Source organism: Sebastes umbrosus, chromosome 1 (genome assembly GCF_015220745.1).
Source record: "Sebastes umbrosus isolate fSebUmb1 chromosome 1, fSebUmb1.pri, whole genome shotgun sequence".
In the NCBI taxonomy this organism is placed as follows: Eukaryota; Metazoa; Chordata; class Actinopteri; order Perciformes; family Sebastidae; genus Sebastes; species Sebastes umbrosus.
Genome location: NC_051269.1, coordinates 25,048,756 through 25,266,951, shown reverse-complemented (window position 1 = coordinate 25,266,951; position 218,196 = coordinate 25,048,756). Strand labels below are relative to the sequence as shown.

The following is a 218,196-nucleotide window of genomic DNA, read 5'->3' as shown; positions in this document are numbered from 1 at the left end:
ATTAATCGGTTGATTATTTTCTTGATTAATCGATTTGTTTTTTGGTCCATAAAGTGTCCGAAAATAGTGAAAAATGTTGATTAGTGTTTCCCAAAGCCCAAGATGTCTTTTTTTTGTCCACAACTCAAAGATATTCAGTTTACTGACATAGAGGAGTAAAGAAACCAGAAAAATATTCACATTTAAAGGGACTGTTTGTAACTTTCAGAAATGCTTGTGAACAGTGACACCTGTGGCCGTTAAGTCAACGAAAAGTCAGCGTCGGGCTCGCGCTTGTGCTCGCTCTTCATAGACGTGAACGAACATCGCTCAAAACAGTGATGGTACGTGTCCACAGGCTCTGTGCTTTCCACGCTCCCCATTCATTGTCTGTGTAAGCAGCCGCGCAATGCATTCTGGTAGCGTGGCATCGTGATTCGAGAAACGGAGCGTCACGACGCCCGCTCCTTATTTGCATAAAGTTGAGGTCTAGTCTACCTTATGTAAATCACACTCGTCCGCCGCGACTTCGCCGCCTCTCGAAACTCCCGAGAATCTTTTGAAATAAACGTTGTCGATCCAAAATAAAGACAGATTCAGCAACTGCATGGCTTATTTCTCGCCTCAAATGTTTTCAGAAACACATTTCGGTGAACTATTTTCGTGAAATAAGAGAAGAAAGTTTCCAAACGAGCTTCCTTACTGGTTCCGGTTTGAAAACTGGGAGCATCAGCCAACGGCGGGAAAGCGTGCGTCCAATCAGGTGGGGACAGCTTGTTTCTAGTGACACGCCCACCAAGCGTCCAATGTTGGGAAGCGTTTCGTCCCCTCGCGATAAAAAACACGAACCATTAGGCGACACACGTCAGCTAAAACCACAATATCACTCTATATTTCACCTGCTTGGCAGTAATGTTAGCTGACCAGACGAAGGTCTCTCCATGAATCACTGCTGATACTAGTGTTGGCTTTTTCTGCTTCAGCCTCCGGGGCTGCCTTTCCTCTCACACTTATCAAGCCATTCAGATTTAACCCTAGACAGTATGTTTTTGGCATCATTGGGCAAAAATGCCATAATAACCTTTCAGCATATTGTAATTCAAGTGTTCTCGGAGATAATTAGACTTCTGCACCTCCTCATGGCGCCGTTTTCAGGGTTTAATTAATCTAGCCCGTGACGGGAGACTTTGGCCAATCACAGGTCTTTTCAGAGCGAGAGCGAGCGTTCCTATTGGCTGTGCTCCAGCTGGTGGGCGGTGCTTGGTATTTCCTCAACTGTTCTCAACATGGCTACTGGGTCACAAACTTTCTCATTTTACAGCTAAACAGTACAATACAAGATGTTTTTGAAAACATTTGAGGAGAGAAATAGGCATTAGAGTAACAGAATATTGGTTCATATTTGATCAGCGCTGCCTAGTTTGACCGTTTGATCGGAGTTTGTGAGTGATTGACAGCTGCTCAGAGACGGCAGACTCCAGCTCGGCTCTGATTGGTTGTTTTCCTCTGGTCTGTGAAATCATGCAGATGCCATTAGGAGCACCTGAGGACACCAGAGGCACATACCGGTCTCATGCACTACTGTCAGGATATAGTGACCGTTTTATAAAAATATTAAATATTAAATTAAAAATGTTTAATCATATTTGCTCCAATTCTACCCACTGCAGCTGGGATATTACAACAAAGGACGGGACTGCAGTCTGACAATCCTAGCGAAGGCGGAGGGATTTGCCCGCCTGACTGAGGCTTAATTCTGTGAAACAAAGTGATTTCATCTTCATCTGCTGTCTATCCTGTAATTTCTTCCTCCTTCTCTACTCCTCCTGCACATCTGATCCACTTAATTCTTATTGGCTGAGCAGAAGAAACAGAATTACCCCAACACCTCTTGCATGAAAGTGGATCAAGTGTGCAGGGGCAGACGAAATAAAAGCTTGCACCACATGGAGAGACTTGTTTTAGATCGCAAAATCGATACCACTCTCATGTTAAATACGGAGCTATAGCCAGACATAGCTTAGCATAAAGACTAGATACAGGGGGAAACAGCTAGCCCACACTATCCACCTACCAGCACCTCTAAAGCATTTACATGTTATCACATGTTATCCGTACAAGACTCACTGTGATTTTAAGCTTTATGTGCTGGACTATTTCTTGGCCCTGCGCCGTAACTTCCTGGAGTCTCAGCTGGTTGCCTGGCAACCTCACTGTGTCCACAAGACTCCAGCTGGTAGTTTCATATTTACAGTACAGACACGAGAGTGGTATTAACCTTCTCATCTAACTCTCAGCAAGAAAGCGCATAAGCGTATTTCCCAAAAATGTCAAACTATTCTGGTTTGAAGAGGAAGCAATAGAGAACTGGCAGGTAGTCTGTGGTTTTAAATCCAACAGTTGGACGAATGACACAACCAGTAAGTAGCCGTGACGTACTCTGGTATCTATTATAAAACAATGAACCGGCTCCTCTCCAGTTTTCAGACTGCCAACATTATAAATCAGATTTGCCTGAGGGAAACTACAGATCAGTGAGCAGCTCTGACAGAGGAGCTGAATCTATTTGAACTCGTGACATCATACGCTGACTTCACCATGAGGTAAGAACGTCCTTCAGAATCGTTCGAATAGACAGCCCCGCAGGCTTTTCCAAAACTAAAACAATGCCTCCCCCTGGCTCCTGCCCTCCTTCTGCTCTCGCCTGCCTTCAGGCCTCCAGGAATTACAGGGACTTTCTCCCATTTTGCATTGTAAACCCTGACGCTAAGTGTGCTTGACAGGGCCCAAAGGAGAGGCATCAGCATTTCTGTGTCCCGAACACAAACACACAGACATACAGAATCTCTCAGTCTGCTTCTTTCTTTCCCTCTCATGCACACATACAAGGTTATATGAACAGGAAAGTGGGGGCGGGGAGTGAAGAAGCCCTTTTCTGCTCCAGTTTATTGAATACTACTACTGACATTTCCATTATGAGATCCCAGTAACAGGCAGAATGTGAGTGGTGGTTGGTAAGGTTTGCTTGTCCCTTGCAGGGCGTTGGAGGCCATGTCGAGGCTTGGCATCTTTTTCCTCTCACAATTTGACCTGCAATATGTTCCTGCGTGCCTGAGCAGCCATGTGGTCAACACTGAGGTGCTGCCAGAAAATGTCCATTTTCTGTTTCTGCCAATTTGTTTCCATTTTTAAAAACATCAACGTCTCAATAAATACAAATTACAGTTTAGGTGAGTGGAAGGCCCATGCTCCCCAAGAAACAATCAATTATCCATTAAAGCAGCAGTGGGCAGAATTGGAGCAAATGTAATTTAAAAAAATTATTTTTATAAAACAGTCACTATATCCTGACAGTAGTGCATGAGACAGGTAATCTGAAAAAAAATCATGCTCCTCTGTGTCCGGTGTTCTCCTAACGGCATCTGCAAGATTTCACAGACCGGAGGAAAACAACCAATCAGAGCTGATCTGGAGTCTGCCGTCTCTGAGCAGCTGTCAATCACTCGCGAAATCCAGTCGAAGGGTCAAACTAAGTAGCGCTGATCAAATATGAATCAATATTCTGTTACTGTAATGACTATTACTCGCCTCAAATGTTTTCAGAATCATCTTGTAGTGTACTGTTTAGCTGTAAAATGAGAAAGTTTGTGAACCAGCAGCCATGTGGAGATTTGCTGAGGAAATACCAAGCACCGCCCACCAGCCGGACCACAGCCAATAGGAACGCTCTCTCGATGAAATGACCTGTGATTGGTCAAAGTCTCTCATCACAGGCTACATTTTTTAAAGCCTGAAAACAGAGCCATGAGGAGGAGCAGCAGTCTAGTTATCTCTCAGAACACTTGAATTACAATATGCTGAAAGGTTATTATGGAACTTTGGCCCAATGATGCAAAAAAAAAATTGTTGCCTACTGAAGCTTTAAGGTTTAAAGTTCTGCATAATTGAGGGCATGGCTTTGAGTGACAGGTGGGTGCTGTCTCAGTTTGCTAGCTGCTAGCTGTCCGCTCTGCTGAGGCCCGCCTCATCTCCACCGACAATCCACCTCTTTGCCAATTTTTGGATTAGCATCTTGGCAATGATGATGGCGACGGCCGGAGCCACTCACTTTGAGCCTCAACGGCTCTTCAGAAACCTATGGGTGACGTCACGGAGATTACATCCATATTTTATACAGTCTATGCATTTCACTCAAAACTACAAATGTCAACCTCATTGTGGCGCAAGAGGGAAAGTCTGTCCCTCGACTGGGGACCATGAATGTTTCTGCAAAATCTTGTGCCAGTCCATCAAGTAGATGCTGAGATATGTAACAGGATAAGTGAAACATTTATCCTAACTTGGTGTCATCCTCTGGGTTCCATGAATGTACAAAACTTCTCAACATTAAAGTACCAGGAAGTTTGAGTGTTAGATCGCCTTGATATACCCCTATCCAGACCTCTAAATATCAAAACAAATCAATCAATCAAATTTTCAAGTTTGGGGGTATTCGAGTGTTCAGTGTTGGACACATTTCATGCCACAAGAGTGTATAGGCAATGCTAGCAGGATGTTGACTGGAAGTAAGGCAAAATATTCTTCATTATCCTCCCAAAATATTAAGTTGTAGGCTAAACTGATAACTTATGAAATCAGGAAGTGTTTACTTTACTTACTGTGATAATTATGTTGATACTACATGCATTAAAACCTGTATTTACAGAAAGGCCTTTTTATAGCAATCCCTTGTTTTAAATTTAATTATTGTTGACTTTTTGTACAAAAGTCTTATGTTCAACATTTTATTTTGGCCTATGTTTTTATGTTTTTATTCTGTATTGTTTTTATCTTGATGTTTGCACTATTTTAACTTATGTAAAGCACTTTGTAACTATGTTTGGAAAGGTGCTATACAAATAAAGTTTATTATCATTATGTTTTTACAGTAAATAAAAAAAGATCTTTCAACTCTCTTTTCTTTAAAAGAAACTCAAATTTAGCTATCTTTGATTAGTTATTTCTAAGGTTTTTATTCTTGTGTTTGTATGGACCCCAGGAATATTAGTTGGTTGCTATGGTTACCAACTAATGGAGATCCTTAATAAAATCATAAAAATCAATCTCTGTGGCAATAACAATAATTCACCTTTAGACAATAAAGTATTAAAATCAATATTCAAAACGATTAGTAGCACCAACAGGCACTAAAAGAAGTCTAACTATCAACCAAACTACAGCAGTGAATCTCACCAAAGTGATTATCTGTCTGAGTTGACCTGTTCTTCTCGTCTGTATGCCATGTCAATCTGGCTGGTTAGGTGTTTGCTCCCAATTTCACCGTGTTGTCCTGCTGCTTTCATGTTTGGTAATCCCTGACGTTGCGAGCCACCTCTCTTAAAGCTGAAGTATAGGCCAGATTGGAGCAAATATTAAAAAAAGTTATTTTTATAAAACGGTCGCTATATCGTTACAGTAGTACATGAAACAGGTAGCCTGAAAAAAATCATGTGCTGCTGTGTCCTCCGGTGCTCCTAAAGGCATCTGCAAGATTTCACTTACCGGAGGAAAACAAGCAGTAAGAGCTGATCTGAGGTCTGCTGTCCAGCTGCCTTCTATGAGAGCCGGCTGTGAATCACTCGCGAACTCCGACCAAACGGTCAAACTAGGCAGCGCTAATCAAATATGAATCAATATTATGTTACATTAATGTCTATTTCTCGCCTCAAATGTTTTCAGAATCATCTTGTAGTGCACGGTTGCGCTGTAAAATGAGAAAGTTTGTGATGTTGCCGCAATTGTGAAATCTGGTGAAGGAACGCCAAGTTCCGGTCACATGACCAGAGCACGGCCGACTATCTTTTTTTGAGGTGAGACAGCAAAGCAAACCCTTTAAAAAGCATTAAGAACTGGAAAAGGATTGTTTCATTATTAAAGTGTTGTGTATTGATTAGGCAGTCTGTAGGACTGGCAAGCAAGCAGATTAAGAGAGTGACAGGCGGACGGGGAAAACCTTAGCAGCCAGTTCTCCCATCAGATTAATTCTAAGAAATAGACTCAATTACGTTAATGTGTGAGCACACTTTGGCTGCAGCAATGACAAATAATTAATAATTTATCTGCAGAGTGAGTCACTCTCTGCTTCCACAGTTCACACTTCCCATCACTTGAGGTTGAGTCACAAATTGTTCCTCTGAGGTCACTGCTGATGGGAATAACAGGTTAATCCTCAGAGGCTCTGGCTCCCATCATGGCTTTTGGGAAATGGATGAATGCAAGCATCCCTAATAATTATAGTTTAATGACTTACATGCATGCCCTTACTAGGTCATGTGACCTAACGGAGGACAATAATGACAAACCAATCAATTAATCAACCTGCTGTATACAAGCATCCACCTGCTCTGTGTTGGGAGATGAGACAGAGCTGGCTCAGACCACTGCTGCGAAAGACAAAACAGAAACAGAAAAATGTCTATCAGGCTAATATAGAGTCACTGACCTCCAACAGTGTATGAGGAGGGTCGCTCAGCAGTTTTATATATATATCATTGTGATGTTAAATACGCTCCATTAGAGCGACCTGAAGGGAAAAAGGTTGGACACCGGCGATGTAGAGTTGGCTGCTGGGCCCAGCCATAAATCCTTGTTAGAGCGAAGATTGAGCACTTATGGCTTCACAACACTCTCATTGATGGGTCCTATCAGGTAATAGAGAAATTTTAGTGGTGTTTTAACCTTTGCGGACCTATGTCATATGATCATCTTTATAAAAAAATATATCTTGTATGACGTCCACACTCGCTTCCTTTGAAAACTGCTAACAGAAGCCTTTTGGTGACGCTTTCCATTTTGTTTCTCACAGTTCAACCTCACATAAAAAAAAAAAAAAAGAATCTTGATTTTTTGAATACCAACAAATATGTCTTCCTCTCCAAGATTCTGCTCATATCTCAGGCTTTGGAGATTTGTCAAGCTTGCATGACTCAAATCAGATCATAGTGCTGCGACTGACCTCATTAAAGAAACTGTTGACAGGTTACAAAAACTTTACCAGATGGAGACTTTCTCTTCTTTTCTTTGTATAGGCTCCCATGTTTGTTTTACAGCCTATGTTAAAAACTAGGAGTATTTTTCGCTGATGACTGTATGTTGTTTCTGTGTTATTTTTTCATGATATTTCATAATATTTTGTAGTATTATGGTGATCATGTGATTGCCTCCCATTGGTTGATGTTACCATATACAGTAGGTGAGGCCACATCCGCTTTGTCTGTTTGTTTTAAGCCCTGACGAAGACCTAGTGGTTGAAACATGTTGGCTTTTTTAATCATTTAGTCACTACAATAAAGGCTATTGTAATATATTCCCTTCCTCATTGTCACTTGTTGTAGTATTTTGGATTTCCCTCCTGTCTATTCTGATTTTTTCCCCTGTTTTCCAAGAGCACCTGACATGTTTCGCCTTATGGTTGAATACACAGAGCAACCAGTAATCTCTCTTTCCAAATAGAGACATTTTAGTGGTACCTACAGTATGTCGTGATCATCAAAAAATATATCTTGTATGAAGTCCATATACTTGCTTCCTTTGAAAATTGCTAGCAGAAGCCTTTGGTGCAATTGGTTACGGTATGGTAGAGCGGGGGTCAATCTCTCTCTCAAAACTGACACTTTCCATTTTGTTTCTCGCAGTTCAACCTCACAAGTTGAAAACGAAGAATCTAGGTCTATTAAATCCCAACAAATACGTCTTCCTCTCTGAGATTCTGCTCATATTTTAGACTTTGGAGATCTGTCTAGCTTTCATGAATCAAATCAGATCATAGTGCAGCGACTGACCTCATTAAAAAAAACAGTGACCTTCTTTTAGCTGCAGAATTGGGTGAAAGTTCAGTTTTAATCTTTTCACATGTGTTTAGTCTTTGAATATGTAGACCATGCAGTTATAATTGACCACTTCAAATTCAGGATTAGCATCAAGGACGTTGCACTTGAATTCAGTGCTTGAATACTTGGTTAGGTCACATTATTGAGAGGTATTTTCTCACTTTGCTATTGACTAGAAACCAAATGACTTAAACAGCCTGAGTGCATAATCATAATAATATTTGCCAGAGCCCAACTCAACACTTTAACTTGTTTCATAAGGAATTTAAGAGTCTGCCAACCAACGTGACTCCTTTTTGTCAACTGTAACTACACAGTAACACTCAGAAATGTGGCAGTATACATTCAAGAGTTACTTTTTTTTCAGAAAGTAAATCTTTAATTTCTAGAAGGCATGTTTTTTTTCATAAGTGGGTTAAATGTAAAACTTATTTGGTCTGCCCTGCCTCCAGTTCTGTAGCTAACCAGATGAGGGCAGCCAAGACCTGCAGATGTGACTATTATGTAATGCTTTACTCTCTGAGGGAAAGGGGAGCTGCAGAATGGGTTTGTGGTTTCATAGTAACCTGATGGCCCATTCAACTTTGTTACAGCAGAGTAGCGCCCCGCTCTGAGCCACACGTTCAAACACAATACAGGAACATGACAACCTGCGGGCTGCTGGTAAGTTGATACCAGAGAGAGCTGCACTGCAGCGTCAAGCGTGAATGTAAGTTCTCTTCATATTAGAAGTGGTAAATGAATGTGTCCTTATTCAAAGAAACAATATATGGACCACGTTGACATGCGGGATATACAGATCTATGATGAAGCAACTACTAACAAAAAACACATGGCACATAGTAGATTAGACAATTCCTCAGGTCCAGACTTAATAAATTGCCTAAAAGACATGCGGCACACATCTTAGATGGGTCAAAAGAGGAGTGATTACTGCAATCAAGCAACTCTGAATACAGCGATATCGCCTTGAAATTTAATTTAATCACCTCAATTTATGTGACATATGATCGGCCCTCATGTGACCTCAACAATCCTCATGTCAAGGTGTGAACGTCCCACAAGTAAACGTCTCAGTACGCTTCAGTATGCTTTATGGGACATAAAATGTGTCATCTGCCCACATCTGACGGCAAAAGTGTGTACTGTATACCAATGTTCTCAACCAGGGGTCCGGGGACCCCCAGAAAAATAGGGAATAGTTTATTTTCACTATTGAAGTGAGTAAAGATTTATACAAGTGACTATTCTGATCATAGGTTTCATTTTTGCCACAGTTAATTACCTATAACTACAGAATTCTGGTCTTAATCATATCTATCAACCAAAATCTTTTTAGAAGGACGTCCCTGACGCCAAATCTTATGAAATGAGGTTTCTGTGACCTAATGTCTACCAATTTAGGGGTCCTTGACATGAAAAAGGTTGAAAACCACTGCGGCACCTGTTCTCAAATGGCTACACTTGAATGTGTGTTGCCTTAAAGAGGGGTGAGCCATGATGAATTGTACAAATGGGGATAGTGACAGTGACGCACGCTTTCAAACAGTCTCCCCTTAAAGGGGAACTCCACTGATTTAACTCATCAAAGTCTGTTTTTCAGGTCTTGGAGAGTACTACTGCATGTGGAAAAAAAAAAGTTGTGTAAATTAGCCTTCTGTGGCTCCAGAGGGAGCTGCATGAAATCTAATAAATTACCTCAAGTGATGTCACTTGAGTCGGCGTCAGTTGGTTCTGAAGAGTTTGAAAAGGAAATAAGTCTGGAGGTGTGGAGTTAGAAAGAAGTCAGGTACCAGACCTCTAGTTCTGCTTGACGGTAGTGGCTCGATACTCATACTACCATACAAGTAGGAGTATGCCAGAAAAAAAGATTTAGTATGTCATATGCAGTATACCAGGATGTCCTACTGCATCCAGTCACATTTTGAAGTACGCAAGCCAGCATGCATTTCTGGCTATTCTGACCCACAATCCCCTGCACTGCAGATATATGAGCCAGAGGGTCAAAGTTCAAGGCACAATGTTATGATGAAGTAGTACTGTATGTCCCAATTGTCTGCATATTGCTTGCAACAGTACGTACTTTGTAAGGGCAGCTGCAGTATGTACTAAAAGTAAAAAGTACGTGAGTTGGAACCTCCATCTCTGGTTCTGCTGCATCAATTTTTAATATATTTTTTTAAACTGTGGAGTCAGTGAAGTGGTTGTGAAGAATGAAAAAAGAGAGTTCAAACCCTCTGTACTTTCACGACTCCACACACCCGGCCAATTGCTTCTCAATTGAGTGATTTTTTCGAAAGTTACAAAAACTGTGTGACACAGCCCCCCCGCCCTGAATCAGTCGTTAGAAAAGGGGGTTTCAGATGCTGTTAGAAGAGTCCAGTTGTCACTGACGTACTACTTCATGATATAAGTACCTGCATAAAAACCTAAACAGACTGTCCTCCTCAGCAGTTCCAGCTGTATTTGTAAGTGGCATTAAAGCTGAATCAACAAAGATTGAATCGACAAAATAATCGGCAGCCTAATCAATAATGAAAATCTGATCTCACTGTGCTGTATCTATAACGGTAACAAGATGCAGACTCAGTCACACATGCTCACACCTCCTTCTTTCTCTTATACATTGGCAACCACTTCTCCTCTCGCTGCTTTCTGCCTCCCTCCCACCCACACTGGGATAAGTTATCACTTCTCCAGCGAGCAAAGCCCGGTCTTATCTCAACAGTCTCGTTGCCTTCGAGGTCTTACTCTTGAGCTCTCCTCTGTCTGCAGCAGAGCTACTACACAACTTACCAAGTGTCTCTATCAGCACTGCAGGGAAATAGGTCACACACACACACACACACACAGACTGAAGACAATAAACACAATATATTCCTTTTCTTTTTATTCTTCTCTCTGTTTGGAAATTGCAGGGTCAATATTTTCATTAATCACATTACTTGACATGATGCACCAAAATTTACTCTATCTGTTTACAGGAATACACTGAATAGAACACAAGGTTTCACAATGGATACACGACTGACGTTTTGCCCATTGCACTTACAACAGTGAATGACATTTTCCAGATTTTTTGTTTCATTTTTTTTTTGCTTTCCCTTTACCCTCATCACCTTGCAAGATCATATCCATCAAATCAGAGACCTCCTGATAGTCTGACAAAGGCATTCTTCTCTGAGAGGAGGTTCTTTCTTCTTGTTTTACAAACACGATATGTATAGAAACTATACACAGACTGGATATGTTTCTGAATACGAGTTTTGTTCCACTGTTGTAAACAGTCAATACAAGTCAGCCACATACACTATGCTTATGCAATAATAATAATAATAATCATCATCATTAGTTTTCACCATCATCCTCATTACTGTGGTAACAAATATTCTTTTTATACACAAAAGTTGGCAGCAAATACGGCATGGGGATGCACATGACAGCCGTACTCAAAACTCAAAAGCTGTACAGAAGAACAAATTCGTATTTACAGTAAGAATGTGTGTCTGTCTGCCTTTTCTGTCAAACGGACAGCTGCACTGAAGGCTGTTTTTGTTTCGTGCATCTCGACCATCTCCACCTCGCTTTGATATAGATCTTACACTGTTCAGTTGGAGGCACTGTTACGCAACCTCCACATTTCTGCGTTTCACCGAGCAGCAAGTGCTGCCAGTCAGGCTTGTGCTTTCAAAATGACATGCCCTGATTTGTGAATGACTGGCTGAACATTTTCACTCATCAATATTCTTTACGTTGGCCTGTGTAAGTCAAGGTTCGTTAGGCAAACCTTGGTGAAATCATGCCTTACCCTTTTTTTTTTTTAAAGTCAGGTACAGCTCCCAAGAGTATAATTTCTAATCATGCACCTTTCCAAATGTCTTGGCTGCTGAGTGAACAATGAAATATCAGATAGAAGCATTCCATTCACCCCACAGGTTATACTGACACCCAATATGTACATCGACAAGTATTAATGAGAAGTGCTGACCATCTGTATCACAGGTTTATAGCAGCACGGACAGTCACTGCAAGCCAAACACTGAGGAGCCCAGGTCAGCCAAAAACGCACAAAAACTGAATGAAGGGCTTACAAACAGCCAGACAAAGCCAAGCAAACCCATGCTTCAAAAGCAACATGATGGTGGGACATTCAAAACCGACAGTCTACACAGTTTACCCTTTGGCAACGAGTCCCCCGTGTGGGGAGTGAGGGGTCAAAACATGCCACGAAAATAAAAACAATTCTAGTTTCAATATTCAATATTCAAAGTCATACAGACAAGTTGCTAAGTAAAAACATTTTCATGACCTTTTTTTCCTTTTTTTTTTTTTACTATCTTAGTTCATAATGTTGTTGTTTTTCTTGTGAATACAGTGATGATAATAAACTGTTTTAGGCAGAATCACTTCCAGGTTCAAAATGAGTCATTGCATAGAACATTTGAATTGATAATTGCTTTCGTCCTCTCCTGTATCTGTATGCATGTGTGTGTGTGTATGTGTGTGTGTGTTTGCACAAATAGAGGCAGCGGGCCCAGCTTGTTAGTGAGATCATCTTATTGGTGAATTGGTAACCTCATTAATCAGCCGGAGGTCAACATGTCTATTCGGTGGAGAACACAATTAACCTCGGCTCTGAAGTGTAGCTGGGGTGCAAAGTGCGTGTAAAGTATGTGTGTGCATATATGTTTTGCAAGAGATAGAGAGAGAGAGAGTGTCTGTGTGAGTGTGTTTCGTACCCGTCTGCATGCTCTTATGCATCTGCACATAACATGCACGTCTGGACACGGTACTGTGGTTGTAAACCCTCTGACAAATTGTATTACGGCTATTTATCGACAGAAGTGTTTTGATATTTCCCATCACTAATTGAAACAACATTAATACGATTGTGCTATATACCATTTTCTGCATGCTATTGCTTTTAAAAAATCAACAAGCAAATTATTCGATGCAAGAAAACAGATTCAAACAAATAAAAAGTGAAAAATATAAAGTTTTTTTTACCAAAGAAAAAAAAACACAGAACAACAACAAAAACAGTGATTCCATAAATACACAAATGACAAAAATTTACATAATTAGATCTCTGATTTGTTTTATGTACATACAATAGTATACAGTCGTGTAAAAAGAAAACGCATGATGACATGGACATTTTTAAAACATAATGAGGTATACAAGTAAAAACATGTACTGAATAAGGCTCTTCCATTCAGTGAGGCAAAAATGAAAAGAAACTAAAAGATGAGACAAATCAATAAAAAGGATAGAGTCCCCTCTGGGGCTTTATCCTCTTTATAGTCGGCCCTAGAGCGTTACAGTCGGCTCTGGGGCCGACTATAACGATGGCTTTGCGATGGCTAATTAAGAGCCGTGGCCACTCTTTCATTTGGTCCTCTCATCTGTGTGAATCTCACACTTGTGGGCACACCGGTAGTACTTCCCTTCCCTAAAAACCTACAGCTGATGACTAGTGGCATCTCATAGGTGGTGAAAAAGTTTCGATATGGGCTTCTTCTTTTTTTTTTTTTTCAGTTTTTAAAATATTTGTGCGTGCATTCTCATGTCCACATTTACACAATGCATTCTGTAGACATCAAAAGAAAAAGAGGAGAAATAAAAACACATTCAAATAAAGGGTCAAATCCCCTATACTGGAATGTACTGTAGAGATCAGAGAAACCAAGCAGTCAAAGGTTGTAGTGGAGACATCAGGTTGGTTGTCATTGCCGTGATACACGTCGTCTACTCCAGGTATGTGGTGTCATTGTGTTTTGCTAAGATCGGTATCTTTGATACGAGGAAAACCTATGAAAATCTTCTTCTTTTTTCACTGTGTTTTGCATGAAAAGGCTGTGAAGACATCAATGTAGAATCAAATATCCTTGCCAGATGTGCACTCCTCAGACATGAGTGGTGTTCCATTACAATTCCTATAGAGGGCGTTGTGAGGCTTCCTTTATTGAGCTGTTTGAAAGACGAGACATGCACGGCCAATTTCTCCCATGATACCCAGGTGCTTCAGTTAGCGAGCCTTTACTGTCACACAAACCTCAGGAGACTTCCTCTAGGAGGAAGAGGAGGAGGAGGAGGAGGAGGGGAAGCTTGGCCTCCAGTCCCCCTTCCCCCTCTCTCCTCCGCTTCTCCACATCCTCATTATTGACCGTTGTTGTCCTCCTGAAATAGAGACAGCAAAGATGTGATAAATAATTATGCAATATGAAATTCTCCAGATCAGATGCCCGCACAAAATAAAAGGAAAGGATGAAAAGCAATACAAAGCAATATAAATACAAGAAATAAAAATAAACAAACAATTTAATTTACAAAAATATATATATATATATATATATTTGAAATATTATATATATATTTATAAAATATTATATAATAAAGTATTTAATCGTGATTAACCGCATGATTGTCCATGATTAATCGCGACTAATCGCAAATTAATCACGCATATTTTATCTGTTCAAAATTTACCTTAAAGGGAGATTTGTCAAGTATTTAATATATTTATTATTGGAAATCAATTAACAACACAAAACAATGACAAATATTGTCCAGAAACCCTCACAGGTTCTGCATTTAGCATAAAAAATATGCTCAAATCATAACACGGCAAACTGAAGCCCAACAGGCAACAACAGCTGTCAGTGTGTCAGTGTGCTGACTTGACTATGACTTGCCCCAAACTGCATGTGATTATCATAAAGTGGGCATGTTTGTAAAGGGGAGACTCGTGGGTATCCATAGAACCCATTTTCATTCACATATCTTGAAGTCAGAGGTCAAGGGACCCCTTTGAAAATGGCCATGACAGTTTTTCCACGCCAAAGTTTTGCGTATGTTTGGAGCGTTATTTAGCCTCCTTCCTGACAACCTAGTATGTCATGGTTGGTACCATAGATTCCTTAGGTGTTATAGTTTCATATGATACCAGTATATTCACTCTAGCTTTAAAACTGAGCCCTCTGAAACCTCTGAAAGATCAATTGCGTTAAAGAAATAAGTGGCCTTAAAACGAATTTGCGTCAACACATTATTGCGTTAACTTTGACAATCCTAATTTTAAAATGATCTGGGCCTCTAAAAATTGCATGTTTTGCAACGGCCATTACACAGCACACTTACATAGACCGAAACCTTCTGAAATGTTTATGTTACAGCTCTGCCAGCCTACTCTCCTTTACTTCCTGTGTGACACTCCAGCCAATCACAGCCCTGCTGATATCGGCAGTAATCCACAGGGCTGAGCAGGCTGGCCTGCTGCTCAGAGAAGTACTGAGTCGGGTTTATCTCCACATTCCCCCCCTGAATCCTGAGACACAGAGATGACTTGATACGGCTGCTGATATTAATCCAAGTGTCAAACACAGACAGCGTAACAGCTGAATGATGGACCTTCACCTTCATCCTGTGCAAGTCCCAGCGAGTGTTTTGACAGACGCTAAATAAAGTGCATTGAAAATTGCTTTATTTGTGCTCCTCTGTAGTTGTGCTCCATTGAGCAGAACTAGTTTGTTAGCTCGTTCTACCATGTAATGAGTGATGCTCACCATGAGTCATGCTTCTGTGTCTGCATGTGCTCCTGTCCCTGTGTGTCTTTGCGTGTGTGACATTAAAGCAAAGCCACAGTTAGCCTTCTCAGGCTAATTATAGCTCAGTGTGCTTGGCCCAGATTATTGGGCGTGTGTGGAGTCAGAAGGTAAACCGTACTAGTGCTGACCTCCCTTGGTCTTGGCCTCTCACCTCTGCACATCAAGCGGACTGTGACTTTAACAACCTGATCTGACACGGCAGTGAAAAACGCTGACGCCAACAAAAGCAAAACCGACAAAAAAAGCTAACTCCAGCAACACAAACGCACGTACATGAGCACACACAGATTTATGTAAATGGCTTTTAGTTACTTACCATTGGTCCAATGAGGCATCAGACGTCTCCACAATCATCATTCTGGGACTGTAGTTTGTTGTGACAAGGCATCCACTTACTTTCAGGCCTCTTCAGCCTCCTGCTCATGTCTTGTAACACCGTGCTGACGAAGCGATCGCCCTTATTTAATTCACCTCAGTCGTGTGCCCATATCTGGGGAATTCAGTGCTGACAAGGCATCCTTTGATTCCAGCTCTGTTCAGTAATTTGGGGGAAGGGGAAAGGTACAGCGGATCAGTCAGAATATACAATCGCAGAATTTAATCAGTCATCACTTCGCTTGAGTCTTCTCATCATGCAGATACGAACTATGATAATGTATGTAAATATCCAGCTGATAAAACACTTAATCGATTAATCAAAGTGTGACAGCATTCACAGTTTGGTGTCTCTAAATGAAACTAAAACCAATGATATCACCAGCGATCATCAGTTTACAGTTCCCGCATTACTGCTTTTGTTTTACACAAAGGAAGTGTCACAAAACACATTATTATACCTTTAAAAAATGTTACGACAACATTGTTTTCACTTGCTTAGTGGAGCAGGTGACACAATATTTATCATTAAGACATGTCCATAAAGTAGTATCCATTTCTCAAATGGATAAAGACGAGTTAATGAGACACTCACTGATGCATTCAGGATCTCTCTTCCTCTGTTTCCTCTGTAATGTGAAATTTATTTAATGCAGTTTCATAGGTTTTTCAAGCACAAAGCTACCAATCCATCTTGTCTCATCTCTGCATACCCTGAAAGAAAAAGCACAGTTGATTCAAAATAAACAAGTGAAACAACAAACATATACTCTATCATTTACCAAACATCTATAATGTACTACGAGGAAGCAATTCATCATCTCTGTTGATAAGTAGGCTGCCAACCGTTGCCTCCCATCATATAATCAACCCATGCTTCTAAATTTAAAGGAACAGTGTGTAACATTTTGGGAGATCTATTGGCAAAAATGGAATATAATATTCATAACTATGTTTTCATCAGTGTATAATCACCTGAAACTAAGAATTGTTGTGTTTTCCTTAGCTTAGAATGAGCCCTTCATATCTACATAGAGAGTGGGTCCTCTTCTGAACTGCGGTAACGTGAGATGCAGAGTGCAAAACCGTGGTACAACCAGCCGTCATTCGTTGCTCCAAAAGTAACGTTGTTATGGTAAGGATGGCCTATGAGCGAAGTGAACGGTATTGCACGGTTTTGCACTCGGCGGCTCACGCTTCCGCGGCCTTGGAAAGAGAGGAGTGAACGGAGGAGTACTCAGTTGGTTGAAATCTGCAACCACACAGCTAGATGCCGCCAAATCCTACACACTGTACCTTTAAAGTTTGAAAAACTAAAACATATTGAGTTGTTAATGCCTGTAACTTTCATAAAAAACTTACCCTCCTTTCTTTAGTTCACCAAAATGAAGTGAACTTCTTCCCAAGGCCAGACAAAGCTGTGAGAATGACAAAGAGAAGGATATCAGAAAACAACCTAAGCTAAACAGTAATAAACCCATTCAAGGAATCTTGATTTTTGCTGTATTAATAGTCTCTTATTTTAAAACAAAAGTTACAACACAGTGGATTTAACATTTGCTAGACCCGAAGAAAAGCTGTATTTCAGTTAGTTAAACATTTATTTATTCATGACTGTACCATCTCCCAGTTTTCCCGCCTGCTCTGCTGCCCCTCCTTGCAGCATTTTCGTGAGAACGTTGTCCCCTTCAGCAGGTGCTTGTCCTGGTGGGGCGGCGCTGCCTATACCTACGGGTTTGCTACCGATCCCAACAGGGGCGGCCTTGGCGCCTGCAAACAACAAACAACACAACCGTCACATATGTCGCTGTTTGCCCGTGGTCATTGTGCGGTTTATGTTAATGGTGGAACAGAGACTTACCAATGCCTGTAAGAGGAGGTGTAGCTATTTTGGTAGGCTGAGGTGCTGCTGCTGCTGGGACTCCTGCTGTAGGTTTCATTGCTGTCGCTGCTGCTGCTGCAGGTGGAGCATCCATTTTTGCCTGTCGAACATAACAAAGACAAATATTGAGGGAAGGGAAAAATTGAAATGCTGCTATATATATTTTTCTAGACTATATTTTAAATGTAATCTCATTTGAAATATAACCTCCTATAAAGTTATAGTATAGTTAATCAAAAAATATGATATGCTTTTGTTTTTTATCTCAGTGTAATTCTTAATTTTTCCCTGCCCATTTCTGTCCGTGTATAGTTTACATAATGCTCACTATCCACGAAGTGTCTGTTTTGAGTGAGTCAGACTGTTCTCACACTCTATAATCCAGCATCAAACAAACAGCCGTTGCTTATTTTTATGACATTTAAAAGTGTTATTTGAATGTTTAATAAGACACCGCAACAATGGCATTTTATGACTAGAATTATTATCTGTCATCATAACCAGCCTCTTGCAACATTTTAATAAGAAAATACCACACAATACAGGATTTTAAAGTAGCACATTCTTAATAACATAAAGTAGAAACACTTAATGGGCCTCATGCAGGAAGCCATATACGAACAAATTTCCTCTTATTTTTGTTTGTAGCCATGATTTGTTCTTATTTTGTTAGTACCCATTGATTTCTAGGAATCACCAATTTTTGCTCTTCTCTTAGGTAACAGAACATTTTACGAGTACAGAGCACTCTTACCAAGATAAGAAAAAAACATTTTGTTTTCAGTCCACAAGTTGTTGTAGGACATACGTTTTAAATTCAAGGAACATAACAAAAACGCATGAATATCGTATAATCAAATTTAGATTATTAGATGTTTTAGAGTAATTATAATTATTGGATCATTCAATTTGTGGGTCAAAGAAATACTATTGGTCCATTGATCCCAGTTAAGACTATAAAACCCCTGATGATATTGCGTGTGTTCAGCTTCTGAATACTGCTCTGGAAAATCACGTTTTCTTTCTTTCTTTCTTTGATGGTTAAGAATGTTTGCTGCATCTGGAGTTGACTACTCTTATTTTTATCTCTTAACAGAAAATTAAGAGAAAATATAACAGAAATGTAAGAGAATGTTGCTGCATGACGCCAAATGTATGTAAAGTAAGACCAGCCTGAGGTCTACTCACCGCTGTGGTAGCCGGCTGCCCTGCTGCTGACCCGACTCCTGGCTGGCGTCCCTGTGGTGGGGCTTGACCAGATTTGGGCTGCTGCTGTGCCGGTCCAGCTCCTGCGATGGTTGTTGTAGGCTGGCTGCTCTGAGGGGTCTGGCCGTGCTGCAGGGGCGGCTGCTGCTGCTGCTGCTGATGCTGCTGCTGCTGTTGCTGTGCACTCTGCGGATGTTGCTGCTGCTGTGCACTCTGTGGATGCTGCTGCTGCTGTGCACTCTGTGGATGCTGCTGCTGCTGGTGGGCCTGCTGGGAACCATCAAGTGGTTCAGAGCCTGGATGTCTCCCAGACTGGCCACCTGACCGCTGCTGCCCAGTATGGCCCTGAGAGGGCTGCTGCTGCTGCTGCTGCTGCGGCTGCTGCGGCTGCTGCTGCTGCTGTTGCTGTGGTTTAGGCCCTGCTGCAGATGGCTCCTGCCTTCTGGGGGTTGTGCGATCTCCTTGGGGTCTCTGGGTCCGTCCCGCGGTGCCGTGGTGATGACCAGCGTCTCGAGAGAAGTCGCCTGAATTCCGGGGGCTTCCCTGGGCGGAACGGGAGTCTGGACCACCCCTTCGTTGTGCAGATGAAGAGCCTCTGCCATCAGAGCGGACTGCCGGGTCTTTGGGGTGTGTCCTGGAAGGACGGGTCGACCTGGGATCCTCCGAGGCGTGGCGAGAAGAGGTGTGTCTGCCAGTGCTGCCGCCGTGGTGACGGTGATCCCGCGATCCTGTGGAGGAAGAGTGTTGGCGTTGTTGGTTGTACTCATCCTGGGGACCGTATTCTTCTGGAGGTTCGTCGTAATCGTGGTAGGTGTGTTTACTACGCCTGCCTGTGGATGAGTGACCTCCACCTCCATGATGTCTTGAGCGATCAGCGCGGGCCTCTCGAGGCTTCTCAAACCAATCAGTCTCCTCTTGGCCCAAATGATAGGCTTTCAAAACCAAAACAAACATCATCAGTCAATTGTTTTAAGCGGTGAAAGGAGCAGCATGCAGATTGAAGCCATGCAAAATAACTGGGAAGACATGCTCCACATCCCAGAGCCATGCACATTTTTGAAGAATCCAACAGAAAAAGAAAAAAAAAAAAAAAAAGTAAAAAAACACTTAAAAATGAAGCGTGCAAAACAGATATATAAAACAGGCATTTTTGGCTGAATTCATCACAGGGAGCATTCCATAAAAAAAAAGACAAGACAAACAAGACAAAGTAATGTCGCTCTTCTCAAAAAGTCCACACGTGGCATGCAGTGTCTTTCCAGCAGACAGTAAAGGTGGGAGGCAGCACAAATGAGATTCAGCACCAGTTACCTTCACTGTCAGAAACAGCACAGTGCATGTCATCTACAAGGTAAGGGTCGTCTGGTTTATAGACATGACTCCTGGGCAGGTCTTTCTTGTGATGGTCCTGCACGTCTGGCAACGAATGGCTGGAGCCATACTGGTTCCTCACGTCATGGGCGTCTGGTATGCCAGTGTCTCTTCCCATGCCTACAGGCTTCCCAACAGGACTGAGTGGACTCTCCTCTTCTGAGTTCTGGCTGCGCATCGGAGGCCTTCCACCGCGGCTGCCCCTCTGAGACCGCTCCATGGCGTCCCTCTCGTAGGATTTACTTCTGTGGCCTGTGGCATCTCTAGAGGAAATCTTGTCCATACCATATCCAGTAGACCTGGACCTGCCAGAGCTGTACATGCGATCCTCCTCCTCAAGACCATCGCGACTGGTTCCGTAATATTTCTGCTGGTCATACGCGTTCTTCTTCATACCGTAGGTGACATCGTCCTGAAGCTTCTTGGATCTGGACACGACTGTACAGCTGCCTCCTGTTGATGTTGTCATTGTGTAAGAGGCGAGGTCTGACTCCACATCCCGTGCCTCCTCAATAGGGGAGAATTTAGAAATCTTCTGCTCCATTCCCTGCTTCCTGTGCTTACTTCGTTTAGAGGAAACTACTGCAGGGGCGAGATTCTTGGGTGCGAGTTTGTGGCTACTGGAGCCGCTTCGTGACGTGTGTTTATAATCATCATAGTAATAGGAAGAGCCTCCACTTACTGTGGTGCTGGTGCGACTGTCCACTGTACTCTGGTACCCTGCAGTTCCTGTAGGTCGGCCATAAGCATCCACAGGTTCGTCTTCAGGCCTACCGTAGGCGCTCCCTCGTGCCGGGCCATTCTCACTGCGATACCGCCCTCCCACAGGATGGCCTAGAGCATCGGTAGGTTGGTTAGTGTTGTCCTTTGTCAACTCACTGATGTCATCAATCATGACGTAGTTCCTAGGAATATTCTGCTCCAGGTTAGAGGTGTAGAGTCCCTCTGAAGCATAAGCAGAGGTGGGGCTCTCCACAGCGTGAGTCAGGCCAGGCTCCGGGGGCCGGTACTGACCATATGCATTGCTGTACACTGAGCCGAAGTTAGTATCTGGAGCCGATGTGGCCACTGACACTGCTGGGTTGCTGATGACTTCGTAGTTGGTTGGGAGTTTTTGCTCAAGGTCAGCCAAAGAGGTTTGCCGCGGTCTTTGATGGACTGTCAGGATCTCTGCCTGGGGCTGGTAGGGGAGACCAGGTTGGTAGGAGCTGTGGCTGGGGTAAGGAAGGGTCTGGCTTGGCATAGGCTGACCAGGGGGATGGAAGCCCTGATGACCATGCTGCTGCATGCCAAGGTCTGTCTGGTAGGAGGTCTGGGCATACATGCGATTGGAGTAGTTTGCCTGGTTCTGGTAGCCGGGGCCTGGCGGGGGATGGGGCTGGAATGTTCCTGGCTGGGGTGCAGAGGATGATGGGTACTGAGGAGGTTGGAAACCTATCTGTTGGTAAGCAGAGCCAGGCTGCTGTGTTGATGGCTGACTTTGAGGGTATGGATAAGACATATAGGATGAGGTTGAGGGATACTGGGAGGTTGCATTGATGTCATTAGTGAATTGGCTCAACGGTGCAGTGCTTGGCCTTGTCAGCAGACCGTTAGCATCGAAGTTTCCTGTTGCAGCTACCAGCCTGAGGTTATTGAGCTCGCTGTCCGACATGTAGTCCCGAGCATCCCCCATACATCTCAGGTAAGCCAGCTCCCTCCTCTCCCTGTCCTTCACCATGGTCTCCTTACGTTGGGTAATGCCTAGCTCCAAGTAACGCAGCTTGGCATCAATCTCTTTCTCTTCTTCCTCCAGTTCAGCCTGCTGCTTGCGGAGCTTCGACGACTCTTGTTCCACAGCTTTCAGTTCGCTCAGCAGGCCGGCCTTGGTGACTCCCTGGGCAGGTCTGGGCAGCACCCTCTGGGGCATGCCAGGAGAGCTGTACATTTGTGCTGGAGTAACAATGGGGAGCGGACTCTCCTCTGGAGGGGGGCTGGGAAGAGTCCTCTTTATTTTCCTCATCAGAGAGTTCTGCTGCTGCTGCAGGGAGGCCATCTGCTTGGAGAGGCAGAGACACATCAGCAAACACTGAGCTATAAACAGAATGTGTTTATGTAAATGAGACTCATTACTGTACACTTGGTACTCAGAGAGTGTCTGCACATTTCTTCATCACAAGACCTAAGTGAAGAGATATCGAACCTGATATGCTGTCAGACTACTTGGTTAATTAACCTATGTACTATATGAGGGCGTTAGCGCCATCAGTAGTTCAATTAACGCAGTTTGATTTCATTATATTGATTAAAAAGTAGTTTCACTGAAGCCAAAGACACTAAGTGACATTTTTCATTTTATGCCTGATTAACAATGTTAAGTCAAATGTTTAGTAGTGGCAGTCAGTGTAGTACACACAAAGCACCTCTATTACATAATAATATTGCAAAGAGGCTCCACTTTTACAATTTAACCATGTTAATAGTTACATTAAACAAGTAACATTTATAACATTGTTACTGCAATAAATTAAATATCAAATATGTCTCTACCAGTATAGACCAAGCAGCATTTGTGCTTTTTTAATTCATATGTTATTTGCTAAATGTAGGATCCATGAATGTCAGAATAATTCTTAATCAAAATAAAATGCTGAATAAATAAATGTGTTTCAGTAGCTCAGTACATGTAAACATCATGAAATGGTAAAAGATTTTTTTTCCCGTCAGGACACATCAGAGTATAACGAAGCAATTGTGTTTTCCGTCATTCAAACATATTTTCAGAAATATATTTATTTCCCCTCTACTCTTTTGATCAAATTTGCACAATGTCTGCCTTTTTTCACATTATTTAAAAAAATATTTATGTGTGGCATGCAGGTAAGAACAGTCAAACATACTGTCTAAACAAATTCAAAATATATCTCTGCTAGTCTAATACTTACAAAATAGTTGTGTTGGGTAGATCCATAAGTATCCACAAGAGAACCGTTAAACACTAACACTAAAGATCAGAAGTAAAAAGTATAAAATGTCTGAAATCTGATTGCTATGTTTCCTTCTCAGACAAATTTTGGTCTAAGTGCAGAGCAGTGTTAATTTACTTTGACCAGCTGCTAACAATCAGGAAGACAGCACCAGGATTCATCCACATTGTATGTCCCCCCAGCAACTCTTAAGGGTTTGCCAGATATAGAAGACATGACAGAGAGAAGAGAGAGAGAGAGAGAGAGAGAGAGAGAGAGAGAGGAAAACAGACTAAAAGAGTAGACAGGGGAAAGATAAGGGAGGAGAAACAGCAGAGAAGGATGATGGGAAAATCTTTTCTGGCATGGCCAGCTGCTCTCATGAGAACATTCTGTCACCTTCTTGATGCCAGATCCTGTGTGATCCTCTGTGTCCACACACAGAATATTCTGCATACACATGCATTTATTTTAATTTTATACTCTATCAGACAATTAATTGACAAATACGAGCTTAATTAAAAGGCCTCTTTTTCGATTTAATGCTTACTCTACATGCTAATTGGCTGAAACGTATTTTTGCTGGGTTTGGCACTGGTATGCACTGAAACATTAGTTTGAGTGCAAAAGTTGTGACACATTTTTATTACATCCTGCTTAATTTTAGTGTGACCTCTAATAGAGTGGTGCAGGAATGAGTCCCAACCAAAGCCCGGAAATGAGTTAGCATTTCAGCACTTCCGGTTCCCTCGACTGGAAGTCAATGGTTTATTTGAATGGATTTTTAGTTAAGATGCCTGAAATAAGGTCTGTGGTGAAAACAAGTTTAAGAGATTTTAACGTTTCATTCTACGATATAAAATACATCAATAAATATCCCACTCATGAATTTTGAAGCTTTTACATGTCTTTAAAATAGGTGGTTGCTAACAGGTGGCTAAATGAGACTACAAGACTTCATCACGCCAACTTGTCCGCCTCGTTGTCTCGTGCTCATGCGACCGTCGTGTAGTTCGTTTATAGCCTAACGTTAGCTTTGTACTTCTGCCGATTGCATTCACGCTTCAAAAATCCTAAAAGTGGTTTTAATTTGTGAAGATTATCTTGTTGAACAAAACGTGTAATTGTCATAAACGTTTGTTTGCCACAGAGTTTATTTTCTGCAATAATCCAAAACCCAATGGAAAAATCCCATTGGGTATTTGTCAAGGGAACCAGGGCGATGATAACTTCCAGTTTGGCCTACAAAAATACGTCATTCCTGAACCACTCTGAATTTTAAAAATAAATAATGCATTATGTTCCTACAAAAAAACATACAACATATTATCCCATGCAAATAAACATGTATGGTAACCTTGACATCAGTACATGTTGTATACAGTATCAGCAGCAAAAACACTGTACTCTAGCTTTATTTGAAGTAACTATTTTAGATTTGTTGGGTGTGCTGCATTTCTGAAAAAAAAGATATTTCTTCTGAATACATTCCCCTAAAATATCTATCTTTTATACTCATTATCATTCTTAAATTTAGATAACTGATAAATGAAATTCTGTTCAAAGAAAAAGTGATGGTTTCGTACCTGACTGTTGGACAGAGCTTGCTGATGATATGGGGAGAACCTGTTCTTGGCGGGGTCCTCCGATGTGGGGCTGAGAGGCTTGGGATCCGACATAGAGCGCTGCACACTTTTTATGGGTCTTGGTAGGGTCTGGTGGCGTTGGGGTGATTCAGCAGTAAAGGCCTTCTGCTGGGGTGTAACATGGGCCTTGTTGAGTTTCTCCTGGGAGGCAAATGTTGTCTCCAGCATGCGATGAGGAGACAATGGAGATACAGGGGAGTATAGCACCTGGGGAGATTTGGGGGGCTGGCGAGATGGAGACTCACTTTGTTGATAGCCAATTTCTAAGGGGTCTGGTTTCCTCCTCTCAAACTTAGCAACTCCTTGGAGTCTAGGAGAGGGTGGGTCAGATGCGTTCGCACCCACTATATGCAGACTTGTGGAGTATGGACTAATAGTTGTAGGGACACTCAGCTGAGGGGCGACCACACCCTGAGACTGAGACTCTGGTTCTGTCTGGCAGGCCAGACTCTCTCCTTTGTGGGTCCTTTCAGGGGCCGCTATGTAATGTAATAGGTCAACCTTTGAGGTCTCTGCCATGGTAATGTGGATTGCAGGCGAAATCCGGCTTAGTTGTTCGGGCTCTGTTTGGCATGATGAATCATTTGTGGTCTGAATAGCTATACTAGCAGAAGCCACTTTAGATGACCCTTCTGATTTAGCCTCACCACTGGACTCAGAGTGCTTGGATACACGTGATCGCCTGCGCCTTACTGGCTGCTGGTCCCATTCTCCCTGGTCCTCCTCATCAGTCTGCACACTGCAGTCCGCGATACGCCTTGTTCTCCTACGCCTGTTCATGAATCTGTCCTCTCCATCTTCATCATCCGTTTGCACACAGCTGTCTGCAATCCTCCTCCCAGAGTCCTCTTCTGAGCCATCCCTCAACCGAGGCATGGAATTCTGCTTTTTCATAGTCTTGGAATCAGCCTGTTTATCGCTGCTTCTCAAAGACATTTCAGAGGCAGAACTATGAATGGGTCGAGCAGCCACCACGGCTTGGACCACCTGTCCATCCTGCCAAAATTGAACACTCTGTCCATCTTGTTGAATGACTCTACCACTCTGGTCACAAATAATGAACCCCTGAGGGGGCCCTCCTCCAACAACTACCCCTTGTATAGCAGCCTGGGGAGGTGTTGCTGCTGCAGCCGCCACCACCGCTGATGCGGCGGCTGCCTCTGCTGCTGCAGCAGCAGCTGCTGCCTCCACTGCTGCCGTCTTTTGCCTCTTCTGCTCCTCCAACTGCTGCTGGAGCTGATGCTGCAGAGACTGAATTTGTTCAAGCTGCATTCTTTGCTGGGCAAGTTGTTCTCTTTGCATAATGAGCTGCGTCTCCCGCTCGGCTTGCTGCTGGTGGAGAACTTGCTGTTTGATTGTCTGCAGCTCTTGGATCTCACGCTGAACGATTAGTTGTTCTTTTTCTCTGTGTCGCTGAAGCTCCATGCGATCTCTTTCAAGCTCCTCGTGTAGGCGCATCTGCCGTAATTTCTCCAGTTCAACGCGCTCTCGCTCTAGCTGCAGCACATGCTCTTGTTGCTGACTCAGTCTCTCATCTTCCTTAGATTTCTGGGCATCCATGGGAGGAGAAACTGCGGAACTCGGTGCTTGAGCAGCGCCATGGGGTGTCTCTTGTGGCTGACCCTGCGGCAGAGCTAACGGTTGAGGTTGACTGATGGGTTGAACTTGAGGTTGGGTTTGAGTCAAAGATAAAGGTTCAGTTTGAGTTGGTAACTGGTGTGGCCGCATTTGAGCCTGCACTAGCTGGACTGTTGGAGGTTGGCCTTGAGCTTGAGAAAATGACGTAACACTCTGTGAGGTAAGTTGAGTGCGGCCTGTCTGAAGATCTGCCATGGTTTGCATACCAGCTACTGGTACATTTTGTGATCCTAAGTGTGCCACAGGATGGGAGGGTGGAATGGTTGCAGCTGTTTGAGCAGCAACTGCTGTTAAAGGCTTTCCAAGGTACACAGGAGTTTCCTGGTGTGAGCTGCTTGCATCAGGCACACTTCCTGATGGTGTGGCTGAAGGAGGATACTGGTTTGGAGTAGGGTATGAATATGGTCCCTGTGTGGACAGGGGCATTCTGGGAGTCACTTGAGGCAACCTGGTAAGGCTAGCCAATGGTACAGCAGTTACACCTGTAGGGTATGGTCTGTAAATTCCTCTAGGTATGGGACGCAGGACAGAGGAAGGCTGGGTGGTAATTGGCAAGGTGGAGGCTATGGGAGTGTTAATGGTGGAATAAATCATGCCATCACCTCCTCTCATAGCAGCAGGGTACAAGGCGCGTATACTTGCTTGTCTAGCATTTATTAGGTTTGTTAGGGTTTGGCCATTTGCTGTTGGTCTTCCATCTGGGCCATACATTAGGTTTGCTCTTATGGATGCTAAGCTTTGCTGGAGATTTAGCCTAGCTAATGGTCCACCCCGTCCAGCCCCATATGGTACGAGTTCAGGGTTATTTCCATACCGGCTCCCATACTGATCTACAGAGTTAAGAGCTGCACACATGCGACTGATCTCCCTGGCAGTGGTTGCACTGTACTGAGCCAGATTGGAGTCCAGTGGTCCTGTCCCTGTTGGGTCACGTGAACTGAAGGCATAGTCAGAATTGATATTTGACATGGAGCCATATCGACGAAGGGGTAATGAAGGGCCTGTAAAATCTCCTTGGTGACGCAAGTCTGTGTAAGATCCATACTGTGCTCCAATGCCAAGGTATCCACCATCATAAGCCTGATTCATGCTACTAAGATCTACTGCCAGACCCCCCTGGACATTACTCTGATAGTGACCAGCATCACTCATGGAGGGCAGATTAGTATCAGACATGGAGGGCTGAATTCTTCCTGAGGGGGCTATGGGTGGTTGATATGGTTTATGTTCCTCTGTCACTCCTTGTGTGGCTTGAGGTTGGTGTTGTTGTTGGCTGATATTGTAGTGTGGTGGATGGGGAGGGTGGGGAGGGTGGGCTGCTTGAGAGGTTTCAGGGGTTGGGGTTTTATCTGAGGATACTGTTGTAGGCTTCTGAGTGAAGGACCCTGAACAGGAACCAGCAAAGGGCAATTTGTAAACAACATCGCAACAAGCCACCTGGTTTTCTGGTTTGATTTGTCCAGTGAGATCCAAGACCTGAGGAGGGGGAGGAGGTTCCTCTCGCTTTACCAACTGAGTCATTGTGGCCCCTTGTGATGTGTTACTTTCATCAAGTTGCACCATCATAACATGGGGCTTTCCTGTGGACAAGTTCATTACTGTTGGCTTGTTTTTTAGCTCTAAGGCAACTCCGCTATAGACTTCATGGGGAGCATTATTAGCAGGAGCCCCGGACACTGACGGTGGAGCCAGGGGGGATACTCTAGGAATGGCACTAGCAGTCACTGCAGGCTGGGCACTGCTTGTCTGGCTCACTACGAGGTCTTTTTTCATCAGCAGTGGCTGGACCTGATTGGCTAAATTGTAACGAGCAAAAGAGGATTGCTGATGGTGCTGCTGGAGTTGCTGCTCAAGAAGCTGTTGCTGCTGCAGGAGCTTCTGCTGCTGTAGCTGCAGCTGTTGCTGTTGTATACCCAGGTTCTCCAGGCAGGCATCAATTTTGGGAATAGATGGGTCAGTAATTTGGGGCTTGCTCTGGGTTAAACACACAGCTGATCCAACACCCTGCCCCAAATCCATACGGTTTTGTAAAGGATCTCCATACACAATTGTGTGCTTGGGTTGGGTCATGAACATAGAGCCTGCAACTGTGACACTAACTGTGGTTGGTGTTGATACAGATATGTGTGGTTGCTCTTGTGCATTCAGGTTCATAATAAGAGGTTGCACTGCTGTGTGCCGAGATGGCTGCTCCGATCCTAAAGAGTATCTCCTTGTATCAGTGGCAAGGGATGTTAGGTCCATCCCCTGGTCTGTCATTATTATTGGAGCCGGCCTCACTGGGGCTCTCAGATCCACCACGCTTTGACTCTGACCCACAACCATTGAAGAGCCTGGAATATTTGAAATTTTACATAGAGATATGTTTTCCATAGATCCACGACCATATGCAGCTGTGTTCACTGTGCTAATACCAACATTAACTTTTTCAACATGTTGAGCCATCTGTGAAGAATGCTTAGGAGACGGGTGTTGTGATGGGTGCATTTGTGGCGATGTTGGGGAACTTGTCGAAGGGGGCTGGGAGCTATACAAGGTTTTACAACTGATCTGTGTTGGCGATGACAGAGGGGAAGTGGAAGAATTTACAGTGATCGGCCTGGCAGGACTAGTTGTATCGGAGCCTAGTGTTATCACCATCACTGGTGCATCTTGAGAGGACTGTTGTCGTGCCAGGCGTGGTGAAGCTGCCTTCTGAGGTGCCTGATGTCCATGGGATGCTGCAGCTGATGTAGGACCACCAGGCAAAGTCGGCAGCTGTCTGCCACTACCACTAGTGGGTCTCACGGACGGCGTACGCGTTGGGCTCTGTGCTGGAGAAGCGTTGGGCGAGACGGGGGGGCTGGCGCCTTTGAAAAGGGAGAAGACTTTGGAGGTTAGGGAGGATGCTCCAGGGTCAGGTGATGCCTGCGTTGGCCTCTGGGAGCCTGCTCTGCTGCCAGCGGGCACTGTGCTACCTGCCTGTCGAGTTGTGGCAGTCTGACTGACTTGGGCTTTGGTTGTGGCAACCCCAACAACACCTTCAATTTTGGCACTCTGTGTCATCATCCTATTCTGTGTTTCTTTTGATAGATGCTGTGCTGCATGGATTCCAGGGATTCTTGGATCACTCCCTGTTGTGGAGAAGGACATAGGTGCAGTGACCTGCGTTGGGCTCGAGCCGGGGGTTAGGACAGTTCCTGCTTCAAGATGATGTTTACTGTCAGGCTGCGAGGCACCTCTCTGCTGATTACCTGTGTGCCCTTGCCTCTGCATGAGCTGTGCTTTCTTCATCATCTCCTCATAGACCTCCTCTGCACTTTTTAGTGTTTTATCAGATGGTGACGTTGCTGATGTCTTTTCTGTAGGGGAGTAGAGTGATGTGAAGGTTGGAAGGTTGTATTCATTTCCTGTTTTGTAAAGCTTTCCACCGATCATCTCAAAGCCCTCTGCCTCCGAGTCCATAGATGGTGAGTATTCGGAACATGATGATCTGTGGAGCTCCTCCATCTCTGCAGCCTGCCTTAGCTCTTCTGTTGGCGATGCATCCTCGATAGGAGAGAGATTACTGGGGGGAGTTTTGGATCTTTCCCTGCGTCTCTGTGCCCGTAGCTCCTCTTTATCCCTCTTTGTCTTTCGAGCAGTACTTCGGATCCTCTGTTGCTCTAGATCTCTCATCTGCTCCTGTTCTCGGAGTAGTTCTTCCTCCTCTCTGAGCTCATCTTCCTCAGATGAGTCCTCGATGGTGGGCAGCAGTGGCCCATGGGACCGATGTCGAGCCTTCCTCTGCTGCTTTGCCTCCTCTAGTCTTGCCCTACGACTAGGGCTGCTGTCACTGTCATCCTCCATGGACGACACAGATGTGGGGGATGTTCCAGAGGTGTAGCTGGGAGTGGTGGCGGGTAGGGTGGAGGAATATTCTCCCTTGGACCGCTCCTCAGGAGAACCAGTCAGACTCTCCATCTCTAGCTCTGGTTCTCGTAGGTCATGCTCAGTACTGATCTCCATGTCTCGGTTGTAGCTGTTGGTGTTATTCAGCTCAATGGTCTTAAAGCGCCGAAGGCCACCAGCCATTACAACATCTTCCTCTTCGTTTGCCTCCGATGCTTTGGTGTCCTCCTCAAAACTATTAGAATGGTGAGTGAGTCGTCGTCTCTCTTTGCTCAAATCCCCACCCGTTTTATGTCCCCGTTTAGTCTTCTGGGTTCCTTGTTCTTCCATCTCCTCTTCATCTGCACTCATCTCCATAATTTGCCTCCTCATGTATTCCTCATCTGATACATCTTTATGGGATTTCTTCTGTCTTACTGGCAATGGTGAGAGACCACTTTCACTGCTGTCCTCCACATAATCATGGCGAAGCTTACAACTGAGGTCATCCTCTGATTCATCCCTTGCTATATCGTCATCAGGATTGTAGTCCCGGCCCTGTCCCACAGACAATGAATGTGGCCTGTGCTTCTGGTCTGACGCCGTCTTTGACTCCAGCAGAGGCTTCATGGAGCTCTCTAGCTTGGTGATTTCTGAGGGGATGGAAGCACCTCTTTCATTGAGCTTGATTCCTTCTTCCCGGATCTGTCCTGTAATCTCCCCATGAGAGCTTGAGATCCCATCTGAGGAGTATCCAGTGTCACTTAGACTCTGTGTACTTGATTTGTTGTAATCCTGAAGAAAGAGAGAAAGAGAAGGAGAGAGGTCAGGAGCAGAAAACGGCATACTTTCTTCCTAAATTAATTCATGGCAGAGTCTATTACAAGCCTCAGTGCACACCTTGTATCCCACTATTTCATCAGACTCATCAGCAGTGACATTTTCACGAGCATTTTCAGATAATAGGGAATAAAATGAATGCACTAGACCTAATACATTAGAGAATAATTACATTGGAAAGAACAAATCCTTAATCAAACAACCAGGTTGATTTAACTTTTGGCTAAAATCAACCCAAATATTTACAATTGCGTTTTGGTTTTAGTAGTCAAGCGAATTTGACTTTGCATACAGTTACCACCGTGCAAAATTTATACAATTGTTATCCTGAAAAGGTTATATAAGAACAACAAATAATCCTGATCAGAGATTTTACTTTGACTTTTTTTGAGATTATAATCTTATTTTGTAGTGTATTAAAACTATTGTATTGATTTGGGTTGAGTTTGCCTTGCAAAGTTACGTACACACAGATGGATAAATACACTGACGCACAGAGTGAATATAACAGACAATTAAACATACAAACATCTACAGACAAATGTCATTTGGTTACATGCTCGATTGCCATCTTTGACGCATTCTCCGTTGCATTCTTCGAACCGTTGAAGAATAACGAACATGCTTAGAATGCTTAAAATACCATCACGAAGTGTCACAGTGAACAAAAAGCTTGCGTTTGATTCAAAATAAAATGAAAGTGAACAAAACCAGGCGGAGGAATGATGGAACAGGCTGAAGATGAGGAATGGTCTCAGAGACGATGATGATGATGATGATGATGATGATAAGGATGACGATGAAAAGGATGGAGATGGTGATGATGATGAAGATGATAAGGATGATGATGGTGATGAGAAGGATATTATGATGAAGAAAGACAATTTTTTTTTATATTCATAGGAATCTCTAGTAATAAAGGGCGTGATATTTAGGGCTGTCGCAATTAACCGCAATATTGTAATACCGCGCTATATTCACAAACCAACCGCAGGGTATGGCAAGCACCCGTAACAACCACTAAGTACACCTTTCTTTCTTTTTAAAATGTTTTTACAATGGGAGCACTGCGTATTTACTCTATGCTACAAACGCATCTATTCTGCACGTGCATGTGTTTTTTCTGGTCGCTGAGAATTGAAAAATGTTCAACTTTGAGTAAAACGCTGCGCTCGTCACTGTCACTTTTTTACCCCGCAGTCCAATTATAATGGAGGAAGGGCGGGACAAATACCACAATGACCAACCGTGCCGAACAACAACTAGTGCCGAACAACAACAATAATGGAGGGGAATTAACACACATAGACCAACGGGTCCGTTCTCTCTCCCTACGAGCTTCAGGCTTCCCTTCATCCACTGCAAGTACTCTATCTTGTGCCGACATTTTAATTTCGTGGATATTCTGTATCATAGCAACAAAGCGTCTCAGCTGAAAAAAACGCTGCGTTATTTATAAAGCAACAATACATGTAACAGTAGCCTAACAATAAAGCGTATTTATATAGCACTAAAATAAAGATAAATTAAGTAATTTGCAAGAGAAAAAAAAATTGCAATATTGCGCTGTTGAGGCAACTACTACTAACTTTAGATTGAACAATGGCGGTGGAATGATGGAACTCATGTGTATGAAGAAGGAAAAGAAGAACCGTAAAAAATAATAGAAAACAAGCATGTTAACTACAAAAATTATAATTACGATAAAAATTAAAAAAACAAGATAGAGATAATGATAAAACAACGGCGACAATATTGATGTGGAATGAATGATTAAAAGGATTATGATTTGATGAGGATGATTTTGAAAAATGGTTACAATTATTTGAATGGAGCAAAAAAATAAATAAAAAGTAAAAATGGTGAATCAAGAGTAACAAGTGAAGGCGAAGAAGTTGCAGGTAGCTCACTTCATGGTGTCTTGACTTCTGTGTATCTTCAGTTATCTTCATGTCTTTTGGTGAAGTGATAGTCTCTGACAAAGCCTTTTTTGGTGAGGCCTTGACGTCTTCTTTTAGAGATTTAGATGCAACCTTAGTCTTCTCCTGGCTCTGTGGCTGTTTGCGGGCCTGGTTGTTACCTGTGGGTTTAGACTGAGTAGGTACTGGTTTTGATGGGGTGGAAGAGGCCTTGGCGTGGTTGGGTGTGGCTTTACCAGGGGTGGCCTTGCCACCAGAAGGATGAGAAGGGCCCTTAGTCTGAGCAGAGGGCTGAGCAGATCCCTTTGTCTGAGTCTGCCCTTTGGCCTGGTTCTGGCCCTTTATTTGGTTAGCAGACTGAACAGGGCCCTTACTCTGAGCATGTGACTGATTAGGACCTTTAATTTGAGGTCCCTTACTCTGAGCTGAGGGCTGTGTTGGACCCTTCGTTTGGGAAGGTGGCTGAGTTGAACCCTTAGGTTGAGCAACAGGTTGGGCAGAACCTTTGGTTTGAGGGGAAGCTTGGCTGGGCCCCTTGGTATGAGGGGCGGGCCCAGCATGTTTCACAGGAGAGACAGGGCCACTTACTTGGGGACCCGGTGGTTTCTGTTGTTGCTGAGGACCTGTAGGCCTAGGCCCTAAAAGTTGATTTGGCCCTTTCTGCTGAGGTGGTTGTTGATTGGCTGTAGCAGATGGCCGGGGGGATCCCACGGGCTGTGCAACAGGAGCTGCGACATCTCCCAAGCTTCCTGACAGAGCCCTCTGCGTCTGGCAGTTCAAGCACAGCCATTCTTTCTTCTGAAAAACAAAGAGAACAGCAATCAAAACATGTCAAAATAGAATAATCAGACAAAAGCACGTTTTCTTGTAACAAACTCTATTATTCACGTAGATTATTCAGCAAAACAAAGTTTTCTTGGTGTCACCTGGATTCGAAAGGAAACTAATTAAGTGGGTAGCGATCTGACTACATACTCAAAGCACGCTCAACATTGTACTCTGATATTGAGGCTGTGTCAACACATTATTTGATTACTTTTGATGATTGATGTGTAGCGAAATATAAATGTGCCTCAGGGCTGCAAGATTAATCAGATATTAATTGCAATCACGATTGCCTTACCACAATTAAATGTACACGATCGACTGCAATATTGACGTTTAAAATGTGTGCTCTGCTCATAGAAAACTCAGCTGCATATCAAATCAAGCACTTCCTAAACAACGTGATCTCACAGAAATACGTGAAATGACCATGACCTCTTGACAGCGCATTACGTGGTGGTGGCACATAATGTGTTAAAATTACGTGGCGCCACCACAGCTGGTGTGTGTGTGTTTGAGACAGAGAGACAGAGAGACAGAGAGACAGAGAGACAGAGAGGGGAAGCGAAGGTGGACCACTGCATCCAATGTTTCTGTAAGTTATTAATAACTTACTTACTAATAACTTGACCTGCCTGCCCAAACCTGCAATATTTTCTAATAAGCTCACTAGGGCTGACCCGAATGATTCGAAGCTTTGACCGTTGCCATGGTAATCAACCTCCAAATCAGTATTCGAATGTTTCTGTTCTGTTTTTTTAATTTTTTTATCATACATAAGTATGTAATGACAACGTATAAATCCCAAAATAGCCCATGAAATAAGGAATAATCCCACAACATTATTCATATTCAACATTAATTATCATTAGTTATTCTCAAACAGATATCGCTTGTTATCGTTTGTTGTGTGTAGCGGCACTGTCCCGGCCACTGAAACGTAGGAGTTGGAGACAGACAAACAGAAGAACATGTCAGCCTGCTGCGCTGCGCCACGCCGCGAAGCTTCGAATACCTTTCGAATATTTCTCACCAAAGCTTTGAAGCCCAAAAATGGTATTGAGGACAGCCCTAAAGCTCACCGGAACCTGTGAAAAACGTTCCTGAATGCTGCGGCTGCAGTCAGAGTAGAAGAGTAATAACTATATTGCTCTTTTTGCAGTGAATTCAGGTGAAGAAGAATCTTATTTTAAGTCTTATTTTGATGCAAAGATTTGTTAATTAGCAGGAATGTAGCACTACATGTTTATTTAAATGTGAAAGTGCAATACAAATATCTCGTCCCTAAAATTAATGAATAATCGTGATAAATAATGGTGATCTCAATAATGATAAAAAATAATTGTGATAATGTGTCTGTTAGTTAAAAAAAAAGAATTAGAAAGTTGTTGCTTTATAAGCGGTCATGGAGTGCCAAGGACTCAGTATAGTGACTCTGAACAACTGAATATTTGAAAGCCTGTCCAAACAAGGCCTTTCATCTCTTGGTGAAGACTTAATCATTTGACAACATTAAGCACTCTCCAACGGGGTACACAGAGGAAGAGTGCTGTGTGAATACAAATTAACCCATTTGTTATTACATTGGAGGGGCGCAACTGTCATTAGACCTTTTTATTGCAGCCCAGCGAACCTTCAATCTGCGAGAGCATAGGATCGTGTGGAGGTAGTTATAGATCCTGACGCTGTTAAAAAATCTAGAACAAAACCCATCGAAGACAGGATATTAACATAAACAGATTCAATTTCAGGTCAATGCAGCAGATCGATGAAACTGCTCAATGGAGAGAAACGGTTATATTACAGGTTATGAAAGCTGAAAGGAGAGGTGGCGGCACCGTGTTTGTAACTCTGTTATCTATGATAATGGTTTGTGCCTGAGGCCTGAGGAGTTCTCGTGTCACAGACTCACACGACAAAACAAATAACCTCATAAACACCTCTATTGCCGATTACCATCTGCCCAATAAATCATTACTTTTATTGGTGTCATACTTCAAAAGCTTAATGGAGAAGATGGAATTCAAACAGCATGCCCAGAAACCGCAAATAAAAAAAAGCCCACACAATGCAGGTGTTCAATGACTGTATCAGAGGACATCTTTACTGCAGTCCAGACGGTCAAGATGCCAGAGAAGGCAAAAGCCCTTATTCATTTTGCTCACATTGCACCTATCAAATACAATCGTGGAAGTTATTGAGTCACTTCGGTCACATGTGTGACATGGAGGGGAGATTAAAAAAAAAAAAAAAGAGTTATCTGCCTGAGTGATATAAATAACTGAGAAAAAGCCGTTACATTACAAGCAAGACAAAAAAGAGATAGACAGAGAGTGACAATCATTTAGTCAGCGAGGAACGTCCTAACAGCCCAATAGGGATCTTAATCTAAAGAGACGGGCGTTTGACAGACAAGTCGCCAGTGATAAAAGTCTGCGAGTATAGGACACAGTCTGTCTTCTTTTTGCTTCATACTAAACCTGTGAAGAGAAATTGATCAGGCTCTGTGTGAGTGAGAGATTGATTTGTTCGTTCTCAGGGCTCCTTGTGTGTCCTCTGGATTCTTATTGAAAAAACTGTTAGTGCCCACTGGCCACGATGAATGATGCATACACACCATCACAGGCCACTTCCACTATTTGTCCAGTAAAACTGATTTGTGAAGGTAAAATATCTACAAATAATGGTTAACCACTCGCTTATGTGGGTGGTCGGAAACACACAACAGAAGAGGATGATGATGATGATGAGGAGGAGGATGAGGAGGAGGAGGATGGATAAAACAGAAAGAGGAAGAAAGTGGTGGTGGACTAATGATGATGAGGAGAGGAATAAAGAAGGTGGTGGTGAAGATGATGGCTACAAAAGATGTAATATTTAACAAATGTGATGCTGTTACTGTATATTGATTAAATTCAATTCTTGTCTTGTTGAAAGTGTCTTAACTTTTACTATGTGTACATGATATGGGCACCAGGGAGCTAAGAAGAAAACTAGACTATCCAGAATCACAAACATGGCCAGTCAAATTATTGGGAAAGAACAAAAACAACTGGGATATATATATATATATATATATATATATATATATATAAAACACAGGCGAAACAAAAAGCCAGACAAATTGTGTCTGATCCTGTTCATCCTCTTTTTAAAGAATTTATAAAACTGCCCTCGGGAAGACGCTATAGATCTGCCGCAGCAACCAAGAACATTTATAAAAAAGTCTTTCATACCAAATGCAATAACTTTACTAAATTCATAAACACCATTCACACTGGGACTATGTCTGTTATTGTTATCTGTACTGTGCATGTTGTGCTATTTATTGTAAGTATTGTGATTTACTATGATGTGTTTTAACCAAACTGTGAAGCTGAAAGCAAATTTGTGGACAATAAAGATTATTATTATTATTATTATTATTATTATTATTATTATTATTATTAATAATAATGATAACAGATGCCTATCGATCAAAAGTGAACTGACAAACACAACAGAGAATCACAAATAAATATAGGAAAATTCATGATGTTGGAGAATCACTGAACATAATTTCCCAGTGCATACATAGATATTTAAAATAGGGCTGCAACTGACGATTATTACCATCGCTGATTTAATTTTCTTTTTTAATTGATTCATTGTTTGGTCTATGAATAGTGACAAATGTCCATCAAAAGATCCCAGAGTCCAAGGTTATGTATTCAAATGTCTGGTTTTGTCTGATTAATTTTCTGTCGATCAACCGATTAAAGTGGCAGTAGGAAGAATATGTTTGACATCATCGGGCAAAACTTCCATAATGACCTTTCAGCATAATTTTTATTGTAAGGAGAGCGTTCCTATTGGCTGTGCTCCAGTCATGTGACCGGTGCTTGGTGTTCCTTCAGGCCAAACTCAACCATGATCTCAACATTGCTGCTGGGTCACAAACTTTCTCATTTTACAGCTAAACTGTGCACTACAAGTTGATTCTGAAAACATTTGAAGTGAGAAATAGGCATTAACGTAACAGAATATGAATTCATATTTGATCAGCGCTGCCTAGTTTGACAGCCGGCTCTCATAGACAGCAGATGGACAGCAGATCTCAGATCAGCTCTGACTGTTTGTTTTTCTCCGGTCTGTTAAATCTTGCAGATGCCGTTAGGAGCACCGGAGGACAACGGAGGACACAGAGGCACATGCTTTTTTTCAGGTTACCTGTTTCATGTACTACTGTCAGGATATAGCGACTGTTTCATAAAAATAACTTTTTTTTTTTTTTAATCATATTTGCTCCAATCTCGCCTACTTCAGCTTTAATAAACTAATTGTCTAATTAAAAGCTACATTTATCAGTTATCTGACCAAGACCTGGTATTTCATGAACTTTTGAAGTCATTATGGTTGTCATGTTAGCGAATAATTGCCAAATTACACATTCAGCAGACACAGAGCAACATTATCATCCCATTGGTGTCGTGTTTCTGGCCACCTGACAAATGCAAGTCCCATATTGACTGGACTTTTAGTACTGGTTTGATCTCCAGTAACTCGTGAGTAAAATATTCGGGCCACAACTATCAATCATTTTCATAATTGTTTAATCAACCAGTCGATTGATTGTTTAGTCTATAAAACATTTAAGGGGAGACACCACAGGTGAACAGGGTAACATTTTTAATTAATAGATATCACCATAAAACTTCCCCAGTTGATTACTTACATTAAGACAATTACTTTGTGTATTACAAGTTTTCTGAATATTTCTGTTTAAATATGTAAATGAGGCATTGTCTTATGCTAACTTTTCGTGAATTTAGGAGACAATGAACACCTTAATGTGTATTTTGGATGTTTTCTTTCCACAAGTCTGAAAGAAGATATGTTATGGAAACAAAATAGCCCCAAATCTCAAAATTGACCAGTGCGTAAAAAAAGTTTTTGCCTGTAGTGTCTCGCCTTAAAAAAACGGTCAAATAGTCCCATTTGAGAAGCTGACACCAAAGATCCTACCAGCTAAAGGGGAGTTTTTCCCTGCCACTGTCGCATAAAGATGCATGCTCATGGGGGATCTCTGGTTGGGTCTCTAAATTATAGAGTACAATCTAGACCTGCTCTATATGAGAAGCGTCTCGAGATAACTTCTGTTATGATTTGACGCTATATAAAAATACATTGAATTGCATTGAATTGAATAAAGAGTTTGTCATGTTTGCTTGAAAAATTACTTGATTACTGATTATCAAAATAGTTGCCAATTCATTTTCTGTCAATCAGCTAATTGATTAATCAACTAATTGTGGCAGCTCTTGGGTCTGCAATATTTTTTTTCACAAGCTGCTGTGTGGTGCTGGACAGGTAGGTTACAGAAAGTGGGTGAATCCAAAACAGCTGCCTACTGTGTGTTGAGAGAGTGGTTTGACTCGACATTGTGAAAACTGTGATTAATTCAGCGTTGGTACGGGTAGACTTCAACTGCTCTTCTGTTGATAATAACTCAATTAGACCCTTATGCAACATGAGTGTTAAATTATGCAACTCCCTCATTTAGAAATGATGCCTTTTAAATCATGAATACTGTGAAAATATGCAGTTCAGTTCATAAAGCTGCAGCAAACTATGGAATAGTGTGGGAAGCTACAACATTATTGAGCATAAAAGGAGATAAAATATGAGCCAAAAACTCAAAACCACAGTGACTACTTTTAATTTCACCCACTAGTTTGACAAAGTGACATTCCTAAATACAAATACAACTGCCAAAACCAAATGTAATACATCACAGTATAAAGATATGGTGGCTACATTTGAAATCTATGTGTAACACGCTATTTTTACTGATGCTATTTTTCCGTTCAAGATGAAACCTTTCTTAACGTGCCCAAATCCTACCGGAATCTGTTGTCTCAAATGAGACCACGAGGCGTGGATGGAGCCATTGGCATGCCAAACAGACAGACTTGCTTTGTTTTCATCTCTCTCTCTCGAGTGCTCTACTGAGAAGCTATATATAAACAGGTGCAGTACTCCTCAGAACTAGCCATCTGTGCCGGATCTTTCACATGTAAAAAATTAAATAAATGTTGTGTAGAAATGTCAGAGACAAGCGTCTGTGTGTGTTTGTGGACAGCTAGTGCCCAATGCCACCGACAGAAAACCACTGAAGCGATGTGACAATATAGACGGTGAGGACAGGGGCTATGTGTGTGTACTGTGTGCATACATGCATGGATATGATCACATAATCATCTGATCTACAAAGAAAAAATCCTCCCAGCCTCTGAAGTCCACTCACATCCAACTTCCTCAAAACCACAACCGATCTGCTTAACATGTTCATTAAGCTGAAGATACTATAATGAACACCATGAAGCTTTCTTCCTGCCACTTTGGCACTGCCAAACTCCCCTATTTGTTCCTGAATCAGCATAACATCACTGCGTGGGTGAAAAGGAGAGAGGAGCAAGGCCAAACCGGAGCTGGGAGTATAGCAAATTATTCATGTAGAGTGCTTTAGCTTGTACAGCAGTGAGCGGTGTGGGCTGTGCTTCCCACCACTGCCCACACAGTGTGGAGAAAATCAGGTCCGTATAAAAGACTGAGCCTCTGCGCCTCAGAGACAGGCCTCTAATGCACCCTGAAAACAGCAACCAATTCACTGTGGCAATCCCCTTCTACCTTTTAACTGTCCGCTGAAGAAAAGCACTTCAACAGCTCGATACACAGAGATTAAACTACAGATAAAACTACAAAAAAAGACAGATAATGAAATGTTTTCTTCAAGCAGAAAATAATAAGTTTTGAAACACAGTTTTTGTTTTGTTTTTAATAGAGATGCACCCATACCGATTTTGGATATCGGGCCGATACTGGCTCAAATAGCAACTCAATGGGGCCGATCTATTTAATTGAATTCTACATGTATATACTATATGCAGTACATTATCAACCATATCCTACAAAATTACGTTCCCATACACTAAACTGCATTCTCAATTATGTTTATGAGGGAAACAGTTTTAAGACTGAAACAAAACAAAAATCAACAACACTACTTTGTTAGGGTTAGTAAGGGTGTGAAAAAAATGAATTCACCTATTTATCGCGTTTTTGCTTTTTTTTTTTTACAATTTTGAAATCTATTTTTTAATGCCAGAATCAATGTATTTGCTTCATTTGAGTCTATGCATAGGTAAAAGAAAGTTACCGCTTTTATTGTTGTAGTCTGTCTTACAGGAAATGTTATCATATTGCGGTAACATGCAGTCAAGTCAGCCATCACTTGCATCTCCGTGGTCAAATTGGCTGACGCTACAACTGTAGAGCTCCCACATACTGACATTTGTGTTAAATGTATTTAACAAAACGGCCCCGATGGAGCTGACCATAGAGGTATAAAGAGAATGGAGCTGACGGTATACACAGGTGACTATGTCAGGTTTTCAAAATACGGTGTTAACAAAGGGCACTGTATAAACAAAATACAAATATAGAAATAAGATTGATTGGATTATATTCACCAGAATTATAAAACATTACATGTCCCTTATAAATTAAAAAGAAAATACCACTAATTTGTGAGGGAAATGTCTTGGAAAAAATGTAATAAATAATTCCTGACAATGACTGATATATTCGACTTCATGACATCTCTGACTACATACATGCTGAACATCAAACATTCTTACTGTATTAATTTAGATATTTTCCAAAGTAAAAGTACCTAGAAGTGTATGATTTAACTTTTTCCCATGGTCTAGTGTTAAAAAAAAAAAAAAATCGCAATAAATCGCAATATCAAATCACAATACTTGTAGAATCGCAATACTGAAAAATTGCCATACAAATCGAATCAGCAACCAAGTATCGTGATAGTATAGAATCGGAAGATAGGTGAATCGTCCCAGCCCTAAGGTTTAAGCGACAAAACTACTGGGTTAGGTTTGGTAAAAAGACATCATGATTCGGCTTAAAATTAATACACAAGTGAACGTTGAATTTTTAGTTTCAAACAGGACACAAACAGCATTAATTACCTCCGTCAAGGCCGAAGGCCTAGGAAGGAGGTTATGTTTTCACTGGCTTTGGTTTGTTTGCTGGTTTGTTGGTTTGTTGGTTTGTCCGTTTGGATAATTACTCCAACCACAGGTTTTAAGACATGCGCAGCATAACTGATGATGCGTTCATGACGCGTCACCCTGCCTCTTTCCTTCTGCCTGCAGAGAGAGGGACAGAGAGAGAGCGGGGGTGGAGGGAGGGTGGGGGGACAACTGTAGATTCGGCGTTTTTTCACATTAAACTCTGTGAATTTACAGTTGAGTTCGACCAAAGCACACTTGGTGATTGTTGGAAAGAGTAACGACGACGGTTTAGGTGAGTTTTACTTTGTTTGTGTCCAGTTTGAATTACATGTTTTACACAAGAGGGGGGGCAATTGTACTCGGGCAGCTTGGCGGAGGTCTGCGCTCTCTGAGTGCCAATTTAGTTTAACACTGGTATCGGATCTGTATCGGTGCATCCCGGTTATTTTATCATTCACTTGACTTCACATTTGTTGTGTTTTGGGGGATTCGTTGTGTGTGCGTGCGTGTGTGTGTGTGTGTGTGTGCTGGTCTACAGTAAGTGTGTGTGGCAGCAGCAGGCTCAGTCTGTTAGTGAGATCATCTTGTTAGTGAACTGATAACCTCATTTAAATGGCGGCAGGTTAACTTGTGTGCTCAGTGGAGTGTATTTAACCTTGGCTCTGAACTGTAACTCAGAAGACTACACACTGACTGTAATCTAGCAATTACATCTGAAGCCTTTGGTGTCTGCTCTTATCCACTGCAACATGTAACGAGTCAACAACAGAGGAGGCTTTCAGCATCCAGTCTGAAGACATCTGTTTCAACAGTCCCTACCAGTGCAGCTATAGCATCGATGTGTTTATTGCATCTCTAATCAAAATATGTTGAATTTAACATTTGACATTTGACTTCATTCTTTTGGCTAAAGAGAAAACTTAGTGGTTAGAAGACAAGTTAAACTCCGCTGAACTCTTCGATCTCTAAAATAAATCCAGAACTACATCCTGTCTCGTGTTTTTGTCCTTATATCAACTAGTTATAGCTACTGTTTGTATATTCTGTTTTGAATAATTATATGATGTCCCTGAGAGCTCAATGCACTGCAACACATATACAGCATAACAAATGGTACATAGCGTTGAGAAATGAGCTGACAATTAAAGTCTATTTCAGTTTAAACATTGTTCTTGTATGATTGAGAAATTATCGCAGAAATGTGTGTGCCAGAGTGTGTTTGTCGGTTTTTACTGTCCCCGGGAAACTTTTCCTCTATTTGCTTGTGTTTTCTGTATATTGTTGTGTTGTGTCAGTATTTGCAGCTCGGTTCTGTATTCAGTTGTTTTCTACATCTGTTATACAGCATGTGTGTGTGTGTGTGTGTGTGTGTGTGTGTAAAAGAATCTGTAAATGTCAACTGACATTTGAAAATAAATTCTTTTACATGTTCACAAATCTGAGTATACACACAGAGATTGAGATACAGTTTCACAACTCGCCACACACATTTGTAGGTTTTCACATTAAGGACCCGGCCCCGGATGAGAGCACACTGTGTACTGGATCAACGAACAACTAACAGTAGGCATAATGCAAAGGTCAACTCAATTGTAAGGGTTTGGGATTGTGCGGTTGGCACGCTTTTCTGCACTGTAGCAACAACATAAACAAATGTTGCATAGATGATGACGCAAGTGTACTCGGGTACAGAACAAAATTACTAATGTGAAAGCTGTATTGCTGAGATAATACCCCCACAGATGTTTTGGTTTTGTTCTGGTTTGACTATAATCATGTGTTTCCTTCAGCTGCAGTGCATTCAGCTCTCAAGGCCACCATATTATTCCCTATAGTAAAATCAAAATCTGTTGTAAATCTTATGAGGTGGTGCATTGTGGAGTACCTCCAATAGCTTCCTTTTTCACAGTTGTACATCTCTGCAGTAAACATAACACCATACAGTATACCCCAAAAATGATCTTAAGCGCATTTTAGTTGACGAGGTACCAAGAGAGGAGTTGAGAGAGCAGTTAATGAGTGAAAGTGAATCTACCATGAGAGTCAAAGGTAGATAGTGTGAACACAGGCAGTGTAGTGATGCTCCATCCAGTCAGCTCACAGCCGGAAAAGCTGCCCTTTCACTGTCAAAATAATGAGAGATTGAACACTGCAGGTTACCACAAGGAAAAGGTCAGAGAGATTGATCCCATTCTCATAGATTGATCCCACTCTCAGAGGAGCTTGCTGAGACATGATCACTCACCTGTGTGTGTGTGTGCAACCTGAGTATGTGCGCGCAAGACTGTGCACGACTACACGTGCGTCTGTTCGTGTCTATGCAAGTGTGATTGGGTATGAATTCGCCAAATTATGTAATGCAGCGAGGAAAGTATATTAATTATCCAGACTGCAAACCCCTAATGAGAAGCAAAGCTAAAAGCAGGTATGTGAATGACAAATTAAAAGCACTCAGGTGGGGCTTAATTTGATTAAGGAATGTACCATCCTCAATTAAAATCCAACTATGTTTACTGTCTCTCTCAATTTGGAATGATCCAATAAAGGCAAAAAATGCTCAAAGGTAATGGGGCAAGAAGACCAAGCTCCCAAAAGTAGCAGACGAACTCCAGGCTGTAAAAGGTGTTCTTGAAGTTGTAAAAAACAACTGTGAAGTACAAAAAAGAGTCAGCTTACTTCAGGTAAACTTGCACAAGGAAAGAAAAAATAAATTGCAAACCCCTGCAGGACGTTCCTCCAGAGTGTGGCTCAAAAGCGGATTTCAAATTGCCATGATTGTTTTTATTTTCTGTAGTTTCCATGCTAATCAATTAATTACACACTTCCACAAGTACAAGTCTCCTCATAGGATATAACAAGAATGAAACCATGAAAATAGTTTGAAATTAAATGCATTATTTGAACCTGGACACACTAAAGCAGCAAATTTAAACCTACAATAACTGCTTTATTCTTTTGGCCACTTAGGGGCAGCAAAAACAGAAGTTGACATGGCAAACTCCTCATATACTGAGGCTTTCTCAGACCCCTTGGCATCACTTTATAGTCGCAGTAAAACATGTGCTTAATGTCGTGAATTCAAACACAAACACTAGGTTTAGGCAACAAAACCACTTAGTTAACTAACTACATTTGCAAAGTGAAAATGAAACTGAACGTTGGGGGACACGGACAAACAGCTGATTGTGTAACGTGAAAGTGAAACTTAACGCACGAGACATGAACATGGTCTCTTGGATGAAAGCCTTGTGTTTTTCAAGGGGGCGTGACAAAGCGTGGGTGGGCGAATGTAAGTCCCTCTCCTTTTAGCTCTGGTTTGAGGGGAATATGTGGCTCTTTACCAGCTAAATGCTCCGCTGTGTCACCAGCTAGTCTCTAACTTTGGCAGCCTGCGTACAGTCACATACTGAGTAGTCATTTATTTGTTCCAAAAACATGTTAGAGCTGCCTCTTGGTAAATCCAATGTGGAAAACACAAGATAGTACATGAATTGTTTCAGGAAATTAAATGTTTTTCCTTATGTACCTCATTTGTCTTCATTTCTTTTTAATAATACTGTAGTGATTACTGTCAAAGGAGCTCAATACGAGATTGGGAGCATTTCTGTTGCCTCTCAACGGCTCTCAACATGGCGGACGGTGAACCAGCGGCTTGCAGCTAACGTTGCTAACAGCGCAACAGTGCAAACAACGTTGAAAGTGCTGACAGAGATAACAGTGTTTACCTGAGGGGGAACCGGAGGGTTGGTGCTACACTTCCACAATGACGTCGTCGTTCCGGACAGCGTAACCACCGCATGAGAGCAGCGCAGAGCTGTGAGCTGGCCAGTGGGGCACGCTCACATGCATGAACATGCACTAAAAGCATGCACGGCCGTGGAGAAAACAAAGCGTGGAGAAGCTCTGATTACAACACACAAAGGGAGAGCGACTTTATTATCCGCTCAGGTACACATTAATCCTCTATATCTTTACATAGCAAATAGTTGTTTGGTGCTATATTAATGCTCTGGATATCGAATTCAGCACCTTTAAAGTCTTGGTGGATGAGTGACTCCACCTTCTAGCTGAAATGCAGCTCTGCAGTCTCTCTTTTGATGGCAGAAGCTTGTCTATATGAGAAGAGGTGGCTTCTGGAAAATGCTTTCTTCAGGGAGAGATAACTACTGCCTTAAAAATACTACACTGCACGTCACACCTCTTTCTCCACACGGCTAAAATAAAAGGTCACATTGTTCAACAGCTCAACTCACAATCCTGCTCATAAATCACAGACTTTCTCTTTTTTTTTTAGTTGCAGCCGTGAAATAAAGGCCAAACTGCACAAAAAGTAACATTTACCAGGAATGTGCACAGATAACAGACCTACAGAGCCAAACTGCTGGTGAGGCAAGAATATGATGGAGAGCTTTAATACTTGCTGCCCATGGAGGGAGCCAGAGAGTGCAGAATTTCATAGAGAGATATGGAGCCCCGTGGGAGCGTACACACCCACACAGCAACACGAGCGCGCAGGACAGAAAAACAAACAGTGCACTCATAGATTCAGATTCAAGCATCCTGCTAAATATTGCACTTGGAGTGGGCTGCATATTTAACACCAAGCTTTTTTACTGTAACACCGTCTTAGCTCTTATTCCCTGCACTATTGGTGGTGACAGTCACACCACCCTGTCCCACTTTACCGGTGTATTTTGATATGTTGATCAGCAGCACATGTGCAAGCAGACACACTGTGTGTAGCCTATTCCACCTCTCACTGTCAGTCAACTCACAGCAAGAGTCTGTCCCCCGCTTGGCGTTTCTGCCAGGAAACCAGACCGCAAGCTGTGAGTAAGAAATGTCAGCTGTCATTAACTGCAGTCACAAAACCTCACAGAGATATAATATTTTAGGTGCTCCTGGCCAGGAAGGAACGGAAGATCACTTCCCCACTAAGCAGTTGTTTTCATGCCACAATAGATGTCGTGAATGTAAAAGAAAACGGAGGCATTGTTAGAAAGACAGCTGCAAACTTTCTGCGAGGAAAATGAGCAAAGGGAAGCATGACAGCAATGCATGGCAATATAAAACATTTTGTCACGCATCGTGTGTAATCCTCTCCCCCAAACTTTTAAATGTCAAACTTTGTCTATCCGCCTTCGTACACGAGTTATCCCAAAATAATTCAACAGTAGCTTTCACCCATCAAAACAGCCTCGGTCATTACTGTACCTGAATGGAAATATTTTTCTGACAGCGCACAACAAAAGCGCCGGCCGCGTCAACCTTCAAAGTAAGAACAAAGAACTGAAATAAAGAGGATAACTAGGTAACAACAAAGGCAGAAATCATCATAATAATCCTTCAAGTTCCGTCTCTCACAGAGATTAATGAGGCGTACGACAGAGGAGGTCATAATTAATTCGTGACAAGCGAAGGTCAGGGGAGCAGAGGGTCAGTGTGAATTATTAACTACCAAAGTGCGCGGGGGCGCGCTGCCAAGCAGGTATGAATGGGGTGAGTTTAAGGTGAGTGGGGAAATATGTTACGCACAGTTTGGTGCCCGGATAAGTTTCATACCAGTAAAAGACCACCTCAACACACTGCATGTATACTATGGACATAAACAGACATAAACACAGATGTAAACACAAACGCAACAGTAGCATTCAAAGGATCAAAATAAAAGTCACTACAAATACTCACTGTATTCAATCCTGTTTTATAATCCTGTGATATTAACAATAAGAATCAAAGACCAGCAGAGCAGGTTACTCTGCTAGAGCCCCAATCGGAGCCCTTTAAACCACCGTATCCATTTCTATTATGCGCAGTCTGAATGAACAGTGGTTTAAAACTACCAAGTGCGCAGTGCGAAAGCATGAGCGAGCACATGTCACAGCACTGTGCCAGGCTGTGCCACGCCACGCCACGGCTGTGACAGGTCAGTAAGAGTCAGCAGGTATATAGGTCAATCCCCTGGGACTCCTTCAATGGGGACACGTGGTCAGGGCTGTGGATTAGAGAGGAAATGAAGGATCATCCACTGAGGAAGCAGGACTCAACTACAGTCACTCATATACAGGTCCATGCTGTGTATTCAAAATGAATATACAACATGTAGTAGATGATCATCTTGAGGAGTTTTGCAGGGAGCAGCTCCACACTATCCTGAATAAGTACTACTTCTTCTACCTCAGGGTGAGGCATGTTCAATAGGCCAACCTGTAAGTAGGCAAGACAATTTTCTGAGTAGTCACTGACTTTTTATGAGAATAATAGCAAATAAATCTGTGCAAGGTCACATTCAAAGCATGGAGAATAGTGAATTCTATTGAAAACTACAGAAGTCCCTAAAGTAGAAAACTGTGTGGGAGGCATTGCAACAACGTCCCCAGCATGTTTTATACCTGTGAAATGTAGGTTTTGCTGAAAAGCAAAAATATGCTTTATACTTTTGCACAAAAACTCAGCAAACAAGCCTCTGCACATCCAGATCAACTGCCTCTGACTGTGTCCAGCTCTAATCTACCTAAATGCACATTTTAGATTAATAAAAAAAAAAAAAAATCTGAAAAAGATTAAATTCTTTACATTATTGGAATAACATTCAAAAACAGCTGAGTTGCTTCACATTTTATCAAGACTAAGAGTCAACTGCCACACTAGCGGCTGTGTGAAACTGTCCTTAGGCAAAGTGGTGCTTTCAGCTAAATGCTAACATCAGTATGCTAACATGTTAACAATTACAATGCCGACATGCTTATTTTTAGTATCATTTTTACCATGTTTTCCGTCTTCATTTAGCATGTTAGCATGCCAACATTTTCTAATTAGCACTAAACACATAGTACAGCTGAGGCTGATGGGAATGTCGTTAGCTTAAACAAAGTACTGGACAAATTGAAAATTTGCCCCAATGATGGCGCTGATGAAAAGTTAAAGTGATAGTTTAGGTGTTTTGAAGTGAGGTTGTATGAGATACTTATCCATAGTAGGTTTATTAATTACACTAGATGGCGGTCGGCACGCCCCCAGCTTGGAGAAACAGACAGGAGTACCGACACCGGAGCAAAGCAGTGCTGTGAACAGGGACGGCAGAAAACCAATTTTAGCCACCTAAAAAAAAAGGCTCACCTAAAAGAATGTATATCTGTGTATGTGTACGTTATATTTAGAATATTTTCTGACTGTGAACTGAACTGAAAGTGAAATGTATCTATACTGTTTTTGGTAATCTGAGCCTGTCAGAAAGCAGAAGGAAGACGGCAAGATAAAGCGGTGAAAATATTCTAAATATAGCGTACCCTTAAACGGATATTGATTTAGGTAAGGTAGGTAAGAAATTCTTTTAGGTGGCTAAATAAGTTTTTCTGCCGTACCCGTCTACAGCACTGTATTGCTTTGCTCCGGTGTCGGTGCTCCTGTCTGTTTCTCGATGCTGGGGGGACGCCGGCCGTCATTACCTGTAAATAATACACCTACTATGGATGAGTACCTCATACAACCCCACTTCAAAACACCAAAACTATCCCTTTAAGGGATCTCCAAAGTGATTACAATCCATCCTCTGGGAAATGTCTGTACAAAATGTCACGGCAATCCATTCATTAGTTGTTGAGGTATCAGTCAGGATGGTAAATTGATCCTGACTGATACCTCAACAACTAATGGATGGATTGGTAAAGTGGTAAATTGATTGACCGACCGACAGACGAATTACATTCTCATCTATTGTGCGATGCTGCTAGCATGGCTAAAAAGGGAGACATAAGTGAACTAAATAATATTTAAATTCAATATTTAAATATCAGACAAGCTAACCCTATCCTTTACTTGATTATTACGTGACTAATGTGCACAAACAATCATATTACCAAAGTGTTAACAACAAATGACTCTTCCAAAAAAGTGGCAGTCTACGTGTGAAATAACTTTTTATAGTGTGTTGCTGCAGGACAACAGTGTGTCATCTGCCATTAAGTATGTGTGTCTCTGCTGTCCCCCCAGGGGGTGCTGGGTAGCACAGGGTCAGGTCATGTTTTCAGCTCTTTATTTACTTATTCTGTCCGTTTGTATTTGTTTCAACCGGGGCAACAGGTGCCCTCTCTTTGCCCGGCAGACACACGGGGGTCCATCACATCAGTGAGACTGTCCTGCCTCAGTAGGGGGCTCCAGATACATAAATAAGACACAGTGAAAAGCACCAAGACATCCAAGTGATCCCACAAGATCAATTTGTCTGAAAGCATGTTTGAAGTGAGTCTGACACAGACACAGACTGGTGGATGATATTTTCTGCTTTCTACCATTTCTGCTACACCTGTGCAGGTTTACATCTAGAGGAGGCTACAGGATGCCTTTAAAGCACATTGTTTGTTAAAGTTCTGGATTTGTAAAGGTATCAGCAGCCATCTCCGTAGGAAAAATCTACAAGAATCATATAGTTTATGTGGAAAAATGGACAATTGACATTTTTTATAATGTAAAGGATCAGCGTGTAACATTCAGGGGGATCTATTGGCAGAAATGGATTGCAATAATATGGTTTCTTTAGTGTATAATCACACGAAAAAATTATTCAAATGCAAAATACTCGCTAGCGAATATTATATGTCTCGGGATGTATTTTGTAAAAGGTATGCACGGAAGGAGTGTATCTGGTCTGCACTACCTTAGTCAAGGTTGAAAGGAATAATTCATTTTGTCGTCCTAGTTCGGACTACGTAACATCTGTGTTGTTGTTTCATAAATATAAGCGCAACTCAACCGGTTTGGCACAATGTAATAGGTTGATGAATCACGTTGCAAAAGCTCATAAAATGTACCTCGTTCTGAAAAAAAATAATAGTAGTAATATTTGCGATCTGTGTGAAAGTATTCATGGCAAAAATAACAGTCTGATATAATATATTGACGTGCTAAATAATCGCTCGAAAAAAACGCCGCTGGTTGCAATCTGCAACCACACACACTGCACCTTTAACCTTTATTTGAAAGTGTCTTTGAGATTGAAAATATCTGTATTATGAGTGTTCTGGCAGCAATAATAATGGTTTACAGACCAACAACAATACAAATGATTTCAAAATCAAAATTAAACAGAAATGCAATCACAAAATTCAGAAAAAAATGAAACAAAATGACTGTTATGTAAAATATTTATCTTACAAAACAACCTGAATTGCACCTTAAAACAACCCAAGAGTTGTCTAAATCCATAAAAACTACTACTATTACATATATGAGGAATTGAGCTAAAAAACATGGCATATAATAACCCTAATCCATCGCCTCCACCATGTCTAAATATAACTGAATCTTTAGGGGCGGTTCTGTGGATCCACCTCCTTCTTCCCTCAAAGAAGTGAAATCTTTCTAGAGGACAAGAACAATCCAATATCACACTTCATACCCTTCTTAGAGGACTTGTAAGACATGCATTCAAAGGATAACTGAAGCTGTTCTGAAAGCAAAGGGTGCTATTTGACTGTTTCCTTTCCTTTTCTTATTTTTTTTGGAAAGCCTTTTAGCCCAGCTCTGCTTATTTACCCTGAGAATATTCAAGATGAATTGCAATGTTTATCCCTCGGCAATATTGCTTAAAAAGCACCCAGAGTGGCAGCACACAGCTCAGCTCAGTTTAGTGAATGCACCTTTCTCTGTGGTCAAGCTGTCTGATGCAGTCAGTATAATAAGAAGTCATTGATGTGTCTTATTTTCATCTTCCTAAACTACCTACCTCGTATTTCCTGACTCATTCACTGTTCTCCTTTAATCAGCCTACAGGCTTAATGTTCGTGAGATAATAAGACACAGAATGTGGCTGAATGAGATTAAGTCAAATGTACACACAACAGTTTGTCTTTGGCATCATACAGAGGATGGGTGATGCTATGGGTGATTTGGACACACAGGAAGACTCAACAGTCAGATTTGCAAAGCTCCTCCGGCGCAAAAACAGAATAAAGTCCGTGGCAATAACAACAGTCAAACCTCTAAACATACATCTGTTTTCCAAAATCAAGCTGCAGCCAAACAAACCTGTTTTACACTGTAGTTGGCAGCTGAGCCCAAACAAGTCATGTGTGTCTCGTCGCATATGTCTGTCCCCGGGACAAGTTAATCAGGCTGTCTCCTCGGCCCTGTTTCATTTTAGATGAGTTTCTAATACTGCTGCCAGGCGAATCTACAGCCATCAGCCAAGCAAATACAATTCATGTATCTCACATTTATCTTTTAGACAAGTTACTCAAGCTGTAACCAGTGTCACCAGCGTCTAGTCAGGTGATTACTTTACTGGAATGAGCCCAGCAAAAATGATGTCTACTAATGCTACACTGGTCTTTCACACAGGTTGTTCTTTGCGGACGTACACATGTTTTAACTTGATTAACAAGTCTGAAGGGCAGCGTGGGCATCAGCATCCTTTGCTTGAGTGTGGGACTTGTACATACATATGGGAGAAATAAGTAGTGAATTCCTAAATATGGAGTGACATAATCCACTGTACAAAGCGTCAATTAAAGACAACAGCATTCACAGGACTGTGATCACAGTCACACACAAGGAGCCAGTGTCATGTAAAATCTTTATAACAATTTATCTTAAGCAAAGGAATGGCAAAGGCAACTCTTTATGGACACGTTTTATAAAAATAACTTTTTTTAATCATATTTGCTCCAATCTCGTCTACTTCAGCTTTAATGCTGAATATTGTAGAACACCTTTAAAGCCCCTGCAAATGTCAAAATGTGTATCTATCATGTTAAATATGAATTACTAAATGCACAACAATCAAAGCCAAAGCTAAATCCTGATTGGTGTACAGAAATGTGTGACATCCAACTCAGTCCCGCCTACGTTCAAATCACTGAGAGGAGCACAGACAAACCAAAAATATAGAAATGTACAATGTGAAATAATCTAATTATTGTAACTTCGGCATAAAAAAAAAAACTGTGATCATGTAGAACCTCATAGCTTGTAGTAAGATGCTGATTGAGAAAAACAGGTCATCAGACCAGAAACTGCAAAAACAACATTTCCTGAAGAGAGAATTAATTTAAGGATAAGCCGGCTGTCACTTTGGGCTTGTCTCACACTGTGTCTGGAAATCATCCATTGATGTCTCAAGCTAGCAACTTGTCCATGCAGACAAAATGGCTCATAAATGTAGTGTATTGGGGCATTTCAAGCCATTGAAGAGGCTGACGTGTCCATGGCAATTAATGTCATTTCACTTGTTTGTACTGTGGTCATTTTACCCATTAGAGTTGTTAATGGAAGGATGAATCGTGTGGTGAGTTGCGAGAGGTTCTCAGGAGAGATGACAAAGTTCAAAGTGCAATATGTACAGTTGATTGATCAGACAACACTGCTGCATCTCTGTGTGCAATAACTGGTATAAAAAGCACAAGGATCACTAATCCAGCTTTCCAACTATATATTTCAGACTAAAACATCCCTGTGTGTGTTGGTTTGTGAAGTGAGCTGTTTATAAGAAAACGACAGTGACCAAGTGAACCCATTAAGCACTATTACCCTTCCTTTGGTTGTTGTGTCACGCCCCCAGCAGTAAACTGCACTGGCAGTGGAGCCCCAGTGTCTCCACTAATGGAGGCAGTGGGAGGACCATCTCTCTGGCTGAGTGTAATGATCCTCATGCTGCTTTTGCTATTGTTAATATTGTTGTCAGGCCGCTGCTCGGAGCAGCAGCCCGGACCCTCGCAGCTGATCTGGTCATCTCCGCCGCTGCCCGACAGCTGCAGCACGGAGAAGATTAGCAAGGGGTTAAATGTAATATCTGAGCGATCAGTGAGCTTTATCTCTTTCATTTGGTCCCTCAATCTCCCGCTCACTTTCATTAAAGCTCTCTCTCTCTGTGTCTGGCTGCGTTCTTTCGTTCCCCCCCCCTGACATACAACTACACGTCTCTGTTCCATAATCTCACATTTGTGTCGCCGGCCTTTTAGTATTTGCAGCCTCTAAGCACAGCGCACACTCAGCTAACCCCCTCCTTCTCTCCTAATGCCAGCATTAAGGAGCATAGTCGCATGCCTGAGGTGCTGCGGGGAAAGAGAGAGCGGGAGCACCGATGAGGCGATGTGAAGTGATGTGTTGAGACAGGAGGGGCCCAGTAGCAGGGGTGGGGAGGAACTGCTCCGGCCCACCTCCGTGGCTCCGACACCGAGGATAGACACGGCGCTGCCAGGGGCCTCTGGGGCATCGCTAAAGCTCGTTAGCATAGCCACCAGGCCTTGAAGATGATGAGTTCTGAAGAGGTGATTAAGCCAATGCTTAGGTCCCTTCAAAGCACATTCACTCACAAGGTATGAGAGGAAGGGCATTTGAAGATAGAACCACAGAAAAAGGGACCGGAGGGGTAATTCGAGTTCAATATGGTCACTGTGCTCCTAGATAGTCATTCATCAAAAGAGCTGATACTGCTGCCGGTGCAGGCAGGGCTTGGAACAGGTCGAGGTTGACATCTAAGACATCTCGTGAAAAATGAACACTTGTGGTGCACAGACGTTTAGCAGAATGACGCACATACAATGCAATCCCAGTGTCAAAAGGTGCTGTAGATTCTCCTCTCACCCTTTTCTACTTCCCATCAGTCTCTGGTTTATAATCACAAATTGCAGTCCAAAAGATTAAAAAGCGCAAAAAATAAAGACTGTTGTGGGAGCTTTGATCGCTCAGCAGGTCTGAGATACACAGGAGTTTTAACAAAGTGTATGCGACTCCAGCTCCGACTGAGCCCAGAGCCTGCTGCCAAACACAAAAGGTCCCAGAGATGAGAGTGAGTGGCATTTAAGCCTCCCAACCAGCGAGCCATCTGTGCTGGGTGCCACATAATCTCAACAGGAAGCAGTCGTTGCTGTACATCACATCATCTTCCTGTCTTCTCGTCTACCGCGGCACAGTCACAGTCACTGAATTTTTGTCAGCGAGTTTACTGTTGGCACGGGGATTTGGGGTGAACATGTACCGCCTCTTTAGAAATACAGGAAATCCTTTGCTTCAACCATTACAACGCTAATATATTTATCAGACAAAGTCAAAATGGGCTTTGTCTCAGTTTAATCATCCAACAAGGCTTACTATTCTCAGATGGCACTTATTTGTGTGGGTGGATCTTTACAATGGTGTGTGTCAGGGTTAAGCATCATACTCAAGGGGATCACTACACTCCCTCAACACGGATTACAAACACTCTCAACTATTAGCTCCTTCCACGACCCAACACACACACACAGAAACACACCCATCTCCCTGTCTCTTTTTGTTTTTGTCTGTATCACCTCTTATAAATACTCTCTTATTATGTGCAAGGGTTTTAAGATGCTCGCCCTGCTGTTGCTGCTAAATCAACAGAGCGTAGACTGAATCAAGAGGGGCTGAGTACCCGTGTTGCAATGTCAACTGCGAGCGATTCAACCAGGAGTAATTGCCAATTCAATCAATGTGTCAACAGCAAGCAGTCTCCAAACTAAGGCGTGTAGACAGGAGGAAGAGGAGCACTGGAACGTGGACAGAGAAGGAGGGTGCATGTGTAGATCCATCCCGACTACAAGTGGAACAAGAGAACCAGACAACCGTGTCACATTAAAGAATGTCAAGGGGAACATTATAATGTACCTGGAACGCCACCTACATCTGGATAATGAAAGAGTACGACAAAACATTTGAGAAAGAACTGGAATGAAATAAGGTACAAGCCGACAATGAAATATTTCTGCATTTGGCATGCTGGCAGTTTTTACAGCGAGGTGAGTCAGGATCCAACAGTTCACCCATTTAATACAGTACATTTGAATTAAAAGAACAGGAGGGTGATGTACAATGATGTGTGTGGGTGTCCATATTGTATGTGAGTGTGTGTGTGGGTGTCTGCAGAGCTGGGAAATGGATAAAAAGTACCAGATGCTACCATTAGCTTATTAAAATAGGAGTCAGTAGCATAATTCAATATACGGACGGTTGAAATCACAAGAAGATGTACTGTAGTTATTATGGGTAAGCATATTATTTCATTTACTAACTCAGTTGTTATCAGTTATTTGTATCTAAGTATAGTAATATAACGCTGTTATACATGTATATTCTTGGTAGTTTTCTTTAAGTTGCAAAGATTAATTGATTAGTTGTCACATTATTAAATTAATCACCAACTATTTCGATAATCGATCAATTGGTTTGAGCAATTTCTAGTCTAAATTCTCTGATTCCAGCTTCTTAAATGTGAATATTTTCTGTTTTCTTTACTCATCTATAACAGTAAACTGAATATCTTCGAGTTGTCGACAAAACAAAACATTTGAGGGCGTCATCTTGGGCTTTGGGAAACACTGATTCACCATTTTCTGGCATTTTATGGACATATCAACTAATAAATTAATCGAGAAAATAATCGACAGATTAATTGAAAATAATCGTTGGTTGAAGCCCTAGTCTTTTTTAACTACAAATAAAACCATTTTAGTGTCTGTATTCACATCATTGTTTAACAGTAAACTGACAAATATTGCATAATTTGTTCTAATATGACTCTGAATATGAATTAGCAGGTAAAATCGTCAGGCCATCCGTCACTTTGGCAGACAGGGAAAACGCTGGGGATGGGAATAGAGAATAGGTTCCCGTTGAGAACCGATTCCTACTTGTCCGATACTTTGACATCACATGCCTCCGTGACTATATTGATGCTATCCAATAGTTACGCATGCACAATGACGTAACGGCATTCGCACACTATATCATGTTTCAGTTTGTTTGGGACCGGAGCCATGGCAGAGAGAGAAAAAAAGCGTTCAAAAGCATAGCGCTACTAAACCTGAGGGGGTGCACCCTATTTTTTCACTGATAATGCAACACTGTGAAAAACAAATCTGTGTTGAAATCAACAGGAGAGTTAGTAACGTTACCAGTCCTGCTTGGTTAAATAACCGAGCTACTGACGTTAACGGAGGTGTCATTGAGTTAAAGTGTGGTGCATTCAAGCTCTGTTCAGTAAAAATGACCATTCGGAGAAGGTAAACTCTAACTTTGTCATGATGTGTTCAAATGTAATCTCGTAAAATTAAGTTTTTTGGGGAGAAACTTGAATAAATCCAGTTGTTTGAAGGAGAAGTTTTCACAGCAATATGAAATAGATATTGGAGAGGGAATTATGACCTGTTAAACTTCCTTTAGACTAGCTTTAAGCAGCTTATAATAATACATTATAAAACACTAATGCCGAGATTTTTTTAATCAAAGCAAAGATTTAAATAAAAATACAATCATTTATTTCCTAATCATTTGAAATGTGTTTGATGACAATAACAATGTACAGTACACTGTGTACAGTATGTTCCAACCCCCGAAAAATAGGGTTCCTCCGGAAGCTACGGTACAGCTTCACTAGAATTCACCATGCATACAATGTTATTTTGTGTAAATATATCAAACATCGAATTACATCAGATCCAAACTGTGGGCGTGAATACAGCATGCAACATGTGTAAGTTGCATGTGGGCGTGTGAATGTGACTTCTTGTGTACAAGCACTATATGTTCGCTGGCTTTCTTCAAGCACACGGCGCATGCAGCTCAAAGGAATAAGGAAGAAGTATTAAAAGGCAGCGAGCAGCTGATTGAGGCCGGGTGGGTGTTTGAATCTGTGATGGCGTACCATCATCACTATTGGGAGCAGCCCGGCTGAGCATGGCAGGCTTGGATGCGTGATGCCGGCAGCCATCTGGCTTTGGATGGGACTCCTGAGGGAGACACAGGCTGGTGCCAACCTTCAGAAAACACTTCCAGGAGGTTTGAGAATGAGAATGACATGTTCATCTATACTGTGACTCTGTGTGAGAGCGGCAACTGTGTGTTCCCGCAGAGCTGTGACAAGTTCGCAAATACGACATGTTCTATATATGTTCACTGTGCACTTGTTGTTTCTTCAAGGGCACTGCAGTCTCAAAACAAATTATAGTCCTGAATGGAGAAATAGAAATAGAATTTCATTAACTCAAGATATGAATTTAATCTGTGTCAGTGGCTGTTGGGTCTAAGCGATTCTTCAACCGAGTCAACACTGTGCTCCATTTGCACAAAGAAATGTTTGAAATGAAACAGTTAAAAGGGTAAATTTCATGCTACACAATCTATCTGCGGTTTCTCATTATCAGCATTTCACCGTGTGCTGCTATCCGCACAGTTTACTGCATCCTGTGTTCCAGGCACATAAAACCGAGCCAATATATAGTTACTGCAGACGATGTTACAGACTGTTAAAAGGTCTCTCTTTGCACAGTCTCTGACTGTAATTGCTTTGTCACAGCTGAGCATATTACCGAATGAGAATGTGAGAGCGCCCTTGTGTGTGCGTGCATATACTGTATGTGGGTGACTGTGGCTTCATCATATACAATGAATGCATGCTGCTAAAGGTGACATAATGAGCAGGGTCGATACTAACTCAAATAGGTGGAGCGGGTATCAGTGACAATGGGCCGATTTGGTATCGGAACGATTGAGTACATTTATATCTATGTATTTATTTGTTACGTTTAGTTTAACAAAGTTATTAAAGCAACGTTTAAGTCAAGCCTGATGTTGCCTTACACATAAATGAATGATCCCAGTCGCTTTCACACAGTGAGACATACAGCTTATGAATTAATGAAATAAACAAGTTATTTAAACGCTGGCCTTATTTCGGCTCTGTGTTGTTTCTGGCATGCTGACCAAATGTTTGTGACCAAGGACCAGAGCCAGGACAGGCCACAGCTGAACTTTACTTTGCTCACACATCACCAGGGTATCTTAATAATAAACTGAGGTATGTCTGATCCAAATTAAAGGACCAGTGTGTAACATTTCAGGGGATGTATTAGCAAACATGGAATATAATATTCATAACTATGTTTTCATTAGTGTATAATCACCTGAAACTAAGAATCTTTGTGTTTTCGTTAGCTTAGAATGAGCCCTTTATATCTACATAGGGAGCGGGACCTCTTCACTGAGTCCTGGGCGATATGGAGAAAATCAAATATCACAATGTTTTTTTACCAAATACCTTGATATCAATATTGCAATGATATTGTAGGTTTGACTATTGGTGCTTTCACAAAATATTAACACAATGAGATTTTTGATAAATAATCATCAGTAATGCAGGCAAATAATAGAACAGCTAGAACAGTCTGGTAAGTTCAGAAAATTACATCACTTTACTGTAATGTAGCCTTTAAAACCAGGAAAAGACAACACTTATGCCTTATTACGATATCCAAAATCTAAGACGATATCTAGTCTCATATCATGATATCGATATAATATCAATATATTGACCAGCCCTACCTGAAGGCCACTGTAATTCTCCGACATGCTTGTGAAACTGCGGTAACGTGAGCCGCAGAGTGCAAAACCGTGGTACCGCCAGCCACCGTCTGACTTCCTTTGCTCCTAAAGTAGTGCTATTATGGTAAGGATGGCGTCTGAGTGAGGTATTCAGATGGTTGCTTTCTGCAACCACACCACTAGATCCTGCTAAATCCTACACACTGTCCCTTTAATATTCTAGAGGATGAGAGAGTCTTATTTGGAAGTTAAAAAAGAACTTTTAGGCTGAAGAGGCGAGTGTAAATGTTGGAATAAAACTGCTCTGAGTTGCCCGGAAGAGTTAATATGTTTGACATGAGAGACCAAATATATGTTCAGAAAGAATAAGGAGAAATGTTGTGAGTTTAAGTACAGAATTTGATTCCCTAATAACTCATATCAGATTCTAACACCAACCATAAAGTACTCCGCATACGAACAGACACCTGCAGTAAAACTAACATGCACCTGCACCTGTGCATTTCTCCTCTCACACACATGCACGCAACGTGCACACAGGCATCAACACACACACTGACCTTATGTGACATGATGGAATCAAACACAGCACTCTCCCTCGCTCCACACTGCATGAACTATTTATAATGTTCTCCCTCGTTGAATTATTGATGAACTATGTTTTCTGTTTCTCTACACTTTTTCTACAGTTCTGTGAGAAATTCAGTCCTTTTTGCTAATGATCCACTCAGGGCCTCTGTCTCATTATAAACAGAGGGGACGCTTCTGTATCATAATAATAGACACACTGAGTCAGATCAGTGTGCCTGCCCAACCGTGGGAAACGAAATGTTAGGGCATATGGGGAAAAATAATGTTATGCTGAGACTGCTGGGAACTGAAACATAATGCATTGTGTCAAACACACCACCACCTGTATTTACTGTCAGGCTAAGGCATGGCTGGATCTGCCTCTATAGGCTGTAGTAGCCGGTGCTAGTGGAAGGAGAGACAGAGCGATTCAGGGATGAAGATTGACATGCAGCATGCTGTAAATCAGACACTCCAGTGAAAACATTTTATGTTCTATTTGCAACCAGACTCTGGGGAGACGACAATGACACAAGGTTGGTTTTAATCTCCTTGAGAAGCATAATGGGGGAGGAAACAGTCCCAAAACAAGGACATCTTATTTACTCAGAGCCACACATGACTTTCAGCACTAATTGATGTGAAATATTGTGCAACGTAACAGACAGTTGGCTTCCTCTCTCTCATTATCTCTCATTCTCACTCTCGTCCTCCTCCTCCTGCTTCTCCATCTATCACCTCTTTCCTTTCTCTCCTCCTCCTCCGTTTCTTCCACTCGTTCTCGCACAGACGCTGGCATTCAGCGTCTCATCGCAGATTAAAAAGGGGCCGACTATTTTTTTTTTACATGATACAGCTCAGCCTAATTTGCTCTGAATGAATTACGCAGTGTGTCACTCATGGGGTGACAGAAAATGTATTTTCATGAATATTTTCCAGCATTCTTCTGATTTCCACAAGCTACAGATCGTTTTTCAAAAATCCTCCCTAAGTACTGTTACAGAAAATGTCATTACAGGATGTCTATTACAAGTCATGCCTTAGGTGTGACATAGTAAAGGCGGTGAAAATTTAAAAAAGCAGTATTTCATAATTTCACATTTGTTATTAATTTTGGTAAATTTGTAGAGATTTTGTTTTCACATTTTCCACGGTGCTGTGTTTTCTGTTGTCAGTGTAAACAACCCTGATTATGTCTACTATGATTATATGTAGTAAAAAAAAAAAAGTGCATGGTAGGCCGAATACTTTTTACAGCTAATGTAGTTTAATCATTTAATGTAGTTTTTTTAATAGTTTTAATTACTTTGGTACATACTCCCCATTTGTGATGTCACTAGAGGATACATTTCCTGAGCTGTCATCAGCGCAGGAGGACTTTGTTTACTGTAAATTTTATGTAGCCGGAAAAACGACAACCTTTGGAAAGATGGGGACATATAATCCAAGAGAAAATCAGTTCAAACTGATTTGCTCCTTATAAAAACATCCCAAACAATTGAGTCTTAAAGGAGAAGTCTGCTGCTGTTATTGAAAACACAGAAATTGCACTATCCTACTAACAAGTATTGTCCGTGTGGCCTAAGCCTGATCAAGCTATTCCTGTTATTCATCCCTCGTTGTCCAGAATCTATTAAAAACACATAAATGAGCCACACTGTTGCACTGGGTGACTCGTTCCTTCATTACCATGAACATGGGCACTGTGGTTTATTTTTAGTTGATCCCGCATACACCATCCTGCTGCCGTAAATAAACGGTAAATAAAAAAATAAAAGTAGGCTATATATTCATGACCGTCTATTAAATCTACATCTTCAGTAAGAACCAATGGGCTGAGAGTCACAGTAAGTATTACGAGACAGACCAATGCATTGTTGGTTTTGGTCTTTTTTAATGGGATTTGTTGATAATAACAAAAATATTAATCCATTAATCGATTAGTTGTCAGCTATTAAATTAATCAGCAGCTATTTTTTTAATCGGTTTGAGTAAGAAAAAGTCAAAATTCTCTGATTCCAGCTTCTTAAATGTGATTATTTTCTGGTTTCTTTACTCCTCTATGAGGGTAAACTGAATATCTTTGAGTTGTGGACAAAATAAGACATTTGAGGACGTCATCTTGGGCTTTAAGAAACACTGATTGACATTTTTCACCAGTTTCTGACACTTTATAGACCAAACAACTAATTGATTAATCTATAAAAAAACTAAAGATTAATCCCTAATAGAGTGTCACTAGCCTTGTCCTTAAATACATTTCTGGTAATTGCTAAACAGTTGTCACTACCCAGCTGATCAGCCACTGAGCACAGATTGAACTCAGGGTTTTAGTCTATCATCCAGATTGATACTGATATAAAAAAGAAAAATCTGATCAGATCAGTGATATGTGAATAAATGATGCACCTACAGGCTTCGTCACCACACCACCTTGAAAACAGGGAACGGTGATTCAAATTCTGCCTGCAACAGGCGAGAAAAGACAGAAACTGAGAAACAGCAAAGTTTGGAAAGATTAGGAGAGGATGAGGAGGAAGAATGTGCCAAAACAGGCTGTGGAAATCAAGCTGAGAAACCTAGATTCAAAGTACAAAGCCTCACACCATGTCCAAATGCTTCTCACCCACTCTGGAGCGACCAACCTGCCAGCTCACATGGAATGACAACAAAAACTGTTCACAGGTTTGGAAAGAATGACACCTTATGCTGGATTGAGGCCGCAGCTAGCCGAGCAGAAACACAACACGCCTAATAACGGAGTCTCTCGTGAAAACAGAGCAACGGCAGTCTGAAAGTTTTTGTAGACTCTCAGCATCTTAGTAGCTGAGCATGAAAGGGACGCCTGACAAACAAATTATCTCTCTGTTTCCATAGCGATCTATGAATGGCCTGTGCTAGTGCCTGTGACAACCAGATGCCTGGGAAGACAAGGCTCGCCCATAAAAAAGCCAGCGCTCTGCAGAAAGCCTGTTATTACTGCTATCATTCAATTGGACTTGATTTGCATAATTAAACTCTGTTATTGCCTGGCTCTGGAAGCCACTGCAAGTCTCCGCTCTTACCAACTGGGTTCCCACCATGACAGAGGCACTTCAGGGAGGAATATACCCTCAGCTAACCCCGAGATGTGACTAATCAATACTAAGATTATCCATTAAATTGAACTTGATAAGGCCCCGTTTTCTGTAGATGGGTCATATATTCCTGTGCAGCTTCAGGGTAGAGTGCACACTGATGAGGTGAGTCACAGCCTGGACATCACTCAGCTAACTACATGAAAGGCCCTGACAGAGCAGCACAGAGCGGGTCCGGACTGAGAAACACAGAGAGAGATAGGAAGAGAAGAAGCTCACAGGCTTACATAAAGCATCGTGTGTACAAGCTGCATACAGAACCTGCAGCTTGAAAATCCAACTATCAACCGTTCTTGTGCAAAAATGCTCTTTTGTAAGAGTCCTTTGCATGAAATGTTTTGATATAATTTGTTGATCCATTTGTGTTAAAAGAACGAGAGCGAACAATAATGGACCGTTCTTAAAAAAATACTAAGAAACAAACAAGAAAAAAGAAAAAACAGCAAAAAGAGGATCATGAAGAACCTCAGACGGAGACAATCGTTGGCCTTTTGACAGCACCTGAAGCACAAGAATCCTCCGTAAATTGCAGCTATTCACTCCAAGACCAGGCGGCCACAAATGGATAACAACACAACCCATTTAACTGCACTATGACACAGCATTTTCCACAGAAACACGTCAATAAATCATTTCATTTAGCAAATCCGTGGTCTGGAAGCCGTTGCAGACCAGTTGACACTTTGTTACACGCAGCCTGAAAGCCAAACAGATCAAATGAGGGTCTTACCTCGACGAGGTGGGGCGTGGGATTGAATCCACACATGTTGCACACCTGGTGGTGGCACTGTGTGCAGGTGTTGTAGTTGGGTTGTTCTGCTGTGTTGCCGATGTTGAGGTTTGTCTTGCAGAGAGGACAACAAGCTTTGGGTTTAGAGTGGTCCGGCGGAGCGTGCTGTTGTTGTTGCTGCTGAGCGGGTGCTCGAGGCCCTTGTTGTGCAGGCTGAGGTCCTGAGGGTTTACCCGCCCCAGGCCCTGGACCCGGAGGTCCTCCTGGTTTGGGGGCCGTTTTTGGGGGCTGTTGTTGGGGTTGAGTAGTCTCAGATATGAGAGTGCTGGCTTGGTTAAGAAGAGAAGCACCGAAGCCAAACAGCTTCCCAAAAGTCTGCTCTGGAGGTGGGGGCTGCCGTGAAGGGGAGCTCCCCGCACTGCGAGTCTGGTCCTGGCGGGGGTGGTGGGGTTGGTGGGCTGGGGAGTTGCGGGACAGATCAGGCTGAGACGGGGCCTTGGCCATGCCGGGGAGAGGGACAGCCCCTGGAGGGAGCTTTATTTGATGCTGACCTGGGCCAGCTGGACCAGTCTGTTTGATAGGACCAGGTGCTGCACGGGCCTGCGTTGGAGGGTGGGCCTGTGTTGGAGGATGGGCCTGTGTTGGAGGGTGGGCCTGTGTTGGAGGATGGGCCTGTGTTGGAGGATGGGCCTGTGTTTGAGGATGGGCCTGTGTTGGAGGGTGGGCCTGTGTTGGAGGGTGGGCCTGTGTTGGAGGGTGGGCCTGTGTTGGAGGGTGGGCCTGTGTTGGAAGGTGGGCCTGTGTCGGAGGATGGGCCTGTGTCGGAGGATGGGCCTGTGTCGGAGGATGGGCCTGTGCTGGAGGCTGCGTCTGAGGAGGGGGCTGTGTCTGGGGTGTATGCTGAGGCGAAGCATCAGGTTTAAGTTCTGGTTTGGCTGCATGAGAAGGAGAGTGTATCTGTTGTTGACTCTTGGAGCGCGGTGTGTCCATGTCCATCCCCAGCGCTCTCTGCATCTGACAGTTCAGACATAGCCACTCCTGAACCTGTGAGAAAGACAAAAAAACAAAACAATGACCATAAGCTACAGCATCTAGTCTTCATCTTTCAGTATAGAAATGACCGTGGGAATGAAAGAAATAGTTTGACATATTGGGAAATAAGTTTATTTGCTTTCATGCTAAGTGTAGATAAGAAGATTAATGGCACTCTAATGTCTGTACCCTTTGTACAGAGTACAAAGTATCAATACATATCAATACTGAATATTTGAAAACATGTTCAATACTCATTTTCTGCAGTATCACATTACAGAAATTTCTAACTTTGATACAATACCTTGAAAAATATCGATATTCAATACCATTTTCGATATCAAGGGAAAAAATGTACACAATATTGAGAGCATATTGTACACACACACACGTCAGCATTTAGTACACAATATGTGTGTCAACTTGCTGTTGGAAAGAAGAGAGAGAAGAAAGCGCAGCTGGTACCCGTTCAGTATCAATATGTATCGATACTTCAATGTTTTAGACAACACTAGTATCGTTACACAGAAAATGGTATCAAATATCGATATTTTTAAAGGTATTGTATCGAAGTGATAAATTCCAGTATTGTGACAACACTAGTAGTTAAACAAACAATATGTAATGTATTAATCAGTGAGCTTTAGAGGCACTGGTAGGTATATTTTTCTACCTTTGGACAGAGCCAGGCTCGCTGTTTTCTCCTGTTTTCAGCCTGTAAACTAAGCTAACCACCTATTGATTGTAGCTTCAAATTTACTTTGCAGACGCAAGAATGGTATCAATCTGCTAATCTAACTCTCAACGAGAAAGCAAATATTTCCAAAATGTCAAATTACTCCTTTAATAAAAAAGTTTATTTGACAGACAGGGTCTGTAGATAATAAAAAATGGGTGTATTATTGCAAAAAGTCAAGATATCTTTTAAAAAAAAGAAAATAGCATAGTTCGGTTGTTTGCCTCTTCTCCCTGCATTCCCCTGGGTTTATAGTGGATGCTCCACTTTGTGTCCACTGTCCAAAGAGATTCAAGTAACATGAACTAAAAACGCTAAAATGCCGATGGGTGTGAATGTGAACATGAGTGTGTTGGTCTGTTTATGTGACGGACTGGCTGCCTTCCCTTCCCCTCATCCAATGCATGCTGGGATAGCCTCCAGCCTGCTCTGAATAGGAAACACTGTGTATGGAAAATGATTGAATGAAAGAATAAATGTGAATGATGTAAAATATCTCATTGAGGAAGGATTTAAGCGTCACCGTGCCTCCGAATGGACATTTATTGGAAAACATAATTTACCCTCAAACAAATGCATAGGAAATAAATGACAGACGGGGTGAACTCTGGGCTTCTTCAATAAATCATGGCTGCCCCTGATTTAGTATCCTCCCTCGCATCTTTTCTGGGTCCCTTTCTGCTTTCACTTACATTCCCACTCATTGCACAACATGTTCCCTTTCTCATTAAAATCCTCCCACCATTCTCCACTTGTTCCTCCTGCTGTTGTTATTTCTTTTATGTCTTTGCTTCTCCCATCTTCCGCTCCACGTAAGAAGGTGAAAGTTAAAAAGAGGCTCTAGCGATGGCCCATGGCCATACGTGGTAATTGGCATCCTGGTGCTTTGACAGCTGCCACACTATTGTAGCTGTCTTGGATTCGTGGTCATTACATAATGCCTTAATGCATTATAAATGCTGTCGGAGAAAGGTTGTGTGAGGGTTGGGCCTGGGTTGGAGGTCTGGGGCACAAAGGGGTGAGGTGGGAGGCCTGGCCGCCAGCCTTTTTTCCTTTATACTTTTGGGTAAATATTCCCTTCTAGTCTGTAAAGGTGGATTCATGAAGATATTGGTTAGGCTTCAACTGAGAGGTTTTAGTACTCTGGGAGCTGCCCAAGCGAGGACTGAGAAAATGCAGCAAGATCTCTTCACTTCTGCTGAGGAATCAAATGTCTCTGTGGCCACGCCAGATTGATTCACAAACAAGCTCACAAACAACACACACATACCCAAATGGTCTATGAGGTACTATGAAGAATCCCACAGTTTATGTGCATAATATGATCCTAATAAGATCTTTGAGTATTCGTGTAAGACCTGTATTTTGCAGTGTATAAGATCTGTTCAAACCATCATTATGATCTAAACTTTAAAATGTCTGTATACTAATACTAGTGTTAGGGCTGCTCAATTATGGTGAAAATCATAATCATGATTATTTTGGTCAATATTGAGATCACTATTATTTAACACGATTTCTCATTGACTTTGGAAACATCATGCATTTAGAACGAAGATTTTGTAGCCTTCATTTTGAAGTTAAATGCAGGCTAGGTCTATAAAGAACTTTGTGCTCCAGTAAACACTCTAGTCAAAAACTAGGGCTGTCAATCGATTAAAATATTGAATCGCTATTAATCACATGATTGTCCATAGTTAATTGTGATTAATCGCAAATTAATCACATTAAAAATTAAAACACATTTTTTATCTGTTCAAAATGTACCTTAACGGGAGATTTGTCAAGTATTTAATACTCTTATCAACATGGGAGTGGGCAAATGTGCTTACTATATGCAAATGTATGTATAAATTTATAATTGGAAATCAATTAACAACACAAAACGATGACACATATGGTCCGGAAACCCTCACAGGTACTGCAATTAGCATAAAAAATATGCTCAAATCATAACATGGCAAACTCAAGCCCAACAGGCAACAACAGTTGTCAGTGTGTCAGTGTGCTGACTTGACTATGACTTGCCCCAAACTGCATGTTATTATCATAAAGTGGGCATGTCTGTAAAGGGGAGACTCGTGGGTACCCATAGAACCCATTTTCATTCACATATCTTAAGGTCAGAGGTCAAGGGACACTTCCTTTGAAAATGGCCATGACAGTTTTTCCTCGCCAAATATTGGCGCAAGTTTGGAGCGTTATTTAATCTCATTCCCAACAAGCTAGTATGACATGGATTCCTTAGGTTTTGTAGATTTATATGATACCAGTATTTTCACTCTGGCTTCAAAACTGAGCCCGCTACAACCTAAAAAACACAAGTTGTGTTAATGTGTTAAACAGATTAGTGCCGTTAAAAAGAATTGGCGTTAACGCGTTATTATCGCATTAACTTTGACAGCCCTATCATAAACACATTGGTTGTATAGATATGAATGATGATGACATGGCAAAAAAGTCACACCCACAAAGCATGGTAAACAAGACGGGATCCGTGGTTCAAGACGGTGAAAGCGAAAGCTGTAAAGGAAAGGGGTGTGCTGGATTTATAACAGAAGACAAAACGAGAGCGTCATTGTGAAACAGAATGCAGCACAATAATCGTTTTATGTTGATTATCTTGTGTTCATAATCATTGGAAAACATAATTGTAACTGTAATTGAAATTTGATTTATTGCACAACCTTGACTAGTGTATCAAATAGTACTCACTATGAATTGCAATAATACTTTAAAGGTGCTAAATACTTGATTGGGAGCATTTCTATTGCCTCTCAATGGCTCTTAACATGGCAACAGCGAGCCAGCTGCTCGCAGCTAAGGGTGCTCGCAGCTAAGGGTGCTAACAGCGCAAACAACGGTGAACAGTGTTGTCCTGAGGGGGAACCGAAGGGTGGGTGCTACGCTTCCGCAAATATATCAGCTGTAACCGCCGTATCACAGCAATGCAGAACGGTGGCTGTGAGCGAGCCAGTGGTGCACGCTCACATGCACAACATGTACTAAGAGCATGTACGGCCACCCCGGCTATGTCAACAAAGCACAGAGAAGCTCTGATTACAACACACACAGAGGAAGAGTGACTTCAATCTCTGCTCAGGTAGACATTACTCCTCTATATCTTTATATTACAAATAGCTGTTTGCTGCTATATTAATGCTCTGGATATCGAATTCAGCACCTTTAACATTTAAAGGTCTTCTACATCATGTTTGGCTCTAGTACTTGTGATTGTATGTTGATTTTGTGCTGAATGGCGCTCATGTAATAACTTGTAATTGTTGTTTTACTTCTTTATTAGGTTTTCATTGCAAAAGGTTATTGACTGCTTCGAGCGTTGTTCCATATATTATCTGTTAAAAAAACATTTCATACACACTAGCACCGTAGTTGTCACTTCACATCTTAGCTACAGAGGTATGAGTCACTGAACCTAAAGTGTAGTATCGCTCCACATAATGCCAAACGCTGACTCACTGCTGTGCTTTGACTTTAAGTTGAACAAGAAACTGCTTAAACTGAGTGAGTTAACCCTGACTGATAACACCTAATTTTGCCATAGCCTGATAATCAGACTGAGCTGCCACTTCGTTTCACTTCATTATTCATTAATAATTATTCGCCATTTGAATTACTGGGAAAAGCGAGATGTGGGCGACGATTCAGAGGTCTGGAACCAGACTAATTTCGCTGGCCTCCAGACAGAGGTAAAAGTCCTTGAGGAAGTGACATAGAAAGTGTTCTTGGTGTGTTCAGTATGCCCTGACATTACCATTAGGTGTGGCTACAGGTGCAGCAGAGCACACATCAGACCACAGTGGTAAAGTCAGAAAAACCTTTTGATTGCCACTCTCCTTCTCATGCAGCCAAACCAGAACGTAAACGTGATGCTTCGTCTCAGCCTGCACACCAGACACAGCCCCCTCTCAGGCACAGGCCCATCCAACGCCTGGTCTTACCACACAGACTGGTCCAGCTGGCCCAGGTCGGCAACAAGCAAAGCTCCTTCCAAGACAGGATTATTATATAAACTAAAACTGAAACTAAAATAAGTGGTGAAAAAATATTTTTAGTAAACTGAATAAAAACTTTATCCTAAAAGTAAAACTAAACTGAAACAATATTGCCAGGGTAAAAACTGGGGCTGGGCAAAATATTGATATAATATCAATATTGTGTTATGAGACTAAATATCGTCTTAGATTTTAGATATTGTAATATGACATAAGTGTTGTCTTTTCCTGGTTTTACAGGCTGCATTACAGTAAAGTGATGTCATTTTCTGAACTTACCGGACTGTTCTAGCTGTTCTATTATTTGCTTTTACCCACTTAGTCATTATATGCACATTACAGATGATTATTTATTATGTAAATATTTTGTGAAAGCACCAATAGTCAACCGTACAGTAGCGCCACAATATCGATATTAAGGTATTTGGTCAAAAGTATCGTGATATTGAATTTTCTCCACATCGCACAGCAATTTTTTTTGTATGTCTATAGCTACATACTCCTGAGACATTATACCTGCCCCTAAAAAAAACAGACTAAAACTACTGTAAAACTAAAACTTTATATATATATAAAACTAAACCTTTCTGAAAAACTGAAGACAAACTAAAACTAGTAAACACACCCTGAAAACTAACTAAAACTAAACTAAAATGAAATAAAAACTAATAGAAAATTCACAACTATTATAGGCTTGCTCCAGGGGCAGTCGCTCTCCCCGGCACGGCCAAGGCCCCGTCCCATGCAGCCTGATCTACCCTGCAGCTTTTCATTGAAAACACTGCACTGTTCATTGATTTAAAATGTGGAGTATGGCTGGGCTATATGACGATATATATCATCAAAACGATAGAAAAATGTCTATCATGTGTATTTTTCTATATTGTTTCTATTGCGATATGTTCTAGACCTACATTTATTTCTTATTTCTCTATAATTTTCCTTGAAACTGTTGTGTTCATTTTGCACTCAAGTTCTTAAAATCAGAAAATACTATTTTCATTTGTCAAGCATTTCATTCACACAGGAGTAGACAGAAATAGACTTTACCGTGTGGTTATTTCATATAGACTATTTATTGAATTACCAGAAAACATGCTATAATGTGATGTATATCGTTACTGAGATATGAAATAACTTATATCGTGATAGAAGATTTTCGCCATATCGCCCTAACTTTTAGTAACCAGTCCACCTGCCTTGCAGTATTTCTCAATGTGTCTCCAAGTCATTCATTCAGTAAGTCAGTACACACAGAGTAAGTCTCAGGCTCAGCAGCGTCTTAGTCTTGTGCCTGGCCACCTGCCAGTCCTCAGTTTGAGGAGTGATGAGGACGTGGTTTTTACTGTCAATCAGGGAAGCTGAGAAGCTGGGAGCCCATAGGTGAACCCTGGGGACAGTCAGAGTAATGTGGACATTGAAATAAGCCAACACTGGAGCAACACAACACCGTCCAACACTTCATCCAATCAGAGACTCACTAGTGGGAACTCCTCTTCCCGTCATTATTATTGTCCTTGTTGTTTTTTTTTTCTTTCCAAATTACAGTTAGGATAATCATATTAAGCCCATTGGGGGGAAAAACAAACCGGAAAAACAAAGAAAGCAGCTGCGAGGAGGGCAAGCAGCTATTTATCAATTCCATCGTGTCTCTGCTTGCCTCCGCCTCATCTCTCCATCTCATTCCTCTCTGCGTCCCCCTTGTTATGAGGCAATCATGTGGATCTTTATGAAATCTGATCTGTATCAGCAAAAAACAAGCACACTGCACACTCTGTCTCCTGCCCTCCTTCTCTATCAGCTCTCTGTTGCAACCCACCATCTTGTTCTCCTTCACCCATCTTTATTTCTGCTTCTTATCTGCATCACTTCAATCACGCCACTCCCTCTGATGCTCTTCCTCCATCTCCATCTCGAGTACTGTATACATTTTTGATGGCTCTCATCCGGCCCTGCTTTCATACATGGATCCAATTCCTGTCTTAGCTTGCTAAATGTGTGTGTGTGTGTGTTTGCGTGTATGTATGTGTTACAATGTTATGATGCACGTCAAAGGTCATAGGCCGGGAGCGGAGCCCACAGTTCTGCGGGAACTCAGCGTCTGCCAACAGGATGCTCGAACAACGTGGCTTCATGGAGAACAGCGACTTGCTGCCAGAAATAGAACCTTTTAGCAGCGAGGGTCCACAGAGACTTGGATATGGATCAGATCATGAGAGCAAAGCATCCTTGGCAACACACACATATTTACATGTTGAATTTTATGCTGATTTGGATCAAATCTGATCCTCTTCATCATATCAACTGTGACTAACAATTATTTTTTTTTATTATTTTGGAGATTATTTTCTTAATTGATTGTTTAGTCTGTAAAATGTAAGAAAAAAGTGAAAAAACACAATTAATCACAATCACAATTTCCTACAACCTGACATCTTCAGATGTCTTCTTTTGTTCAACCAACAATCCAAAACCCAGATATTCAATTAACTATTAAATAAGTCGAACAAGAGCAGCACTTCCTCACATTTGAGATGCTGGAGATAGATCATGTTAAATAATTAAATAATTATCAAAACCAGTGATTAATTTTCTGCCGACAAGGCCTATTACAAGTGATATTAGCAGCTATAAGAGTCAGTGTCTTGATCAGACGAGGAATTTAAGGGTCTACAATTGCATGACAACTGGGCAAACCCTATCTGCTAATGAACTATAATGAACTATAATGAACTATAATGAACTATTCAGAATGGGGGTTTCTCCTCATACTTAAGAGCATTTTATAGCTTATACTTGGATATATTTATAGGGATGTAAGAAAATATCGAAAATATTGAATATCATGATATTGTGTTTTGTGATCCTGTATCAATTCTCAAAAACACTGTATCAATTTTTAATTAATATTTTACATGCAAGGATTAACTCCATCAATACTTATATTTAATTTGCAAAGATATGCACCCTCTTAGTGTATGTGCCATCTCATAGTAGTGCTCTGATGTTGGATGTTACAGGGACTGTGATAAATGCAGATCTTGCTGTTCTGATTGCATAAAAAAGTTTTAATCAGATTTTATGCATATGACTATGACAGTTTTCCTAAAATTAGATTTTAAAAAGTGTAATATATATCGCGTTCTATATATCCCTGTCTCATGATCGTATCTCCAGATTCTTACCAACACAGCCCTGATATTTACGTAGATAACATATTAAATGCAGGCTTATTAGCTCTAATTGAGTATTGTTTTTTCACTGTGATATTGCTACTTTTACTTAAGGTCCATCCAATCTGTAATTTTTTGACCGCATATATTTTAGGGATACTTACAGAGTTTGAGTTAAAGATAGAAAATCAGCGTTTTGTTGATCAGAATTGAAAATATCAGCAAGTTAACGCCCGTGTTTATAGATGTGATTGAAGTGACAGCATCAGAAAACGTCAGTATCTTTCCGTGTATTACAATATTAAAAGCCCCCGTCAATAAATTAAACTGATAGCAGGTTCAAATCCTCTGTTTTGATATTTGATGATGAGGCAAAACCGTTTACATGTGAATCGCAAATTGTGGCTTTAAGTAAATATTATATTTTTGCAGCTCTGACCTGAACAACATCCCTGTGACCACAGAATGATCCTATAAGTTACAACTATGTGAAGAGTAGAAGAAAACAATGACAGCTGAGGAGAGAGGTAGAAGGGATCTTTGCCTCACACACACACTCACACTCACACATGTTCGAAGATGTAACACTGCACACAACATCACACACAGGTGCACAGAGTTACCCCACTTTTTCTTCTCCAGTTTGTTGACAGGAGTGAGACATCATGCACTCCTATCATTCCCCAGGAAAGCTGGGCAAAGAACACGCTCTGAGACAGAATCAAACTTCAGCCGAACAAGAACGCAGACAAAGGAGGAAGCTCCGTCTCGGGGATCACAATGCGGTATCACCATGCAGTACGTACAGCAGCTGAGCACTGCAGTTTGGGGATCAGGATGCTTGGAATGCAGCGGTTTATCAATTCCTTGCAAATTAGGCCAAAAGACATTGAAATTCCTCCCATTGCCTCTCTCCCTCCCTCTCTCACTCTCTCTCTCTCTCTCTCTCCCTGTCAATCTGTCTCTTTCTGCCTCTGCTCACCCAGTCACTGCTACAAACAACTACACAAGTACAATCTCAATAAAACACATCTGTTTTACTCCTAAACACTGCCAAGCAGGGAACAGGCGTTCATAAAAAGAACTGATGAGTGGTTGTGGGAAAAGCACTGTTACATTTCTCTGCATGCCGTTTGTTGTGCTGGTGCAGTGTCAGACACGGCGGGGAGCCACGGTGTTACTGAGGATGCTGGAAAGTAGTGAAGATATAAAGTACAGGAGATGGACACAATTTAATGAACACCTGCAGTGTAATGCAAAGAAATACTACACTGTATCCCTGCAAAAGATATGCTGCTGCCTGTGAGAAGCTTTTAATATTCAATTTCTGTTGTGACTGTGCCAGACTCTTCTCAGCTGTAATGTTGCATTTTGTGCTGTTGTTGTACTAGAATACATTACTCTAAAGTGTAGCTATTATTGGATAATAATAGTAATACACACCACCGCAAATTATATACATTATCATAAGCATGCCTTAGTGATACAGTGTCAACTAGAATAGTGCACTGAGTAGAGTGCAGAGATCTCTGCCAGGTGTGTCTGCAGCGACCACTGCAGTCATGTTTGATTGAATGAATACAAACCAAAACTGACCCTTTGCTAAGTCCCGCCCCTTGAACGCAGACTGACCAATCACAGCGCAGCACCGGCCTTCTCTGATCAGGCTCTGCTCCATAGACTCTAATGTGATCGTTTCTTTTTTTTTTCATTTTCAGGCTGGTTTTGTGGATTTCGAGCTAGTCATGATTAAAGCCCCCCCTCCAGCCAGTTTTACTTCCTGATTTTTGGTTAACATTCTTTCTCAAACAGAGAATGGAGGTGTGGTTAATAGTCAGACATAATACATTACCACGGCAACCAGATTGCATCGTTTTTCAACCCAGTTTAGATGAAACTAGTTTAGATGAATTTACTGTTTATCAGCCCACAAATGAGACAAGAATAAGCGCAACACGCCGACTCTCTCTCACTCGCTCTCTTCTTTACCGTCCCCTCCTTGTGAGGTGGCCGTCTGATTAACCCCCCATCTGCATGCCGGTCACAGTGCACCGCAGAACGGATAGACATGTTGCCGTGGTCCGACGTTTGAAATGCAGTTTCGGGACGTTTTGGAGGTGCACCAGCACCGACCGCTCTCGCCTCAGCTCCCAGCACCGACACCGCACCGGGCTGCACTGTGATTCGTTTATTTCTCTAACAGGGCTTTTCTCTGGTTTTCTGTTGGATTGAAAGTTGTGCGCTCCCGTCGTTCGGACTTGTTATCGGCTGCTTTTATGAAATTAAGTTATTTGTCAAAAAAAAAAATTGGCAAACAATTTGGGTAATCAACTTAGTCAAAAAAATTACTCAAATAAATATGAAATATCATAGAAATGTCAAAATACACTGGAGGGGGGGGGGGGCTTTAAACGCTGTGCCTGGGGCATGTGTAATAGTGATACTGGTTACCCAGAGAGGTTGGAAGGACAAATACATTTCTTAAGCGTTATGTTTCTACATAAAAACAACTGTGGAGCAGTTAGCACATCCTTAACTAGCGTTAACACCATGTTAATCAAGCTGCTGAAGGTATAATGAATGCTGCTTTTGCTTTGTAATGATTGTAACCTGACCTACCCGACTTAACAGGAACAGTGTTGTTGCTTAATTTCATTGTCTTCTGTCTCGATTGTGATGTGGTGGTTCACTTTTACACTGTGATCTGTAGGCTTCAGCTTCGATCTTTATCCTTTTAACCTGTTTTTGCTGCTGAATCAGTTTGACATCCTGATATATCCTCAAAACGCATATTGTAGACCCTTCTCTCTGCTTCTCTCTGAAACCGTTTTTTTTCCAAAGATTAGCTAGATATTTATGCAGGGGAGTTCAGTTAATGACAGTGTGGACTCCATGCAGTCATGACAGCTTGACGGAGTTGAGAAGCAGCGGGGGACGGGGCTTAGCGAAGGGTCAAGTGCCCCCCCGTCGTGACCACAAGTATCAGATGCGTTATTCACTTCTTACCACGCAACAGATACGCTCTCATTTTAATCTATGCAGCTAAACTGTAACGTTGCTTCACTGTGTAACGCTTCATGTTGACTGTTTAACACTTCCTCTGATCAGAAACTGTCAGTCCTGCTGTGTGTTTAGCCCCGTTAGCTGTTAGCTCTGTCAGCTTGCTGTATTAGCCCCGTTAGCTGTTAGCTCTGTTAGAAAAAACGCACCGTAGAACTCCCACCAGCTGCGAACAGCTAACTAGCTCTGCTCCTATTGATTATGATTATTAACAATTAACATATAGGTGTGCAACCTGTCTGTATCTTTATCTCACACACTCACTTATGTCAGTTTTTCTCAATACCATAGATCAGAAAATGTACATAGTATGATGACCGTCAACTTTCACACCATTATCTTGATACCGGTAAACCGTTACAACCCTAGTTGTCAATAAAATCTGTTTTATTTACTGCAACCACCAGAGGTCTTTGAACAAATAGTCATAAATGAACACAAAAAATATTAGGCTGATGGGTGCAGCAGTATGGGAGATTAACAGTGGCAAAGATAATAAAACAAATTTAATTTATAAGCTTTGAGAAAGTAGTATTTACAGATAAAGGTAGTTTTGTATTAGATTGCATTAGATTGTGTATTTGTTAACCCATTGTATAGGCTGTATTTGTATGGTCTGATCAGTAATGTATATAGAATATATGATGACTTGAGATGAAAACAAACAAAACAACAACAAAAGAAAATGTTGTTTAGTGCAGTCCTAATTGTTGGTAGAACTGTAAAGACAATGGGACGCCCTAAAAAGTGAGTGTTAAGAAATAAGCGTGTCTGACTCAAATGAATAAAGAATGATAATCTGTTTCCCAACCTAAAGTACTGGCAGAATAAAAAGACACAAATTACTTCAATATATTTAACAAGTAATACAAATAACTTGTGCCATAAACAGTTTGGTTAACTTGTGAGTTGCATACGAAATAACAAATCACTATACTGTCACCGTGTCGCAGAAAGTGAGCTTTCAATGTGTTTATCCAGTCTTATTGTATTACAGTAGCAAGGTTAGGGAAATGGATTTAAGAAACACACAGGTGCATCATCTAAACTCAAACAGATTGACAGGATGTGACGGTTCCTATTATTCCCTGCTGGAGAGCACAGCCAACACTGACTATTAGAGCAAGCTGGGACTTTAAATGCAGCGAGTTACGGGGTAATAATCAAACCAGTGTCCCAGATTTAGTCTCTGGCAGTTCTCACTGCAAAATATTTTGGTATATGCAAAATGCAGCATGTAGTGTCTCAGCTGGATTCCTGACCCAGTTCAGACTGTGTGTCCACTTAAAGCCCCAGTCTGTGATTACAGCCTGGTGCACTGTGAGAAACACTGTCAACCAAACACCCACCTTTTGTATATTCTGATTTAGTAGATTGAATGTAATGTAAATGTTCAGTCTGTCTGTCTCAGGATTTACAGTATATAGGGTTAGAGATTTTTTTTTTTTTAAACTTTAGGGACAAATTATTTTTAAAACACATGTTATAATGTTTATTAAGCCTGCTTGTTAAGATAACCTACATTTCATTTCCAAAACATTAGGTGTCATCTAAGAAGTCAGACTGTCAATAATAATAATAATAATAATAATAATTGACAATAGAGCTGCAACAATTAATCAATTAGTTGTCAACAATTAAATTCATCGCCAACTATTTTGATAATCGATTAGTCTGTTTGAGTAATTCTTTAAGAAAAAAAAGTAAAAAATCTCTGATTCCAGCAGCTTAAATGTGAATATTTTTCGTTTTTTTTTTTACTCCTCTATGACAGTAAACTGAATATCTTTGAGTTGTGGACAAAACAAGACATTTGAGGATGTCATCTTGGGCTTTGGGAAACACTGATCGACATTTTTCACCATTTCCTGACATTTTATAGACCAAACAACTAATTAATTAATCAAGAAAATAATCAACAGATTAATCGACAATGAAAATAATCGTAAATTGCAGACCTAATTAACAATATGTGCATGCTGTCAGAGTTTAGATGATCAAACCTTTTAATCTAAATTAAAATATTTGTGTTATATCTATATAATAATGATCTAATAACTAATATACTGTACATACTGTATGTGTCATACATTTTCTGATGTGGCACAGCCTCAGTTGCTAACTCAGCAAATGACACACAAAGGCAGGCCGATTACTGTCTTGTTGGTGGGAAACCAAGAATGAAACTACGGCTCACTTTGTCTTCACGAATAATTAAACAGCTCTTTTGTTTTTTTGCAAAACCTTTGATGCTAGCAGTTGGTCTCAAAAACAAAATAATTAAACTCCATTCAGAATATATTTTTCATTCATTAATTTTCTCAACATCCTCCAGCACACAGAGGCAGAAGACAGACAGACCTACTCCAGAGAAACTGACATTTTCCCAAAGCCTTCCTCCTCGAGGACCCAAACCAGAACGGTATTTGCTGAATGAAACATTTAAACTTTTTGTGAAGGTGAAATCTCTAGAAATCACATCCTGATTCTCTACATTCATCCCATACTGTGTATATCACCCATGCTGTCCTTCGCTAACATTTAACTCCAAGACAATATTAGAGAGAGATCCATATAATAACCTCATTGTCTGAATGCCAATGAATCTCTTGTGACACATGATGCAAAGTTAGAGGGGGATTAGAGATGTCTGATGCTAAATATCTGAATTAATTTGAGGGGATTAGGAACCAGGCTCTGGCTCCCTCGAGGTATAATGGACTTATCCCTCAATGATATGACCGCATCATTTAAGTTTATAGTTATTATTTGTAGAGTCGCTCTGAGAAAAATCAGACCATGCATGAAGTTGTGTAAATGTGGTCACTTATATAAACAATATTCATGCTATAAAACAACTCTCTCACTTCGAGGCAAGCAGTAAACTCATGAAGAGTTTAGAAGTTAAAGTTTAAACTAAGATCAATAATGTACCCGAGACACTCACAACCTACAAAGTTTGCCTTCAAGAACACTGAAAAAATAACAATGTTTACTTATATGATACTGTGGACAGCTTGTTCTCCCAGGTTTGTGTTCCTGTAGCAGCTTGAGGAAATCAATTTTGGGCCTTGGGATTACAACCTGGGCAACATTACAGTCCAAGTCAGCTAAAGCACCCCTGTCTCTATATGAGAAACATAGAGGGATCTCCCTATACGTCTGTATCCCACAGCTGTACATATGCAGGGAGGAAGGGGCTGAAACGTTAAACTGACTGACCAACAGAGTGACTCACAGCAGCTGTTAGTCGCACATAAATACCCTCTTTTAGAAAAAGAGTGCTGGTGGAAAACTATTTATAGACTACACTCAGAGTTTTCAATTTACTCGTAAAGGACAACCTTAAAGCAGCACCTTGGACACCTGGGGGCAGCGGAGCAAGCTGTAAATACAACATTGGTATATCACATCACCTTATAAAGTTGTTGTGGTGAACGTGATAACAGACTGCTACCTATTAACACATCCAGCAGACACATATCAACATTATCATCCATTTGGAGTCGTGTTTCTGGCCACCTGTCAAATGTAAGACCAACGTTTACTCTGCTTTTAGCTTGGTTTTGGTCTCAATCAACTGCTGAGGGAAATCTTTAGCTGCTAAATGCTCCACTATGTTCACCAGCTAGTCCCTAACATAGGTAGAGTACACAGTGGGTTTATCTGAGATTTTTACCACCTGAAAAGTGAAGCCAATGAGGAAGTGACTTAAACTTGCATTCTTTCATGTAGCCAGCAGGGGGCGACTCCTCTGGTTGCAAAAAGAAGTCTGATTGTATAGACAGCAACAGAAGTCAGACAGCGGCTGGCGGTACCATTGTTTTGCACTCGTGGCTCGTAAAAAACGTGAAAGGCTCTCTAGAGCCAGTGTTTGGTTTGTCCGTTCTGGGCTACTGTAGAAACATGGCGGAGCAACAGGGCGTACTCCGTGAAGAGGACCCGCTCCCTATGTAGATATGAAGGGCTCATTCTAAGCTAACGAAAACACAACGATTCTTAGTTTCAGGTGATTACACACTAATGAAAACATAGTTCTGAATATTATATTCCATTTCTGCTAATAGATCCCCTGAAATATTACACACTGTTCCTTTAAATTAAAAAATATGAATATGTTTCTGGATAAAAGTATCCATACTAATGAAATATTAGCTTGTGTAATCTTAGTTGGGCATTTTTAAATGCAAACTATTGTATTTTGGAGCTAAAATAGATGCCACATTTCCTGGATTGGTTGCTAAATATATCTAGAGCACCCGTCAACTGTGGCCACCTACCTGATATGATATTTTGATCGGGGAGGAGGAGATATAAAGAGTGCCTCTGCAGAGTCTTTTGTGTGGGAGCATTTGTTAAAACTCTTCCCCGGTGTGTGGGTTTGTTGGTTAAAAGAAAAAGAAAGCACTTCCAGGGCACTCTTCAAACAAAAGTATTAAAAAAAGTCTTCATTTCATCGTGACAGAGAGTGTTTTGAATCCTTCTCCAGAGTGTTTTGGCAACGCTGATGCCTTCATCGTGGAGAAGCACACCAAACTGCATACAGAAAAAAGGTTTTGTTTTCAAAAGTGCCCCAGAATTATTTTTTGATTTATCTCTATATTTTGTGTTGCGGCGCTCGGAGCTGAATCAATCTGGTGTTTCATAGCGTTAGTATGAAGACTCTGACTATTGTGGTTAATTTATGATGAGGCTTTTCTCTCCAGTTCTGTCTCCCCTGCTACCACACAGCTCTCTCTCTCTCTCTTTCTTTCAGCTGTGGCTTCTCAGGACCCGGCCATGGTTTCAGACAGAAGGAGGGTACGATCTATAAATAGAAATTGGACCAATTATAAAGCAGATGTTCCCCTGTATGATGGTGGGAGAACACTGTCGGGGGGAGTGTCTGTGGTGGTACTTTCACTGTCTCTCTGAGCTCTTATTCTCTGTTGCTTTATTCTCTCCAAGTCTGTCTATGACTGTCTTGTTTCTGTCTGACTTTCTCTTTCCCTCCTTCATCACAATGTTTTTAATCAAACACCGCCTTCATAGCTGTTTTTGTTGCTGTTGTCTATGTCATGCGCACACATAGGTACAGAGCTCACGTGTACGATCGCTTGCACGTTGTCAACCAACGTTTCGAAATAAACGTCGTCTCAGTTTGACTGACAGCCCTCTAACAGACTGAGGCATATAACACACATTTGTTGCTCGCTGTTTACATCTTTCTAAATCACATCCCCCCATCACCGGGTTGTTTAACACAGCTCCGACTTGTATTTCAACAATTGTTCTCATTCCTCAAACAATCCTACATGAACAGGGATTGTCTTCATGAGAAATTCAACTGATAAGGCGACTTCTTGCTAAATGTTAAAAAAGAAAGAAACTGCTCTAATTTATACTTTTGATGCCGGGCTGGAGATACCATTTGGGACTTTGTGGTGAATAAGCATAATCTAAAATCTCCAAATGTGGAATCGCCCTCGGTTATCAACACTTTAATCAGCACTGCCATCTTTCTGTAATTTGAGGGGGAAATCCTCTTTGATAACAGATTTTGCTCATATTATCCCAATAATCCGGGACAGTTCAATCAGTGTCTGTAAACAGAAACATCTCTGACAAACACTGAGCCTGTGTTGTAGCATAGCATTAAATGAGATATTGTTTTTAATAGAAAATGACACAGCTGATTTTTCTCTCAAAACACCAGATGTACAAACGAAAACAAGTATAATCCTATAAACTCCCGAAAGTCTGTCTCCACTTCATCACAAGTACAACAATATCTGCTCCTGCTTAGGAGGAACATTTCAACTTCCTTTTTTCTCTGAGTCTGTCCTCTTCATCGCTGTAATCATGATTCCAGTCATCGCCATCTTCAACGTTATCATCACCTTGATCGGCAACAGCGTGGCCATCATCACTTTCGCTGATGAGTGATAAGGCTGCGTTAGATCTGCTGCAGTGAGGCAAAAAGCCCAATCCATGCTAAGTAGGTTAGGGGGGTAAATCTTCAGGTCTCCAGAGGCTGAGCAGCGCTTTCCCCTCAGAGTCTCTCTCTCCCTGTCAGCACCTGACAAGCTCACCAAGGCTGAGCTGAAAAATACCCATAACATCCACCTCTGCCGCTCTCTTTACTGCCATGCTCTCCCTTACTCCCTGCCATGATCTATTCTTCACTGTCTGTCTCCACTTTGGTCCACGCATTTCTTTCTAGTCCTTCCATCTCCCACAACTCCCTCTTCCTCTCTTTCCAACTTTTGACAGAGCCTCTCATCTTATACACACAAATATGCACTCATGCAATTGTGTATTCAAGCTTAAACATTAAATTCATTGACATGCACGCATCTGAGGTTAAAAAGCGAAACATTTACTCCCTGAATCCTAGCATTTCTTCAGCCTACAGTTGCTCCGATGGCCTGTAGGCCGGCTTAACTGACGTTGCATCTTGGCTGCAATTTGCAACATGACTCACTGGAGTTGATGTGAAACTTTGTGACGGATGACACAGCCACACTTGACTCACAGTAACAGCGAAGCATAGACTAATTCAAATTAAGCAAGTGATTTATTTTAGGATGAAGGCAATAGGCTTTCTCAGCTACCTGTTAACAATGATGACTGTTTAGATGCACATGAATGATTGCGAATGATGGGGAGATGTGTTGTGCTGCGTTCAGCAGGCGGTGATATAAAAAGCTTTGTTTGGGAGAGGCTCATGGGCATGATTTGGATGCTCACTAGTGCCTGTCGGAAAGGAAGGGTAGAGCTTTGTTCGAGTGTTGTTGTGTGCGTTTACTATGAGCATCAGCTGAAAAAGAAACGTAGCACTAGTTCAAGATAAGGCCCTCCGATTCATTACAGCTAATAGGAAGTGACCGATATGTTACCGGGCACAGAATTGTATGATAAGCAGGTCTTTAGGGATGAAAGATCATGAGTCCACCAGATCATTAAACACTTCATCAATCAAGGCGAACAATGGCTAGAAATGGGAAGTTCACAGCTCTCAATCAGCCACGCAGCTAATTCACATCCTCGCTCAGTTTTAGTTGGTGCGATCGCAGCTCAACTATGACAACAATAGTCATCAACGACACATTACTCACAAATGTCAATGAGGAATAATTAACATGGGACAAATGAAACCGAAATGAAGCACCTGACTCACCCACTTTGATCAACATTTTTGAAATGTACACTCGCTGTAAGAGACGTTGTATTCCTGTTGATGTGCTTTATGAAGACGCTGCATGTATAAGGTTCGCCAGCCTCTTCTCATTCCCAGGGCGTCAAATACCGAGGCTTTGTCATGGCCGTCGGTGCGTGATACCGCCGCACAAGGCACCCTTTAGCACCAGTATGAGACGCACCGGGTTTTCCATTAACTACAATGTAAATCCATCCACGGTAACAGTAAACGCTCAGAGAAAGTGCACCGGGAGTGTGGTGAAGTAGTTAATAGAGCAAAAAGATGTGGGTGGGAGAGGAGGTGGAATGGTTTTTCCTAGGGCTGTCAATTGATTCAAATATTTAATAACGATTAATCGCATGACAGTCCATAATTAATCGGGATTAATCGCAAATTAATCACACATTTTTTATCTGTTGAAAATGTACATTAAAGGGAGATTTGTCAAGTGCATGGGAACATGGGAGTGTGCAAATATGCTTGCTTTATGCAAATATATGTTTATATTTATTACTGGAAATCAATTAACAACACAAAACAATGACAAATATTGTCCATAAACCCTCACAAGTACTGCATTTAGCATAAACAAAATATGCTTAAATCATAACATGGCAAACTGCAGCCCAACAGGCAACAACAGCTGTCAGTGTGTCAGTGTGCTGACTTGACTATGACTTGCCCCAAACTGCATGTGATTATCATAAAGTGGGCATGTCTGTAAAGGGGAGACTCGTGGGTACCCATAGAACCCACCGCAGTATCTTCACTCTAGCTTTAAAACTGAGCACGCTACAACCTAAAAATGGCAAGTTGCATTAATCCGTTAAAGAAATTAGTGGCGTTAAAATAAATGATCGTTAACACATTATTATTAAGTTAACTTTAACAGTCCTAGTTTTTCCTAAACCTAACTAAGTGGTTTTGATGCCAACAATAAAGTGACACCAAGGGGCGTGACAAAGTGTCCGTATGTGATGAGTTGGTATGAGAACGTGTTGCAGCATGCACTGATGATCACTTTTTCACATACCACCTCCCTCACCACCACCCGCTATGGATGCTATGAATAGGTAGAGCTGTTATACTGTTGGGAGGAAGTAAATGAAAAAAACTGCAAGACTTAAACAGCGATGTTCCAGACAGTCAATATGCATATATGACTCATAATCCATATATGTTTATATATGTAGCACCACACTGGGGAAATAATGTTACACTAAATAAAGCCTGATCCTATTCTAAAGCAGGACGTGTCAGCCTGATCACAATTACAAGGACTTTGAAGAATATCGTGGTTGTCTGTGGACAAGTTTGTAAAAATATTTAGATTTTATTACGTGTTTCATTCAGAAAACCATAATGCTTGGTAAGTCAACGTCACGCAGCCACCCCACTGCTTCTCTTCTCTTTAGTCTTCAGGCAGCCCATAATACCGTATGCCTGAATTCATTCTGAATCAGTTTGTGCAGTCGAATGTACAACAACCTTTTTTTTTTTTTACCTTTGTGTGGTAGTGTTTTAGATGTTTTTGTTTTCCATGTGAACGCACCACGGCAGACGTTGACTGTGTTTGTAAGTCAGGGCAGAGTGACAGTGCCGACTTCTCGAGGCTGACCCGAATGAGTCGAAGCTTTCACCGTTGCCATGGTATTCAACCTCCAAATCAGTATTCAAATGCAAGTATGTAATAATAATGTATATATCCCAAAATATCTCATGAAATAAGGAATAATCCCACAACATTATTCATTATTCATATTCAAAATTAATTATAATTAGTTTTTCTCAGACAGTTATTGCTGTCTGTTGTGTGTAGAGGTGCATGTGTGTACAGTAGCGCGGCAGGTGGAGATGGAGACAGACAGACAGAAGAACATTGCGACGCTTTGAATACCTTTTGAATATTCATCACCGAAGTTTCAAAGCCCAAAAAATGGTATTTGGGACAGCCTTAGTTCCCATACATATCATGTACAGCCTGCTATATGTATGTATTAAGGCAACATATCCTCATACAACGGTTAGTATGATATCTTATTAACAAAAGAAAAGTTATTCCTATTTTTTCGTGCGTTTTCCTACGAATGTCCAGCAAAACATGTCAATTTCCGCTTGTTACAACTTAGGTTTAGGCAACAAAACTACTTAGTTAGGTTTAGTGAAAGATAGCGGTTTGGGTTAAAATAACTACAGTAGTGGTGTAACTTAGGTACGGAAGTTACGTGACAAATAAATCAACGTTGACTCCTGGTTTCACACGGGACACAAACACCGCTGTCCTGGGCGAAAGTCTGATGTTTTTTGACCCACCCACCTACTCCGACCTCCTCCCTATGCGGTGTTTGTCGCTTTTAATACTTCCTGGTTCACGATTATGTGGATTACATCCAATTTGATTTTGTGGGATATATACAAATTACAGTGCATTACTTTTCGTAGGTATAGCTACAAACTGTGTATGAAAACAGCCTAATTAGGTTTGTTGGTTAAACTGCTATAGAGCTGGAGGGAAAATAGAAAAATGTCCCTATCATGAAAACACCGGTATCATCATTGAATGAATGTTCTGCTTACCTCTGTGAGGTGAGGGTTGGGGTTGAAGCCACACTGGGTGCACACCTTGGAGCGGCACTGTGTGCAGGTGTTGAAGTTCGGCTGGTCGTCCCCGGTGCCCGTCAGGTCGGTGGTTTTGCAGACGGGGCACAGTTTGCTGCTGGGCATGGGCGCGATTTGTGGCACGGAGTAAGGGGAGGTTGGGACGCTGCCTCGGTCTGGGGACACGGAGGGGGACCTCCCAGTCCTGCTGCTACTCACATCCACATGCAGGCTCTTCCTGGACACGTGACCCTGGCCCTGCTCTCCTTGAGGGTGCTGAGGGGTGTCGTGGGCGGCCAACCTGTCCCCCGTCCCGTGACCACTCTGGACTCCCGCTTTAGGTCCCGGGTCTGACGGAGGTGCTCTGGTAAAGTCAATAAAGAGAACACACAATTAGGAACACACACTTCTCCAAACTGAGTTCAACTCTTGACAACATTTGTCTCCCAACAGAAACACGGTGTCACACACTGGTTTCATACCAGTGATCTCTACTTAATTTCAAGAAGGAACAGTACTTCTTCCTGAGTGGCACATTTTGTAAGCCTTCAGCTGTGCAGATGCACGAGGTCCGCATGCCATTAAAAGATTTTATTGTTGCTCATAGTGTGATATCAGACTACTCAAAACCTTGGCCAACAGAGAGGCATATGTTGAATATTTTATATTGCCTCTATCAGTTTCTGTGAAGTGCTCCTTGTGGCTTGTTTTCACTCTTTGAAGCCGTTCTCTTCTGGCCTCAGCGACGTGTTTAGGGTGGAACAAATGTAGTGTATCAGACAACAGCATTGTAAACTTTTGGTTTTTCTTGCTCATTCCGGCCCTCGGGCATTAGTGCCAATAGTTAAATAGGAATGGAGGATTTTTCACTGTCATAACAACTTAGACCTTGTTTTGTCATGCCCGTCATCTTCAAAGACTCAGCAGCAGCTCTGCATCCACAGTGAGAGAATGGTGGAAATAAAGGGAGGAATATAGGAATTAATATATAGAGCATATTAGCAATTATGAGTCGCAGCCGATGAATTGAGCTCTAACCTCGTTCTGCTCTGCACAGTTTTCCTGCGTTCACCGTAGTGAGCCCATTAGGAAAAACCTGCACTTTTCAAACCATCGCTGGACTGCTGTATTTGAAATTCAACACAGTCCTGACACTCTGTTTGAGACTAAACTGACCACTGATACAAAGAGTGGACAGCTGAGGTCTAAATCTACCCGGTGTCCTCACAAGATACAAGCTAGTTCCACATAATAATCATCACTTGAATGGCAAAAGATCCCCAAGTGGAGTCTCTTGTGATTTATGCAAAGCCTCAGGCATGGCTTAATGAGACCAAAAAAAAAAAAGAGTTTAAACTGGAAGACACCTTTTCAAAAAGATTTCTTTAGATATTCTCATCCGTCAGCAAATGGGAGTCCACTGAGAACAACTTGTGGCTTTGCGTCTAAAAAGCGGTACACATTGCTTGATTTATCACAAAGTGGACGGTGAAGGGTTTGTGAGCTGCCAATCTTTTGTAACGGGAGCTCCCTGTGAAACAATATCCCAGTGTCACTTAAAGGAATAGTTTCACATTTTTTTCTCTGCCTTGCATGTTAGAGGAGAAGATTGATACCACTGGTGTTGATCCAGAGTGGTATCGATCTTCTCATCTAACTATTGGCAAGAAAGTGAATAAGTGTATGTCAAACTATTCATTTAGGAGACAGTGTATATACTGGAGTTGTGTGGTAACAAGCACACAGCGGACATCATGTTTTAAACACTGCCAACAAGCCAGGACAAGCCAATCAACATTTCTCAGTAGCAGAATATGGAGAGTACGTTTAAGACACTCCATCACACAGATGGATATACTAACAATTTGGTAATTAAGAAAATATGAGAATACCAGCTATAATAAAGCGATAACAGTAGGGCTGTCAAAGTTAACGCGATAATAACGCAAATTAATTTTAACAGCACTAATTTCTTTAACGCATTAACGCAACCAATCTTTCAGAGGTTGTAGCGGGCTCAGTTTTCAAGATAGAGGGAAGACTTAGCGTCATATGAAACTACAAAAACCTAAGGAATCCATCGGTACCAACCATGTCATACTAGCTTGTCACGAAGGAGGTTAAATAAAGCTCCAAACTTGCGCTACATTTTAGCGAGGAAAAACTGTCATGGCCATTTTCAATGGGGTCCCCTTGACCTCTGACCTCAAGATATGTGAATGAAAATGGGTTCTATGGGTACTCGCAATTCTCCCCTTTACAGACATGCCCACTTTATGATAATCAAATGCAGTTTGGGGCAAATCATAGTCAAGTCAGCACACTGACACACTGGCAGCTGTTGTTGCCTGTTGGGGCTTGAGATGTCATGTTATGATTTGAGCAATTTTTTTTGCTAAATGCAGTACCTGTGAGGGTTTATGGACAATATTTGTCATTGTTTGGTGTTGTTAGTTGATTTCCAATAATAAACATATACATGCATTTGCATAAAGCAAGCATATTTGCCCACTCCCATGTTGATAGGAGTAATAAATACTGAACAGATAAAAAATTGCGATTAACTATAAACAACCATGCGATTAATCACAATTAAATATTTTAATAGATAGACAGCCGTAGATAACAGTAATTATTTCCTCTTTCACAAAATACTCGTTGTATTTACGGGCCACTAATATGTGCGAGCATTAGAGCCTCTCTGGTTCCTGACACAACAATTTTGATCAAATCCATTTTACCTCCTTGGGTCCTTGGGTTTCTTGAAAGGCGCTATATAAATCCAAGTTATTATTATTATCATTATTATTATTATTTACTGAACAATTAACATTTGGTCACTTTACAAATAAAATATGTACAAATCTATTGTCCCTTAAAAACATTGCTTCACAGTGGAACAGGGATACTTAATTTTAGCCCAACACAGTATATCTGTATCGGTATCCTTTATAATGGAGATTCTATATGTGTCTCATTGATTTATTCCTCTGTCCATTGGAAATGAAACTGGTTACCTCAGGCCTCTGAGTGAAACCTATCTCATGCCGTCCATTTAGTCATGTTTAAAGGTCAAACCAGAGAGACAGTGGATGCATCAGACTGAATGCATCATTTGTTTATGATGGCCACGTTAAAGGCATCAAGTGGAGCATAAATTCACGTGAAATCGACATAAAACTTGCACTACTGCTTTCACAAGGTTTCAGGAATGTCAGTGACCACTGACTTTTTGGAAGTAAAATTCCATTTCTTTCACACCCAGCGGGGAAAACTTTCAACTTTACAATTTCAGATTTGAGGTAGATTTAATTTTATCATGCTCAAGAGGTTTAATGTGTTTTATTACCCAGGTTAGAGTGGGACAAAGAGGACATTCAAGGGATTTCTGTCACATGATGACAAATGAATCCTTTTAAAGAAGTTGGTTGAGGTTGTTAGCAGCAAACAGCTAATATGTGCTCCGTTCACATAAAATGAAAAGCAGTCGGACACAAATATGATGCAATTATTATTTCTTTTTCAATTAGCCAAACCAGAGACAGAGGCTGTGACAAACAGACCTAAGTCAAGGCTTTTACAATATTCACTAAACTAATTATTGCAGTGTCTGACAGAGGTGTGTAGCAGTGTCATAGGCCGCGGCACTTCTTATTTCCATTATTTGCAGCCGTTTCATCATTTAAAATCAGACAAGCTTGGCAAAAGCTAAAAAAAAAAACTGATGAGCAGCTGAGACATGGATGCGGGAGAGACAATATAGTCCCTATCGTGTTGGTCAGGAGCTGCTGAAACTTTAAATCTCCCACCCTGCAGTGCGTCACATGAAGAAGACTATACATCGAAACTTCAACGAGTGGCCCTCAAACAATGATCCTAAAGACAGCACACATACTGTAGTGTGCGTTACAGGTGTTTTGTTTTATAATGATTGTTCGAGTGTCCATCAGATGAGTGGCATGCTGCACCATAACCAGCTCTCATGTATTGTCAATACATTCAAGTCACTGAGATAAGCATTTGATTTTCCTAAAACATATATACTTATATACTCAGGTCATTTAACAACACTTACTGCTGTTCTGACAGTATTTCCAGAAGTGTCTTCAAACTAGGGCTGGGCAATATGACGATATACAGTATATCGTCAAAACGATATAAATATCTATCATATATATTTTTCTATCGCGATATAGGCTAGGCCTATATTTCTTTATTGCTTCTCTATAATTTCATTTAAAACTGATATGTTCATTTTGCACTTAAGTTCTTCAAATGAGAAAATACTTTTCATTTGTCAAGTATTTAATTCACACAAGAGTATACAAACGTAGGCTTTGCCATGTGGCTAATTCATATAGAGTATTTATTTATGGAATTACCAGAAAACATGCAATATTGTGATAAATATCATTATCAAGATATGAAATGACCTTTATCGTGACAGAAGATTTTGGCCATATTGCCCAGCCCTACTTCAAACCATCTGGATAAAAAATATCCCATCCACTGCATCATAAAAAAGATTTTTAATCTGTTGAAATAAAAATAATTAAAAAATAGACAAAATATAGATGTTTCTTTCCAATCTTTTGCATTTTCATACAGAATAATGCATTAATATTTTGCTCGTAGAGGCATATGTAATTTCCGGTTACCTGATTAAGGAAACGGAGTCAAACTTCTTTTTTATCGTGCAGCAGACAACATTTCTTTTTTATCCAGATGGTTAAAAGAGTCTTTGAGGATTCTGGAAATACATTCAGAACAGTTATACCTGTTATTAAACAACCATTTGGGTTTTCCAAAGATTGTCGGGTACGTATTTTCCGGAAAATTGGATGCTTTGCTCTGTGTCTCTAATGTTAATAAGAGGCACAAACTGGGGTTATAGGTGCACCAATGTGTCTGCCTCACACACCAACCACAGTGTCTGTTCTGACAAAATACACATAGTTTAGTCTAAGTATATTTGAGATGGACCATCTACAGCCTGACATAATGCAACGTACTGAGGAAGTATTTTGTAATATAATGTACACACATTTAATACGAGCATTTCTTGAATCAGTTTGAGTATTTCAAGTCACTGTGACGCAAAATTCCAGCCGTTTGCCACTGAAGTCTAAGCATGTAACAAGCACAGGAAACAATAATTAAGATTTCACAGGTGTTTAAATTAAAGTGCATTTCTGGACAACAACGCTATACACTGCCAGTGACTCATTGGTAGACGTTCATTTTCTGTATCCTACTGCTGTCATAATGTCATAAATAATAAGAGCTGCTTTTGCATTATTTGTTGGCGTTGTGATAACCATTTGGTACATAGCGAGCAGTGCTTTCATTGCTGAAGGTAAATTAATGATGAGGGCATACTGTGTTTGTTCACTCGGTCTTAGAACTTGACTGTATCCATCATGTTCATGGCTTTTATGAACTATAGCTTTGTTCCGGGTTGTAATGGACTTTTGATTTATATTGATTTGCATTACTTAATGATTTACATTGTTTGGAAAGACTGAATCAAGTAGCTCTCAGCACTTGAGAACATACGCTATTACAGCTCTCCACTAAGTCGGCTGCTAGAAAGGAAACAATGAGATGATAATATAGCAGCTGCGCATTGAGCACATTGTTGTAAACATATCTGGGTAACACTTAATTTTACAGGTCCGCAAATTTCATGGTAATTAGGTGATAATTTGCAAGTAACCGATTTGAAATTTCTTTGGAATTACTGCCAAATTACCTCAATATTTACCTCAAAATTTATCAAAAATGACTTTATGATAAACATTATTCAATAATTATATGCTAAAATAGAATATAATCGTTAAAATAGGGCCCTTAGGCTTGAGAAGCGGCTGTGTGCTGCTGTTCATCGGAGGTGGAAAACCAAAACTAATAGAAGACACTTCTGATCAGACACAACTCTCCTCATTGTGTGACTTATTGTCTACACAAATATAACCTGGTAGCTGATGTAATGATTCAGAGAGTTTTTTAAGAAATTTCAAAGAAGTTATTTGCTTATTATTATCTATTTACCAGCAGACATGGAAATAAAGCATATCAATTAACGTTGTGTTCTTTTCTTGGAAATTTATTAAATAAATTATTGGGAAATAGAGGAATTTAATTAGTAAATAATGTTTATAATAAAGTAATTTTCGATCAATTTTGAGGTAAATATTGGGGTAATTTTTTGCAGTAATTCCAAAGAAATTTCAAATAGGTTACTTGCTAATTATCACCTAATTACCATGACATTTGCAGACCTGTAAAATGAAGTATTACCCATATCTGAGTCCAACACAAGGTAGTATTTCTTACAATTCTGAATGCATGTCTCAGTTATGGTCATCAGGTCGGGATGACTTCACACTTAGTCAGAGCTGGGTGACTCCCATATAGCTTCAAGGATTCCTATATGGGCTCAGATTTAGCTCTGTGACTGTGATGAATAAAATATCACATGGAGCAAAAAAATGCCTATAAGGAGCCCACTTCTGAATATGGTTATATACGGAGCATATTATGTCCCCATTCATATTAATAGGCAAATTCATAAAGTGCTGCAACTCGTTTTAATTAAGATGAAAGTCTCCTATCTGCAGTCTCAACACAGCCACCGTCTCATTGTTTCACAAGTTCTTTGTGGAAGAGTATTTTAAGGCTGAATGTGGGGGGGCCCTGATCTTAAGAAAACCATTTTAATCAGCCATATGATACGGTCGCTCTCACCATTTCAGTCTCTCAGCACTCGCCATCACCTTATGAGACACATCATCAGAGTGGATACCAGAGGAAAAATCAAAGATATGAAAGAATCATGAGGTTACATGGAAGCTATGAGCCATTAAATATGCCCCACAGTGATGGACAGTGAGTGCTTTTTCCAAATGGAAACATAGCCAGGGCTAAACGTAATTAAAGGTATACTAGTTACAGCTCCACGTTATACCTACGATCACTTTCTGTAATGATACAAATCATGAATCAGCTTGAATTTTAGCCTTGAACGAAGCATGAAGAAACATATACATCTTGTTGGATGGCAGGATAAAATAGTAATATAAATATTGCTGGTTTTATTAGTCTTTTGCGATATTAAACTAAATACTTTTGGGGTTTGGACTCTTAATTAGCAGCAGGGCTTTGGGATTTCTTTTTTTTTCTCTTTTTTTTTTTTTTTACTATTTTCTGTAATAATAGGCTATAAACCAAATGATTAATCAACTAACAGAGAAAAGTAAAAATTGATTATCTCATAATGAAAATAACTGCTATTTGCAGACCTTATATTTCTAAATCTACAGATCTCTAAGTTCTTTGTAGAAGAGTATTTTAAGGCTGAATGTGCGGGGGGGCCTGATCTTAAGAAAACCATTTTAATCCGCCACATGATACGCTCTCAGTCTCTCAGCACTCGCCATCACCTTATGAGACACATCATTTGGGTGGATACCAGAGAAAAATCAAGATATAAAAAGAATCACGAGGTTACATGGAAGCTATATGAGCCTTTAAACATGCACCACAGTGATGCACAGTGAGTGCTTCTTCCAAATGGAAACATAGCCAGGGCTAAACATCATTAAAGGTATACTAGTTACAGTAGCAGAGCACGTCTACAGCTCCACATTATACCTACGATCACTTTCTGTAATGACACAAATCATGAATCAGCTTGTATTTTTAGCCTTGAACGCCGCATGAATAGATATATACATCCTCTTGGATGGCATGGCTATAATGGCAAAGCACAGAGAGGCTGTAGGCAGGTGTGGCAAATCCAAGACGCAGCTGTGCCTCTGCATGTGCGTATTCAGGTCTACAACTGTTGAACTGTGTAATTAATGCAATATCAGATCTTGTTGGAAGGGTAATCCCTCCCACACACACACACACACAGAGAGAGAGCGAGAAAACACAGAGCTACAGGCTACTATGTGTGATTAAACGCTAATGATCTGGGCTGGATTTTTGGAAAAGGTTATCTGATTAGACTGCCTTGCTATAGGACAACTATGGAGTTTTCACATGTAGCTGTAAAAATAATGGAAATATTGTTATGTAAGGTAACTGTTAATATGTCTGAGCTCAGTGTCTGGGTTTCTTATGGAGAAATGCAACACCACTCTTCAAGTAGAAATGACCCCTTTTTTCTGTGCTGTATGGTGGTGAAAAATTCTATTATAGCTGCATATTGATTTTTGAGATGTGGTGAGTGTGAGGCAGCTATATGGCTGTATATGGTATATGGTGCCTGTGCTCATAATGACGCTGTCTGATGATCTGACGGTATATAGCATCGTCACCCCATACACAACACTGTCGTCACCATCACCACCACCATGCAGAATGACTCTGTATTTACTGGCATGTTCCAGGAAACCAACCCGTAAATGGAGCCATTCAACATGAGATCATCCAGTGCATCATTTCTAATTTATTTATTATCACCTGAAGCTATATAGTAGGGGGGGACATTAATATTTGTGAGACCCATTCTGAAAGTATTCATATTTACTTACTATAAGGAGAAAAATGTCAATCATTCATTTATGTTATTTAGCTGCTGATGCCTGAGAGACAGTAGAAATTCCTATTGAGACGTTTTAAAGCTATATATATTTATTGATTATACGTCGTTGCATATTAAATTAGATTGACGTAGAGTAACAGGGTGGTGCTGAAGCTATATAATATTTGTGAGACCCATTCTGAAAGTGTTCATATTTACTTATATACTGCCTCACTATGAGGAGAAAAATGTAATTTCTCATTCATTTATGTTATTTAGCTGCTGATGCCTTAAAGACAGACAATAGAAATGCCTATTGAGACGTTTTTAAAGCTATATTTATTGATTATACGTCGTTACATATTGAATTAGACTGACGTTGAGTAACAGGGTGGTGCTGAAGCTATATAATAGGGGGGGACATTAATATTTGTGAGACCCATTCTGAAAGTATTCACATTTACTAACTATGAGGAGAAAAATGTCAATCATTCATTTATGTTATTTAGCTGCTGATGCCTGAAAGACAGTAGAAATTCCTATTGAGTCATATTTACTAATATACTGCCTCACCATATGAGGAGAAAAAATGCTGCTCATTCATTTACAGTATAATAACGTTATTTAGATGCTGATGCCTGAATGACAGACAATAGAAATTGCTATTGAGACGTTTTTAAAGCTATATTTATTGATTATACGTCGTTGCATATGAAATTAGACTGACGTTGAGTTAACAGGGTGGTGCTGAAGCTATAGTATTGGGGGGGACATAATATTTGTGGGACATTAATATTTGTGAGACCCATTCTGAAGTATTCATATTTACTTATGCTGCCTCACTATGAGAAGAAAAATGTCATTAATTTGTTATTTAGCTGCTGATTCCTGAAAGACAGACAATAGGAATTGCTATTGAGACGTTTTTAAAGCTATATATATTTATTGATTATACGTCGTTGCATATTAAATGAGACTGACGTTGAGTAACAGGGTGGTGCCGAAGCTATAGTAGTATTTGTATATATATATATAGTATATATAGTAATATTTGTGAGACCCATTCTGAAAGTACTTTACTATGAGGAGAATAATGCTGCTCATTCATTTATAATAACGTTATTTAGCTGCTGATGACTTAAAGACAGTAGACATTCATATTGAGACGTTTTAAAGCTATATTTATTGATTATACGTCGTTGCATATTAAATTAGACTGACGTTGAGTAACAGGGTGGTGCTGCCAAAAAAAAAGCCAAAAAATGGGACTGAAAAAGAAAGGGTGGTGTTGAATAGTGTTGACAACAAGGATATAGAAATAAATAATTAAGCTGCCCCAAGCAGGTCCATGAACGCAGTCGGTTGATCCTATATATATCTACGCTACACATACACACCGTACAGATGTACCGGAGGCTACACACGCCGCCTATAGCCTCCCTGATTTCCCCCTGCTTCGTCCTAGCTACCGCGGGCTGCTACCTGTTAATCCCCGGGCCGCCTCCGCCGCCTCCTCCGCCGGGTCCAGCCCCAGCAGGCGCTCCGTTGCTCGGCTTGATGAGCTGTCCAGAGTCCGGTGGTGCTGAAATGGAAGCCGGAGCCCCCGTTGCTGTGGGGACGGCGGGGCCGGGCTGTCCAACCGCCGTCTGTCCCTGTCCCTGTCCCTGTCCCTCCCCCTCCAGACTGGCCTCGTTCCCCATCGCCTGTAGCCGGGATAGAAGCTCTCTCGATGGGGAAGAGAGAAGCTGGTGTTGTAGATATGGTTTCTAACTCAGATGAAACTCAGCGCTGCTCCTCCTCTGCTTCCGCCATCATCACCTACAATTCAGCATCCCCGCACGGAGCACGCGCACTGAGGGGAGGGAGCGCGCTGACGCAATGGGTGGGAACTGGAGTTGGCTCTCGTACGTGCGCGTTCATGAGACGCGACTCGGTAGAGTCTCTCAAGTCACCACGCAAATACCTCTGAGCCCTCTGTAGGGCACATGACTGGAGAGACCACTGGGACCTGCTGTTTCCTCATTGACCATTTGTTTATTAACCTAAAGTGACCATAAACATTACACACATATATACAAAAAATATAGACAAATTATATATAATTATATATAATATATATATAATAATAATTATATATATAATATATATATAATACAATTATATATATATAATATATGTAATTATTATATATATATAATTATATATTTATATATATAGACAAATAATATAAATATATATATGTAAAAATAGACAAATTATATATATATATATATATATATATATATATATAAATTATAGACAAATAATATATATATATATATATATATATATTATTTGTCTACATTTTGCATTTTAGTTCCTGTGAGCCAAGTCCTCAGTACAAATTATTTAGGGATAATGATAATTTAATCACAAAGTCACAACTAATAGTTTAATCAATTAGTCAACCGACAGACAATTCAATTAAATTTTTCAGCAAAAGTTATCTCAAAACACTTTTCCTGATAGGCTAGGGTAGGTCTAGACCATACTAAAAAAATAAATAAATAAATAAATAAATAAATAAATCAGCAACTATTTTGGCCAACACACCTTGGTTCCAGCTTCTGAAATGTAAATAATGCTTGTTTTCTTGGTCTTTTGTGATATCAAAGTAAATAGTTTTGGGGTTTGGACTCTTAATTAGCAGCTATAAGGATTAGATTATAAGGACCAAATCACAAATATTATTTTAATCGATTAGTCAACTGATGTGACGGACAACTCATCAGCAACTATTTTGGCCAATACACCTTGGTTCCAGCTTCTGAAATGTAAATATTGTAAATATTGCTGGTTTTCTTGGTCTTTTTTGATATTAAACTAAATACTTGTTTGGACTCAAATTAACAGCTATAGGGCTTTGGGAAGTTCAAGAAATTATGGCCATTTAAAAAAAAGAAAATATTTTATTTAAATCTCGAGGAATCATTGAAGGCATGCCCTCATTTTCAATGATGTCGAGTACAATAATAGAGAATAAACACACACAAGAACTTAATTAATGAATTACAAGAAGCCATCAGCCAGACAAGAATAGAACACTGTTAAAAACAAGAGCGGAGTCGTTTGTAATCATGGATTTAAAATCACTTGTAGGTACAATTGTGTTTAATTTGAATGTGTTTTGTAAACTGTTCCAAGTTTTTGCAGCACAAACACCAAAAGCCGTTTCCCCAAATTTAGTGTTCGCACTCGGGACTTCAAGCTTGAGCCAATCACTTGAACGAGTCGAATAATGACTATAGGACCAATTTAATAAGGACATGGCAACTTGCCTTTAAGGGCTTTATAAATAACTAAAAAACAATGCCTATTACGTCTTACTGTTGTAGGAGGTAAGTATAGTCTGATGAATCAACTAAAAGAGAAAAGTGATAATTGATTAATTCATAATGAAAACAAATGCTAGTTGCAGACCCGATATTCCCAAATCTACAGATCTCTAAACCAAATCACAGGCAAACAGTGGTGACATAACACAAGAGCATGGTTTTATTTAACTCAAACCTCTGAAGATGTGTGGCTGAGGGCTATTTCTTTTAGCTCCCACTCCCACATAGTACTGAATGTACTTGACCACTCTGCCAGAGAGACAGTGTCATTATTACAAGATGATCATACCAGTGCTCAAACGTGTGGTAAAGGCTGATAATAAAATAAAATAAAGTAAAATAAAATAAAGTAAAATAAAATAAAGTAAAATAAAATAAAATAAAATAAAATAAAATAAAATAAAATACAAGCTGCCCAAATTCCTGGCAAGGTCATGTTACGATTGATGGTTTTAACCATTACAAGCTCAATTTATCTAGTGGTAATTTATATGTTACAAAAGACTGTTCACCAATTTAGATAATGTAGAAATAATTATCAAATTAATGTATTATTTCATTCGGAAACACAAAACAAACTATAGCTCTACTACAAATTAAACTGTTGTAAATGACAACTGAGATTGTTCTGGGAAATGCAAAATACCAGATCAAAATACTAAGAATACAACATATATGTCTAAAGACACATGCAAATCACGGCCACGGTGCCACAACACAATCCCTCCGCAGAAAACCCAAAGTCCATTTTAATGTGAATGGCTCTCTTTACAGCGTAGTAACGGAGATGATTCTGAGATGGTCCCACTAAATGATTGCTCTCCCTAGTGTACACCAACTGTCACTACAATAAAACACACTGATCTAATAAACCTACTAGGATTAGTAACGTGTGATCCTACACATTCACTTCTATAAAATACTGTAATCTTGGATCAACCATTATAGTCACATCACTAAAAAAAGAAAAAGAAGGAAATCTGCATTATAGCAAGATATTTTGATTGACTTTATTTTAGTATGAATTGGCAAGCACAAAGAACAACTGAGCTCAGTGTACAGGTGAGCCAATTAACTAATACATATGTACAAAAACACACAACTGCACACATCCGACTTGATATTCATTCACTTTGAGATCCAGTTCAAGTACAAAAATAACACAAGAGCTTGTTTTCATTTGCAGGACCTCTACAGATATTCATACACAGCTAGAGACCATTCCAACAAAAAGGAAAAATCATGACTTCTTCTTGAGTTTAAAAATTGTCCATGAAGAATGTGATTAAAAGATGCTTTTTATGTTATATAGTGAATTACCAACAGTGAAGAGATTATAACTGAAATGCTATGGATGAATAAAACACATTCAATACTTCATTGGCACCGTAAAAACATGAGTATATCGACTTATTGTTACCGAGTTGTATATTTAGCGACATACGTAACTGTACTGACCGTAAGACTGAACTTATCTTTCAATAAGAATGAATACTTTGCCAGATGAAAAGGCATTCAGATGCACCATTGGTCACATGCCTTTTTTCATATTTACAAACCGTCAATAGCAGTGGCACAAGAAAGAAGAACATTTACATTGAAACTAAAACAGTAGTACATATATACATCAGTGATAAAAGAGCTGACCAAAACACATGGTCCATTTCATGAAGGAGAGGAGGCTCGGACTAAAATACAACACTAGACGGCCTTTATGAGAGAGAGCTTCAGGAGTGTGTCAATTTTTCATTTTCTCTGCGGTGACTGCTCGCTGCTCACAGGTGTGCGTTTCTTTACAGAAGTCATGATTGTTTTTGATTACTGGCGCTTGGCTTTGTACGGTCGGGAGCGTTTCCTGCGATCAGGCTTCCTCTGTTTGTGCAAGCGTCCGATACTCACTCCCTGCCGACGACGCACGGAAATGTTTTGCTCCACAAGGCTGGCCAGCATGCCTGAAGAAGATACCCAGTCAGAATGAATGAAGGAGCAAAGAAATGACAACAACAACAAAACAGAATTTTAGCATGTAACTAGGTTTTTGCATATTTGTGGTGGTTAAAATGTTAGATATTTTTAGTCTTTTCTTTCTTCTTTTTTAAGAGGGACATGTACAGGTGTGTAGTGACGTCATACTTGTTGTATTTTTGTGTGCTAAGCTGGTTAAGAGGAATAACGTTGCCTTGTATGTATTTCAGATTGGAAGGATGGATTTTAAAGCTTCAGTAGGCAGAACGTTTTTGGCATCATTGGGCAAAAAATCCATAATAACTTTTCAGCATATTGTAATTCAAGTGCTCTGAGAGAAAACTAGACTGCTGCACCTCCTCATGGCTCTGTTTTCATGCTTTAAAAAAATCTAGCTCGTGACGGGAGACTTTGGCCAATCACAGATCATTTCAGAGAGAGAGCGTTCCTATTGGCTGTGCTCTGGCTGCTGGGCGGTGCTTGGTATTTCCTCAACTGATCTCAACATGGCTGCCGGGTCACAAATTTTCTCATTTTACAGCTAAACAGTACACTACAAGATGTTTCTGAAAACATTCGAGTCGAGAAATAGGCATTACAGTAACAGAATATAGATTCATATTTGATCAGCGCTGCCTGGTTTGAATGGAGTTCACGAGTTTCGTAAGCAGTGATTGACAGCTGCTGTAGAGACTCCTCAGCTCGGATTCGTTGTTTTCGTTCAGGCACATTTTTTCACAGACTATCTGTCTCGTGCACTATGGTCAGGATATAGTGACAGTTTTATAAAAAACAACTTTTAATCATATCATTGCTCAAAGTTCTCGACTGCAGCTTTTACTGACTGTGGAGCTTAGCTCAGGCATTCAGTACAAAAATATCCATAAATATGTTGTGATGTGAGTGGAGGAGTGTGAAGCATCTGGACGCTAATGATCCACCACAGAGAACCCAGGAATTTAAATGGAACTTCAGAGGGTTTAAATGTGTTTTTTTAATGGAAGGGTAAAGGGAGGCAGAAAAACAGTAAAGAGAAAAAGAAGAAAAAAAGAAATCCTCAAGATGATGAGATTTACCTTCTTGGGCCAGCATTGATATAAAGGTGCAGATGAACTCATCGTAGTTATGGGTCCTCCTCTGATCATCAATCTGATCAAATGAAGAAAAAATATTTTGATTAAAAGCCAATAAAAAACAGTGTCTCACTAGAGATATTAAATTGCTTCCAGGGAAAACCTACTTTGTATTTCTTTCTCTTTTCTACTTCCTCCTTTAGATACACCTCATAATTGGCAATGTCGGCCTCCACGCACTTGAGAAGTGCAAGCAGCTCCTGCAAAGAGACAGAAGACGATTAACCGCTCTGTTTGTTTGTCTATTATATAGTTCTAGTATACAGCTTTAGAAACAGCTCCCTAATTGGCAGCACAAGCAAAAAAGTGAGAGTAATGTGATATATTAAAAAAAAACCTTGGCAGGCTGATAAGAACACCAAGGTACAGTGCATTATAATGAAATTCTTGGACTTACTTTGGGAGAGTACTTATCCCCGGGGGGCTTGCTGTCTGCAGCGGTTTCCATAGCGTTGAGCTTTTCCTTGCTGGGCTTCACCTCTGCTCTATTTTTGCCCTCTTCTTCCTTCACCTCCGCAGACGGACCCTCGTCTCCCTCGTTCGCGCCCTCTTTCCCTCCTGCTGAAACGTCCGCTTTCTCTTTATCTTTTATCTTCTCAGGAGTGCACGGCCGCTTTGTACCATCAGCAGCCACATCTGCCGTACAGACAACACATAAAGTAACAATCCATCAAAATAAGCCAGACGCAGACAATCCATCAATAAAAGTATGTTATTCTCATTTAGGTCCTGTTTACTTCTATTGTCTAAAAATGATTAATATGCTCCGACTGTACTGTAAATATCAAGTGATAGACTCAAATGCTTACTTCAGCTGAAGCTTTTAAACCACCCACGACCGTAACAACCTCCTGTACTCACCAGATGGAGGCAGAGCGTAGATGACTCCGTCCTCCTGCAGGTGTAACATGGCTGCGCTGACAGAGGGACCCAGCTCTCTGACAGCGCGGTTATGTCTGGAGTCCAGCCTCAGCATCTCATCTTCTCCAAACAGCACACGAGACAGATGGGATGCAACTGGACTGGACGGGCGCGTGGCGGCCTGGGAGCGCGCGGGCGAGCGCAGCGGGGAGTTGAAGGCGCTGCCAATCTCGGAGGCCGTGTCGGTGCTTTCGTTGCTGGGTGTGGGGGATGGCTGCGAGGCAGATGTGATGCAGATACCTCCTGTGCGCCCTTCTGTTCGTACAGAGAGGGGTGTATTTAGGGCATCCTTCCTTTGGGCCTCCTTCTTCAGTTTCTCAGCCAATACAGTTAGGGCAATCTGGCTCTCCATCCCGGTCCCTACTCGTCCCGGTCGAGATCGCAGACTTGCCTTCCGTCTAAACCTAAAAGACGGCAAATTTAAAACCAAAATTTAAAAACATTCATTTAAAGAGCCTTCAGTCAGGTCATAACCACAAACCTATATACACATTACGATGCTAACCTGCTGGATGCGCTCGCGGAACCAGTTACTTCCTCCTCGTCATCCTCATAGTCATCTTCATCATCAGAGTATGTGGTTTGGGGAGGCGCTGCCACTCGAGAACGAGCAACTCCAGCAGCAAGATCCTCTTCTTCCTGTTAATCAGAGAATTTTTTATAGACCACCACAGATTTGTTTTTTCTGCAGCCACCAACATGCTTTTAAATTTCAGCTGCCTTAACAACAGGAAAGGAGAAAAAGAAGCATTCTACACCTCTTGTGAGCAGGAGAGAGCGATTGAGACTCAGAAAGTCAGAGAGGAAGAATGATTTTCAATGACATAAAAGAGAGAGAAATAACACCGACAGTGAACTGTCCCTACGTCAGATCTGAGACAGACAGAAAGCAATGTATGATCTGTCTAAAAGAGTCGAATAGTAATGTTTTCACACAACTCTCAATGTAACACCGGATTCTGTTCTAGCACATGGATGAGGGATGAGAAATAATCATTACTTGCAGCCCTGGAGACAACCCTAATCTTACAATACAACAAAATACTCTAACAAAAAAATCTTTTGAGGACAAAATTGGTGAAGAAAGTGACAAACACACACACTGGATACAACCAACAGACCTTTCTGAGCCAGGACGTACACACTTTACTTCTCCTCTTACCTGCATTGGAGACTTGGCGTAGTTGTGGTTGTCCAGGAAGGCAGGCAGGCGTTGAACGATGGGGTTGGGACTGGAGACTTGCTGGGGACCTCCTCCTCCTGTGGGGGCTGCTGGTTTGCCCATGACCTTAGTGTTTCTTGCGGGGCTGGGGGCATCCTTAGACTGAACTCCTGACTCATCCACTGAATCTAAAATGACAGTCAGTGTATTTCAGTTAAATGTTCATGATGAGCCCCTACACAATTCACAAGATGTGTTGTTAACAAAGACTGGATCCTGTACCTCGATCAGCCCCCTGCGATGTAACTGGCTCCACGTCTGCCTCTTTCTTGATCGCAGTGGTGCCATCATCAGGGGAGGAAGATTCCTGCTGCTTCTTGTCATGGACGAGCTCGGGCTGAGTGAGCCGGATCATCTGACGACATGATGACAACATACAAATTATATTCTACAACATATTCACCAATGTCAGTAGACATGACTGAGGAGATCCTGCTTGGTTAAATTTCGGCCCCATCACATTTCCTTTAAATGATTCCACTTCGACATACTACAAAAAAGGTTTAACATACACAATTATTAGGAATACCATATTAGGACACCAAAACAAGTGTCATCTATGACATGCTGCAGCAGAGGTTAAAACAATTCATCTATTTTTATTCTATTTCAGTCAGTGATGAAACTTCTAGCAGCTCCTGACCTTCTGTAGACCCTCCAGAACAGTTTGTCGATTCCTCTTAAGAATTTCCAGTTTGGACTCATACTTCATCCTGCGGTCAGGCACCACCGCCATCAGGTTGAAGCGAATGTCATGGTACGGCTCACTGAGAAAGAGCAGAGCAGCAGCATGACAATGAAGCCTTGAGGGTGTGTGTAGAAGGTGAACCACCGCTGCTTGAGCTAACTGGCTCAGGACTCACCCAGCAGTGGCCAATCCAATCCTCTCCATGATAACCCGCCGAGCTTTATCGGTCCATTCCTCCTCTTCTCCCCAGGGACCTGAAATAGTGTGAAATGTTATATTTTAATTCAGCAGCAATTTCCAAAATATAATGAGTAATAAATCAACCCTAAATGAATTAATGCAATTCATAGCAAATGTGTCATAACACGGTTTTATCCAATGAGGAATGAGGCCTGATTCCAGGCTACACACTGGATTGAAAGCGTCTTAAAATAATGATAAAACATAACAAATAAAAAATAAATAAACTCTTGAACTCAGTCCTCTAAAAAGGAGAAGAAATCACAATAATGATTCTAGAAAATTCAGTCAGCATCACTGATGCAGACAAACCTATTTTCAACATATGCACACCATTTAAGACAACTTTCAGTGGTTCCATGGCAGCCAAAATGCTACAAATTAGTGTGACATGAACAGGACTCTGTATTTCTTTGTCAGTGTGTACTCATACCGTGGTCAATGGGGTAAGCCTTGAGTCCATCGAGCTCAAAGAGGCGGTCTTTGATGGGCACATAGCTCACAAAGTGGAAGGCCTCCATGGTCCGCACTGCGCTGATCCCATTCTGTTTCTCCGGTAGGTGCCTGGGCTCCGGTCTCCATAGAAACACGGAAAGAGAGCTTAAGAAACCGATGAATGCACACAAAACCTGACATCTCTCACAGTATGGAAGACCAATCGCAGAGGATTTTTATTTTTTTTTCACAGAATCAGAGACACCTGAAGATGTAAAAAGGAAGCACTGACTGTAACCTACCTGGCGTGGCTGTTATGTGCTCTAGCAAGCTCTGGGGCATTTCCTATTGCGTAACCTTTACTCTGAAAAATACATGAAAATCAAAAGTTAAACATGACAGTAGGGGAAGAGGAGGGAGAGAGAGACAGAGACAGAGAGAGAGAGAGAGAAAGAGAGAGAGAGAGAGAGAGAGAGAGACAAGATCTTTTGAAATGTAATTATAATGCTCTGTGTATATATATATATATATATATATATATCAATTAATCAAGAGAGAGAGAGAGAGAGAGAGAGAGAGAGAGAGAGCAATTGCACAAGTGAGCAATTGAGACCACTATGACGACTTTTGATACAAATGAAAAACTATCCTGATTTGAATTATGTTGGAAGTACAAAAAATAGTTGTAATGATGGCAAGCTCTTGGGGGTCATTTTTTTTACTTTTACCATTGTCTGTTCTTATTATATATTTAATATGTTTGCAAAATATAGATTCTGATTACCTTATCTATTTCCACCCAGTACCTGTGTGAGAAGCATCTTACCTCTGGACTAAAGCCTTTTGTGAAAGCCTTCATACGACTAAGGGTGGTGCCGAGCTCAACGCCGCTGCAGTTCAGGAGCACACTCAACAAAGCGTGGGTGGCACATGAATTTGGTATCAGCTGGATACAAAAATGACAGCATAAACACAAGTCAGAGTTAAAATTTGCAATTCATTAACCATGTTTCTTTGGGCATTATTACAAGATATGAATATAAAAGGTTAGGATTTTGAAGTGCTGGAAGGAGCAAAATATCTTATGATGTCTACTTTGTACGGTTTGGATCCAACTCCATCAATATGTATATTTTTATTTTAGCTGTATTTTAGCAGTACAGTCTCTTGAGATTAGGACATTTGTGCTGAAGTGATTGATAGTTGATTAATAGTAGTTCATCAAAAGAAAAAATTCGGAATTGTTTTATTTAATTTGAGGTATTATTGTATACATGTACACATTTTGCAATATATATTATATAATGTGAAAACACTAAAAATCTGCTGGTTAGAAGTACCACAATTTACTGGATTTTCACAATTTCATACAATTTATAAAATGAATACTTGTGGCTAATAATCAAAATAACTTTTAACAAATAACAAATGACTTTGAAGCCAGATAAGTTATGAATGCCATTTGTTATCGTTTCCGCCACTTGAATGAATAAACAATGACTTGAAAACTAAAACAATTGTTATGATATGTGATAAATGTGTTAAATGGCTATTTATGACTATTGACTGTGAATGAAATTTGCTCAGGAACACTGAATTTACATTATGGACGGCACTATTGCAAAAATGTATTTCCCTTTGGGAACAATAAAGAATATCTAATCTAATTTAATGCTGTTAACATGACAGCTCATAAGAAATCTGTGACATGTTTTATGACTTCAGACACAGATCAGTTGCTCACTAATACAAAAGACTTAATGTCACAGCAATAACTACAATAACTGCCAACGTCTATAATCACATAAACAACTTACCTGATGAGCAAAGAACATATCATTTACAATTTCCTCGTCAATGACGGAAGTCTCATCCACCAAAGTGTTGACTTTCCTCCTGGATCGACGTTCCTCGATCCACTTGAACAGGAAGATGAAGCCATAGACAGGACTACAAAAATAAAATGATTACCAATGATGCCTTTTCACGTTGTTGCTAACAAGTCCAACAAGGTGTAACAAAAGAAACACTGTTTATATTCAGACATGAGCTTGGATATCACTACCTGAGAGGTTTCATTCTTGATTTACTTGCTATTATTGTTAACCAAAACAGACTTGCAAAGACCTGATAGGTTACATACCTTTGACACTTGCTTTGAAGATCATAGATTTCCTCTACTTGGACACCTTTGATACCTACAGAACACACACACACACACACAAAATGTACATTTTAATGGGCTTTATGGAGTTGTATATGTCAGGTATTCACATTGTAGCACTGTAAGAGATTGAGCTACTGTATAGGAGCTACTCACCAAAATCTTCAACCAGCAAAGTGAAGAGTCCTAAAAAAATTAAACATTTTATTTAGGGTTCAATAACATACAATACACCAGAAAACAAATGAAAAACCAGTGTATTATTTTGCTAACAACGTTACTCCTCCTCAAAATACCCCTGCTGGTTTACAAAGCACTAAATGGTTTAGGGCCAAAATACATTTCTGATCTTCTGCTATGTTATGAACCATCCAGACCTCTCAGGTCATCTGGATCAGGTCTGCTTAGTGTCCAAGGAGTCAGAACTAAATATGTAGAAGCAGCGTTCAGTTTTTATGCACCAAATATTTGGAACAAGCTCCCAGAAAACTGCTGGACCAACTCCAACTCTGAGCTCTTTTAAATAAAAGCTTAAAACGTTCCTGTTTGCTGCTGCCTTTTATTAAATCAAATAATGATCTTATACTGCACTAGAGCTTTTATTCTTGTGTGTTATACTCTATTTTAGCTTCTATCCTAGCTTTTATTTTTAGCTTGTTTTTATTTTCTCATCTTTAATGTTTTTTATGTTTTTATAACTGTTTTAATTGTGTCTTGATGTTCTTTTGCACTTTGTCGCAATGTTCTTGAATGTTTATGTAAAGCACTTTGGATTGCCTTGTTGCTGAAATGTGCTCTACAGGGAGGACGGTCTGCAGGACAGATAATAATGCACTACACTCATTTTTAACAGTCTCTTCTGCACTGTATTCACTCTTTTTAATAGTCGTGTATCACAGCTGTTACCCTGCACTATATTCAGTTTTAACAGTTTTCTTCATCTCCTTGTATTTTTATATCTGGTATATTTTTTTGTACTTTGTACTACTAACTTTTTTACTGCCTTTTTACTAACATGTTTTGCACTATGGAACTGTGATGCTGGAAACTTGAATTTGCCTCAGGATCAATAAAGTTACTATCTATCTATCTATCTATCTATCTATCTCTCCATCTATCTATCTATACAAATAAAGCTGCCTTGCCTTGCCTTGCCTTGCATCATATTTTGCCTTTGGTTACTCGCTCCATCAACTTGCACACCACATGACAATACACATACATATTGTACTTATTAATCTTCTATTGCATTTAAGTTGCTTTCTAGGCTTAATAAGTGAAGCTGCATAGGGAAGCTAGCTGTCTATCTGTCTTTATGTGTGGCTATCTATCTATCTATCTATGTCTCCATCTATATATCTATCTATCTGTCTCTCTATCTATCTATAGATCTATCTCTCCATCTCCCCATCTATCTATCTATCTCTCTCCCCATCTATCTATCTATCTCTCCATCTATCTATCTATATCTATACAAATAAAGCTGCCTTGCCTCATATGTTGTCTTTGGTTTCTCGCTCCATCAACTCACACAACACATACACATTGTATTTAACCGTGTTTTAATCTTGTATTGCATTTAAGCTGCTTTCTACTCTTAATAAGTGCAGCTGCTTAGTGAAGCTGCCTGTCTGTGTGTCTCTATGTGTGGAGGTTAGCGTTAGTTAGCTGTGTTATCTGTCTGTGTGTCTCTATGTGTGGAGGTTAGCGTTAGTTAGCTGTGTTATCTGTCTGTGTGTCTCTATGTGTGGAGGCTAGCGTTAGTTAGCTGTGTTATCTGTCTGTGTGTCTCTATGTGTGGAGGCTAGCGTTAGTTAGCTGTGTTATCTGTCTGTGTGTCTCTATGTGTGGAGGCTAGCGTTAGTTAGCTGTGTTATCTGTCTGTGTGTCTCTATGTGTGGAGGCTAGCGTTAGTTAGCTGTGTTATCTGTCTGTGTGTCTCTATGTGTGGAGGCTAGCGTTAGTTAGCTGTGTTATCTGTCTGTGTGTCTCTATGTGTGGAGGCTAGCGTTAGTTAGCTGTGTTATCTGTCTGTGTGTCTCTATGTGTGGAGGCTAGCGTTAGTTAGTTGTGTTATCTGTCTGTGTGTCTCTATGTGTGGAGGCTAGCGTTAGTTAGCTGTGTTATCTGTCTGTGTGTCTCTATGTGTGGAGGCTAGCGTTAGTTAGTTGTGTTATCTGTCTGTGTGTCTCTATGTGTGGAGGCTAGCGTTAGTTAGCTGTGTTATCTGTCTGTGTGTCTCTATGTGTGGAGGCTAGCGTTAGTTAGCTGTGTTATCTGTCTGTGTGCCTCTATGTGTGGAGGCTAGCGTTAGTTAGCTGTGTTATCTGTCTGTGTGTCTCTATGTGTGGAGGCTAGCGTTAGTTAGCTGTGTTATCTGTCTGTGTGTCTCTATGTGTGGAGGCTAGCGTTAGTTAGCTGTGTTATCTGTCTGTGTGTCTCTATGTGTGGAGGCTAGCGTTAGTTAGCTGTGTTATCTGTCTGTGTGTCTCTATGTGTGGAGGCTAGCGTTAGTTAGCTGTGTTATCTGTCTGTGTGTCTCACCTGGATCACTCTCCAGCTCCAGCCAGCCTTTGTTCATGTTCGCATTTGTGCACAGCTCAACTAATACTTAAGATGTGTTCCAGTCCATGTCTGAAAGAGGGGTAGTAGTAATCTTAAACGATGCTAAAGCTTTGTTTGCATTCACGAGAGAAACTGTGTGGAGAGAAGAGCTCAAGATAAACACAATAGACAGAGCTGGCCGCCTACAAACTACGTCATCAAGACACGACGGTGGGGCGCAAAAACACGTCCCCAGAGCAACTTCCTGTAGTCAGACTGAAGAGCAGAATTAATCAATCAATCAATACTTATTTATGTAAAATCAATACCCAGAAGATTACCAATAATAGTGAGGGGGATATACTAAATATGTTAAAGGTAAACGATTATGTAAATATAATATTTTTCCTACAGTGCGAAAAAAACCTAAGTTAGGGCATATTTAATGCAGCAACACATATGATTCAGATTATAATAATATTAATATTATTAGACATGTAATGTGCAATATATTATTCAAAATACTCCCATTGTTTTTGTATGAATGTACAGGATTAAAAGGGACTATTGATTGGGAACTTGAAGTGTTGCAACCAGAGAAATATAATTATTTTATTATTTTTATTTATGTAAATCAATACCCAGAAGACTCCAAATAATAATGAGGGTGATATACAGAATATGTTAAAGGTAAAGTAAACGATTAAGTACATATAATATTTGTTGTACTCCACTTTCTGAATGTGCTCTACAGTGGGGAAAAAACACATATTCAATGTCAGCAAAACACATGATTCAGATTATGACAATATTAATATTCGTAAACAGTATTAGACATGCAATGTGCAATATATTATTCAAAATACTCCCTTTTTTAGTTTTTTTCTAATAATTTTGTATGAATGTACAGGATTAAAAGGGGACTATTGATTGGGAACTATGAAGTGTTGCAACCAGAGAAATATAATTATTTTATTTGTATGGTTGCAGGACTCTCACCAGCAGACTGAGGAACAGTTTTTTTCCCCCGGGCCATCAGACTTTTAAATAGATAATTCATACGACACCTTCTCACACAAAAATATATCTTATACTGTATATACTGTATATGTTCTTAATGTATATGTTCTTAATATGCCTGTATATATTCTTAATATGCCCTTGTACAAAGTATTTGCTTTTATAATTGTAATATAACTTAAAGTATTTGTAATTGTAATATAACTAATTGTAATTGTAATATAACTTAAATTATTTATTTTTATAATTGTAATATAACTTAAAGTATTTGTAATTGTAATATAACTAATTGTAATATAACTTAAAGTATTTCCTTTAATATTGTAATATAACTTAAAGTATTTGTAATTGTAATATAACTAATTGTAATATAACTTAAAGTATTTCCTTTTATAATTGAAATATAATTTAAAGTATTTGTAATTGTAATATAACTTAAAGTATTTCCTCTTATAATTGTAATATAACGTAAAGTATTTGTAATTGTAATATAACTTAAAGTATTTCCTTTTATAATTGTAATATAACTTAAAGTATTTGTAATTGTAATATAACTAATTGTAATATAACTTAAAGTATTTCCTTTTATAATTGAAATATAATTTAAAGTATTTGTAATTGTAAATGTTGTAAAGGTAATATAACTAATTGTAATATAACTTAAAGTATTTATTTTTATAATTGTAATATAACTTAAAGTATTTGTAATTGTAATATAACTTAATGTATTTCCTTTTATAATTGTAATATAATTTAATGTCATATTAAATCACTCTATTTCCTCATTCACAACATCTCTTACTAAAAGTCAGGAAAAGGTTATCCAATATCCAATATAGGCTCTATATACCTACACAAATTGTTTTTGTAATTGTAAATGTTGTAAATGTAATATAACTAATTGTAATATAACTTAAAGTATTTCCTTTTATAATTGTAATATAACTTAAAGTATTTCCTTTAATAATTGTAATATAACTTATTATTTTAATGGAGCATTTCACAGGACTGTACTTGTACAACCGGCGTGACAATAAACACCTTCCCGGAACCTTTAGTCGTGGAGCTACTACCTCTATGGAGGGGACGGCATTTACGGTCACACTGGAAAGAAATAGTAAATTAGCACCGTTTCATTAATCGTCAATTTACTCCGCTAGTGTGCGACCTAACAGCTCCGTGGTTTTGTAAACACACAGCGAGGTTTCTTGAAGAGTACAGCGAAGCCGCATATCCAAGGTATGATCCACGAAACGTCCCGGATGTTTGACTTTAACACTGATACTCTTACCTAACAGACAGCGGTGGTTAGCCTGGCTGTAGCATCAGAGCTACTGAACGGTACACTCAGATTGTTATCTTTGTACGACAGCTCGGATAAACCAGTCTGCTCCTGCAAAGAAAGCTGCTTTTCTTGCAGCCCAACTCACAACCAGCCACCCTTTCTTTACTACTGCCGCTATAACGGGACAATGAACGTGGTTTTAGCGTTTGCGTTCATTGTTGTGTAATTAGCTAGCTTATGCTCTGCCTGAGACACAATAGCGTTCATATGCATTGAGTTAGGTAAGCCAATTAAGCCAATTAACGACAGGTGCGTGATGTTTACGTTAACTAGCAACAACATGGTAAGAGATGAGCTTGCAGAGGTAGCTGCTTCATGCTACTCGTTAGCTGCCTCCATCCTCGGGCTCAAAAAGCCTTTTAGGTGAAATCCCTCCCATGTGTCACCTCATGTGTCATTTTAAACATTAGATTAAGCAATCATCTTTCTTATGCACTCAGACAGTGTTTAATATATATATACTAATGCAAACCTACTGTATGAGGACTGAGCTTTATTATTATAATAATAGCCTAATTTGAATAGACCACAAAAGGGACTGATGATCCAGACAATGTGTGCATCAAACTTTTGAAAGTGTTTTGCAGCTGTAACCTCACCACATTATTTAAAAGCAGAGGTGGTTTTTCCATCTTGTTGTGTTTGCAGTACTACCAGTGTTTGTATTTCTGTATGTTCTGTAGGGCTGCCCCCTCTTAGTCGGTCCTTTTTGGTATTAGTCGACTAAATTTCATTAGTTGATTAGTCATTTTTTATGCTTTTTTTCATGCTGAATGACTTATTTCCAAGAAACTTATGAGCACATGTCTGGTAAACACAAGATTTAAGGTTGTGCTTTTGTGTGATTCTTTGTGGAGGAAATTAACTAATCGATAGCCCTAATATTCTGGCCAAATTACAAAAAGGACTCAGAGGCAGCACGTCTATTCATATTTGTTGTCCTAATCCCTGAGTTGTTATTGATGCTGACCTTTATTTTTGTTTACGTATCAGCAGCATCACCAAGGTAACCTTCCACCATCTATATATATTTTAAGGAATTAATTCCCTGTCCCAGTCACATTCTGAAACACATGTCCATGCTTTTGTCATCATCAAGTCTGTTAATAATAAGTTCAAGTTAAGGTAAAGGAGAAACACAAATCAATGGGGAAAACAGACTTTCACACAACTGGAATGCCCTTTTTAATTGGACTTCCTCACAGTTAGCTCAATAGGGCAGTCAAAATGCTGTCCCTTACTTTTATAAGGGCCAAGTAATTCAGTCACATCACTCCAGTTCTTGAACATCTTCGCTGGGTACCTGTTCATTACAGAAGTGACTTTAAGATTTTGCAGCTGGTGTACAAAGCTACCGTTGATCTGACCCCAGATTATATCAATCGATCATATTTAAAGTGCAGAATCACCATGCAGCATGGTCCCAATACACTTTACAATTTAAAAAAAAAGAATACATAGAACAAAGCAAACAGCAAGCACATCAAATAATAAACATTAAAAGCAAAACAACCACAGTGAGAACAGGGATGTTAAAGGGGTGATAGATCCGACTAAGTTCAGTGGTAGGCTGCAATAAATACAATGAACAGAACACACAGCAAGCAAATAAATAATACAGCATATAAAAAAACAGCCACGTTAAGAACATCAATTTTAAAATGTGATTGACCCGACTAAGCTCTAGGGTAGGTTGTAGTAAAGTGAATAAAGGAAGGTTTTCAGTCTTGATTTAACGATTTTAACTGAACTTGCTTTTTTAACGTTTAATGGAAGGCGATTCCAGAGATAAGGTGCACGGTAGGAAAATGCTCTGATGCCGACTGATTTCTTTTAACTGATGGAGTGGCCAGGAGACCGGCATTAAGAGAGCGATGCTGGTCTATACGGTGTAATTACCTCAGCTACTGTAGGTAAGGTTGTGCAAGACCATGCAAGGCTTTATAAGTTAGAAGAAGATCCTTAAAATCAGCTCTAGCTTGTACTGGTAACCAGTGAAGAGAGGCCAGAATGGGGATTATATGTTTAAATTTCTAGTTTTTGTCAGGATTCTAGCTGCACATATTTATCTGACATGTTAAAGGTCTAACAATCCAAGAGGTTTCTCAGGTCACAGATCAGTTGTTGCTTCCAAATTTTTCAAGAGTACATTCAAAATCTGGTGATTTATAAATTTAGGCATCAGTGCAACTATTTCATTAAGTGAAAGTACCAAACATTTGCTGGTTGTAAAACCTCATTGTCAGATCACTAGGTTTACGTTTGTGATGTTAAGATGTGATGTCTTTTATTATTTCAGGGCTCCTGATGAAGGTGTGTAGGTAATACTTTTAGAGCCTTGTAAGACGCCATGTCTGAAGAGGCGATTTCAGAAAGTGACCTGGAGCCCAGCCTTAACAGTGAAGAGGAGTATTTGGAAAATGAAGAAGAAGAAGAAGAAGAAGAAGAAGAAGAGGAGGAGGACAATGACGACATGGAGGAAGATGAGGACGAAAATGATGGAGACGATGAAGATGATGGTGTTGGTGAGTGACAAATGAACTTCTCTTGTGCCTCTTATTACTCTGATGCATTCACAGACAATGGTAAACACTGAAAGAAATTGGTGCTTGTTAACTAGCCTTTGAAGACGTCAGCTGAAATACTGTCTATTCTCTCTCTCTCTCAAGACCGACCTGCGAGTGCCGAGAGCAGGACGGAAACGGCTCAGGATGGCAGGGACTCCACTTCAGCTACCTCCGGAGAGCCATCCTCAGAGCCTCCGTCTCAGCCTGCGTCCAGCCCGTCCTCCAGGGCTCCCTCCAGACCCCCCTCTCGCTCTCAGCCTCCAACCAGCCCAGACAACTCGACCCAGAGCAAGCCACCTTCCAGCAAAACAAAGAAACATAAAGCCTCTAAACTATCCAAATCTTCGAAGTCTTCGAAAGGCTCCAAACCTTCCAAGCTATCTAAGCCTATACACATGAGGAAGAATATCAGGTACAATTATCGGTTTGGTGTTTTCAGGTATATTGCATAATATACTTACATGTTTGTATGTAAACTGAGCTTTGTCCTTCATGCTAACAGAAAGCTGCTGAAGGAGGATCAGCTGGAGGCTGGGACTAAGGCTGCTCAACAGGAGGAGATGGACAGGAGGAAGCGTCTGGAGCAGCAGAGGAAGGACTTCCCTATACCAGCCTCAACCGTCCCAGACTCTCAGCTAGGTGACTGTCCCTCTATCGGTGAAGCTACACTTTTTTCCACTCCTATTTATAGTTTGACATTTCTTTTTGTGTACTTTCTATCCTAATACCTTCTCATCTCTCCAATAGTCGACCCTGCTTCAATTTTAGGAGAAGTTTCTCACTTGGTCCCAGCTCTCCTGAGCAAGCAGGATGTGATCTGTCTGGACAGCAGCGGTGATGAAGATGAAACAGTGGACCCCGAGCTGCCTGCATTTGCTATTAGAGATGGTAAGATATACGATATTGCTTTTTTTTTTTTCTCTCCCAAGACAATGTGAGAAAATCGAGCAAGCTCTCACACACTTCTCCCATGATGGCGTAGATATCATTGAGCTTAGTTCCGGGGACGAGGACGCTCTGCAGATAAGCAGCGAGTCGGCCGACGAGGACGCCGATGGCACCGCCGCCTCGGAGGAGAGCAGCGGCGCGCATATCAACGACGATATGAATCTGCCCGACGCCCAGGGTCAAGTGCTGGTTAATATCAGTCACCCTGCGGAGGAGAAAGACATTTACCTCGCACCACAGCTGGCCAAGGCCGTCAAACCTCACCAGGTATGTCCACCATCTCATTCTCTCCTCGAAACGTAAATGCTCAGGAATAGAAACCCCTCAGTAAATCATTTGTCTCCTCATTTCTAAGATCGGGGGAATCCGGTTCCTCTACGATAACCTCATTGAGTCTCTGGAGCGGTATAAGACCAGCAGTGGCTTCGGCTGCATCCTCGCTCACAGCATGGGGTTGGGCAAGACACTGCAGGTCATTTCCTTCACCGACATCCTGCTGAGGAATACCGAGGCTCACACTGTGCTGGCCATTGTTCCTGTGAGTAATCGGAAGTGTATGCTGTGTTAAAAGAAACTATGTAGTGTATACACATTCACGTGTTTTATTATGATTAAATCAACCTTCCAAATCTTTGTTTTCCCTTCATAAAAAGGTGAACACACTTCAGAACTGGCTGACCGAGTTCAACCTCTGGCTCCCGCCACAAGAAGCCATTTCCCCCGAAACGGACCCCGAACTCATCACAGGCCGCGCATTCAAAGTTCACATTCTCAACGATGAGCACAAGTATGTAACACGCCACGTTTGTGTGCAAGGTTAAGCATCGATCGTCTAATATTTGTTAATCACGCTGACTGTGTGACCTGCAGAACGACGCTGGCCAGGGCCAAAGTTGTGGAGGACTGGTCCAGAGACGGAGGGGTGTTGCTGATGGGTTATGAGATGTACCGTCTGCTGTCCATGAAGAAGAGCTTTGTGATGGGCAAGAAGAGGAAATCAAAGAAGCCCGCCGGACCAATCATCATTGACCTGGATGAAGAAGATAGACAGCAGGAGCTCATGAAAGGTCAGCAGAAAGTCATTAGTTTAACGGAAGCAGTGGCCTAAACAAAGTTGTATGTGTGCCATTTAAAAGCTCAAATGAGGATAAGAGATACAAATGTTCAGTGTAATTTATATCTACAGACTCGTCATTCAATCTTCCCTTGTTACTTTGTCTTCTCAGGTATTGAAAGAGCCATAGCGCGGCCCGGCCCAGATGTGGTGATATGTGACGAGGGCCATCGCATTAAAAACTACCACGCCAGCACGTCGCAGGCTCTGAAGAACATCCGCTCCCGACGCAGAGTAGTCCTGACCGGCTACCCGTTGCAGAACAACCTCATCGAATACTGGTGCATGGTGGACTTTGTTCGGCCCGACTTTTTAGGCACGCGTCAGGAGTTCAGCAACATGTTTGAGCGGCCCATTCTGAACGGGCAGTGCGTGGACAGCACACCTCAGGACGTCCGCTTGATGCGCTACCGCAGCCACGTGCTGCACAGCCTGCTGGAGGGTTTTGTCCAGAGGTAAACTTTTTTTTGTCAGTGCTGGATTTAGAAAAAAAAGCATAGTAGCCTGGATGATGCTTACCTGTCAGTGTTCTGTGGTGCTTTTTCTTGGTTACAGGCGAGGTCACGATGTGCTGCAAGACCAGCTTCCCTCCAAGGAGGAGCATGTGATCTTGGTGCGGCTCTCTCCCATTCAGAGGGCGCTGTATACCGAGTTCATGAAACGCTTTCGAGAAGCAGGGAACAATGGCTGGCTCGGTCTAAACCCACTCAAAGCCTTCTGTGTATGCTGCAAGGTGAGGCTGTTTTTTTCTTGCTGTTAATGAGAAACCTCTGGTACTGCGATACATTTCTGAGGAATCGGGTGAATTTTTGATCAAGTAAGCCTCCTTTTTTCCCCCTCCCTCCAGATCTGGAATCACCCAGACGTCCTCTATGAAGCCCTGCAGAAGGAGAATCAGGCCAACGAGCAGGACCTGGACCTCGATGACATAACTTCAGCTGGTAACACTCGCTGCCATGCACCGGGCGCTGGCCTCAAAGCCAAAGTAGCCGACTCGAGCAACAGCAAAGTCAACAACACCCTGCCATCAATCAATCCCTCTCAGGAAAGAGCCAATCAAGTCATCACATATGAATGGGTACGCCATGACCAGTCCGTGTAAAGCTGTTTTATTTACGGCTCAGTTTTACAGCTTGTTTTTTTTACATCTTTGTGTCAAAACCTCAAGCACTTAAGGAACAGTGTGTAACATTTAGGGGGATCTATCGGCAGAAATGGAATCTAATATTAATAAGTGTGTTTTCATTAGTGTATAATCACCTTAAAATAACAATCATCGTGTTTTCATTACCTTAGAATTAGCCGTATATATCTACATAGGGAGCGGGTTCTCTCTTCACGGAGCTGGCCTGCCATGTTTCTACAGTGGCCCAGAATGGACAAACCACTGTGTGTTAACTTTTCCTGCTTGGGCTGTAGTCGATAACGTTACTCGCTCCAGAGTTAACCCCCGTCACTCCACTCAGCCATCAGACACAAGAAACCTCTGTTGGTCTTGAGGAGATGCAGCACTTCCACTGTACATTCACTGATATGCTATACTAACTCTGTCTTCTGCTCCACTAACTCACTTGTTCACTCACACACACATTCGCCGCCGCTCTCTCTCTCTCTCTTGCTTCACCACTCACTTCCTTCTACACACTGGTTCTGCTATTCTCCAAATGACCTATGCTACCCCTTAGAATAGCTTTAGATAAGGCCAATGCGCTTTTTCACATTGGCCACCATAAATCATCCACATGTTTGGCACCCGCAATCTGTAATCTTTATTGTCATGTCCGTATAGGGGGTTTGTTATTCCTCCAGGCTGCACTGCCTTTTAATTCAACAGCCTTTTTCTTGTTTCAGGCAAAGGGCATAATGTCAAACTACCACACGGGAGTCCTGGAGAACTCTGCCAAGATGATTCTGCTCTTCCATTTGATTGACGAGTGTGTAGGAAGAAGAGACAAGATTTTGGTCTTTAGGTGAGTCCAACGTACATTCCCTTTTAAACACAAATCCACCATTAAGCGGCTTAGAGGAGAGGTAGACTCACTTAGCTCTTCAGCTAATTAATCAGACTCATTTGGAGCTTTCAGAGCTTTTTACTAACTGTAGGGAATTCATATTTTAATCATCCTACGTCTGTCTGCTTCTCTGCCAGGTTACTCTTGTAAGCAGGAATTTCACAATTCAAATTATGACCTTTTTAATGAAACACAATTCATGGTTGTTTGTAGCCATATATGTACATACAGCAGTACTGTGGCTATTAAAAAAAACACCTGACTGATTAATTGAAACTCTTATTTTGGAGTATAACACAACACTGCAGTCACTTGAAGTCCATTTCTTTTTCATATTATTGTTTATCTATTTCAGACCAAAGTGCACTTACTTTTCTTACTGCTTATTATCTGTTTCTGCTCTGTACCCACTAGTCAAAGTTTGTCCACCCTGACGGTCATCGAGGACTTCTTAGCAAAGAGACCCATGCCGGTGGGCATCGCCTCTGACACCCAGAACCCCCACTGGGTTCGCAACCTCAATTACTACAGTGAGTCCTCCAATCTGTGCTCTCTCTTCTCTCTTTCTAACCAGCAACTCTGCAGAAAGTGTGATCATCACAACTCTTAAGCCTCACAGTTGTGATGGTCTTTATTGATTTAGTATCGCTGGCTGCTGCTCCTCAAGTTCTCCCCATTTCATCATTTGTTTTTGGCAAATTTACACTGTTCTCTGGAAACACGTTTAGGAGCTATCTATTTGCAATTTCACAAAGACATTTGAATTTTTTTTTTTATATGTAATGTGCGTATATCCGCCAGGGATAGTTATACAATAGATTCCTCCGGTCTTTTTACTCTTCTGCCAAGATGATAAAGGACTTCGCCCATAACAATTCAATAGCATTTTCCCAGTATTCAATGAAACGTATTACCATGATACACTCTGCGAGGAAAAGTGTGTTCAGGTGCTTCAATGCTTCAGTGTTGAGAGATGATGCTTGTCTGTCTACAGGACTGGATGGGAGCACATCTGCCTCAGAAAGAGAGCGACTTATAAATCAGTTTAATGACCCGGAAAACACCTCAACATGGGTCTTCCTACTTTCTACAAGGTGTGTGCCTCTGCTCTCTATTCCCAAATCATTTGTCATGCTTCCTGTATACGCTGGCAGACGTTTCATCAGTAATCTTCTGTGTTTCTTCCAGAGCGGGCTGCTTGGGGGTTAATCTGATTGGGGCCAACCGTGTGGTCGTGTTTGATGCCTCCTGGAACCCGTGTCACGATGCTCAGGCGGTGTGTAGGGTTTACCGCTACGGTCAGAAGAAACCCTGCTTCATTTATCGCCTTGTCTGTGATTTCACCTTGGAGAAAAAGATCTACGACAGACAAGTCTCCAAACAGGGAATGTCTGGTAAGAGATTTTTTTTTAACTGGTTATGAAACAGTCTCAATTTAATACTGATGCCTCTATATGACCTACATAAGTAAATGAGACCATCGGCAAGAAGATTGGCTGTTTCTATATAGTTATGCTTAACACCTGTCATCGGCCAGCGGGGTTGGATTCTGGCAAATTCAGACCAAGTCATGCAGGTTCATCAGAAACTCCTTCAGCTCAGACTCTAGCAGCAACCAGCCCGCCGCGGACAGACCCAGATCCAGCTTCTCTGCCGCCTTCGACCTGCAGTCGGAGCTCCACGACCAGCACTAGCGACTCCTCCTCCGTCCAGGAGCAGAGCTTCGCCTCGCTGCTCTGCTGGTCCCTGCTGGGAGCTAACACCGGCACCACTCTGCTGGAGGCCCAGGCCATATTGCTGGACCCGCTGGAGGGAAGGGAGGCACGGGAGAACCAGGACTGTGCGCAGCAGACGTTCAGACCCTGCTGCAGTCAAATGAGAGATTTTCTAAAGGGGACTCTGGTGCTCGAAAAACACTAACGCTTTTATACACAGGGATCACCAAAATCAACACAAAATTCCTCGTAGCAGCTTTAACCAGATCTAATGTGGTGCAATTACTAAGCTCTACCTAAATAATATCCAGTCTTAAAATGTTGTGTCTGTGTGTTTGTTTAAAGACCGTGTGGTTGACGACCTGAACCCAGTGCTGAACTTCACTCGTAAGGAAGTGGAGTCGCTGCTGCATTTTGTGGAAGAGGAACCTTCCAAAATCGCTCTGGAGTGCCGGGAGGGATTTGAAACAGTGATGTATCAAGCTTGTCAGCTTTACCCACACCTCATCACCAAGGTACAGCTGCATGATAGGCGTTACTTATAAACCTAGACTCTGCAAGTATTGGCCTTTCTGGTAAATAATACTCTGACTCTGTTTTTTAGTACATGTTGACTTTATATCCAGGTCGTCCGATGTTCTTGTGCTGCAAAAGAGTACAAAAACACAAACTTCTGAATGCCTAAGCCCTTACCAAAAAAAACACAAGAAATATGAAAACCACACAGAAATTCTTGTAACAATTACATTTCCCCAGCTTACCTAGTAAAACTAAAATCCTACCTGAGAAGGGCTGAAGTCCGTCTGTGGGGAAATAAGTAACATCAAGCTGCCTCTTGCACGAAAAATCCGATCTGACGGTTGATCTGTAATTCAACTTCCCCTCTTTCCATTTGTCGCCATAGCAACCTTTTCATCACGAGTCTCTGCTGGTGGACCGGAAGGAGTCAAAACTGACCAAAGCAGAGAAGAGAGCCGCCAAGAAGAGCTACGAGGATGAGAAACGAGCCTCGGTTCCCTACTCTCGGCCATCATACGCCCCCTATTACCCAACCAGTGATCAGACGCTCACAAACATACCAGCATTTAACCAACGCGGCTGGTGGGTTTCAGACTTAAAACGTACATTCTCTCCAGCTACAACCAAAAAACTAACCAACAGGGTTCACTGATATTCTGTGCTGCAATGCTTTACAATTTACACTCTGTGCACTTCTATGTGTGTGAGCATGTCATGAGTTCAGCCCTCGTATTTTCAGGCGTCCCATGGCACGGCCGGATGACAAGCCCGTGGCAAGTGTCAGGCCCATCCAGTCGACCCCAATCCCCATGATGCCTCGCCAGGTCGGCATGGGCCTGGCTGGCTCCAGCTCTGCCGGCAGCCTGCCTGTCAACTTCCTGCAGAAAGCCGGAGTTTATGTGCAGAGGATCGTCACCACGACTGGTAATGTATAATACTTTTAAACGCTTAAATCATCGAACCTACCACACCGACCCTGACATGTTACATTTTAAAATTGACCATGTAATCTTTCAAAAGAGTAAAAATGAATTATGTCTTGTCTACAGATATTGTAATCCCAGGAGCCAACAGCACAACAGATGTTCAAGCTCGAATTAGCGCAGGAGAGAGCATCCATGTTATCAGAGGATCAAAAGGTTAGTCGCAACAACGCAATAATTGCTCTCTGCATACAAAGCATTTTGAGTTACTGCCTCCATCACATGATGTTTTTCTCCACCACAGGTACCTACATTAGGACAAATGATGGAAGGATTTTTGCTATTCGATCTGGAAAGATCAGTAGACCAGCAGCCAGGGGCTCTGCTGCTTCAAGAGGTACAACGTCATGTTTATGTTTCGTGGTTCCTGCGACATAGTTTTGCATTACAACCATCCAAACAACTCAAACCACTGGCTCTTGATAGGGCCTTTCATGTTTTCACGTCGGCCACCATAGTTCTCCTACATACTTGGCACACAGGAGAAAAGCTTGTTGCAATCTGCAACCTCAATGCTAGATGCCACCAAATCCTACATACTGCACCTTTAACTCCAAAGTATGTGAATTAAGATGTTTTAGAGGAGAACACACAATAAAGAACCACTGTTGGTTATTAGTTTCTATTAATATTTCTACATTAAAGTTGGCTTCACCATCGTATTTCCAGCCAGGATTGACCTTTCAAGAACAAATTATTCAGAGGCAGAGACACTGTACACGTCTCCTGACATTTCACGAGTGCATTTCTCTCTCTCCTCTCACAGACACCCAGGGTTCCCTGATCCATCCACTCAGTAATGGCTGTTCATCGCCTGTGGATCAACAGCAGGGCTCCCCCAACGGAGATCAGCGGTCCTCCTCTCCCTTAAGCTCTGAGATTCTCCGAGAGCTCAGCCGCTACGCTGCATCCTCTGGCGATGCTGGCATGGGGAACGAACTGCCGTCGCCGACAGAAATGTTGGCTCTACCAGCAGGGGATGAAGGCGGTTCTCAGAACAATCAGACTGGTGATCTCAATAGGCAACTCGCTGACGACCTCATGGGCTCTGCTTTAGAGCTGCGTGGCACCAAGCGCAGGAGTACTGAAAGCCAGGGCAACACACAAAAACGCACCTCTGCTGCATCACGTTTCCCCGGAATGTCCATGGGCTCCGGCGGGCTCAGTTTTCCCTCCGTGGGTCTGAACTCCTCCTCCCTTCTGAGTCACATGAGTCATCCACTTCTGATGGGCGGTAGCGGCGGATCGTCATTCCTTCAGACACCGGGACAAACCCTGGCTGACCTACAGACCATGTTCCCCTCCGCAGGCTCGGACCTACTGAGACAGTCTGCCACAGGGAACGGACACCTCCCCACCCCCTCCTCCGCTTCCACCACCACCATCCCCATGTCATCGACACCCTCGGCAGCAACTTCTTCCTCCCTGGCGTCGGGTTCTCTGCCTCCGTACTTGATGAACCCCAACATGGCTGGCCTGCTTTCATCAGGCTTCCCTCTCAACTACAGCCAGTCGCTGCTCTCCGAGCAGAGGATGTTCCCCGCCCCTCTCCTCTCGGGGTCAGGGGGATTCCCCACGTCTAACTCCAGCTCTACTACGTCCAGTTTCCTCTCCCATTTCAACAATCCCACTTCCAGCCTGCTGGGGGTAGCTCTAACCCAGCCGGACATGCATCAGGAGAACGGCGGCAGCAGCTCCGATGATGACGTTATAGAGGTGACAGGACAGTAGAGACTCAATAAGTCCTGGAGAGGCAGTTTCTCACACACACACACAGTTGTACCAGTCATGGTTGACATAAAGTACATTAGGGATGGGAATGATTACACATTTACTAAATGAACTAAATTGATTCTGTTACAGTATCTACCCTAACCTATAAACTGATGATTGATGGTCAGAAACTGGTCATAACATAATAACACAAGTAAAATGTTTCAGGAACTAAAAAAAATCAATGTTAATCCTGAACACATGCTATGAAGTTGGATGAGTTTAATGTGTTATACTGGCCATTTAAAACAGTTTAAATTATTCACCAGTGAAATTAGCTGCATTCCCATTCCTAATGGTCTCATTGATTTAAACTACACACACTCTCACCTGCAAACGAGAGAATCAACTTGTACCTTAATGACTTTACAAAAGTCAGAGTAACAAATCCGTATGCTGAATATCCCAGACGTTGTTCAGCTGGAGCATCAGAGCAGTGGGAACGGACCGTTTGATCGTTCGGGGGACCAGCTGAATCTTTCTAAGCACAGCATCTCCTCTGCTACACGTTAAAGCAAGGCCCTCGCCGTGCTGTCAGTTTTATTTCCCCCTGATGGAATAATGTGATGAAAACCCGCTTTGTGTCGGGGTCGTCTCATGATATATATATATATATATATATATATTGCTGTGAAACAGTCTAGTTCAAACCAAAATTTGACTACCGTTTCACACCGTCAGCAGCACTCACCTGCTGAACAATAACATTTTCTCTCAGCAGTTTTTTCTAGTAAACAATACTGGAAAGCAAACGTAGTTCAATAAGTAACTCGACTACAAGAACGTGGTGTTATATATTTGTCAAAAATCAACTTGACAACATATTTAGAGAAAAATCCGTCGAGGCTTACCTTTAACGACTTTAGGCTTTCAGAGCATATTTTAGTCTTTAGCGATTTGATAGACATTGTAGCATCCCCTGTTGAAAAAGGACATTATGTGTGATACAATAACTGAACATGTTGATACTTTTTGTAAATAGCAGTCATTATCATTGTTTATATTGCAAGTCAATACTGTGCAGTGTGTAGATTTTTGGTTTGGAGGGAGATGGTTTATTATAACAGTGACTATCATGATGATAAACGTGCTCTCGCATTGATGCTGGGGAAACAAAATCTACTTTATAATTTACCCCCCCCCCCCCCCCCCCCCCCTTTAAAACTAAAGCGAATGTACTTTCATGTTAGCCTTTGATAACACAGGGGCTGGGACATGGATTCGGACTGTGTTCTTTCATTTTTAGCCTTAAATAACACAAAGGGGTCTTGAGCCTTAGCATTTATCTGAGTATATCCTTTTTTTTTACAAATCTGTGGGAAGAACTACTGAGCATTTAGACAGCTGGTGTCAAACTCAAAACACAAGGGATGGGCAGATTCAGCATTGTGATTTTAAAAAGCACCAAGGAGCACAAAGCAAGGTTTTAATGTTGCTGGCCTCTTTTGTTGACTGAAGTGTCCCACCATCAGTCAGACATGTAGTTTTGACTATCCTAATTTTTCTTATTTTCAGAACCTTTACTGAGAACAAATATTACCTAAACTGTAGAAAACATTGCATTCATGCAGCCTGAGTGTATAAAAACCTTGAGTCCATGTAGCCACCAACCATCAAAAACAGATATCAAGACATTTCACTGCGACCACATGTGACTGTGGCAGAACCAGGTCAGGTGGTGTGGTGGCCTTACTGAACTGACAGTGCCATTACGTGGTAGCTTTTCACAGAGGTGCGTCTTTAAAAAAAGCAGTGCAGTGTAAGTAGCTTCTGTCAGTAGTGTCGGTCTGCAGTGCTTTAGGGAGTTTAGGTCTTTGCTGTTCTCTGTAGCCTTGTGTTTTCTGTGTTGTGATGACACCTCAAAGTATGTAGATTTAGGAAAGTCCCTCTCCTCCGTCGGTAAAATAGGCTAGACGCAGTGGTTGTTAGCCTCTAGAAAAACACTGGATAACCTGAGACAACACATCATTCCCTTTCGAAGTTACATTTAGTTGTAGAGACGTTGTTGTGGGGACCTTTTTGCTCCCACTGTTCACTTTTTGTTACTACTGGCTCCTTCGCTGTTGTTGTTCTGGATGCTTCATTTCTATCATCGAGGATGTCTCCAGCTTGTCTTGGGAACTTGTGATGGTTTGTTTCAGATTTGAAGGTGCGTGTGAAGTGTACGAGGTACATCGCATTGACGCTGTGTCTTTATTCTCAGTCTTCTCGATCCGTTACATTTTTGCATTTGAATCATCAGTTTATAAAAACGAAACCTGTCTGCCATTTCTTGTTAGTCACATGCATTTTTATGTTTTCATGGAAATATTTCAATTTTTTATGTTTTTTTATAACTTCGTGATGGCAGTTGTTTCCCTCATTTCAATGTAAGCGTCCAAATTTTATTTATTTATGATGGAAAATACATTCTTTTTTGTAATTACTTTTTTTAACCTTTTGTTCACTTTGACCCATTGACGGCTGATCCAGTAAGAATTTCGTACATGCAGCCTAGATCGAAGCAGAATATGACTGTGTTATCAATGTTATTTTAACAATAAAACACTCTTCTATTGCAGTGTGGATCATTTACAAATGCTTTTAATTTACAATGTATCTTCAGTATAATGTATTGGCTTTTTCTTATTCAAACATATGACAGCACAAGTAATCAAATGCAGCATAAATAGTCAAGAGGCAGGATAATAAACAACCTGAGATACAATAATTCAACATAAATTCAACATATATCCAGAACAGTAGGCAGGATTTTAGAAATACTGAGGTCATGAATCCAAAAAATCCAACTTCAAACATGAATTTTTGACTAGCCACCAAAAAATATCATATTTTATTTATTAATTTAAAGGAACAGTGTGTAATCGGGGGGATCTATTAGAAATTGAATATTAATAATTATATTTTCATTAGTGTATAATCACCTGAAACAAAGTGTTTTTGTTAGCTTAGAATTTATTTTTATTATTTCATTAATTGATTTTGGCACAAAAACTCAGTCACATTTCAAGCAGTTAATCTAAAACATAAGAGTCTACAACCATGCGAGCAGCTCTGTAAGGCTGCACAACGATACTTGATGCTAAAACTAGCATGCTTACATACTGATATTTAGCAGGTTTAGTGTTTACGCACAAGAAGTTTTTGCCGTCAGGGCTTTCTGCCAGAAAGGGTTCATTTTAATCTAAACCGCAATCTTTTCCTAAACCTAAACAAATAGGTTTGTTGCCTAAACCTAAGGAGATTTTCGGCAAAAAGTTAGTTTAGTTTAAGCATGTTAGCATGCTAACATTTACTAATTAGCAGTAAACATACAGTAGAGCTGAGGCTGATGGGAATGTCTTTAACTTTGGAAGGTTTTGGTCTTAAACTAAAGCCCAACGTGTGAAATGTGTTTAAATGTAAAAAAAAAAAAAAAAAAACTCACGTCATTAAACACTAAAGGATGTTAAAACCGAACCGTTGAATGAGATACAAACCGAAATGTTGCACCACTATTAAACACAGGCCTGCTAATCTTCTGATGAGGTGCCAGAGACATAGAAGAGGCATCTATCTGAACATTGGCCTACTTCCTGCCTTATGTCATGTATAAAATCAGTGTTATGGCTTCATATGATATGGAAACATCATTCATTATAATATATGAATATTCATTACTATCAATCTAGCTATGCATCTATTATATATTTTGGAGTTCAAACACATTGGAAATGCTTCTGTTTGTCTTCTCCCTAATGTGCAAAACAAACCGAACCGAAACTGTGACCCAAAAAGCACAATACAAACTGAACCGTGGGCTTGTTGAACCATCGCACCTCTATTGAACACCACCCAAACCCTGAGAAGAGAAATACAAAGACATGATCTCAGTCCTCAATGGTCCTGTGTATACCATGTAAGGAAAAAAGGCAAGAACAGAAATTAATTTCCTTATCCACATTTGGCACTTCATGATATGATAAGACCTTCAAAGAGGCGTGCAGCTGCAGTTCCTTTTTAACTTTCATGCAAATCAAACCGATTGCATGTGATTAATAAAATCTCTGAGGCAAACATTGCATAAATATTCAGTGAGTGTTTCGTTAAAGTGTCAATACCGTGTCTTCCGTCAACTCAGGACTGCAGCCGTTTCTTAGCCGTGTACGCACTGGTGACTTGGCTCATTATGACGAGGGCGCTGAGAGCACAGCAGAGCGCTGACAGGTACCAGGTGAATTCCCCGACAGCTGCAGTAAACCAGGCAGAGCTGATGCCGAGGAGCAGGGTGCCGCTGGCCAGCAAGTATGTGACGAGTCCGGACGCCGCGTGGTAGCGTTTGAGTTTGGCCAAGGACCAGCCTTTGGCCAGAGAGTGGTAGATGAGAGGCACAGCTGCCAAAGACTGCAGCAACACCACGCACACCGTGAGCAGGCCCAGCAGACCGTGCCACGAGGTGAAGTGGGGTTTACCGTTCAGGTGTTTGTTGTAAAAGATGGCTGTCAGGCCCAGGACTGCACAGGACACACAGAGGCACTGCAGGATCCAGTGAACACGGCCTTTTGTCTTGTGTGGGAACCTCCTGATTGGGGAACCATGGGGGGAGAACAGGAGTATGGCTTCTGTCATGAAGAAGGAGAACTAGTGGGAGAGGGGGAAAAAATAATTATAAATGAGGCTGCTACTCATTGTCATTATTGTCACTGTTGATTCATCTTTTGGTCAATAAAATATACAATGTCCATCACAATTTCCCAAAGCCCAAATTGACATATTCAAATTGCACGTTTGAGAAGTTGGAACCAGTGAATTTTTGGCATTTTTTTATTGAAAATGTGGATGCATCGATCCAACTTTTTCAGTCCCGATACTGATAGTGATACCTGGGCTTTGGGTATCGTCCGATACCGAGTACCGATCCGATACCAGTGTTAAATTAATAAGCTGTATGCCTCACTGTGTGGAAGTCACTGGGATCATTCTTTAATATGTAAGGCAACATCTGACTTGATTTAAACATCGCTTTCCGAACTGTGACAAATAAATACATAGATATACATTTACTGAATTGTTATTTATTATTAAAATAATTCTATTAATTATCTAATTATGTATAATGTGTATATTAAAATGAACAGGAATCACACTTCAAGTGTAAACATTTGAATGCAGCAACAAATTGGTCAAAACTTAAACAGGAATAAAAATTCCAGTAAATAATGTATATAGTATATAAACATAGAATTGAATTTAATGGATCGGCCCCATTGTCACTGATATCCGATCCAGCTATTTGAGTCAGTATCGGCCCGATATCTGATCCCCGGTATCGGTATCAGTGCATCCCTAATTGTAAATACCTTAAATAATTCATCAGTTCATTCTCTCTCTTTATTTGTTTTTCCTTATTTACAGCATATGTGTATGTATATATATATATATATATATATATATATATAAATAATATATGTATGTGTATGTATATATGAATATATATATTCTTTCTTCCTTTTCTATTATTTTTTTACTTTCTCCTTTTTTTTTAATTAATTATTTTTTTATTTTCTTGACTTGTATTCGTCACAATTGTGACTACTGTTATTTTGTTATCATATATGCTCAGTGTATTCATGCAATTATCTTACATCAGAGGGGGGATCAATGTGTATTGCTGTCTGTATTGATTGTGTTCTATAGTTTGTGGGGAAAAAAGGGGAAAAAACTCAATATATATATTGTTTTTAAAAAAAAAAAATTCATTCATCAGTTCACAAAATAGTTATCTATTATTTTTATATTGATATACAGCTCTTACAATGAAAATCTGAGGGTTTGAATTAACTTATTTAATGTGTTTACAGCTGAAAAACATATTTATTATGAAAGCTTTCAACTTACAGCTAGTGTCATGAGGAAAGGATGCCAGGAAAACAAACCTAAAATAAAACAAACAGAAATCAAATGAACAAACAGGTAGCCTGTTACAGCATGTTGTGATGGACTGCTGTGTGTGTCTGTCTGTGAGGAACAAACAACACTCACTTGTTCCTGGTCGAGACAGAACAGCGATGAACACAGTGAAGCCCAGACAGAGAAAGTGAGTCAGAACTGCAGAAGAGGTTCTGGTATAAATGTAGATCCGAGGCTCGGACTCAGTCTCTTTGTTGTAAACCATGTTAGAGATGTGGACTTAATGTCACCTGAAGTGAACTCTCAGTTTCAGACCAACAAACAGAACCGGAAGTGAAGCTGTTACCTCCTCGTTGCTGTTAAAACTAGAGGACAGGCCTTTAATAACAGAAGCCTACATTACCAGAGAACCGTCAGTCACACGGCGGTAACTTTACGAGTCATAGATATATAACTTTGTATCTGTGAATGAAGTCCACGTCCCTATTTTCACCGGATAGAAAGAAAAATACAACTTCCGGTTAGTTATTTTCAGAATAAAGGTTTGTGAGTGACGTCACAGACAGCAAGTAGGCCATTTTTGCCATCTGCTGAATGGTTAATTAAATTAAATTTAATTTTTACTGTTTTTATATTATTTTTTTAAAAGATTGTATTTTTTTTTTATTGAACAAATTGAGATACACAAACAACATGGCTCATAGATCATTGCATTTGAGTAAAATGACAAGGTGCATACAGAACAAGAACAGATAAAATATGTAAAATTATACATGAAAATAATAATAAATTAAATTAAGGGCTAGGGCTGTACCTGTAATTCACATTGTTCTATTATGCTAAAAAATCTCAAAGCATTTTTGTTAAATTACATTTTGACTGTTTTTTTGTTTTTTTTTATTTCAAATATTTTTTTTTATTTTAATTTTTTTATTTGAACAAATTCAGATTTACAAACAACATGGCTCATAGATCATTGCATTCGAGTAAAAGGACAAGGTGCATACAGAGCAAGAACAGATAAAATATGTAAAATTATACATGAAAAGAATAATAAATAAAAATTATGGGCTATATGGCTGTACCTGTAATTCATATTCTTCTATTATGCTAAGAAGTTTCAAAGCATTTTTGTTTTTCATGACTTTAAGGGCTTTTATGTAAGAAATAAACTCAGAATGAAACACATTAAACCTAGGTTTCACTTTTTATATACTTGGATTTGTGCAAATAAAATTTTCCAAGAATGAGAATGTTATTCACCAGAAAGTCATCTTTGTTATTGTCCATGACAAGACCATAAACAATGTCCTTTTGAGAGAAGTTTCCCAGATGAGAAACTTTTGGGAAAAGCCAGTCATGTATATCAGAAGCCATAAAGCTCCAGAATACATACAATGAAAAAATAAATGATCAGGAGTTTCAGTATCATCACAATATACACAGTTCCGCTGACTGTTTAATGCAATACTCCAATGAAATACTGCACTTTGAATAAGATTCAAAAGCCGAACTGTAGTATATAATATAGTATACAGTCAACACACAAAGGTACCAGTAGATTAAATATGCAGTATTAGCCGACGTTTTCTTAGTATTCAGTTAGTATAACATTAGCTAGTTTATCTTTGTCTGGATGATTGTGTAGTCAGCATTTGGCTTGTAGATATTAAAGTGGCAGTAGGCAGTATATTTTGCATCACTGGGCAAAAGATCCATAATAACCTTTCAGCATATTGTAATTCAAGTGCTCTGAGAGAAAACTAGACTACTGCACCTCCTCATGGCTCTGTTTTCAGGCTTTAAACAATCTAAAAGGGAGACTAGGGCCAATCACAGGTCATTTCAGAGAGAGCGTTCTTATTGAGCGTTTCTATTGGCTGTGCTCCGGCTGGTGGGCGGTGCTTGGTATTTCTTAAAATGACCTCAACATGGCTGCCGGGTCTCAAACCTTCTCATTTTACAGCTAAACAGTACACGACAGCAGAAGGACAGTAAATAACGCTCCAAAGTTAGGTTACATTTTGGTGAGGGAAAACTGGCGTGGCGATTTTCAAATGGGCCCCTTGACCTCTGACCTCAAGATATGTGATTGAAGATGGGTTCTATGGGAACCCCCGAGTAGATCATTGGCTCCCTCTAGTGCCTACAGACGTGCAGCATTTCACTTTGGACATACAGTCAGGAATGGAGGCATTTACCACTCTCCAGTATTCTAGTATATACATGATCATATATATTATCATGCTTCACAGTATCAATATTTGGTATTAGAAATAATTAACATTATGAATCAAACCTAAAGCTGAAAATTGACATGACTGTATAAAATGACCAGTGTTGACACAGAGCTAATTTTATAGTTGTACCCATTAGTTGGTATGTCATTCAAATGGTTAACTCTAAAAATCACAAACCTGTGCAGTCAAACGGCTATAAAAGTAGTAGTTAGTGTAAAACCAGTTTGGGTGCATATTGTTGGTTAAGGATGTGATGTCTCGGACTAATACCACCCATTCCTCATCCACCAGTTAGTGGACACTCACTGGTCAGCTGTTCGTATGTTATTGTGCTCCAATTACTCCCCCAAGAGCTTGTGACTCTGCAGGGCCTCCACACACTGTGCAGACAGAGCATGAAGACAACAACATGCTCATTCAGGACATCCCGCTCTTTGTTTTTCTCTGTCTGTCTTAGACACATGGTTATGCCCACTAACTACAGCACCATATGGTCTCTTCATGCTTAAATATTATACAGATGAAGTCTAATTATAGACTGACAAAGCTGCTATGTTTTTTGCACATTGTGTGCTTGATCATTGTTTATTTTTTCCAGAAGAGCAAGACATGCCATGTGGGTTCCTGTTATGACCCATACTCATTACTCAGGCACTTATGTTGTCCAGATGGTGGCATTAAATGTAACACCAAAATCATAAGTAGTAGGCTATAATAAGTCCTAACTCCCATATTGTGAACTCCAGTTGTTATGAGACTCGGATCGTTATACATCCAGTTTTTACTCTATTGTATTGACTTTTAAACAGTGCTGGACAAATCATTAGTGAATTTAAAGTAACAATACCACATGACAGTATAAAAAGACTTCATTACAAATAAGTCTTTCATTCAAAATGTCACTAAGAGGAATAGTGTTTAACATTTCAGGGGATCTATTTGCAGAAATGGAATATAATATTCATAACTATGTTTCATTAGTGAAACTAATAACCGTTGTGTTTTGTTAGCTTAGAATGAGTCCTTCATATCTACATATAGAGCGGGTCCTCTTCATGGAGTCCGCCATGTTGCTCCACCATGTTTCTACGTTTCTACAGTGGCCCAGAACGGACAAACCAAACACTGGTTCGAGCATTTCGTGTTTCTACGTTACCTGAAGGCCACCTTAGTTCCTCCGATATGCTTGTGAACTTGCGGTAATGTGAGCTGCAGAGTGCAAAACCGCGGTATCATCAGCCGCCGTGTGACTTCTGTTGCTTCTAAAGTAGTGATATTATGGTAGGATGACCTCTGAGCCAGGCAAACGGCGTTATTACAGTTTTGGGCTCACGTTACTGCAGTCTTGGAAAGAGAGGAGTGAGCGGAGGGGTACTCAGTTGGTTGCAATCTGCAACCACACCGCTAGATGCCACCAAATCCTACACACTGTACCTTTAAGTCAAAGTACACAAGTAGCCTATTAGCAAAAAAATTTTCTTAAATTGTGAAAGTAAAAGTAGGTTACTCATAATGCAGAGTGGTCGCCCTCAGTGTTATATTATTATATTATTGGATCATTATTATTGATGTATTAATATGTAAGCCGCACTATAATTTTGCAACTTTGTAGTTGGTCAAGGTGGAGCTAAAAAAGGACATATAGAATACTCATGTAAAGCACAAGTACCTCTAAATTGTATTTAATTACTTGAGTACTTTGTTGATGTATTTACTGTGGTTACTTTCCAGGACTGCTTTTAAACATGTTTTTGTTTTCAAAAAGGCTTTGACAGTGTTTGGGCAGACACAAAAACTGGTGCAGGGCACACTGACTTCACAAGTACATTTTATTAGCAGTCGTAGTAGAGAAAGAGACACACCTCTACTGTATTCTACATTGCCTCTCTGTCACAGTGGGATCTTGCTTTTCTCTCTACAAAGACTGAATGAACTCAGTGAAGAAAATAAAAGAGTAATACTCGACTAAACCTCGTGGTATTCACACATACATGTCTGGCTTGAGAGGGATAAGAAGATCCCTTCTTCATCTGCCTCCATATTTAAGCCTGGAGGCTTTTTCCTCATTGGGTCATTTCCAAATGGCCCTTAATTAAACATTAAACAGACTATTCATTCCAAACTGAAATATCCATCATTTGAGAAAAGTGACTCCCTCTGTTTCAGATTGATCAATCGTGTCATTCATTAGGACATGAAAGCACATTATACGGACTACATCAAAACCCTTCTTGACAAAGATCTAACATTTTACAGACTGTGTGATTTTTACTTTAGGTAGGCTATAAAATAATGAAGTCTTCCGATGTACCACCAAACAATCAATTTTAACTTTAACTTTATTGTCCACAAGGGAAGTTTGTCTTACAGCCCGCTAAAATGTAAACATAATTATAATTTAAAATAAAAATAATTTAAAAATATATCATTATTTTTACATTATTATAATATATTTAGGTATTTTAGCATTTATGTAATGTTATGTAATACATTTGTAAATAATTGTAATACATAAACAAATATGTTCTAATAAACCCTAAAGTCTGCAGTTATACATGTTAATAAAACAGAAGTTGTTTTTATTCATGGGTTATCAATGATCTTTAAACCATTATTTATTAACCATTAATAAAAGCTATTAGTCACAATTTATAGATAATTTATGAAGGGTGCCTTATTAGAAAGTTTTACTAAAAATACTACAATTATATATTATATAATAATATTATAATTATATATTATTATTATATATTATATTATAATTATATATATACAAAAAGTGCCACTTTCTAATCCCTTTATCATGGGTTTATAAATTGTATCTAATGGCTTAATTAACGGTTAATAAACAATTTACTAACTAGCAATAAGAGCAATCGTTGCCAGGTTGGGAAGGTCGTTTCTATTTAATAACACAATAATACATTAGTAAATAATTGTAATGCATAACAAATATTTTCTAATAATCAGAAGTTGTTTTTATTAATGATCTTCAAAGCATTAGAACCTTATTTATTAACCATTAATAAAAAGCTATTAGTCACAATTTATAAATACTTTATAAAGGGTGCCTTATTATTAGAAAGTTTTACCAAAAATACTACAATTATATATTATATAATTATAAATAAATTGTATTATAATTATATACAATTATTATTATATATTATATGATATGATATTATATTGTAATTATATATATATATATATATATATACTACAATGTCTGGAGTGCATGTTAATCTTTGTATTGACCCCTGCTGTAGATTTAATCCAGTATTAGTGCAGTGTGAGAGAGCAGAGAGGTTCATTGCTGTGGTTCCTCCCCTCAGGAGGAGGATGATGATGATGATGATGAAGGGGGTTTAATAGATCCCACTTGCTGCTCTGCTCGGGATTAGACGGTAATCCCTCGCTCACTATGTGCATGCGCAAACTGAAGTGCGTGCGACGGACGAGGGACGGCTCGGTGTTAACACAGACACACCACAAACGAACACCAAATCTCCTCTGCGATGATGCATTAAACAAGGTAAGGTCATTTTCTAACTAAAATAAATCAGAACATTTGTTCTGGGTTTTTTTTTCTGAGTTTTTGTCGTCCCGTTTGGGGACAGGAAGGATTAACCCGGGCTGTCCTGACACAGACTGTCTGTTCTGCTCTCTGCAACAAATGAAGAATAAAAGAAACTTTATAGATCAAACCATGTATGCTTATAGTTGCACAAGGGAAGTGCACGTATGACATATTAAGCATGAGAATATGCATGGCTGGTCCCAGCTATGTGCTCTCTCTCTCTCTCTCTCTCTCTCTCTCTCTCTCTTGTTGCCCTGCTGTGGATAATTGCTCTGTGTGCTGACCCACTTGGCAGACAGAGACCAGGCTTGTTCTTATTCAAGTCACAATGCAGCTCCAAACTCATGAAACAAAAAGTTTCTGATGCACCTGTGAGCATTTTACACTGATTTCCTCTCAGTGACACTCCACAGGAATGGTTTCAGTCATACAGTGTGTTTTGCAATTCCTGCACACGTGGTGGAATAAGTATTTATGAAAGTAGCAGCACCACTCCTCTACAAGTAAAAGTTAGTCTTCCTCAAGTAAAAGCACACAAGTATCAGTTAAGTGTACTTAAAATCTCACAACTAAGTAGGCTACTCTTGATGCAGCAGAATGTCTCCTGTCAGTGTTATATTATCATATCTTTTATTAATTATATTGATTGATTATGATGTAGTGTTTTTAATGTTGAAGGTAATTATAGCCTGCGTAGTTCCTACAACAATGATTCATATTCTATAACATTATTTTATGTTTTCTTTGCAGGCTATAATCTTAATTTACTGCAGCTGTATAATAAACAGCAGAGGAAATGTAGAATATTTCTCCTCTTGAAACACAGTGGTCCACATTCCACCACTATGTGTCACACACTCAGCACCTATATACATGTATACATAACATTATGTACGTTCAGCCGTAGGCTTTTTACCACCATTGTGTTGACAGTTATTTCTGAAATGATGGATTTAATGAATGAAATGGCACTGGCCCACTTTTACACAGTTCATTTTCAGTGTCACGCACTGGAAAAAACAGTATGAGTTGTCCCGGGATTGCAAAGGATTATAGCAGTCATCGTGTCCCACATTTTATATGGATCCTGGCATCAGAGAACAAAGGTTAATCTCTTGTTTTTCCATTTGTGAAGCACATACTGTAATACAGCATAGACATTGATTTTATGTTATTGCCTGAACTGAAACTGATTTTAATATGTCAGATTATTTATACATTAAACTGTAATAACATACATGTATTAATTGTATTGTGTATGATTTTAATCTGTTTTACAGCTCTGAACAACACACTGATCTGGACCTGACTGTGCTTTTTGCCCAACATCCACAACATCCTCATTAAGGATGCGAAGGTGCACATACTAATGCTGTCTGGATGTACACCCACACTAGCTCATGGACAGCCAGTGCTCACTTGACATGTCAGAGTCTGCGTCAGGGACAGGATGTCTAAATGTGAGCTGATTGAGCTGAAGGACCTCAGTGTGAATGATCCCATTGAGCTGGCTGCTCCTGCGGTCCGCACCGCCCAGCCACCTGTCAACCCGGGTCAGCAGAGCCACTTCCATGTCGTCCGTCTGCTCGGAGACAGCGTCAGCATCGAGGCGCCTCGGTGTCAGACAGGAGAGGCCGGAGTGGGTCATGACTTCCAGCCCTACAGTCACACCCATCTCACCTGGTGTGACCTGTGTGGAGAATTCATCTGGGGTCTTTACAAGCAAAGTTTACGCTGCGCCAGTGAGTACGACCTCATGCGTGTGAACTAGTTTGGTAATATTCAGTGTTTTTCCTCTGTGCCATAGACCTCTGTTGTTGTACAAAAGCTCAGCCGATTAGACTGTTATCAGGCTATTAAATAGGCGTTATCGGTTGCTGTAAGCCCCATAGATGTGGGTCAATAGGGGCCTACTGCACCCATTAGTAGGTTTTATCATCTACTCACATGGTAGATCACCGAAAGAAAGTTATAAAAGAAGACGACAGCGACCGTAGTAATCATGACAGGAGCAGAAGCGGAAGTCAGGCGCTGTAGTAAAGACAGTGTGAACCTCCATATGGGACTCCCAGGAGACTGGGGTCACATCCTGTGTGAAACCAACAAAGTTTAGTTGTCTTTATGTTCACAAGCGTTATGTTATATCTCTCTTGTTTGTGTTATTTTAAGCCAAAACACAATGTTTTCCCCCTTAATTTAACCAAGTGTGTTGTGCCTTTTTGTGTGTGTTCAAATGAATGAAACATGTTTTAATTAATTTTTACAACGTGTCAGAACGTGTTGCTTTTAAGTTTCACTTTCACTTTTACTCTGTAGTAGGCGTAGTAGGTCCCTACTGACCCACATCTATGGTCCTTTTTTGTGACCGATAACGGCTATTTAATGGCCTGATAACTGTTGAATCACAGCACTATTAAAAGCACATCAATGAGCCAAAATGTCACTGAGCTGTAACTGTGGTTTATTTTGAGTCCAGCCCTTCTGCTGCACCAAATGTGTATTAATCCACGGCTGAAAATCGTCCCCCAAGAAACTCACCATTTACTCCTGTTTCTAACATTTGCTAAAAATTACAGTGCCCAGCTGTTTAGCAAATTATTGAGCCATATTTAAAAAATATGGGCGTTGGCGCTGAGAGCCACAGACAGGTTGGAAAGTATTAACTAACGGATATTTGATTTTGGCAATAAGAAAAATATAGAAACACACCAGCCTTGTCCTTTATGTTTGGTGTGTACATGATGAGTATGTTTTTTTGCAACCACAGAGATCTTTACTGCGTGAGACACAATGACGTACAGTATTTTAGGCTGCCTTGAATCATCATGTTCATGTTCATTATGTGCTTAATTATAGACGTTCAGAACCATTATGGTTGCTTACTCAAGGTTCATAAAAAACACTGGTATGAAGATAAAACCTTTAGGCTTATTGAGGGCTTGAAATGCCCTCAAATTAAAGCTCTGTAACCCCATAATAACTAAGTTGTGTCTGTCCAAAGCTCATAGTCTTAACTCTCCATTATCACAAGAATGCAGGATGTTCGCGTTATTTTTCCAGTCATGAGAAACTTTATCACAGTTTGTCCTAATCTGTAGGAAGCTCTGGCAAGCTTCATGTTGGTGCAGATAGTTCCTGGGAATATAGTTATATAGTTTGTCTATATAATTTGACTTCAGGCATTTCTGTCCCAGTTCAACAAAGACATGAACTGCTGTAGCACTTAGAAACAAACAGTGATAACGGCCTATAATTAACGTCCCATTAAATATCAAACATGAGCAAAGTTTTATTTTGGAAATACAAACATTTTGGCATTTAAAGTTACCATATTAAAAAGTGAGTTTTTTAATATAAAGCTGTATAAATACTGTGAAAGTATAGAAACGCTCAATCCATGGAGGAAATATACACAGCCCGTATTCAGAAACTGTGCTTTTGAAACAAGCTGTCTGCACATTTGTGATGTCACAAATATACAATATAGGTCGGTGGTTCGATCCCTGGCCCCTCCAGTCCACTTGTCGAAGTAGCAAAGATACTGAACCCCAAATTACTCCTGATGGCTGAGCCATCGGTGTGTGAATGAGTATTTAGATTAGATCCTGATTGGCAGGTTGGCACCTTGCATGGCAGCCTCCACCATCAGTGTGTGAATGTGTGTGTGAATGGGTGAATGCTGACATGTAGTGTAAAGAACTTTGAGTGGTCGGAAGACTAGAACGGCACTTTATAAATGCAAGTCCATTTACCATTAACCATACGGGACCTTTAACATAGATAATGCATCTAGTTAGTGTGTTTTGGGTGACGTTTTTCAGCACTGGGACAGATTACTGAACAAAGTCCACACCAGAGGGCTCTACACAACAAGCGCTGACCGCTAGCCAAGGATAACTAACTAACTCTCTCTCTCTCTGTCTCTCTCTCTCTCTCTCTCTCTCTCTCTCTCTCTCTGTCTCTCTCTCTCTCTCTCTCAGACTGCAGTTACACTTGTCACTACCGCTGCCGACCATTCATCCAGCTGGACTGCAGCACAGACGGAAGTTTGTTAACAGACGAGGACGATTTCTCTGTCGACTCCCTCGAGACAGACACAAATGTGGTGAGGAACAAAGCTACAATACAATCGCATATTTTATCAATAGTACATTTGAATAGAAAGCAGTCTTCATTGGATTGTTTTAGGTGAGTATAAGTCAAAGCAGCTGGAGGCTACCAGATTGTCCACTGCTGTCCACTGAGTATCAGTGTGCCATATGTCCTCAAGGATGCTGGTTTTATTACCTCCAATGCATCTATACTGAGAGGAGGGGGGTGACTTAACAACTTCACAATAAAACAGCTGCCTTTATTTCAGAACCACAGAAAAACATCTAGGACCAGCACAAGTTATCAGATAATTAAAGGAACCGTTTTTCAGCTCACTCAGACCATATTAATATGAAATCTGTATCCAATGGGACATTCAACAAAATCCAGAAAAGTTGATTCATCATGATTTGTGAAGCCCTAAACTAGACTAGACTGCCCAACTAGACTATGTTAAAACGCAAAATGAAGGTGTGGCAAAATAGGGAATTTCTCAAAAAATAAAGCTGTTGGTGGAGTTGTGATATAGTGAATTATATATGATAAGAAACTACATTTTAATATTAATATTGTACACACACATCTTGGGTGAAAGTTTTGCTCTCAGGATAATATAAGCAGATCTCCTCTGGGAGTGGGCCGGCCCTTCAGACACCTTTGTGATGTTTTATTGTCTGGGAGGAGCAAATGGAAATGCTGATTTCAAAAGAGCTGTTAGCAGAATCACATCTCTCCAGATGAAAGAGAGAGAGAGACGGAGGAACGCTGAGAAAATTCTGACACACAGCTCCAGAAATCGGTTTTATCAATTTTGACGATGACAAAAATCTAATAAAGTTCACCTGAACTTCGGAGATGAACCGGGGAAGCACAGCAAGTGACACATTTTGCAGCCAGGAGGACAGTAGCTCAGAGCTGGAGCTGTATTTTACTGCACGTACGTCTTTCTTTCACAAGGTCAGAAGATCAGCAGTGAGGCTCAGTCCTGTAGGCACAAAGCTGTTTTCACTTTCTGCTTAACTATCTACTGTACATATATCTCTATTTTCTAACCACAGACAGAAAGCTTGTTTTACTTTTATTTCCATGCATCTGTTCTCTTTCGCTTTCTACTCACTAGTGAGGACAAGCTTTCTGCTGACATTATATTTGCTGTACTGATCCTGCTCTTTTCTTTTTAGGATGAACAGATCGACTGGGGTAAACAGGAGTTGACTGTTAGTGAGATTCAACAGAAGGTTAAGGAGTATAATGCACAGATCAACAGCAATCTCTACATGGTGGTCGTGAGTGACTAATGAACATTTCATCCCTGCATTTAAGCACAAATGTGTACTTGAGCTGCATTTTAATATTAGTATTGAATAGTTTGCAGACCATTTCACTCCCATTCTTACCGTCTATCTGTCTACCTTGCAGAATAAAGACGGGTCCTACACTGGTTTCATCAAGGTCCACTTTCAGTTAGTCCGCCCCATCTCCCTGCCTCCCCCTCAGGAGGAAGATCAGCAGGGCAGGCGGATGAAACGGCGGACATCTTTCTACCTCCCCAAAGACGCTGCCAAGCACCTGCATTTAAGCTCCCAAACGCGGGTGCGAGAAGTCATCGAGGCGTTGCTCAACAAGTTCACCGTGGTGGACAACCCGGCCAAGTTTGCCCTTTTTGAACGCGCTGAGAGACATAGTCAAGGTAGGAGACCCTCAATGATACGCAGTTACTGTAAAACAAAACAGAAGCAAGTATTAAGTTGTAAGTGCTGAGTTGTATTTCCTCTAGTGTACATGCGTAAACTGCCTGATGATGAGCGCCCTCTCCACCTGCGCTTGTGTGCTGGCCCCAGTGAAAAAGCCTTGAGTCTGGTGTTGAAAGAGAATGAGACGGGGGAAGTAAATGTAAGTTTCCATTTGGCTCTGAGCATCAATTCATATGATAAATGTGTCAATATTCGCTGATAAAGTCTAATGTATATACAACAGATTCTAATGTGAAGTCTCTCTCCTCCACAGTGGGATGCATTTAGTTTTCCTGAGCTGTGCAACTTTCTGCGAATCCTGAAGCGGGAGGAAGAAGAGCATGTGCGTCAGATTGTGAGGCGCTACGCTCTCACTAGAGACACGGTGAAGCAGGCCATGGCGAGGATCACCACTCCTGGTTGACTTTGAGCGATTCAATTGATCTTCATATTTAAACATGAGGAAGAACGTTGTGCCACTTTGAATAGTATTGTTGATTAGCAATATAAAAAGGGAAGAAAAGAGCTCAGACAATGGCATTGTTTTGAATAAATGTTGTTGATGAAGCTGCTGTTATATTTAATGTGAACTACTTAAAGGCTTAGGCCCTGCTAATGTTGTGAACTGAATGGGGGGAAATAATAGAATATCTTGGATTTAATTGGATGCAGTTCTTTCCTGAAAGACCATGCTGCTTGACTGGATTATTTATAGTGGTATTAAAAAACACAATTTTAGTCTTTCCGGTCATTTATCATGTGATATTTAGTTTCATTTATATATTCTGTGAAGCTGTTTTTAAACATTTTGGCACTTTACTGAACCTGTGAAATGGATTTGGGCAAGTTACAATGTGAAACACTGTGTTTACATTCTAACTATCTAATAAACTGATGATGATAAATCATTTTGATGTCATTGTTTAAATTATACATGAAGTACTACGTTTGATAGACCGTGTGTTACAAGTGTAGTCCACATCCTAGTTTGATGAGCCAAAGCTGAAGTACACTATTTGGATAAAATGTGGACAATATGTTACAGTTGAACATCTCATTGAAAACCTCCATGGGCATTAATATGCTGTTTTAACAGCCTCCACTGTTTTGGGAGGCTTTCCATAAGATTTTGGGCGACTGAGTCAGTATATAACAGTGAAATATCTGTAGTGTAAAGTGTTTGGCCGAAGGAACAGAAAGGTTGGCTAACATAGAAGTATGCCCTGTGTATAAATGCCCCTATTTCTGCTGAGACTTGGAATATCACCCTTTAGCAGCGGCAACAGACAGAAAATGAAAGAATGAGTTAAGTACAGAAAGAAGGAGTATTTTATTTAGTAACAATCTTTATTCACAACATCTGAAATTAAATGAAGATGCTTCAGTAATACAAAATAACAGGCAGCATCTTTAGTGCTGAATCATTCTACTTGTGTATCTGATTTCTGAGATAATTAAATAAACAATTGTTAAATGAAGCAACTTATCAAGACGCACAGTCACATATGATTGTATCCCAGATACCCATTTACTACCAGATGCTTAAGAAAGGTAAGGTATTGTTGAAACTGTGCAGGAAACAATAATATGCATGTAAAAAATGTGGAAATAAAGTGATCTCAATAATCACCAGCCTTTAATGCAAATGTGTACTTTGTCTCCATCTTGTGGAGCTAAATAATTAAATTCTACTTGCACATCAACACCATCAACTGTATATTTAGTATGCTCACTCTGAAAACGTTTGTTCAAAATGATATAAAACAAATATAATGTAATTCTGCAAAGCATAAATCATTGTTGAACATCACTGCTAAACTGCTTTGTTTGCACATAAAACAACTGAAGGAACTGAACCATTTATTTACGTAAATAACCAGTTAAAACACAATGAAGTAATTGGTAAGATCAGGCATTCTGCGCTTACATGATTTAAAATTACAGTTTTTTAATGCAAACTAAAGGTTGTTTCTCATCCTTTGAAAATAAAAAAAAAATCAGACGATAAAAGTAAAAATAAAATTAGATAATCTACTCATCCCAGTTTTTGCAGCATATTTACACTATTTTGGCAAGAATGCTTCACACACTAATTCTGCCAACATGTATGCTTTAGTTTCTCATTCTGTGCTGTGGAAATATATTTTACAACAACTAAGTAATTTGTTCCATCATGTCATTTGCTGAAAGAGATCAAAATTATTTTATTCTTTAACCTGTATCTCTACATTTTCTTTGAGTACTTTGAAATAACACGATTCTCACCTATAAATAATTAAAGGAACAGCGTGTTATTAATATAACAATAAATCACCAACCTCCCCGAACAGTTGGACAGATTTTGATATCAGCGGTTTGAGCATCGCCAGCCGGTCCGATGCTGAACCACGGGAAGAGTTTCTCAGTGAAAGTGTCTCTGTGAGTGCAGACGTGAGTCATGTCTTCAGGGTCGTAGAAGGACACCTCCCCTCTGTCGTAGTCCAGCTGGACTCCGATCCTCTGGAGACTCTTCTTCACTCTGATTGTCTCACCAACAACATCAGTGTAATTTCCACTGAGAAGTGTTACACACCAGATTCCATCATCTGGTAAAGGCTTTGCCTTCCCCTTCCTGTCAACCGACTCTTTAGCCAAACCCACGTTCCAGTGTGGATGGTCCCCCACCTCCACCTCCCAGCGGTGTGTCCCCGAGCTGATACCCTCCGAGCCCAGGACATTAACAAACGCGGCGTTGCTCTCTGGATTGTAAGGAAGCTGCTGGTTTGAGTCACCGTTTCTCATGCTGGTCAGATCATCAGACAGATAGAGATCGGTGGATGCAGTGTTTGGGTCCAGAATGACAGGACTGAAGCGGACCTTGTCCTTCATCTTCTCCCAGACTCTGAAGGACAGGTTGCCCAGGTGTTTGGCCACGTCTATCAGCGCTCCTGAGACCAGATGTGGATCTGGCGGTGAGCACTGGACTCTGGTCTGAGTGTGTTTCTGCAGGTCTTCTTCAACAGCAGCGATACTGTCTGACAGAGAGGAGATCTGCTCCTGAATCCTCTTCATCTCTCTGCTGATAGTCTTCCCCTTCTCCTCCTCTTCCTCCCTCAGAGCTGCCAGTCTGGACTCCTCTTCCTCTTTCAGGAACTGGTGGAGCTTGTTGAACTCTGATCTGATCTGCCTCTCTGTGGTCAACAGCTGCTTCATGCAGTGTTTAACCATTTCCTCGTATGTTTTCTCCACTTGTTTGTATTTGTCCCTCTTGTCATATAGAGACTTCAGCTGGTCCTGCAGGTCACCGACTGCTTGTTCTACAGGAACCACAGCTCGACACACCGTCTTCTTTCCTTTTTCTGTCTCAGGTGATCCAGCTTTCTGTCCCTCAGCAAAGGAGTCAGCCAGTTCCTTCAATGCAAAGTTCACCCCAGGATCGTCTTTTGAGCCTTTTCTTTTACAAATGGGACAGTTTTTGCTTTTAGCTTGTTCCCAGAATTTCTTCAGGCAGCTTGAACAGAAGCTGTGGTGGCAGCCCAGAGACACAGGATCTCTGAACGTCTCTGAACACACATTGCAGCTCAGGAAACTTTCAAAAAGAGCGGTGTTCTCAGCCATTCCTCTTGGTGTCTAAATTATCTTTCAATAGCAAGACTCACCGAGTTACCGTCCCTTCTCTTGATTGCTTCAAAATAATCTAAATGTGTATCTTCCTGTGTGTTATCACACCCTGTGTGTCAGCTGACTGATTAAACCAGTTTCACAGCATATTGTTTTTCAGCCAACATGATGTAACAGGAACCGCCTCCTGCTAACACGCCAGTATGACTGTTTCTTGCCTATACAACTATAGCATTCAATTAAATACAGGTACATGGTCTGTTCTTAATTCAACCCTCATTTAACCTTTCTAGTATTTTACAGCTTGCTGTGTTTTTCTCCCACATGTTCTCATTTATTCACTCATTCATTCACTCTCTCTGTCTCATACTTTTTACTCTCTTCGTCCTGCTTAGAGTCACAGGAGGACTTGAGTTCATCCCATCATGCATTGCTGGAATGATTATCATTATCTGCAAAACAAAATCACATTTATTTGGAAAAGAATCCATAAATGTTCCGTCAGTGTCTTTATAATCTTTTGATCATAACTTCAGGTTTCATCTATCAAAGTAAAGCATGAAGTAAAACCTGACCAGATGTACTTCTTTCTTATTATTTCTTTATTTCTTGTAGCAGTTATTCTTCCAACAGTCCTGAGGCCTGTTTCAGAAAGCGGGATTAGTGAAAACTCTGAGTTAGTGAAGCAGCTCAGAGACACAGGATCTCTGAATGTCTCTGAACACACATGGCAGTTCAGGACACTTTCAAAATGAGAGGTTTGCTCAGCCATTTGTCTTGGTGTTTAAATTATCTTTCAATAGCAAGACTTAGAAAGTTACTTTCCCTTCTCTTGATTGCTTCAAATAATCCAAACATGCATTTTCCAGCAAGAGATCCCACACCCTGTGATGACTCTCAGCTCTGTTCAACAATGTCTTCTTTCAGTTTCAGTGTGCTATGTCACCAGCAGATGGTGTCAGCAGATCCGTAGGCAAATAAAATAAAAAGAACATGCAACATCTCTGTCGTTTCTTAAAGAATTTTATTCCTACAGCTCATAAAAAAACAATAAACTTGAACAAAGGAGATGTTTTTTCTTTACCCCTCCATTGAGGACTGATTTCAACAGGCTGACACTAAACCAGTTTACAACATTTTGTATTTCTCAGCCAACATGAACTTGTAACAGGAAACATGATCTGCAAACACCTCAGTATTGACTGTGTTTATCACATCCAGTTCAAATACAAGTTTGGCTTTCAATTAAAGTAAAATCACATGGTGAGTTTTTAATTCAACCCTCATTTGACCTTTATAGTATTTTACAGCTTGCTGTGTTTTTCTCCTCATATGCTCTCATTTATTTACTCATTTATTCATTCACTCACTCATCATCTGTATCTTCTTTTTCCTGGTCACAGGAGGACTTGAGTCTATTATCATTATATTAACAAATACAATACAAAATAGGATAACAAATTAAATGTGTACTTTGTCTCCATCTTGTGGAACTAAATAATTAAATTATACTCGCACATCAACACCATCAACTGTATATTTAGTATGCTCACTCTGAAAACGTTTGTTCAAAATGATATAAAACAAATATAATGTAATTCTGCAAAGCATAAATCATTGTTTTACATCACAGCTAAACTGCTTTGTTTGCAGATAAAACAACTGAAGGAACTGAACCATTTATTTACGTAAATAATCAGTTAAAACACAATGAAGTAATTGGAAAGATCAGGCATTCTGTGCTTACATGATTTAAAATTACAGTTTTTTAATGCAAACTAAAGGTTGTTTCTCATCCTTTGAAAATAAAAAAAAATACGTAATAAAATTAGACAGTAAATCTACTCGTCCCAGTTCTTGCAACATATTTACACCACAAACACCATTTTGGTAAGAATGCTTCACACACTAATTCTGTCAACATGTATGCTTTAGTTTCTCATTCTGTGCTGTGGAAATATATTTCACAACAACTAAATAATTTGTTCCATCATGTAATTTGCTGAAAGAGATCAAAATAATTTTATTCTTTAACCTGGATCTCTACATTTTCTTTGAGTACTTTGAAATTACACGATTCTCACCTATAAAGAATTAAAGGAACAGTGTGTAGGATTTAGGGAGATCTCTTAGCAGACATGGAATATAATATTCATAAGTATGTTTACATTAGTGTATAATCACCTGAATCATCAACACCTTCTCATCCCAACTCCGCTTTGTCACGCCACTTTATTTTTATAGTTACCCTTAATGTCAGTTAGGATTATAGGCAACAGAACCACTATAGTTAGGTTTAGGGAAGAAATACATGGTGGGGCTTCAAACTACCAAGTTTGTACAATGAAAATGACACTGAATGTTGTGAACACGATACACGAACAAACAGCTGATTGAAACATGACGCACGGGACACTCAGGACGCTCAGATACGGTTGATTCCTCTTTACTGATTTATCTTAACACAACAGCACAGTTTTACCACCACAGAGGCTTATAACTATATATTATAACCACACAGGCTTAAAAGGCTTAAAAATACAAATTACAGAGCAAGTAAGTAGTCTTCTATTTTTCATCATTTTTTCCCTCCCACCCCCAACAATAAAGGAAATAATCAATATAACACTAATGGAAACAGTTACAAGACTTAGAGCAACAATGATACCAACATTAGAAACCACACCACACCCTGCTGCTGCCGCCTGATCTAATTCTGCCCACGCGAGGCGCGGATCGTCTCAAACAAGCCTGCAAAACAAAATCACATTTATTTGAAAACAGTCCATAAATGTTCTGTCGGTGTGTTTACAATCTTTTGATTATAGCTTCAGGTTTCATCTTTCAAAGTAAAACATGAAGTAAGTAACTGACTTCATTTGCTTCTCTTCTTGCAGCAGTTACTTTTCCAACGGTATAGACAAAAACACAAAGTGGCTTGAAAAAATATATATCCAGACAGTGAGAGAAGTTGTTTAACGCTGTAATGTTCTGTAAATATTCTCATAATATATGACAGGATTATGGTATATCTGATAGCAGAGTCAGGCTCTCTGAGGAGCAGGGGCGAAACATATAAAAAAGGACTTGTTTGTATTTGTTTGTATTTGTCCCTCTTGTCCTGTGGAGACTTCAGCTGGTCCTCCAGGTCAATGGCTGCTTGTTCGATGGGAAACACCTTTTGAGTCTGGAGAGAAAACTCACAGACAGGACACACAGCTCCATCTTCATCCTCACAGAACAGTTAGTCACTTCTTGATGTTTACGACACACCTCCTCCACCTTCTTCCCTCCTTTTTCTGTCTCAGGTGATCCAGCTTTCTGTCCCCCAGCAAAGGAGTCAGCCAGTTCCTCCAGTCCAAAGTTCACCCCAAGATCTTCTTTTGAGGTTGGTCTTTTAAGAGTGAGACCTTTTTTGAGTCTATATGACACAGGATCACTGGTTGTCTCTGAATTCTCATGGCAGTTCAGAAAACTTTCAAAATGAGCACTTTTCTCAGCCATTTCTCCAGTACATTTGTGTCGGTGTTTAAATTATCTTTCAATAGCAAGACTCATCAAGCTACTGTCCCTTCTCTTGATTGCTTCAAATAATCCAAACATGCATTTTCCAGCAAGAGATCCCACCCCCTGTGAGGGCTCTCAGCTCTCTTCAACCAAGTGAAACTCTTTCAGTTTCATCTGAGAAAAGGCTCCTCTTACTTAGTCGCCAGCCCACAGAAACTACTAACAGGAAACATCATCTGCAAACACCTCAGTATTGACTGTGTTTATCACATCCAGTTCAAAAAAAAGTTTGGCTTTCAATTAAAGTAAAATCACATGGTGAGTTTTTAATTCAACCCTCATTTGACCTTTATAGTATTTTACAGCTTGCTGTGTTTTTCTCCTCATATGTTCTCATTTATTTACTCATTTATTCACTCACTCATCATTTGTATCTTATTTTTCCTGGTCACAGGAGGACTTGAGTCTATTATCATTATATTAACAAATGCAATACAAAATAGGATAACAAATTAAATGTGTACTTTGTCTCCATCTTGTGGAACTAAATAATTAAATTATACTTCCACATCAACACCATCAACTGTATATTTAGTATGCTCACTCTGAAAATGTTTGTTCAAAATGATATAAAACAAATATAATGTAATTCTGCAAAGCATAAATCATTGTTGAACATCACAGCTAAACTGCTTTGTTTGCAGATAAAACAACTGAAGGAACTGAACCATTTATTTACGTAAATAACTAGTTAAAACACAATGAAGTAATTGGTAAGATCAGGCATTCTGTGCTTACATGATTTAAAATTACAGTTTTTTAATGCAAGCAAAAGGTTGTTTCTCATCCTTTGAAAATAAAAACAAAATACGTAATAAAATTAAACAGTAAATCTACTCGTCCCAGTTTTTGCAGCATATTTACACCACAAACACCATTTTGGCAAGAATGCTTCACACACTAATTCTGCCAACATGTATGCTTTAGTTTCTCATTCTGTGCTGTGGAAATATATTTCACAACAACTAAATAATTTGTTCCATCATGTAATTTGCTGAAAGAGATCAAAATCATTTTATTCTTTAACCTGGATCTCTACATTTTCTTTGAGTACTTTGAAATTACACGATTCTCACCTATAAATAATTAAAGGAACAGTGTGTAGGATTTAGGGAGATCTCTTAGCAGACATGGAATATAATATTCATAAGCATGTTTACATTAGTGTATAATCACCTGAATCATCAACACCTTCTCATCCCAACTCCACTTTGTCACGCCACTTTATTTTTATAGTTACCCTTAATGTCAGTTAGGATTATAGGCAACAGAACCACTATAGTTAGGTTTAGGGAAGAAATACATGGTGGGGCTTCAAACTGCCAAGTTTGTACAATGAAAATGACACTGAATGTTGTGAACACGATACACGAACAAACAGCTGATTGAAACATGACGCACGGGACACTCAGGACGCTCAGATACGGTTGATTCCTCTTTACTGATTTATCTTAACACAACAGCACAGTTTTACCACCACAGAGGCTTATAACTATATATTATAACCACACAGGCTTAAAAGGCTTAAAAATACAAATTACAGAGCAAGTAAGTAGTCTTCTATTTTTCATCATTTTTTCCCTCCCACCCCCAACAATAAAGGAAATAATCAATATAACACTAATGGAAACAGTTACAAGACTTAGTGTGAGGGCTTTGGTTTAGGACCCAGAAGCAGACACAGACACAGCTGGATGGTGGTTGAAAGTCAGGTGGATTTATTGTAATAAAGGTGGTGAGGGCGCTGGAGAAGGCAGGGGACAGGCAGGCTGTTGAGCAGGGTGGAGTAGCTGGAGGAATGAGCTGCGGCGGCGTGAGGATGGCTCGATAGGAGGCTGGCACTGGAATCCAGAAGACAGGAGAACACAATGTTAGATAACAGAAGCACTAGGAAACACAGGAATAACTCTGGTAATTATCATACAGAGCGGCCGAGAAAATACCAACTGGTAGGCAGAACAATCTGGCGAGGACTGGCAGGAAAGCTGGTGTTCTTGTACTGTGGGTTGATTAGGTGATTGTTGACAGGTGCAGAGTGCAGAGTGGAGAGTGAGACCAGGTGCTTGATGAGGAAGCCGCGCCCCTGCCACATCCACAGGCAGGGGAGGGGGAGACCCAGGGGAAGCAGAACACTGAAAAACTACTGGAGTCAAGGCCAGAGACGTGACAGGACCCCCCCCTCAACGGGCGCCTCCGGGCGCCCCCTGAACCTTTGCTGGGTCCGTCTTCACCTGCCCCTGCTCGATGATGAAGCCCAGAAAACTCACAGAAGTCACGTGGAAGTCACATTTTTCAGCTTTTACAAACAGCTTGTTTTCCAGAAGACGACGGAGCACTAACCTCACATGTTGAACATGTTCTTCCATGTTCCGGGAGAAGATGAGTATATCATCTAGATAAACAAAAATGAAGTGGTTCAGCATGTCACGGAGGATGTCATTAACCAAGGCCTGGAAAACTGCAGGGGCGTTGGTGAGGCCAAAGGGCATGACTTGATACTCAAAATGGCCCAGGGGAGTGTTAAATGCAGTCTTCCACTCATCTCCTTCTCTGACTCGGATCAGATGGTAAGCGTTCCGGAGGTCCAGCTTTGAGAAAACAGTGGCCTTGTGCAGGGGCTCGAAAGAGGGGTCGATGAGGGGTAGTGGATACTTGTTTTTAATGGTTATGTCGTTGAGGCCACGGAAATCAATACAGGGGCGTAGGGTGTGATCTTTCTTTGCAACAAAGAAGAAGCCAGCACCAACAGGAGAAGAGGAGGGTCGAATAAAACCAGCAACTAGTGAGTCGTTGATGTACTTCTCCATAGCCTCCCTTTCGGGACGGGAGAGTTTATAGAGACGGCTCGAGGGAAGGGGGGCACCATGGTGCAGGTCTATAGCACAATCATAGGGCCTATGTGGGGGCAAGGTTTGGGCCCGCTGCTTACTAAACACCTCACCTAAGTCATGGTACACAGGAGGGACTGAAGAGAGGTCAGGAGGCTCAAAAGTAGGAGCAGCAGTTAACTGAGAGGGAGCTAGGGCTGACTGGAGACAGTGGGAGTGGCAAAAGGTGCTCCAACTAGCAATAGATGCGGTGGACCAATCAATATGGGGGTTATGGAGTTTAAGCCAGGGCTGACCTAGGACCACAGGAGCATGAGGTGAGGGAATAACTAGCAGTTTTATAGATTCGTGATGATTACCTGACAGGATGAGACTCAGGGGAACAGTGTGATGAGTAATGCGGGCCAGGAGCCTTCCATCCAGCGCATTGACATCCTTAGGAGCAGGAAGGGCTTCAACAGGGATCCCAGCTTGGGTAACGAGGGTGGAGTCAATGAAATTATCATCAGCCCCAGAATCAACCAGAGCAAGAAGGGGGATAGAGTCACCCTGGCACACAAGGGATGCATTAAATTGCATACGGGGGTGAGGGGCTGATGGAGAGGTGGAGGTGTGGCTCATCAGGGCCTCTCCAGTTCCGGATGAGCCTAATCTTTTGGCAGGTGAGGACAAGAAGCGAGGAAGTGGCCAGCCTTGCCACAATAGACACACACACCAGCCTTGACTCGCCGTTGGCGCTCTGAGGGTGAGAGACGAGCTCGTCCCAACTGCATGGGCTCCTCCATTGAGGGTGATGCTGAGGAATTGAGGGGCTGGCTGGTGAAGAACTGGCTGTCAGGGATCACCCGGGGGGCAGGTTTGGACTGGAAAGGAGAAGTGGAGGCATGCGGGCGGCTGGCTCTCTCCCTACGGCGTTCACGAAGACGGTTGTCTAAGCGTATGGACAGGGAAATAAGGGAGTCTAAACTATCAGTCTCATCCCTTGCAGCCAACTCATCCTTAATATTCTCAGCTAACCCATGAACAAACACTCCTTGTAAAGACACTTCATCCCACCCACTCTCTGCTGCCAGGATCCTAAACTCAACTGCATACTCTGCAACTGATCCAGAGCCCTGACGGAGGGAGAGGAGACGGTTAGCAGCCTCTTTACCCTGAACAGGATGATCAAAAACTTTTCTCAATTCAGCTATGAATACCGGGTAAGAATTACAAATAGGAGACTGCCTCTCCCACAAAGCTGTAGCCCACTGAGAAGCTTTACCAGTAAGTAAACCCAAAATAAATGCTATGCGTGACTTATCTGAAACATAGGTGGTAGGTTGCTGCTGGAACACGAGAGAACACTGGAGAAGGAACCGCCCACAAGCCCCCAAATCCCCAGAGTAGCGTTCTGGAGTCGGAATGAAAGGCTCACGGGCTAGTGGGGCTGGGGTGGCATGCCCTTGTGGAGGCGTTGGGAGCGCTGGTGGGGGGTCAGCTGGTGAAGCTGCTGTGGCAGATGAAGCTGTGAGATGGGCGTTGACCTGGTCCATTTGGCTGCCGAGTTGGATGACATTGGAGGAAAGGGCTCGCAGATTCTCCACCAATTCACGGAGGATCTTGTCATGTTGTCCAACCAGCGAACCCTGGGAGGCTAAAGCATGGCGGAGTGAATCTGTGTCTGCTGGGTCCATGGTGGCCAGATTGTTCTGTGAGGGCTTTGGTTTAGGACCCAGAAGCAGACACAGACACAGCTGGATGGTGGTTGAAAGTCAGGTGGATTTATTGTAATAAAGGTGGTGAGGGCGCTGGAGAAGGCAGGGGACAGGCAGGCTGTTGAGCAGGGTGGAGTAGCTGGAGGAATGAGCTGCGGCGGCGTGAGGATGGCTCGATAGGAGGCTGGCACTGGAATCCAGAAGACAGGAGAACACAATGTTAGATAACAGAAGCACTAGGAAACACAGGAATAACTCTGGTAATTATCATACAGAGCGGCCGAGAAAATACCAACTGGTAGGCAGAACAATCTGGCGAGGACTGGCAGGAAAGCTGGTGTTCTTGTACTGTGGGTTGATTAGGTGATTGTTGACAGGTGCAGAGTGCAGAGTGGAGAGTGAGACCAGGTGCTTGATGAGGAAGCCGCGCCCCTGCCACATCCACAGGCAGGGGAGGGGGAGACCCAGGGGAAGCAGAACACTGAAAAACTACTGGAGTCAAGGCCAGAGACGTGACACTTAGAGCAACAATGATACCAACATTAGAAACCACACCACACCCTGCCGCCTGATCTAATTCTGCCCACGCGAGGCGCGGATCGTCTCAAACAAGCCTGCAAAACAAAATCACATTCATTTGAAAACAGTCCATAAATGTTCTGTCGGTGTCTTTACAATCTTTTGATTATAACTTCAGGTTTCATCTTTCAAAGTAAAACATGAAGTAAGTAACTGACTTCATTTGCTTCTCTTCTTGCAGCAGTTACTTTTCCAACGGTATAGACAAAAACACAAAGTGGCTTGAAAAAATATATATCCAGACAGTGAGAGAAGTTGTTTAACGCTGTAATGTTCTGTAAATATTCTCATAATATATGACAGGATTATGGTATATCTGATAGCAGAGTCAGGCTCTCTGAGGAGCAAGGGCGAAACATATAAAAAAGGACTTGTTTGTATTTGTTTGTATTTGTCCCTCTTGTCCTGTGGAGACTTCAGCTGGTCCTCTAGGTCAATGGCTGCTTGTTCGATGGGAAACACCTTTTGAGTCTGGAGAGAAAACTCACAGACAGGACACACAGCTCCATCTTCATCCTCACAGAACAGTTAGTCACTTCTTGATGTTTACGACACACCTCCTCCACCTTCTTCCCTCCTTTTTCTGTCTCAGGTGATCCAGCTTTCTGTCCCCCAGCAAAGGAGTCAGCCAGTTCCTCCAGTCCAAAGTTCACCCCAAGATCTTCTTTTGAGGTTGGTCTTTTAAGAGTGAGACCTTTTTTGAGTCTATATGACACAGGATCACTGGTTGTCTCTGAATTCTCATGGCAGTTCAGAAAACTTTCAAAATGAGCACTTTTCTCAGCCATTTCTCCAGTACATTTGTGTTGGTGTCTAAATTATCTTTCAATAGCAAGACTCATCAAGCTACTGTCCCTTCTCTTGATTGCTTCAAATAATCCAAACATGCATTTTCCAGCAAGAGATCCCACCCCCTGTGAGGGCTCTCAGCTCTCTTCAACCAAGTGAAACTCTTTCAGTTTCATCTGAGAAAAGGCTCCTCTTACTTAGTCGCCAGCCCACAGAAACTAGTAACAGGAAACATCATCTGCAAACACCTCAGTATTGACTGTGTTTATCACATCCAGTTCAAATAAAAGTTTGGCTTTCAATTAAAGTAAAATCACATGGTGAGTTTTTAATTCAACCCTCATTTGACCTTTATAGTATTTTACAGCTTGCTGTGTTTTTCTCCTCATATGTTCTCATTTATTTACTCATTTATTCATTCACTCACTCATCATTTGTATCTTATTTTTCCTGGTCACAGGAGGACTTGAGTCTATTATCATTATATTAACAAATGCAATACAAAATAGGATAACAAATTAAATGTGTACTTTGTCTCCATCTTGTGGAACTAAATAATTAAATTATACTTCCACATCAACACCATCAACTGTATATTTAGTATGCTCACTCTGAAAATGTTTGTTCAAAATGATATAAAACAAATATAATGTAATTCTGCAAAGCATAAATCATTGTTGAACATCACAGCTAAACTGCTTTGTTTGCAGATAAAACAACTGAAGGAACTGAACCATTTATTTACGTAAATAACTAGTTAAAACACAATGAAGTAATTGGTAAGATCAGGCATTCTGTGCTTAAATGATTTAAAATTACAGTTTTTTAATGCAAGCAAAAGGTTGTTTCTCATCCTTTGAAAATAAAAACAAAATACGTAATAAAATTAGACAGTAAATCTACTCGTCCCAGTTTTTGCAGCATATTTACACCACAAACAGCATTTTGGCAAGAATGCTTCACACACTAATTCTGCCAACATGTATGCTTTAGTTTCTCATTCTGTGCTGTGGAAATATATTTTACAACAACTAAATAATTTGTTCCATCATGTAATTTGCTGAAAGAGATCAAAATATTTTTATTCTTTAACCTGGATCTCTACATTTTCTTTGAGTACTTTGAAATTGCATGATCCTCACCTATAAAGAATTAAAGGAACAGTGTGTAGGATTTAGGGAGATCTCTTAGCAGACATGGAATATAATATTCATAAGCATGTTTTCATTAGTGTATAATCACCTGAATCATCAACACCTTCTCATCCCAACTCCGCTTTGTCACGCCACTTTATTTTTATAGTTACCCTTAATGTCAGTTAGGATTATAGGCAACAGAACCACTATAGTTAGGTTTAGGGAAGAAATACATGGTGGGGCTTCAAACTACCAAGTTTGTACAATGAAAATGACACTGAATGTTGTGAACACGATACACGAACAAACAGCTGATTGAAACATGACGCACGGGACACTCAGGACGCTCAGATACGGTTGATTCCTTTTTACTGATTTATCTTAACACAACAGCACAGTTTTACCACCACAGAGCTTATAACTATATATTATAACCACACAGGCTTAAAAGGCTTAAAAATACAAATTAAAGAGCAAGTAAGTAGTCTTCTATTTTTCATCATTTTTTCCCTCCCACCCCCAACAATAAAGGAAATAATCAATATAACACTAATGGAAACAGTTACAAGACTTAGAGCAACAATGATACCAACATTAGAAACCACACCACACCCTGCTGCTGCCGCCTGATCTAATTCTGCCCACGCGAGGCGCGGATCGTCTCAAACAAGCCTGCAAAACAAAATCACATTTATTTGAAAACAGTCCATAAATGTTCTGTCGGTGTGTTTACAATCTTTTGATTACAACTTCAGGTTTCATCTTTCAAAGTAAAACATGAAGTAAGTAACTGACTTCATTTGCTTCTCTTCTTGCAGCAGTTACTTTTCCAACGGTATAGACAAAAACACAAAGAGGCTTGAAAAAATATATATCCAGACAGTGAGAGAAGTTGTTTAACGCTGTAATGTTCTGTAAATATTCTCATAATATATGACAGGATTATGGTATATCTGATAGCAGAGTCAGGCTCTCTGAGGAGCAGGGGCGAAACATATAAAAAAGGACTTGTTTGTATTTGTTTGTATTTGTCCCTCTTGTCCTGTGGAGACTTCAGCTGGTCCTCTAGGTCAATGGCTGCTTGTTCGATGGGAAACACCTTTTGAGTCTGGAGAGAAAATTCACAGACAGGACACACAGCTCCATCTTCATCCTCACAGAACAGTTAGTCACTTCTTGATGTTTACGACACACCTCCTCCACCTTCTTCCCTCCTTTTTCTGTCTCAGGTGATCCAGCTTTCTGTCCCCCAGCAAAGGAGTCAGCCAGTTCCTCCAGTCCAAAGTTCACCCCAAGATCTTCTTTTGAGGCTTTTCTTTTACAAATGGGACAGAATGTCTTCAGGCAGCTTGAACAGAAGCTGTGGTGGCAGCCCAGAGACACAGGATCTCTGACCGTCTCTGAACACACGTGGCAGCTCAGGGGACTTTCACAATGAGAGGTTAGCTCAGCCATTTGTGTCGGTGTTTAAATTATCTTTCAATAGCAAGACTCACCGAGTTACTGTCCCTTCTCTTGATTGCTTCAAATAATCCAAACATGTATTTTCCAGCAAGAGATCCCACACCCTGTGATGACTCTCAGCTCTGTTCAAAATCTACTTTCAGTTTCAGTGTGCTATGTCACCAGCAGATGGTGTCAGCATATCCGTAGGCAAATAAAATAAAAAGAACATGCAACATCTCTTTTGTTTCTTAAAGAAATGTATTCCTACAGCTCATAAAAACACAATAAACTTGAACAAAGGAGATGTTTTTTCTTTACCCCTCCATTGAGGACTGATTTCAACAGGCTGACACTAAACCAGTTTATAACATTTTGTATTTTCCAGCCAACATGAACTTGTAACAGGAAACATGATCCGCAAACACCTCAGTATTGACTGTGTTTATCACATTCAGTTCAAATAAAATTTGTCATTCAATTAAAGTAAAGGCACATGGTGAGTTTTTAATTCAACCCTCATTTTACCTTTATAGTATTTTACAGCTTGCTGTGTTTTTCTCCTCATATGCTCTCATTTATTTACTCATTCATTCACTCACTCATCATTTTTATCTTCTTTTTCCTGATCACAGGAGGACTTGAGTTTATTATCATTATATTAACAAATGCAATACAAAATAGGATATCAAATCAAATGTGTACTTTGTCTCCATCTTGTGGAACTAAACAATTAAATTATACTCGCACATCAACACCATCAACTGTATATTTAGTATGCTCACTCTGAAAACGTTTGTTTAAACTGCTTTGTTTGCAGATAAAACAACTGAGGGAACTGAACCATTTACATTAACATTTACTATTTATTTACATAAATAACCAGTTAAAACACAATGAAGTAATTGGTAAGATCAGGCATTCTGTGCTTAAATTATTTAAAATTACAGTTTTGTAATGCAAACAAAAGGTTGTTTCTCATCCTTTGAAAATAATAAAGCAAATCAGTCGATAAAAGTACAAATAAAATTAGACAGTAAATCTACTCGTCACAGTTTTTGCAGCATATTTACACCACAAACACCATTTTGGCAAGAATGCTTCACACACTAATTCTGTCAACATGTATGCTTTAGTTTCTCATTCTGTGCTGTGGAAATATATTTTACAACAACTAAATAATTTGTTCCATCATGTAATTTGCTGAAAGAGATCCAAAATTATTTTTTTCTTTAACCTGGATCTCTACATTTTCTTTGAGTACTTTGAAATTACATGATTCTCACCTATAAAAAATTAAAGGAACAGTGTGTAGGATTTAAGAAGGTCTCTTAGCAGACATGGAATATAATATTCATAAGCATGTTTTCATTAGTGTATAATCACCTGAATCATCAACAAGTTCTCATCCCAACTCCGCTTTGTCACGCCACTTTATTTTTATAGTTACCCTTAATGTCAGTTAGGATTATAGGCAACAGAACCACTATAGTTAGGTTTAGGGAAGATGGTAAGCATGGTCTCTGATCGAGCTGAACAGCGTTACCAGCGGAGTGGTAATCAGTCGGTTGCAATCTGAAACCACACCACTAGATGTCGCCAAATCCTACACACTGTACCTTTAACTGACAAAAAATCACCACCATTATTAATATAACAATAAATCACCAACCTCCCTGAACAGTTGGACAGATTTTGATATCAGTGGTTTGAGCATCACCAGCCGGTCCGATGCTGAACCACGGGAAGAGTTTCTCAGTGAAAATGTCTCTGTGAGTGCAGACGCGAGTCATGTCTTCAGGATCGTAGAAGGACACCTCCCCTCTGTCGTAGTCCAGATGGACTCCGATCCTCTGGAGACTCTTCTTCACTCTGATTGTCTCACCAACAACATCAATGTAATTTCCACTGAGAAGTGTTACACACCAGATTCCATCATCTGGTGAAGGCTTTACCTTCCCCTTCCTGTCAACCGACTCTTTAGCCAAACCCACGTTCCAGTGTGGATGGTCCCCCACCTCCACCTCCCAGCGGTGTGTCCCCGAGCTGATACCCTCCGAGCCCAGGACATTGGCAAACGCGGCGTTTCTCTCTGGATTGTCAGGAAGCTGCTGGTTTGAGTCACCGTTTCTCACGCTGGTCAGATCATCAGACAGATAGAGATCAGTGCATGCAGTGTTTGGGTCCAGAATGACAGGACTGAAGCGGACCTTGTTCTTCATCTTCTCCCAGACTCTGAAGGACAGGTTGCCCAGGTGTTTGGCCACGTCTATCAGCGCTCCTGAGACCAGCTGTGGATCTGGCGGTGAGCACTGGACTCTGGTCTGAGTGTGTTTCTGCAGGTCTTCTTCAACAGCAGTGATACTGTCTGACAGAGAGGAGATCTGCTCCTGAATCCTCTTCATCTCTCTGCTGATAGTCTTCCCCTTCTGCTCCTCTTCCTCCCTCAGAGCTGCCAGTCTGGACTCCTCTTCCTCTCTCAGGAACTGGTAGAGCTTGTTGAACTCTGATCTGATCTGCCTCTCTGTGGACAACAGCTGCTTCGTGCAGTGTTTAACCATTTCCTCGTATGTTTTCTCCACTTGTTTGTATTTGTCCCTCTTGTCCTGTAGAGACTTCAGCTGGTCCTCCAGGTCACCGACTGCTTGTTCTACAGGAACCAACCTGTGACTCTGGTGGAGAGGAAACGCACAGACAGGAACCACAGCTCTATATTCATATTTACAGAACAATTTAGTCTCTTCTTGATGTTTACGACACACCGTCTTCTCTCCTTTTTCTGTCTCAGGTGATCCAGCTTTCTGTCCCTCAGCAAAGGAGTCAGCCAGTTCCTTCAATGCGTAGTTCACCCCAGGATCGTCTTTTGAGGCTTTTCTTTTACAAATGGGACAGTTTTTGCTTTTAGCTTGTTCCCAGAATTTCTTCAGGCAGCTTGAACAGAAGTTGTGGTGGCAGCCCAGAGACACAGGATCTCTGAACGTCTCTGAACACACATGGCAGCTCAGGAAACTTTCAAAAAGAGCGGTTATCTCAGCCATTCCTCTTGGTGTCCAAATTATCTTTCAATAGTAAGACTCACCGAGTTACTGTCCCTTCTCTTGATTGCTTCAAAATAATCTAAACGTGTATTTTCCTGCAGAGATGTCACACTCTGTGTCAACAGCAGTTGTGAAACATGTTGTGAAACTTGTCTAGACCAGTTTCACAACATATTTATTTTCAGCCAACAGGAACAGGTAACAGGAACAGTGTCCTGCTAACACGCCAATATGACTGTTTACTGCCTATACAACTATAGCATTCAATTAAATACAGGTACATGGTCAGGTTTTAATTCAACCCTCATTTAACCTTTCTAGTATTTTACAGCTTGCTGTGTTTTTCTCCCACATGTTCGCATTCATTCACTCATTCATTCACTCTCTCTGTCTCATACTTTTTACTCTCTTTGTCCTGCTCAGAGTCACAGGAGGACTTGAGTTCATCCCATCATGCATTGCTGGAATGATTATCATTATCTGCAAAACAAAATCACATTTATTTGGAAAAGAATCCATAAATGTTCCGTCAGTGTCTTTATAATCTTTTGATCATAACTTCAGGTTTCATCTATCAAAGTAAAGCATGAAGTAAAACCTGACCAGATGTACTTCTTTCTTATTATTTCTTTATTTCTTGTAGCAGTTATTCTTCCAACAGTCCTGAGGCCTGTTTCAGAAAGCGGGATGAGTGAAAACTCTGAGTTAGTGAAGCAGCTCAGAGACACAGGATCTCTGAACGTCTCTGAACACACATGGCAGTTAAAGGGACTGTTTGTAACTTTTTACACGTATAAATCACCCGGGTCGGTTTTCCAGGCGCGCTCGTGTGTGGCTACGCTGTTCAGACAAGACTCCAACACAAACTGCACGGAAGCACCAAAACCGCAAAGTTCTATCTAGTGAAGCCCGTCTTTTAAATAGTGTTGGCCGCGGTCGGAGGACGCGGGGGAGACCGTAGCTTTGGTCTCCAGGGCCGGAGTCTCTGCTGTACTCTGCTCCTCTGCTCCTCTGCCTACCTGCTTGCCTCCACTCAGCTCGCTCCACCTCACGTGCATGTGCGCTCACTACACACTGCAGAAGACTTCGTAGCTCTGAGAATATCTAGTGAATGTACAGTGGACGTTTGTGCAGAAATAACTGCTGCAGCTCCTCCAGACCAACAGAGGTTTTCCGTGTCTTGGGAAGTGACGGGGCTCCGCAGCGAGAAACGTTATCGTCTCCGACCGGGTGCCGGTGTCTCCCCTGTTCCTGGTCGGGATGCTGAAGCAGGAAAAGCCAACACTAGGATCAGCAGTGATTCATGGAGAGACCTTCGTCTGGTCAGCTAACATTACTGCCAAGCAGCTGAAATATAGAGTGATATTGTGGTTTTAGCTGACGTGTGTCGCCTCACTGTTTTGAGCGATGCTCGTTCATGGCTATTTAGAGCGAGCAAGCGCGAGCCTGACGCTGACTTTCGTTGACTTAACGGCCACAGGTGTCGCTGTTAACAAGCAAATCTGATTCTTACAAACAGCCCCTTTAAGGAAACTTTCAAAATGAGAGGTTTGCTCAGCCATTTGTCTTGCTGTCTAAATTATCTTCCAATATCAAGGGTCACCAAGTTACTGTCTCTTCTCTTGATTGCTTCAAATAATCCAAACATGCATTTTTCCATCAAGAGATCCCATACCCTGTGATGACTCTCAGCTCTGTTCAAAATCTTCTTTCAGTTTCAGTTTGCTATGTCACCAGCAGATGGTGTCAGCAGATCCGTAGGCAAATAAAATAAAAAGAACATGCAACATCTCTGTCGTTTCTTAAAGAAATTTATTCCTACAGCTCATAAAAACACAATAAACTTGAACAAAGGAGATGTTTTTTCTTTACCCCTCCATTGAGGACTGGTTTCAACAGGCTGACACTAAACCAGTTTACAACATTTTGTATTTTTCAGCCAACATGAACTTAATCTGCAAACAGTAACAGGAAACATGATCTGCAACACCTCAGTATTGACTGTGTTTATCACATACAGTTCAAATAAAAGTTTGGCATTCAATTAAAGTAAAATCACATGGTGAGTTTTTAATTCAACCCTCATTTGACCTTTATAGTATTTTACAGCTTGCTGTGTTTTTCTCTTCATATGTTCTCATTTATTTACTCATTCATTCACTCACTCATCATTTTTATCTTATTTGTCCTTGTCACAGGAGGACTTGAGTCTATTATCATTATATTAACAAATGCAATACAAAATAGGATAACAAATCAAATGTGTACTTTGTCTCCATCTTGTGGAACTAAACAATTAAATTGTACGTGTACATCAACACCATCAACTGTATATTTAGTATGCTCACTCTGAAAACGTTTGTTCAAAATGATATAAAACAAGTATAATGTAATTCTGCAAAGCATAAATCATTGTTGAACATCACAGCTAAACTGCTTTGTTTGCACATAAAACAACTGAAGGAACTGAACCATTTATTTACGTAAATAACCAGTTAAAACACAATGAAGTAATTGGAAAGATCAGGCATTCTGTGCTTACATGATTTAAAATTACAGTTTTTTTAATGCAAACAAAAGGTTGTTTCTCATCCTTTGAAAATAAAAAAAAAATCAGACGATAAAAGAAAAAAGAAAATTAGATAATCTACTCGTCCCAGTTTTTGCAGCATATTTACACCACAAACAGCATTTTGGCAAGAATGCTTCACACACTAATTCTGCCAACATGTATGCTTTAGTTTCTCATTCTGTGCTGTGGAAATATATTTTACAACAACTAAGTAATTTGTTCCATCATGTAATTTGCTGAAAGAGATCAAAATCATTTTATTCTTTAACCTGCATCTCTACATTTTCTTTGTATACTTTGAAATAACACGATTCTCACCTATAAAGAATTAAAGGAACAGTGTGTAGGATTAAGGGAGATCTCTTAGCAGACATGGAATATAATATTCATAAGCATGTTTTCATTAGTGTATAATCACCTGAATCATCAACACCTTCTCATCCCAACTCCGCTTTGTCACGCCACTTTATTTTTATAGTTACCCTTAATGTCAGTTAGGATTATAGGCAACAGAACCACTATAGTTAGGTTTAGGGAAGATGGTAAGCATGGTCTCTGATCGAGCTGAACAGCGTTACCAGCGGAGTGGTAATCAGTCGGTTGCAATCTGAAACCACACCACTAGATGTCGCCAAATCCTACACACTGTACCTTTAACTGGAATTGTCTGTAACTGACAAAAAATCACCACCATTATTAATATAACAATAAATCACCAACCTCCCCGAACAGTTTGACAGATTTTGATATCAGCGGTTTGAGCATCACCAGCCGGTCCGATGCTGAACCACGGGAAGAGTTTCTCACTGAAAATGTCTCTGTGAGTGCAGACGCGAGTCATGTCTTCAGGGTCGTAGAAGGACACCTCTCCCCTGTCGTAGTCCAGATGGACTCCGATCCTCTGGAGACTCTTCTTCACTCTGATTGTCTCACCAACAACATCAATGTAATTTCCACTGAGAAGTGTTACACACCAGATTCCATCATCTGGTGAAGGCTTTACCTTCCCCTTCCTGTCAACCGACTCTTTAGCCAAACCCACGTTCCAGTGTGGATGGTCCCCCACCTCCACCTCCCAGCGGTGTGTCCCCGAGCTGATACCCTCCGAGCCCAGGACATTGACAAACGCGGTGTTTCTCTCTGGATTGTCAGGAAGCTGCTGGTTTGAGTCTCCGTTTCTCACGCTGGTCAGATCATCAGACAGATAAAGATCGGTGGATGCAGTGTTTGGGTCCAGAATGACAGGACTGAAGCGGACCATGTCCTTCATCTTCTCCCAGACTCTGAAGGACAGGTTGCCCAGGTGTTTGGCCACGTCTATCAGCGCTCCTGAGACCAGCTGTGGATCTGGCGGTGAGCACTGGACTCTGGTCTGAGTGTGTTTCTGCAGGTCTTCTTCAACAGCAGCGATACTGTCTGACAGAGAGGAGATGTGCTCCTGAATCCTCTTCATCTCTCTGCTGATAGTCTTCCCCTTCTGCTCCTCTTCCTCCCTCAGAGCTGCCAGTCTGGACTCCTCTTCCTCTTTCAGGAACTGGTAGAGCTTGTTGAACTCTGATCTGATCTGCCTCTCTGTGGTCAACAGCTGCTTCTTGGAGTGTTTAACCATTTCCTCGTACATTTTGTCCACTTGTTTGTATTTGTCCCTCTTGTCCTGTAGAGACTTCAGCTGGTCCTGCAGGTCACCGACTGCTTGTTCTACAGGAACCACAGCTTGATACACCGTCTTCTCTCCTTTTTCTGTCTCAGGTGATCCAGCTTTCTGTCCCTCAGCAAAGGAGTCAGCCAGTTCCTTCAATGCATAGTTCACCCCAGGATCGTCTTTTGAGGCTTTTCTTTTACAAATGGGACAGTTTTTGCTTTTAGCTTGTTCCCAGAATTTCTTCAGGCAGCTTGAACAGAAGCTGTGGTGGCAGCCCAGAGACACAGGATCTCTGAACGTCTCTGAACACACATGGCAGTTCAGGAAACTTTCAAAAAGAGCGGTGTTCTTAGCCATTCCTCTTGATGTCCAAATTATCTTTCAATAGCAAGACTCACCGAGTTACTGTCCCTTCTCTTGATAGCTTCAAAATAATCTAAACCTGTATCTTCCTGTGTGTTATCACACCCTGTGTGTCAGCTGACTGATTAAACCAGTTTCACAGCATATTTATTTTCAGCCAAGAGGAACATGTAACAGGAACCGTGTCCTGCTGACACGCAGACTGTTTGTTGCCTATACAACTATGGCATTCAATGAAAATACAGGTACATGGTCTGTTTTTAACTCAACCCTCATTTGACCTTTCTAATATTGTACAGCTTGCTGTGTTTTTCTGTGTTCAGGGTCACAGGAGGTATTGAATATTCACTCATATATATCATATATATATTCCATATTCACTTAGGATAGGATGAATAGGTGTTGGTTGAAGAGTAGCTATACGTTGCCTTGGTTTGTCAGTAATAACACTCAGATACGGTTGATTCCTCTTTACTGATTTATCTTAACATAACAGCACAGTTTTACCACCACAGAGCTTATAACTATATATTATAACCACACAGGCTTAAAAAGCTTAAGAACACAAATTAAAGAGCAAGTAAGTAGTCTTTTATTTTTCATCAATTTTCCCTCCCACCCCCAACAATAAAGGAAATAAACAATATAACACTAATGGAAACAGTTACAAGACTTAGAGCAACAATGATACCAAAATTAGAAACCACCCACACCCTGCTGCTGCCGCCTGATCTATTATTTCCCAGGCGAGGGGGCGGATCGTCTCAAACAAGCCTGCAAAACAAAATCACATTCATTTGAAAACAGTCCATAAATGTTCTGTCGGTGTCTTTACAATCTTTTGATTATAACTTCAGGTTTCATCTTTCAAAGTAAAACATGAAGTAAGTAACTGACCTTCATTTGCTTCTCTTCTTGCAGCAGTTATTTTTCCAACGGTATAGACAAAAACACAAAGTGGCTTGAAAAAATATATATCCAGACAGTGAGAGAAGTTGTTTAACGGTGTAATGTTCTGTAAATATTCTCATAATATATGACAGGATTATTGGTATATCCAGTAGCAGAGTCAGGCTCTCTGAGGAGCAGGGGTGAAACATATAAAAAAGGACTTCATGAAGTATTTAACCATTTCCTCGCATGTTTTCTCCACTTGTTTGTATTTGTCCCTCTTGTCCTGTGGAGACTTCAGCTGGTCCTCCAGGTCAATGGCTGCTCATTCTATGGGAAACACCTTTTGAGTCTGGAGAGAAAACTCACAGACAGGACACACAGCTCCATCTTCATCCTCACAGAACAGTTAGTCACTTCTTGATGTTTACGACACACCTCCTCCACCTTCTTCTCTCCTTATTCTGTCTCAGGTGATCCAGCTTTCTGTCCCCCAGCAAAGGAGTCAGCCAGTTCCTCCAGTCCAAAGTTCAACCCAGGATCGTCTTTTGAGGTTGTTCTTTTAAGAGTGAGACCTTTTTTGAGTCTATATGACACAGGATCACTGGTTGTCTCTGAATTCTCATGGCAGTTCAGGAAACTTTCAAAATGAGCACTTTTCTCAGCCATTTCTCCAGTACATTTGTGTCGGTGTCTAAATTATCTTTCAATAGCAAGACTCACCAAGTTACTGTCCCTTCTCTTGATTGCTTCAAATAATCTAAAAGTGTATATTCCTGTGTGTTATCACACCCTGTGTGTCAGCTGACTGATTAAATCAGTTTCACAGCATATTTATTTTCAGCCAAGAGGAACATGTAACAGGAACCGTGTCCTGCTAACACGCCAGTATGACTGTTTGTTGCCTATACAACTATAGCATTCAATGAAAATACAGGTACATGGTCAGTTTTTAATTCAACCCTCATTTAACCTTTCTAGTATTTTACAGCTTGCTGTGTTTTTCTCCCACATGTTCTCATTTATTCACTCATTCATTCACTCTCTCTGTCTCATACTTTTTACCCTCTTTGTCCTGTTCAGAGTCACAGGAGGACTTGAGTTCATCCCATCATGCATTGCTGGAATGATTATCATTATCTGCAAAACAAAATCACATTTATTTGGAAAAGAATCCATAAATGTTCTGTCAGTGTCTTTATAATCTTTTGATCATAACTTCAGGTTTCATCTATCAAAGTAAAGCATGAAGTAAAACCTGACCAGATGTACTTCTTTCTTATTATTTCTTTATTTCTTGTAGCAGTTATTCTTCCAACAGTCCTGAGGCCTGTTTCGGAAAGCGGGATTAGTGAAAACTCGGAGTTAGTGAAGCAGCTCAGAGAGACAGGATCTCTGAATGTCTCTGAACACACATGGCAGTTCAGGACACTTTCAAAATGAGAGGTTTGCTCAGCCATTTGTCTTGGTGTCTAAATTATCTTCCAATAGCAAGAGTCAGCAAGTTACTGTTCCTTCTCTTGATTGCTTTAAATAATCCCCTGGTTTCCCAGCAGAGATGTCACACTCTGTAATAGCATCTCAGCTCTGTTCAACAATGTCAAACTCTTCTTTTAGTTTCAGTTTGACTCATCAGAGTGAATGGGAACAAAGGCTTCTCTCTAGAGTTTTTGGCTGGAACGCAGGGGGCCAGCCCTACAAATGCAAAAGTCTGTCACTGAGTGAGTGAGTGACTGAGTGATGAAGTTACAGGATTGGTCGGTCGACTGTTGGAGTTTCCACACGTCGCTATTGCGGTATGAACCCAAAATAAACCGACTGTGCTGTGATTTAATTGCAATAAACGATCAAAATGATGCCAAAAACAACGACATTATGATGTTGATTTGAAAAAAAGACCGAATTCATGCTTTGTCAGGTCTGTCCGCCAGACGACAAGCAAACAACTTTTAAAATGCTTGTTTTCTGAATTCGGAGTTCGGATCGATCAGTGCCAGGATATGCAGCTGCTCCATTAACACTCCATCTAGGAATAAATACTCTAACCACAACGTCAGTGATGACATAAACTTTCTCGAAGTATGTATATATTGTGACACACCACTTATATGATGAATGCTTTTGATACACATGCTTTAATAAAAAACTGAAATACTTTTAACCTTGGTTACATCTGTTAACAAACACATCTCATGTGGTTGATAATAATAAAAATAATAATAATAATAATAATAATGGTTATTTATAAAGCACTTATCAAAAATGCGTGCTCATGACAAAGTGCTTTACAGGGCAGACATAAAAAATAATAAAGGATAGAATACAGTGCCAGATATATGTACATTTCCACATACATTTACAAACAAATCTACAGATAGGATCTAACAGTAACTCTCTCTGTGACTTCTTGTAAATTCTCTGAAGGCTTCTGGAAACTGTCTGACTTGACAGCAGCTTAGTTTCATTTTCAGTTAGTCACCCACCCTCATAGTATATGAAAGGATTATGGTATATCCAGTAGCAGAGTCAGGCTCTCTTTGGTGAAACATATAAAAAAGGACTTCATAGAGTATTTAACCAGTTCCTCACATGTTTTCTCCACTTGTTTGTATTTGTCCCTCTTGTCCTGTGGCGACTTCAGCTGGTCCTCCAGGTCAATGACTGCTTGTTCTATGGGAAACACCTTTTGAGTCTGGAGAGAAAACTCACAGACAGGACACACAGCTCCATCTTCATCCTCACAGAACAGTTAGTCACTTCTTGATGTTTACGACACAACTCCTCCACCTTCTTCCCTCCTTTTTCTGTCTCAGGTCATCCAGCTTTCTGTCCCCCAGCAAAGGAGTCAGCCAGTTCCTCCAGTCCAAAGTTCAACCCAGGATCGTCTTTTGAGGTTGTTCTTTTAAGAGTGAGACCTTTTTTGAGTCTATATGACACAGGATCACTGGTTGTCTCTGAATTCTCATGGCAGTTCGGAAAACTTTCAAAATGAGCACTTTTCTCAGCCATTTCTCCAGTACATTTGTGTCGGTGTCTAAATTATCTTTCAATAGCAAGACTCACCAAGTTACTGTCTCTTCTCTTGATTGCTTCAAAATAATCCAAACACGCATTTTCCAGCAAGAGATCTCATACCCTGTGATGGCTCTCAGCTCTGTCAACAAAGTCAAACTCTTTCAGTTTCATCTGAGTGAAGGTCTCCAGCCCACAGAAACATAAAACAGGAAACATGATTTGCATCTGCAACACCTCAGTATTGACTGTGTTTATCACATGCAGTTAAAATAAAAGTTTGGCTTTCAATTAAAGTACAGAGACATGGTGAGGTTTTAATTCAACCCTCATTTGACCTTTATAGTATTTTACAGCTTGCTGTGTTTTTCTCCTCATATGTTCTCATTTATTTACTCATTTATTCATTCACTCACTCATTATTTGTATCTTCTTTTTCCTGGTCACAGGAGGACTTGAGTCTATCCCATCATGCATTGCTGGAATGATTATCGTAATATTAACAAATGCAAAAAGAAATAGGCTAACAAATCATCACGTTTTGTTGAATACAATCCATGAATGTCAGCGTCTTTACAATCTTTTGAAGGTACCGTAACTCATATTTCAAAGTAAAACGTGAAGTAAAACCTGACCAGATGAACTTCTTTCGTTGTTTATTTAGATCTTATAGTGAATGAATGATTAATTTTCGTGTCTGGTCATTTACATAACCCATCCCTCATGGGATTATTCAGACATATTAACCAACAACAAATCATACCTTCCTGCATGTTAGCCCACCATCATCTAACAGCACAATACACCAGCATCATCTGAACATACAAATAAACATCATCCAGACATAATCGTGAACATGAACCTCCCTAAAATAATGCCCCAGGATATATATCCCACAATGGAAATACAACAAATAAACAGTCACAGATATACAATCACAGCCCCCTAAACACAAGACACAAACACAAATCTAATCATGACAAAAAGGCATAAGAGCCTGAGGAATTTATCTATCGTATGTTACTTTTCTCCTCCTATCCCATACTTTAGAAAGATATTCAGAAAATACAAAAAATGATCAAAAAGATATTCAATTAAGGCTTAATAGTATTTGTAGTAAATCATGATATACAGGACAAAATAAAATGAAATGAATTTCGTTCTCAACCACATTTAATTCACAGTATTGACAGTCTTGTGTCTTCAGTTACACATCTGTATCTTCCTGTTTCAATATGTAGTGGTAATATACCAGATCTTATCTGTGCCCACAGACACCTCTGACTTTTAGGGCAATTATATTTACCATATCTTTTCACAAGTTTCACAGGAGTCCCACCGCATATCACCATTTCCTGCCAAAACAGGTGCATATTTATGAAGAACCAAAAATAGTAACGTTGCAGTGTGGTTGTGGTTGTGGTATCAACATAGGCCATCCGTCTTTAATAGGGCAGGCAAACAGTAAGTTTAAAGGTCCCACATTATGCTCACTTTCAGGTTCATACTTGTATTTTGTGTTTCTACTAGAACATGTTAACATGCTGTAATGTTCAAAAAAACTTTATTTTCCTCACACTGTCTGCCTGAATATGCCTGTATTTACCCTCTGTCTGAAACGCTCCATTTTAGCGCATTTTGACGGAATTGCAACAGAACTGCGTTGCTAGGCAACAGCCTGGGTCCATGTGTACTTCCTGTCAGCTGATGTCATTCACATACACTGCAACAGGAATAAACATTTAGAATGCTTACGTTTAAATTTGTGTCAAGTATCTAAATATTGTATATTTGTGTCATCACGAATGGGCGGAAATCCTGACAGTTTGTTTCAGGCTGCTGCTCCCTCAGGAAATCCTTTGTCCCCCCGAGACATCAAACTGTACAACACCTCTCCAGGGAGGTTGGGGGACAAAGGAGGACGGTCTGCAGGACAGATAATAATGCACTATACTCACTTTTAACAGTCTCTTCTGCACTATATTCATTTTTAACAGTCTCTTTTGCACTATATTCACTGTTTTAATAGTCGTGTATCACAGCTGTTACCCTGCACTATATTCAGTTTTAACAGTTTTCTTCATCTCCTTGTATTTCTATATCTGGTATATTTTTTTGTACTTTGTACTTTGCACTACTAACTTTTTTACTGCCTTTTTACTAACATGTTTGCACTATGGAACTGTGATGCTGGAAACTTGAATTTCCCTCGGTATCAGTAACGTTACTATCTATCTATCTATCAAATGCAGAGTTTCTGAATCGGGGCTATGTGTATTTCCCTGTGGATTGAGCGTTTCCATACTTTCACAGTATTTATATAGGACTTAAAGGGACAGTTTGTAACTTTTTAAGCGTATAAATGTACCTGCGCTGAAGCAGGAAAAGCCAACACTAGGATCAGCATTGATTCATGGAGAGACCTTCATCTGGTCAGCTAACATTACTGCCAAGCAGGTGAAATATAGAGTGATATTGTGGTTTTAGCTGACATGTGTCGCCTCATTGTTTCGAGCGATGCTCGTTCATGTGTATTTAGAGCGAGCACAAGCGCGAGCCCGACGCTGACTTTCGTTGACTTAACGGCCACAGGTGTCGCTGTTAACAAGCATTTCTGAAAGTTACAAACAGTCCCTTTAAAGGGACTATATGAACTTTCAGAAATGCTTCGAGACGATAACGTTACTAGCTGACACGGGAAACCTCTGTTGGTCTGGAGGAGCTGCAGCATTTTTTTTCTGCACAAACATTCACTGAACATTCACTAGATATTCTCAGAGCTAAACTAACTCTTCTGCAGTGTGGAGTGAGCGCGCGTTCACGTCTAGAGGTGGAACGAGCTGAGAACGCGCGCGCTCTCTGAGCGAAGGCAGGCAGTCAGAGTTGGAGAGGCAGCGGCCACACGCGAACGCGCATATGTGAGCGTGCATGTGTGGCGACACGCTACATTTATACACTTAAAAAGTTACAAATAGTCCCTCTAAGGCACATATGTCAAACTCAAGGCCCGCGGGCCAAACCCGGCCCGCGGTGGTATTATCTTTGGCCCGCAGGATAATATCGAATTACTATTAGAGCTGGCCCGCCGGTATATTGCACGCACCACTAATACCACAAATCCCACAATGCACTGCCAGATTGACCCCAAACATTGATGAACTTGCATCCAAGATGAGATGCCAAGTATCTGGCTTAGACTAGTGTGCATCACAGAGCAGCAAACTGAGCTTTAATGTATGTTTCCTTTTTGCACTTTTTTTCTTGTACCACAGGGCATGTTTGGTTTTTCTTTGGAGGAAATTATTTTTTGGCTGTTGTTGGCCTGTGGAAAAATGTCTTCATTAGAAATGACTCTGGAAAAGTTGCAGATAGAGCCATAAGAAATTAATGCAACAGATTTTTCATTTATTTAATGTTTAATGTTGTTTTTATAGGCAATAACTTAAGCTTTGTTAGTTCCAGGTTCAATATGTGCAATAAGTTCATTTCAATAAGTTTTGCAATAAACATTGAACCAGTTCGGCCCTCGACTTGTACCAATTTTTTAATTTGGCCCACTGTGTATTTGAGTTTGACACCCCTGCTCTAAGGGCAACAGGAATAATGGAGAGAATGTAATTATTATTAGTTTCATTATTATTGTTATTTTTATTAATAATTATTCATTTTTATTTTGTTGTTTGTTTGTTTGTTTTATTTGTTTTTTCCCTACCAATCTACTGCTCCACACTCCAGTCCAGTAGGAGGCGGTAATGCACCTATAAGCTGGTTTTGAACAACGTGCTGTCCATGTGGTGGCGCTGTAGCTCACCATCATCTCTACCAGAGAAAAAGACGTAGAAGAAGAAGAAGCAGAACGTGTGACGTCAGGTAGCATAAACAGCTAACGTGCAGTAGCTGTGTTATCTCGTAGATTTATCAAGAAACAAATCATCAAAGGATATTTCACACCTGCGACACATCAAACCTCACGTTAGGTATGTTGTTACCAGCTCAGCGGAGGCGACAAACGACAGTTATTAAAGCCAGCTAACGTTATCTGAGCTCAGCCTTATATTAGACATCATCATGTTGACCTGCTAACAGAGCTAGCGGCTAACTGCCTGAGCTAATGGAGATGTTAGTGTTAGCAGACAGGACATGAAGTGACATAACAGACTCTGCAGGGACACTTTATTAAGGTCCTGTCGGTCACAGCGAGCGAGACATGTTAGATAACCTAGTCCAGATAACCGAGATGCTAATGGTACCAGGTCCTCTGGACTCCCAGCTGAGATGATCAACGTTATGCAGGATTTATTAATGTAACATGATAATATAGGACACAGAAAGGTGGGCAGGTTTGCGACGTTGCCAGGCTTTTGTGTTGTACTATAATATATATATATATAATGGTTCATTGTTTGGTTGCACTATCATGTCACTGGCCTGCTATATCCTGGCATATCATCAGTCTGGGCCTATTCTTCTCTGTTAGCTATAAACAATATATAATAACTGGCTAAAGAGTAATGACATGTAACTTATAATTTTATTTTTAATATTTAAGAATATTTATTGTCCCTGTCTGTGGTATCACTTTTCTTGTGTTCCCAGCATCAGCAGAAAAATAGGATGTTAATTGAAGTTTTTTTTTTTTTGACTCCAAACAAAGATGATCAACGTTATGTTGCCCAGGCTTTTGTGTTGTATTATAATATATATATAATGGTTCATTGTTTGGTTGCACTATCATGTAACTGGCCTGCTATATATGACTCGAATTATAACCATCAGTCTGGGCCTATTCTTCTCTGTTAGCTATAAGCAATATATAATAACTGGCTATAGAGTAATGACCAATTTGTTTTCTTTTTAATATTTAAGGAATATTTATTGTCCCTGTCTGTGGTATCACTTTTCTTGTCCACAGAAAACTGTGTTCCCAGCATCAGCTGAAAGAGGATGTTAATTGAAGCTTTTTTTTCTTTTTTACTTGTGTCAAAATATATTGTCTTGTATTATATGTATTATATGTATTATTTATATATATATATATATATATATATATATATATATATATATATATATATATATATATATATATATATATATTTCATTGTTTGGTTGCACTATCATGTAACTGGCCTGCTATATTCTGGCATATGACAATTATAACTCGACATCAGTCTGGGCCTTGTCTTCTCTGTTAGCTATGAGCAATATATAATAACTGGCTATAGAGTAATGACATCTACTTTATAATTTCTCTTTTTAATATTTAAGGAATATTTATTGTCCCAGTCTGTGGTATCACTTTTCTTGTGTTCCCAGCATCAGCTGAAAAAATAAGATGTTAATTGAAGTTTTTTTTTTTTTTTACTCCAAGCAAAGATGATCAACGTTATGCAGGATTTATTGTTTGTCAAATACCAATTTAACCTGATAATAATAGGACATAGAAGGGTGGTCAGGTTTGCGACGTTGCCCAGGCTTTGTGTTGTATTATAATCTATATATATCATGGTTCATTGTTTGGTTGCACTATCATGTAACTGGCCTGCTATATATGACTCGAATTATAACCATCAGTCTGGGCCTATTCTTCTCTGTTAGCTATAAGCAATGTATAATAACTGGCTATAGAGTAATGACCAATTTGTTTTCTTTTTAATATTTAAGGAATATTTATTGTCCCTGTCTGTGGTATCACTTTTCTTGTCCACAGAAAACTGTGTTCCCAGCATCAGCTGAAAGAGGATGTTAATTGAAGCTTTTTTTTCTTTTTTACTTGTGTCAAAATATATTGTCTTGTATTATATGTATTATATATATATATATATATATTTCATTGTTTGGTTGCACTATCATGTAACTGGCCTGCTATATTCTGGCATAAGACAATTATAACTCGACATCAGTCTGGGCCTTGTCTTCTCTGTTAGCTATAAGTAATATAGAATAACTGGCTATAGAGTAATGACATCTACTTTATAATTTCTCTTTTTAATATTTAAGGAATATTTATTGTCCCAGTCTGTGGTATCACTTTTCTTGTGTTCCCAGCATCAGCTGAAAAAATAAGATGTTAATTGAAGTTTTTTTTTTTTTTACTCCAAGCAAAGATGATCAACGTTATGCAGGATTTATTGTTTGTCAAATACCAATTTAACCTGATAATAATAGGACATAGAAGGGTGGTCAGGTTTGCGACGTTGCCCAGGCTTTGTGTTGTATTATAATCTATATATATCATGGTTCATTGTTTGGTTGCACTATCATGTAACTGGCCTGCTATATCCTGGCTGATATGACTCTTATTATAACTTAACTCGACATCAGTCTGGGCCTTGTCTTCTCTGTTAGCTATAAGTAATATAGAATAACTGGCTATAGAGTAATGACATATACCTTATAATTTTTCTTTTTAATATTTAAGGAATATTTTTTGTCCCTGTCTGTGGTATCACTTTTCTTGTCCACATAAAAAACTGTGCTCCCAGCATCAGCTGAAAAATAGGATGTTAATTGAAGTTTTTTTTTTACTTGTGTCAAAATATATTGCCTCAAATAATTTAACTCTTCCCTTTTTTGTGTGTCACTTTTCACAGGTTTCATATTCTGAAGGTCACGTTTCCATCTGGTACAGTAACACTGTAACACCACTGGCAGTCCTGTGACCCAAGAAAATAATGTGCTGCAGCTGAAGATGGGTGGCAGCGGCTCCAAATCCAAAGGATTTTGGCCTTTTTCTGGCTCAGGTAGTACGGACGATCAAACCAAAGATGGAAACGAGCCGTCGATGGCGAGAGCTCGAAGTTTCGCAACTGCAACACCTTTTGTGTTTACTAGACGAAGGTAAATATAGCCTCAGCAGCATGTGGCCTTCATTTGACTTTTTTCAGGTATCAAAGCAGACTGATATAGACTCATATACTGATCTGTTCCAGTAATCATATTGCCTTACAACAACACCAACACCCATGTTGATATTCGTCTTAGTTTCTAGTAAAAGCAGTAGGGCTGTCCCGAATACCATTTTTGGAGCTTGGAAGTTTCGGTAAGAAATATTCAAAGGTATTCGAAGCTTCGCGGAGCGGCGCAGTCTGGCAGGCTGACATGTTCTTCTGTTGTCTGTCTTCATCTCCTCCGTTTCAGTGCCCGGTGCCAAAATCATGATCACGATTAATATTCGATTAATTGTGCAGCCCTAATATATATACTATATATCTATATATATTTTCTTAAGTTCAAAAAAGAAGCGTTCGAATAGTGATTTGGAGGTCAAATACCATAGCAACGGTCAAAGCATTCGGGTCAGCCCTAAAAAGCAGACTCTTTTTGTGTACAGTATTCGGTTATTAATTTAGAGTTTATAGATTAATTTGAGGTCGTGGTCCACTTTGTGTCCAGAATTTTCCACAGAAAAATAGCTCCATATTGATGTGATGGTTTCGCTCAGTACTTGCCAATGTGGCACTGCATACATGCTTTAAACATCCCGTCCAACCTCAGGTGTACTATTGGGCTGAAATGTGGGTATGAAGGCTGTTGGAGGTCAGCCAATGATTTACCATATTTTTTCACATTTGTAATCTAAGTTCCACATGAGTCCCACCTCATATCACCATTTCCTGCCAAAACAGGTGCATATTTATGAAGTACCAAAATAATAACGTTGCAGTGAGGATGTGGTTGTGGTATGAGGTATCAACATAGGCTGTCCGTCTTTAATAGGACAGGCAGAAAGTAGGTTTAAAGGTCCCACATTATTCTCATCTTCAGGTTCATACTTGTATTTTGTGTTTCTACTAGAACATGTTTACATGCTGTAATGTTAAAAAAAACTTTATTTTCCTCACACTGTCTGCCTGAATATGCCTGTATTTACCCTTTGTCTTAAACGCTCCGTTTTAGCGCATTTTGACGGAATTGCAAAATTGTCCTCTGTATTTGTGGGCTCGACACACTAAAACCAAATTTTTTGTTTTTATCATGACTGATGATGATTTTTTTAGTGGCTTTCTCATTGACAAACTCTCTTTTTGTAACACCAAATACAGTATATGCAAGAATTATGTTTGATACTCACATCATCATATGTTGTATAATTAAAAAAAAAAAAAAACTGATAAAATTACCCTTGTAAATATTTTGTAGTATGTCTTGTTATATTGTCGACAACCTGTAGTTTTAGTATCTTCTGAAGATTTGGGTGCACACAGACATATTATGGATGTACGGATAATTATTTGAGTCTCTCTGCTGCAGCTCCATGTACTTTGATGAAGACGGCGACTTGGCCCATGAGTTCTATGAAGAGACAATTGTGACAAAAAATGGACGTAAAAAAGCCAAACTGAAGAGGATTCACAAAAACCTAACACCTCAGGTGAGGAAATTACTATCCTTAAACTGGGGCTTTACTTGTCATCAGCAGCTCTCTGTATTGTCAGTCCAAATAATTTGAATCTCTTTTTGTGTCCTTCCAGGGAATTATAAAGCTGGACATCCCTTGCATCCATGTAGATTTCCCAGTCGTCCTCTGTGAAGCCTGATGATGTCTGAGCGGCGTCTCAGACTAGCCACTGTGTCAACTCCGTCCTGTGGTTTCCCCTACAGCTGGAAGCCTGAACCACCTTTTAAAATAACATGATCTCTTGATATATTTGACGCCGTTGTGTGGGACAGGCTGATGCGATTTGTGCTGAGCCTCTGCATGTGATCTGTTTTGGCTTGTGTGCAGTTAGACACAGAATAGGTCACCAGTGGCGATCTAGAAGGATGCCAAGTTTGGCAAAACTGACTCAGTTTACAGATCATGGTTTGTGTGCATGTAAGTGTGACTGTGTGTGCAGACACGGGATGAAAATGTGACAGAGTCCCGAATTTACTGCTGCAGATTGTTTTCTGGTATGATTCATTGAACTCTAGGAGTTTGAGGAGAATGTCACGGTCATATCTAGATGCGGGAAAAGTTTTATGTGCACAGTTTAGTTTTTTTTGACACCACGACTCGCTTTATTATGCATGGAACAGGTTCTGCTTATCGGTAATAGCCTATAGGGAGTTGACAATCAGTGGCCCACAAAATCTCAAGTGGATTAATGTCATATTGTAATGTCGGATGGACTGGCTTCAATGACCTCAGAGCCACACACCGTACACAGCAGCAGCGAGTCCAGTAAGAGATCCTGTTGTTTTCGTCTGCTGCTTTGGCATACTACGTCTCACTTTTAATTTATTATAATTGTTTTTTTAATTACAATATCAAATGCTACACTGTGTGTCATGGTCCTTTTTTATATAAATACATTATAGTTGAACGGCATATTAAAGTGCATTTACTTCCTCACAAGCTGTCAAGATCAAAGGGGAAAAGAATATGCATGGATATATTTTATAATCATTGCTTATATAAACTCCATTCTACAACTGAAAAGTTACATGTGGTGGGTATTTAATTGCTTAGATCTATTCTATCCCCCATCATATGACTATCTGTAATGACACAACCCAAGAACCGTACTTTGCTTTTTTTTTCCCTTGGAGGGCCAAAACTGAAATTTAATGTTAAAGCAAACACCTATTGTATTGTTAATGTAAAATGGTACTAGGATGGATCCCAAGTTCCCTTCATTGAAATGCCTTTTGTCTGTGTGCCACTGTCTCTGCCTCCATTTGATTTTGTACATCACTTGCGCAAAAAAAAATTGACTTCCTGTGAAAAATGTCACTCTGCCCGCCATGCTCAGATTAAGACAAATAATTGTAATATGCAAGAATGGTGTAATATGCAAGAATTAACTAAAAAACAATGTGTAGACATATACAAAAATAATCCCTCTAAATCATCACTTACGTGGCGGTGTCTGTATCTACAGAGACCCTGCAGCTCTCTGCCTGTATTTTCTCTTTTTCTTATTGTTTGGCTTTACTCAGGATGCTTCTGAGTTTCAGCAAACAGCCTTTAGGCCCCACGTGGAGGTGTAACCCCCCAGCCAATAACAGCGCACAGGATCTGCAGCCCGTTCAGGTGGTCAAATACTGCTGCTGTGTCACGCCACTCGGCTTCTGATACCGTGGCAAAAGTCTCCTCATACAAAGCGGCTGTATTTCACAGATGATAACGGGTTGTGTTATGTGCATGTGTTCCAGTGATCCCCCCCCCTGCTCCTCTCTGTGCTGTTAGTGCAGCTATGATCGGTGTGTGTCTCAGTAGTTTAACGAGAGCAGCGCTGAGCCACAGCCAGCCGACAGAAAATCTGCATTCATTCAAAATCCAGCAACTCGGCAACGTCCCGCAGGCTTATGCGAAGTTGTGCGGAGATATTTGTGTGTTTTTAGAACGTAATCGGCGGGAAAAAAAATCCGAACATAACATTTTATATATATGATTCGCTGCTTTGTTCCCACTAACGCCGCTCTCTCTCTTCAGTCACTCTACAGCTCGCTCGAACATTGCTGCTCTCTCTCCCTCACTTGTTAGTTTTGCCGAAGAGGAGTGGCCAACTTTAAATGCTGTGTGTTTACAAACAGCATCCAACAACGGTTACATATTATACCTAAAAAGAGCATTTTTACCTCACATAAAATAAAAGAGCATAAACAGCTATTTAGATTATAATTTTTTTTATTTTATTTTTTTCACTAGAAACATCTGGCGGGGCAACTTTGGCCCACGGGCCCCACATTGGGCAGCCCTGCTTTAAAGGAACTAAAATCCCGATACTCATCATATTCTGCTGAGTAAAACTGAAATGTTATGAATATGAAGGAAGTTACAGGAGGAAATCTCATTTCATCAGCATCATATGAGTCTTGCTAGGTTGAGTAACAATTATTTGGTAAACTTATAATAGCTATTTGTCGTATAACCAACACACAGAATTCAGCTTTTTGGTTGTAAACACTAAAATGAACTGACAGGACCCATGTAGTGGAAATAATCCTCCTGACCTCAGCCTGTGATGAAATTATTGCATAGGAAATTGCAAAGGCAATCCACCGTGTGTGTGTACAGGTATGTGTCTGCTAATGAGGGCTGGTATGAGAGAAGTGAAAGGCACTAATGCAGTCTTCATGGGAAAGGGTTTTCCACAAAGCTGTCTGTGATATTGTTCTCGTCAGAGGATAAAGAAGGCTTTGCCAAAAGCCACTCCACTTTATTGCTTCCATGAAATGATTTTACTCTACACAAATCTTGGTGCTTGTTTACCTCTGGGTATCTTTTTCAGCTGAGTCTGGGGGAGACATGGCCGTAGAAAAACTTTCGGTTGTTGACAAAGCTGTAATAATATGCAAGGCACCGAGCTGAATTGCGGTATTGAGGTTAAAAGAAAGGATTAGACTCAGCAAGCCACCCATCCTCTGGCTTTGCTGACAAAAGTCTGAGCACATTTTTAAGACAACAAACAAAAGTAAGCTATTATACAAAGAAAGCAGTTCCTTTATTATCTATCTCCATATTATATTTTACCTTGTCATTAAAAAACAGTGAGTGAATTATTATTCTTTCTTACAAAGCTGTATGTTTCAGACATGCCATGCCACTTTTTTATTTTGAAAACAACATCAGATAAATCATGAATAACTTCACTGATTTACTCTGGAGGAACTTTCTGTTAGTCATGAGGTCTCAATGTGTATTTGAAAAAGGTAATAATGAGGTCAATTGTGTGAAAATACAGGCTTTGTCAATATTTATTTGCTATAGGTGCAAACAGATCTCACAAAAGGTCTTTCTGAAGTCATTCATTAACTCTCGGAGGTACAATGACCAGTTTCAGTTCAACAAAAGGTTGAAATGGAATTTTTTATGACGCATGAGTCTCTAAAATATATGGTGAAGTCACTTTTAGCTTTCACTCCCTCATCTTACTGTACATGCCTGTGGTAATAACTCTTAGAGACAATTTGATGGTCGTCATGTAAGATCTTTACACACAACACATAACAGACAACCTAGTGTTTAAAAAAAACTCAACATGCAGTACCATTCATCACTTTTTAGCTGTTAAGCTGCTAAACTTGTGTTCACAAACAGTCCACAGTGAGAACCTGACACCATGTACTAATGGTATAAAATTGGCTAACGAAGCAGCACTAGATGTGTCTATAACTGTACCAGTAAACCTGTTGATGTGACATTACTCACCAAACTCACCACAAGCATTACTCACCACGAGCACGTAGCTGTAATGATGAGAAAAATGTTACATGTTTTAACTAGTGCTGTCAAAGTTAACGTGATAATGCGTTAACGCAAAATCGTCATTTTAACGCCACTATTTCTTTAACACATTAACACAATCGATCTTTCGGAGGTCAAAGCGGGCTCAGTTTTAAAGTTAGAGAGAAGATACTTTTATCATATGAAACTAGAAGACCTGAGGAATCCATTGATAACGCTCCAAACTAACGCTAAATTTTGGTGAGGAAAAACTGTTATGGCCATTTTCAAAGGGGTCCCTTAACCTCTGACTTCAAGATATGTGAATGAAAATGGGTTCTATGGGTACCCACGAGTCTCCCCTTTACAGACATGCCCACTTAATGATAATCACATGCAGTTTGGGCAAGTCATAGTCAAGTCAGCACACTGACACACTGACAGCTGTTGCTGCCTGATGGGCTTCAGTTTGCCATGTTATGATTTGAGCACATTTTTTATGCTAAATGCAGTACCTGTGAGGGTTTCTAAACAATATTTGTCATTGTTTTGTGTCAATTGATTTCCAATAATAAATATATACATACATTTGCTTAAAGCCAGCATATTTGCCCACTCCCATGTTGATAATAGTATGAAATACTTGACAAATCTCCCTTTAAGATAAATTTTGAATGGATAAAAAAAAGTGTGATTAATCGCAATTGATCATGTTCAATCATGCGATTAATCGGGATTAAATATTTGAATCGATTGACAGCCGTGGTTTTAACATATCAACTACTCTCAGAAATTTGCTCTAGAGAGCCAAAATCTTCATAATGAATTCTAAAGCCTTTATTGCATATCCCAAACGTCACACTGAGGATCATGAGTGAGCCATAACTCGCAGAAACTTTGTCTCAGTTTTGAATTAGTTTCACATTCTTTCAGTTGAGTCATTATGGTAAAACCTTTTTACTGTTTTCTACTGTTTTGGCGCTTTCAAAGGCTTGATTTGAACATACAACTAGTAAAACGGCTACAAAGCCTAATACTGTACTTGAAAAAAATGTTTTGTGTGCCCTGTCAATGGCATCCAAACAATGTACACAAGTATTGATTTGAATCTGACTCAACTGGATGATGTCAGAGAAGCAGGCAAAAAAAGTTCCCCTTTTGAAACAGAGGAGGAGCCTGCTGGGTATTTAACTGCCAGTTGGTGGTTTATTTCATCACAGGATGAGCAACTGGGTTTGTCTGTTGTGTTGAGGGGAATTTACAGACTATGATAATGGAGCATAACAAGAAGCTTGAGCTGTATGTATCCCGATCCAGTCAACTAAAACAGCTTGATTGAACTACTTTCATCCGGAGATTTGAGAAGAAAGGTTACTGGTAAGACAAATTGTTTGAACACATAATGAAATTAATGTATTGATGATAATTGTGTTGTATCAACATAAAAAAATATGGGACTACCATTCAGAGCAAGCTCAAGCTAAAATGTATAGAAAATTTAGACAGCTTTTAAGACAAAGTGACTCTCCTCAGAACAGATGCAAGATATACATCTATTAGTTAGATGCGAGTGGTCTGGAGACTTCAAGATTCAAGATTCAATATGTTTATTGTCATGCCGGTTATACAAGTACAATTGTGTGAAATGCTTTTTGCTGGGAAGCTCCATTAAAAATAATAAGTTATATTACAATTATAAAAGGAAATACTTTGTACAAGGCATATTAAGAACATATACAGTATATACAGTATAAGATATATGATTGAGTTCTTTGTAAACTATGGTCTAAAGCTTCTGCTAAGTAGCAACGTTATTCAATTCAGTGTATGAGATACTTATGGTCACAGAAAACACAAATAAAATGTGGTTTAAAATATGTGTTCCACCTGCTTTAGCTGAATATAAAAAATTAAACAAAAGAAACTAACTATGGCTAAGTGTTCATTCATTCATTCATTCAGGTTAGATAGTCTTATTTTCCCCCGTAGCAACTTAAACTTAGCTGAAATAGACTTCATAGTAGGAACAAAATACAGCAAACATTATAATGTGAAGGAATCTGTTTCCTATTTGGTCCTATGAAACTCTGATGAAACTTGCCTCTACAGTCAATTTACAGCATAATTTAGAACATACTACTTTGGTCTTTATTCAAGGAGGGGTGAGCGGCACTGTTATGTAATTTTATCCTCAAATTAATGCCAAACAGGGTTATGATCATGCTTAAGTATTCAATAATACCATTTTTTTAATTAAAACCCCATGCTGTTTTTAATAAAATCGGCAAAACAAGATAAATTGTGTCTTTCATAAATTCAATCTCCCCCTCTACTCAGGAGCTCAATGCACTGAACTAGTGATGTGTCAGTCACGAACGAGTCGACTCAAAGAGCCGGCTCTTTTAAGTGAACGATAAGGAAGATAGGACAATTTTCTCCACGCCACAGGCACTCCATGCACTGACTGTGACTGAATGTTGTGTTAATGACGTCCGTGCAACCAATCAGGTGATGACAGACAAGGATCATACCATCAAGCAGGGAGGGGCGGGGTTGTGTGGGGCGCTGACGGTCTACAGTTACAGAGCAGGAGGGAGAGGAGGAGAGAAAGAGAGAGAGGAGTGTGGTGCGCGAATAGCAGACAAGATGAGTGACAGTCGGAAACGAAGCAGCATGTAAAATTATGGTATTCTGGAAATTATAAGGTTTAGTATAATTATATTGAATATTATTTTTTAAATAAACACGCATAAATCTACGGGGTCGGTGTCCCATGCGCGCTCGCATATCACGCTCGCATATTCACGCTCGCGTGTGGCCGGAGTCTCTGCTCCTCTGCCTGCTTGCCTTCACTCACACACCGCGTGCGTTCTCGCTGTCTCGCTCCACCTCCACAAGTGCATGCGCGCTCACTCCACACTGCAGAAGAGTTAGTTTAGCTCTGAGATTATCTAGTGAATGTACAGTGGACATTTGTGCAGAAATAACTGCTGCAGCTCCTCCAGACCAACAGAAGTTTTCAGTGTCTTGTGAAGTGGCGGGGCTCCGCAGGGAGCCGTTGTCTCCCTCCCGGCGCAGTCGGAGATGATAGCGTTTCTGTTCCTGCTTCAACATCCAGGGCTGAAGCAGGAAAAGCCAACACTAGGATCAGCATTGATTCATGGAGAGACCTTCGTCTGGTCTGCTAACATTACTGCCAAGCAGGTGAAATATAGTGATGTTGTGATTTTGAATGACGTGTGTCGCCTCACTGTTTTGAGCGATGCTCGTTCATGTCTATTTAGAGCGAGCAAGCGCAAACCCGACGCTGACTTTCATTGACTTAATGGCCACAGGTGTCGCTGTTAACAAGCATTTCTGAAAGTTACAAACAGTCCCTTTAAGTGATATATATATGTGCACACATACTAATCATAGGTCAAAACAGCGCTAAATTTGGCTGAATTATAAAAAGGCAGAAGTGGTAAAAACGAAGAGCCGTTTGGGAGCCAAAAGAGCCGGCTCTTCTTGGTGAGCTGAGCCAAATGATCTGGCTCATTAAAAAGAGCCGGAATTCCCATCACTACTCTGAACTGTTGTTGCTCAACGTCATCACCTGCTAGCCTTTAGCTAGCCAGCAGATCTGTAAATCATCAACATGGACTGAAGGGAGGCTCTGACTTTGTCTGTCTTTCACACACATGGCAGGCTGGTGGAAAAGCAACTTATCTGACGGTTACATGAGTGTGATCAGCTGCTGTCCTCAGCTTCAGCAGGAGAACAGGTCAGACTGGAGAGCAAGAAGCTAACAACATGTGAGCTAACTAACTCAGTTTGTCAGTTTCTATTAAACTTGGGAGCTAATGTGGTATAAAGTTAGCTGAGTTTGTGTACGGAAGAAGCACAAAAGTAGTCCGAGAGAACTTAAATGTGGAGTTGAATGTTAAAAGTAGATGTTTTCATTGTTTTTGTTGCTTTACATCTCGCTCTGATCAAAGTTATTTGACTCAACTGAAGCAAGATGATTCATGTAAATCAAACCGGAAGTTGACTGCTATTAATCATAATTACATGATCATATTGGTAATAAGCCATTTCTTATAATTTACCCTGGACGTGTTAACACTACAAGGCAAGGCAAGGCAGCTTTATTTGTATAACACATTTTTATTTAATATTTATTTATTTGTTTACTTATTTATTTATTTATTCATTTACTTATTTACTTATTTATTTGTTTACTTATTTATTTATTTATTCATTTACTTATTTACTTATTTATTTGTTTACTTATTTATGTATTTGTTTGTTTACTTATTTGTTTATTATTTAAATATTTTCTTTATACATTTTCAATTTAATAAACAAGTGATTACTACAAAGGAGCAACCCCCCACCCTGAGGGATAAAATAAATAAATAATAAATACAATAAAAACAAAAAATACAAACATGCTCCTGTAGGCAAGGCAAGGCAGCTTTATTTGTATAGCACATTTCAGCAACAGGGCAATTCAAAGTGCTTTACATAAACATTCAAGAACATTGCGACAAAGTGCAAAAGAACATTAAGACACAATTAAAACAGTTATAAAAACATTAAAGATTAGAAAATAAAAACAAGCTAAAAATAAAAGCTATAGGATAAAAGCTATAAAATAGAGTATAACACACAAGAATAAAAGCTCTAGTGCAGTATAAGATCATTATCTGGTTTAATAAAAGGCAGCAGCAAACAGGAACGTTTTAAGCTTTGATTTAAAAGAACTCAGAGTTGGAGTTGGTCCTGCAGGTTTCTGGGAACCTGTTCCAGATATTTGGTGCATAAAAACTGAACGCTGCTTCTACATGTTTAGTTGTGACTCTAGGGGACACTAAACAGACCTGATCCAGATGACCTGAGAGGTCTGGATGGTTCATAACATAGCAGAAGATCAGAAATGTATTTTGGCCCTAAACCATTTAGTGCTTTGTAAACCAGCAGAAGTATTTTGAAATCATGTCTCTGAGAGACAGGGAGCCAGTGTAGAGACCTCAGAACTGGACTGATATGATCCACTTTCATGGTCTTAGTGAGGACTCTAGCAGCAGGTTCTGAATCAGTTGCAGCTGTCTGATCCATTTTTTTAGGAAGACCAACACTATAACGTTAATCTAACAATATTTATTCCTCTATGTTGGAGATGCTCATTGAAACTCAAGTCTACCTAAACAAATATTACCAGGAAGTCAACATAAAGATTTTCATTCATGTAATATTGGTGACATCTTTACAAAAGTGTTAAGTTACCTGGATCACCTCATAATAATTTGTTTGTTTGTTTATTTAGATGCCCATTAGCTTTTGTATAGCAGCAGCTATTCTTCCTGGGGTCCACATATAGTTTACATGGTGACAATACAAAAATACACATTCACACTACTCATCATAAAATAACATAACACATCGTAATACACGTCAACTGTTAAATAAAACAATAACAACTGACACAGTTTAAATAACAAAAATCACAAAGAAAATAGAAAGGCTCCGACTGAATCCATCATGATCTAACAGATAAATAAGTAAAACAACCTGCAGCAGCAGCATGCCTTGTGGAATAATTGTGTGTATCTGTACTAAAGGATAGTTTTTTATAAAAAATAATTGAAGTCTTTGTTTGGAAGAATTGGAATTGTTTTGGTTACATTTTTATTATTGTCTGAATTTTTACTAAACTGCTTTATTTTTTCTTCTCAAGAGAAAGAGGAGAGAAGGCGAGCAGTGACCATGGAGGCTGTATTTCACTCTCTCTTCACTAGCCAGCTGCCTTGGTTGCTTCTGGCTCTGTTAACATCGTGGACAGTCCTGTGTTCAGCAGATACAAAGCAGACAAGATGGCCATTATATTCCCAGAAGCCTGTTCTTCTTGCGTGGAATGCCCCAACACAGGAGTGTGTCCCGCGACATCGCGTAACTTTATCTTTGGACCAGTTTGACATTGTGGCATCCCCCAATGAGGGCTTTGTCCGGCAGAACCTCACAATTTTCTACAAGGAGCGCCTTGGGTTGTATCCCTATTATGAGCGTGGTGGCACTGCACTGAACGGAGGCCTTCCACAGCTTGCCAGCCTCACTCAGCACTACGAAAAGATGCCTGAAGGTGTGCAAAAATACATACGTGAGCCAGAGGCAAAAGGTTTGGCTGTAATTGACTGGGAGGAGTGGCGCCCATTGTGGATCCGAAATTGGGATATTAAAGATATCTATCGAAATAAATCCCGTGAAATGGTGGCCAAAAAGAACCCCAAGTGGACCCCAGAACAAGTGGGGAAAGTTGCACAGCAGGAATTTGAGCTATCGGCTCGCAAATACATGCTGGAGACTCTGAAACTTGCCAAGAGTTTGAGGCCCAATACACTGTGGGGCTTCTACCTGTTTCCAGATTGTTACAACCATGACTACAGGAGTAGCGGGAAGAACTATACAGGCCGCTGTCCTGCTGTGGAGATGGCCCGCAATGATCAACTGAACTGGTTGTGGATGGAGTGTACAGCGTTCTTCCCGTCTATATATTTGGGTTCTGGTCTAGCCTCTACGAATGAAGGACGCCTCTTTGTCCGAAACAGGGTGAAGGAGGCGATGCGCCTGGCATCTGTTGGGGATGGATTAGCACGGCCTGTTTTTGTTTATGCCCGCCCTACTTACATGAATCAGATGACCCTTCTAACTCAGGTTAGTTGACTAGAGCAACAATTCATCAAGTACAGGATGCTCATATATTCATAATGTTATGTCGAAGCCCAGTCATCATATTTCCCCATTGGATGCAGGGATGCAGTTGCTAAGAGACCACACATCGCTGTTGGATTGAAAATGTCTGTGTAGTGTGTATATTTATGGGTAGCAGTCAATGATATCACTGAAATAAACAACATTAAAGGTGCAGTGTGTAGGAGTTGGTGGCATCTCAGTGTGGTTGCAGATTGCAACCAACTGAGTACCCCTGAGTAACGCCTTTCGCCTCGCTCAGAGGTCATTCTTACCATAATAACACTACTTTAGGAGCAACAGAAATCAGACTCCGGTTGGCGAAGTTTGACAAGCGTGTCTGAGAGCTATGGTGGCCTTCAGGTAACGTAAAAACGTGAAAGGCTCTCTCTAGAGCCATTGTTTGGTTTGTCTGTTGTAGAAACATGACGGAGCAACATGAAGAGGACCCGCTCCCTATGTAGATATGAAGGGCTCATTCTAAGCTAACGAAAACATTCTTAGATTCAGGTTTTTATACACTAATGAAAACATAGTTCTGAATATTATATTCCATTTCGGCTAATGGATCCCCTGAAATGTTACACACTGTTCCTTTAAGTTTTGTTTCAGCTTGGGCTGTGCGTGACACTCCAATAACCTCGCTGCCATGAGAAGGGGTTAACATTATACTTTGTTAAACGTGTATTAGCTTAGTGAATATTTAAAATATTGACTTCAGTCAAATGTATCAAAAATAATTTTCTATGTGATGCTTTCACTGAACTGTTTGTGTGAATGTTTTGTAGAAAGATCTGGTCTCCACCATTGGGGAGAGTGTTGCACTTGGAGCTGCAGGTGTGATCTTCTGGGGGGACACCTCCTATGCAAGCAGCAGTGTAAGTGTCATACCCTCTCTGCTCATTTGATGCCAAGTCGCCTAGTGTTCATTGGTTTTGGGGGGTTAACATCCTTTTCTTTTTTGCCTGCAGGCCAGCTGCTCCAGCCTAAATGAGTATCTTCAGGGAGAGCTGGGCCGGTACCTCCTCAATGTTTCTACAGCAGCAGAACAGTGCAGTCAGGCGGTGTGCAAATCCCACGGCCGCTGTCTGCGCAAAATACCCGACACTGACGTGTACCTGCATCTCAGCCCCTCAACGCACAGCATCACCAGTCAGGGTGGCCAGCTGAAGGTTACAGGCGCACCTGGCCAAGCCGAGCTGGCGCTTCTCCGCACGCACTTCCAGTGCCAATGCTACAGTGGGTACAGGGGTGAGGCCTGTGCTCAGAAAGAAAAAGGGCAGAATAGAGGCTCCTCTGTCTTAGGGACCTGGCCTCTTTGCCTTTTACTCCCACTAGCACTCCTCACTCTGATACACTGAGGAAACCGAGAAGCCCAAACTATTCACTGCCTCTGCCAGCCCTGAAAAGGACAGGTCAGACTTTTCAACATGAAGGTGGTAAGTAATGGTACACTAGTGATGCTGAGGCATTGACAACAGCAGACTCCTGCCATCACTAGATCTCCCAGTACGACACAAGATTTTTTTTATCAAGCACACAGACCCATCTGACTGGAACATTTGTGTCTGGCAGAGCTCCAGCCTCGTACCGCCTCCTGGAACTAATCTCCATCCATCAGTATTGCAACTGGTCATTAACTTAATATCAATTTATGTAAAAAAAAATCAGACCTCAGTCATGCTCCATCCTCCTCCAAATGAGGTAATTGTGGGGCAGTTCCCTCAGATGATACAATGCCTTATGAAAAAAAACGGCTTAACCTTACATTTCTTTTTATTATTTATCTTTTTTTTTTTACGATGGACACAACAATAGAACATCATGAGGCTTAAACAAAAAAGTGGAAGAAAGGTACATTTGATGCCCAGTGGCACACTGGACATCATATATGTACAGTATGTCTTATACAGTCTTATACCCTCTCATGTCACTTCTGGTTGCTAAAAGCGAAGATGGTGATGGCCAAAAGTATCGTAGAAGTTGCAGGAAAGTAGAGACAAACAACTACCTTTGACTACACAAAGGCATGTGTCTTTTATTTCAGTACAGTTAACAGTAAAAACCAAGACCTGTTACGCCGAACACACTGTGTTACCATGGTTACACACTGCCACACTGCCAAAGTTGTTGTTGCAGCACACAGAACAACTTTTAGGTGTTCTTCTGCCCACTTCAAACATTATAGTTTCTATCTGTCGATGGATCATGATGTTAAGCGTTAGCCTTATGAATAATATGTAAATAGTTCATTATGCCAGACGGTGATAAATTATGAGAAATGGAGCCTTAAAGCTGTTTGGTTATATTTGGTTTATAGAAACAATGTGGCTGGACCTGCCTGTTTCAGTTCAAAATTGTGCCTTAACTGCGCTTAAGTGCTCTTTTTTAATGGTTGCCTTTGTTTACAAGTTGTGACTATTGAGGTTTTTACAGCAGTGTTTATCTCAGCCCTCTGCTGGGCCCTGTGCTTTATACTGATATGAACTCCATATGCCTTCCAGTTTTCATTTTAATCAACAAAGACTATGTATGTATAAAGGAAAGGGTGCACAGACCTGTAAAGACAGAAAAGATTACAATTTACTTGCAAAAGGTGTCTTCTAATTTACATGGATATCACTGTGAAAACAAGTTATGATTTTCATGTCAAAAAAGTTACATTTCAGCATCCAGGTAATACAACTTTTGCCAAATTCTGTTAATTTCCCTGAAAACAGTCAGGTACTAGCAGCGTGTATAGCTATGGCTGATAATTATAAAGAAACTTTAGGACATAAATGCCAAGAATATGTTTATTTTTCAATTATAAGATGGTACATTCAGTATATGTCTTGTCCACAATTCTCTTAATACATAAGGGATCCTTTTGAACATGTTTGTGTTTATGTTAAAAAAAATAATCCAGCATTGCTCGGGCTCTATACAGTACATGACTGTTGTCAGTTTTGATTTTATAGCGTGTAGTTTGCCAGTGACACTGTGTTGATAGCAACAACTGTACATCTTCATATTGGTTTATTACCAAGTACATATATTTTCTAGACTGAAGCTAGCTGAGCAGTTTCATATTTATACAGTAGGTTCTGTATTTATTCTCAATGGCACTGCTCAGAAAAGTATTTAGCTACCTGAAGTTAGTTATGATACCAGTGGGCAGGTGGTAGATTGTGCTGTTTTTCACAAACTGAAAAATAGAGAAACTCACAAATAGTATTGCAATAGAACCTTTTATGTACGCTGCAAAAACATTTTAAAATACTGCACTTTAACTCCTTTTTTTGTTGAGGTGGATCTGGCTTTATTTCATATTGATACTTATAATACTTTTCCATCCAATGTTTCGTGTCAAGATTTGTTCCACTGTGAATTTTGTCTAAAAAGAAATGCTTCTATGATTGTTAAACCACATTGTGAGAATATAAGGTTTTAAATATGATATGGATCAAAGACTCCTAAACATATTAATCAGATTTAGAAAAAACAGGTCTGACACAGTAAAACTGGTTCATGGTACAGAAAGGGAAGATTTCACCCATGTATAATGCAGATTTTTGCAAATAATTTCAGATTTGACTATTTAGGTGTCAATAGTAAGCTGTAAAAAAGGACATATACTGCCAACCATTTTCAAAGGCATACAATAATATTTTATTTTTCTCATCTTTTAGGCAGCCATTGCTTTTAATTTATTGTACAACAGTATGACTAACAACATGAGACTTGGAAGTTGTTTGAGATGAGTAATTATCTATTATTATTATTATTATTATTATTATTATCAGTGATAGTCAAATCTGAACTCTTATACCTATATATTACAATGCATAGATAACCCAACTTAAATTCACACCACTATATAGTATGATGTGTGCTGACATGGATTATTTTACTCAAGCAAGTTCCCAGTCTCAGTGAAATTCAGTGGCTGCCTGGAGGGTAAAATTGTAAAAATCTAAAACTATGAATCGATAATTTAAGTTATCTTATAACTTCACATTGGTACCACTTCCCTTTTAGAAGCAGCTTCAGTGTTAAGGGAAATTACCTTAAAGCCTTATGTTGTCCTACATGTATTGATGTTATTGTTTGAAACCAAACCTGAACAAATCTTAAGTGTTTTGTATTTGAAAACATTTCATATTCACCCTTTACATCAGATAATTTAATTATTTAAAGAGGAATTTTAATGTATTTTTTCTGTTTCTGTTATTTTCTGGGGACTATATAGTCTACTGGGATTCCATCCATTTAACAATACATGTTTTTTGTGCAAAAGCATTAATATAAACAATGGAAATAAAACAGTGGACGTGCTGTATCTGTATCGAATGTTCTTTTTTTACAACGAAAATACAGAGAAAAACGGATATAAGATATTCAAAGTTGATATCAAAGCAAGTGAATATAAAAAAAAGAGCGAAGACTATAAAAAAAAAAAAAAAAAAAAGTCATGATACTCAAGTGTTGAACTTGTACTGTGTGTGAGACAGTGTTTTGACTAATCGATACATATTATTTGGCCTTGCAATTGAAGTCTAAAATGTCAAGGTATCCAGATAGATACTAAAAATACCTAGAAGTTTGGTTTGATGAATGTGATACTTTACAAAAATCAAGTTAATAACGGACACCACACATCCCCACAACAGCCTGTTCTCCCTCCTGCCCTCTGGTAGAAGATACAGGACCCCCAGGACTCACCAGCAGACTGAGAAACAGGCCATCAGACTCTTATACAGATAAATCATACAACACTCTCTCCCTCACAAAAAGTGCAATAAACAAGTGCAACACTTCAATCAATGCAATATGTGCAATATATATACATATCTATATACATATATATATATGTATATAGATATATATATATATATATATATATGTATATATATATAGATATATATATATATATCTATATATATATATATATATATAAAAAAAAATGTGCAATATGTTTATAGTATGCAACCTCTACTGCTATATATATATATATTTATATATATTTATATATATTGCTTTTATAGTTACCATATACCAAGTACTTCCTTTATTATACTGTATATTATTTGTAAATATATTATTATTCTATTATTTTATTATTCTTTTGCTACTTAACTTACTGTTTTCTTAATGGAGCTTCCCAGCAAAAAGTATTTCATACCATTGTACTTGTATAACCGTTGTGACAATAAACATCTTGAATCTTGAAACTTTAATAATGTAGAGGATATCATATCCATCACAACAAGAAGCACACATGTGCCTTATAAATCAACAGATAAACTACTTTGAGGAAAAATATTTTACTGTAGTTGCAGAGTGTAAGTTTTTCCATATTTTTTTATTTTATTTTTTTTTACAAAAAAACACACAAAGTACCCAAATCCAACTAACTATCACCAGAGGCTGCTGTTATTCTCTGACAGATGTTTTATTCTGATAAGCCTCAGCAGGAAATGACGTTGTAGCGTTTAGTGTTGTTATGTGCAGCTCATAATCCGCTCCGACGAGGAACAGACGATTTAAACCGTGTGTAATATGTAACAGACATATTCATCCTGTGCATTGCTCGACTCTCGTGTGACAGTTTCTACCCAGTTTTTTTACTCGATGATAGAAAGGACATTTTCTATCGAAGGGACGCTGAACGTACAGGTAGTTTGTTGTCAGTAAAACCCCTCTCAGTGTGAGAAGCTAGCTACCACCAAGCACCGACCTGAAGGCTTTCTGCAACACCTCTCATCTCTGGCAACCAGCAATGCAGAAGACATGAAGACATGGCCATGAAGCAGACAGCCTCGTCCACCTGTCAGTGAACGTGTGTAGCAGTATCTCCTCTGTGTTGGTATGTTTTCCTTTTTAATGTCTGCTACTGTAACGTTACAGAGACTCAGCTAGGAGAAGAGCGACACATCCAGCTAATGGTAGCTGATCTGCATATTTTGGCTAAATTAGATGTGAGATTTCCTTTATTGTTTTACAATACTTCAGATTTTTAAGATTTCTTTGTGTTACTGCAGAGTAACATCTAGTCCTCACTTTTAAAATATATTAACCTGGTTAACATAACTTTAAAGTGCACTGTTTCAACCATTGTTAGCAGGAATCATTGTAAGTCTGTGATTGGATTGGGATAAGGATTCACCTTATTTGCCAAGGATCAAATTGTCAAGTGAAGTGTTAACCTTTTGGGCAAATATACCTTTTCTAAGCTTCAGTCTATTACAAAATACTACAAAATGTAATACCTGCCTGCCCACATGCAGTAAGGAAAAACAAAGGGGTTTTTAAAGTATTTTTTTTTATAGTTTTGGCCATCATTCCTATTTGTTGTGCTAAAATTTTACTCAAGTCAAGCATCTGCAGATGTGGAAACATTAGTGTACAATCTTGTTTTCTTGTTCCTCCAGTTGGTGGGTATGTTGGTAGGAATGATGGTTAAAACTTTCCTTTATTGCTCTACAATACTTCAGATTTTTCAGATTTCTTTCATCCTGGAGGGTTCATTTTTCTTTGTTTTACTGCAGAGTCACCTCTAGTCCTATAACTGTTGAAATGTTTATTAGTTTTTATTTTCCTTTATTTAACTAGATAAGTCTCATTGAGATCAACGATTTCTTTTTACAAGGGACACCTGGCCAAGATAGCAGCAAGACAGTTACAGTAAAAGTAACAGACAAAACATGAATTAACAACATTATAAAACTTGCTCATACAAAACACTTGACACACAGACAACCTGGACTGCAGCGATTTCACCAGAGCTTTAAACTCATTCAAGGTAACTAAGTTTTGAAGTTGAAGATCAGATTGTACATTATTCCAAGCAGTAGGTGCCCGAAAACCTAAAAAGCTTTCTTTCAACAAACAACAACATTGCAAAATGTCAATAGTACGAAGATTATGACTTCCAGTTTTCCTTTTTAAAAGTGAAGACAAGTAAGAAGGAACTAAACCCAAAATGCTTAACACATACCAATGACTGAGGTATCGAGCACATAAGGATGACCAATTCACTTTAGAGTAGAGTACACAATGGTGAGTCAAAGAATAACATATATTAACCTGGTTAACATAACTTTAAAGTGAACTGTTTCAACCATTGTTCGCAGGAATCATTGCAAGTCTGTGATTTGGATTTGGATGATACGTGGAAATTTGAAGGATTCACCTTATTTGCTAATGAGGATCAAATTGTGAAAAGTGAAGAGTTAACCTTTTAGGCAAATATATCTTTCTAAGCTTCAGACTATTACAAAATACTACAAAATTGAATACCTGCCTGCCCACATAATCAAGGTAGAACTGCCTATCAGTAAGGAAACAAAGGGGTTTTAAAGTATTTTTTATAGTTTTGGCCATCATTCCTATGTGTTGTGCTAAAATTTTACTCAAGTTAAGCATCTGCAGATGTGGAAACATTAGTGTACAAATCTTGTGTTCTTGTTCCTCCAGTTGGTGAGTATGTTGATAGGAATGATGGTTAAAACTAGGGCTGTGATAATGGTTGGCTCAACGGTGCGATATGCGCTATTATTGCCTTTTTTTTTGCAAATGACTTAATTTATCCTGATTTTAGTGCTAATAAATAAGCTTTATTGTTAGGCTATTATTAGGTATATTGTTTCTTTTTAAATTACAAAGATGACAACTTTAAAACTAATGAAATGTATTGTTAAATGCAGAACACAGAAGGGCATTAAGGGGCAGCATTTTCTTTTCAGCTGAAAAGGTTTGGTTGTGTCTGGTTGTTATGATAATGAATATCTGCAGAAGTAAGAATCTCTGCACAAGGTGTAGAGTACTTGCTCTGGATATATGCAAAATATGCAGCACTCCCATTGCAAAGGATTTAAAAAGAAAAAAACGTGAACATAGCGGTTGTGGCAGTTGCTTGCCATCCCCTGCGGTTGGCTTGTCGATAGTGCGGTATTCCAATATTGCGGTTCTTTTAAGAGCCCTAGTTAAAACTATGAAAATAAATTTAGAAAGCAAAGATTGTGAAGACAAAGCCATAGGTTGAGCCACAATGGTCTTGATGTATGGGGATGGCAATTTCTATATACACTGTCAAATAATTGTATTGTACAGTATTGTTCTTCGAATCTTTAATCAACTTCAACTTCAACTTCTATTTCTTCCGTACGTTTTTTTTTTTTTTTTTTTACTTTTTTTAAGGACATTAGTGCTATGCCTTTTCTTGTTTCAACTATTTATACTTTTTAAAATATTAAGCTTTTTCCACATTTCTTTTACAATGTAACTCAATAGAGAAAATCTTCAAATCCTCTTAAACATACTTATGTCTAATGACTTGTAGTTTTAAAGGTTTATTTCACCCAAATACTACTCTCTCTCTCCCTCTCTCTGTCTCTCTTTATATTTAGCAATGCAGTTCATCTGTCTGATATACATACAAAGCATTTCTTCTCTCCGCCTATTCATTTCCCTCAGACTGTCTACTGCACTGTCTACCACTTTTCCTAGATCTTTCATCGTGACGAAATGAATTTCTTGCGTAATCGTCTTGTTGTTCTTGGCCTGGTGTTGTTGGCCACGTTGCTGTTGTACCTGCTGCTGCCATCCATTCGCCAGGGCAGCATGGAGCCGTCCCTAGAAGCTCAAAGAATGATGGCCACCCCTCCTCCTCCAATACCAACCATCAATGTGTCCATTCGCACCGGGCAGCTACCCGGGGACCCTCCACTGTTCTTCAGAGAAGCTCTACCTATTGATGGAGCTGGACGACAGATATTGCCAAGGTGAGGTGACAAGTGGAGAGACCTGTTTAAAACATCTGAGCAGACAATATGCTTTGTCCTTGTAATCATCACCATAATGAACAAACCAGACAGTGCGGATGATAAACATTTTTAAGAAGTGCATACAAACACAGATAGCACTGCTAACCTACAGCTGGAACATATGGTAATTGTCTGGCCTGTGATAAAAATCCTGAGAAACTAAATGATTTATCTGTGCAGGCTGCAGGTGGTTCTTCTGCACGGCCAGGCCTTCACATCCAAAACCTGGGAGGAGCTCGGTACGATGGCCCTGCTGGCAACTAATGGATACCAGGCCTTAGCGATGGACCTTCCAGGTAGACTTATTACACATAATCTGCACTAATGTTAGTGACTGTAATGATGATATCACTTTAAACTGGATTACACACATTGTTTTATAATGATATGTAAAATCTGATACACTAATGAGCTAGATTTAGAGAGCTGCAGAGACATGCAATCAATTTTCATCACAATGAATCAGAATATACTTCAAAATGAATAAGTCTTAAAGTAACATGAGTATATTAACACACTCATCCTGAAATAAAGACTGCAAGGTCGCTGTTGGTATTTTATATAGAAAATATCATTGAATTTTTTTTTTTTTTTTAGTTGTGTTGGTTTAGCTGGTTTGGGTTTCATGAGCTGATAGTGCACTCTTGTGGTCAAAAATCTGGGAATGTTTTATTTGCCTAATCTGAATGTAGTCTTTCCTTACATAGATGAGGTCAACAGGGCACATGGGACGCTAGTTTCCTATCGCTGCGATGAAAAAATTACCAAATTACGTATTCTTAAAGTTGGCAATATATGAAAACTGACTTGTGTTATCATCATTGTGTGGGGTCTAAACACTGGGTTTCCTTTTCACTTGCTGGGTTGCCATATGTGTTGGTAAACGTGGCATTTTCTTTACTTGCAGCACAAGGCTTACATTTAGTTTGACATAAGCAGCAGAATTCTGCTGCGTTTCAGACAACTCGGAGGTCAGATTTTCCCCGTTGAAATTTCCAGCTTCTGACCTCCAAGCGTTCCAGGTGCACAATGCCAAACGTAAACAAAAACCACGGCTGACTGTGACAAACTGATGTTTCTTTGTGAAGTGTACACCAGGTGTACACACAATTGAACTTCTCCACATTATTCTTGTATTTTTAACGTTTTACTGAATAACTTTTGTGCAGAGAAGATTATTTTCAGAGATTGTTTACTGTAACCTGCTACACAATAACATGGCGTCATATCTTGAGACCAATTTACATGCAGAAGAGATTTTACTATATAATAGTATGTATTATTTTAATTAAATATAGACAAATATACATTGCCTGTTAGTTGCTGATTTACCATTTACATTGTTGTGTGACATCTGACAGAACTGCTCCTTCATGAAGGCAGGGTAAATGGATGTGCCTCGAGTTCACAAGTAGAAACTCCGACTTTGAGTGGCGATCCAATTTACTTTTTCCAGTAGGAGGTCAGACATTTTCCAGTTCCGAGTTGTCTGGAACGCAGCATTAGTTTACATGAAGTTGGGTAACCTCAGAGAATTCCCAGCACGGCTCCACCCCACATCAATCTAAGGTAGTCTAATCAGCTAGGATAACTAACCTGCGTTGGTGTGGAGGGCTTTTAAATGAAGTCTGTCACATATAAATATGTTCTTCTTGAAGGTTATGGAAAATCGCCGGACTCCCCGGAGGCTTTGAAGACTGATCAGAATCGAGTGGACCTCCTTTCAAGGTTCATGGAGTCTTTGGGTGTCCGGGCAGCTGTGCTCTTGAGCCCCTCCATGAGTGGACATTACTCCATCCCCTTCCTCATGAAGAACAGCGCTCAGCTACAAGGCTTCATCCCCATAGCGCCGGTCGGCACCCGAAGTTACACTCCACAGCAGTACCAAACTATTGAGGTGTGTAGTGTGTATTAACACATTCAAACCGAAACAACAGACCTCATGGAATTATACCATTAGTTGTGTCTTATGTGAGAAAACAAACTTGGCTGGTGACATTAGGGTTAACTTTTCAGTTTTGGGTGAACTGTGCCTTTTAATGGGGAATACATAACACTGAGGCACGACCAGTTAGTTTGTTATTCTAATTAAGAACAACTTTATTTCGGTATATGTACCATAAAAAGCACAATATTATGGATGAAGGTCTTAAAACTTGATTTGACACAGGCCCCTCCACAAGACAGGGTCTCAAGATCACCACCATCCCAGTTGATGCTGTGCTTTAGTGGTGCAACAAACCAGTTGACACACAACTATAATCTGGCTTTTGGGGTCTCATACGGGTCTGGGCCTTGGGGCGGTTGTACATTTTGTCCAATCAATGACTGTTTTTTATGTCTTTTTAAAAGACCAGTGTGTAACAATTAGGGGAATCTATTCGCAGAAATGGAATGTAGTCTTTAGTGTATAATCACCTGGAAATAAGAATCATGTTTTTGTTATCTTAGAATGAGCCCTTCATATCTACATAGGGAGACGGTCCTCTTCACGGAGTCTGCCATGTTTCTACAGTAGCCCAGAACGGACTGTGTTAACTTTTCCTACTTGAGCCGGAGTCAATAACGTTACTCGCTCTGGAGTTAACCCCCGTCACTCCGCTCAGCCGCCGGGAAACAAGACATGGGATTGGTCTTGGTCTTGAGGAGCTGCAGCATTTATTTCTGCACAAACTGCAACTTCCAATGTACATTCAATATATGATATTCTCAGAGCTAAAATAACTCACTAAAATAACTCTCTCACACATTTGCCGCCGATCTCTCTCTCTCTCTCTCTCTCTCGCTTCACCACTCACTTCCCATGTACACACACACTCTACCACTGACTCTGCTCCAAATGACCTACGCTACTCTTACAACAGCTCTAGAGAGGGCCATTCCGTTTTCACGTTGGCCACCGTAGTTCTTCTACACGCTTGGCAACCTCACCGCTAGATGTCACAAGATCTTACACACTGGACCTTGAAAAAGTGCTGAAAAACGACTCACTTTAGGGCTGCAACTAACAATTATTTTCATTATTGATTAGTCTGCCATTTATTTTCTTGATTCATTGTTTGGTCAACGAAATGTCAGAAAACATGCCACGTTGCTTGTTTTGTCTACGAACATAGAAAAATCAGTTTACTATGTAACATAAGACATCCAGAAAGCATCACGTTTATTAGGTAAAAGGTATACAAGAGCCACCAACAAGTATTCCAGAGGGCTTTGTGTATCTTTACACAGCTGTATGCTGATATTGGTGTGAAAAACTCTAATGTAGTCTAGTTTTCTCACTCGTGTGTGTGTTTTTTTTTTCTTCCTAGATTCCCACTCTCATTGTGTTTGGAGCCCTGGACACAAATCTGGGTGCCCAGTCCCACAAGAACCTCATACAACTTCCAAATCACTCTGTGCTGAAGTTAGAAGGAGCTCGCCACGCCTGCTACATGGACAAACCCAGAGAATTTCACCAAGGGTTGATCGACTTCCTCAGCAAACTGAAGTGAGATGTGTGGCGGAGGAAGAGGAAGAGGAGGATGGCGAGGTAGAAAGATGGAAACAAAAGAAAGAAGAGGAAACAGTCAGAGGAACACTAGTCCCCTAATCAACGGTTTAGTGAGGTGACAATTTAGCTAAAAGGTTCTACATTATTCTCATATTCTCACTCATCACCTGAAGCAAAGAACACTGGCATGGGAGTAGGTTTTCATACATGGAAAACGGCATGTACGACCTTGTAGTGACATTTAACAATACAGTATTTCAGATGTTTTCATGTTAAAGTCTAATTTTTTTGTTTTCAATTTTCCAGTGTCACCCAACAATAACTAGTTCAGCTCCGCTTTGTTGTAAAAATAGCTTCAAATGTGTATAGTGGTGCGTTTTGTTTCATGCGTTTCATGTCTTTCTCTGCATGTAAAAACATGGAATGTATTTGCTTCACTGTTACCATTTTTGTAGGTGACATGTAGGTTGCTGTAAATATGCAAATGTAGCAGGTGCCTGTGTCTGAATATCTTCCGTTAGCTTCACATTTGACAAACAGATTTGTATATTAAGATCTGGTAACCATTCCAGCTTCCAAGGAACAAATGTGCTCAACAAAAGCAAACAGAATTGATACACACTGTAATAAAAAAAAAGTAGAATATGGACCATATAAAATGATGAAAAAAAAAAGCTCACATTTATTTATATAAGGATGATAAAGTTATATGTAATATATTTGCAATAAGTTTGGACAATCATGCAAAAATACAAACTTACAATAAGAGATGTGCATAGCTTAAAATAAAAACAAATATGGTGTAATTTGTATGTTTCAGTTGATAAAATCCCATGTTTTTGGAACTGGAGGTTATTTTCTTTTTTAATGTATTTATATTATATTATATTATTTATTATATTATATAATTGTCAATATCACAGGAAAGGCAATATTTGTTAAAGGCGAACTGTGTTTCAAAATTCTATTTTAAATGAAATATTGTCATGCTGCTGAGATGTCCTGGCCAACACAACATATTCTGCAGACTTAAGAAAACATCTTTGTTTGCTACAGATCCCCACAATAATCACACCATAATCATTTTAATATTTTTCAATGAAAATGAGAATAATTATGTAAACATGATCATTCCCTCTAATATCACAAATCATTTTGCATTGCAATATGTCAAAAATAATTGCAATTAAATATTTTTTTTCAAAATTGTTCAGCCCTAAATTATATAACTTGAAGGTTATTATACTGCTGGCTGGGCTGCCCTTGCGTTGAAGTGAGAAAACACAACCAAATACAGAAACGCTGCGTAGCACAGACGTGGCTGTATATTCTCACTTTGCAGCATTTCTTTCTAAATGTGGGTTGTCAAATTGGAGACAAATTTCTTTTTATTTTATAAATATGCTCGTGTTTTATCTATTTGCATGTTTTTTTCTAAAGTTGCAGTGCGTTGAGCTCTAAGGGCTACTGTATATTTAACTCTTTTAGTGCAATGTATGGCAAAAATAAATACTTAAAAAGAAGAAGAGAGCACATAAAAGAGGGAAGGTAATAAGGAAAAAAAAACATTTAAATAAGTCACAAGTATTTACATGCAAAAAAAACAAAAACTTTCACACTTTGACATTCAAGAAGTTGTTGTTGGAGCAGGTGGCCAGCAGGAGGCGTAGAGTCATATTGGTAAACTTGACCTGCTCTTCATGCTCCATCTCAAAGACCCTTAGCAGCATGACTCACTCCACCTTCCACACCTGCAGTAAGAGACACACACTGTTTTATGATCACTGCATTTTGTGTGTATTTTACTTGCTTGTTTGTTGCTGTAATCAAGTTGGTCACAGTGGGTGAGTGGACCGTTATCCTACTTACCTTGACTTTCCTGTCACTGGAAGCAGGTTGCTAGGAGACGGTCGTCAGGGGAGATGGTCCAGCAGAGCACCTCGTCATCTTTGGACCCAGAGCTTCTCACCTGAGGTGCTTTTAAAGACCCGACCCTGAAGTTATGCTGACAACAGTTACACAACAATATGTATATTCAGTAAAAGTGTTGTATCATCCATTAGGAACACAACGACTTTGACTCTTTGAGGACTTTCAAAGGTCTTCTGAGTATGTCCACTATATAACTGGATAACTTTAGAGTGAATGACCTCTTAATGTGGGTTTGAATTGAGTTTATAGCTCCAACTTGAGATGTAGCATCTCATTTTTGAGGAGGTCCTATAGACAGAAATTATAAACGCATACATACAGCATTTCATAACATAACATACACTGCAATTACACAGACACAACCAGCTCCACATCCCCAGCCCTCAGCTGTTGTACAAGAAAACAATGACAAAGACCTGGATAATAAATCAATTACATCAGCATTAAGAGCAATTGAAGCAGTTTGGCGTCAGTTTGATTGAAAGTCTGCACAAGTTAAAAGCATAAACAGGATTAAGATGAAAAAATAGAGATGTCCTGAAGCAGCGGAAAGAAAAAGGAAGGAAGATTATTCCAATCAAAAGGAGCTTTGTATTGGATTAACCTGCGTCTGACTTCATTGAAAAGTTTTGTTATTATTTGTTATACAGTGACGTGATTTCCTCTGTGAGGTAAAATAGACTCATGTCCTCACAATACCTTTTCTGGAAATGGCTATATATGCCCAGAACAACTTAAAACCTTGACACCCAAACCTACAGTGTTTTGGCCACACAAGTATAAATTAAACAGTATACATGTATACAGTGTATTTCAAGTGAATGCTGACATAAATGTTGCAATTTCATGTTTTTTTTATAACATCATGCAGCAATAAAAGTGGATCGTCCTCCATATTTTCCAGTATTTGGTCTCCATGGAAACTATTTGCCCTTGATGATTTTATCACACACACCTATACACGAATACACTCAAAGAAACATGTCTGCTGTGATTCCTGGGGTTGTCTTGCTGGCTCTACTGGAGGCGATGAGAAGCGGGTGGAGTAGATGGAGCCTCTACACTGCCAAAGGTGTTTTAAGGGTCTGAATACATATGTCATTATGGAGTATATTAAGTGTAGATTGATAGGGAAAAAAATAATTTAAAGGATTTTAGCCTAATCAGAATTAGAAATACTTTATTGATCCCTAAGGGGAAATTTGGGCGTTACAGTTGCTCTTATGTAAACATAAAGAAATGTAAGAAAATAGAAATAAAGGAGCAGGTAACGTAAATTATGTACATAATGCTACAATGCTAAAGAAATATAAGTACTGAAATTAAAAATTTAAAAAATGAGAATATTAGAAATATGTACAAATATTTGCATTAAGACGTGCAATTTTTAACAAATAACCACAGCGCAAATAAGTAAATACAAAGTGCTGAGGAGAGTCTATTAAGTGTGTTAATATAAATGCCAGAATGGTATAAATAAGAAATTAATAAGAATATACTGTATAAGGCTGCCACATACATAACAAAGTGTGCAAAAAGTGAAGGGGTCTGAATACTTTCTGAATGCACTGTACATGTTTTGGTCCACCAGGACGCCTCAAGTAAGGAACATGTTAATGCTACAGCATACCAAGGATATTTTAGACAACAGTGTTCTTCCAAATATGTGGCAATGTTTTTGGTTTCTGGTTTAGCTTGAAAGTGACCCTCAAAGTGAGCACACTGGTTTTCCCAGTTTGGTGTGGAAGAACTTGATACTGTCAAAAAGTAGAGTTACTCCAAAAAAAAAAAAGAAGACAGGCATATTTGCTGCAGAAAAGAAGAATTTTTTTTTTTTCCCCCATAATTTGTATACTTTTCAAGTATTAAAGGGCCCATATAGTAAAAAGTGAGATTTCCATGTCTTTTATATTATAAAGCAGGTTTAAGTGCTATATAAATACTGTTAAACTATCAAAACGCTCAATATACGGAGAAATACACACAGCCCGTATTCAGAGATTAGGATTTAGATTTAGTTAGGATTTCTGTCAGTTGTGATGTCACAAATATACAATATTTAGACCATTACATGGTTTACTCAACATAAACATTCTAAATGTAGTGCAATTGCAGTGTATGTATATAATAACGTCAGCTGACAGGAAGTAAAAATGGACCCAAGCTGTTGCCTATAGCAACGCAATTCCATTGAAATGCACTAAAAAAAACGAGCGTTTCAGATAGAGGGTGAATACAGGCATATTCAGGCAGACAGTATGAGGAAAACAAAGTTTTTTGTTTTTTTAACATTACAGCATGTAAACATGTTCTAGTAGGAACACAAAATACCATAAGTATGAACCTGACAATAATGAGCACGATATGGGACCTTTAATTTAAAGTCAAATACACCATACATCGAGAGAAACTGAACCCGTACAAAAACAATGCTGTAAAAAAAAAAAGACACAACTTTTTTATTTTTTTTTTATTTATTTGCACATATATAAAACTGCACAAAATCCAGTCAATGAAAAAAAAAACAAAACAAGAAATGTGTCAGGGGAGGTCAAGAAGCCACAGGCTTATACAAAGGACCCCCCCCTCCAACCCCAGAAGAAAAAAAACAATAACAAAAAAGGAAGAAGGATCTAAACCAGGGGTCAGCAACCTTTACTATTAAAAGAGCCATTTTAGGCAAAATAAAAAAAATAAAAAAATCTGTCTGGAGCCACAAAACATTTGAGCATTTTGATGAAGTTAACACAGCTTATAGTCTAAGTATATAGTATATGAGTCTAATGCAGTGAGGGCCCAAGAGCAAATGTACAATGGAGTATTAGGGCCACATTGAGGGAAAAATAATCAGAGATTTACAGAATAAAGTCATAATATTATGAGAAAAAAGTCGTAATATTACAAGAAAAAGTCGTAACTTACTAACTACGAGAAAAAAAGAAAATAATAAAATTACTATTTTATAATATTGACTTTATTCTCATAATACTATGACTTTTTTCTCTTAAACTTATGACTTTATTCTCCTAATATTACAACTTCTTTTCACATAAACTTGTGACTTTATTCTTGTAATATTATGACTTTATTGTCATAATATATTATGACTTTATTTGTCATAATATATTATGACTTTATTTGTCATATTACGACTTTTTTTCAAATAAATTTGTGACTTTATTCTTGAAATATTATGACTTTATTGTCATAATATTAAACCTTTTTTTCTCATAAACTTGTGACTTTATTCTTGTAATATTATGACTTTATTCTCCTAATATTACAACTTTTTTTCACATAAACTTGTGACTTTATTCTTGTAATATTATGACTTTATTGTCATAATATATTATGACTTTATTTGTCATAATATATTATGACTTTATTGTCATAATATTACAACTTTTTTTCTCATAGATTTGTGACTTTATTCTTGAAATATTACGACTTTATTGTCATAATATTACAACTTTTATTGTCATAATATTACAACTTTTTTCTCATAGATTTGTGACTTTATTCTTGAAATATTACGACTTTATTGTCATAATATTACAACTTTTATTGTCATAATATTACAACTTTTTTCTCATAGATTTGTGACTTTATTCTTGAAATATTACGACTTTATTGTCATAATATTACAACTTTTATTGTCATAATATTACAACTTTTTTTCTCATAAATTTGTGACTTTATTCTTGTAGTATTATGACTTTATTGTCATAATATTACAACTTTTTTTCTCATAAACTTTTGACTTTATTCTCATAATATTATGACTTTATTTTTTCGAAATCTCAGATTTATATTTTTACCTCAATGTGGCCCTAATACTCCATCGTACCATAGACCTACAACAATGATAAACAAAAATGAAAATGTAAATAATAAACAGTTACTCATTTCCATTTTTATAAATCCACAGGGAGCCACTGGAGAGTAGCTAAAGAGCCGCTTGAGGCAGGTTGCAGACCCCTGATCTAAACTAACATAACTAACAAAAAAAAAAAAAAAAAACACATAATTCCGGAGAGGTGTTTTATTTTGAAGGGCTGGAACAGCCCTGTCAGCAGTGATCAGCTGACACACTGAGAGGCTGCTTCACCTGACCAGTCAGAGCTGACTGCACAGCACAGGGTGAGTACTGAGACAACTCCAGCTGACATAATGAACTAAATACACACTGTTCACAGTCCTGTTGTCCCTGTTTTACCACAAGTTAACCAAGGTTACGTTATCGGCTTTAAGACGCAGCTTCCTCTCCAACTTCAGAGAGAATGATTAGTTGACTAGCTAACAGGCCAGCTAGCTATTAATAGCATGAAACTGTTCCTCCTGCAGCCTTTAAGCAGGTTACAACAGCTGATGGTACCGTTGCAGGCTGCTGGCCTGGTCTAAGTGGAGCCACATGATTAGATTAGATATATTCTCACTCGATCCTGGCATGACATGTGGTTTTAATGTTGTTATATGTGTGTTTGTGTCCTCAGAGTGAGCAGATAAATCACACCATGCTGCCTGATAAAGATGGTCCAGGTGTTGGAGGAGGACAGAGCTGTCCTGAGGGAGAGGATGTCTCTGTGAGTCTGTTCAGAGAGTACCTCCGTCTCAAGACTGTCCACCCAGAGCCTGACTATGGTGAGATCTCTACATCATCCAAACACACATTGATAATATCAAAGCCATGCCCTTTGGAAAATGTCATAGTTTGATTTTTTTGGCATTTATTTAACCCATTTATTTTGGGGGATCAGAGTCAAAACATCAGTAGGACTCCCTTCTCCGTTTACAGTATTTTAAAGGTCCCATATCGTGCTCATTTTCAGGTTCATACTTGTATGTTGTGTTTCTACTAGAACATGTTTACATGCTGTAATGTTAAAAAAAACTTTATTTTCCTCATACTGTCTGCCTGAATATACCTGTATTTACCCTCTGTCTGAAACGCTCCGTTTTAGCGTATTTTGACAGAATTGCAACAGAATTGCAACAGAATTGCGTTGCTAGGCAACAGCTTGGGTCCATGTGTACTTCCTGTCAGCTTATGACATTCACATACACTGCAACCAGGAATAAACTGGGACACATTTAGAATGTTTACGTTTAAAATTGTGTCAAGGGTCTAAATATTGTATATTTGTGACATCACGAATGGGCAGAAATCCTGACAGCTTGTTTCAAATGCAGAGTTTCTGAATACGGGCTTTGTGTATTTCCCTGTGGATTGAGTGTTTCGATACTTTCACAGTATTTATATAGGACTTAAACCTGCTTTATAATAAAAAAACATGAAAATCACACTTTTTTATAATATTGGACCTTTAAATGTTATTTTACTTCAAATATTATCACTCTCAGATCATATCACTTAACACAGCCACAGATATATATATTATTTTTTAGATATATGTTTAAAAGTAAACCCTCTAAAGTCCAGTGTGAAATGTATTTGCATTTATCACTTGTATCATTCAATGATTTATCATAGTCCAACTCTTATCTGCGTCAGTTAGACATGAAATACTTTCACATAGTGGTGTGGAAAAGAAAGCTGAGTATGGAAGTTTTTATTGGACTTTATTAGTTGTAACCCACAGAAGACATTCCACAAATGTGTACCATGATCTGCAAATATTTCACTATCCACAAACATGTATTTTTGTATATGTGTGTTGTGTAAAGTCACATCCACAAAAATACAGGGCGATTTGCAAATACGCATAACTTACTCTCTAAATATGTATTTTAAGGTTTACATGTAAAGTGATATTTACGCATTTGTGCATCTATTTCTACACATGGAATGATATTTGCGCATTTGCAGATCGCTTCCTGTGGATTTATTGGCCATGTGACATTTGTAACTTTCCTCCTGTTTGTTCACAGACTTTTGTCTGATTGGTACCGCAGCAGATCTTTAGATATTAGTTGTAATCCACAGAAGACAATTCACAAATATGTACCATGATCTGCAAATATTTCACTATCCACAAACATGTATTTTTGTATATGTGTGTTGTGTTAAGTCACATCCATAAAAATACAGGGCGATTTGCAAATACGCATAACTTACTCTGTAAATACGTATTTTAAGGTTTACATGTAAAGTGATATCTACACATTTTTTTGCATCTATTTCGCATTTGCAGATCGCTTCCTGTGCATTTGTGGATCATGGTACACATTTGTGGAATGTCTTCTGTGGATCAGAGTCAAAACAGCAGTTGGAATCCCTTCTCCATTTACAGTATTTTAAATGTTATTTTACTTCAAATATTGTCACTTTACACAGCCACAGATATTTTTTTTTTTTAGATATACGTTTAAAAGTAAACCCTCTAAGTCCAGTGTGAAATGTGTTCACACATCCCTTGTATCATCTTATGTTCAATGATTTTATCAAAGTCCAACTCTTATCTGCGTCAGTTAGACATTAAATACTTCCACATAGTGGTGTGGAAAAGAAAGCGGAGCTGCTGCTTTCACTTCACAGGTCAAACAAACATTGACTAAAGCAATGGGGTCACACATGGTGACAGCTGAGATTGTTTTGTCTGCAGTATGTTTGGCCTCACTCGTCATGATTGGAGACCTATTAGGCCATTTGTGTTGGTTCAGGTTCATTTTCAGGACCTTGCATGCTGGAGGGACTGTATCTCCCAGTTGGTCTGGGAGCATTTGGTATCCCCAAGTAGTGAGAGATAGGGAAAGTGGCTGGCTTAAAGGTCCCATATTGTAAACAGTGAGATTTGCAGGTCTTTTACGTTATAAAACAGGTATAAGTGCGATATAAATACTGTTAAACTATCAAAACGCTCAATATACGGAGAAATACACACAGCCCGTATTCAGAAATTGTGCGTTTGAAACAAGCCGTTAGAATTTCTGTCCATTTGTGATGTCACAAGTAAACAATGTTTAGACCATTACACGGTTTTAAACGTAAACATTCTAAATGTGTCCCGGTTTATTTCCTGTTGCAGTGTATGTAAATAACATCAGCTGACAGGAAGTAAACATGGACCCAGACTGTTGCCTAGCAACGCAATTCCATCTTACATCTTTGCAATTTCATTGAAATGCACTAAAACAGAGTGTTTCAGACAGAGGGTAAATACAAGTATATTTAGGCAGACAGTACGAGGAAAATAATGTGTTTTTTGAACTTTACAGCATGTAAACATGTTCCATTAGAAACACAAAATACAAGTATGAACCTGAAATGAGCATGATATAGGACCTTTAAGCAGTGGTTCCCCAACCTGGGGGGCGCCAAAGATCACACACGGGGGTGCGCCAGGATTTGTCTGTCTGTCAAAATTGGATTTTCACATGTAACTAAAATCGTAATAACACACTTACTAAGATAATTTATACAAAAGGTCTGTATATGAAACTATTTAAAAAGAGGTATTTCTTTGCTTCTTAGTCGGCCACATTCTGTTTAAACATGGTATTTGTGCACAGTTGCAGATAAATATCAGGCTACACTAATATTATTACTATTATACGTTTTGTAGAATTAGATTCCAGTGGTGGCTATATAGGACTGTTTCTGACTTGTGTGATCCAAACATTTCCAATAACTCCAGAGCAAGTCAAAATTGAATGAAAAAAAGAGATGTAAGATGTTGATGTTATCATTTCCAAAAATTCACAACATGTTTTTTATGTAACAAATTATTCTGCTTCAATCCATATTTGTTGGAGGTAAGCCTTTCAAAAACTACATTTTCACTGCTGTCATAAAACAGCTTGCTGCACACAAAGGAAGGGCTGCACCTGTATTAACATGTTTAGTAGCAATCTAACAGCACCATAAATTACATTTATTTAAGAAGAATAACAAAAAATCAATTCCTCTAACATTATTATAGTAAATTATTTAAGTTGTTGCAAATGAAAAGAGCATATTTTGTATCTGCATTTGCTTGGCGAAACCTTCAAGACATCATCACTTTATTTATGTTGATGAAACTGATGAGTTAAACCACTGGGCTAAGGACCTTTAGGCTACTTTTCTCACCCAGTCGCCTCCTCACACTGACCTGAAAGTGGCTGAAAATGGAGAAAAGCTTTATTTTCGTTCTCGTTACCAAAGTCCAACAGTTATGCCACAACTAGCAGCAGCAGGAATTAAGACTGTCTGCTGTTCTGAGAGGTTTTACACATTTACTAGTATTAAAACAGATTGTTCTGCTTTCTGTTTATTCATTTATAGATGCTGCTCTTCGGTTCCTGGACAGAATAGCAGAGGAGCTTGAGTTACGCATGCGAAAGATTGAGGTGTGTGGCAGTGATGATATAATTCATGTAGCAAACATTTGTTTACATGCTGCAAATACGGTATAGAAATTAGGAATACTTCTTACTCCTTATATGTCGTTCCCTCTCCCTGTAGGTTTGTCCGGGCAGGGTCGTATCGATCATGACGTGGGAAGGGACGAACCCGTCCTTGAAATCCATCTTACTGAATTCCCACACAGATGTTGTACCTGTTTTCCAGGTATGCCGTCCGTCTCTGTTTGTGGCGTTACAATCCTGTTTATCATCTGTAATAGACATGGTAAAAAAACAGATTTGATATCAATCTCTTCTCCAGGAACATTGGAAATACGATGCTTTCAGTGCTTTCAAAGATGCAGAGGGCAACATTTATGCCCGGGGATCACAGGACATGAAATGTGTAACTATACAGTGGGTATAAACTGACTTGATAACTTGTTTTATTAAACAGGATTTGATCTTCACTTTTAATTATGTTCTGTGAGAAACTGTTTTCAACCTGTTTTTAACACAACCACTCCCTCAACCTGCATACTGTCAGTTCAGACTCCATTTCTTATTTGTGTCATAACTCTGTTGTTTTTTCTTTTTCTCTTTACAGGTTCATCCAGGCAGTCAGAAGACTGAAGGCAGAGGGACGGAAACTGATGCGCACTGTGCACTTAATGTTTGTTCCTGGTGAGATATCTGATTGTGCTTCCCTCCTCTGTTTGTAGTTTGTTATCAAAGCATCTAAACATCCTTCATCCACCCACACAGTTCACTTATTTAGCCTGATTAGACCTCTTCTCAATACAGTGATGGTGTGTTCAGACTGGGCTTGATTGCCACCTTCCTCGCTCTCTTGGTAGCTTTTTTACACCTGTTAAGGTGTATTATGGAGAAATGTGTCTGTAGCACTTCACAACATTTTGAATAAACACTAGGGCTGTCAAAATGAACACGATATTAATGCATTAACGCCACTAATTTCTTTAACGCATTAGCGCAACTTGCGATTTTGAGGTTGTAGCGGGCTCAGTTTTAAAGATAGAGTGAAGATACTGGTGTCATATGAAACTAGAAAAACCTAAGAAATCTATTGGAAGTAGGCTAAATAATGCTCCAGACTTACGCTAAATTTTGGCGAGGAAAAACTGGCATAGCCATTTTCAAAGGGGTCCCTTGACCTCTGACCTCAATTGATTGATTTGCAATTAATTGCGATTAACTATAGACAATCATGCGATTAATCACGGTTAAATATTTGAATCGATTGACAGCCCTAATAAACACACACAACACTAATGTTGACACCAGAAGTCAAAGAGGAATGTCTCTGAGAAGGAAGATAATACACCGGTTGTAAACTTTTCTCCAAGACAAAGAAAACCTTTTCCATTGATTACTTATTATATTTATAACTTACCATCATTCTAACCAGTTGGCAGACAGCCATGCGCTGATCACGCATTAACATGAAATCTTCATGAGCTCTTCATGCAATGTTGTATTGTTCACACACACACACACACACACACACACACACACACATTCAGTATGTACACTAAACGAGGGCCTCTTTGTGTCCGTCACAGCACATCTGGTTTCTATGAGCTGAGGTGCAAGAATGTGAAAAGACAAATGCAGTCCTTAACTGTACCAAGGAGGAAAAGGGTACTAAAAGAATAAATTGATAACTTTAAAGATTACCTCTAAAGGTGTACACTTCTGTTCAATGAAATTGCCCTGCAGGCAGCGCTGATAAAAGGACGTGATTTCATGATTCTAAAGCGGGTAATTAAAAAATATTGATCAGAGCGATTATAATCCAAACAGTGAATGAGAGTGACACTACAGTTTGTTACCTGGTAGTGTGATAATGTTTATCATGGTGATTAAACATGCTAGAGGACTAACTTCTCCATTTCCATGAGAGTACAGCAGTGTTTCCATCAGCTGACCGAGCACATCGGCTCAGTCAAAGTTAAACAGTTAAACAAAGGTTGAACTCTGACCAGCGAGTTTGTTTGTGCTGGCTGGAGATCGCATCGAAACAGGAAACACATGACTTTGTCTGTAGTTTGGGCTTCAATAGAAGTGATTAGTGACGTCACAATACCAGAAATTTAGTAGTCTATACCAATACCAGTGAAATTCCGCGATTCTAGATTACCAATTTGATACCCGGGTAAAAAACAAAAGTAAAACAATCAATCCCATGTACTTCAACATTCATTCCTTTATTACATTTAGTAAGGTTAAACTGGTCATAATTATATCTCTATTATCTATTTCATATTGCTGTGAAAACATCTCCTTCAAACAACTGTATTTAATCAAGTTTCACGCCAAAAACTACATTTTACAAGATTAAATTTGAACACATGTAGCACAATGTACCATTAATCAGGGAAAAAATAGATGCGCTGTTAGTCTCTTACCGTACGTGCGGTGCTGTAGAAAAACGAGTACCGTCATGATTTCCGAATTTTGGCATCAACTTGGTACCAAACTGAATGACAGAAATGCGATTGCACCTTCAGGGTGAGACAGTTTAGACCTTTGTCAGTTGGTGTGCTTCATTTGCCTGTGCCGGCTTATTAAATATTGGCATGGGTGGAAAAACCTGCTTCAAGTGTGGTGCAAACAGCATCTGAGGCAGCAGGCGTGACGCTGAATCTCCATCAGCTGATAGTCAAACAGCTGCAGGGGGTGAAGATGAGATATGATCTTTAATCTTTTTACAACTTGCAAGTATTGGTGAAGACGTTGCAAGACATTTTCCATTTAGATTCAGCCACTACAGCCATGTTTAATTTGTGTATAATAGTCTATATTGATTATGAGGCTGTTGGTTCATGTGGTATTTTGTCTATTTACCGTACAAAGCCTTGGATTCAAGTCTGCATAAGCGACGTGCCGTTTTGCTGCCCAATTGAAATAGACAAAGGCACAAACCAGCACTGTGCAAGTTGGGTTTTAGAGCGCGCCTATTGGTACGTGGAGTTTGACTTCATGTGATTCCCAATATAGTTTCAACCTGAGCAGACGTCTAATCAGCCAGAATGATTGAAAACACCTGTTTGGGTGTTGAGAGCCTTTAATTAGAATATAATTTGTTCTCCAAAACTACTAGTACTACTTCTACTACAAGTCAAACTATATCCTTGCCAACTTTTGGCAAATACTAATATGTATTTTTCTTTCTTTTTAGACGAAGAAGTTGGAGGTCACAAAGGAATGGAAACATTTGTGAAGCATCCGGAGTTCCAAAACTTAAACATTGGCTTTGCGCTTGATGAAGGTAAATATATAACTGTTTGCAACATCTTTTTAAAAGTTAATGAATAAGGACCTGAAAGTCACTCCAAGTTACCCAATACCTTGAAACTGGATTCAGTTATTGAGTTTATACCATGACCAGGGAAAATTCAGTTTTCTGTTTAGTTGGCAGCTGTCTGTTAAAAAATGTATATCTGGACACTTCAAAGATTCCTGCCAGTAGTATAATTATCACTCTAGATCATTGTGCAAGGTGCAGTATATTAAACTGCAGGTTACTATAGCAACAACACATTTGCTTCGTGCTACATTACCAGTAAGTCACTGGTGAAATTAAGCTAACGGACTACAAATAAACTTTAGACAATTAATGCTATTTAAAGACATCCTCCCTTTTTGCCTTTGGTTAGGCTGTTTGGTTTAATGCCCTCCAAGGTCAAATGAAGGATTCAGAGAAGGAAACATCACGTCTTGTTGTGGCATCCTTAAAGCTGAAGTATAGGCGAGATCGGAACAAATATGATTTTAAAAAAAGTTATTTTTATAAAACGGTCGCTTTATCCTGACAGTAGTACATGAAACAGGTAACCTGAAAAAAAATCATGTGCCTCTGTGTCCTCTGGTGCTCCTAATGGCATCTGCAAGATTTCACAGACCGGAGGAAAACAAACAGTCAGAGCTGATCTGAGGTCTGCTGTCCAGCTGCTGTTTATGAGAGCCGGCTGTCAATCACTTGCAAACTCCGACCAAACGGTCAAACAAAGCAGCGCTGATCAAATATGAATCAATATTACGTTACGTTAATGCCTATTTCCTCAAATGTTTTCAGAAACATCTTGTAGAGCACGGCTTAACTGTAAAATGAGAACGTTTACTGTCATAGAGGAGTAAAGAAACCAGAAAATATTCACAAATGAACAAGCTGGAATCAGAGAATTTGACTTTTTTTTTTTTAAGAAGTCACTCAAACTAATTAGTCGATTATAAGAATAGTTGCTGATTAATTTAATAACTGACAACTAATCGATTAATCATTTCGGCTCTACAGTATAATTTATTGAATTGTGCAATAGGAATACATTTAGGTCTGTGAGAAATCCATAATGTCGGTAATTTGAGAGATATATCTATCGCCCATACCTAGGCAAATGTTTGCTGTGTCCAGAATGAACCTGCCTGCATAGTGGTGTTTAATACAGAGACAGTATTTGATTTGATCTGATGTGCACAGAGTCATATGTCAGATGTGTGGTGGTCATTGGAGTCGAAGTCTGACAACCAAATATTTAGATGTTATCATGTTACCCACTGTGTCAAATTACCCTTTATTGATTTTGAAGCAAATGTGCGCTGAAATTCAGTCCCTGCTTGTGGAGGCTCATAAACCCTCCTGTGGTGTAGTTGCTAATCTGTACGTAATCAACTTCTGTCCTTTGCCCCACCATTTGTCCTTTCTATTGTTATCTTTATGCACTAGACTACTGTTAAATGTTAAAGGTGTTTTATCTGTCTGCATGTGTTCTGTAGGTCTGGCCAACCCTGGCGAGGCCTTCACTGTGTTTTATGGAGAGAGGAACCCCTGGTGTGAGTATAAAATACATATAGCAAGAGACTTCCACTATCTTATCAGACTCCAGGATTGTTGAAGGATTATAAAGTTTATCTTGAATCAAGCAGAATGACTTCCTCTTTCCAGGGATTACAGTCCACTGCCCAGGTAGTCCAGGTCATGGGTCCAGGTTTGTGGAGAACACATCTGCTGAGAAGCTGGTAACTGTCAATGCCATTCAACCAGTTAATAAAACTGTTTAATCATTAAAATAAACCTGTTGTTACACGGACTGAGAAAGGATAGTATCAGTGACCATACTGCCTTTTATCCTCCTCAGCGCCAAGTCATAAACTCCTTCCTGGACTTCAGAGAGAAGGAGAAACACAGGTGAGATTGAACTGCTTACATCTTGATTTATTACATAATGTATATGGAAAAACACATTTTCTCTTTAATCAAAAGCGTATTTATAACACCTGATCTGCTTTGTGCAGTTATTAACAAAATGTGAGCTTTAAGGCTTGATTCCCTGCATGAAGTCCCAGTGTGTAAGCCCACCCTATGCTGCTTTTCAAACAGCTGTATTGACATGTTGACTATTCCAGCTGTGCAAGCGTTGCTCTGAATGGCTTGTGTATCTGTTTATGGCTGGTTCCTCCCAGAGTAATGCTACTGAGATGTTTTAATGAACCATGTGTTGTGTACAGTAAAAATGCTGCATTCATGTTCAAAGTTGAAGAATGAAGGAAGTCCTGTTTTATGGATGATCCTGTCAAAGACAATAATCTGCCACCTGTGCTAAAATTTTACAAAATAATGACACTAAAAATGAAGGGACATTCATGAAATAGTAATGAAATGCAAATGTTCCACAAATACCTGAAAAACGAACCTAAATTTGTGAGATCTGGGATTTAAACTAGTTGATCTTTTACCGTACAGGGACATGTGGCATGTCTCATAATAATGCATGTTAATGTTTTATTTTACAGGGCTTTAATTTTCTTTATTCCCAGGATTTTATGTACTCAACACAACTAACTAAACTCTAAAATATCAGTTTTATAACATTGCCTCATAGTCCCTATTATTAGCACCAAATTACATAATCCTCTCCAGGAAACTTTCAAGGGAATTATTATGAAATCATGGGCGTGTAAAGAAATTGTAAGACATTTCATGAATTTGGCTCCTGGTCATTTAAAAGAAATGCTAATCAGCCATTATGTGTTGTGTCCCAGAGACACAAATGAACATGAGCAGAAACGGCGAGCTGCTAATTAGATCTTTGCGACAAAGAAGTACTACCGTGTGTGTGTGTGTGTGTGTGTGTTTGTATTTCAGGCTAAATACCAGTGAGTGTTTCACGCTCGGTGATGTCACCACAGTGAATATGACCATGGTCAAAGGAGGCGTGGCCTACAATGTCATCCCAGCTGAAATGGACGTCAGCTTTGACCTGAGAATACCACCTACAGTAAATCTACAGGTGTGTACATACAGTATGCATGTTTGTATGAGTGTAAGTTTGTGTTCGTCTGTGTGACTCATGCAAACGTCTGATCTAGAGGCAGATGCGTCAGTGTATGAAACGACCTGCAGCTCAATGTTAACTCTAAACTAACCTCTAACTTGTTATTATTATCCTCCCAGGAGTTTGAAAGACAGATCAAACAGTGGTGCAAAGAAGCAGGAGAAGATGTTACATATGAATTTGCTCAGGTCAGTGCACTTAAACTCCGTTATAAAAGTGCTGTTGCTTTGATCCTGTCATCAAATAGATTAAATTAGCTGCCATCCGTTGCAGAAACATATGAACCAGAACCTGACTTCTACAGAGGAGAATGATCCTTGGTGGAGCGCCTTCAGTGCAGCCTGCAAGGCAATGTGAGTACACTGTACACCCACTAACGCATAATCTGTTAGTGATGTTAACATTTCTGTGTGCAGATGCAAATACAAGGCAGATGTTGCCTAAAGAACTTATAAATATAATTTTCCATTGACACTATCCACTAGATCACCATTTTCCAAACTTTTTTTGTGAGAAGAGCGAAATTGTGCAGAAATGAACGTTCCTGACCGTTTTTACTGCCATTTCCGCATCACCTTATATTATCTTGATCATTTCGAATAGATGCACGTTTGATAAATCACAACTTTGTTTTTTATGCATTAACTGGCTTTAATTTTTTTCCTCTCAACAGTAAAACAAACTGAATGTACGCTAGCCTTTCATATTAGATTCAATGTTATAAGTAGGCTACGTTATCAAAACAATACAGGTTCCCTCATGTGGCTCAAAGGTGAACTGCAGATATAGATCAATAGATCTTGAATTTCCCTCAGGATCAATAAAGTATCTATCCATCTATCCATCCATCTATCTGTTAAATAAAAGACTACGGAAGAAATTCTGATAATGTATTTGGCGACCCAAATAAAATATCCTGCGACCCACCTGTGGGTCCCGACCCAGTGTTTTGGGAATGACTGCATTAGGAAAAAGTAAAAGCTACAATAGATTGTGACAACTTTTTTAATTTCAATTATGGCTCCATCTACACCTCCCATTCTATCTAATTCAACACAGGTGAAATGAGTTTAGGGTTAATTGTCCTCAATCAGTGTGTGTATGCATTTTCAGTTAAGCCTTGCTGAGTCATTTTACTGACTACACAACAGAAACTTTGAGCAATCAAGCTCTTTCTCTATTTCTTAGTATGCCAGAAAAAGATTTAGTATGTCCCAGTACATAGTATATCAAATGCACTATGCCAAAAAAAAATACCAGGATGTCCTACTACATCTGGTCGCATTTTGCAGTATGCAAGCCAGCATGCTTTTCTGGATATTCTGACCCACAATCCTCTGCACAGCGGATACATCAGCAAGTTCAAGGGGCAATGTTATGATGAAGTACTATGTCCCAAATGTATGCATACTGCGTGCAGCAGTACGTACATTGTAAAGGCAGCTGCAGCATGTACTTAAAGTAAAAAGAAAAAGCATGTGATTTGGAACAAAGCCATAGTCGGCTGTTTAGTGGATTATAAAATAAGATTTTTGTCTCCTCTATTTTTTTGCTTACACAAGCCTTTTAATGCATTCGCCCCATGAGGTTTCACACCTCAACTGCAAATAATCACACAGCTCCCACAACCTTTCTTCTCTTGCTTAGAAAGAACTGCGTTGTCTGTCCTGTCTAGTTACTTGTCTCAGCATCTGAAGAAAAGCAGATTGCCTGTGTCTAACACAGGCTGTAGTGCTTCTAGGATACATTTTTGAAAATGTAATACATGAAGGTACTGTAGGGCTGTACTGAATCTGTCATTCTCATCATTAAAACTATATGTCAATGTCTCCATCACCATAGGAACGTAACTCTGGAAAAGGAGATATTTCCAGCTGCCACAGATAGCCGTTTTATCCGAGCGGTGAGTATAAGTGAACATTTTATTCTTTAATGTATCTATTCCACTCCTTCACTTCTGTTCCCGGTAATAATTTTGTTTGTTGATTGTAGGTGGGTATCCCTGCGATCGGCTTTTCCCCGATGAACCGGACGCCAATCCTGCTGCACGATCACAACGAGTATCTGAATGAGCGAGTCTTCCTGAAAGGCATCAGCGTGTTCGAGAGGCTCATCCCAGCTCTCGCCAGTGTTCCTGCCTTTCCTGATGAGGCTTAGACGAGTCTTAGTTTTAATCCTCTCTAAAAACATATTTCACCGATGATATGAATATTTAACTTGAAAGTTTTTGCAGAGATTACCAAAGAATAATAACATGTATATCATTAAGCCAAACTGAGCACTTAGCCATTGGTACTATTGATTTTTTTTTATGATTCTCAGGATATAGGCGCAGTAAGCTTTGCATTACTCAGTATGGCAGCAGTTTTTTAACAACATACTTATTGTATGTCAACATTGTTGATTGAGTGTGCCCGTGTGTATGCAGTCTTAAAGCTATATCACCTATTGTGTAAACAATGTTTTCCATTAGTATGGAAAAATCAACTTACTAAAATGTGAAGACGACTTTAATTGCCACTTTTTAAATTAGCTTGATTTTAAAACTATGATTCCACAGATATAATTTTATTTAATAAACTGGAATTGAATAAATATATTTGTTCATTACTTTCATGTTCATATTTTCTTGTACAGAAGTGTCTGATGCCTACACTGACTGAGACCAATGAATGAGCAGCAGGATTAGAGCTGCGTTATGGAGGCAGATTTCTGACTGCCTACGGCAAAGACATTTAACCTCCAAACAACCATCTGCTTCAAGGACAGGCAATACAATTTACTGTAATTACATCGATAAAAATGTCCAAACATAAGTTAAAGCAGTGAATCTATCGGTGCAGCCCTCAAATTATCACAAAGTGCTCCCCAAAATTACCAATAGGTACCGTGTTTGGGTGTTGTGATGGGGAGTCCAGCCTACAAACAAGTCTGAATTAAAGCTAGTACACAAA

The 218,196-nt window shown here is 40.0% G+C and overlaps 10 protein-coding genes and 1 long non-coding RNA gene across 25 annotated transcripts; 6 read left to right on the top strand and 5 right to left on the bottom strand.

Moving 5' to 3' along the window:
- Positions 1-10,720: 10,720 nt before the first annotated feature.
- bsnb (bassoon (presynaptic cytomatrix protein) b) lies at positions 10,721-95,967 on the bottom strand. 2 transcript variants are annotated; one of them, XM_037769194.1, is made up of 13 exons: positions 95,604-95,967; positions 85,571-85,955; positions 63,797-64,840; positions 33,117-33,923; positions 24,820-31,161; positions 20,229-22,323; positions 18,900-19,849; positions 17,691-17,811; positions 17,450-17,599; positions 17,192-17,247; positions 16,425-16,543; positions 15,771-15,986; positions 10,721-14,027 (listed from the first exon to the last, which is right to left on the bottom strand). In XM_037769194.1, the coding sequence occupies exons 1-10, from the start codon at positions 95,819-95,821 to the stop codon at positions 17,207-17,209; spliced, it is 12,153 nt and encodes a 4,050-aa protein (XP_037625122.1). In that variant the 5' UTR covers positions 95,822-95,967; the 3' UTR covers positions 10,721-14,027; positions 15,771-15,986; positions 16,425-16,543; positions 17,192-17,206. The 2 variants fall into 2 exon arrangements, with proteins under 2 accessions (XP_037625122.1, XP_037625131.1); XM_037769203.1 differs by having other exon boundaries at positions 33,714-33,923.
- Positions 95,968-98,480: 2,513 nt separating this feature from the next.
- Positions 98,481-111,375, bottom strand: bap1 (BRCA1 associated protein-1 (ubiquitin carboxy-terminal hydrolase)). 4 transcript variants are annotated; one of them, XM_037769409.1, is made up of 19 exons: positions 111,119-111,375; positions 110,842-110,931; positions 108,808-108,960; positions 106,420-106,449; positions 106,243-106,297; positions 105,917-106,049; positions 104,926-105,045; positions 104,402-104,463; positions 104,098-104,240; positions 103,600-103,678; positions 103,380-103,503; positions 102,959-103,091; positions 102,677-102,864; positions 102,020-102,153; positions 101,455-101,918; positions 100,991-101,229; positions 100,701-100,793; positions 100,537-100,609; positions 98,481-99,447 (listed from the first exon to the last, which is right to left on the bottom strand). In XM_037769409.1, exons 3-19 carry the CDS (start codon positions 108,842-108,844, stop codon positions 99,314-99,316), a joined length of 2,241 nt encoding a protein of 746 aa, XP_037625337.1. In that variant the 5' UTR covers positions 108,845-108,960; positions 110,842-110,931; positions 111,119-111,375; the 3' UTR covers positions 98,481-99,313. The 4 variants fall into 4 exon arrangements, with proteins under 4 accessions (XP_037625337.1, XP_037625321.1, XP_037625344.1 ...); XM_037769393.1 differs by lacking the exon at positions 110,842-110,931; XM_037769416.1 differs by lacking the exon at positions 110,842-110,931 and having other exon boundaries at positions 108,808-108,897.
- Positions 110,925-125,363, top strand: rad54l2 (RAD54 like 2). Of its 2 annotated transcripts, none has more exons than XM_037769380.1 (22): positions 110,925-111,066; positions 113,472-113,697; positions 113,842-114,151; positions 114,242-114,378; positions 114,487-114,627; positions 114,722-114,954; positions 115,043-115,225; positions 115,341-115,474; positions 115,558-115,754; positions 115,914-116,256; positions 116,357-116,534; positions 116,649-116,879; positions 117,653-117,771; positions 118,228-118,343; positions 118,808-118,907; positions 119,002-119,207; positions 119,874-120,043; positions 120,433-120,629; positions 120,787-120,971; positions 121,097-121,186; positions 121,275-121,367; positions 121,797-125,363. In XM_037769380.1, the coding sequence occupies exons 2-22, from the start codon at positions 113,523-113,525 to the stop codon at positions 122,759-122,761; spliced, it is 4,503 nt and encodes a 1,500-aa protein (XP_037625308.1). In that variant the 5' UTR covers positions 110,925-111,066; positions 113,472-113,522; the 3' UTR covers positions 122,762-125,363. The 2 variants fall into 2 exon arrangements, with proteins under 2 accessions (XP_037625308.1, XP_037625300.1); XM_037769372.1 differs by having other exon boundaries at positions 114,242-114,396.
- A 353-nt stretch (positions 125,364-125,716) lies between these two features.
- On the bottom strand, positions 125,717-129,366 carry LOC119488118 (cytochrome b561 domain-containing protein 2). The gene is made up of 3 exons (XM_037769429.1): positions 128,825-129,366; positions 128,681-128,718; positions 125,717-127,423 (listed from the first exon to the last, which is right to left on the bottom strand). Exons 1-3 carry the CDS (start codon positions 128,955-128,957, stop codon positions 126,920-126,922), a joined length of 675 nt encoding a protein of 224 aa, XP_037625357.1. The 5' UTR covers positions 128,958-129,366; the 3' UTR covers positions 125,717-126,919.
- A 4,915-nt stretch (positions 129,367-134,281) lies between these two features.
- Positions 134,282-141,242, top strand: rassf1 (Ras association domain family member 1). 3 transcript variants are annotated; one of them, XM_037779098.1, is made up of 7 exons: positions 134,282-134,464; positions 135,790-136,251; positions 138,490-138,614; positions 139,783-139,887; positions 140,021-140,291; positions 140,379-140,494; positions 140,609-141,242. In XM_037779098.1, the coding sequence occupies exons 2-7, from the start codon at positions 135,960-135,962 to the stop codon at positions 140,756-140,758; spliced, it is 1,059 nt and encodes a 352-aa protein (XP_037635026.1). In that variant the 5' UTR covers positions 134,282-134,464; positions 135,790-135,959; the 3' UTR covers positions 140,759-141,242. The 3 variants fall into 3 exon arrangements, with proteins under 3 accessions (XP_037635026.1, XP_037635033.1, XP_037635043.1); XM_037779105.1 differs by lacking the exon at positions 134,282-134,464 and having other exon boundaries at positions 135,787-136,251; XM_037779115.1 differs by lacking the exons at positions 134,282-134,464; positions 135,790-136,251; positions 138,490-138,614 and adding an exon at positions 138,643-139,588.
- Positions 141,243-155,554: 14,312 nt separating this feature from the next.
- On the bottom strand, positions 155,555-163,282 carry LOC119493637 (nuclear factor 7, brain-like). Its single transcript, XM_037779125.1, has 2 exons — positions 161,002-163,282; positions 155,555-156,401 (listed from the first exon to the last, which is right to left on the bottom strand). Exon 1 carries the CDS (start codon positions 163,202-163,204, stop codon positions 162,296-162,298), a length of 909 nt encoding a protein of 302 aa, XP_037635053.1. The 5' UTR covers positions 163,205-163,282; the 3' UTR covers positions 155,555-156,401; positions 161,002-162,295.
- Positions 163,283-164,138: 856 nt separating this feature from the next.
- LOC119493646 lies at positions 164,139-169,004 on the bottom strand. Its single transcript, XR_005208003.1, has 4 exons — positions 167,587-169,004; positions 166,959-166,963; positions 164,486-165,239; positions 164,139-164,362 (listed from the first exon to the last, which is right to left on the bottom strand). It is a non-coding gene; the product is annotated as an uncharacterized LOC119493646 (long non-coding RNA).
- A 2,289-nt stretch (positions 169,005-171,293) lies between these two features.
- On the top strand, positions 171,294-177,132 carry tusc2b (tumor suppressor 2, mitochondrial calcium regulator b). Of its 3 annotated transcripts, none has more exons than XM_037780879.1 (4): positions 171,294-171,361; positions 174,082-174,328; positions 175,742-175,862; positions 175,963-177,132. In XM_037780879.1, the coding sequence occupies exons 2-4, from the start codon at positions 174,180-174,182 to the stop codon at positions 176,026-176,028; spliced, it is 336 nt and encodes a 111-aa protein (XP_037636807.1). In that variant the 5' UTR covers positions 171,294-171,361; positions 174,082-174,179; the 3' UTR covers positions 176,029-177,132. The 3 variants fall into 3 exon arrangements, with proteins under 3 accessions (XP_037636807.1, XP_037636801.1, XP_037636815.1); XM_037780873.1 differs by having other exon boundaries at positions 171,334-171,468; XM_037780887.1 differs by lacking the exon at positions 171,294-171,361 and adding an exon at positions 171,801-171,823.
- A 3,214-nt stretch (positions 177,133-180,346) lies between these two features.
- On the top strand, positions 180,347-190,692 carry hyal2b (hyaluronidase 2b). Of its 4 annotated transcripts, none has more exons than XM_037773105.1 (5): positions 180,347-181,019; positions 183,330-183,405; positions 185,362-186,335; positions 187,160-187,249; positions 187,343-190,692. In XM_037773105.1, the coding sequence occupies exons 3-5, from the start codon at positions 185,391-185,393 to the stop codon at positions 187,730-187,732; spliced, it is 1,425 nt and encodes a 474-aa protein (XP_037629033.1). In that variant the 5' UTR covers positions 180,347-181,019; positions 183,330-183,405; positions 185,362-185,390; the 3' UTR covers positions 187,733-190,692. The 4 variants fall into 4 exon arrangements, with proteins under 4 accessions (XP_037629033.1, XP_037629015.1, XP_037629040.1 ...); XM_037773087.1 differs by having other exon boundaries at positions 183,330-183,436; XM_037773112.1 differs by lacking the exon at positions 183,330-183,405 and having other exon boundaries at positions 185,364-186,335.
- Positions 190,693-191,853: 1,161 nt separating this feature from the next.
- On the top strand, positions 191,854-199,516 carry abhd14a (abhydrolase domain containing 14A). 3 transcript variants are annotated; one of them, XM_037773145.1, is made up of 5 exons: positions 191,854-192,219; positions 194,975-195,136; positions 195,359-195,474; positions 196,837-197,075; positions 198,490-199,516. In XM_037773145.1, the coding sequence occupies exons 2-5, from the start codon at positions 194,976-194,978 to the stop codon at positions 198,670-198,672; spliced, it is 699 nt and encodes a 232-aa protein (XP_037629073.1). In that variant the 5' UTR covers positions 191,854-192,219; position 194,975; the 3' UTR covers positions 198,673-199,516. The 3 variants fall into 3 exon arrangements, with proteins under 3 accessions (XP_037629073.1, XP_037629064.1, XP_037629056.1); XM_037773136.1 differs by having other exon boundaries at positions 194,970-195,136; XM_037773128.1 differs by having other exon boundaries at positions 194,862-195,136.
- A 5,113-nt stretch (positions 199,517-204,629) lies between these two features.
- On the top strand, positions 204,630-217,852 carry LOC119495462 (aminoacylase-1-like). The gene is made up of 15 exons (XM_037781936.1): positions 204,630-204,743; positions 205,097-205,244; positions 208,828-208,892; positions 209,008-209,112; positions 209,209-209,303; positions 209,494-209,570; positions 212,089-212,178; positions 213,684-213,740; positions 213,853-213,926; positions 214,046-214,095; positions 215,053-215,197; positions 215,362-215,430; positions 215,516-215,595; positions 217,085-217,145; positions 217,235-217,852. The coding sequence occupies exons 2-15, from the start codon at positions 205,118-205,120 to the stop codon at positions 217,397-217,399; spliced, it is 1,260 nt and encodes a 419-aa protein (XP_037637864.1). The 5' UTR covers positions 204,630-204,743; positions 205,097-205,117; the 3' UTR covers positions 217,400-217,852.
- The last annotated feature ends 344 nt before the right edge of the window (positions 217,853-218,196 follow it).

What these genes read in the sequence shown, in the direction of transcription:
- tusc2b (XM_037780879.1), top strand. Translation starts at nt 174,180, where the DNA reads ATGGGTGGCAGCGGCTCCAAATCCAAAGGATTTTGGCCTTTTTCTGGC. An exon ending in TTTGTGTTTACTAGACGAAG is followed by an intron (nt 174,329 to 175,741) that starts GTAAATATAGCC and finishes TCTCTGCTGCAG; the next exon opens with CTCCATGTACTTTGATGAAG. An exon ending in ACAAAAACCTAACACCTCAG is followed by an intron (nt 175,863 to 175,962) that starts GTGAGGAAATTA and finishes GTGTCCTTCCAG; the next exon opens with GGAATTATAAAGCTGGACAT.
- rad54l2 (XM_037769372.1), top strand. Translation starts at nt 113,523, where the DNA reads ATGTCTGAAGAGGCGATTTCAGAAAGTGACCTGGAGCCCAGCCTTAAC. An exon ending in ACAGCAGGAGCTCATGAAAG is followed by an intron (nt 115,755 to 115,913) that starts GTCAGCAGAAAG and finishes TTGTCTTCTCAG; the next exon opens with GTATTGAAAGAGCCATAGCG. An exon ending in GAGGATCGTCACCACGACTG is followed by an intron (nt 120,972 to 121,096) that starts GTAATGTATAAT and finishes TCTTGTCTACAG; the next exon opens with ATATTGTAATCCCAGGAGCC.
- LOC119495462 (XM_037781936.1), top strand. Translation starts at nt 205,118, where the DNA reads ATGCTGCCTGATAAAGATGGTCCAGGTGTTGGAGGAGGACAGAGCTGT. An exon ending in TACGCATGCGAAAGATTGAG is followed by an intron (nt 208,893 to 209,007) that starts GTGTGTGGCAGT and finishes CTCTCCCTGTAG; the next exon opens with GTTTGTCCGGGCAGGGTCGT. An exon ending in ATGTTGTACCTGTTTTCCAG is followed by an intron (nt 209,113 to 209,208) that starts GTATGCCGTCCG and finishes TCTCTTCTCCAG; the next exon opens with GAACATTGGAAATACGATGC.
- bap1 (XM_037769409.1), bottom strand. Translation starts at nt 108,844, where the DNA reads ATGAACAAAGGCTGGCTGGAGCTGGAGAGTGATCCAG. An exon ending in CTTCAAAGCAAGTGTCAAAG is followed by an intron (nt 106,050 to 106,242) that starts GTATGTAACCTA and finishes TTATTTTTGTAG; the next exon opens with TCCTGTCTATGGCTTCATCT. An exon ending in TCCGCGAGCGCATCCAGCAG is followed by an intron (nt 101,919 to 102,019) that starts GTTAGCATCGTA and finishes GCCGTCTTTTAG; the next exon opens with GTTTAGACGGAAGGCAAGTC.
- bsnb (XM_037769194.1), bottom strand. Translation starts at nt 95,821, where the DNA reads ATGGGGAACGAGGCCAGTCTGGAGGGGGAGGGACAGGGACAGGGACAG. An exon ending in CCACGCCCCACCTCGTCGAG is followed by an intron (nt 33,924 to 63,796) that starts GTAAGACCCTCA and finishes TTTGTTTTTCAG; the next exon opens with AAGAAAGAATGGCTGTGCTT. An exon ending in AGAAGTCAAGACACCATGAA is followed by an intron (nt 31,162 to 33,116) that starts GTGAGCTACCTG and finishes CTCTTTCTTCAG; the next exon opens with GATTACAACAAATCAAGTAC.
- rassf1 (XM_037779098.1), top strand. Translation starts at nt 135,960, where the DNA reads ATGTCTAAATGTGAGCTGATTGAGCTGAAGGACCTCAGTGTGAATGAT. An exon ending in GCAAAGTTTACGCTGCGCCA is followed by an intron (nt 136,252 to 138,489) that starts GTGAGTACGACC and finishes TCTCTCTCTCAG; the next exon opens with ACTGCAGTTACACTTGTCAC. An exon ending in ATGAGACGGGGGAAGTAAAT is followed by an intron (nt 140,495 to 140,608) that starts GTAAGTTTCCAT and finishes TCTCCTCCACAG; the next exon opens with TGGGATGCATTTAGTTTTCC.
- hyal2b (XM_037773112.1), top strand. Translation starts at nt 185,391, where the DNA reads ATGGAGGCTGTATTTCACTCTCTCTTCACTAGCCAGCTGCCTTGGTTG. An exon ending in AGATGACCCTTCTAACTCAG is followed by an intron (nt 186,336 to 187,159) that starts GTTAGTTGACTA and finishes AATGTTTTGTAG; the next exon opens with AAAGATCTGGTCTCCACCAT. An exon ending in CCTCCTATGCAAGCAGCAGT is followed by an intron (nt 187,250 to 187,342) that starts GTAAGTGTCATA and finishes TTTTGCCTGCAG; the next exon opens with GCCAGCTGCTCCAGCCTAAA.
- abhd14a (XM_037773128.1), top strand. Translation starts at nt 194,880, where the DNA reads ATGAATTTCTTGCGTAATCGTCTTGTTGTTCTTGGCCTGGTGTTGTTG. An exon ending in GGACGACAGATATTGCCAAG is followed by an intron (nt 195,137 to 195,358) that starts GTGAGGTGACAA and finishes TTATCTGTGCAG; the next exon opens with GCTGCAGGTGGTTCTTCTGC. An exon ending in AGCAGTACCAAACTATTGAG is followed by an intron (nt 197,076 to 198,489) that starts GTGTGTAGTGTG and finishes TTTTCTTCCTAG; the next exon opens with ATTCCCACTCTCATTGTGTT.
- LOC119493637 (XM_037779125.1), bottom strand. Translation starts at nt 163,204, where the DNA reads ATGTACGAGGAAATGGTTAAACACTCCAAGAAGCAGCTGTTGACCACA.
- LOC119488118 (XM_037769429.1), bottom strand. Translation starts at nt 128,957, where the DNA reads ATGGTTTACAACAAAGAGACTGAGTCCGAGCCTCGGATCTACATTTAT. An exon ending in TCTGTCTCGACCAGGAACAA is followed by an intron (nt 128,719 to 128,824) that starts GTGAGTGTTGTT and finishes GTTTTATTTTAG; the next exon opens with GTTTGTTTTCCTGGCATCCT. An exon ending in CTTTCCTCATGACACTAGCT is followed by an intron (nt 127,424 to 128,680) that starts GTAAGTTGAAAG and finishes CTCTCCCACTAG; the next exon opens with TTCTCCTTCTTCATGACAGA.